Genomic DNA, 275,768 nt, shown 5'->3' with positions numbered 1-275,768 from the left:
TTTCAGTATCTGACAGAGACTTGGCATAAGTCAATCAAGAAAGATTCCATGACTCAAAGAAAAACAATTCCAAAAATAACAATGATTCATGATGTGGTTACCCCGTGATCAAGGGCTCTGTGGCCTCAGGCTGTCCTCACAAACAGTCTGGCTCCTCACCTGACCAGTGAACAGAATACACAGGCTCCCTGCACATCCCATCAAAGCAAGCACGTGGAGGTGCTTCTCCGGTGATGGTGAGGGTCCCGTGCCTATCCACACTTAGACTGCACCACATTTGCAGACGGCTCCCTGGCCCAGCTGTAGGTCGTGACCATGGAACACTCAGAGGTTCGCTGGGCCAGACAGAGCCTGGATCCCATATCTTGGGACTCTACCCAACAGCTGAGCTAACTAAATGTGGAAATAGCACAGAAAGAAAAATGAAAGCCTCTGGACTCCCTCGAAGCCAGCACCACAGAGACCGACTCATCCAGAAGGCTCTCCTCTTACAACAGAGTGGGGTAGAACTCATGGCCAGGAAGATAAGCCAGAGAAAATGACTAGGCAGAGGATAAAGGCTGAAATTGCCTGTCCAACCCAAGAAATCCGATGGCATGGCCAAGTCTAATGACTGCGGTCGTATTGCCCACCGACCGAGTGTTTACTTTTGTTTTTGGAAAGGAGAGCCATATGCCCTTTGACTGCCTCTAGAAATCAGTAAGCAATTCTTAACTTCCTATTGCTCCAACTCCTAGAGTCACAGGGTTGGGACAGAAGGTGAAGGGTCGTCATAACTTCCAGATGAACCCCCTCTCACACCCAGAGACCATGCAGCATGGTGGTCACATGGGCTTTGTAGCAAAAGCAAAACTATGCATCTGTCAGGTAAGAAATATCCAAATCTCCCTAGATTTACAGTAACAGGAGGGAGCCTTTGAACATAGTAGGAACGCAACAACAACAAAAAAGCTACTGTTTCCTAAAAAGTCACCATCTCAAGCTGGAGAGATGGCTCAGCAGTTAAGAGCACTGACTGCTCTTTCAGAGGACCTGCGTTCAATTCCCAGCAACCACACGATGGCTCACAACCATCCTTAGCAGGATCTGACGCCCTCTTCTGGTGTGCATAAAGACAGCACACTCATGTACAAGTAACTATCCCCACCAGTGAGTTCGAATCCTATGGGCATAGGGGCTTCACCATATTCACAACACAGGTCCCCAGCTGCTTTTCTCAGCCTGAAACACTACCATGAAGGCCTCTGTCACCACGGATCTGCCAACCACTTAGGTGATGGCCAGCCTTCAGTTGGATCCACAGATGCCTCATGGGAAATGGCTCAGCTGATGACGTTTCTGCCACACAAACAGAAGTACCTGCGTTTGGCTCTGCAGCAGCAGCAATATAAAGAAGCTGTGTGGTGTGTGATGTGGTGCTGGGGAGGAGTGGGAACAGGCAGATCCCTGAGATTTGCTGGTCAGCTGATCTAGTCAGATTCGTGAGCTCCAGGTTCACTGAGAGCCCCATCTAAAAAGGTAAGGTGAAAAGTAACAGAGGAATGGTAGACCTCTGGCCGCTGTGCACACACACATACTTGAACACCATATAGACAACATACATGTGAAAACCACATTTGTTTCTCAGGTTCTTTTTTTGTTCCTGTGCGTGGGCCGTGTGATGAGGCCTAGCCATGAGAAAGGAACACAAGCGTAGCTCCTAGTAAGAGTGGGCTCTGCTCCGCCCCTACCATCCAGCACCCTGTGCACTGCTGACACAGGAACACATGGCTGTCCACTGATGGCCACTAAGCACCAGGGGACGATGAATGGTACTGCTGATTTAAAGCATCACAGAAAAGAAGTGTTTGGAAAGGAACATGCCCAATTCACTAGCTCAGCACCACTCCAGCGTCTACATGAGGTGCACAGTATAGATCTGTGGTACATGAGGTGCACAGTATAGATCTGTGGTACATGAGGTGCACAGTATAGATCTGTGATACATGAGGTGCACAGTATAGATCTGTGTCTACATGAGGTGCACAGTATAGATCTGTGATACATGAGGTGCACAGTATAGATCTGTGTCTACATGAGGTGCACAGCATAGATCTGTGGTACATGAGGTGCACAGTATAGATCTGTGGTACATGAGGTGCACAGTATAGATCTGTGATACATGAGGTGCACAGTATAGATCTGTGTCTACATGAGGTGCACAGTATAGATCTGTGATACATGAGGTGCACAGTATAGATCTGTGGTACATGAGGTGCACAGTATAGATCTGTGTCTACATGAGGTGCACAGTATAGATCTGTGTCTACATGAGGTGCACAGTATAGATCTGTGTCTACATGAGGTGCACAGTATAGATCTGTGATACATGAGGTGCACAGTATAGATCTGTGATACATGAGGTGCACAGTATAGATCTGTGTTACATGAGGTGCACAGTATAGATCTGTGGTACATGAGGTGCACAGTATAGATCTGTGTCTACATGAGCTGCACAGTATAGATCTGTGGTACATGAGGTGCACAGCATGGATCTGTGGTGATCTGAATGGGATGTCTCCCACAGGCTCTAGCCTTTGAACTCTTGGTCCCCAGTTGGTGGCGCTGTATAGTATGTGTGGCGTTGCCAGAAGAAGTATGTCCCTGGTGTCGGGCTTTTGAGGTTTCACTTTGGGGGTTACTTGCCACCCTCAGTTTACACTCCTAACTGTTTTCCGTTTGTTATGTCGGCTCTGAGCGGCTCCAGCCACCACGCACACCCGCTGGCCGGCTTCCTTGCTGTGACGTCATGTTCTCCTGTCCCTATGGAACCAGAAGCCCAATAAACCCTTCCCTCTATAGGCTGTGTCAGTCAGGGTGTTTCACCACAGAAAGGGAAGCACCTGGTAGAGAGTGTTAATGGCTGCATGCTTGGAACACAACAATCTATGGTTTTCCTCCTCTGACACTTGGTCATTCTAAGGCCTTCTGGCATATGGTGGTTTGAATGCTTGGCCCAGGGAATGGCATTATTAGGAGGTGTGGCCTTGTTGTAGGAGATGTGTCCCTGTGGGAGGAAGTGTGTCACTGTAGGGGTGTGCAATAAGACTCTCCTCCTAACCATGTGAGAGCCAGTCTTCTCCTAGCAGCCTTCAGATGAAGATGCAGAACTCTTAGCTCCTCCTGCACCATGCCTGTCTGGACACTGCCATGCTCCCTCCCACACTGATGATAGTGGACTGAACCTCTGAACCTGTAAGCCAGCTCCAATTAAATGTTGTCCTTATAGGAGTTGCCTTGGTTATGGTGTCTGCTCATAGCAGTAAAACCCTAAGACATGGCACTAAGGAGACCTTGTCAGATGCCTCTTCCTGACAGCTACAGGCACTGGGACTTGTATTTCCACAGACTGCTCCGAGAAACTGTCCCTGGGAGTGCCTGGAAGGAGCCCGCATGGACAGTGGTAAGGACAGCTGCCCACTGGCACCTGCCCTGCTGAGGGACCAACAGTAAAGCCGTTGCACTGCCTGCACTTGGCACAGACCAGACTAGAAGAGAGATGAGTACTTTTCACTTGGAGGAAAATAAAACTGAGAAAAACTAATACCTAGAGCAACACAAATTAACTGAGTAACCAAAACCCCCTACCTAACATGGCTCACCTAATAGTTTGTTCCTCAGTGTCCCTGCTCTGCCCTCCCCTGCCAATCCCCTGCCGATTCCACGTGCCGTCACTGTGCCTTTGTCTACTGTGAGTCAGGAGCACATCAGCTACTTCATTATTATGTACAGCTAATGAACTCTATTCCAGGTGTTATTAGAACAAAGGCAACACTCCCGAACAATGAATTACACGTCTATCTAATGTCCCCTATGGGTAAACCCGGCATACTGAATTCAGTTATTTCTGGGGTTGCTAGTTTTCAATTTTGAGTCCATGCCCAGAAAAGGCACTCTTCCTGGTCTCTATTCTATCCAACACCTTAAATAAAATGGCATTAATTAGTCCAGATAATTTATGGCATTTAGAAGAATACCTTTCAACTGTTTTCCACGTTTTAACTTCAAACAGAGGCCATGGAATAGAAACAGAGACTGAATTCCAGACATCCAAATGAGATGAGAGAGAGCTCGGAAAACAACTGGCTAGGAATACACCAGGACCGTTTGCAACACGCAACATCTCATCTCATTTCCGCTCACCCAGTTATGTGTTACTCCAATTCTTAGCACCCTGCAGAATGCATGTTTCACACTGATTACTACACAAAGAAAACAGTCACCTGTTACACATTTTTCATAAGTTCCTTCGAATATGTTCTGAAGTGGCTGATTAAAGGAAAAACACTCGCCACAGAAGCTGAGGGTGAAACATGAGCTTCCATCCAAGCGCCTCTTTTAATTCCTCTTTTTATGGCTCAGGAGGAGGGAGAAGGGATGCTAGGGAGGGCAGAACTTCCATCTACCTCCACTCACATGAAGGGCAGACCTGTCCCTCCCCAGCACTGGGTACAGAGAACAGACATCACTGAACACCTTGGCCAGGCGTGACTGGAACTCACCCATCCAGGAGACTCATGGTTGTGGAGGTCACCTCTGCAAACAGAATGACTCTCCCGAGGCGCGTGGTCTGCAGATTCTGACGATAGGTCTCTAGGTTAAAGTGCTCTGACGAAAAGCCTTCAGGGTCGGTGACCACGGGGATGGAAGACGGGCTGATCTCTGCTTCAGACGTGTAGGAGGAGACAAACTTAAGGGAGAGCTTGCTGGATTTTATGATTCCTTCCGGATCCACGTGCCTCCCAAGCCACTGCATAAATGGATCCTGGATTTCCTATGTCATAAGAAGGAAAGACTTATGACTTGAGGTTTAATCCACTGACAGTAGTGTTTCCTAAAGATGCTGCTGGGTAACTTAGGTACTTCCTAAGTCCTAACAAAAGAGCCACATGAACATGGTTTGTACGTCTAAACACACACAATACAATAGACTGAGTACTGTGGTTTCAATCTGTCTCCCAGAACTCATACATTAGAAACTTAATTCCCAAATTCATGCATTAATGGTATTTTAGGATGAGACTTTTGAGATATGACTAAGTCAAGGGGTCTTTGCCCTCTCAAGTGGATTAATCCATTAGTGGATTACTGGGTCACTGAGTGAGTTAGTTATCACGAAAGTAGGTCAGGTCTGTGATAAAAGCTAAGGTAGTAGAAGCCTCTTGCCATTTGACATCCACAGCACTCCCTGTGGACTCTGCCACTGCAAAGAGACCTTCACTCAGTGACACACACACTCGCACTCGAGCACACAAGCACACGAACATGCACGCACAATGCATGTACTCCCACACAGACATGTTTAAATTCTCAGCCTCCAAACTGTGAGGAATTAATTTCCTTATAAATTGCCCAACCCTCTCTTTGCCCCATCTACTTCGGAAATGAAGACAATTCTCAGCAATCAGACGGTTGACATTCCAGAAAATGTCACTCTGAAGGAGTGCACAGCCATTGTGAAAGGCCCCAGGGGAACTCAACAGAGGGATTCTAGTCACATCAATGTAGAGCTGAGTCTTCATGGAAAGAAAAAGAAAAGGCTCCGGGTTGACAAATGGTGGGGAAACAGAAACGAACTGGTCACTGTCAGAAGCATCTGCAGTCCTGTTCAGAACATGACCAAGGGTGTTACGCTGGGCTTCTGCTACAAGATGAGGTCTGTGTACGCTCACTTCCCTATCAACGTCATTATTCAGGAGAATGGGTCTTTGGTTGAAATCCGAATTCCGCAGGGTTCGGAGGAGGACGAGTGTTGCTTGTTCTGTCTCTCCAGCCCAGAAGGATGAATTAATCCTTGAAGGAAATGATATTGATCTTGTTTCAAATTCAGAGGCTCTGAGTGAGCAAGCCACAAGAGTTAAAACAAGGATATCAGAAAGTTTGTGGATGGCATCTGTGTGTCTGAGAAGGGAACCGTACGGCAGGCTGACGAAGGAGACCTCAGTTTCCTAGCTCCAGAAACAAGATCCTGATCACAAGTACAATTTGGGCTCTTTGGGGACAGCAATAGACTTAGATATTGAAAAAATAAATAAAACAAACCCCATGTAGAAGGTCTTGGGAGGTAAAGCGCCCTCACACAGGTGTCTAATTTTGGTCTCTAGAAGACACACTGCCCGCATATAAAGGCAACTGGACACTGTCACCAGCAAAGGGGAAACAGTATGGCTCCTACGCTGCTTTCCTTTGTCCTGTGACAACAGAAAAGACAGTCCTTAACCCAGAGTCTCCAGCCTAGATGTAAGAAAGGTCTTGAAGCTTGGAGAAGGCCACCATGACCATCTGCAGAGGTCAGAGACCTTTGGGATGCTTCATCAAGAACTGTATAGATTCCTTCCAAAACAGCCTGCACAAAACGGATCCAGGTATTTTAAAAGATGTTATCATTTTTATTGTATGTGCACGGGTGTCTATCTGTCTGTACAGCATATGTTTACAGTGCCCATGGAGGCCAGAAGAGGGCATCGGATCCCCTGGAACTGGAGTTAGGTGTGAACCACACTGCAGACGCTGGGCACCAAAACCAGGTCCTCTGCAAGAACAGTGAGTCCTCTTAACCAGAGGCATCTCTCCAGCCCTAAGAACCAGGGTTTTAGGACCATGTGAATGTCAGAACTTTCAAGGTAAAATAAAAAGGTGTCCCCTTTTCCGTTAGCATTAGGTCTGTGCCCTAAAGTTCCCCACACTCCAAAGAAGGGGCTGATGGGATGGACTGTCATCCTATCAATCGCTGCCCACCAGCCTTTAGAACTAACTCACTTCTAGGTGGTAGGAAAGGTCCAGCAGACAGGAACAAGTAATAATAAAGCTAGAAGAAATGCAGACAGTGAGCTGCAATACAGGGCTACAGAGCAGGCGGGAGTCCTGAACAAAATGGAGGGAGGGGGTGGTGCGAGTGGACAGAGGTGGACGCTGTGGGTGAGACCAGGAGTGACGTGCATGTCTGCACCCACAACACAGCGCCTCCTGCAACCATGACACGGGAGGCTGGGACACAGCGGAAAACAAACAAAAGACCTACTGAAAAGCACTTAGTGATCCTTTATTGGATCCCGATTGGAATAAAGTAGCTGGAAAAGACAGAAGGAATCAGATAACTGGAGCACAGGCAGTATGTATGCTTGCAGTAACAATTCATTTGATTAGGTATGGGAGGACACCCTGACACTATAGGAAAATGTCCTCAACATTTACAACTGCATATGTCACAGTATATGTGATTTATCTCCAAAATGGTGGAGGCCAGGAAGAACACAGGATGCTATCACAGAGAGGTGAAGGGTACCCCGGGAATGTCTGTTACACGTTTCTCCCCTGATCACCTCCACGTTTAAGATTGGGTGTAAAGTTTGTTTGGTTTTGTTTTGTTTTGTTTTGTTTTTTTAAGTGGTGAAATAAAATAACAAATGCAATTAAGATACATTAGCCACCTACAAATTCATCTATCCACTCAATAACTATCCATTCAACAAATATCCTTGTGGCCTCTGAGGATACAGCAGAAAGCAAAGGGGACCTCCCTGTCTCAGAGTGTGAGCCAAGAACCCAACAGGCAGGTGCATGACAGAGAAGGGGGTTAAGGGAAGAAGTCAACATGAGAAGGAACAGGTTGGCTAGCCACTGGGGTCAACTGCCAGAGATAGGGGGTCTTACTGAGCAGGCAACATTAGGAAAGACATGAGGGGGAGGGAGGGAAAGAGAGATGGAGGGAGGGAGGGAGGGAGAAGGCAAGAGAGGGAGGGAAGGAGGGAGGGAGGGAGGGAGGGAGGGAGGGAGGGAGGGAGGGAAAGAGAGAGGCTGGCTTTACAGTGTGGTCTGCTCAGAGACAGGCTCAGCCTTCTACTTTGTGTCAGAGTTCTACGATGCTCTACAGTAAAGAAACCAACACATTTCCCAGAACACTCCTGTGTCGTTACACAAGGATTGCCTGCAATGACGTCCTTCGTATTTATTGTGGAGAAGGGATTCCAGGAGAGCAGGACAGGTTCTCCAAGAAGGCAAGAATGGAGACAGCAGGGAAGGGAGAAGGATCTGGAAGAGCAGAGGCCAAGGAGTGAAGTGGTAGAGAGATGGTGAAGCCCACCTGGGACGGGGCGACTCTGTCAGAACAGGCTCCCTGCCCTGACTTCTGGGTTGAGCTGACGGAAGGGGAAGGAGCAAATGGAGGAGGAGTGGGGCACAGGCTGAAGCTGCATGACAGCACACGGTGAGAACATGCTCTCGGCGCAGGCCACAGCATTTGCTAACAGGTCAGAAGGGGAGGCCAGGCTCAGCAAGATGGCTTAGTGGGAAAAGGTGCTTTCCAAAGTCTGACAACTGGATTTAACTCCTGGGACCCACATAAAGGTAGGAACAGAGACTAATGTCACAATGCTGTCCTCTGACCTCCACACACATGCTGTACACACACAAACACACACATACACACAGACACACACACACAATCAGATAATAATAAACATAAAATTTTGAGTGAGGAGATCAAGTATGAACACATGATTTCTGGTCTAGATCAAGGGACCGTCAGATGCAGACAATGGCTGCACGCCAGAAGGAAGCAGAAGAAATGAAGATGTGGGGTGTGTGCGGTGATAGAAAAGGTTGTAATGGGTTGGATCCATTTTCTGAGGTCTGGTAACAAAGGCCACACCTGAGGGATGTCCATGAGAAGTGGGTCATAGCTGCAGGCAGGACCAGGCTAGGCCCCCTTTGAAGGCTTGCAACGTTTTGACTGTGTGTCCAGAGCTGTGTAGGGAACTCGGTGCTCGGTGAGATCTTTCAGAGGTGACTCAGCTGAGGCTTTGTTCCACCATCATCCCCAAGCAGGAGAGTGGAAGTAAAGTATGAACATTTCCACCTGCCTGTGCAAACCGGCTGTGTCCGAAACATTTCAGATGCACAGTGACTTGGGGACTGTCGAGGTAGCTGTCGCTAAGGCATGCGTGGGCTATGTATGGGTTGTATCCCCCGGGTCCACGTGTTGGTGACCTAACATCTGACCAACAGCATTAAGAAGTGGAGCCTTCAGTAGCTGATGAGGTCGTGAGGAATTGCACCCACAAACAGGCTAATGTAGTTACCTCATGCCAATCGGTTGTCCTGGGAATAGTGGAGGGCCCACCCGCCCGCCCTCCCTCCCTCCCTCCCTCCATCTCAATCTTCTTATTGGTTAATGCAGCAAGATGGCTCTCAGCAGATGACAGCTTCTTGATGTGGCTTTCTGTAACCTCCATCACTAGGAGTCACAGACTCTTTTTTTCTATAGTGTTTTGTTAGTAAGTTAACTAAATCAACTTAGCAAAATTAAAGGACAGATAAAAGCATGAAATTGTGACTCTCAGATAATTTATCAGTAACCATTAAGGCAGTATGAAAATGTTACCAAATTTTAAAAGTTTTGGATTTTATACACATAAACACACATGTATATGTTTATTCATGCACATATATACACATATATGAACATCCGTGTGTAAGCATTTTGTTCACATTGTCAGTTGGGCTGAAATGTAAGCAGTAAGACCCACCCACAACCTCCAAACCCATTTCTGTCTTTGAGATGAGCCAGAGCAAAGCTAAAGTATCCCTTCTTTAAGAGGACGTCCCTCCCAGTCTAGGTTAGACTCTCACAGACCTTCAGTGACTTTATGGCACTCGACATAACTATCACTTGTAGGCCCCACATCCAATGTCCTGCTAGAACAAGACACGCATATTCGTTTCTTGTGCCCAGCACATCCAGAATCAAGTCTGGCAAATGCCTAACAATCAGTCATGGTGGAAATTCACACTAAGTTCCTAACAAAGGAAATTGTACAAGGAACACACATGTGCACATCTACCTGGCTACAGGCAAACCCCTCAAAGGACAATGAGGCATTGTCACTGTGTGTGTGTGTGTGTGTGTGTGTGTGTGTGTGTGTGTGTGTACACATACACGCACTTGTGGGGTACACTGGCTGGTTTGGGTATTAACTTGACACAGGCTAGAGTCATCAGAGAAGATGCCTCAATTTAGGAAATGCCTCCATGAGATCCAGCTGTAGGCCATTTTCATAATTAGTGATTGATGGAGGAGGGCCAGCCCATTGTGGGTTATGCCCGCCCTGGGCTGGTGGTCCTGGGTTCTATAAGAAAGCAGGCTGAACAAGCCAGAAGAAACAAGCCAGTAAGCAGCACTCCTCCATGGCCTCTGCATCAGTTCCTGCCTCCAGGTTCCTGACCTGCTTGTGTTCCTGTCCTGACTTCCCTCAGTAATGGACTATGATGTGAAGGTGTAAGAAGAATAAACCCTTTTCTTCTCCAAGTTGCTCTTTGGTCATGGTGTTTTGCTGTAACAATAGATACCTGACTAAAACATGGTGGTTGGAGACACCATGTGGAGTGGGTTCTCTCCTTTCACTATTCGGGTTCTTGGTCTACAGGTTTAATATAATTCCAGTCAACCTCTCAAGCACCTGTTTTGTTTGTTTGGTTTTGACTTTTAAAAATTGGCTTAAAATTTATACTAAAATGAAGAATACTTAAAATGTTCAAAAGGGTCTCGGGAAGTTAGAAATTAGAAGACTTTATTGCCTATTTCACTTTCTATAAAGTCATCAGTACTGCACAGACACACGGACAGGAAAGCAGGACAGAGTCTGGAATAGCAGGGCAACACCTTTGACCCATTATTTTGCAAAGGTACTAAAAATACAATTAAATCAACAAAATAGGGCAATGCCTTTCTTAAGGCATCTTAATATCTTAAGATAATTTCTCAGAGGAGACAAAATATAAATAAACTCTAAAAGGGGAAAATGTGTCACACTAGACTTCAAAGATGGCAATCCAAAAGGAAGAGGAGGCAGTGCCAGCAACTATCCAAGAGTTACAGGACGGGCTGGGGACCAGGCTCGATGGCAGAGCACACATGTGAACGACACATAGCTCTAGCTTGGTCCTCAGCACGGAAGGGAAGAAAAGGAGGGAAGAGGAGACTATTGAAGAAAAAAGGAAGGCAAACGAACCAGGCAAACTCTTCTCAATGCGTTATCAGACAAAGAACTTTTACCTAGAATATATTTTTTAAACTCTTAAAATCTGCAAGAAAACAACTTAAAACATGGGCAAAATTTCTGAACAAACATTGCCCAAAAGAAAGGAAGAGATAACCAATAGTCTATGAAGAAAATGCTTAGCACCATCTGCTCTGTCCATAATGCAACTGAAGAGCCACAGTGAGACACACTACATGTCCACTGAAATGACCAGAGTTTACATCCTGACACCACCATGTGTTAGCAACTTAAAAAGCAAATAGAACTCTAGGAAAAGAAAAGGCCACAGTGATTTTAGAAAACAACTCAGCTGGTTGCAATGTCTTCCTCTGGCTGACTCAGAACTCTCTGTATAGACCAAACTACTCAGTCTTGCGGTGTATTGATCTTGTCTCTGCTTCCCAAGTGGACTAAAGGCATGAGATAATATGCCCAGCCCTAGAAGTTTCTAATAAAGAAACATATACCATACAGTCGAAATGGAAGTCTTAAATATTGATCCAAGAGAGTGAAACCATAGATCCACACAAACGAGCACCTATGACACTCTAGTCAACAGCCAGAAGACACAGACCCAAATATCCACAAGTAGGAGATGGATAAATACCAAAACACCAAAGCATGACTCAGCAACTGAGCATGACTCATCAATAAAAATGATGACCTACTCACGTATAAACATGCAATGACTCTCGCAAACAGGGCCAATCAAAGAATATGAGTCTGGGGAACTAGTAAAGAGTTTGCCTTGCAAGAGTGAAAATTCCCAGAGCCCTATCGGAGAGCTGGTGTGGCAGTACACACTTAGTACACACTGGAATCCCAAATCTCATCACTTTGGTGAGGTGGAAAACACAGGTACATTCCTAGGGCTCGCTGGCAGCTGTCCTCTCTGCTTGACAACTTCCAGGGTGCAAGAGACCCTGCCTCAATAAAAAACAGAGGAAGGGTGGGGAGGGGGGTGGGCCTCACCGCTGACTGTTGCATGCACACACGTGTACCTGAACATACCCTAACGTATACACATAGTAAAATATATATGTCCAACAGGATCCCATTTAGGCAACATTTCAGAAAGGCCAGGCTGCCAGTCCCAGGTGGTAGAGGGCAGCAGTGGGCATGGTGGTGAGAGCTCAGGAGGACCCACAGAGACCCACAGGGAAATGTGCACAACACCCTTTCCTCAAACTGTGCACCAGAGTAGGTGCGTTTCCTGAGTACAAATCATACCTAAATAAAAGGGATAATAAAACACAAAAAGGCAAACGGCAGCAAGCCCGAGCCACAGACGCTAGCACCCGATCAAAAGCACGCTGGGGCTCGCTTGCACGAGTGTGAGCACTCAGAAGTGGTAACCAGTGCAGTGGGATAGTAACAGACTGTCACTCTAGAGCCGTCCCCACACTCACCCGCTGTTCATCTGACAAATCAGCATTGGATTAGAAGTATTATTACTGTCTGCGATTGTGTTCTGAAGTTCCGTTTCCCAATCTATAAAGCTTTTTATCTCAGAGACACATTTGGCCTGTGATAAATAATTAGATTAGTCCTGCTTCGGTCACAACGTTGGCAGTTGCTAGGCAACCAGAAGCGGGCAAATCAGAAAATGAGTCATCAAAGACAAGACACACAAGCCCTTTTTATGGGTGTCTGGTTCTTAAATACTTCAGGGAACAGGAACAAATGTGCGTCTACTCTCACAGAATTTATGTGAAACAACCCAATTCTTCTTCCTCTTTTTAAAACCTCAATTAAAAAAAAAAAAAAAAGTGAAATGTTTAAGGTTTGAGTCCATTTCACCGACCAGCCAGATGCAGGCCGGCGAGCCAGCGCAAAGTGAGTGCTGGCTGTGCCATGCGAGTGAAAAGTTGTTTTCCCAGGAGAGCAACGCTGACAATGGCCTCCCTAACGTGGGGTGTGCTGAAGACACAAGTGGGGTGTCCTGAAGGTACAAAGGGAGGTAGCCCTGCTGGGGCATAACTGGGGAAAGAGCAGAGACCCAAAAATCACACTAACCTGTCTCCACTACCCCTCCTCTCACGGAGGGGATGGGAGGTGCAGGCCGCGTGACTGCAGATCTTGGATATGGGATGGCTAGGACGGGCAGGACAGGGTGCTAAGAGTTGTTCAGGTCATTAGTGGGGAAATCACAATCCCGCACCCTCTTCTGATGAAACTGTACTAGCCTCTACAGCTCTTCTTGCTTTGTTTAGGACAGGGTCTTACTGTGTAGCCCTGACTGTCCTAGGGTTCTCATGTAGACCACCTGGCCTTGAACTCACAGAGATCCACCTACCTGCCTGCCCCTGCCTCCCAAGTGCCGGGATTAAAGGCATGTGCCACTATACCCAGCTCCTCTACAGTTCTTGAAAAGAAATTTTAACTTTTATCTCCTACTCTAAGACCGCAAACAAAAACTTCACTCTTGCCAGGAGCGACGGTGCCTGACTTTGATCCCGGCACTGAGAGGCAGAGGCAGGGATATCTCTGTGAGTTCAAGGCTGGTCACTGCTACACAGGGTGAGCCTGCCTTCATGCCACTCCTGAAAAGTTCCAAACGTGACAAGCTTCACTCTTAAATTGAATTACTGCCACCCTCCCCCACAACTGGATCTAAGAACATAGAAGAAGGACTGGGCTTTTAACTACTGGATGGAAATTTCCACACTCCTCCCTCCCTCCCTTCTCAGCCTTGCAGGATGCACTGGTGCTCTTGGGTCATCTCTGCTGGAAGGAACTCCTGAGAAAGTGAAAAGTCACACAAGCAAAGACATGAGCACAAGCTACAGTGTCCTGGAGGAATGTGCACAGGGCTCTTGGTGACTGAGCCCCAGAAAGATGTGCTCAGTCCCTGAGCTAGCATGAGAGAGAAGGCCCTCTCGGATACAGGTTGGGATTTCAACTCTCTTGCCTGGCAGGTGGTGGCACACACTTTTAATCCCAGAACTTGAAGGCAGAGGCAGGTGGATCTGTGCATTCAAGGCCAGACTGGTCTACAGAGTGAGTTCCATGACAGCCAGGGCTACACAGAAAAACCCTGTCTGGAAGACACACAAACAAAAAGAACACCACAGAAAACTTTCACTTTCTCCCTCCCTGAAACCCAGGAGGAGCTAAGGGCACTTTCACGAAGCTGAGGACTAAGACAGGGCAGGCACTCTGGTAGCATGGTCCTCTCCAGACAGGCCAGTGAAGACCTCATGGTCACAGGAAAACCTCACTATATCCTGCTACACAGCACAGCCCCTTAAACAGCTCTTACCAATCACTGATTGGGAAAGAAACAAGACCCAGGGGAAGACACATGAGTGTCCAACACAAGGGACTGGCTGACCACAGCTGAGGCTGCTACCCAGGGTGGCTTTAGAAGCTGAGTCTAAGGAGTTCCTTTTTTCTGGCCTGTGGTGGACGCCATGTAAATTGAAGGCTAATAAGGCAACTGTGTATTCTATGGGAGGAAACTTCCCAGTTCCTCCTATTAGTGTTTAAACCACTGCATAGCCACTGGTAATTGCACACAGCCCGGTATCTATCAGGATGCAGGCCCACCACACAGGGCTGTCAAAGGGTAGCACTATGAATCTCCTGGTAAACTTTGACCCCAAGCACCAAGACCAAGCTGAGCAGGGCTCAGCAATGTGTGAGGAGCATCTGCACACACCTGTACGACTCCTCACCTGAAGGTCCCCAAGCCAGATGCTGTTGTCCCCGTCACACAGGCCCTGTGCAGGCTGCTGTGCACTCTGATCCCTGCAGACGTCCTTTCCCAGGTCAGGTTCCCAAGGCGATGCCTCTCCTCGGGTGCTCAGCCACCAACCCCAACACAACACAGCAAACTGAACAAATCCAAGCTGGTTCTGGTTTCAGGACCAGGCTGCATCAAAACCAGTCAAGTCTGGCTCATGACAGGACAACTCTCACCAAGAGACAAAGTGGAGCTGGAAAAATTTGCTTTGACCCTCCCACATGGGTACATCACCAAGGCATGTTGGCACACTTCTCTGAGCCCAACACTCAGAAGCAGAAGCAGCCTGGTCTCTGTGGGTTCAAAGCCAGTCTGGTCAACAAAATGGGCTGCAGGCTGTCCATAGCTGTGTGACAAGAACCTGTCTCTGAAAAACAAAGACAGACCTGGGGTATATTACCCCAGACTTCTTGCTTCTTTTGAGAGTAGGACGAGACCAAGGCGGTGCGCAGCCAAACACAAGGAAGATGCTGGGAACAGACCGAATATTTTTATGCTGGCCTAAAAAATTTTACAGTATTTTTAAACATTTAAAACAATTTACATTTATTCATTTAGTGTGTGTGTGTGTGTGTGTGTGTGTGTGTGTGTATGTTTTCAAACCCCTGTTAATGTGGCACAGGGAATGTTTGGTGATCAGAAAACAACTTTTAGTAATTGGTTCTCTCCTTACACTATGTGCTGGATTTTGAGGGTTAAACTCAGGTCATTAGGCTTGGCAGAAAGCATCTCTACCCACTGAGCATCCCAGCCCTCTCCCTGCCCCCACCCTTTTAAAGAAGAAAACAGGATGATTTGTATTTAAAGGAAGTCTTTAGCTGGAGCCAAGCCAGTGCCCTCATTCCATAAGAACACACACACACACACACACACACACACACACATCCTCCTCCCCACAAGCATCGGATGAAAGACTCTCATCTGACCCTGATAACAAGTTGGGCACGGATTCAGAAGACTCTTCCTCAAGGCCCTTGATCCTTCTGTGTCCATCTGAGTGAGTCTAGCAACCACGACTTTCAACAGACATGTCAGTGTTGGGGCTGGAATGAGACAGTCCCACAGATGTGTGACTTTAAACACTTGGTGCTGTTTGGGGAGGCTGGAGGTGTTGCAGGGTTGTTGAAGGAAGTACGCCACTGTGGGCGGGCTTTAAAAGACTGTAACTTCACCCCACTTCCTATAAGCTCTTTCAGCTTCCCGGTGTGAACTTCCAGCTTCCTGTTCTGCTTCTGTGCCTTCCCTGCATGGCAGGTTCTTTTCCCTCTCAAAGTCTACGTTAAAATAAACTCTTCCATAAGTTGTTTTTGGCCATGATGTTTTATCACAGAAATGAAGAAATATAACTAATGAGTCATGTTTATGTAGTTCCTCGAAAATCTAAACACAAAATTAACCTATAAACCAGTAGAGGGTCAGTGCTCAAACCAGCACCTCTCACAGCCTAACTGTCCATCAAAAGGGAGAAGAAAAACGAATGTAATCTACACTTTTAACTTAATATTACCCAGGGAGAGTTCTGATACATGTAGCTCTTGACATAAGACCTTTTGATACATTAGTGGATCTTGAAGATACTTTGCTAAATGAAAAAGGCCAGACACAAAGGGTGCATACAGGATCTCAATGCTGAGCAAGATCTAGAACAGGCAAACTCATCCAAACAGGAAGCAGGACAGAGGTCTGCAGTAACCAGAAAAGGAGGGAGAGTTCCCAGGAGTTTCTGCTTGGGTTGATTTTCTTTAAAAAAAAAAAAAAAAAAAAAAAAAAAAAAAAAGTTTTATAAGTAAACAATAGAGATGACTGTGGTGTCGTTTGTGTTCCAGAACTGTTAAGGATGGTTAAGGCACCGATTTATTTCACTCATGCACTCACGCGCACACATGCACACACACACCAGAAAGAGGGGATGGTCAATGGTTCAGTGAGTAAAGGTGCTTGCCACCAAGACTAGCGGCCTGAGTTGGATCTCAGAACCCACATCCTGGAAACAGTAAACCGACTCCTATACGTTATCCTCTGGTTTCCAAGTCTCCCACACAAACAAACAAACATAATCTAGCATTTCTAGAGGTCAGACTTCTGCTCATCTACTTCCAGAGGCTCCCGACCAGCTCTGCCTCCCTGGAGGATGTACAGGATCCCAAGTGTCTTAATATGCTCCCCACCCGTGGCCCTGAAGTGCTGTGACCAGGAAGAGAAGCCACTGAAGAGGCCTCTCTGAACAGATCTCTCAATGTGACAATGGCCCTGAGATGTCAGCGGGAATTCCTCTGCTAAATGATTTTAAACACCATCTCACCACACAGGTACCTACAGCCACAGTACAAAAGCCCCTGTAGTAGTTTCCATGAGATGTCCCCCATTGGCTCAAATACTTGGTGCCACTCCCCCTCCCCCACCACCACCCTCCCTTCCCGTTGGTGGCTTAGGAGGTGGGTCACTGGGAGCTCTCTGCTTCTTCCTGCAATTCAGAAATGTGCCTCTCAGTCTCCAGCTCCAGCCTGCATACCCCTCCCCGAGTGACAGTGACAGATTCTTATCCCCTGGAACATAAGCCAAAATGATCCTTCTGTAAGTTACCTTGGTCATGGTGTTCTATCACAGCAACAGAAAAGAACTCACACAGCCACCGCCCCCTGTGCACCGGCTCCAAGCCAAGCTCTGCCCTGGGCAACTCAAACCAGAGGACATCTCTGTGTGTAGGTTGATGTCACTCAAACCAGAGGACATCTCTGTGTGTAGGTTGATGGCAAAGCATATTGAACATGACTGAACAGCAGAGAGAGGGAAAAGCAGAAGAGAAAGTGGGAGATTCAGGAGGGGGCAACATGGAAGCGGAGGTGGATGCTTCTCTCGGCGCATCTCTATATGGATAAAGGTTGTTCTGAATGTTTTATAAGGGATGGAATTGTAGATCATTTGACTTATCTAGGTGGGCAAATTATATCATACCAAGTGGATCAGAGTATTTTGGTGTGTTCTTTGATGTGGCGACTTATTTGAGTTCAAAGAGGGTGTAGTGGCGGGACACACAAAACCCGCCACAGAGTTGGGATGTGTGTGTGTAAGGCTTGGCAACAACATGCCAAGGGAAAATGAGTAAAAACAACACGCTGGGGTGGTCATCGCCACCCCCAGGACAGAAGCAGCTGGGGCAGACGGAGTGGACAGCGCCTGGGTTGAAAGAAACCGGGATCTGTGAGTACTTAGAGGTGGCGTGGAGCCGCAAAGATAAAGATGCCCCACAGTGCCATGTGGCCCTACGGGAGCCGGCACTAGGGTGGGGAAAAAAGGCAGGTTACCATTTTTTATTTTTACCACCACATCTGTATGCCTCGGACCTCCCACTAGACAGGAAAGATGGCTAAGGAAGCCAAGATGGTTCAGAATGCTGCCCCGAGCACCCAGTGAAAGCAGCCTGAGAAGCCTTTCTCCACTCGGCAGGGTGTGCTGGTGCCAGTCTAGTGGGAGGCGGGCTCTGTGAGTCTGAAGCCGGCCTGGTCTACAGAGTGGGGGGGGGGAGAGTGGGGGGGGAGAGTGGGGGGAGGAGAGTGGGGGGAGAATGGGGGGAAAGTGGGGGAGAGTGGGGGAGAGTGGGGGAGAGTGGAGGAGAGTGGGGGGGGAGGAGAGTGGGAGAGAGTGGGGGGAGAGTGGGGAGAGGAGAGTGGGGGAGAGTGGGGGGGAGGAGAGTGGGGGGAGAGTGGGGGGAGGAGAGTGGGGGAGAGAGTGGGGGGAGGAGAGTGGGGGAGAGAGTGGGGGGAGGAGAGTGGGGGAGAGTGGGGGAGAGTAGGGGGAGGAGAGTGGGGGAGGAGAGGGGGGAGAGCAGGGGGGAGGAGAGTGGGGGGAGGAGAGTGGGGGAGAGTGGGGGGAGAGTGGGGGAGAGTGGGGGAGAGTGGAGGAGAGTGGGGGGGAGGAGAGTGGGAGAGAGTGGGGGAGAGTAGGGGGAGGAGAGTGTGGGGAGGAGAGTGGGGGAGGAGAGGGGGGAGAGCGGGGGGAGGAGAGTGGGGGGAGGAGAGTGGGGGAGAGTGGGGGGAGAGTGGGGGGAGAGTGGGGGAGAGTGGGGGAGAGTGGGGGGAGGAGAGTGGGAGAGAGTGGGGGGAGAGTGGGGAGAGGAGAGTGGGGGAGAGTGGGGGGGAGGAGGGGGGGAGAGTGGGGGGAAGAGAGTGGAGGAGAGTGGGGGAGAGTGGGGGGAGAGTGGGGGGAGAATGGGGGGAGGAGAGTGGGGGGAGGAGAGTGGGGGAGAGTGGGGGGAGAGTGGGGGAGAGTGGGGGGAGGAGAGTGGGAGAGAGTGGGGGGAGAGTGGGGAGAGGAGAGTGGGGGAGAGTGGGGGGGAGGGGGGGAGAGTGAGGGGAGGAGAGTGGAGGAGAGTGGGGGAGAGTGGGGGGAGAGTTGGGGGGAGAATGGGGGGAGGAGAGTGGGGGGAGGAGAGTGGGGGAGAGTGGGGGGAGAGTGGGGAGAGGAGAGTGGGGGAGAGTGGCGGGGAGGAGGGGGGGAGAGTGGGGGGGAGGAGAGTGGGGGGGAAGAATAAGAACAAGCTCCAGGGAAAACTAGATTCTTGACTCTGCCACTGAAAATTCAGGACAAGTCAATACTGAACAGAGTTGAAGTTTATCAAAAATCAATAGTTTTATCTGTTTGCATGTAATATTATAAATGTGTTTGTGTGTGTAAATGTGGACACGCGTTTGCCATGGTAGATGCTTGAAGATGACCTCTTGTCTTCTACTCCAGTTGAGACAGCCTCTCTTGTTGTTTGACACGCACCAAGCTGGGCCTACACTCTCCGGGCCTCAGCCTCTCGTCTCACTACAGGAAGACGAGAACTAGATCATGTGGGCTTTGGGGTTTGGGCCCAGGCCCTCGATTTTGCACAGAGTCACCCCCCACCCCTTCCCTGAGAGATCTGCTTAACATATAAGGAATTAAGAGAAAGATGTTCTGAGAGAAAGCAAGACATTCCCAAGAATAGCCCCACGCTCTTGTGTAGCAGCCATGGAAGGAACGGGTGATTTCCGAAGTAATTTTGAGATCACAGGGGCACCTGGGGCACCCACAAGACTCTAGGTAGCAGTCTGCTCCTGAGATACCCATAAGTCATCAGGGGAGGAGTGGGCCTTCGCCAGGGCATGTACAGTGGGGCCGAAGCCCATTTAACCTTCCTGTGTGTCCCTGGACGTGATGTAGGGAGGAGGAGCAGGGGGCATCAGGTATCCTCCAGGGCCTTTTGCCTTGCGCCCTCAAGGCGGGGTGTCTCACTGAACGCAGACCTCACTGTTTCTGACTTGGGGTGGCCCCCAGTATCTCCTCGTCTCTACTACAGAGTGCTGGGGTTGTAGGCTGGTGAAGCCGCTCACAGAATTTTTTTTTTTTTAAGATTTATTTATTTTCATGTGTTTGAGTGTTTCAACAGTTGTAAGCCACCATATGGATGCTGGGAACCAAACTCCTCGGTAAAAGTAGTAAGAGCGCTAATCACAGAACTAATCAATCACAGAGCTAATGTCGCAGTTCCTGCACCCGGATTTTTCTGGTACTTGGGATCCAAGCTCAGGTCCTCATGCTTTCAAAGCCAGCGCTCTTCCTCACAGAATCCTCCTCCTCGCCTCCCCCTTTAACATTTATTCATTTTGTTGTGGGGAGGGCAGAGATGCCACCCTGTGCGTGTGGAGGTCAGAGAAACTAACTTACAGGACTCCGCTCTTTTTCAGTGAGGTGGGTCTTTGCGCTCAGACACAGTTGGTCAAGTTTGGCAGCAAGCCCATTTACCCACTGAGCCCTCTTGTCAGCCCCAGCTATGTTGCCTTTCTTCAGAGCAAATGTTGGTTCTCAGCTTGCCAGGGATTTGGGGGGGCTCCTGTCCCTCCCCACACAACCGTAGCATCCCCCACCCCTGTCCACCCTGCCTCACAGCCACAGAGGCAACAAGTGGTAGAGCTGGTTCTATGCCAGGAGACCGAGTCCACCTGTCCCCAGATTCTTGCTCTAATTCCTCCCCATGGGCTCCAGCAGTGAGCCACCCCCACCCCAGCCTCACCAAAGCCAAGCAACACAGAATGTCAGTTGACTGCCATGGACTGCTAACAGTGCCAGACAGAGATACAAACTCTGGCAAGTGCAGGTTTGGGGTAGTGATAAAACTGGGGTGCAACTAGGAGCTGGGAAGCAGGGTGGGGGACTGTGGGTCTGTAAGAGGAACTTCAATCTGAAGCTTAGATTCAACATCTCCCTATTGCGTCTATTCTGAAAGATGACATTTTTTACACAAAGCAAGGATTTTATCATGTAGCTGAGTTACTCCTGGCCTCAAGACTGTTAGCATTCTGCCTAAACTCCACCCCAGTTACCTGGCAAAAGCCAGGTAAGCTCTGCCCCACAGTTGCCTGGCACTATAAAAGGAGCTGCTTGCCCCCTCCTCTCTCTCTTGCTCTCTTACCCCTTTGTCCCCTCTCTCCCCATCCCCTTCCCCTCTCTTCCCACATGCTCATGGCCGGCCTCTACTCCTCTATTCCTCTTCTCTCTCTCTGCCCCTACTACCCTCTTCACTCCCCTCCCCATGCCCTGAATAACCTCTATTCTGTACTATACCTTCCTTGGCTGGTCCGTCAGGGGGGAAGATGCACAACACACCTCACCACACCTCCACAGAACATGTCTCCACTCTTCTCCCTCTTTATCTTTTTCATAACATTGGTGCTGAAACCCGGGATACATCTTTCCTTTGTCTTTTTATAAACACATCAACGGTCATCCGGTTTGGGCAGGATATAGCGCATTCAGAAGGTCCAATCAAGATCACAGAACTGTGAGCAGAGTTGAAAGAATCCGAGTAAGGAATGATGAGGCACCGGGGCCCACGGACTGGAGGAGCGAGAGGGAAGAGCCTCCCAGCCAGGCTGCAGCACACACGGAACCAGCCAGAGGTGGGCGCAGGAGGAACAAGACCAGCACCCCTGTGCTGTGGGAGCTGCCTGGGGAGAGTTCCCACAGACCAGGCCTGACCTCTGTCCCTGCTGCGATCTGCCTTTCTGTGCACTCTGAAGCCAAACGAGAATGGGCAGCCGCGACTCTTACACTTGTGTTGTGTTCAAACACAATGAGATGAAACCCGAGGAGCTTATGGGAGAAATGGTGGGTTTGAGCTGGTGGTTCCTCCTGGCCGGGAAGCACAGCAGGAGGCATGGCGGCCAGAAGAGGAGCTGAGAAACAGAGTGAACTGCAGATAAAGTTAGGCAGTGACCTCTCCAAGTCCACCCCTAGTGACCATGTTTCTGCAATAAAGCTACACCCCTGGAGCGCCTCCCTGAGTCCCCAAGCATAGACTAGGGGCACACCCCATTTGAACCACCACAGTCTATACACACCACCTGTGCCAACAATCTGAGGGGTGCTCATCCTGGCCAGTCCTCTACAACCAGGCACTCAGTTAAATTGTCTTCCTTTTATTATGTAAAGTGATAGCCAGGCTCAGTTGCAGTAAAAGGCCCTAAATTTACCCCCTCCACCACCTCCAACTGGTGAAGACCACAAAGGGCTTGAGGGGAACAGTAATAGGAGCAATGAGTAAGTTTCTCTAACAAGGCTGGGTTTATAGGCCTCACACCTCCTCCAGGCCAACCAGGCTCATTCTAGGAGCACAGAGAAGGGGGAGGGCTCTAAGACAAAGGGAGGCTTTAGGCAGGAGTCAACTGCTGCTCTACAACAAGAGGGGCGGAATTCCACTCACAGGACTCCTGGGTTTGGGTCGACATCCGCAGGAGTCTCCAAGGCCTTCATTAGCCATGCCTTATGTGAAAAACCCGCCATTTGTCAGAATCCAACACAAACCGACTTCTGACAGTTTGGGGAACATGAGGGGGCAAAGCCAAGAATTCAGTGCCTGAGGTACCAGTGGAAAAGCCTGCTCTGCTCTCCTGGAAGTGGACTCACCTGGCCTCCTTGTACACAGGACTGACCGTTAATGCTTCCTGCTATGGTCTGGGTGTGTCCCACAAGTTCACAGCCCTAATTCCGTAATGCAGCAGTGTTGGGGAGTGGGGCCTTGTGAACAGTGTTTGGGTCACAGGGAATCGAGGTGACCCAGAGGCTGGATGGGTCACCTAACAGCCCACTCTCACAGAGTTCATCCCTCCTGTGTCACCTCCTCCACAGATACCCGCTGCCTGTTATGGTTTGAAGGGGGCGGGTACCCAGCTCACATGTGTGTACGTTCAGTGCCCTGATGGAAGCGCTATGTGGAGGTAGGGCCTTTAGGAGTTGGGACCTCCGACCGCAGATAGAGACCACGGGCAGGCCTTTCAAGTCGGGCCGACATCTCCTCCTGGTCCAACCAGGCTAGGCAGGGGCTCAGGTGGATAAACACGCCCTCTGCCACTGAGCTACTCCAGCATGATGAGCTGCAGTCCCTAAATCCACAATCCAAAGCAAAACCCCTTTCCTTACAAATCAGGGTGCTCTGTCCCACAATGGAAAATGTAACTCCCACCTTAGGCTTCTGCTGGCCACCATGAGCCGAGACACCTCCTCTGCCTCTGAGTGCCAGGATAAACTCAGGTTCCAACATTTTTCATGTGCCTGTGTTTGGTCTGCCTGGCCTGGACTTCTGTGGAGCACTGCCCATGGAGCAGGGGACACAGGACAGTGAGGGTCAGGTGAACCAACCATACAGTCAAGTGAACACAGCTTGTGCTAGGCCTCCAGGTTTCCGTCTTCATTAGGCTGGTTGTTGTTGTTGTTGTTGTTGTTGTTGTTGTTGTTGTTTCTGGGTTTTTGTTTGCTTGTCTGGATGGTTGGTTTGATTTGGGGACAGGGTTTCTCTACATAGCCCTGGCTGCCCTGAAACTGAGAGCGAGTACACCCAGAGCCAAGTGGAAGCGTGTCACCCTCTAACAACCCTGGAAGGAAGTGCTGAAGGCCACTGCCTGCCCCGTCTTCCTTATTAGTAATAACACAAGGCGTCTGTAAAGACAAAAGGTGAGGCTGGGGCAATGGCTGTCAGTAAAATGCTTACCATGGAGGGTTAGCAACCATAGTTCAACACCCTGGGACCCGAATACAAGATGAAAAGAGCTGAGCAAGCACTCCATGTTGACCTTGGTGTACAGCCGCACGCACACACGCGCACACACACACACACACACACACACACACACGCATGCACACACGCACGCAGCCATTTTTGTCAACAAAATGCCAACAGTAGTGAACCTGGCTGAAGGTTTGACTGTGGCTTAGAAGTTGTCACTGCCCTTTTATTTTTGCAAAACAATAACAACAACTGTGGGCTGGAGGCTCAGCTCTAGAACAACAACTGTGGGCTGGAGGCTCAGCTCTAGAACAACAACAACAACTGTGGGCTGGAGGCTCAGCTCTAGAACAACAACAACAACTGTGGGCTGGAGGCTCAGCTCTAGAACAACAACAACAACTGTGGGCTGGAGGCTCAGCTCTAGAACAACAACAACAACTGTGGGCTGGAGGCTCAGCTCTAGAACAACAATGTGGACTGGAGGCTCAGCTCTAGAACAACAATGTGGACTGGAGGCTCAGCTCTAGAACAACAACAACTGTGGGCTGGAGGCTCAGCTCTAGAACAACAACAACAACTGTGGGCTGGAGGCTCAGCTCTAGAACAACAACAACAATGTGGACTGGAGGCTCAGCTCTAGAACAACAACAATGTGGACTGGAGGCTCAGCTCTAGAACAACAACAACTGTGGGCTGGAGGCTCAGCTCTAGAACAACAATGTGGACTGGAGGCTCAGCTCTAGAACAACAATGTGGACTGGAGGCTCAGCTCTAGAACAACAACAACTGTGGGCTGGAGGCTCAGCTCTAGAACAACAATGTGGACTGGAGGCTCAGCTCTAGAACAACAATGTGGACTGGAAGCTCAGCTCTAGAACAACAACAACTGTGGACTGGAGGCTCAGCTCTAGAACAACAATGTGGACTGGAGGCTCAGCTCTAGAACAACAATGTGGACTGGAAGCTCAGCTCTAGAACAACAACAACTGTGGACTGGAGGCTCAGCTCTAGAAGAATCTCCAAGATCACTGCTGAGCTTGCCAAAGATGTGACCCTCTTTAAAAAAAAAAAAAAATCAGAAAGCTGAATGCAGTGGTTCAGATGAAAGGCTGAGGCAGGAGAGCTGCTGCTGTTAAAGCCAGTCTGGCCCACAAAATGAGACCATGGTTTTTAAAAACCAAAACAAAAAAAAGCTTCTTATCCCCCAAATCAAAACACAAGTTAGAACACATTCAGGCATCTTGCATTTAGGCTGCATCTGAAGTTGCCCCTCACCCCACACCCTTTCTGTCTGCATCAGAGCCGGGCTGCTGAGGCCCAGCCAGAGCAAGAAGCATTTGCTAGCCTTCGAGGCTGCAGAATTCCACCTCAGAGAGCAGTCCCTCTGGGGCCCAGATCGTGGGCAGTCCAAAGGCAGGCAGGACATCCAAGCCCCGTGCGTTTCATGAAGCCCCTCAGCCTGAGGGCTGGAGTATTAGTAACAGCTTACTGGCAAGGAGTGAAAAGCACACAAGTCTCAGTCCTGGGACTTGAACCCTGTCCAGGTTCCACGTAATGGCTGGGCTGACGGGGCTGCAGCTCAAGTGCGCTTGGTGGTTCAGGCTGCTTGGTGAGGCCTGAGTTTGGAAACCAGGAATAGTAGCTTAACCAGATGTACGGTTGTAGTAAGTCACCAGCCTCTGGGGAGGTGAGCTCCATCTCACTCCTCTGACAGCCGCTGGCCGCCTGTTTGGTGAGGAGTGTTGTTGCTACAGGCAGACAGGCCATTCCAGGTACAAACTGGGGGTGACCAGGGAAGCAGGAAAATCCAAATGAAGGTGTGGCTTTGGGCCACATAAGTAATCACCCATGTTTAAAAAATAAAAACAGTAAGAGTCCTGTCTTTCAAGAGTAGAAGGACCCGAGGTACAGGGTCTCTGGTCTCCACCACAGCACCACATGTGCACATTGGCAAGAGTGCCGGGTGTACAAAGAGTAAACAGAATTGAGTGTGGTTAAAGTACATGCATCTGTACAAGTGCACACACATGTGTCTCTTCCCTGAACCTGGAGTTAGGTCAGTGATGCTCAGCCTTCCTAATGCTGTGAACCTTTAATACAGTGCCTCGTGTTGTCAGGAACAAAAATTATTTTCGTTGCTACTATTATAATATCAATATGTGTTTTCTAATAGTCTTTGAAAGGGTCAGGGGTTGCCACCCACAGGCTGAGAACCAGTGAGTTAAAGCTATTAGATTGTCTGGCCAGAGCCCTCCAGGTCTCTGCGTCTCGGTACTACTTGGCTCTTATGCTTTTTATGCAGACTCACACTTATAAAGTAGGCCCTTTACCACTGTGCCATCTTCCCAGCCTTGAGGGTCTACATCTCTGAAGGGCAGAAGTCAGAGGGACGGAAAGGATTTTACTTTTCTGTCTCTCTGGGTAGCACTGTACAGTACCGACTTCCCCATTCTGAACCAGGGTAAGGATTGCTTCTCAGGCGGAAACATGGAGAAGGTGCTGCTGACGCAGGACAAACATGCGCTAAGCGCCAAGAGGTCTTCAGAGTCGCATTCTGAGATACAAACAGAAGAATCGGAGGCTGACGGAACCCAGGGCAGGGAGCCTAAGGAGTGGAAGCCGCCGTCTCTTCTCTTCTACAGTGCTCGTTCCCTAGGTCTGCAGCCAGGAGAGAACAATCTGGAAACAATCGGCTGGGCAGCTGCTATCATCAACAAACTGTTTATTGTAAGAAAGTGGCCGGGTCAAAGGCTAAACACCAACCTGAAACTGAAAGCACAGAGTGAGCTCAGCTCAATATCTGCTAAGGAAACTAGGAAAGCGGGGGAAACTGAGGTGAGAAACTCCCACTCAGAGTTCTGAGTGGGTGAGCTCAGCCTGCTCTTCCCTGTAGCCATGCTATTTAGTTCCCTGCTGCCTCCAGAAGGGCCTGGAAGAGGCCCACCTCTCATGGCCTCCAGTCACCCAGTCACACAGCTTCTCAGCAGGTTATGCTCGATGCCTGAGCAAGCAAGAGCCTGCTCTGCAGTGTGTGAACAGAGGCGAGAAGGGAGACTGCTGGAAAGAAGCGCTGCCACAGTGGATGCATAGCTACATTTTCAAACAGGGCTGTTATCCCTTTAGAAACACACACTGAACTGTTCACAAGGAGAGCCAAACAATAGCTGGGATTCGGTTGAAAGAGCGTGGAAGGCATGGGTGTGGACAGATGAACTCAGACCGGCTGTAGGTGGACAGCCACAAAGGATCTCAACAAGTAGAGGGGCCCAGGGTTCCGTCCACAGCTGCACAGTCGGCAGTTTCTATGAGGCGTCTACATTGCTTATGTGCACAGTTCAGAGAGAAGAATGCTTTCTTGACTTCTGACCACAAGAAAGTATGAAGCTATCAAAACAAATGTGTCCCCACCAAGTCCAGACGGACACTGACTGACACAATGCACAGTGCCTGGTGTCCCCTCGACACCCTGAGCAGTGTCTGAGCAGAGCCTCAACTCTACCCGGCACGGAAAAGCAGCAGGAATGCTCCACCTCTTCTCCGAGTATTCATGGACCAATCCTTAGAACCAGCGACAGTGAGAATCAGAGATGAGATTCAAAAAGGCCGAGAAACATTACTCAGATGTAGAGCAGGTTGCCTGGCAAGGTTGAGACTCTGGGGTTGATTGCTAGCGATAAACACAAACACAAATGCAGACGGACAGAAAGACAGACGGGTACGCACGCATACACGCACATGTGAGTGCACACACAAACACACACATACACTCACATACACACACACAAACACACACATACACTCACATACACACAAACACACACACTCACACAAACATACTCACATACACACACAAACACACATATACACACACACACAAACACACAAACACACATACACTCACACACACATACACTCACACACACACACACACACACACATAAACACACACACTTATTTTATGGCAAACATGAATTTGCATCAGAGATCATCTCCCTAGGGCTTCACCACACTGTGGAACAGGGGAACATGCAATAAGAAAACTTAATATCATGAGTAACAAAGACCATGTTCCTATAACACACAACACACAGCCTTCGAAAATATAATTTTTGTTCGAAAATCTGAGACTAATCTAGACCATAGTGATAATTCTTACAGTAAAGGTAAATTAATTTGAGAAAATGCTTGACATTAAAAAAAAACAGTAAAATATTTTTTATTGTGTTTAAATTAACCACTGATGGATCTCCAGTCAGGATTTGTTCTGGTATTAAAATGAAAGTGGCAATAATTAGAGTTTTAGGACAGGAAGCAGCCCAGGGAATTACTTCAAAAGGGTTGGTTTGGTTTTTGGGGTTTTTTTGGGGAGGGTGTTTTTAATGTTTCTAAGCCTGAGAGTTTTATTCAGCCAGCATACAGAATGCTGAACTGAATCCCCAGCAACACAGGCGCACATGTAAGTTCATTCACACGTGTGCACACTGGGACCTTTAGTCTAGCTGCTTTGCCAATTGCAACATAAACACCTCAGGTTCCAGAAAAGGGTGTGGAGGGCATCTCGTCTCTTACAAAGGCGTCTTCTATGAAAGACTCCGTGTGAAGCATCTAAGTGCTAGACCTATGCCCAACACCATGGAGAGAAGGCATCCAAACAGAAGAGTCTTCAAAGTTATATACTTCTGGCTTTTAAATACGCTATAGACTAAAACAAAACCACATCAAGGTTGCCGAGAGAATGCTCTATTTAACTCATCTTGGCATTTTCAGGCAAATGTGATTAAATATGCTCTCCAAAAATCAACCACAATTTTTAGAATATGAAATCACTGTCTGGTGCATCTTTCAAAAGTTATATTTGCATATCTGTAGAAATTACGGATGGAAAGGGGGTAGTTGGTTAAATATCACACAACATACACATGCATATCTACCTCTCTGATCACTGCAGAGAACCCTGTACATACGTACAACTTCCACATTTGTATTAGTTAATTTTTTATTTGTAAAAAACTGAGAGGGGAACAGACCAGGCCGTCCTCTCAGCTGTCTCTGAGAAACGTTCTGAGACACAGAAAAGCAACTTTTATTCTTTTATTACTGTAGCTTTTAGTTTTAGTTTTCTAAACTTTCACTTACATATGGGCGGTAAGCTTATTTCACATTTTTTAAAGTTTAGGATGCAAATAAGTCTTAGCATTTTGGACGCTGACACAGTGGCCTCTTCCTATCCTTAGAGCCAGCTGAGAACTTCCGCCTTCGAGAGCATTTAAATGTCCTGTGTGGAAAACACCTCCCTCCCCTCTCCCTCTATCCCTGCCCAGGCAAATGTACACAAGAGAGACCATCACACGCAACACCCCTCACACTGCGACTCTCCGACTGTCACAGGGAGACATGTGGCTTCCCTCTGTGTCAGAGGTCTCCAGATATTCCAACCGGCATCTCTTTATCCTCGGGGTCAAGGAAGGGAACACGGCTCCACAGAGACAGGCTCTCCCTCGGGAATCTTACTTTCACTAGTTTTTAGCTAAAAGAGACATCTGTTTAAATCGATTAATGCACACACACGTGGCTAACATAAAAAAAAAGTACAAACAGCAACAAAAACAAATCTTCTAACGGCTGTGCTATTTTCACCTATAAAAGCCAAGTTCCTCTGGTGCTAAGATGGGGCTTAAACTCTAGAACTGTGCTATGCAGGGCACTGTCCCTCGTGACCAGCAGAGCCGGTGCTTTCTTAACTCCAGTACACCCCTCATTTCATTGACACATTAAATCTGTATGCATTTATAGTAAACAACATGAAGTCTGGCCTGTGTCAGCCGTAGATGCAAGTACCAAAATGCCTTCCTGTGATCACATTACTGAGCCAAATGCTGAAAACCCAGAATTTCACACACTCCCAGCAGGAGCCTAGAAACACTGTCCCAAAGCCCTCGGTGCCCAGCGCACAATCCTCCAACCACGAGGCAGTAGACTGAGCAGTGGCTACACCTAGAATGATGTATGTTCAGTCTGCAGTCAGTGTCTGCTGGACAGACAGACAGCCTAACCTTGGCAGAGTTCCCTGCTTTCCTAAGGAAGCCAGAGAAAGGCGCCCAAAGGACCCAGTCAGACTGCAGCACCCTGACCCTCTCCGCTGAGGCTCAATCACCAGCGGGTGCAGTGCCAAGGCTGGCCTGCCTGGTCTGAAACTGCATGTTTGTCCAGGATGCTCTCAGAGCAGCGGCCACAAATTAGGAGCATGAGCAGAAAGAGCGTGTGACACTCGCTCTCCTGCACACACTTGCCAAGTGGCCATCGGGTCTCAGACCCTCACATTCCTGCACTGGCGGGGACCCCACAGGGCCAGGCTGAGGAAAACGGGTTTGGAGGTCTTGCCACTTACGAGTGCCAACCACTGGCCACCTTGAATCCAGGTCTCGCCTCTGCACCTCATCATGGGCCTCTGACGGTGCCCCCTAACTCAGTACCAGTGTGTGCTGCATCTTGTGGATGTTTGCTGGACCTGAGAGCCAAAAGTCTGCTGGTAAGAATGTTCCAAGATTCAGTAGAGCCAGCGTCAGCCGGCTTCCCGGGAGGTGCCGATACAATGCATACCCGCTCACACATGGCAGCTATTAGGGAGCTGGTGTATGAGACAGAAAGCATTTGCTCTGGAGGATTTTTTATTCCAAATGAGCCTGCTTCCCATCCACAAATCTGTGACTGCACAAACGGTGGGTATAAATAGTCTAAGGAAACAGAGCCGCCCTTCCTAGCCACGGCGCAACCGTGAGCAAGTGGCTGCCGAGCAGTGTGGACCCCCAAGCCCTCCAGATCCTCGGCGAAAAGCACAGCTCAGAGAAAACCAAAACCACACCAAAACTCGGCCAGGCTGGGAAACAACGGGAGCCATGTGTGCCTCGAGACTGCCTCCTCCCGTCAGCATTTTCCCTCTCCCACCTTGATGTTTGCCCTCGAGCGAGCACCCCAAGGCAGCTCTAGTAAGGACAAGCTTCATATACAAAGGCAGGTCACCCAGTAGCTCAAAGGCTCTCCACAAAAACAGCCTGTAAAGAGAGGGCGAGGACAACACCCGTGTATTATGCTTCTTGTCAAGAGGGAGCGTGTTGCCTTTACACAGGCATTAAGTCAGTTAAAATGAACAACAACAAAAAAAAAAATCTAGTATTGGTGGGGAGAGAGAGAAGAAAGGAGAAAGGTATATGAAAGACCCTTGAACACACTCAGAGCTATAAAAAGCTTTTAAATGTTGGCTTTAATCTACCAGCTGCTCTGGGCTGCTCTGTAAAGGCCTCAGCAGACGCATGCCATGCACCTGGGACCCCGACTTTTTCTCCGATTTGAATCTTCAAAAAAGTATGTCTTTAACTGTATTTTAAAGAATTGCTAGACATTTATTTATCTCTTATTCAAGATTCAGAACTAAGCCTAAAAGGCCATAGGAGGGAGAGGAGGATTCCGTGTCAAAACTATGCTTAAAAACGTCAGGCAGAGATTTTTTCTTTTTCTTAAATGGTGAACTGGAATTTAAAAAGCAACACTAGGCACTTTAGACTCCAACAGACTCCAACCTGGGGAGACAGCTCAGCGTGCACAGCACCTGCAGGGTGCAGTGGAGACACAGTAACTAAAGATGGGAGATGGAGTCGGGACTCCTGGAGCTGGTCAGACAGCTAGTCCAGATGAAATATTGAGAGTCGTGTTCAGGGAGAGACCCTCTCTCCCAACAACAACAATATGTAGAGAAGTGACTGCCAACAGACAGAACATAGTCAGTCTCTGGCCACCCCACACGCTCACCAGGTTAATGCATATATCACTCCCCAACACAGTTTTGTTTTTAAATATTAAGAAGAAAGAACCCCACTTTCAGGCTGAGGACACAGTTCAGTAATACAACAGTGAGGCCCTGGGTTTGATTCCCGCCTAAGTAAATAAGTAAATGAAAGCTCAAGTTCCTCATCCCAAGGTAGAGACAGACAGACAGACAGACAGACAGACAGACAGACAGACAGACAGACACCTCATCTTACCTATTGGGAAATCCAGATAAGACCATGAAGCAGGTAAGAAGACTCAATTAACCAAAAAGCATGCCATAAAGATAAGAAACGACCATTTCTCCCAAACTGCCCCAGCACGCATACCCTCACTAGCTCCCAAATGTCTGCCGAATGAAGTGGCCAGTGCGGACGGAAGAGAGGCCTGTGTGGAATGATACGCTCTGTCATAAAGCAACGAGACCAGAAGAGAAACTTGCACTTTGTGACAGCTATGTGTAAAACACCACACTACACACCTTAAATGTGAGCAATTGGAGATGAATTTTCAGGAAGGGATGGATCCCTGGGCAGAAAGGCTAAGCTAAGGACGTTCTGAGCTCTGATACATCTACAAATGAAAAACTATTCCTACCAACAACAGCTAATAACCAACGGTAGCTGTATTTTGAGGACAAAAATAGTTTCTTTGTATGTGATTTTAGGTTGAATCAAAATGGAACAGCGTAACCCTTTTTTGTCTTTAAGCATATATTGACTCCCACAGTACCAACATCACACACACACACACACACACACACACACACACACACTGCCATGACTTTGCCCAGCTGCTTTATCAACAAACTCAGTTGTCACCTCTTGTTATGGTTACATCTTGATCCCAAGAGCAAGTAACCAGACACTCTCAAAACGTCCAGCCAAGTCCCTTACCCAGGTCGGCTGTACCACTACCTCCAGCCCAGTGAACACCTAGAAGATCCCAAGGTTCTTCATTTTAAAAACAACAAAACAACAAACAAACAAACAAGAAGTGTGTGCTCCCTATCTGAGTGGGAAGCCAGGCCAGGGCAGATCTGCAAACAGCCTGGGATCCTCAGAGCCATGGCAGAGGTGGAGTGTCCAACCTCTTTTACGTCCTCTGGCCCCCGGGAAACATCACCATGTCACACAGACAGGGGTGGTATGAGGAGGGGGGTGGGGGCCATTTCAGAATACTGTCTGGTCCTCCTCATCCCACAGGAGCCACCAGAGACTCCAGCATGCCCTCCTTGTTGCCCTCCCTTGAACAGAGATTAGAAGGGAAACAAGACAGCTTTTCACTGAAAAAGAAGCCTGCTGCTTTTTATATAAAATTATTATATTTTTATATGAAATAAATATTTAACTTTCCCTACACCACATTACAGAAATGGGTTCCTTCTCTGTCTTTTCTTTATAAAATGTGTGTCTCCCACGACACACCCCCAGTGACGCTGTGTTCCTGCCCACACTCTGTCTTCTACTGGACGGAGGGCTACAGAGGCGCCACCACGTAATAATGCTGGCCTATAATATATCTCACATCAACTGTTCAGCCCTTCAGCCTGACCCTTCGCTGGCCCCTGTAAGAGTTTATTCCCCAGCAGCAGGGCTCCAGTTGTGACTAGCCCAGCAACGCCTTCCGCTCACACGGGTGACACACCCCGACCCTGGGGCTCACTATTAAGCCCTACAGCCATGACTGTGACATGCCACTCACAGGAGTCACACAGTCCACTGGCAGCGCTGCGCACCACAGGCGGGTGGGTCCCCATCCCCCTGATGCTGCAGCCCTTTAACATGGTTCCTCATGTCGGGGTGACCCTCCCCCAACCGTACAATTATTTCACTGCTACTTCATAACTGTAATGTCAGCACTGTCAGGAAATAATGTAAATATCTGGTGAGGGCATCTGCTACCCACAGGTTGAGAACCCTGCTCTCCATAATTAAGTTGGATATCAAATTTTAACCAAGTGTCAATGCCTATAGAAGACCCCACACAATCAGGTTTTAGGTACATGTGAGATGCCTCCCAAGTCTGATGACACACTAGCTTATTTTTTTACTTATTAATAACTGGTTTGGCTCATTATGAAAGTAATATACATCCATCATAGACAATTTGGAAAATATAAAGAAAACTTGAAAGCATTATTAAGATTACCTTATGCTTATCCAGAATGTGTATGTATGAATATATAAATATGTATATGTATTAGTACATGTGTGCATGTGTATATGTATTTGCATGTGCATGCATGTATATGTATGTGTATTACGTGTCTGTATACACAAGCGTGCATGTACATACCATGGCTCTTCCAGTCTTGTTTCACTGGACCCAGGTACATAGCATGTGATGTTGGTGGTTTTCAGCTGAGGCCTGAACTTCTGCCCACCCCTGAGAGGACGGGTCAGACATAAAGACCCTGTCAGAAAGGAAGCCCTGCCCTCCCTCCCTCCCCAGTGGTCTCACTCTGGTGGGTTTTAAGGGAGCCCCATGCAGGTCGAGGTGTTCTCAGCAAAGAGCCCTCATGAACACGGAGGACCCCAGTTCCTCATGTGTCCCTTTCTATCATGGTGACATGGGGGAGGGTCATAAATCTTCCGTGCTTCTTGCCATCAAGAGCAGCGTCGGGCTCCAAACTGAGTAAACACAGCTGCTGCTCGGTGAAGGTATTTAGATAATTTCTCTATTTATTTTGTTCTAGAACAGGACTTAATATTGAATAAATGTTGAATGAACGGGTGAATTTTATGAACTGTGGCATTGAAATAATTCCTACAGACCCAAAAGAAAGTGCCGCCAATATAGGCTAAACATCCAGGTTCCACCATGTAACCCTGGAATACGGAGGATAAATTAAATTTCTGAACAGTTACAGTTGGGGGGGGGTGTGTGTAACACAGGCATCCTGGCTCAGCAGTGACATCGTGTGGTGGGAGCGTGGATTTCCATGAGCAGGGAGCGTTCCAGGAAGCAGAAGTCTGCACAAACTCCTAAGGCGTGTGGCAGGTCCAACAGATGGAAAAGGCCAAGATTCTCCTCAGGTATCTTTCATTTAAGAGAGGTCAGTGAGCCCTACTGTGCAGAGACGCAGAAAGAGAAGTCAGTGAGCCCTACTGTGCAGAGACACAGAAAGAGAGGTCAGTGAGCCCTACTGTGCAGAGACACAGAAAGAGAGGTCAGTGAGCCCTACTGTGCAGAGACGCAGAAAGAGAGGTCAGTGAGCCCTACTGTGCAGAGACACAGAAAGAGAGGTCAGTGAGCCCTACTGTGCAGAGACACAGAAAGAGAGGTCAGTGAGCCCTACTGTGCAGAGACGCAGAAAGAGAGGTCAGTGAGCCCTACTGTGCAGAGACACAGAAAGAGAGGTCAGTGAGCCCTACTGTGCAGAGACGCAGAAAGAGAGGTCAGTGAGCCCTACTGTGCAGAGACACAGAAAGAGAGGTCAGTGAGCCCTACTGTGCAGAGACACAGAAAGAGAGGTCAGTGAGCCCTACTGTGCAGAGACGCAGAAAGAGAGGTCAGTGAGCCCTACTGTGCAGAGACACAGAAAGAGAGGTCAGTGAGCCCTACTGTGCAGAGATGCAGAAAGAGAGGTCAGTGAGCCCTACTGTGCAGAGACACAGAAAGAGAGGTCAGTGAGCCCTACTGTGCAGAGACGCAGAAAGAGAGGTCAGTGAGCCCTACTGTGCACAGATGCAGGAAGGATAACCAAATTGCCTCTTCAGTTTTATATTGAGCTGCACAGGACCTAGATGTGGCAGCTTCCGCATTGGGACAACGGCAGGAAGAATCTTCTGTCTGACCCCCCCCAAAAAAAAAACACCTCTAAACTGTTTTTATTTTCAAATTCATTCTTATTAAAATTGTTTGGAGAACTTTTGCTCCAAGAAAACACAACACTTGATCAATACTAGAAAGGAAAACCCTGACCTCTGACCTTAACCTCTATAGCACATTCAGGGCATCCCAGAGTGTTGAGAAACACCAGCAATGGAGAAACATCCCAGTCACACGTGTGTGTTCACTGCCCTGAATTCTCAACATGAAGCAAAAGTCAGAAGGAATGGAGCAGCTCGGAGGCAGAGGCCGTCCTCAGAGCGACCTCATCTGTGAGGGAGCAGGGACCCAGAAGGAATCTCGGAACTATCCCTTCCAAGTCTACACGTGCTCGCTACACACAGCAAACACTGACTTCCACTTTTCTCAAGAGCTCCGTCTCCATGGACTGTGAGTGGGTAAATTAATGTTCCTCCAGCCAGTTATTCAATAGGAAAGCACATACACCCCCACTGCCACGGGACATTGTAAAGAGCCAAATTTACTATGTGTGTGTGTCTGTCTGTGTGTCTGTGTGTGACTGTGTGTGTGTGTGTCTGTGTGTGACTGTGTGTGTGTGTCTGTGTGTGTGTGTCTGTGTGTGTGTGTCTGTGTGTGTGACTGTGTGTGTGTCTGTCTGTGTCTGTGTGTGTGACTGTGTGTGTGTCTGTCTGTGTGTCTGTGTGTGACTGTGTGTGTGTGTCTGTGTGTGTGTGTCTGTGTGTGTGACTGTGTGTGTCTGTGTGTCTGTGTGTGTCTATGTGTGTCTGTGTGTGTGTCTGTGTATATGTCTGTGTGTGTGTGCACGCTCTCAAGCATGCTTGAGTAGGTACAAGTGAGTGTACATGTGTGTAGACACAGGCAGAGTCCAGAAGTTCTATTTGTTCACCGCTGTATTTCCCGAGTCTGGCCTGTCAGCTTTCCCAGGGAGCCGTGCCTCCACTCCCCACAGACCGAGATTGCAGGCAGGCTGCCACACCTGCCCAGCTTTTTATGTAGACACTGAGGGTGCCAGCTCAGGCCCCAGCATGTGTGTTTCCAGAGCTTGTCCACGGTGTGTCCTCCCCAGTCCAAGAACTGAGAGACTAAATTCTTCTGACACAAAACCACAGCTTAGGATTTTTGGCTGTGCGTGTTCTAAAGAACACACCTGAAGAGCAGTGCTCTGGATGCCCTCACAGAAAAGCCACCCAAGGCCATCGTTCCTCTTCATTTCTCTGCCATGGTCAAAAGGGCAAAAAGACCGGGAGCAGGCTACCCAGGGCTACCCTCTGACCACCCAGGCCGCAAGCCTGCGGAGAGCACACATCTAACCTCGTGTCTAGCTGAAGTCCTCGGTGTCCAGGAAAGAAAGTAAGGAGAGGGCCTAGGGGACGGACGCTCAGCTTCCACTGAAGACAGGCGTCCTTGGCCCTCGTGGACAAGAACCTAAAGCTCTGGGGACAGGCTTTACTTGATATTTTTATGTCATAAGTGGGAGCCAGAAGTTTTGCCATATAAACTGAACACAAAACAGCAGTAAGTAAGTGTGTGTTCAAATTCCTAGGATGAAAACACAAACAGAAGCCATATGATTAGTGCCCAGAAAGGGTGAAAACTGCAGAGCTGGGCTTGGCGGCTCACATCTGTAACCTCAGGACGCTGAAGCAGGGGGATCACTGCAGGCTTAAAGGTGGCTCTGCTACATAGTGTGTTCCAGGCCAGTGTGGGCTAGTAAAACCTTGTCTCAAAAAAGAAAAAAAGAAAAAAGAAAAGAAAGAAAAACAGGGGCTGGAGAGATGGCTCAGTGGTTAGAGCACTGCCTACTCTTCCAGAGGTCCTGAGTTCAATTCCCAGCAACCACATGGTGGCTCACAACCATCTGGGATGAGATCTGATGCCCTCTTCTGGTGTGTCTGAGGACAGCTGCAGTGTAGTCATATAAATAAAAATAATAATAATTAAAAAATAACAACAATAAAAATTAGAAAATGTAATAGAAGAGTGTTTTTTAATGACAAAAGGTCATCCTATGTTGATATTAATTTTTCTATTAGAAGCACCACCTTCCATTTCTTAGACTAGACACCAGGAGCTCCTTAAGCACATCTGTTTTTTTAACCCATTCAACCTCTTAGCAATCCAGCCATCATCACATTACCATTTAAACTGAGTCATGTGTTTACACAGGACTCCCGAACTGTCCTCTGCCCTCACACAATCCCCGGGGCTCTGCATCTGTCTCTCTCAGGGCACCCACACAATGCAAAGCTCTGATCCACACAAACCAAGCTCGCCCAGGGACAGCCACCGACCTGGAAGGCAGCACCTCCCCTTTCACAGTACAGGCATGAAGGGTGGATTTTGCTCTTTTCAAGTGAAGCAGGTGGGTCCAGTGTGTGGCATCCCCTGGCCGCTGTGCTTTTGCTGTGTGTTAACATTACTAACCCCACAGACTGGCCTGTTGTTGGCTGAGAACAGAAAGAGCTCCACAAAATCATTTGTCGTGATGAATAAGAAATTGACAACATGTCACCACAAAGGGATTAGCAGGAGCACACACCTGGGGAGGCTGGCAGTCTGCCTAAAGCCAGGTATCCTTTGCTGCCAGCAATGAGTACAGGTGGGAGGTGGGCTCCGAACACATTTCCAACTTCCGTTTGCCTTTTAGACATGAGTGGCAAACACGGAATCTAAAGCCTTCTGACCGTAAGGCAGCAGACATCAGCACACAAAAGTTTTGATTTCCCACCTACTGAGGAAAACCCCGATCAAATGATCCCAGCTGACTGCAGATTCCACAGGAGCTGCCCTTCAGCATGCTGAGGGAGCTGGTTCCCGCACTCCCTCTCACAGAAGCCAAAAGCCAGAAGCTCGGGTCTTACACAGAACCGCAGCACAGCATTTGCACATGGCCTATGCACACCCTCCTGCAGACTTTAAACAGTCTCTAGGTAATGACAAGAGCATTAGCTGTGTGCATGCGTGTGCTGTGTATGTTATTTCTGTGTGCATGCGTGTGCTGTGTGTGTATGATGTGTAATGTATATGTCTGTGAGTGGCACACATGTCAGAGGACAAGCTTCTGCCTCACATGAGGAGCACACACAGACTCTTAGGACTTAAGGCCGACACTTTACACCTGTCTTTACCCACTGAGCCATCTCTCTGGCGCAATACAGGTCCTTCCATCGTTTTTCAACTCTGCAGTTGGTTGTATCCACAGATACAGAACTTCATGGTGGAGATGGAACCAGCACTCTGAGCACGTAAGACAGAGCTCCATTTCCCCATAAAGGTGTCACACCCCCAACTCCACAGTCACCTCTACTTTCCTTACACACACACACACACACACTCACACACACACACACACACACACACACACAGGAATAAAATTAAAGATATATTAATATAGTCTCCAAAACCAAACCCAAAGCCAAAATAGAAATCAAGAAAACGGTCCTGACAAACAAGCTAAGAGGTCCTTGAGGCGGCCCAGCCCGAGCCTGCTCACCTCGGTGGCCAGCAGTAAGTACATCGGTGTCAAGGCAGGAACTTGTGGTGCACTGCAGCTCAGACCGAGGGTAGTCAGGATCTCCTTAAGGACTTCGTGTCTCCTCATGTTGCTGGATTTGAGCACATTGAAGTCGTCTTCACTTTGCACCAGGGAAGCGCTTGGAGGGAGCTCCAGATGGACCTGAGGGAGAGAGCGAGCAGGCGGTGAACGGTGGGCACCGTGTCTGCACTAGGTCTGATGAAAATATGATCAGGACTTTTCTTTTTATCCCATCAGCCTGGACCGTCTGCAAAGTGATGTCATGTAACATCAGGATGAGGATTAGAACAGGCCACTTAAAATGTCTTCCCAGTTCAAAAGTCATGGTGGAGCCCGACCCTGAACCAGCCTCCTTTCAGGTCCAACTGCAGGTTCTTGAGAAAGTCGCTGAACCTGGACTAAAGTATTCAGAAACACAATTATGCGTAGAATCCAACAGAACACACTACAGAACCTGGGGAGGCAGACGGGTCAGGGTAAGACCCCCACTCTGCCTTGCAATCAGAGTAACAGAGTAGCGTAGTCATCGTTTGGAGACTGTCTGCAGGATGTGGGGCAGACAGACTGGACTTTGGGGACAACAAGAAGGCCTTCCTTGACCCCCCCCCCGCATTTGTCTGAATTCTAAAATGTGGGGCTTATATGAAGTTAGGTGTTAAAACAATGTTTAGACTATATAATGGAGGTGGTACGAGGGTTATAAATACACAGATATCTCCATCAGCATCCCTGTCAGGACGAAGGAACTGTCTTCCACCAGAGCAGATTTTACATTCCGCGACAGCAAACCACCTATGCTTAGTGTTAGTTTGGTTTTGTGAACTGATTTTCCAAGCGGAACACAGGGAGGCTGAGGAAGCCTGGTGCCAATCTCTGGCTCATTTAGCCACTCAGTTCTCACTTAGGCTGTAACCAAGGCAAACGGAACCTCCAAACACTGTCCATAATGGGGCCAGCGTTGAACCTGGGGGCCAATCTGAACAAGCCGGCAAACAGTGGTCAGATGAACAGTGGTCAGGTGGTCAGTGGGTGGACCTGTCCCCCAGACAGCCCTCAAGGGGTTAGAAAAGAAAGGGGTGCCTGCAAGGGTCCCTGTCCTAGTCCAGGGGCCACTTCACCCATCCAAGCACATGCTTGCCCTGGAGGTTAACGAGCAAAACTTCTGTGTGGGGGAGGGGTGCACATCTTTAATCCCAGCACTCGGAGGCAGAGGTGGATGGAGCTCTGAATTTGAGGCCAGCCTGGTCTACAGAGTAAGTTGCAGGGCAGCCAGGGCTACACAGAGAAACCCTGCCCAAAAACAAACAAACAAAGAGAAAGATGGAAAGCTGTGCTCCTGTCGGAGGTCAAGAAGAAAGGGAGGCATAAGTGCGCGTGTGGCCTCACTGGACGGCAGCCATACAAGAGCATGCACGGTGAGGTGGGCTGAACTGATCTGTGCAGGAGAGAGATGCAAAGGAGAAAGGCCTCCGGGCCCAAGGACACCACCACTGAAGTTGGGGCCATGCTGTAACTGTGGGCTGTGGAGGGGCCTCTGGGCGCAGTCCGTGCTCAGCACAAGCGAGAACCTGTCAGCTAATGACAGACAGACCGAGTATCAGACGCTGGGGGTGTGGCCCTGCCTTCTGCTAACCTGACACACGTCTCACGACCTTTGGCTTCCAATGCTGATGACAGGCCTAGACCCCATGACCTGACCTCGCGGAAGCATGCAGCTCCTTAACTGGACTGAAGGACAGAGGAAAACATCTCTAGCAACAACTAGAGAGGAGGGCTCTCCACTGGGCAGAGACCAGAAATGTTGATAAACGTCTAGAGTTTATATGAACACACTGCCCCACAAAGACCTAGCTGGCCCAAAATGTCAAAAACTGGGAAACTCTGCTACGAAACTTCTTCCCTGAGCTAAGCTGGATGAGCAAACGAAGTCTTCTCGAGTTTGTTTTCAAGCTGCATTTAGGCGACTTCATGCCAAATCCATTTGATAACCAAATTTCAGCCTTAGTTCTTGGCTTCACGCATTCTCAGCAACTGCAGTCCTCGTGGCTGTGCTTGCACATCGCCAGAGAATCTTTTCCTGTTACCGTGAAGGCAACGCGAAGGCAGGCAAGCAGGGGTGCCCCGCCTCCTACTGGGTTACCTCAGTGCTAGATTTATTACAAGGATGAAGGCTACGAAACTGAACAGAGAAGGAGGAAGTTAAGCAGCCTGTAATAATATTTACTGGTTGATTTCTGTGAGGTAGGATAGCAGCAGACACTGAAGGAGCAAACAGTGACCCTGCCACACAGGAGACTGGAAGTCACTGAGAACCAAAAATGACATTCTAATCCCCGGACTTTGATTTGTGAGTCTGCATCATGTTGCCTTTTTTCTTCCTAGAGCAACATACTGCAGTATCAAATTTTATGGCAGTATTGGGGTCAATTTAAACGGCGCAACAGGCAGATGTGCGGTGGAACTCAGAAAAATGGGTTGCGACGTGCCGAATCAATTTTCCAGTACAAGTCTGTGCACAGAAATGAGGGAAAAGGGAAAAAAAACTCTTCAAAACTGAAACATGGCTCCAGGAAGTGGGGTTTTCAAGTGAATTTTTTGAGAATGCATGGTTGCTATAGTGACCATATTTACAGAGAGAAAGATAAGAGGAACATTTGTTGGGCGCCCCCCGAAACTAACACATGTGGTCTGCAGCCTCACAGGAAACCTGCTGGCTCCGTGTGAACATCTCCCTGCTGCACAGATTTCTGCATTTTGAGCATCATCTTAACAACCACTGGGCTTCAGAACAAAGAAGCAAGAGCGGGAGAGACGTCAGGCGTGAGAGGGATGGGTGAGTGCTGGCCACCTAAGTGTGCAGACCTGAGTTCCCAGAACCCACAAAAGACACATTCAGCAGTAGCATCTGTAACCCGGCACTCCTACAGAGATGGGAGGTGGAGACAGGAGGATTGCTGCCCAGGTGGCCTAGCACAGGTAGGAGTGAGCCAGACTCTGTCAAACAAGGGCCATGTACACAGCTGGCCTCTGGCCTCCACCCAAGAACCATGACATGTGCAGATACAAGGAGAGATCTATTATGTCCATGTGAATATCCGTGTGCCTGGATGCATGTGTGTGCATTCAGTGCCTGTGGACACCAGAAGACTGAGGCTGATCCCCTGTAAATGGAATCAGAGAGAGTTATGAGCCGCCATGTACGTGGTTGCTGGGAATCAAACCCAGGTCCTCTGGAAGAGCAGCCAGGGCTCTGAACTGTTGGCCCGCCTCCCCAGCCCTAAGCACTTAGGTTTGAAACAGAAGAGACTGTGGGAGAAGAGCAGAGGCTGTGAAGATCTGCCCAGTGCCAAATGCGCACATGACCAAGAGCACCCAAAGGAGACAGGAGGGAGTTCCAAATTGCTACCCTCTGCCTTTGCACTAAACGAGGGCTTGATGATATTAGCCAGTGTGTGCTCTGAGGCAAGAAAGTAAATTAACTTATTTTTAGGAAGACTGATACTAGTAATTGTTAAAACAAGAAAGACTTTTCTGGCTAATTCTTGGTTGACCTGAAGGTTTAGCTAACCTTGCCACCCCCTGCCTTGGCTCATATCCAGTTTGACCAGCGAGGGTGTTCATAAAAGCCTTCAACCTCGTCTTGCACAGACCACCGGTAGAGACTCAGCCAAGAGTGTAACTAACCACTAGCACTTAAACGCATGTGTGTGTATGTGTGTGTGTGTGTGTGTGCGCGCACACACAAGAACACATAAGCTTATGTGTGGTGAACAAGGAGACTCAGCTGCTGTCCCTCAATGCTGCCACCTTGGTTTTTGAAAGAGCCTCTCACTGGCCTGGAACTGTCCAAGTGAGGTTCACTGGCTGTCCAGCAAGCCCCAGGGAATCCAGCTGCCTCAGTTCCCCCGCTCTGGGACTACAACCACACACCACCGCACCTGATTTTCATATGGGTTCCAGGAAATCAAACTCAGGTCCTCACTGAGGCGAACTCCTCGCCGCTGTGTCACTGTCCCAGCCTTAAAGAGCACACCCTGTCCCAAATTCACCCAAACCATTACGTCGACGCCACCCCCAGTACCTGGCAGAGAACAGCTTCCCCTCCTCTGGTTCCAAAAGGCACATGCACAATCATTTTGTCTTTGTCTTCATTCTCCAGGTGGCCCTGGAGCCGGCCCGGGCTCAGGCCTTCCTCGTAAACGTAGCCGCTGCTCAGGACGCTGAGCCGTACCTCACTCCCATCAGCCTTAGAGAAAACTAAGTTCTGGGCTGTGTTCCGTAGCACGTCTCTCCTGGTCACCCGAAAGCCAGCAAACGTAAAGGAGGAAGACAGGCCTAGCACCTTCCCTCCCTGAGAAAGATAGGCCATGAATCTCTGGTGTATGTCTTTGGGGATAGGGTCCCTGCTGGCAATGACCAACAGGAGGCAGTTGTCTGGCCACGGGTCCCTCAGAGCACTGTCTTCCAGCAGGTGGTAGAGAGTGTAGCTGTCAGTGTCCACGCAGTCTTTCAGGACAGATCGCACTTGCTGGAGCTGGCCCAGGGCTTCCTCGGAACCAGAGCCCACATACAGCAGGATGTTGGGCGCCTTTCCTGAAATGTTAACTCTCTTCCCTTTCTGTTCTGGGCAGAGTTCACCCGTGGCATCTTGCACACTGCTGCTGTGATCACGGGGAAGATCTGGAATGTTCTCTGCAGACGCACACCTCACCGACTCGATGGTGCTGTTCTCAAGTTCCAAACACTCATGGCAGCTGGACATGTGGAGTGGACAGAGCTCCGTGGAGCTCGGCCCCGAGTCTCCATCTGCAGCAGACTCACTTCCAGAGGCACAGCCTCTCCTCCATGGGGAAGGGCCTTCACCAGCAGCCTTCCAGTCACCTTGGCCAGCATGCTCCATGACAGCTTGCACAGGCTGGGCCTCGAGGGAAACTTCTGGGCTCAGGAGCGGGGCCTGCACTTGTTTGCCGGAGGCCTTGCTGAGTTCCTTCAGAGCACGGCCCTTTAGGTGAACTGCTAGACCACAAATGGGAGATCATTAGTCAGCACTACTGATGAGAAACCCGACAGAGTAAAGCACACTCCCTGCACACACGTCTATGGTGAGAACAAACCCGTTGGCTAAGACTGAAGTAAATATTGCCCTAAGGCATGGCTCTGGGATGTCACAACAGCCCAGCGAGGAATCACCGCGGTGTCCCAGTTATGAGAACGCTTTCTGAAGAGACTTACAGACGATCCTCTGGGCTATCAGGCCGTTATCCATCTGGAGCCTGTCCTCCATGAAGGCCACCCCCAGCTTGCTGAAGTTGTCCACACTTGCTTTAGCCATTAGTCGGTAGGGATCGCCGGGCCGGCAAGCTAACGGCAAACAGCAGTCCGACCATTTCACAGCCTGAGGAAAGAGCAGGAGAGGGAGAGAGAGGAGCTGGAACCCCTCACATCTAAAACATCCAGACACTAGGTTACAGACAGGCAGGTGTATCCAGCAGGTTACATTCTGACCTGACCTAGGAAGAGAGACTGGTTACAAAGCACTAACAGAACTCTGCCGTCTAACGTGACTGGATGTGTGCCTACTGTGGGACGCACACCTCTCAGGAGCACCAATGAGACTAAGGCCTGAGGATCTCCACTTCAAAGCCAACATAAGCCTCGAAGTGAGACCCTTCCTCAAAACTCAAAACAGAGGGCCAGAGAGACGGTTCCATGGTTAAGTACACTTGCTGCTTTTCCAGAAGACCTGGGTTCAGCTCCCTGCACCCACACAGTGACTGACAATCATCTATAATTCCAGTTCCAGGGAATCTAATGCCGTCTCCTGATCCCATGGGCACCACAGCCATATGCAAGCAAAACACCCGTGCACATGGAATTAAATTTAAAAATAATATTAAAATAAAAAGTAAGGTAATTTAAAACTAAATAAAGGTTTTTTGTTTTTTTTAAAGCCTTAGCTGCTTTAGACACTGAAGGTGACAGGGACATTCTCCAGACAAGTGACCTAACCTGCCATTTGTCACAGGTACAGGACAGGAGAGTCCACAACACCCAATAACGTAAAGGAAACCTACCCACAAGCTATTTTCAAGCAGACAGGCCAGCTGCAAAGATCTACCTGATAGCACATCAGACCTCTACTCCCAGGGTGTGACTCCATCATTACATCCCAGGAATCTGAACCATCACCCAGGTCCCCGCACCCCTTACCATGGGAAGACACTACAGACAGTTCACAATCCCACCACTAGAGGGCGAAAGAGCCAAGAGAAGAGGAAAGCCTCACCATCTCCCAGCATTCTCAGAGGAGCCTGGCTGCAGAGTCCAGGACTCCGCTCCTCTCCCCGCCCTCCTTGGCCCTGTGCAAGCTTCTGCACCACACAGCACCCTCTTGGTAAAATAGAGAAGATGACAGCCTTATGATCATCTCAGATCTGTGTGGCAATGACATCAAAGAGAGCCTGGAGTGACACAGGGGCTGGAGAGTGCTCAGTCTCTAAGAGCACTTCCTGCTGTTTCTGAGGACTCCTCTCCCTCTTCGGGTCTGACACACTACATAAGAAAGTTTTTTAAAAAACAATCTTTTACCAAGGAAGGAGCAGAGTTGAGGCTGAGTCTTCAGTTGGCGGGAGCTGTTCCTACCAGCAACAGTGAGCACAATACTGAGATGCTGCAAATATCCCCCAAGCCTGACACCTGAGTACAAGCCCCAGGACCCACATGGAGGGACAGAACCGACCAAAGCACACGCGTGTACTCACACACAGGCACACAGAGAATAAATGTAGTGAGGGAAAATTTTAAAGAAGAAATTGGAGCTTGAATGCATTGCTGGTAGAGATGCAAACAGTTCAGCATCTTCAAGAATCAGAAGTTATCACATGACCAAGCAATCCCATCTGAGTATGCGCTGTACATAGTCCCCAAGCCAAAAGCCATCCTGCTCTCCTGTAATAGGTGATGCCTAAGGCCTGCACATGCATGTCCATAAATGGAGACCTGGGCCGGTACTGACGCACTAACGCAATACAGTCTTCAAAGATCCGCTCTCAGTCAGGGGTCTATCCTGTGACAAGCGCCATGAGCAAAGCCAAGGTGGGGAGGAAAGGGTTTGTTGGCTGACTCTCCCAGATCACAGCTCATCAAAGGAAGTCTGGGCAGGAACCTGGAGGCAGGAGCTGATGCAGAGGCCATGGAGGGATGCTGCTCACTGACTTGCTCCCATGGCTCTCTTAGCCCACTTTTTACAGAACCCAGGAGCAACCGCACAGGGCGGCCTCACCCAGAATGAGCTGGCCCTTACACGTCGGTCACTGGTAGGAAAATGCCCTGCAGGCCAGCAGTATGGAGGCATTTTCTCAGTTGAGGTTCCCTCCTCTCAGATGGCTCTAAGCCTGTGTCAAGATGACATAAAGCTTGCCAGAACAGATGCCAGTAAGTAAAGTTCATATATGATCCTATGTATGTATGTATGTGTATATGTATGTATATGCTTGTATAATGTGTGTATGTGTGTATGTATATGTCTAGATGTGTATTATATGTATGTATATGTATATGTGTATACTGTACATGTATGCAACATATCTAAATGGGTAGATCCACAGTCAGAACATTGACTAGAGTTAGTAATGGGAGGCTGGGGACAGCTGGTGGGAGGACAGTTTCTGAGGTGAGAAGGTTCTCTAGGTCATACAGGAGCAATAACTGTGAAATGCTGAGCAGGCATCAGAAACTATTTAACTGGCTTGTATGCATTAGAAGGATGAGTCTTATGACATGCAAATTGCCTAGCAACTTTTCATGTATGTGTGTGTGTGTGTGTGTATACATGCACACTGCTGCCTACAGAGAGGGAAAGAGGGCACCAGAGCTCCCTGAGCTGCCCTACTTGGGTACTGTGAGCCCAACTTCAGCCCTGTGCTGGAGCATCAAGAGCTTTTAGCCAGAGCAATCCCAAACTCCAATCTTCTCAGGAAGAAGGAAGCTGTTGGCTAGTGTCCACACTAGAGACTGCACTTGGGCCCTGGAGCAGGCTGATCTGAGCACCGGGTATTCTTAAACTGGTGAGATCACCTCTCTGGAAGACCAGGAAGGTTTAAATGGGAGGCTCCTTAAAGAGCCAGGCCCACCACGGTGATTACCCTCAGAGCAAGTTCCCAAACAAAACATAGAGACACTGTTAGCCGTTCTTCTAGGTACCACTAACAGTTTCCTAACAACCTTGCTATAAAAAGACTGCTTGGCCTCTCGGGCCCCTCTCTCTTACCCCTTTCCCTCTCTGGCCTCGTTCTGTCTCCACATGCTCCCGGCCGGCATCTTCCCTCTGTCTCTCTCCTCTCCATCCCTCTCTGCCCCTTTTCCTTCCCACACTCCCTCTTTACCCTGCTTCCCATGCCCCAAAATAAACTTCATTTTATCCTAGACCTCAGGGAGGGATGCCTCGGCATGGGCCTACTAAGGCACCCCCTCCCCCGCCCCGCACTCATGACATCATGCCAACAGTGTACAAAACATATCAGGTGTAGAAAGTAAAGGGTCAGATACTGTAATGATTTCTGGTCCCAAGACTTAATATAGCACATGCAAGAAATTCTATTCCTGGCTCAGCAGTTAAGAGCACTGACTGCTCTCCCAGAGATCCTGAGTTCAATTCCCAGCAACCACATGGTGGCTCCCAACCATCTGTAAGGGGATCTGATGGCCTCTTCTGGAGTGTCTGAAGACAGCTACAGTGTACTTACATATGATAAATAAACAAACCTTTAAAAAGAAAAAGAAGAAAGGAATTCTATTCCTTAGTATTCTAAGGATGTAAACTGAACTGGATTTTCCTTAGAGAAACAGTGACACAGAAGTGAATCTGCACCACAAGGAGACAGAGGAGGGACAGTGATAAACGCAGAACACTCGCAGAAACAGAAACCCAAGAATCTTCTAGGCAAACTCAGAGCCTCCCTCACCTCATCACATGGAGCCCACGCACGGGCTTCATACGGAAGGTCGGAGCTGAGCAGGGCTCAGCAGCCTCCACATTTCAAAACTGACATCTTAGCTGGAATCATGGCTCACTTCTGAAATCCCAATATTTAGGACTCTGAGGCAGGGGGTTGCCCTCTGTTCAAGACTTTCTGGGGCTACAGAGGCACTCTGTTTTCAAAATCAAAAATGCACTTGTGAATGAGTGCACAGAGACACACATATATACATATACACATACACACAGACAAATATACATACACTCACATTTATACACACAGACACACGCAGACATACACACACACACTGAACATGACAGAGAGAGAAGAAATAGATAAATCAGTATATGTCAAACCCTGGTGACTTGGACACCAGGATACCAGCAGAAGTGTGTTACAGACATTGTGCTAAGGCCATGCATGGCGATGGGCGGGGCTATCTTTTGAGGAGGCACTAAGGCCTGGGTGTGCATCAGATGAAGGTAAGTGGAGCCAAGCAAAGGATCAGAGCAAAGTAGGCCTGGCTCCCAAGGGAGGCCACTAGTGTCACAGACTGGTGTCAGCTGCTGCTAGCTGCACACAGCTGGGGAGCACCCAGCCAACAGAAAGCTCTCAAGATGCCTCTGCACCTGCCGGCTTCAGGGAAAAGGAGCCAAAAAGTAAATCCTCACACACCTCAGAGGGAAGAAGAAACAAAGGTATTTGAGGACGGAAGGCCCTGGAACGACACAGACACACCCCTGATGGAGTTGAGAGGTCCAAGTGCCAGACCACGCAAACTCCTCCCATCAGAGCGAAGCCCCGCCCCACTGCCACTAATACTCACTTGGGCGCAGTCACGGTCCAGCCAGTAACAGCAAACAGGACACTTCAGATCTGCACTGGGAGATGGAGACAGAGGTAGAGAAGAAAGAGGAACCCATGCCAGAGGTCGATGCCAAAGATCAAAGCAGGGAGCTGAGGTTGGTCCTGAGCACGGGACAGGCAGAATCTGTCCCAGCGCTGAAGCTCAGGGTCACAATCATGAATCAAGAAAACACCCTACAGATTTGCCTAAAAGAAATCTGATGGGGGAATTTTTTCATTAGCTGTTCCTTCTTCCCAGATGACCCTAGCTTAGGTCACGGTGACGAAGATCTAATCACGATATGTAATCACCTGAGTTTGATCTCTGGGACCCACGTGGTGGAAGCAGAGAACTGACTCCCTCAAGGTGTCCTCTGAGCCCATACATGCTATGTAGGGCATGTGCACACATACACAAATAAATAAATGTAGTAAAAAGACAAATAAAAATAAATACCCAAAGAATATACAAACTTTTCAGAGATGAAAAAACTTGAAGTAAACAATTTCATGTGGTTTAACTAAATGATCATTTGCCATTGTTTTGAAAATAATTCTCTAAAAGGAAAATATATAAACAGTCATTTCTATGTACAAAAACTTTCATTAAAAAAGAAATAGCCTCAGGGGCTGGAGAGATGTCTCAGTGGTTAGAGCACTGACTGCTCTTCCAGAGGTTCTGAGTTCAAATCCCAGCAACCACATGGTAGCTCTGTAATGAGATCTGGTGCCCTCTTCTGGTGTGTCTGAGGACAGCTACAGTGTATATATATATATAATTAATAAATCTTTTTTAGGAAAAAAGAAAAAAGAAATGGCCTCAACAGCTGTTTTCCTGATACCAAAAGAGTCTCTAGTCAGCCACAGGTACTGCTGCCCAGACTCATCTTAACAAAACCTTTACCCTTAGAAAATGCAGAATCTGCAAATGAAAACCATTCGTGGTCCCTTTGGCACCGTGAGAATGAGGCTCCGGTAAATCTGTCTCCTGGCCCCCGGGGCTTTAGGCACCTCAGCTCTGAGCATAGGGTGTGATGGATGTAAAATATCTCCAGGGGCTCGGTAGAGAGCATGCCTTTGCCATTGGGCGTAGAAAAGTTAAACAATGAATCATGGACATTCTGGAAAGTGGGGTCCTCGGCCTGCCTGCCCCCCTCACTCCCGCTATGGTGTACTCATTTTTAAAAGGCTCAAGAAGGAGATGAAATGAGGCACCTTGGAAACAAAGATATGGGGAGCTGTATGGATCAAAATTGTTACTTACACAGTGGGAGGGTGAAGGAGAAGGAAAGGTGTTAATTTGGAATATTTCTCTGTCTTTCTCTGTCTCTCTCTTTCTCTCTGTGTATGTGTGTGTGTGTGTGTGTGTGTGTGTGTGTGTGTGTGTGTGTGTGTGTGTGTCCCCTTACAAACAATAAGTTTTGGACCTGTAACTGAGTTTGAAGTATTTTCAGCCTGCTCCTGACAAGCTATCTTTCTGTCTCTCTCTCTGTGTGTCTCTGTCTGGGTGTCTGTCTGTCTGTCTCTCTGTGTATGTGTGTGTCTTCCTGTCTGTCTGTCTCTGTCTGTCTTTCCTTATAAACAAGTTTTAGACCTGTGACTAAGTTTGAAGAATTTTCAGCATGCTCCAGATAAGCAATCCCCCTCTGTTTCTCTCTGGTGTCTGTCTGTCTGTCTCTGTCTCTGTCTCTGTCTCTCTCTCTCTCTCTCTCTCTCTGTGTGTGTGTGTGTGTGTGTGTGTGTGTGTGTGTGTGTCTTTGTCTCTCCTTACAAACCACAAGTTTTGGACCTGTGAGTGAATTTGAAGTATTCTCAGCCTGCTCCTGACAGCTATCCAGAAAGGAAGCAGTTACGTAAGCAACTTGGGGTGCCAGAGAAAGGAAGAGACTATAGGGATAGACCAGTCCACCTGGGACAGAACACAAAAGGGACACTGTTGCCCAAAAACATTGCAAGATGGCTCAGTAGGCGAAGGCACTTGCTGCCTGTGCTGACATCTGAGACAGCCCCGGGCCAGCACAGAGGAGGAAAACTGGTTCATGGCAGTTGATTCTCAGTGCTCACCTCCACGTGTACACATCTATACACAATCCATCAATCAACCAGTAAGTGTAAAAAGAACAAAATTATACAAAAAAAAAAAAAGAGGGACCAGGGAAACGGCTCCATCGATAAAGCACTCCCCATGTTTGTACGAAGCCCTGAGTATAAACCCTAGCTCCAAACTACACCAGGAGTGGTGAGCCTTCACTCTGGGAAGGTAGAGGTTGGTGAACAACTGAGCCCCAAGTCCCAGTATCAGACCATGTCTCAAAAACAAGGTAGAGAAACTAAAGATGCCGTAGGTTGTCCCTTGGCTCCACATCCACCCAAACGTACAAACACACACATCCAAACACTCACACAAACACATGTACATGCACAGAGACGGACATAATTGACTAGTGCATTTATATGACCCAGTATATCCCAAAAGAAGGAAAGTTATGCAGAAAGTCCGGGAAAGATCACTCATGAAAAAGAAACAGACCAATAATAAATAATAATAAAACAAAAACCCACTTGGGTTTGGACTGAGACACATCCTTAAGATACACAGGTAGGGCCTAGAGAAACAGCTCAGTGGTTAAGAGCACTGACTCCTCTTCCCGAGGTCCTGAGTTCAAGTCCCAGCAACCACATGGTGGCTCACAACCTTCTGTAATGGGATCTGATGCCCTCTTCTGGTGTGTCTGAGGACAGCTACAGTGCACTCATACACATAAATAAATCTTAAGAAAACACACACACACACACACAAGTAAGACATGTCACTCACAGTTTCTGAAGATGTTGGCTCCTGGAAACTGGTGCCTTGTACCCAAATGCTCTCTGTCACAAACGCAATATGTTCTGCCTCAAGGATGAAGGGAGACACAAGAAACAGGGCCCATTTGTTCAAGTCATCCACAGACTACAAATAAAACAAAGAAAGAACTCAGTGTCACCCCCCTGTGTGTGTCACTTGGCTCAGTGTGCCTGGCCTGCCCTCCCCTTGCTCCTTCCCAGTCTCTTGTCTAACCGTGCTGTTTAAACAGCCACATGGGCCCTTCCTTGTCTGGTTAACAAGAGTGTCCAAGTCTCTGGATATTTGTTTCCACAGAGTGATTCTGACCACTTCTCCTTACAGCCTAACCTCCGTGAGCTTTCCACTCGCATGGGGAAGAAAGCATGGTTAACAGTGAGTCGTGCGCCTTGTAAACTTCTGAAAGTCACACAGTCATCAAACCCAGAGACTGAAGCTACTCCAGGGGAGAACCTTTCCTACACGACAAGGCATGTTTTAAAGGAAATGTGCACCCAGTCAAGAATTCAGTGAAGTTTTTAGGAGTGGATTAGAGACAAGACTGGTTAACCCAGCAGATGAGTCTGGCCATTTTCACCTGTGGGTTTTACATCCCTGGGTTCAAACAAAAAATAGTTGTCTATACAAATAAATTTACTTTTGTTCTTGTCATTGACCCTAAACCACACTATATAACAACCATTTACAGCTTTTGCCCTGCATCAGGTATTGAAGTAACCAAGAGATGACTCAAATATGGGAGGACCACACAGAATGCAAATGTCACATTGTTTATATTAGGGACTGGGCCATCCTTGGGTGCTCATATCTTGTTTTAGGTGAACTAGCAACCTTGAAAATCCACTTCCTTCATTTTCAGATTTCTGGAAGGACTGTACTTTGATTTGTAAAAGGCTTTAGTCCACTATAATCAAGGGACACCTACAGTAGAAAAGGCTGCATGGAGAGACCTTCTCAGAGCCACAGCCTGAATCCAGACACAGTAGGAATGCGTGGGCAAAGCTCTGGTTGAGAGACAAGCAGGAGCGCATCGGGGTGAGGTGTCCACAGGCTGTGCCCTGCTTAGGGCTCGGAAGCAGGGAAGTGCGAAGAGCTGAGTTACCATAGTTAGAAAGGCAAGGTCATGAACATGTTCAAAATATCTAGGAAGTTCTCTTTGGCAAATACTCTACTCTGATATAAATCCCAAAGGTTTTGCTTTAAATAATCAGCTTGGAGGCTGCTGCCACTGTGGAAAATTCCACCATCACTTACTCATCTTTGTGATCTCTCTCAAATGGTTTAAGAGAACTGAGCCCAGATGTTCTAGGAGGGGCAGCAGCTGTGTGCACCGCACATGCCTTGCCTCAGGTGGCACTAGTCATATCTAGTCCTGTAGCTGTAAGCTTGGGAAACCCGGAGAAAACTCAGTGTTATTCACAGCGTATTCTTCTTTAATTTCATGTGTACAGCTGCTTCGCCCCCATGTGTGTATGTGCACCACCCATATTCCTTGGACTCCCTGGAACTGGAGTTACAGATGGTTATGAGCCACCATGTAGGGACTTGGAACAAACTGGATCCGGGTGCTCTGCAAAAGCAACAAGTGTTCTTAACCGCTGAGCCATCTCCAGGCCCCATAGTTATTTCTTAGTGTTCTTTGTTAGTTCCCTTGAAGCAGGACTCCATCCCCATTCCTAAGCAGCTTGACAAAAATATTCACCCTGAAGATTATGATTCTCATATAGGGGGTTTTGGTTTGACATCTATGAGAAAACTCTCAGTTTAGTGTTGAAAGTGAGGCAGGGTTCCAGAAGGATGCGGAAGGGCAAGAGACCGGTGAAAGCAAAACACTGAGATGTTCACCTAAACAGGCGATGGCCATGAGTATATGTCAGGAAGTGCACTGTAAAGTTAGGTCCCTTGGCTGTGCAAATGGCTAGTGCCCCCTTCCCAGAGGCTGCGGCCATCACCCTACGACAGGGCGAGAAGCTAGCCCACGGAAACACTAGGTGCCACGAGAGAAGTCCTGGATGTCCCTGCTACTACTGCGGGACCGGAGACTCGAGGGAGGGGCAGCTGGCCCACGGCCGACGGCGCACAGCAGGGCTTCCCAGGCTCCAGTGCGCGCGTGGGCTGTGCGACTGTGCTAGCGGGGCTGCAATGCCGCCGCGCCCCGTCCACGCGGCGCCCCCGCCCGCCGCCCACCTGGCTCTCGCCGACACAGAAGACGCGGCCCCCACGGCTCAGGCACACGCGCGCGCCCCCGGGCTGCGCGGCCGCGCGGCAGAAGGTGAAGGAGCAGCGCGAGGCGCGCAGCCGCCGCACCGTGGAGAGCACCAGCGCGGCCGGCCGGCGCCCCCAGCGCGCCCACAGGTACAGGTAGCACAGCGTGATGAGCATGGCCGGCGCCCGCGCCACGGCCTGCACCAGGCCCCGCCCCGGCCGGAAGCGAGGCTTGGGGAGGGGGTGGAGTGCGCGTGCGCCGCTGGAGGGGGCTGAGGGCAGGGCGGGTGTGCTGGGCAGGGAAGGATGCAGGGGAGGGATGCGCTAGAGGTGGAAGGATGCAAGCTGGGTAGCAGCTGGGGGCGCCAGGACCATGGAGAGGGTACCTCGGGTTAAAGAGGCTACGGGGAAGGAAAAGCGCAGTCACTGTCTGGTCTTAGGAGGCTGGCTTTTCTGAGGGGGAAAGGAGAGGAAGAGCCAGGAAATTGGAGATGTGCTCTAGAGCTGGAGAGACCTGGGGAGGTGAGAGAGCACTAGGGAGGTGAGAGAGACTGTGCTAGGGACATACAGGGACTGGGCAGAGTAGTAAGGCACTGGGCCTAAGTTTATGTCAACAGCCAGTATTGGCCAACTATCAAGACATTACAAATCAGAGCTGATGGAGTGACAGCCTCTACCCTGCCCGGTTAGAAACTCAGGTGAGGCTATTTTATTAGATCATGCTAAACCTTCAAAAAATTGCGAATTCATGAAAAGCACAAAGGGGTGTTGTAAATGGGTTATTCCCTCTACATGTCTGTTACCAGTTTAACTGTGAGCATCCTGAGCCGGTGCAAGGAGGGAACATCAGTGATGATTCCCAGAGGTCCTGTCCCAGGAGAAGCACAATTCTCCCAACAATTAAGAACAGCAGTTTTCTTCCCTGAAGCCTCTCATCCACAATAACTCTGAACAAACTACTTCTGGCTGCTTGGGGCCCTGGCCCTTGCCCCTCCCTGTAAACAAGAAGCATAATGCATTAAGAACAATCAGGTATACTGCTCCCGTGTCTTGCCTAATGCCAGGATAGATTTTTAAAGTGCACTGGCAGTGGAAGTGCCCATGTGTAATGGCTACTCTCTCTGCAGTGGTGGTGCACACCTTTAATCCCAGCACTCAGGAGGCAGAGGCAGGCCGATCTCTGTGTTCCAGGCCAGCCTGGTCTACGGAGTTGCCAGACAGCTGGGGCCACACAAAGAAAGCTTGTCTGGAAAAGAAAACCTCAGACTGTCGGTGAGATGGTGTGGTAACAAGAGTGTAACCGGAGAGCCCAGGAAGGAAACAGGCTCACTGAGGACAGGAGTGCAGGCTGTACCTGCAAGGAAGGCAGTCTGCTCCCCCTAGTGGAAGTGGTTCTGCACATGGCACTAATTAACACTACGTAGTGTTTGTCTGGATAGTGGATGTCAGCTTGGCACAAACTAGAGTCAAACCTTCCCAATACTTGACCTTTAGTCCAGTTCCTCTTCTTTTCATGACCCTCAAACATAAGTTAGCCCTGGTTCTATAGGAAAGTAAGCTGAGAAAGCCACTAAGCAGCACTCCGCCATGGCCTCTGTGACAGTGCCCCTCCCCCAACCCCCGGGCCCTGTCCTGCTTGAGTTCCTGGCCCTACCTCCTTCAGTGATGGACTAGGATGCGGGAGCATAAGCCAAATAACCTTTTCCTCCCCAGCTCACTGTTGCCTGTGATGTTTCATCTCAGCAATAGTAAACCTAATTAGGACACTGTTCTAGTTTCCTTTCTATGGCTGTTATAAAAACACTGATGTAAGCAGCTTGGGGAGGAGGGACAGCCTGCATTTTGGAAGCCAAGGCAGGAGACAGACACAGAAGCCACAATTCCTGGCTTACTTATCCTGCCTTACTCTTATTGGGTGCAGTATTACCCAGGGAAGGCAGAGCCCACAGTGCCATGCTACCACTGAGCTAGATCTCCAAACTGATTTACTTGTTTTTAAATATGTGTATATGTGATGTTTGTATATCTTTGGCTCACAGAGTGACACTATTAGGAGGTGTGCCCTTGACGGACTGGGTGAGTCACTGTGGGTGTGGACTTTAATATCCTGGTCCTAGCTACTTGGAAGCCAGTCTTTACTTAGAGGCCTTCAGATGAGGATGTAAAACTCTCAGCTCCTCCTGCACCCTGTCTGCCTGGAAGCTGCCATGTTCCTGCCTTTATGATAATGGACTGAACTCTGAACCTGTAAGCCAGCCCCAGTTAAATGTTGTCCTTATAAGAGTTGCCTTGGTCATGGTGTCTGTTCTCAGCAGTAAAACCCTAACTAAAATAGAAGTTGGTACCAGGGACCGGGGTGTTGCTGTGACAGGCCTGACCATGCTTTTGTTTGGCAGAATGTGGATTTGGAACTTTGGATTTAGAAAGTCGTGGAATGTTTTAAGTGGAGCTTAATGGGTCATCCTAGTAGGAATATGGAAGACTTTGCTGCTGTGAGTGATTTGAATTGGGTGGACCAAACCCAAGAGGTGTCAGTGGAGAAGAACTGAATGTGTATGTGGTGTAGAGACTGTTTTGTAGAATTTTGGTGAAAAATGTGGCTGCTTTTTGCCCTTGTCTGAAGAGTCTCCCTGAAGCTAAGGAAAAGAGACTCAGATTGATTGCTTTAACAAAGGAAGTCTCAGAAACACCAATCATAGACTTTGTTCTCTGGTTAAGTCTCATGAAGAGTGTTCTAAACAATCATAGCAAACTGAAAAAGGAGAAATATATAATATATGGTTCGAGTATTAAAGGGGTATTAGGAAGTGAAATGGAGCTGAATCCTGTGTTCAGGAATATTAAATTGAATTAAGGGAATGATGAGCTTGGGCAAGATCCTACCCAGCTAAATTTAGGTCCAGGCAAGACAGTATATGCCTTTAATCCTGACTCCAGGAGAAAAGACCTGTGCAGATCTCTGAGTTCAAGGTTAATCTACAGAGCAAGTTTCAGGAAAGGCCTATTTAGGCAGTGAAGGAGTTGGAAAACAGAAAGCTGGTGATAATGTAATAAAACAAAGAGGTCATGTTCCAGTCCCAGTGAACAGCAGAACTCAACAGCTTTGACCACGTGGCTCTGGCTTTAGAGTCAAGAATAGAAGAGACTATTGGGACAATTGATGCTGGTTATCTGGAGCTGAGAAATTAGCAGTGATTAAAAGGAAATCAGCAGGAGGGGAGATGGTTCAGTGGTTAGAGCACTGGCTGCTCTTCCAGGGGTTCTGAGTTCAATTCCCAGCAACCACATAGTAGTTTACAAGAATCTTTAATGAGATCTGGTACCCTCTTCCGGTGTGTCTGAAGACAGCTACAGTGTACTCATATTAATTACAATTAAGAAGAGACCAGCATCACTGAGGTGAACTCTTCTGGGAAGTGTTTTCTAAGAGCACAAAGAAGCTCTGTTCCAGAGATAGCCAAGGTTGTACCCAGTGCTGCAGCTGGACTTGGTAATGTGTAAGAGTCTCCCAAGTGGTACTGGTTTTGAAGGCATGAAGGAGTCATAAAGAACAGCTGAGGCTTGAAACTATGAGAGGCCATGGAAGGCCACTGGTGAAGGTGGAGCCTCAGTTGCAGATGATGGCACAGGACTGAAGGGGTCATGCAGAGGATTTGAGGTTTGGCACCATGAAGAGAGCCTATGAGAGGCTATGGTTGAAGCAGAAGACTCTAGTGTATTGTAGATGCCAGTACCATGGGATAATCACCAAGAACAGCAGCAGCAGTGGAGTGAATCAACCTGAGCTTAGACGGCAGAGCTGGAGAAGTAAAGCCAGCCCTTTGGGGGAGCCCAGAAGATCATGTGTAGATCCCAGACATTGAAACAAGAGGCTGTAACATTGAAGTTGCCTAGGAGACCCCAAGATGTTTTGAGATGCTAGAGCCATGAGATATCTGCTGAGGAAAGCAGCTAACAGTGAGTGGAACCAGCCCAGGGAAAAGAAAGATGAAAAAGGAGTTAGAGATCTGAAGGCCACTTTGACATCAGACAGGAGATGCAGAGTTTGGAGTTTGCCCAGCTGGTTTCCCATCTTGCTTTGGGGATTAAAGTTAAGACATTGGATGAATCTCAGAAGAGACCTTGAACTTTGGTCTTTTAACATTATTGAGACTGCTATAGACTATAGGGGCTTTAGAAGTTGAACCTAATATTCTTTTTTATTATACTACGGTTAGGTATGTTCCCCCCTAGGCTCATGTGTTTGAATAAGCCTATGGGGGCCAGGGAGTGGAATGTGATGGTTTGTATATGCTTAGCCCAGGGACTGGTACTATTAGGTGTAGCTTTGTTGGACTAGGTATGTCACTGTGGGCGGGGTTGTGGACCTCCTCCTAACTTAACTGCCTGGAAGCCAGTCTTCTCATAGCAGCCTTTAGATGAAGGTATAGAACACAGCTCCTCCTGCACCATGTCTGCCTGAAGGCTGCCATGCTCCTGCCTTCATGATAATGGACTGAACCTCTGAACCTATAAGACAGCCACAACTAAATATTGTCCTTCATAAGAATTGCCTTGGTCATGGTGTCTGTTCACAGCAGTAAAACCCTAACTAAGGCATCATAGAAAGGAAAAGACAACGTTGTCAGAAAACACTTTTCTGATCTCCAAATATAAAAACATTAATTAAGATTCCAAGAACGCTGGGCCACCCAGATGGACCAGAATGATGATTAGGCTGCCAAGTCCTTGAGACCCACATGGTCATGTGAAAGGAGAAAAATCATGGTTCTCACAATTTGTCCTCTGACCTCCACACATGTGCTGTTGGGTGTGACACACACACACACCACACTTCAGACCTACCAAGAATGGTGAGCATAACAAAACAACAGAAAGGATGAATACACTACCATAAGACACTCAGACTGGAGAGAAGGCTCCACGGGTAAGAGGGTGGCTTTTCCTCCACAGGACTGAGTTTGGTTCCCAGCATCCACACTGTGGTTTACAGCTGTCTATAGCTGCAGATCCAAGAGATCTAACTGTAGATGGTCCTGCAGCGTTTGTATTAATTGCATTTCCCCAAGAAGGGCTGGCTAGTTCACTTACCCTCCTATTTTAATTAGTAAAATAAAGGTGAGAACCGGTGATTGGCAGGGGAAGGGAGGTGGAGAAAGAGGGGGTCAGAGGTCAGGGAACACAGGAGGACCAAAGAGAAGATCCAAAATGGACATCAGGAAGGCTGAATTAGATTCAGGTGGGCTTAATTGGTGTTAGGTAGCTATAAACATTTTAAGGATATTATAGGTCTTTCATTTCATATAGAAGGGCAGTTTGTATCTTTATCCATTTGATGCAATCTTGTTGTCTAGAGGGTTTGTGGATTGAGAACTGGATATATAAACCTGTATGAAAAGCTATTGGGCCTTACTTAGAGTTGTGTTTTTGTTAGGATTTGGGGTAAAGAAACATTCCAGGACGGAGGCAGTAGGGCAGGCAGAATAAACCGCCAGAGAAGGGAGTCGTGTGGACAGAGTGAGACAGTTGGGGCAGCTTGGACCAAGGGACAGAGTCTATGCACCGACTCTGTACTAGAATTGGGGCCCTCGGAGTGAGACCGCAGGGGGCCGATACAGAGATAAGCCAAACCATCTTTTAATATTTACTGCAACAACTAATGACCTTTTCTGGCCTTTTTGGAAAACAGGCATGCACCTGGTACACAGACATACATGCAAGCAAAATACCCATGCTCATAAGATTCAAAACAGATGTTAAATTAAGACCCTCCATTTATTTGGAAGCACACACTTGACATGAGAGGAGACGCCAGAAATGAATTCAGATCTGGAATAAACAAAGAAGGCCGAACTCATGAGATGAGGTTAGGCAGGACAGAGAGACTGACAGTGCACAGGGGGCCCTGTAGCAGGTCAGAGACCAGCGACAGACAACCTGATGCTTGACCCCAGGGCGTTAGAAAATATGATCCTGGGAAGAACTGGTTTAAACAGGCTAGCAGAGAGTCCTTTATAAGCCCTATTATTCACTTCTGCCGCACTGCAGAGCCATTGTGCTGACTTTCTGCATCCGAGGCTTCCTGAGCATAGTTCTGCCCGACAACAGAAACAACCAGTCAGACAAAGGGGGTTCAACAGAGGACCTGCTGGAGCTGTATGAGGGTGCAGCATGGCGACCAAGCAGGACAGACAGACACCTCTGCCTCAGGACGATGCATGCCCACTGAGAACATGGCCCACACCTTTACTGAGAGCACAGAGCAGCTGCTCTGCCACCTCAGGGATGGGCATGAGCTCCAGGACCCAGGTCACATGACAGAAACCAGAACCTACCAGTCTTTCCTGTGGAAGACGAAGATGGAAGAGGAGGGAGGGTGTGGAAGCTCCTTGTTTGTGGCCAAAGATCACTGAGGCTGAAGCTTCCTAGAATCGAATGGCAAAGGCTCTGGCATCCAATAGGGAGAGGTAGGAATTGGGGGTGGGGGTACGCAGCCTCCGGGATCTTTCTAGTCCAGTGTTTATGGGTGACTTGTGCCCCTACCATACAAATGGTGAAGTCCTAGAAACTTCACATATAGCCGTATTTAGAGACGAACCCTTTACAGAGGTGATTAAGGTAAAATGAGGGCATACGAGTGGCCCCAAATCTAGTAAGTGTCACTAGTGTCCTTGCAAAGGCATGGCTGTGCAGAGGGAAAAACCATACGATGACACCTAGAGACATCATCTGCATCCAAGGAGAGGAGCAGGTAAAACCAACGCTGGTCACAACCTTGGACTTCTAGCTCCCAGACTAAGCAGCACCTTGCTACAGCCTTGGCAGATGAACACCTTGGACCCTCAGGCTTCCGTAGGCCTTTACTCCAACTTCCAGCCCAAAGTCCACCATCCTTGAGGGTCCTGCCCATCCTGCTGGCCTCGGCCACCAACACGGCCCAGCACTGTGATGCTGTCCTGTCCCAGGCTTCGGTGACACTGTGTCACGTCCACACTTCACTGTAGAGCTGGCTGCCACTTCAAAGGCAACTTGAATAAAACCAAGTGCATTTCCCCCCACAAGTCAGCTCCTGAGTTCTTCCCTCTGTGCTCACAATAGCTTATTCTCCATTACACTCTCAGCCAGAATTTAGTCATTTTAGAGCCCTGACTTCCTGCCTCCACATCCCACTTGTTTCTACAGCAGAACAGCCACATGTAAATCTTTCTACTCCAGGCCCCCAGTATGATCTGGAAATGAGTAAAATGGCCTCCTTGGTCCCACTGATCCTTTCCCAAACACCTGCTGTTCCTCACCTCAGGGAACTCAGGCCATTTCTGCCTGGCATTCAAGACACTGACAGGCCACACCACGTTCCCAGTACCCACTGCCCCAGGCATTCCATACGTCCTTGAGGGTTCAGGGGCTAGAGCATCGGTGACCCATGGGTACTGAATGAGCCTTTCATAGGTGTCACCTAAGGCCATCAAAAAACCCCACAGATATTTACGCTTCAATTCATAACAGTAGTAAGATTACAATTATGAGGTAATTGTGATTATTATATTGTGATAATACATCATATTATCACAAAAATGATGTGATGGTTGGGGTCACCACATAGTGTGATGGTTGGGGGTCACCACATAGTGTGATGGTTGGGGGGTCACCATATAGTGTGATGGTTGGGGGGTCACCATATAGTGTGATGGTTGGGGGGTCACCACATAGTGTGATGGTTGGGGGGTCACCACATAGTGTGATGGTTGGGGTCACCACATAGTGTGATGGTTGGGGGGTCACCACATAGTGTGATGGTTGGGGTCACCACATAGTGTGATGGTTGGGGGTCACCACATAGTGTGATGGTTGGGGTCACCACATAGTGTGATGGTTGGGGGGTCACCACATAGTGTGATGGTTGGGGTCACCACATAGTGTGATGGTTGGGGTCACCACATAGTGTGATGGTTGGGGTCACCACATAGTGTGATGGTTGGGGTCACCACATAGTGTGATGGTTGGGGTCACCACATAGTGTGATGGTTGGGGTCACCACATAGTGTGATGGTTGGGGTCACCACATAGTGTGATGGTTGGGGGGTCACCACATAGTGTGATGGTTGGGGTCACCACAGCGGGAGAAGCGGATTCAAGAGCCACAGCATTAGGAAGCCTGAGAACCACGGGCTAGAGGCTTGGTCTCCAGTGCAGCAGTAATGGGAGGCAATGGGACATCTATGGCAGGACAAGCTGCAGGCACCGCCAACCTCTTACCTGGTGGTAGGCATTGTCATCTGCAAGCGTCACACTTGAGAACTGGACGGTCAGGTTAACAGGAAAAAACAAACAAACAAACCTCACAATGTTTGCAGTAAGTTTGTGGTTCTGCTTTGGGAAGCATTCATAGCGGTCCTGGGATGCCCTTGGGCTGCAGGCTGGAGCTGCCAGCCTAGAAGAAGGTGTGTAGGCCCTGGGGGCCTGCTGGCCTCAGAAGGGATTAATGGGATCCCCCAGAATGTGATGTTCAGAAGGAATTAATGGAATCCCCCAGTACTCAGTTAGTTCTCACAGAATGTGATGTTACAGAGCAGTCAGTGTGTTTGCTTCTGCACGTGACTGTTTCTGTTTCCCGAGAGCCCTGCCAGAGGCCAGACTGAAGGGGTTACCCAATCCTGGCCTTCAGACTCCAAAACTGTGAACTCAATAAAATTTACTCTTTACCCAGCCCCCAGTGATGTTATAACAACAGAAAACTGGTAGGTAGAGTGTGACTCAAGCGACTTGGGAGGATGAGGTAGCAGGGTCATTTCAGCCCAGAGAGTCAAGACCAGCCGGGGATTATAGGAGACCCCTCCATCAGAAACTTAAATGAGGGCTGGAGAGATGGCTCAGTGGTAAAGAGCACTGACTGCTCTTCCAGAGGTCATGAGTTCAATAACAAGCAACCCCATGGTGGCTCACAACCGTCTGTAATGGGATCTGATGCCCTCTTCTGGTATGTCTGAAGTCAGCAACAGTGTACTCACATACATAAATTCTTAAATCATTAAATAAAATAATAGGAAGCGGAGTTATACACTGTGCAAAAGAGCCTTTATGGCCTCCTCCTTGCAGAGGAGAAAAGTGAAATTTAGAATAACTGAGTGACTGCCCCCTGCTCTCAATACCAAATGAGGAAGCTAGGGGATGCATTTATGGCTTTCTAGCGCCCTGGAGAAATGCAGTTCCCACAAGAATAACAACCAAGAGCCAAGACCTGAACAGTGGTCAGCGGGTAAATGCACTTGCCACACAGGCTGGGTGCTCTGATTTCAACCCCTGAGACCCATTATCAAAGACTAGGTTGTCCTCTGTGCTTCACACACATGCTGTTGGCACTCACACAGTTGTGCGCACACACACACACAAACACACACACACACACAAACACACACGTGTACATATTATCATCAAAGATCCACATGAGGCACCTTATGGAAGGTTCTGGGTTTGTCACTGTAAGCCCTGAGAAAACCTATATCCTGATTGGAGGAGATTGGGACTGTCCCTAATTTGGGCACTCCTGAAAGCTGTGGGTGAGAATTGTCAAGTCACCTGAGGAAACAGCTTGCACCAAAAGTGCAAGTGCATGCTGTGAGGAGGAGGAGGAGGGCAAGTGCATGCTGTGAGGAGGAGGAGGAGGGCAAGTGCATGCTGTGAGGAGGAGGAGGAGGGCAAGTGCATGCTGTGAGGAAGAAGAGGGGAAGGAAGAGGAGGAGGAAGAGGAGGGTAAGTGCATGCTATGAGGAGGAAGAGGAGGAGGCCTGGGATGGGCTTTCTGTTCAGTCAGTAATTCAGTACCAGCTGCAAAAACTTCAAGTTAAAAATTGCAAAGCTCAGCAGGCAAGAATAGTACCTCAGGCCTGCAATCCTACTATTCATGAGACTCAGGGGATCACTGTTAAGTTTGAAGCCAGCCTTGACTACATAGTTAAGTTCCTGGGTGGCCAGGCATAGAGTAAGACCCTGTCTTTTAAAAAAAAGTTTTGATTTACTTATTAAAAGTTCCATGCCAGGCACAGGGCTGAATTTCTATTATCCCAGCACTCAGGGGGTGGAGGGGGTTCCAGGCCAGTGGGAAACATGCTGAGAAACTTGCTAAAAAATAAAAAAGATAAGGCTGGTGTGATAACTCACAGGTGTGCTGGTTTGCCTGAGGATGGCCCCCAGACACTCATATTTCAATGCTTAACATAACAGAATGGAACTGTTTGTGGAGGATTGAGGGGTGTGGTCTTATTGGAAGAAGTATGTCACTGGGAGTGAGCTTTGAAGTTCCAAAAGACCACACCAGGTCCAGTCTCTCCCTCTCCCTCTCTCTTCTCCTCCCCTCCCCATCTCCCTGCTGAAAAGGATATAAAGCTCTCAGCCTCAGCCTCAGTGTCCTGCCTGTCCACTGCCTGCCATTATGATAATGAGTTAATCCTCCAAAACTGTAAGTAAGTCCTTAATTAAATGCTTTCTTTTATGAAGAAAAAAAGAGCTGCCTTGGTCATGGTTTCTCTTCGCTGCAATGAAACAGTGCCTAAGTGATAAAGGAGCTTGCTGCACAAGCCTAGCAACTTGAGTCCCTCCACGTGAAAACGGAGGGAGAGAAGCAGCTCCATAAAACTGTCCTCTGACCGTCAAGAGCTGTGCACATGCATGCACACACATGATGATGGTGGTGGTAGTGATAATAACATGCATGCACACACATGATGATGGTGGTGATGGTGATAATAACATTTAGATAAAGGTTTTACATGCAACGTGAAATCCTGGGATGGGTCCTAGACAAGAAAAAGACACTCGTGGGAACAGGTGGGACCTGGAGCCTGCACCTGCCTTTGTATTTGCACCAGTGTCACTGGGTTAGGACTGATCAATCAATTCACGGTTGTGTAAGATGTCAACGCTGGCAGGAGCTGAGGAGAGATAAGAGAGAACTCTCTAGTAAGTCTAGCACAACCTCAGAATAAGTAAGTATTAGAGAGTGACTTCCTCCTTAATTTCCTTAGCACTCCTTTTTTTTTTGTCCCTAAATAACTATGTAGCCATAAGCAAATTACTTCATCTTGCTGAGTCCAGTTTCTCACCTATAAAAAACAAGATGAAGACAGCCAGGCCTGCTGGCAGATGAACACGGTTTGGTTACTAGGGTGGGAGAACTAGGCATTGGAAGCCAGCCTGGGAAACAGAGAAGGGCTCTCATCCTGAGCCAGCAAGATGTTTTAATAGGTAAGTGTTCATTGTACAGGTCTGATGTCTGCGCACCTGCAGAACTCACATAGGGGCACAAGTGCCCTGACCTCTGCATGGACCACCATGGGATGTGTGCATCCACACACACTTTTGAACACGGGACACAGATGGCTCAGTGTTAACAAGAACCCAGATTCATTCTCAGCATACACATGGTGGGTCAGATGCCCTCTTCTGGTCTTTGCAGGCACTGCATGCACACAGCACACAGGTACATACATACATACATACATACATACATACATACATTCAGGGAAACACTCTTACATGTAAAATAAATTTTTTTCAAATAAAGAAAATATTGCTTTTAAAAAAAGAAAGTCCCTAACCTCATTTTTAAATGGATGAACACAGTCTAGATCGTTTCCAGTTGCCTCCCTTTGTACCCCCTGCTCTGACACCCAGATCCCAACACAGCTGCAGCGACAATCAGCTTACTAGGCAACTCCACATCCCTGGTGTTTGGCACCATGCCTGCACCAGTAGGTTCTGAACAGAAGTTTCTGAACCCAAAACGCCATTTTTCCCCCAATGAAGCACAACTGCCATCTCTTTTACCCGCCTGGCTATGAGAAAGCAAAGTGCTCACAAAACTTTGAAAGTAAAGCCATCTTCACCAGGCAGAGGGGAGAGGTCCTTTACAAGCAGAATATTCAGAAGTCGGCTCCTGGATGCAGGAGGGAGGCCCAGTCTAAACAATCAGAGGGGACCTGAGGAATAAACAGTACACACAGCTTCCAAATGGGCCCCCCATAGCCACTTCCTCCCACCTGCCGTCCAGCAGTCACGGATTTCCAAAGTCAAAACCACCTCGGTGGTCCTCACGTTCATAAACAGTAAACCCCAGCGATAAGCTAACTACTGACAAGGCAGAAATCATGAGACAGCTGGATCGAGCTGGCTTTCCACAGCCGGCTTCCTACCAGGTTCTGGCCCTGAAAAGATGACAGTATCCAGACCGGTCAAGCAAAGCCAGAAGGGCCCCGCTGTGAAGAAATTATTCCTGTCTATAAATAACTCCCCCTAGGGGGACAAACAGAAACATCAAAGCCAGGACACTCGAGATGAGCTGGGCAAGACGGCTAGCTCCTGAGGGGCTAGAAAGGGAATGTGTCCCTCGTGGGAGGCGTGGGAGGCGCGGTCACCATGCAGCACGTACCTGTAAAGCCCGGCGGCCAGGGTCCCTCCCTCACCCGTGCTCCTACCCGGAGCCGCCGCTCCAGGAGCCGGTAGCAAGCCGGGGAAATGCAAGGGAATGGGGCGGCGCGTCTTTGCCAACCACAGGCAGGTGGCAGCCTCGTGAGCAGGAACAGACCATGGGAAAGAGCCAGATCCCTGCAGTCCCAGATCCTGGCCACACCCCAGTGAGGCTCAGGTCTCTAGCCACACTCAAGTGAGACTTCAGACACCTCTAGGGCCCCCTACACACAGGGTTGCTCCTCAGTAGCTCAGCCTGCCTCACAACAGGCTTGTCCTTAAGGGATGCTGGCCTCCTTGATCAAAATGTCACCTCCCGGAAACCTGCAGTGCCCTACTGCCTTAATGGGTGCTTGTACACCTGTGCCTGCCTGACTTGGTTCAGAAAGAACCCTCTGGGATGGACGCTCGGGCTGCCCCCTTCCTTGTGTGGGGGAAGTTCCTATTTCTTAATCTTTACTGTTCCAGCTCTCCCTTTTCCCCCAGGGCCTGGAGGCCTAAGAGGGTCTTGATTCTTACCTCTGAACCCCTGATTCCTTCATTTTCTTGTCAACAGTTTCAAGAAGTTCTGCCCCTTTTCTTTTGTCTATGACAACTCTCTCTCTCTCTCTCTCTCTCTCTCTCTCTCTCTCTCTCTCTCGAATACTATTTTTAGACAATCTTACTAGTTTACCTATGCTAGCTGTGAACATTCACTGATCCTCCTGCCTCAGCCTCCCCATTAGCTGTTACTACAGATGTGTGCAGCCAGGCTCTGGTACAACTGGAGGATTCTTTATTCTGGTTGTCACTGGGATTGACACTCTGCTGGTGAGGGAGTGAGACTGAAAAGCACAGGGAGCTCAGGGACACAGAACTTGCGTGTAAGTCCCAGTGGCTTCCTGTCCCTGCTGCGGTTCCCAGTGCTCCTGCAAATCAAGGATGCCCACGATCAGTGCCCTCAAACACACCGTGCTCTGTAGCTACAAACGTCCTGCGCCAAGGGGGTTGTACCCCTTCTTCGGAGCTTGTTGGGCTCTGCCCGGTACCTGCTCACACACAGGACGGAAGAGGACAGTCCCGGCACAAAAGCTAGAACACATCCGCATTAATGTCTTCTGGTTCTTGTGACGTGCACACTGGTGCAGACCTTCGATGTGGCGATTGCTCAAAACAACAACAAGACCACAAGTACATACGACCAACCCAGCTGCTCACTCCAGGGCACGGACCCAAGGACTTTGTGTTCTACTCTGGGAACACAGGCTCACCCGTGCTCACAGCTCCTTCAGTCACAATAGCTACAACGGAGGGACAGCTCGGACACCCATCAGCTGGCCAGTGGGTAATGGAAGTGTGGCAGCTATATAAAAGAAATTGTATTCAGTGGTAAAGAGAACTGAGATTTGTGGGTACGTGGGTGGGGTTGGAGGACATCACACTGAGTGAGGTAACAGACCCAGAAAGTCAAGCATCGCAAGCCCTAGCTCGTACATGGAGTTTAGGTCTGTGTACTTAATTTAGAGTGCATCTGAATTCCAGGAAACTAGTAGAGACCATCAGTGGGGAAGGAATAATGATCTTGGGGGTGGGGTCGTAGAACACAGGTGATCTGAAGGGAGAAGATGGGGATGGAGGTTTAACTAGAGAGAGGGGTGGAGGGTAGACCTGAGAGGAAAATGGATGGAAAACCGACACTAGATGATTGGAAAACCCAAATGGAAACTTCTTACTTTATAAATGTAATGGTTACTTTTTTGTTGCTATAATAAAATATCACATCTTCAAATCGAAGCATGAAGCAGACGGTGAACTGGAGGAGGGGTGAGGCTATGAGAGCTGGAGGAGGGGAGAGGCTATGAGAACTGGAGGAGGGGTGAGGCTATGAGAGCTGGAGGAGGGGTGAGGCTATGAGAGCTGGAGGAGGGGTGAGGCTATGAGAACTGGAGGAGGGGTAAGGCTATGAGAGCTGGAGGAGGGGTGAGGCTATGAGAGCTGGAGGAGGGGTAAGGCTATGAGAGCTGGAGGAGGGGTGAGGCTATGAGAGCTGGAGGAGGGGAGAGGCTATGAGAGCTGGAGGAGGGGTAAGGCTATGACAGCTGGAGGAGGGGTGAGGCTATGACAGCTGGAGGAGGGGTAAGGCTATGAGAGCTGGAGGAGGGGTGAGGGTATGAAAGCTGGAGGAGGGGTGAGGCTATGACAGCTGGAGGAGGGGTGAGGCTATGACAGCTGGAGGAGGGGTGAGGCTATGAACTCTCAAAGCTCATCCTCAGTGGTATATTTCTTCCAGCAAGACCACACTTATTTTTTTTTTTTTTTAGATTCTATTTATTTTTATTTTACCTGCCTTTTACCTGCATGTGTATCTGTGTGAGGGCTGTTATAGACAGGTGTGAGCTGCCATGCGGGTGCTGGGAATTGAACCCAGTTTCTCTGGAAGAGCAGCCAGTGCTCTTAACTGCTGAGCCATCTCTCCAGCCCCAAGACCACACTTCTTAAACCTCCCAAAACAGTGCCACCAACTAGGTACCACGTGTCCAAATACTTGAGACTGTGAGGGACATTTCTCATTCAAACAACCATGCTAAATTTCCTAAGTGTGTGTGGGGGGGGGGAATGAATTTTAATCCAGCAAGGGAGCTTCTCCAAAGACCTTCTAGTTCTGTGTGATCCAGCTGGAATGACACACCTTTAATCCCTCTGGCAGGAATAAAGACACACCCTTTAATCCCAAACAATGAAGATAAAGTTAGTTTGTAGAAGGAAGCAGCCACAAAGTGAATCAGAGAAAGATTTGAGGAATGAGTCAGAGATAGGATATGCTCAGCTCTCAGTAGAAAAGCACAGGGAGGAGAGGCTACTTACAGGCAGCACCGAGGAGGCAGTTTTACGGAGACAGATTCTCAGAGACAGGTTGCAGATGAAGACAGAACTAGCCAGAGAATGAGAAGCCAGAAAATTAGAATAGATTGCTGGAGTTAGTTTGAGGCTAAACAGAGCAGTTCAATGAGAAGCCAAGAAAAGCCAGTTTGAATCAGTCAGCTTGGAGAAGAGTTTTGAGCCAGAACAGCTGAGTTGAACCAGCCAGCCAAAGTTCAGAAAGAACTAGGAAGAGTGAGTTTATCCAGCAATAAGCCTCCAAGGTGACAGTTACATCAGGTGAATAACTTTTACATGTGTGTGTGTGAGTGTATAGTGTATGTGTGTGTGTGGTTATATGGGGGCTTCCCCCCCAAAAAAAACCATAAGTTAACAAGTAAAAACCCCAGGGCCAGGTGTTGGATACCTCCATTTGAGTTGTTGACCAACTGTTCCAGAAACCTTCAAAGTAATACAGACTATTGCTGGTGCTCTTGATTGCCCCTCAGAACTTGATAGTAAGACCCTGTTGCTGAAAACACAAAGTGTTCACCAGACACGGAGAAATCAAGTTAGTATTGGCCAGTAAGTTTACTCCCTGCTAGCTAGGCTTGGGGAAATCCATTAATAAACATATGCAGCTTCAAACCCTGTGGTCTGTAATAACGAACAACACAGAGAGATATGTCTCTGTGTGAACTAGTGGCTCAAGTGTTAGGAAGGTAATTAGCCACTTTCTGGCTGGATTTAAGCCTGTGTCCACTGGAGGAAATACATGCTTGGTGTTGTGAATCTGACCAAGAAGCCATGGTTGGAAGCTCATTGCCCTAAGAGTGAGGCTCTTACTATCATTATTATTCTGTTGAATGGAAATAGTATGAAACTTCCCTCCAAATTCTTACTCCACACTCATAAATTAGTGCAGCTCCCAGACCTCAGAGAAGGTTCCTACAGTGGACAGTAATTAATACAAAATTCACAAATAATCAGTGCAAAGAGGTGCAGTGTGGTGCTCCCCCACAAATGTGGCATCTATATGCCATATATGACACAGTCAATGCACACACACACACAACACAGACGCACATACAACAGACACACATACAATAGACACACCCACTCACACAAACAACAGACACACACACTCACACACACAACACAGACACAGTCAGTGCACATACACACATACACACAACACAGACACACATATACTCACACATACAACACAGACACAGTCAGTGCACACACTCACAACACAGACAAACACACAACAGACACACACAACACACACACATACAACAGACACACCCACTCACACACACAACACAGACACAGTCAGTGCACATACACACAACACAGACACACATATACTCACACATACAACACAGACACAGTCAGTGCACACACACACAATACAGACACACACAACTCAGACACACACACACAACACAGACACACACACAAGCTCACACACTGACATAGAACACACATACAACACTCATATATAACACACACAGACACAGAACACACTCACATACAGACTCACACACACAAGTATGAAGTACAATTACACACAGGACCTGAGAGTTAATGTTAGTAACTAAGATTGGAAATAAAACACCCATTAGGAGCAGGAAAGATGACTAAGCAGTTAAAGGCACTGGCTGCTTTGCTGCTTTTGCAGAGGACCCAGGTTCAACTCCCAGGACCAACATGGTGGCTCACAACCATGTAACTTCAGTTCCAGGGGATCCAACACCCTCTACAGGCACACACGTGGTGCACAGACATATATGCAGAGAAAACCCCAAAACACAAAATAAAATAAATAAATCTCTGAAAGCAAACAAGCTATGGCTGCAGCTCCTGTCCAGAGAGATCTGGATGACTTGGAAGTGGTGGCAATGAACATGACGTAACTTTTGAATGGATTGCTGTTCGATACATGATGGCATTGTGAAAAGACAAAGGCACATGTTTGTAACTCTGCCGGCTCACACGTAGATGACACTAAATTCGTCCAAATCTCGGCATTGACCACATCCCCATTATCAGTGGGTGTTGTTCTCAACTCCGTATTTTAAGGTCAGGAGTTTGATGTTTGTTTGTTTTCCCATTCAGATTTTAGATTTGTACTGATTGTCACAGTGCTTTAAAGACGGATGAACCTCCTCACACAAAGCTCTGCACCGTAGTGCTTGGGAAAACCTCCTAGAGGCAACGCTCCAGCTAATTACAGATACCGCATTGTCCAAACTCCAAATCTAGGTCAGAGCAGCCCCAGGATAATGACAGGGGCACTTCCAACCTCCAGAGTTCCCAGGAACATGAGGCTCCTTTGTATAAAGCACAAACCAGCTTACAGAGAGTATGGCACAAGCTAGGCATTTACCCTAGAAGTGGTAACAAAGGAATAATATCTTAGAGTAACTTTCTAAGTTGGGAAGTTCTAAATGTTCAACATAGGGAACTTATTCTGCAAACGGTGGTGTGTGCAGAAGAGTATACAATGTTTTCTTTCCAGAATGATCTGAGACTCAGCTGCAGAAATCATGACCCTTTATCCATAAGCATTCTCGGTGTGTTTCCTAAGAACACTTCTCTTACCCCATCGTGCAGCAGTAGCTGAATTCAGATGTAAATTGCCCCAGAGCAAACGTCTGCCAGCTCTAAGATTTTCCCAGGCCTATGAGGCTGCATAAGGCTATGGTGTGAGTGTCCCCGCCCAGGGTTGTTGATTCTCTCGGTCTGTAGAGGGAGCTGGGACTTCCTTTCTACACAGGGACCCTTCTCCACTGTGATGACACTTCAAGGTGTACAGGTTTGTGTAGGTGTATGCAACAAATTCCTGTTAATCTTTATAAGACATTGTCTGCGGAGTGACACTCTGAAACTGTAGTGTTTAGCCTGCGGTCAGTCACCCAGTGGCTGTCACACCTGTCATCCGTGTCTGAACTATGACCGTCTCCCTGGGCTACTCAGAAGTGCCCTCTACCATGCTCACCTGTTGGACGTTTTGTTTGATTTTTGCTTTCACACTTGAGTGGTGAACTTTCTTTTCTTTTTCCATCTTTGTGTGTATGTGTACACTCGAGCACACCTGTTTGCGTCAATGCATGTGGGTGTGCTTGCACATGTGTGTACATGCATGTGATGGCTAATCCTCAATCATTTTTCCACATTCCTCACTGAGGCAGGATCTCTCAATCAAATCCAGAGCTCAATGATATGACTGGAATGGGCAGGCCACTTCACCACTTTTATGTGGGTTCTGGGGCTCTGAACTCTGGTGCTCACCTTGCAGGGCAAATGCTTGGCCACTAAACCATCCCTGGCTCCAAGTACTTCCTCCTCAGTGTCATTACCCGGCACTGCCACCATTCACTCTTAGGCTCAGGTTGTGCCTGGCTTGACAAATGACACTCCACGGCCTCTGGACTCCCCGTCGTATCTTTGGGCACCTCTGTGCTTTCTGGCAGGAGCCATTCCTGGCCCATCTCTCAGTCTCCCTGAAGGAGGCATTTCTCCAAGGACCACTGACTCCTTTTCATGGACAATGATATTTAGAAACAAAGATATGGGCCCAGGGAATTTCCTTTTCTATAGAGGCCCTGTCCCCAAGCTCTTAGAAATAATTGTTTAAAGAATGAGGTGAGAGGTTCTGAGAGCTCTGACCTCCCTGATGTGGTCGATGGCACCTTGGTCTACTGAGCTACTACACGGGGCAGCTTCCTATTGTTTCCCTCTTTAGAGCAAACATCTGTCAGAACGCCTGCACTCACGCCAACCCTGCCCCTGCTTGCCCAGTTCCTCTAGCAATGCACTTGCTACTTTTAGAAATCCCATGGGTGCCTGACCATAAAGACAGGGATGATAAGAGTCACTGTTCCCTCCACATTTAAGTTCCCCATCCTATAGAACTTATGTTTGTTTCACATCCAGCCTCACAAGAGTTGCCCAACATCTATGATACCTTTGCTTTACCTCCAAATGCATCGCAACTCTAGCCACTTTGCCTCCATGGCAAGATGAACAGAAGATAAATGCAGCTGTGTGACCCGCCCCAGCTCCAGATCCAACGCCTTCTCCTGGCCACTGCAGGCCCTGCACACGTATGGTGCACTTACATGCTGGAAACACTCACACAGAGAAAGTAAAATCTTTTAAAAGTGAAACACAGAATTACCTGGAGACAGTGACACACACCAATAGTTCCAGCATCTTAAAGGGAGAGGCAAGGAGGCCTATGGGAGTTCAAGGCCAGTCTTGTCTAAATATAAAGTTCCCAACCAACCAAGGCTAACTAGAGACCATGCCTTCCTCCCACCCCTTGGGAGGAAAAAAAGGAAGAAAAAAGAAAATACAAACATTTATTTTCAAATGATGTTTCTTACTTACAAGTAATGGCATATGCACGTACTTCTACTTCATTTCTGTTTTGTTTTGTTTTGTTTTTTTATAAATGGCGTCTCATGTCTCCCAGGTTGGCCTCAGCCATGGTAAGGCTTCTATTGCTGTGATTAAACATTACATCTGTAGTGGTTTGAATAAGAGTAGCCTTCATACACTCATATATTGGAATATTTGTCTCCAGTTGGTGGAATTATTTGGAGAGGATTGGGGAAGTATGGCCTTGTATCACTGGGAGAGAGAGGGCTTTGAGATTTTTAAAGTGCCTGCCTTTTGTCCCAGCATTTGGGAGGCAGTGGCAGGCAGATCTCTGAATGTGAGGTTAGCCTGGTCTACACAGTGAGTTGCAGGACAGCCAAGGGTGAACAAAGAAACCCTGTCTCAAAAAACATATATGTGTACGGGGGGGGGGTATGAACAAGGAGAAAGACTGGAGTCACTCCCAGTGTACACATGCTGACCTCTCCCTGGAGGGACTCCCAGTGTGAACATGCTGACCTCTCCCTCTATGTCTCATGGTTATGGAAAATCCAACTATTCCTTCACCCTGCCATCACAGATTAACCCTCAGAAACCATGACACAGACTGATCACTTCCTTGTAGAAGTTGCCTTGGTCATGTTGTTATCTCAGTGACAGAGATACAAACAACTTGGAGGGGACACGGTTTGTTCCAGCCTGCAACCTTCACACCACACTCCTCTGAGGGCAATCAGCTGCTCACTGGCTCACTCTCCATGGGCCGCACAGCCTGCTTTCCTATGCCAGCCAGGACACCTGTGCAGGAGGGCACCACCCACAGGGAGATGTACTTCCCACATCACTCAATCCAGTCACTACCTCCCAGACTTGCCTATAGGCGGATCCTATGGAGGCTTTTCTCAAATCCCCTTCCAAGATATATCTAGGATTTTGTCAAATGGACAAAAATCAACAAGCACAGCCTCTAAGTAGCCAAGGCTGGCTCTGAGCTCCAACCCTCTCATTTCCCTTCCTAGTGCTAGGACTGTGGGCATATTCGTTTTTCTGTGGTTAAATCTGCTCAAGCGTCTAACTTTATAGCCCTAACCACAACACATCATTTAGCAAAAACCAGACAGCTAACTTTTACACAGACAGTCACGAGCCCTTGCAGCAGTAGCTGACTATAGAATACTGCAGAAACAAACCCCTGGCCAGCCTGTTCAAGTGGTCAACAGATACCAGGATTGTTGAATGCTGTATATTTGCCCCAACAATCGGCAATTTAGAAGATATCATGGAGCCGGAGAGATAGTGGCTCGGTGGTGAAAAGTAGTGGCTACTCTTCCAAAGGACCAGGGTTCAATTCCTAGCACCTACACTGGAGCTGGCAAGTCTGTAACTCAGTTCCAAAGGACCAGACATCAAGATGTCTGCTTACCACACAAATGGTACACAGGCATATACTCAAGGAAAACACAGGCACCTGTACATACACACATAGACACACACACACACACACACACACACACACACACACACGAGGTGGGGGATGTTTTTTAAACTTCAGGACTGGGGTAAGTGCACTAGTTGCACAAGAGCAAACAACACCCAAGTTCAAATCCCTAGCACCCACATGAAAACCTGGGCATAGCCACATGTGCTCCTGTAACCCCAGCACTGTGTGGGTCTCAGAAAGCAAAAAATGACTAGAGCTTCCTGGCATCAGGATCAGGAGGGACCCAGCCTCAAGGGAATGAGAGTGACAGACCAGGACCCAGGCATCCTCCTCTGGGTTACTCAGGAAACCTGTCTGTCCCCCTCCCCCAATGATTCACACACACACACACACACACACACACACACACACACACACACAAAACTTCAGAATTGCTTACAAAGTCTTTCTTATGTCCTGCTTGGGAGACAAAGACCTAAATGAGAAAGAGTTAAGACCTTTTGTGTATTAGAGAGAGAAAGATCTCAGACCAAGGAGAAACAGGACCCTAACAGATGCTCCTCACTTGTGCTGAAAGTGTCAAGAGATGAACTTTAGATGACTATTTCCCATTTCAGGTCATTGTGAAGCCATGTCTACACAGACTGCAGAAAAGCTGGGTGGTCCTCAGCTGTAAGTATATGGACAACTGAGAACTCCAAGCAACAAACTCAAATCCTCTGGCAACATTTCTATCACCTCTGATGCTTCCATAACATTTTGCAAATACGTTACAAATCTATTACAAAACATCTGAGATAGTTGGAATTTACTCTGGTGTATTTTCTTAAATAATAAAAATGACGATTTAGAGAAACTACAAATGAAGATAATAGTATCACTTTCCGTGATGGAGGCTCGTTACAAATATTGTTTATCCAATCCCCCTGCTTTCCATAAACCGTCTTCATATTTGAAAAGAACGTTTACTTTCTCTCATTTCTTCAGTATAATTATTCCTTGTTCTTTGGGGGAGGGGCACTGGGGACTGAACCTAGTCCTGACTCACGCTAGACAAATCCTCCCCCACAGAGCTGCATCCCTACCGCAGAATCATTTGGCTAAAGATAAACTCCAGGAGTAGCAAAAACAAAAAAAAAAAAAAAAAAATCATTTTAAATCTTCCCTTCATTGTCATTAAAAATAATACGAAGTTTGTACAAGTTCTCTCTTCTCACAGAAAAATAAGTTATACAACACTCGCATATGCCTGCTTTCTTCTGCCGGTGAAATCTAGAAATCATTCTATGTCAGATGACATCTCTTCTGCACAACCGAAATGGTGCTGCATTGCGGATTCAATCAACCAATGAACCGGTGTGCTGGCACTGACGCAGTCTGCAGAGCTGTGCCCTTGCGGGCGACTACACTAAGTAACCAGAAACACACGCCTCCCTGCGGTGTTCCTAAAGGGTGAGTGGGTACAGGACAAATGTAAACGAAGTGCGTGGATATCATCGAAATTCCTTTTAGCGGAGTGACTCCACCTTTCATCAACACGGATGTCTGACCCTGTTTCCCCACAGACTAGCGGAGGACCACGGCAGTTTGAAGGCACAGGTTGTGTTCTGGCTCTTGGAGAGATACCGAGAATCTTTCCGTCCAGTAGAAATCAGGCATTACGTCATGTGGTGCGCGTCCTCCATTCCTGTCCCCTCTTTGACTTTTTTGCTACCCTCAATCTTCAAGATCCATCTACGTATTAGGGACACTAATCTTTCGTCTGTGATGTACGCTGAAAATGAGTTTGATCTACCAGTTGTCTCTTATATTACTTAAAGCTTTTTTTCACCTACGCAATCACTCTTCCCTTTTTCAGGAGGGCGGGAGGCGCCTCCCAGGGAGTTCCGGCCTCGCGGCTGCACGCATGCGCAGTGAGAGCGGAGTAAGTCCCCGGATGAGGCCCCACCGGAAGCCCCGCCCCCGGCGCCGAAGCCAGGCTCACAACGCTTTGGGCGGTGGCCGAGACCCAAGCTTCAGTGCGGGGACGACATCCCGGCCCGCCCCGCCAGCCCGCCGGCGAGTTCCCGACACTGGCCGGCGCGGCGCCTCGCTTACCTCGTAGCCCGGGGCGCGGTCGCCCGCTCCGCTGGGTGGTCGCGCTGAGACCCCACCGCGCCTCCTGGTGGCCGCGGCGAGCAGCGCGCGGGGATGCGCACTGCGCCAAGTGCCGCGGGGACGCGCCGCCAGGATGCAGTCTCTGCCCCTGCAATCTGGATCCGGAGCTCCCGGTGCCCTGCAAAGCCAGGCTTGCCCTTCGCGCTGCACCGCGTGCCAGACACATTTGTCTCCGGCTACCCACCTCGCGGCGTCTTTTCCCAGTGCCAGAAGACAGTGGCTGAGATTTCTCACCCAGTGTCTAGCCATTCGGTTCCAGAGCCAACCCCCGTGTTATCAGGTCCTGGCTGTTACAGTTGGGAAAGCTGGTCCCACTTAAGATGGTAGCCCCAAATGAGGGTGTATTAAGCTACCCTCATTTCTGTTCATCCACTAGGAATTGTGAAACGCCCCCACGAGAAATCTACCCTCCCAGGCTTAGTTCCCTAGAACAGCACTTCCTAAACTGTTTCCACTCCGAAACACAGTACCCCTTTCGCCTGAGTTTTCTCACCACCCCATGTATAGCTTTATAAAGTAGTTACGTAAATCAAACATTTCCTAACAATAAGTTGCAAGATAATTCGTAGGCTACTTGAAAGCACATCTGCGCACTAGTGTGCTTGGTTTTACATAAAGAGTACATAGTAGCTAAATAATACTTGGTCCTGTAGAACATACAGTATTGAGCTAGTATGTAAGGAGAAAGGGGTTATTTCAGCTTCCACTTGTAGTCATGAGGTCAGGGAACTGATGAAGAGCCCAGGATAGGGGGAGGAGGCGCTTACTGGCTTATCCTTCTTGGCTTCCTCGGCTAGGTTTCTTATACAATCCAGGATCACTTGCCCAAGCTTAGTACAACCGCAGTGGGCTAAGCTCTGCATAAGTCAGGAAAAATACCACTAAGGACTTATCTGCAAACCAGTCTTCTGTTCCTTCATTTCTTTGTTGTTTGTATATACTTTATTTTATTTTAGCTACGGTCCTCTGCCTAGCTCTGGCTGGCCTGGAACTCCTATGTAGACTGATTTGATTTGAACTCACAGAGCTCCTGCCTCTGCCTCCCAAGTGAGGGATTAAAGATGTGCAGCACCAAGCCTGCTCTATAAACCATCCTTGTGGAGGCACTGGTTTCCAATTCCCAGATGAACCTACCTGTGTCTAGCTGACAACAAAACTAACCATCACAGGTGTGTTCTGTATTTCAGAACTGATCAATTTTGGTTTTATAATCGGTGCAGAGAACACCACCTCACATAAATATTCGTATGAGACTGCAGAAGTGTATTTAAGGCTATTGCAGAAAATGCTAGAAACTCTATGCTAATCTCAAACCATAATGTACTAAAGATTTTTTTCTCCGAAGCTCAGCTCAGACAGCAGCTTTGAAAATCAAACATTCTAATATTATACAACCCAAAGCCATACACAGTAATTTGATACATGCTAATGATACATTAGGAAAATATTGGAAGCTTTTGTTTCTGTAATTAAATCATAAGTTTCTGTAAGAACATTTATATGTACAGTGAAAACACTAATTTGGTACAGGGCCATCCGGTGCCAAGCCCAGATGTGTTAGAGAAGGATGCAATGAGGTCAGGATACTGCACAGACAAGTGTTGCCAGGCACACTTAGACACATTTTGAGTTTGATTGGGGTTAGTTTATGGTTGCTATAGAGACCAACACATTCAGTCACAGGGCCATATATGGGGTATAATACCATTTAAGAAACTGTGCCCAAGAAAGACTCAGACAACAAAGGGAAACAGGCATCTTGCTGTTACCAGGTTCTTAGAGGATAGAACCCAGAACAAAGAAAGAGGAGCATCTACAGAGCTAATGTGGGGAGAAGGGCAAGAGGGTTCCCTGCCTCTCAGAGACAGTCACCGCCCTAAACCAGTGTAAGCCTGAATCCTGTATGCCTGGAACTCACAGACCCTCCTGCCTCTGCCTCCAGAGGGCTGAAATAAAGGCTCACGTACATCATGTTCTCTTAAAAGTATTTGAGGGGCTGGAGGGATGGCTCAGTGGTTAAGAGCACTGGCTGCTCTTCCAGAGGTCGAGTTCAATTCTCAGCAACCACATGGTGGCTCACAACCGTCAGTAATGAGATCAGATGCCCTCTTCTGGTGTGTCTGAAGACAGCTACAGTATATAATAAATATATAATATATATAATATTAAATTATATAATAAATCTTTTGCCTTTTTTTTCTGTTAACTATAAAAACTCCATGAAGTTGTTGTTGTTATTGGAGCTCTGTATTTGGGGCAACCCAAATACATATGCACTCATATCTGGATCCAGAATAAGTAATCTATTCCCTTTAAGATGAGAGCTGATTTTAGCAGCCACAGTCCTTGGGTCATTAAGGGTGACTGAAGGGGACTGTGGGACCCTGTCTCCTGTTGCAGGATATTTGATGATTCCCAGAAGTTGTGGTGTATACTGGAAGAACCTCTTTTTAGTTGTGCTGTGGCTCAGTCTTCACACACACCTTTAGCCCAAGAACTTTCTGCTTGAATGTTGTAAACAGGATTAAATAAAGTCAACCATAGGTCAAGAGGTGGAGCAAGCAGCCCGTTGACTAGTGAACATTCAGTTATTAAGAAAAAGGAAACAGAGAGTCAGAGAGTGAGGAGGACAGAGGGAGATGAACAGGAAGTAGTAGGGAGGGACAGTCAGTTTGAAGGAGCATGGGAGTTGGGCATTTCTTCTGGGAGGTCTGCTGAGGGCGGCTGGGTACTCTCTCTGCCTCTCTGAGCTAGCAGGCTTTCACCCCAGTACCTGGCTTCCAGTACCTGGATCACTGGTAAATTGAATGATTGAGACTTTGTTAAGCAACAGTCCTCTGGTCTTCAAGGTTCACAGTGTGAGTGATTGCCTGCTCCATCAGCAAGGCAGAAGGCAGGAGCAGCCTACGGTCTTCATACAGGCCCTTGAACTATCCTTGAGCTGAGGGTCCCTGGCACTGGATCTACTAGGTTACTGTCCAAAAGAGGCTCTGTGGGGGTGCAGAGGGAATGCCGGGTCACCAGGAGGATAAAGAAGTTACAAACTGAATGACATTCACCAGCATCACGGGGCACAGGGTGGAAATTCTCACTGAAACCCCAAAATTACTCACAAGAAAAATGGACAGCAGCTGTAGGCTCTGAGAGCAGACCTTTCTGCTCAGGCCAGACCCATTCCCATCAGCTTCCGCCTCCCCTCCCCCTCCCTAACTAGCTAGGAACTCAACTGCTAGCCTTGAGGAGCTCAGTGTAAGAAATCAAAAACCTCCAACCTCTCCCTTTCTACAGGGAGAAGGGGGGCAGTCCCAACCCCTGACCCAGCTGGCCTAGGGATGAAGCTGGAAGGAACTGGGCAAGCAAATTCTACGTGGAGAGTGTGTTTTCGAGTTAAGATGGCCTTAGAATCTAAAAGCAGACAAGTTTGAAGCTGCTTGTATTATGAGTTGAATTAAAGTCAGCTCACAGTGGCTCACACCTATAACCCAAGCTCTAGAGGAGCCGAGGCAGGAGGATTGCCATGAATTTTCGAGAACCTGTCTCAAAAAGGAACCAAATAAACAAAAGACTAACAAAAGCCCTGACCTCTAGTACCTAGGCATATGACCTTTGAAGTGAGTGCTGTGACCAGTTATCTGACCGTTTTTTTTTTTTTTTTTTTTTTTTTTTTTTTTTTTTTACAGTTTGGTGGCTTGGTTCTCTAGTGTTGGTAGCACTGGGGTTTAGAAATTGAATCCGAGGCCTTGCTAATGCTAATTACTGTCCTACCACAGACAGACCTACATTCCCAATGTCACCAGGTGTGTTGCAGGAAAAAATCATCTCCAGGTAGGGTGTCTTTGCAGGGAGAAGCTCAGATAGGGAAGGCTGGGGCCCTACCCATGTGTGGAATGAGGAGGCAGGAGAGAGGGATTTTCAAGACCAGCTGTGCTGGGTGACCTATTGAATCCTACCAACCGGACGATTTCACCAAAGTGTGGCTACTCTGCTCCAGCCGAGCGTACAATCTATAGCCCGTGAACGCCTGAAGCAGAGACCTTTCTGTTGCTTTATCTTTGGCATTTATATTGGCATATGCACTTAACATGCATTTTAGTTTCCCAAGGAACATGTTAACTAGTTCGATCTTTCTCTCCTGTGTCCTCGTGGTCTAGGGATACATTTCATCTTAAAAGTTCTCATGCATGAAAATATTTTGTTTCTTGCTAAGGTCTTAATGTGTTCCCCCAAAATTCACAAGCTGGAAGCCTCCCATTTTACCTGTTCCTGCCATTTGAAGAGAGGACATTTGTTAAGTCATCAGGGTCGTGGCTGGCTGTGATAGGTGTGACTTGTGAGAGGTGTGGAGAGACCTGAGCTTGCACACTTGCTGTTTGTGTCCATGGGACACCCTCCACCTTCTTACTATTAACCAAAAAGGCTGCAGTAGCTGCTGGTGCCACCATCTTGGTCCTCCTAGCCTCCAGAACTATTATCTGGGCTCTGGCACTTTCTTATAACCAATTCAAACCCACATCAATAAAAGCCATGTATCAAAGCACAGTGGTACCTGCCTGTGGTACCTGCCTGTAGTCCCAGCTGAGAATGAACAGGCTGGTCCGGCTAGTCTAACAATGGCTGTATCCCCATGGGAAGGCCAAGGATCCAACAGTTGTTCAGTCCGTGAGCCGGATGTCTGTCTCTTCCTACACTGGAATCTGAAGGAGGTAGTGTCTAATACCAGTGAAGGAACGTCTCGTCAGCAGGATAGATAAGCTTGCCAACCAGAGGGCTAGCTGGCAAAAAGCAATTCTCTTGTGACCTTCTCTTTGGGCTGTCACCAGAGGATGTGGCCCAGAGTTAAGGAGAGTCTTCAGCCTCAAAAGATCCAGATTTAGAATTTGAATACTCACCTCCAGAAAGCCAATCAAGAAAACCCTTCACAGGCGTGTGGAGCTGCTTGGGATTTAGTTGATTTCAGATACAGTCAAGTTGACAACTAAGGTCAGCCCTCAGATAGCCTGAGCCTATGCGTTCAAGGCTAGCTACCTGACATATAAGATCCTATCTCAAAATTGGGGCTGGAAAGCCAGGGGTGGCATCATACGCCTTCAATTCCAGTACTTGGAAGGCAGAAGCAGGCAGTCCTCTCTGAGTCCAAGGCCAGCCTGGCCTGTGGAAAGAGTGGCAGGCCAGACAGAGCTCCAAGGTGAAACCCTGTCTCAACTGAAGGTTGGGCAAATGACTCATTGCTTAACCATAAATTCAGATTCTAGCCCTCATGTAGGATAGCTCACAAACACCTGTAACTCCAGCTCTAAGAGATCTAATGTTCTCTTCTGGTCTCTGGACAGTTCACACATATGCGCATAGTCATACATGTATGTGTGTGTGTGTATATATATATATATATATATACACATACACATAAATAAAATAAATGTGAACTGTAAATGTAGCTTTTATTCTCCAGAGGTAACTATTGTCTCTGAGGCTCTCTGCCCTCCGTACAATGTAATCTAGACCTAGAGTGTTTTCAGACTCTGGGGTTTGCTGCTGAGTAAGCTCACTGTTTTGAGCTTTTTCTGAACTCTGGCTGGCTGTTTCAACTCGGCTTTCTGGCTCAAACTTCTCTCCAAGCACACTGATTCTATCTGGCCTCTCTTGGCCTCTGACTTTTTGCTTTGCTTGGCCTCAAACTAACTCTGGCAATGTGTTCTAATCTTCTGGCTCCTTCTCATCCTCTGCACAGTCTTCACCTGTGTCTAGCTTGTTCTCTCTCTGCGATCTGTCCCTCTATAACTGTCCCAATAAAACAGCCCCCTTTCTTCTCTCCCTGAGCTGCTCCCTTAAGTGGACTCTCTTTCCTCTCTCTTCTCCTGAGAGCTGGGCATGTCCTATTCTGTCAAATCTTTCTCTGATTCGTCGCTTTGTCTGTCATTCAATTAGACATCACTTTCAAACATGGGTGCTTCTACAAACTGACTTTACCTTCAGTGTTTGGGATTAAATTTGTGTACTAAGGGTGTGTCTTTTCCAGCCAAGGGGATTAAAGGTGTATGTTAAGAGCTGAGCCACACCATGACTAGAAACAGCTTTTTTTTTTTCAGTAAATAACACAATCTTGAGATTCACCATGTGATCAATATCCTGCAACAGAAAATTAACTAAATAAGTGGATCTGGATATGTAGCTCACTTGGTTGAATACTTGCCTAGCATGCATGAGGCCCTGGGTTCAGTTCCTAGCCTTGTGAAAATAAATGTAAGAGAATGCTTCAGTTGCATCTTTAAAGACTCCCATTGCTCTCTGGACCAGTATAGTGACACATCAATACATTTTCATTGATAATATTCTGTCCCTCTAGCAAGTTGTTAGCATTTCACCTAGGTTCCACACAACAGTTACCTAGCAACAGGCAGGTATGAGCCCAGCTTGCTATAAAAAGCTCTCTCTCTCTCTCTCTCTCTCTCTCTCTCTCTCTCTCTCTCTCTCTCTCTCGTGTGTGTGTGTGTGTGTGTGTGTGTGTGTGTGTGTGTGTGTGTCCCAGCTGAAAATTCATATTTAATCCTAATTCTTGGCAAAGTCAAGAAGGTGCTCGGGTCTCTGGGAGTCAATTAGTTCATGGCAGTGAGTCTTCCTGAATGGGGCTAGTGCTATTGTGCCAGAAAGCATTTGTGAACCACAAAAGACCACCAAGGAGTCAATTCCAATGCAATTCCAATTAGGCAAGTATTTATAGAGGCAAAAAAGGGAAATCTAGCCTGTTATACACCTGATTGGGGGCCATTATGGCCTTGGTGCTGGGAGCCAAACCATAAACTTAACTTCTGCTTTTTCCAGATTGGTGGTTGTTAGGAGGTGAAGTGCCAGGAGCAGGCTTGTAACCTGGGGGTGCAGATTTGCTGGGGGGTAACCTGGGAACTGTTGCTAGACTCAGGTCTTGTTGGGGGGTAACCTGGAGACTGGTGCCAGATAATGGCCTGCTAATTTGAGTTTAACCTTAGGTCAGGTCCTCTAAGATAAAGTCTGAACCGGAAAGATCTGGTCTCTCCATGCCTGCGTGGTTGTTTTGATTGCTAACTTGACAGGATGTAGAAGCACATAGAAGACAAACCTCTGGGCATGCCTGTGAGGAAATTGCAAGACTGGGCTAATTGAGGTGGCAAGAGTGGCCTCGGATGCAGATTACACTATTCCATAGACGTGAAGCCAAGGCTGAATAAAAACAGAGAAAGCTGATCTCAGGCATTCACCTCTGTGGCCCCTGACTGTGACATGAGCCCTGCTATGAAGCCCTGCCTAGACTTCTAACTCATGCAGGTCACTGTGTGTGTGACCTAAGTGCAGCCAAACTCACCACACACAACCTGGAGATTGTCCTGGGCTCTGGGAACAAAAAAGGAATAAAAAGGTTCCACCCCATTGCTGCGGTAAATATTAAAAAAGCAGCCCTGGCTCCATGCTTTTCAGTGCTCCCTCTGACCTGAGCGGTTGTTCTCACTCTAGTTATGGCTCTGTTGGGCCGTAGGAACTTACATTAATTTATCTCACCGGCTCCATGCTGGCCACCAGGGCCCTCTCCGACCCAGGCAGTCCAAGAGCAGCTCCAGTGTGGCACGTGGCCACACTGCTTTCACTCACCATCCCCTTGGCAGGTTGCCACCACGCCAGTCCCACACATCCCAATTCCATAGGAAGAAAGTTAAGCACATTAGGAACAGAATACAGCGTGTTCATTTAAGAGACATTGATAGAGTTTCTATTATACACCAGACATTGTCCTAGCAAGATGTAGCACTGGCAATGTGAGGCCCTGCCTAGGAGTGAGCATCATTACTCCTTAGGAAAGGGTGGAATGCCAGACAAGTTTGCTCACCTTCTTGTTTTCTTTGGTTGGCTGGTTGGTTGGTTGGTTGGTTAGTTTTTCAAAACAGGGTTTCTCTGTGTATCTCTGGCTATCCTGGAACTTGCTCTGTACACCAGGTTGGCTCAGACTCACAGAGATCTGCCTGCCTCTGCCTCCCAACTGCTGGATTAAAGGCTTCTCCACCACCTCTGGGCTAGCTGTTGTTTCTTTTGTTGTTGTGGTCCCAAGGCTGGCCTTGAGTTTGCTATTAGCTGACTATGACCTTGACATCCTATCTTCTGCTTTTGTTTCTTGAGGCAGGGCTATAGGTGTATTCCACCAAATTGGCATGATTTACTTTTATTTCTAAGGTTAGAACATGTACACATTTCCAGAAGTCAGGGATGCTGTCCTTATCCCAACCCCCATCAAAATATGTGTACAGTTGTCTGGATCCTCAGGGAACTGGTTCTAGGACAATCAGATTTTAAATCGCACAGAACATGATATAATCTGATATCATGAGATATCATGATATGAGCTGATCTAGGTGTTTGCTTAGTGGTAAAGAGAGAACATACTGCCAGCTAGGGACCAAACCATCAGATCCCTGGCCTGTAACAGATACTTCAGATTCAAACCCTAACAGGACCCTTGTGACTCTTGATTTATTTATTTATTATATTAATTAGTAGGATGGCTCAGTGGTTAAGAGCACTGACTGCTCTTCCTGGGGTCCTGAGTTCAATTCCCAACATCCACATGGTGGCTCACAGCCATCTGTAATGGGATCTGATGCCCTCTGCTGGTGTGTCTGAAGACAACTACAGTGTGCTCATAAATAAAAAATAAATCTTTAAAAAAATTATTTCAAATCTTGACCTCAGGATGTCACTTAATAGTAGAGCAGTTGCTAGAATTTAATGAGACTTTGAGTTCGATTCCCAACAGGAAAAGAAGAAAAACTAATAACACGCCCAGGAATAATGGCACCTCACAGGTCTGAAACAGCTTCTAGAGCTATGCAAGGCTCTGAGACTGGATAGCAGGAAGTAAGGCCGAACCAAACAGAAGGAAAGGAAATGATCACTTCCCGGCTTGTCTTCTGCACTGTTTATGTAAAAATACTCCACCCTCTTGGATGTTTTGGCTCCGCTGTCCCCCTCAGAGACCTGCCGGAAACCCTCTGAAGACAGTGGGCATCTTTACTCTTTGCCTCTTAAAACTCACCCTAAGTCAGTGTCTGAAAAAGAGTTTTTAATTAAAGACAAGAGCTCGAAATAGGATCTCTGTTTATCTCCTAGTTCATCACCTGGGGTGGGACTGATGCCCTTGAAAGCTGGTAGATCTCATGGCCCTATGAGCTTTCTGTCTCTTCTGCCAAATGACTTCTTCTCACATAGAGTTCTGCCTTGGACTCAAAAGTCTGAGAAGTTATTTACCCCAATACTCGGCAACACAAAAAAAAAAGCCCTTATAGTCTCGATGACTTGAATCGTAGACAGTTTCCTTTGCTGTAATTTGTATGAATATTTCACAGAATCCAAGTACAGGAGCAACCCAGGGCCTCATGAATGCTAAGACCTACTACTGAGCAATAGCACCACTACTTTCTGTATTTAATTCCTGTATCCATAGACTGTACAAAAAACACACAGGAAAGAGAGAGAAGGGGCTAGACCCATGCATCAAAGTAGAGCACACTGGCTGCTCTTGCAGAGAACCTGGGCTCCCACCACCCACAGGGTGCTCGCAACCAACCGGAATCTGACACCCTCTTCTGACTTCCATAGGACCAGTTTTGCATGTGGTGCACAGTCACACATCCAGGGAAATCATTAATCATATAAAGTAGACATAACTCCTTATCAAGGTAACTACTATTTGCAACAGATAAAATCCACAATCTGTCAAAGTACAGAAATGTGTCCAGCTCCAGCTGATACATCTATAACACAACCCCTGCACCTAAGGGATTTTTTTTTTCCAAAAGAGAGAGCCGACTAAGAATCGGAGGAACAGGAAGTTCACTGTGAGAATTCCCCCAACAAATGTCAGAAGCTATATCAGTGAGTCTTACCAACGTGACTGTCAGACATGACCTGAACACGGATGACACAGTAGACACGGGTGGGGCTTCATGAGGAATTACAGGCAACTGAGGAAGGCTGAGATCAGGAAAAATAGTCTCCACAGAAGAGCACACCAATTGGTTATCCAATACCAAATGGTCAGCCCTGAAAACATACAAGTAACATCTATACATATTGAGCAGGGTGTGTAAGTGTTTGAAAGAAAGGGTGGTAGGAGAGTTTGAAGGGAGAATGGGAGAAGGAATAATGATGTAATTATATCCCAGCATTTGGGAGGAAGAGGCAGGCAGATCTCTGTGCTGGCCACTGTGCACTTGGACTGGCTGCTATGCACTTGGGTTAGCCGCTGTGCACTTGGGCTGGCCACTGTGCACTTGGGTTAGCCGCTGTGCACTTGGGCTGTGCTGGAGCCTTTTGCTTTTACATTTATTTCCGGTGCTGTTCAACCCTGGCTCTCTAATCAGTAATGTTTTAAGTCTTTCCAAATTATTTAATTTTCTGATTATTTAGCCTTTCCGAATACCAGTTTCTTCTGCTACCTTTAAAACCATATGTTTGCACATGTGTCTAGAGGGCATGAGAAGCCAAACCTACTCCATCTCACAACCAGCCTCCATCTTAAAAGAAAAAGAGCCTGAGAATTTGACCTACAGCTGAACCCAAGCTGCACCCAAGTACCAGGAAGGACCCCATGGCTTGTCATTGGCCCACACCCCAGAGTTACTCCCTAGCTACTTCCTAGCAACAGTCAATCAAAGATTAGTCTGATTCAGATGTATTCTCTCCCATTTGTGATTGCTCGTGGTTTTGCTTCAAAGCACCCACCTGTTGGCTTGTCATTCCCTATAACTCCTCATCCTGATGAGGGCTCAGGACTGCTCCACCTTCCCGGGTCCTGCTGTTAATAAAGAGATCCTAATTTGATTACATCAGCGTCAACTCCTTGTGGTCTTTTGGGGTTCACAATGCTTCCTGGCACAGCATGCAGGTACGTGCCCATGAGTGCAGATGCCCACAGAAGAGGGTGTTACATCCTCTGAAGTTACAGCCTGTTGAGAAACACCTAACATGGGCACTTGAACCCTAGTCCTCTGCAGGATCAGTTCCAGTTCTGAACTACCGAGCCATCTCTCCTGCCCACAAACAAGTTCTTGTTTCTTAGTCTGCAGGCTGAAGATAATGCCTGGTTTGTAGGGTTGGAGTGAGGATGACAAAGTTATTATATCTGCACAAAGGAACATGACAGTTACATTTACAGACAGGGAAATTAGAGTAGTGGTTTCCTAAGGTTAGGGAAGAGAACCTAAGTCCTAAGCAGGAACAGCTTTAGTGTGGAATCAAATGCCTCTGGGGATGAAGTGGGAGTTGGAAGGCCAGATGTGAGTACTTTACCTCACTTAAGTGTAGATTTGAAAATGATTAAATGGTAAATTTATATTCTATTTTGCAACGGCAAAAAAGCAATATACTTATTGTTGGAAAATTAGAAAACATTCTTAAATTCCTTAAACCTGGATCAACAAGATAACTCAGTGGATAAAGATGCTTGCTATCAAATCTCACTACCTGAGTTTGATACCCAGAACCAACCTGGGAGACAGAGAAAATGGACCCCCAGAGGATGTCCTCTGACTTCCACATGCCTTGCCCATACACACAAATAAATAAATGTAAAAACAAAGTAACTCTAAGTAGCCTTTCAGAAGCCACTTGTCATCTCCCTGGGAGATACAGGGCACCCTGGAGAGGTGGCTCAGTGGTTAAGAGCACTTGTTGCTCTTGCAGAGGTCTGGGGTTTGGGTCTCAGAACCCACATGGTAGCTCACAACCATCTGTAACTCCAGTTCCAGAGGATGGAAATGCACCAGGCAGTATGTGGTGGGCAGACCTGCATGCAGATGAAACACACACAAGATAAAATGATCTAAAAATAACCTTTTATCTAATTTTCCATACTGTTCAGAACTCTGTAGAGCTCCTGGATTTCAGACACAGGACTAGGAGAGGGAAAAAAATCCTGCACAAATTTTTATTAATTTATTTATTTAAGTTTTTGTGACAAGGTTTCTCTGTGTATCCTTAGGCTATCTTAGAACTCCCTCTGTAGACCAGGCTGGCCTTGAACTCACAGAGATCCCCCTGCCTCTGCCTCCTGAGGGATGGCTTAACACTAATGTGTTTTTTATTAGCTATATAACATTTCCCCATACTTTATATACACTTAGTTGTCATGAGATACCTTTTCTTTCTTTGGGCTAACAGATACATGTTATCAAAGCTGTTAAAAAGGCACCCCCATCTAGATGTTTTGTTATTAAAACAACAACAAAAACTGCTGACGCCTTACTGTGTTCAGTGACTTCATAGCGTTCACCCACTTCCAGTCTCCTGGTTTATACTCAGGGTTTTTAATCCTGTGAATAAAATTTGGAATTTCTCCCTCTTTTCTGTTTGCCCTTAATTAGCGTTAAAAACCCACCAGATCTTAAATAAACAGTATATGAACATTTTATTTCCTACTCGACTCAGTTTTTTAAAAAAACAATCACTCAATTTAAATGATGCGGACCAAGCTACAGTCTTCACATGAAGTCACTTGGCAGTTGTTGGGTTTATTGGGCAAAAGGGTGCCCAGGGGTCCTGGCTGGTGAGCCCCACAGGAAGCACCCCCATCTCGAGGCTTCCGTGGGTGCAGAGGCTGCGCCTACGCCCTCTCCTGGTTTCACCCACTCGTGGAGCTGTCCGGACCCTCGGTGTAGCAAAGACTCTGTGTCCCCCACTCACGACCTCACGCATTGCTGAAAGGGAGACTCTGAGGGAAGTGGGGTGGAGCTGGATGCTTTAGGGATCAGAGGTCCGAGGGCAGCGGGCCCACGAGTTGCTCAGCAGTGGGAACAATTGTTCCCCGGGACGCGCGGCCGCCACCAGCCATCCCGGAGGCCCTGTCTGCGGCGACCTGAGCTTTCCGCTCCGCCAGTGACCCTCCGGGTTTTCTTTTGTCCCTTCTCCACTCTGGACACACACCCCTCCCCGCCGTCCGGACCCCGCTCTCTTCCTTGAGCCTTTCTGGTCTCCACCCTCTGCTTCCTCCGTCCCTTCCCCCGGTCCCTTAACGCTCCCCTCCCCCCGGGGCGCAGTTTCCCGAGTCCCCTCCCCGCCCCGCCCCTGTTTTTAAACCTGGCGCGGAGCGAGCCTGTAGGTGAGCGCGCTCGGCCAGGGGGACCAGGCGCCGTCGGGCTGCGGGACTCGCGCGACGCCCGCACCATGAGACCCGAGGCGGCCGGAGCCCCGGAGGCGCGGGGACGCCTCTGCCACTGTCTGGGGGACGATCCCGAGAGGCCACCGCTGCCACGCGGGCCCGAAAGGTGAGGGTCCAGACACTGAGCGAGCTCCTTAGCCTGGGATCGGCTGCTGCAAACGCCAGTCGGAAGTGCAGGAATATCTCGCAAGGGAAATCAGACAACACTTGAGTTTATTGAGGATCTGAATTGATCCAGCTGGAAAATACTGGAAGCTGGGGGCCCTATAAGACATTTATAAAAGGATCTCGCGGTCTATCACAAAGTGACAGTCTCCCGCCCTTTGCTGCGGCTCAGCGTTTGCCCATCCCTGAGACCCAGCTATCTTTAAAGGTGTGAAGTTTAAGAAAATAGGATTTGCTGGGGAGGTAGGGATGGGCAGCTCGGCAATACAGAAACGCAATCCCCTTTGGCATGGGAGGCTAAGGAGCTAGGAATCGGGGGTCTCCAGCTGCAGAGGTGTAGTTGAAACCGACCAGCTGTATTGGAAAATCTTGAGGTATCAGTGAGAGGTTGGCTGGAAGAAAAATAACTCGACTCACACGCGCCCCAATAATAGTGTTAGATTTGGGGCTTACCTTCTCAAAGTGCTTGGAAGCAGAGCCCGGAGAATTCTGAAGGAGGCAGAACAGGTAAAGTACTGACTGGCCGTCGGCAGACAGACCTCAAGGGAACACGGTGTGTGTCCCTCAAACAGACGCGGTGATATCAATCTCATAGCGACATTTGAGGGGCAGCAGAAATGCCAGGGGTTCAGTCTCTCCTGATGCTTGTTTCCAGTTCCGTTCCAGCTCCGTGGAGACCGTGGACGTCGCCTCCCAGAGACGCTGAGCTGACCAGAACTGAACGTTCGGTAAGCTAAATGTGAATGTTGTAGGTAACAGTCAAGCCAGAACAACAAAACCCGGGGAAAGGACTCCTCCCTCCTGCTTACTTGGTCTTCTAACCCAGGAGTAAGTGCCTGGAGGTCGGGCAGGTAGTGTGCGGTGAACAGAGGTGCTAATGGGCCCATTGGGCTCTTACTCGGGGAGGGGGGGTTCATCTGTAAACCAGAAGTGGGGGGAGGAAGGGGCAAAGCCCAGCCCCCTTAAAGAAAAGCTGGTTGTGTACCACATTGCAAAAAAAGAAGGGCAGCCTCCCACCTCAGGTACCCAGACAGTGCAGTTAAAAGCCCCCACCCAGGTCTGGCCCTGTCTGCAAGAACCCCTGCAGGATCTTCTGTTCTCTGTGCAAATACACTCAAGCACAGGGCTTTGTCAGCAAAGATTAATGGCCACAGCTATCCCTTTGTCTTTGCGTTGCTGGTTAATTGCTTTTGACTTATTAAGAGAATGTTTTGCTTACATTTGCCATAGTCTCAAATATAAATGGGCCTGTAAAACGCTGGAGTTCGCTTAAGGAGGCCATGCATCCTATTTATATAACACCTGTGGGAAGCAGCTTAGTGTACACATAGATACGGCAGGAGAAGTTAAGTGTGGGGAAGTACCTCTCCGTTTTCTTTTCCATTTTAGCTATTTCCTTGAATACCAGGTGCTTTGACTCGTTTGGTGTTCATATAAAGCTTAAAGAATAAGGCAAACCAAAAGGGTCGAAGGTGATGAGAGATTTTTGCTTTAATTCTAATACCTCTTGCTCCAAATTTCTAAATGATGGAAGAGAATCCTTCCAAACTTATTGCATTCAGACTCAAGTTCTTAAAGGAAGGGTTTTAAAGAACTCACAAACTACTAAATTTTCCTTTAAGCCAACCGAGAGTGTGGGGGTCACTGCGTGGAATTAGAATGTTGTATGTTACTTACACGGCCTGAGGCAGGTAGCTTTTGGTTCTACTGAGGAGAAAGCCCCGGTGATTGTCCTAAAGCACAGACCGTTTCTAGTTCACACAAGGCAGCTAAGTCCTGGATTTGGGTGGGTGGGGACGCCTGGTGTTGTGCAGAACTGGCAACCTACCTATACCCTTGTCAGGGCAGCCTCCTGGGATCCACCCTGGGTCTTGTCACCAGGCTCTGGATTTACCGGGAGCTAAATTCCCAGCTCTGCCCTTTGCACAGCTTCTAGCTAATGACACTGGCTCTTGGCAAAGCTGGAAAACTCCCCAGCCTCAGTCTCCACTCAGAGGACTGTGTGAGGGCTGGGGCTTGGTCACTTATACCAGGACCCATTTACTTACCAAAGTGTGAGTGCCTCAGTGTTTCCCTCTATGAGAACTGGTCTTTTATTAAGGTCTTTTTGAAAGCCGGGTGTGCTGGCTCATGCTTGCAATCCTAGCAAATGGGACGATCTCTAGAAATGTGAGGCCAGCCTGTGCTTCATAGTGAGACCCTGTCTTAAAAAGTCAAAAACGGTTAAAAAACAAAACAAAACAAAACCCCAATATGGCATAAAAAGTTAGGAGCCCATGTTGTGGGGTTGGACTTCTACAGCTCATGAACAAGTATTGTGAGTTCCTGGTCTAGTCAGGACAGGGCACTTGAGGAAGCCTTTCTCTGGTCAGATTAGCATTGCTTTGCCATCTACCACAGTGTGCACTGCTGCCCCCTACAGGTCATCTTCAGCACAACAGGATTGCAAGGTGAGAGAGCCTCGGTTTAGGGGACTGTTTTTAATTATGAACAGCTGGATCCAGAAGTTGTTTCCTGTAGCTCTGAAGAGTCAGAAATAATGTGAAGGACTGTGTTCTGAAGACCCTCACATGTATCCACTTAACTCTTCCCTGCATATCACGGAGAAACACCGCTAACAACTGTCATGTCTGCAGGGGCATTCTGTAATCCAGTTTATTTACAGGTGTCACACACAGGCACGCACGCTCCCCCCCCCCACACACACACCTTGCATACTAACGCACCAAGGTCTCCTACAGGGTGAAATGGCATGGACAGCAACTATTTCAAAACACTATTTTAAGATTTATTTATTTTATTTTATTTTATATGAGTACACTGCAGCCGTCCTCAGACACACCAGAGGATGGCATCAAATCCCAGTACAGATGGTTGTGAGCCACCATGTGGTTGCTGGGATTTGAACTCAGGACCTCTGGAAGAGCAGTCAGTGCTCTAACCACTGAGCCGTCTCTCCAGACCATCTAAATCCTTTGATTTCTTCTTTGAGCACGACTGCTAACCAACAACCACCCCCCTGAGCTACCAACAACCAACACACCATGCCCATTGGGGCCCTAGCATTTGTGTACCCTCTGAAAAGTTCCCAAAATTCCAAACAACAAACAGAAACTACCAGTACCTGGCAAAACCACGCCTCAGCTAGAGCACAAGGCAAATCACAGTCAGCTGCTGCAGATGGTCCAAAGCAGCTCCACATCCCCACACCTGGGATTAAAATAAAAAACTTTCTTATATTTCTGTGTCTTTTAAGGAAACCAAAGTTTCATAATTGTTACTACGACCACGTAGATTTAAGGTCTGAGCCCTCACAGTAACTGGTTAAATATTCTGTAAGCAAAACTTGTGAGAAGCCGCTCTAAGGCTTTTTATTCTAGCAATTGTGACAGACTCAACTTGTGTTTTTAAAACTTCAAGATGGCATCTTCAAGGGCTCCGTGACTACACCTGTGTTTCTACACATTTGTCTTTACAGTGTGAGCCTTGGGGGAACCAACACACTTTGGGATCAAAGGGAGCCTTTGGATTCCAGCATCCTGTCAGGTAATACGGCACTTCCTGGAGGAAAGCACTTGATGACAGTACACTTCAGCATTTTCATCAAAACGGAGAGTTTAATATATTATCTACTTTTATTTTTGCTTCCTTGCGAAGGGATTTTAAGGATAATTTGTTATATTTCTGGAATCTGCTCTTGATTTCATGCATTTAGTGTTTCATTACAAGCTGGGACTGGCATATCTCAAATCACGTTTGCCCTACAAACTTATTGGCAAACACTTCTACACGATCAACCAATTTTAAGCATGGCCAAGCCTAAACCTTGCTTACACTTCCATTTTAGATGTGCTGGTGCATGTCTGCTACAGGGCTCCTACTTGGGGGTTCCAACTTCTGTGTATTTAAACTTTTTCCTTCTCTTCCCCTCACTCCCTTATCTCTCTCCCTCTCCCTCCTTTCTTCCTATCCTCCGCCCTTTGTCCTTTCTCTTTACCTGTTCCCTCTCTTCCCCTCCCTCCCTTCCCTCCTTCTTCCCTCCCCACCTCTCTCTGTTTCACCCTCCCTCTCTCCTTCTGTCTCTTTGTCTTTCTCCAAGTGTGTCTTTTCCTTCTGTTGAGGACACGCCCCCTCCACCTTCTCTTAACCTCTAGAATAGTTCATTATTCCTCCAGGCCAGAGTTTCAAAGTCAAGTTTCCTGTCTTCCATGGTGTATGTGTGTGTGTGTGTGTGTGTGTGTGTGTGTGTGTGTGTGTGTGTGAAAGAGAGAATTAAACATTGAACATCTACTATCCAGGAGGACTCAGGTCATCCATCTGATGAGAGCTGATTTTTTAAGATTATAGCCTAGGTCTGGAGAGATGGCTCAGTGGTTAAGAGCACTGACTGCTCTTCCAGAAGTCCTGAGTTCAATTCCCAGCAACCACATGGTAGCTCACAACCATCTGTAATGAGATATGATGCCCTCTTCTGGTGTGTCAGAAGACAGCTACAATGTACTTAAATAAATACATACATACATACATACATACATACATACATACATACATAAGCAAATCTTTAAAAAAAAAGATTATAGCCTAGTCTTGTAGCCTCTTGGCCAGTGGACCTACATGGATTAGTGTAGGATTTTAGCTAGTCCCTCAGCAGGTGCTGAGTTCTGTGTTCTGGTAACTTAAAAGCAGCATTTACACAGAAAGCAAAAATGAGACAGGAACAAGGAACAGGTGCTTTTGGTGGGAAATTGGGTCCTTATTTGTAGGTTGACTAATGGCTTGTTTTGTTTGTTTCTTTACTATTAGACTTTACTTACCCATTTCAAAGCGTCAAGAATACCTGCAGAGTTCTGGGGAAAAGGTGCTGGCCAGCTTCCCAGTGCAGGCTACCATTCATTTCTACAATGATGACTCTGAGTCTGGCTCTGAGGAGGAGCAAGAGGAGGAGGCCCAGCCCGACTATGTTCAGTGCGTGGAGGCAGAAGTCAGGGATTCCGCCCCAAAGGAAAGGGTTGAGTAAGGCTGGCAAGCCTGTGGGATGAAGGCATGGCCTCTAGGAAGGGTCAGCTGCCTGCAGATGACACTGCAGGGGGCAGGGAGAGCTCCAGCAAAGGAGGGAACCTCTCTCCTAGGCTGGTCACTGTGTCCTGGGAACACCTGCCAGGTTTCCTCTGCAGCCTCCTCAGTTGGGAGTTCAGATGCTGCACTGTGCTCAGAACATGCTCAGCCACGAACTCCACTGTCACACTTAGTTTCCTGATCTGTGTGTCTGTCCATGTGTCTGTTTGTGCTCATGCATACTTTTGAGGAAGGATGCCTGAGGAGGTGTTCTCAGGAAGAAGGCCTTCAGAGCTCAGTGACTGCCACTCTGAAAGTCACTCCTCCGTAAGCCTCGCTACCTCTCTCTTGTCCAGAGATCTGTTTTTTAGTGATTCTTCCCTTTGGAAAATAATTTAGCTATTAACTCCCATCTTAAGAGTTCATTTGGTTGTTCAGTAGCTGTTTGGAAAAACAGTCTTTTATTTGCAAAGAAAAAAAACACTGAATAGTTTCCACAAGAATAAGAAGAGTAATATCTCTTTAGGGGATAAAATGGCTGCTGCTGAGAACTGTGTAAGAGCTGTGTTTAAGTATAATGTTGTGATGGGTTAATTTTTATTACTTGGTGACCAGTATGGTCTTGTTATTTGCATGAAATGACACTATTTTTAATTAAAGTTTCATATGTATAGTTATTTTGAATTTTATTATTTTGATAATCCAAGAACTCTGCTCCTCAAGGCTCTCCCTAATTATCTGACCTGAATCTGTCTTCCTGTATATACTATGTATGAATTTTTACTTGGAATAAATATTTTGAAAGAATGTTTTGACAATCACCTTTTTGTATAAGATGGTCTTATAGTAAAATAGTTCCTGTACCAAAAGTTTAAAATACTTTTTGTATTTAAGTCTTTCAAAATTATATATTTTCACAAATGCAAGAAGAGGTCAGCAAAATGGCTCAGTGGGCAAGGGCCCTTGCTGCCAAGCCAAGCATCCTGAGTTTGATCCCTCAGAACTCATGTGATAATGTTGTCCCCTGACCTAGAGACACACACAATGGGATAAGTATCCCCTCTTATATCCACACAGGATCAATGAATGAAAAAATAAAAGAACAATACTAAAAGGCTGAGGTAGGAGGACTCCAGGCTAGCTCAAAGCTTTCCTTGGCTGCACAGTGGGCTTAAGGCAAGCTGTATATGTAGTGTGACTGTCTCAAAAGAAGAAAAATAATATGAGAGGAGTTAGAGATATGGCTCAGTGGTACATTGTTGACCAAGCATGTGTACGGCCCTGGATTCAATTATTAGTAAGTAACACACACACCAAGAAAAAGCATTAAGAAAGAAAACAAGGGCTAGAGAGATGGCTCAGTGGTTAAGAGCACTGACTGCTCTTCCAGAGGTCCTGGGTTCAATTCCCAGCAACCACATGGTGGCTCACAACCATCTGTAATAAGATCTGATGCCCTCTTCTGGTGTGTCTGAAGACAATGACAGTGCATTCATATACATTAAACAAATAAATAAACAAATCTTAAAAATAAAACAAGATAATCTATACCATCATTGTCCAATAACACATTAATATTTACAGAAACACAAACAGTTCAAACATTGTAACAAACCCAACAGTGCAGAAAGTTCTGTTACAAAGTAAAAGGTATCTGTTGTTTTCTCTCTTCCTCTGTCTTCAGGTAATTAAAAATATTCCAGACAGGATCTAGCTATACATCTCTGGCTGGTCTCAAGTCCCCATGTAGACCAGGCTGATCTCAGATGGAGACCCACCTGCCTCTTCTTGGGTGCTGAGATTAAAGTCAAGCCATGCTCTAACTCCATGGAAGGTTTTTGGTTTTTTGGTTTTTGCTTTTAATTGTTGCATCCTTTAAAAACAAAACAAAAACCCCAATTTCTTCTTATTTCCTTTCTTTTTTTCTGTGCTGTGGTTCAATTCCAGGTCATCAGGCACAATAGACAACTGCTATACTTATGAAGTTACAGCTCTAGAGTAAAACTTGCCCTTAAGGCTCTTTTAAATACGTGTTTTGTAACATGTTCCTTGAGGTCAGTGCCTGGCTTCCCTGGTAACTGGTTGCACTGATCACTAAATGAAATTCCTAATCTAAAAGCTCTAAGTTCTTTCTTTTTTCCTAATTGTGACGGCAGGTGCTTTCCTGCCTTTGCACAGACGTGGGGTGAGGGGATGAACGTGGCTGGCAGTCCTCACCTTCAACCTCATTTCTGACTCCCGTTTACTGCTAGGCCATCTGCCAATGGGCTTCTGAGGGCTCTGTCTCCACTTCCAGTCTGGCCCCTAGTGCTGGGATTACAGATACACTGCAGGATTTGACTTGACATGAGTTCTGGGAATCCTAACCAGATCCCTACACCCCTGTGGCAAGGGCTTTACTCTCCAGCCCTCTCCCCAAGCCCATGCTAAAAACTATTTTATCCCTTACTGGCATGGATAAATTGAACATTGGGATGCAGTGTAACGTTACCATCACAAGCAATAATCGGACCTACCCTCCCCCTCCCCACCATTCCCCTTCCAATAGTTCATATTCAGGTGGATTTCAATGTATGCATGCCCACAAACATGCATAAGCACATGCACGCACCACACGTGGAGGTCAGAGGAACTTGCAGAAGTTCCTTCTACCACATGAGTCTTGGAAACTAAGCTCCAGTTCTGAGGTTTGGAGCAAGCCCCTTTGTCTGCTGACCCATCTTACAGGCCCCAGGTAAATGCATCCTTCTCTCCACATATGAAAAAGGGTGCCTGCCTGTGCTTGGATTATTGCACCTAGCTACTGCGCTGCAAAAGATAGGGTCTCGTCCTTTGTTACTCCACAGTGCTGGTACACAATGTTTTTTCTTTAATTTTTAAAGATTCATAAATTTTACATGTATGATGCTTTGTTTGCATACATGTATACCACATGAGCATCTGCTGGCTGTTGAAACCAGAAGAGGGTGTTGGACCCCCTAGAACTGGAGGTACAGGTGGTTGTGAGCAGTCATGTGGGTGCTGGGAAGTCTGGGTCCTCTGGAAGATCCGAAAGTACTCTTAACTGCTCAGCCATCTTGTAGGTTGATGTTAAGGCGATACATGATTGGACAGTAGAGAGTGGGCAGGGACAAAGTTTTGGTATGGCAGCTAGGGCAGACAGAGTGGACAGCCTGGGAAAGGAATGGCGTGAAGAGGGTGGCTGGCAGATTGTATGGCGGAGTAGCAGCTGGGTCCGAACAAGCCACGTGGCGCTATGGGTGCTGGCACTAGCTCAGGATACAACCTGATCCCATATTTTATTTCTCATCCATCCCTGGAAAAGCATCTAGGCCGATTCAGACCTCAGCCATTTGTGAATCCTGCCACAGTCAACACGGGTGTGCAAATATCTCTTCGCTATGGTTTAATTTCTTTTGCTTATATACAATATTAGCTCATTTCATGTAGTTCTGAAGAGAATACCTGCAAAGACAATTATATGGAGCAAAAGCTTATTCTGGCTCATGGTTTTACTCTACTATGGCAGGGAAGGCCAATGGAGTGTGACAGAGACTGGAGTGTGACAGAGACTGGAGTGTGACAGAGACTGGAGTGTGACAGAGACTGCTCACATCATAGCAGAACAGGAAACAGAGAACTCAGAGGTCACGGGCAGACGCATGAGGCCTGTCCCTGGTGACTAACTCCCATCAGAAAGGCCCTGTGTCCTAAAGGCACCACAGGCCCTTGCCCTGAAGGACAGTACAGCTAGCTAACCAGGAAATAAGCATCCAGGAATGAGCCTGTGGGAAACATTCCACAGCTCATAGTGTCTTCAGTCAGTATGAATGCTGGGTCGTATTGTGAGGTGCATGAACAAAACCTACTGTCTTTACTACCAAAGGATTAAATTCAGCAAAACTCCATTAAAAAAGTCTTCTGGATGAGGACATGGTGGTGCTTTAATCTCAGCTCTCTGGAAGCAGAGGTGGGTAAATAACTGCTGAGTTTGAGGCCAGCGTGGACTACATATTGACTTCCAGATGAGGCAAGGCTACATAGTGAGACTGTCTCAAAAAGATAGATAGATAATAGATAGATAGATAGATAGATAGATAGATAGATAGATAATAGATAGATAGATAGATAATAGATAGATAGATAGATAATAGATAGATAGATAGATAATAGATAGATAGATAATAGATAGACAGATAGATAATAGATAGATAGATAGATAATAGATAGATAGATAGATAGATAGATGATAGATAGATAGATAGATAATAGATAGATAGATAGATAATAGATAGATAGATAGATAATAGATAGATAGATAATAGATAGATAGATAGATAGATGATAGATAGATAGATAATAGATAGATAGATAGATAATAGATAGATAGATAATAGATAGATAGATAGATAATAGATAGATAGATAGATAGATAGATAGATGATAGATAGATAGATAGATAATAGATAGATAGATAGATAGATAGATGATAGATAGATAATAGATAGATAGATAATAGATAGACAGATAGATAGATAGATGATAGATAGATAGATAATAGATAGATAGATAGATAATAGATAGATAGATAATAGATAGATAGATAGATGATAGATAGATAGATAGATAGATAATAGATAGATAGATAGATAGATGATAGATAGATAGATAGATAATAGATAGATAGATAGATAATAGATAGATAGATAATAGATAGATAGATAGATGATAGATAGATAGATAGATAGATAATAGATAGATAGATAGATAGATGATAGATAGATAGATAGATAATAGATAGATAGATAGATAATAGATAGACAGATAGATAGATAGATGATAGATAGATAGATAGATAATAGATAGATAATAGATAGATAATAGATAGATAGATAATAGATAGATAGATAGATAGATAGATAGATAGATGATAGATAGATAGATAGATAGATAAAGGCTGCTTGACAGAAATTGAAATTCCTCTAGACCTAGTCTGAACAAGAGCTGCATCTTCATCCCATGGGCTGCGGGCCTCAGCGGAACATAAAATGGTTGAAGGAGAAACTCCCTGATGCAGGCATCCTCCATCTCGACTCTGTCCACAGTGACAACAGAGCTCCATTCGTTCTTTCCAGGCCTCTGGGTCTTAACTGAGGCAGTGACATTCACAAGAGTCACTCACCCAACCATGGTTCCCTGTCACTGCCATGACCTTACCATTGCACACCCAGGACCCCACCATTGCACACCCAGGACCCACCATTGCACACCCAGGACCCCACCATTGCACACCCAGGACCCCACCTTTGAACACCCAGGACCCCACCTTTGCACACCCAGGACCCCACCATTGTCCATCCTTCACACTAACTGTAGAACTCACTAGCATCTTTTACCGTCTCACCTTGGGCCCCAAACAGTCAATCAAACTCACTTCTGCTTGTTGAGATGAGCCCTTTATTTTTGCAACCTGGATGTAATATATCAAGAGGAAACCTGCGCTTCTTAAAAGCACAGATGGGGGCCTGGCTGCTTCCTGAAGGAGCGAAGCATGACTCATTTTTAGAAGCGTGTGAGGAAGGATCAGTGCGTGTTTGTGTGCTTGTGACAACAATGTGAAAAACAGGTAATTCAACGCCAACAGCAATGTAGCTTCCTCAGAAGGGGACTTGCCGAGAACCTAAAATACACAGAGGAGGATGACCGTATCTGTGTTTAAAGTCAAGAAAGTAGACATCTGGAGGGTGTGGAGACTCGGGAACCACACACTGGACGATAAAAACATAAACTGGTACAATCAACCGTGGAGATAGGTCAGCAGTTTCGTTAAAAAGTAAATATGGTTCATCATACAACCCAGCAGTTTTACTTCCAGGACTCTCCCCGAGAGAAACGAAGATATATGTACACAGAAAGGTCCTCACCAATATTCCCAAACTAGAAACAGGTCAAAAATACACCCACTGATAATGGGTAAGTGCGATGTGGTACAGAACTCCAAACACTTTCCACTCTTGGGTTTGCTGTTCACGGTTTTGCTTACTTTACTCATGGCCCCCAAAACATTAACTGAAAAATTTCAGAGACAATTTGTGAGTTTTAAACCAAGTGTGGTTCTGAATCTCATGATTAAAAGTCATTCTGGGGGCTGAAGAGACGGCTCAGTGGTTAAGAGCACTGACTGCTCTTCCAGAGGTCCTGAGTTCAAATCCCAGGAACCACATGGTGGCTCATAACCATCTGTAATGGGATCTGGTGCCCTCTTCTGGTGTGTCTGAAGACAGCTACAGTGTGCTCACATAAATAAGAACTAATTAAAAACCTTCATTCTGTACTACTGTGATGTAAACTGCCCCTCCTCTGATGTATCCCCCAATATACATCAGTCACTAGTGAGTGAGTACCTAGTTAGTCGCTAGTGAATACTAGTCACCTAGCCATCTAGCTCATCAGATTAGTGGCTGAGGTAGAGCTTGTACAAGGGACTGGCACCCTCCGAGGAAGAGGGTGGGCTTTGTGCATTTATACAATGAAATAGTATTCTACGAAAAGCCAGAGATGAGCTAGCGATTCTCGATGTAGCACAGAGGGACCTTGAAAATGCTCTGAAAGCTCCATCAGAGGCTGCGTGCTTAACTCTTCTGACGTGCGTGCGTCGGACGTGCGTGCGGTTTCCCCAGAGAGGGACGAAGACCGGGCAGGGGCTTAGCAGCGATGGAAGCAGAGCAGAGGAGACTTAGCGCTGCTGGAGGGACGCGGTTAATCATAATCGAGCACAAGGACACCTAGGAGCGGTGGGCTGTGGTGACGCTGAGCAGATTAACGAAGGCACTTGTATTATATAAGCCAACAGGCACATACACATATCATACTCTGAAATAATGTTAAAACACCCTGGAATCTTCCACTTAAAACATTTCTCTTCAGACACCTAGCTACTAAGGATTAATGTTTATTCCTCTGTTTTTCAGCCATGACAGAGTTTAAACGTTTAAAAGTAACTCAAAGGAAAAAGTTCTAAACAAAGCATTCCGTTCCTCACCTAACATCCCCTGGTTTTTGACTCCGGGCTTATTTATCAAGATGCTGCCTTCTGAAGACTTGTTGTGACCTCTGAGCCATCCATCACTGAAAGGTAAAACGGTCCCAGGTGTACTTTAGGGATAATGAACTCAATTCCAAAATAAAACGCAAAGATAAGGATTGCCCGGCTTCAGGTCATCCTGAGGGTAGATCTTTGTGATCTGTGTTCAAAGAGCATGTCTTAAGTTACTTTGTTAAACGTCATGGTAGGGCCAATACCCAAATTTAAGTTAGGCATAAGACACAGGGCTTCTTATATCAACGATGCAAAAGGAGAACAGTCTCCACTGTGCATAATAATTAAATATATTATATTACAATGACCAAATATACTCACTGAAATACGGTCACTATGCACATTATTAAAAGAGATTGTAAAGTGTTATTTAAAGTATGCTTTTCTCTTCAACATAAACAGGTGTGGAAAGATGTGCACTCAGAACCGCCTGATTGATAACTTTCAAATGTAACCTGCCTTCCAAGACCCCAGCCAGCTACCTCCTTTGGTTTCTTCACCACATAACTACTCTTCTGATTTCCAATACCGTAAATCCACATTGTCCAACTTTTAATTGCGTATAAGTGTCAGTCATGATGTTTACTCATTTGCATCTGGATTCACACACTGGACATGATGCCTGTGAGTCAGCAGTTGCCCTGTGATGCTCTCTTGGAGAAACATCTCACGACTTCCTTTAGTTGGTGGATGTTTGGATTGCTAGGCTTGGGCTGTCATGAGAAATGGGACTCTGACCGATTTGATGTGTCCGTTGAAGACACATGTGAAATTGTCTGCTGAATGCCCATCGTTATGGTGAGTGGTGGTAGAAATAACTCTATTTTGCTAACATCTCCAAAGCCATTTGAAGTGGTTTGACCGTAAACAAAACCAAATGCAGAAATTCCTTAATATAAACAGACGTTCATTCTTCAGAAGTGACATGAGCAAACGCTCTCATAGGCAGGATGACCGAGTATCAATCACAAAGTTACTGGGCTGTGGTGTCTCACAAACATGGCAACGTCAGAAGACACTGCCTCCTCTGGGGGTCTTCCCAGCATCCCCTGAGGCTTCCATGGTGGAATCTGATGAATGGGGCTTAGACTCAAAATAAAAGATGTATTCCATTTTCCCCTAAAATCTAGAAATCTGCTTGTTGGTTTATTAGCTATTTACATACATGTTGGTTCATGTGTGTGCACATGCACATGTGTATGCATGAAGCATGTGAAAAGTACAGGTCAACCTTGGATATTCCATAGGAGTTATTCACCTTGGAGTTTTTGTTATTGTTACTTTAAGACAACCTTTTATTATGGTTTGACAGTTTCATGGATGAATAAAATGTTTTGTTTTTGTTTGTATTTTTGAGACAGCTCACTGATTCACATAGATTGCCTAGCCAGTGAGTCCCAGTTTTAGGACACGCCTGCCTGTCTTCCTACACATAATTAAAAATTAAAAATAAATATTAACAGTAGTACAGGATGGGTTTAATTTGGTAGAGACTTGGTGCGCCAGGGTGGGGGACCTCACCCTCAGAGGAGGAGAGGAGAGGGGGAAGAACAGGGGGAGGGTCTCAGTGGGAGGGGATTGGGAGGAGGCAGTGCTTAGGATGTAAATTAATTAATAAAAAATTAATATTAAGACTGGGAGTGGTGGAGCATGCCTTTAATCCCAGTACTCAGGAGGCAGAATCTCTGTGGGCTTGAGACCAGCCTGGTCTGCACAATGAGTCCAGGACAGCCAGGGCCCCATTACACAAAGAAAAACAAAATAAACAACAAAAAAAAATTAAAAAGAGAATGTACCAGATGTCTCTTTTCTCTGTTTTGCTTGTTTTATAAAAGTTGCCATAACTTTTGACATTTTTACTTGCTAGATGGACTTCTTGAATCTGGCCAGTCACACAATATTGAATATTTGTGTGTGCCTGTTTGTGTGTGTGAGAAAGAATGTGTGTGTCTCTCTGTATGTCTTTGTGTGTGTGTGTGTCTGTGTGTGGAGGGGAGTGTATGCATTTCAAACATTGGTGTACACATGACCAAGCATGTGTCAGTGTGATTCTCCTGTCGGCCTCCACATTGGAAGGCGGTTTTGTGCACTGTGTATTCAAATGCTGATTTCTGTAATTCTGTGCCCACAGATCTGGGTGCAGTCTGGACATTGACATTGTCCTTGTTATGAAGTGTACACATCCTGACTCAGCATTTTGTAAAACATTGTTCTTTGTCGATTTCTGGTTGGTAGTAAAGAGCTGAACAGCAGGAAGGAAAAGGTAGGAATTGAGCCTGGCGAGCTGGAGAGGGTCTCCAGAGGGTCATAGAGGGAGGTGCTGGGCAGACCCAGATGGCAGACACAGGCCCCGTGTGCAGGGAGTAGGCCAGGCCAGCACTGTCTAGTTAGAAAAGCTCAGAGCCCACTCAGCTAAACTGTTAGTATAGACTGACTTTGCCAAGCATGTTGGTGGGAAAGCTGCGTCGGTAGCCTTTGTCTTCCACATTGAACTTTAAGAGGCAACAAGGAGACAGCTTGGGACTGTGATAGTCAGCTTTCTATTCCTGAAACAAAATACCTGCAATAACTTATAAAAAGGGAAGGTGGGCTGGAGAGAGGGCTCAGTGGTTAAGAGCACTGACTGCTCTTCCAGAGGTCCCGAGTACAATTCCCAGCAACCACATGGTGGCTCACAACCATCTGTAATTGGATTGGATGCCGTTTTCTGGTGTGTCTGAGGACAGTGACAGTGTATTCATATATGTAAAATAATTAAATCTTTTAAAAACTGGAAAGGCTTGCTTTGATTACAGTTTCAAAGGTTTTACTTATTTATTTGTTGTGTGTCCTCTATTCATGTTCTTGAAACAGAGTCTCCCAACTGGTGTTGGGGCTTGCTGATTCTGCCAGGCTGGTTCAGTTGGCCATTGAACCCCAAGACTCTGCCTCCCCTGCTGAAGTCACAAACACACGGCACTATGCTTAGCTTTCTTTTATGGGTCTTGAAGATCAAACTCAGGTCCCCGTGCCTGTGTGCCAAGCCCTCTAACGACTTAGCTGTCTCTGCAGGTCCCTAGTTTCAGAGGTTACAGTCACGGGGGACTCGGTCTCATTGCCTTTGGGACTGAGATGAGGCAGAACAGCTGCCGGAGAGAACTTGCTGGAACAAGCTGGTTTTGCCTCATGGAGTCTGAGAATCAAAATAAATACATAAATAAATAAATAAAACAAGAGAAGCCCGCCAGATATGCCTTTGAAGGGTGTGTGCGCAATGATCTAAGGCCCTACTTCCTTTAGGTTCCATCACCTGCTAGCAGCACCTTGGGCTAAGGGTCAAGCCTTCAAAACAGCTTGTAAATATTCAAGAGCTTGGAGATTAGCCCTAGCTCTCACCGGTTTTTATTTTCTTTTATTTTTCATTTTTATTGCTTTAAGACAAGATTTATCTGTGCAGCTAAAGCTGGCCTGGAACCTGCTGAAATTTCAAACTAGTTTTTTGAAACACAATCTTCCGGCCTCAGCCTTCTATGTGCTGGAATTACAGTCACCGTTTTCTGTTTGTTTTGTTGTTGCTGTTTTTAATCAGCCTTTGAGCTGGTGCTTACTGAGAGCACACCCCCTCCAAACACATTCTGACAGAAAGAGAAAAGCAATGTCCTGCGTTAGTCAAAACAGCGCCCTTGTTTCCTGAGACGGACCAGGATGGTTCAGCTGTGGTGCAGTATTGGCAACTTGTCTAGAAAAAACCCAGTAACTCAGCCGTGTTGTGAACACAAGCTGTGAAGAATCCTTTGCTTGTGGTCGCGTTTGTCCTGTTGCAGGCACTGTCTGTATCACACTCTTGTCAGTTTTCCTTCTGTGGGAACTATTGCTTAGCTCATAAGGAAAGCCAAGCTGGAGACACGGCTGTTCCTACCACATGAGAACCAGAGCTACAGATGGACGCATTCCTTTGGCTGGGCAGACTGGGGAAGCCGCTGAAGGATGCTGAGAATCTGTTAATCAGTTACTTTTGGCTCCTTTCCATCTTTTTTCCAGCTGCCTTCCTGCCCTGAGTTGTTCCTTGTGTGTTGCCGATGGCAACAGTGGCACAGTTACATGCGAGCATTCTGTGGTCACTCTACCCCGGGTACTGGCTTGTGTATCCTTTTCATCTGGTAGGCACATAGCTCTGTGGCTTCCCCAGGACAGCCAAGGAACTGAAATTCAAATATGGATATTTGAACTCTAACAAAAGACACCCGGGGCCAGCATCTGAGCACCTGGGCTCTGGCGCACGAGAGACAGCCCTGCCACATGTCGGCTGAGGAGTGGGGACCCTGCAACCAAGTAGTCAAGAAAGGACTGCAGATAAAGAAAACGGGAATGTCACCGATGAAAAACATTTTCCAAAGACGGTCCGTGTCACCACTCTGTGCCCTGCCACGTTGTCAGAACACAGTCAAAGAATGAAGTCCAAAGATTGGGCTCCGAGAAACTGAGGAAACGCCATGAAAAGAGAGTCTCACGACCCTCATTTCTTCAAAAATACAGAGTGTTCTTGGAATGGTTCCTCCCAGGTACAGTGGAGAGGAGAGAGTTATGTTAGGTTGTTCACTACACTGGTTTATATGTCTCAATGGAAGGACATCCTTTTGCCAGGTGTGGCTCGTTCTTGTGATTTACGCTTTACTCAGAGTACAAAATGTCTGATGTTCTGAGTAAGTGGACTATTGCATGAGACTTTAGTCTGCCTCTGCCAAATAGAGCAGTAAACCCATGGCACCCCAACAGCAGTGGGAATCAGAGAGTGACTGTCCTCCTCAGGTAGGGTAGGGTACCATTGCAATGGGGAATGTGTGGTCAAGAAGGCTGTGCCTGGGGCTGGAGAGATGGCTCATTGGTTAAGAGTACTGACTGCTCTTCCAAAGGTTCTGAGTTCAAATTCAGCAATCACATGGTAGATCACAACCATCTGTAAAGAGATCTGATGCCTTTTTCTGGTGTGTCTGAAGACAGCTATAGTATGCTTGTATATACGAAAGGAAGGAAGGAAGGATGGAAGGAAGGAAGGAAGAAAAGGAAAGAAAAAAGGAAAGAAAAAAGTATGTCTGGCTGTGGGCTCAGCAGGTAGCGTGGTAGCCAACGGTCAGGCAGCTCTGAGGCAAGTGCCTAGGGCATTTCTTCTCCCACAGTCCTTTTTGCTCATTGGTTCATCTACCTGAGATTGCCAGGTAGCCTTACTGGATTAGTGGTTACAGGGACATTAGACTTGGGGTGATCAGAGTCAAAAGCTGCCATATCTATACAGAAATTTCCATCCTGACCATGCTGACTAAAGCCCCCATAAACTTCATCCTGTTTTACACATTACAGACACAGGTCTGTCCTGAGCTCTGCACTGCTGTGTGCAGCCATCTCTACACGTGAGCTATTGGTGACGTGAGAGGGAGACCCTCAGGTGCACGGCTTCCCCGAGAATGGGATGAGTCCATCAGGACATCAGGACACTTGTCACACCAGGGCTTGGTGGTGACACCTCCGAAAAGCCAACCCCAGAACTTCCATCAGAAATCACCCAATGCCCTTGCTCTGAACCTCAGAACCTGTTAGCCAGCCCCAATTAAATGTCCTTTATAAGAGTTGCCTTGGTCATGGTGACTGTTCACAGCAGTGGGAACTCTTAGACAGCCCACATAGTAAACACACACACACACACACACACACACACACACACACACAAACCCTGTCCTCACCAGACCTTAAGTACAGATGTGATTAAGACAGAGGATCCCTTCACCCCTATAGGCTTCCTGTAGAGTTGGAAGAGCAAACATGGCTTCTAGCACCAGTGGTAGAGGCTGGACCCCAGCCTAGGTTACCAGGCTATGATGAACAGAGTAGAAGGTATGTTCAGAAATTTCTACACTTTGACAGAGTTTCATGTTTGTAGAATTTAGGAAAACAAAACAACTGGATTCCTTTTTAAATTTTTTTTCTAGGAATTCATTATTATATTTTACATAAACACAGCAGCAAATTATCACAAATTTCGAAAAACTCCGACAACACTCCCCATGCACACCCAATGGTGAGAAGAGACACTCTGGACTGCACATGGAACCGCGTGCCATGAGCCGCAGAAGAGCCATGCATGGTGACCAGCGTACCAAGCATGAGGCCCTAGGCAGGGCAAAGGCTAGGTGTGTGCATAACCATATGCAAGTGTCCTGAGGCAAGGTGATTCTGGACAATGAGAAGGATGCAGGCCTAGCAGCAGGCAGGGACGCTGGGCAGGGGATGGGGAGGAAGGTGTAGGCTGCTCAGGTGCTGAGAGAAGCTGAAGGGATTTTGAGCAGAAGGAGGAGAAGTAGCTTTTGCTGAGAGGCTTCCCCTGCTGCACAACACTCTGGCGCTGCAGTGAGCGGCATGGCTTATGTAGGAGATGAACTCAAGCATCAGGTGCAGGAGAAGCCTCAAGGGCCACAGCAGACACCCGGGATCCAGGATGTGGTTCCACTGCTTCTCATGGCCAAGACCCTAAATTTGATGTTCCAAAGAAAGAAGAGAAGAAAAAAATCACAAAACATAGGTGGGACCAACACAGTGGGGATCCGATGGCTTCCTGCTTCCTCCCAGCCCCCCTAGAAGCCAGCAAAACCAGTACTGTCAAGACCTTAGAAGAAATGACAGAAAGGGAAACACATTACAACTCACACAGACAGAGCCCCAGTCCAGCCAGGGTTTTCCGAGTGGCTTCTTTGCAGAGGCCTTGTGACTATTTTGAAGAGACTTTTGGTTTCCAGGACACTTAACAAATGAGATAACATGTTGTCAAGATGAAATTTCACTGAAAAAAATTATTTTCTTAAAGATACTAACTGTGCAGCTAGGCAGAAAGGCTAAAGATGAAAGGGAACTTACTAAACACTGTGATAATAATAAAATAATAATATTAATAGGTTAGAGAAAAGCTGATTGAACTAGCTTTTTCTAGCAGTTGATTACAGGGCTGTGAACCTCGCAGAGAGGAGAACTGTGCGTCTCCATGGTTACCAGGGATGCAGACCTGTGCATCTCCATGGTTACTGGTAACTCCCAGGCACAAGAAGTCAGGATAGCTGAGGAGGTGATAACAAAATCTAAAATTGAGGCTACTTCTCAGGAGCTTCTTTCAGCCGTAGGTAGGAAGAATATTTGAAAGATGTATATTGATTACCTTTCTGAAAGTCTTTCCCAAGGATATAATAGAACAAAGGACAGATATTTTAATATAAAATATTTTATGAAATTTATAAAAGTCCCAGCTTAGATATAATAATAAGGACCTTAGGAAATAAGTTACAATGTATCAATATAGGAAATGGTTTTATATTGTTAACTGGTCACAATGCAGTGTCACATAAAGTTGTATCTATCATATGCTATTGCACTTCGTTAACGATATACACAGACTTGTACCTCCAGCTAAAAAGTGCTTATTTTAGGGTGATTTTAGTATTCTGTTATGTGTGATAACTTAAAATATCTATTTGATATTTCAAAAGTAAGTGATACTGACAAGTGACCCCTTGTAATCACATTAAAATTCAGTCACATTCTATGTTCATTATTTATATATATATTTTTAATTCTAACGAGTTTGCTCTACTCTCCAGTCTGCCCACAGCTCATCTGGATGGATCTGCTGTTATCTTCCGATCTTCACAGCTGTTCCCTCCATGTCATCGTCTTGTGACTGTCCCAACACAGAAAGTCTGATTTCCTCTACCCGGTGGTGACAAGATGCCTGATAAGGAAGAGCTGAGGAGGTGAAGAGGAGGGCAAGTTTGGGGATTTCACTTCAAGGAGGTCGTTCTCTTTGAAGAGCTGGACATTTGATCTGATTCCCTTTACCTTTAGATCTTTAATCCTCTAACAGGTGTGTGGGGGTGGGGACATGGGGGAGGCGTCTGGAAGTAGGGCTCTGTCAAATTTGTTTTGGGGTCACTTATTAACTACAGCAGACAGCAAGGCACATCTCTAAGACCCTAAATGCATGAACAAAGACTCTCTGTGGTGCTCAGGCAGGGGCGGGAACAGCTTAGTTATGTCTCTGTTTGAGTGGAGGGGAAAGAACCCAAATTAAAACAGATAAAAGTTGCCTTTCAGACTCATCACGCACTGTGCCTGGCCTGTGGTCCTGCCCGATGTCCAGGATGGCTCAGGGAAGTTATTTCTTTTGTAAGATAAAACTCAGAAAGTCGAAGACATCATTAACTTAGATCACACTTCATTTATTTATTTGTTTGTTTGTTTATTTATTTATTGCACAGAGGATTGAACCCAGGGACTCATGATTAATGGATACACACTGTACCACTGAGGTATAGCTCCAACTTTAAAAAAAAAGTTGTGCTCCAGCACAATATTTTGATAAACTGAAACAGCCCTCAAAAACATCAGACCAGGTGGGCTTTATAAATGCTGCTGTCTGAGTTCCTTTTCCTGTCACTGTGATTAAATACAAAAGCAGCTTATAGGGGAAAGGATTCATTTTAGCTACAGTTCAATGTGGGCAAGTCAAGGTGGTGGAGCTGCGGGCAGCTTGCCTGTCTGTAGCACTCACAGTCAGAGAGCAATGAAAGCTGATGCTGCTCAGCACTCTTCTTAGAAAGCCCAGGCCTCTAGCCAGGGAATGGTGCTGCCCACAGTGGACAAGTCTTTTTATCTCATCATTAATGCAATCAAGATAATCAACGAGGCATGGCCTGCAGCTCGTCTCCCCAGATAATCAATGAGGTGTGCCCCAGGGCTCGTCTCTCCAGATAATCAATGAGGTGTGCCCCAGGGCTCATCTCCCCAGATAATCAATGAGGTATGTCCTGAGGTTCATCTCCCCAGATAATCAATGAGGTGTGCCCCAGGGCTCGTCTCTCCAGATAATCAATGAGGTGTGCCCCAGGGCTCATCTCCCCAGATAATCAATGAGGTATGTCCTGAGGTTCATCTCCCCAGATAATCAATGAGGTGTGCCCCAGGGCTCGTCTTCCAGGTGATTCTATCAGCGTGATGATGAATGCTAACCATAGTTACCAAAAAAAGAAAAAAAATTGGCCTTTGGATGGGAAGGAAGAGGGGAAGATGGAGACAACACGTAGGTAGGGGAGGCTCCCGGTTCAGGTGGCAGATCCATTGAGACTCACTAGCAGAGGATTCATAATTTATGGATTATCACAGGACAATTGGGCAGTTTGTATCATTATCAATCATCTCTGAGTTGATTGTGTGGACGCCTTGTGGAGTGAGAATTTACTGATATAAATCTGACTGATAAATAAAAAACAAAACACATACACAAACACACACACACACACAAACAGTGTGCTTTAAGGATGTGATTAAGTATTAGCATGAAGAAATCAGCCTGGATTATACAGGGAGCCCTAACTCTAATCACAGTGTCCCTGGGAGCAGAAAGGCCAGGGATGTTTGACTGTGCTATCAGGAAGAGAACAATGCTCCCTCCCCCCAGGCAGCCACAGACATACAGCCACCAGAAGGAATAGTGGTCCCCTAAGGCTTCTGCAGGGTGCCAACCTTAATGGCAACCTTGCTCTTTATCAAACCTCTCTGACTCTTGGCCTCCAGGATGTGAGAGAAAAAACTACTGCTAAGAACAACTGCTTACCTAAGATGAATATTAATCATGTCAGCTGAGACAGACGGGGGAGGGCTGGTGAAGATGGATTGCAGAGTCCAGGGCACCCACACGACAAGCATGGCTATCACGGTGAGCATTCTGACTTATGAGGTGTCTTAGTCAGGGTTTCTACTGCGGAGGATGAAACACCGTGACCAAAAAGCAAGTTGGGGCGGAAAGATTTCTTCGGCTTACACTTCCAGATCATAGATCATCATTGAAGGAAGTCAGGACAGAACTCAAGCAGGTCAGGAAGCAGGAGCTGATGCAGAGGGCATGGCAGAATGTCACTTACTGGCTTGCTTCCCCTGGCTTGCTCAGCCTGCTTCCTTATAGAACGCAGGACCACCAGCCCAGGGATGGCACCTTACAGCCGAATCTCATGGAGACTCCTTCTTCTCTGATGACTGTTGACACACAAGAGCATCCAGTACATAAGGGAAGAAGGGTTTTCAGCATCTTGTGTATTTTTTGTTTCCTAAAGACTGTAAGAAGAACGATGTTTTGCAGACTACGAACTCTGAGGCAGAGTAATCTACAAAAGGTCAGACTGGTGGGAAGCAGGGCTGTGTGGGCCTGAGAGAGCATTGCTCCTAGGAATTCAGCCATTTTAGTGCGTATGTATTTTCTAGCTGCAATAAGCATGTTACACCATATTACTATTCAAATTTCCAGATTAAAATGTGTGCTGCTTCTTTACTTCATACATTATCCCAAGCAGGACACCTGGTGGTTATTGAGCCATTTCCTGATATTTTTCTTTTTTTCATTTTCTTTTTTTCTCCCTGCTATAGATTGCCCAAAGAAGAAACATTGTATCTTTCTGCCCCATTCCTCAAACCACAGCCCCAGGATTTTTTTTTTTTTTTTTTTTTTTTTTTTTTTTTTTTTTTTTTTTTTAGCAAGGAGCAGTGTTTGTGGTGGGGACAACTCAGGAAACAACCTCTTGAGCAGATGAAAGGTGATCTGGAGCCTGGAGCCCATCCCCACCCAGGCGTTTGGTTCTGAAGACCCCCAGCCTGCCTCATGCCTCCGGGGTGCTGTTGAAGACTCTAGGGTCTTCCAGACCTACCATACCTGGGAACCTGCACTTGAAGGCTCTTCCTACATAGTTAGTTCTTGACCACTTCAAAATAGGGAACAGAATTCTAACGCCTCCCTGGAAGTTTGTAAGCTTCCTGTCTGGAACCATGAGGAGAACGGTGTTAGCTTAGCTTTGTCTGGACTATAATTAGAAATCAAAAGGACAGTGGCCAAAGCAGCAGAGCAGTAATTTCTGTCTTATCCACATTGGTGGCAGTCTTTGGGCTCTGCCTTTTCTTCTTTCCACCTTCGCATGGCTTCTTTTCCTTGTGACATTCCGTAGTTCATGGAGGTATCAAGAATTCACCATTAAATCCACATGCCAGTGAGCAGAAATGAGAGAGCTGAGACAGGGTACACTCATCTTCGGTTTGAGGCAGGCTCACCTGCAGACCAGGCTGAACTGGAACTCATTTTGTAGCCCATAGAGCCTTGAACTTACAAAAAGTTGTGCCTCAGCCTCTGCTGGGATGTAGGCACGAGCCGATGGGCGTAGGCACGTTACAGACGTCCCGTGTACTATTTCCCATTCCCTACACATGCCAGAGGGAACTGAGGTCCCCACTGGCCTCTTGCAAGGGACAGCTTGGGCTGTGGTATGTCAAAGGGAGGCGGAGAAGAACATTATGGAGATGCCAGAGGCTTCTAGGCCCCAGCCACAGTCCTGGGTTCGAGACTGGGGAGGGACTGAGCCTGACTGAGTGGGTGTGAAGTGTCCAGGTGGGAGACTTGACCAGGGTGGTCTGCTGGCCACCTACAGGCAGTGAGCACGGAGCCTGTGTCCTTAGAGAAAAGTGCACCGTGGACTGAAAATGTGCACTCTCTTATTGTCTCAGATAAAATGAGCGCCCAGGGTGGGGGCGGGGAAGTCCCACAACAAATGATCCTGAAATCTTTGCAAGAAGGGACAGTAGGGAATCAAAACACAGAAATGCTGGGGAGGAGGAACACCATGACACTACATCTACTTCACATCTGAGGACCAAGGTATACTTAGGAAACCCCCTGGACGGATGTGGGTACCTTGCTAGAACCTTCGGAAGATCAGTCTTATGGCAAACAGTAGAATCTTACAAATGCTTCTTGATCCTGTGGTCATTCCAGTGACCTCACTGGAATGTTGCTTGTCAGCTGTTCCCTTCCCGCTTCCCAGCATGCTCGCGGCTGGCCCACATCCCCAGCTTCACGGCTCGGCTGAAGGAAGAAGGCCTGATTTTAGCTTGAACTTTACGAATCTTTTGGAGCTCTGGTTGGATAGGTCACAAGGTAGACATTGGAATTTCATCACCGGCGGGTGCTTATGTCCTTCATACAAAGCTGACTGACTGAGTCTCTTTAAGGATGTGCCAACTTTTGGAACATTGGCAGAACAGCTAGAAGGGTTGGCATGGGAAACTAGTGTCACAGGGAGAGGAAGGGCCTCCGAGGACAGCTGTAACAGCTGATGTGGGTTGACTCATGGCGATGGCAGGCCCATGTAAACAAGATTCCTGACACAGGTGGACAACTTTGGTCGATGGTGACGTGGCTAATGTGGCATCTGAATAGGGCTTTGTAAGGCTTTGGCTAGTGCCTTTCAGTTCTGACCATGAGGTCACCTGTCACTGTGGCTCAGAAAGCAGTTTGTGACAAGTATGGGATGACCTGACGGTGACTTCCCTGTTGTCACGCTTATGTATACATCTTGGTCTATGTACACACTTGTTCCTGAACTATTTTTGCAAGGCTACTGCTCGGAACCCTGACTCTCCCAGTCCCCAAATGTATTTCTATCACATTATCGGTACCCAAAGCTTTGTGTGCTATTAAGGCATTGAGGCCCCTGGCCATGGGCCACATATATAATGTGGACACATCTGCTCTTCTCATCCATGGGCATCAATCAGATATGGTAACTGCTTCAGAACTATTTTTAGAAACACACAGCAAAATAAGCTTCTGTCATGTCAAGCCATTGAAATTCTGCTATTTTACATCTAGACTTTAATCTCAATATTCCTAGAACTTTTAATCATTAGAGTAATATGCTTATAACTGGAGTACTTTGTTATTATTTAGGCTGAATGCAAAATGTTTCTTTCAAGCCTCTCCACCCCCCCTTCTCCCTCCCTCCCTCCCTCCCTCTCTCTCTCTCTCTCTCTCTCTCTCTCTCTCTCTCTCTCATGTCTTACTAAACCCAGACTGACTGCAAACCATGTAGCCAAACTTGACCTTAGGATCTTCCTGCCTCTACTGTGCTGGGATTATATACATATTCTATCACATCTGGCTTTCAAATGCTTTTCTTGAATTCTGACACGCAGCAGGGATATGCATCACACATCTCAGCCACAGTTTTTTTTTCCAGTCACACAGTTGATGCACAATCTTCACAAATAAAAACGTCTCAGCTGAAGGTCCAGCTTCTGACAGAGTGTGTAGGCAGCTTATTGGAAATTGGAGTGGGTAGCAAAGGGGACGAAGCAGCAGGAAGAGAAGCCAGCACAGGCCTGGAGAGCACTGGTACCATGGCAACGGTGATTCAGTCCCACAGATTTTCAAAGAAGCTGCTGGAACACAATGGAACTGTCTCCTGGGGGATGAGGGGGAGAGGGATATCTACTGCTATCTGCCTATTTGGGGCTTTAGGTAGATTTATAGGGGCTAATCCATTCCTTCTAGGGTAAGCTACAAATGGCTCCTGCACGGATCTGTTTAAGGCTTGCGCAGAACTGTTCGGGGCATCATACCAGGGGTACAAGGGTGAAAGAGTGTGAAGTGGCCAGGAGAGGTGCTGCAGCAGACTGTATGTTCAAACAGGCACACTGCACGCTGATACTGTTCTACTCCAGTCCCATCCCTTCCCCCAATATTAGAGGCTGCCAAGATCTATGATCTGGAGAGTATATCAGAGGGGCTCTGTGAGACCAAAGCTATTTTCAAAATAATAGTAAGATTCTTCATGTTCATTCTGTGTTCAGGGTTTTCTAGAAGTTTCTCAATGTGTGTTAATGTACACTGTCTGAAGGGGCAGGCACAAGGCCCAGCTTCTTTCATAATCCAGGCATTAAAGAAATTTGCAGAATTAGAAGATGATTCTATTTGAGCCACAAATTTTGTGCTTGAAAATATAGGTGTTTTTCACAAATGTAATTTGTCTTAAATTTCATTGCTTTTGACTAGGCTTATTATACCAATGTTTTGGGTTAAATTGTGTAACACAGTTCTTTTGTGTGTGTGTGTTGCATGCATACATGTTTGTTTTATATATATGTTGTGCTATATATATATATATACACTTTTGTGTATATATATATATATATATATATATATATATATATATATACATATATATATATATATATACACTTGAGTGTAGTTGGTTGTGCATGAGGCCAGACACTGATGTGGTAAAAAGATGATGGTTGGCAAAACTAACTTTATAACCAAGAAGAGACTGGTTTATCATGTGGTGTGTGCAAGAGTACCCAGGCCACTGTATGTGTGTGAAAGTCAAAAGACAACTTGAGGGAACTCTCTCTTGGGGATCAGACTCGGGTTGGTAGGTTTGCTGGCAGTTATCCTCATCCACCAAACCATCTCAGTGCCCCATGACTATTACTCATAAAATAATATATAAATCACACAATCTCACAGAAGCTCCCACTTCATACAAAATATCTGAAGGTCCTGAGATTATTTAAGGTGAAGAAAAGCCTAAGTTCACTTTACCCTCAAAAGAATTACAGCCCATAACATGAAAACCTCTGGCCATGGGCAGCCCCTTAGGAAGCAAACAGACAATGTGTTTGAGGCAGAATGAAAAACCAGTTTTGAGGCTAATGTGCAGGGGAGTCCTAGGTTTTACTCCAGGTCATTTGAAAACCTTGCAGGCCCATCACTGTCCTTGAGAGGAACTGGGAACACTGTGAACCGAGTGGCGGCTCTGACTACTTCCTGCACTTTTTGTAAGCAGCAGCCACAGTTTTGCTGAATCGTCAGCTCAGCTAAGGACAAGCAGACAAGATGGTCATTTTCAACTCTGGCTGCGTGTTAGACTTGGGAGACATCTGTTCTTGGTTGCTTTATGTTAGGCTGAGGAGACGGTTTAGTGGGTAAAGTACATACCGTAGAAGCCTGAGGACCTATGTTCAGATCTCTGGCGCTCACACAAAGTAGCAATAGGATAGGAGGCAGACAGCTAGAGCCCTGGAGGCCAGCTAGCCTGGCCTAAGTGGTGAAGGGAGACCAATGAGAAACCCTGTCTCAAACAAAGAGTGCCTGAAAAGATACAACTTAAGTTGTCCTCTAACCTCTGTGTACACCGTGCATGTGTGCATTCACATACACACGAACACATTCATATGTGCACATATACATCTACTCAAGGTTGATTATAGTATAAGGTGGTATTTTATTTATTGTCAATTAAAAACTCAGTTGAAAATATTTACAGTATCATTTGAACTCGATCCAAGGAATCGATTTTCATGTTTTTACATGTCAGTATTGGGTATTAAAAGGACAGTCAATATAATATGCTCAAAATTATTCAGCCCACAACTGTAAATGTTTGGTTTTAGGATGTTTATACACAGCTCAGTTTTAGGTGTTGAGTTCTTTGGCTTCTAGGAAGAACATTTTGTTTACTTCACTAATGGGAACATCTCTTAATGCTGGGATGGCGTCCTCTTGGTAGTTTTTTCTCTGTTGGTTTTTAGCATAGTTATCTGCAAGAAAAGAAGAAAAGCTCTGCTGACTTAAGCAATTCTTCCTGTAATTTCCATGGTTGGTTGAGACCTATGGCACTGCTTAGCAGGCTGATATTCAGACAATGGCAAACACCACAAGCTATTATTAACTATCTCATGCTGTAACAAAGTCCCTAACAAATGCAACTTAAGGCTTAGTTATATGGAGATAGTTCACCAAGGAGGGGAAGCGATGTCAGTAGGAGCAGGAGGTGGTGGATCACATGGGTCCACCATCTGACTGACCACCAGGAGGCAGACAGGGATAAATGCTTATATTCAGCTTATTTCAGCTCCTTTTTATTCAGACCTAGAACCCATTCCATATTTAAGGTATCTTCCCATCTCCATAACCAAATCCCGAGAGGCCTCATAGAATGCTCAGTATGTTTCCATGGTGAGTCTAAATCCCTTCGAGCTGCTGATGGAGATTAATCATCGTGCCATGTTTAACGTAACAGATGTTTTCTCCCAATGTGTTTCTGAGGCCTATTCTTGATTGCTTTTCTAATAAAAGTACTAGACTTTCCTTCCTCTATGCCTCATAATTTATACATATAACCTTACCTGTGATCGTATGAATGGAGTCAAGTGGAGAGGTACTCATCATGTTGATTCCAAATAAGAGCACATAACCAATCACAACGGAGATAAGGAGGTAGACAGGCAATGCAACCGCCCAGTATCTGCACAAGAGAGTTCATGCATGCTAACAAACTTGTCAAGGACTCATAATTCCAGAAGCACAGATTATGAATCTAGATTATTATTAAAATAGCAGATGCATGTAATGGATATCCCTACAAGGGGTCAATGAACAGCTGCAGACACCTGTCTCAGCCAAGCCATTCCAATCCTAGAGTTTTATTCTGCACAAACAAGCCCTTTAAATATCTGAGCTGTTTCTTCTGGTATTTATACCTCACTTCCATATAACATGCCAACATTATTTCTTGATTTCCATCTGCCTCAGATATTTTCTTGAGATGTTCTAATATAAAAATGAGGTATTTACTTCTTCCTCATACTTTCTGCATATGCTGCACTTTTATTAAGTCAGCAGTTAAAGTAATTGATTATGTCAGCAATATTTGCAACTGAGAACCTTAGGGTATTATGTTTTTTTCTGAAATTATACATTTCTGTCTACTGTTTTTCCCAGTATCTATCAATACTCCAGAATCAAATTCTTACATGCCTCTCAGCTTTCCTCTCAACACAGTTAAGCTCACTAAGTGCTCTATCTTGCCAGGTTTTGTTAAATCATTTCTTCCCTACCATTTTCCCTTGCAGAACTTCTAATAGATTTTTGTACCATTATACATTCTTCTGTTTTCCACCTCTGCTTTCTGTTTCACTGTTTCAACACTCAACGTTCTAGATAACACTTCAATTACCATGCTTATAACTGTTCAATGACAGTTAAAGAAAATATTCCCTGGGACAGCATACCATTCAGGATTCCTTCTCATCTCAGATGATTAAACTTCCCCATTTAAGTATCTTCTTTTGTATTCAAGAACAGACTTTTCTTTTAGTGCCTGGTCTTTCTGATAGCAGATTTATATTTAAGATCCAAGTGATAAGGTGACCAGATGTAAGATATGTAAAAGGGCAGAGATGGCAGAGAGGTCAATTATAGGTCCTGCCTTTTACCCTGGTCAGCTTCCTCAGGAAGGTACCTCCCACCTTTCTCTGGGAGAGGGCAAAGCCTGGTGAAGGAAGGTGCTAGGGAAGGGAGCCTTATTCAGCTGTGCAGATGTTTAGTATCATTTCCTGTGCTTCATTTTTACAGTTAACCCTTGTAACTTCCAGAATACAAACTCTGCCCAACACTTTCCACAGGATGAAACTATTTTCTGAAGAAGAGGGTAAGGTCAATTTCTAGGTTTAAGATATGGAAGGGGAGTCAGCAGGTCTACTGCATTTTAAACACATTCCCTGTCCAACGCAAAATTATCATTACCAAGAGATGCTGCTGCTTCCAAGGTATGAGTCCCCTTAACCACACAGAATGTCCTAAGATGTTGTTAACATCTTATCTGCTGTCCTATTTTTTTATGCTCATGCTTATCCCTTTAAAAGATTGTTCAGCAACAGAACAGTATGACTTTAGGAGATGGAAATAAACGTTTGCCCCACCACCTTCAATTGGTGATATATTAATAACCTTTAGATCTTTCAACTGCTGTTGAGGTATAGCTCAATGGTTAAAGCACTTGCCACTCAAGTGTGAGGACCCGACTCTGGATTCTCAGACCCAGGTATGTGCTGGGCTTTTGTGGCAGACCTGCTGTGTTGGGATCCTGTAAACCCCACCCCTCAGTTACCTAGCAACAGCCAGGTATACCCCACCCCTCAATTACCCAGCAGTAGCCAGGTATGCTCCCCCCCCAGTGACCTGATACTATAAAAGGAGCTGATTGACCCCTCCTCTCTCTCTTGCCCTTGAGCTCTTGCAGCCTTGCTCTCTCACCCCTACCCCTCCACTTCCCTTTCCCTTCCCCCCTCTCTCCCACGTGCTCATGGCCTCTACTCCTCTACTCCTCTACTCTTTCTGCCTCTCTTAACTCTCCCATGATCTGAATAAACTCTATTCTGTACTATACTGTTGTGTGGCTGGTCCCTCAGGGAAGGGATTCCCAACATGGGCCCCTCAGAGGCATCTCCCTTTCCCTCAGGCCTTCATGGGCCATATGCCCCCCACTCTCTTCATCCTTCCCCTAACATTGGTGCCGTGACTCGTGACTCGGATGCCATCTTTTCACAACATTGGTGCCCTGTGACTTTTCCTTTCAGTGACTTTTCCTTTCATTGGTGCTCTGTCATCTTTTCCTTACATGCTGTAAGTCTAGCAAAGGGAATTCTGGAGGGAGCTGGCTCGTCAGACTAGCCGTACTATAGAACTCTGGGTTCAACTTCAAGAACTTACCCCCAGGAATAAGGTGGAGAGTATCAAGAAAGACTCCTGACATCAACTACATGCATGTGCAAATATGTCCACATGCATACAATATGGCTATACATGTGAACACCCCACTACTCTCCCACCCCCCAGCACAAAAATAAGAGCAACGTTAAATTTCAACACAGACACTCATAGATTTTAAAGCAATAATGGCTTGAGGCTTGGGTTTTAGAGGAAAGTATTACCTGTCAAAAACAGTCATCAGTTTTACCCCCATTGAAGAAATATTAAACTTACTTTTGAGGCCAGTAAGTTAAGCCTATGGAGTTTAACCAAGATTCAGGAACGAAAGCCCACACAAGATAAAGTACTGCAGGGTAAAGAGGGTAAGGGAAGAGAGAAGACATGTCAGTGAGGCATGATCCAGTCTGTCAGACTCATACACAACAGAAACGCTCGTCAAAGGCATGCTTCACTCTCAGAACTCAGGATATGTGGTTCCTATTCACCCTGTAACACCTCCCATAGTTCCCCTATTAAAAGTTCTTAGTGTCTTAGCTTTCACATTGTACTTTAAAGTCTACGGATACTACCCAGAGCTCCCAGCGACTAAACCACCAACCAAAGAATACACATGGAGGGACCCATGGGTCCAGGCCTTGTCTGGCATCAGTGGGAGGAGAGGCCCTTGGTCCTGTGGAGGTTTGATGCTCCAGCAAAGGGGTAGGCTAGAGTGCTGAGGCGGGAGTGGGTTGGTGGGTGGAGGAGCACCTCTTAGAGGCAAAGAGGAGGGTGAAGAGGGGGGATGGGATGGGGGACTGTAGAAGGGTAACCAGGAGGGGGGACACCATTTCAATGTAAACAAGTAAAATGATTAATAAAAAAATCTGTGGGCATATTATTTCTTAGCAACTTATTTTTAAAGCATCTAACAAATTGCTTCTGCATTCCATGTGCTCAGTGTTTCTCCACAGTGAAGATGTAATTGCATTTAGCTGGTTAAAGGGGAACGTGTCCTCTCTGGTTCTGACTGTCTACATACAATCTTCTTTTCATCAACACCCAGTCTTTGTGGGCTCCTTTTCTGCTGTCTCCATGTAGTAACAACAGATAAGCTCTGAACTTCTCTACACGCAGTAACTCGTTTAATCCTCAAACAGTCCTGAGACACACGTGTATTTATGCATGAGAAAGGACTCATTTGTACAAGTGGTTGAGGTGGTGATGACAGGTTTCAAGCTACATCAGCGGCAATGGGTTTGTTTTCTTAGGAATGAAGTGTTACAGAGCTTTGTATGTCAAGACTGAAATACAGTGAAGCCCCAAAGAGATGGTTTGTGCTTTCTGTATGCTTCTGGTGCTGAACAAAGATGGTTAAATAGATCTTTTCTCTACTATGTGTAAGTGGTAGCACTAAAAAACAGCACACAGCACATGAGGAGGGCTCCTCCTGCTCCTCCACCTCCTTCCCCACAGTTCTGCTTTGTGGATGTGTTTTGTTTATATTTCTTCTCCAACTCTGTAGAAAGCTAAATGAAAGCAGACAAGGTGTGGCTGTTTTGCCTCTCCCTGGCCTGTAACACTGCCTGGTATATAGTAGGTGCTCAATAAATTCTTCAATTAGTTTTTGGTTGTATCTAACATGCTTGTATAGTTCCTAATCCTTAAGATCCTCTTTGCACAGGAATTTACGGGAATAAGTGACAGCTAATACCTATTAAGCAGTTTCTTGCATAAATTTCCAGTTAATTCAAGAGTCAGAGAAGGACTTCAGTACAGCTAAGCCTGCAGTACACCTGTTCTAATTCCAGCCTGTTGTTTCTTGGCTTTGATCAAATTACTTAAATCCAGCATTCCCATCTTTAAACTGAGGAAGCAAGGCAGTGCTCACTTCACAGGTTCAATTCATGAAAAGCAAAAACAATGATTCCATGAAAGAGACAGCAGCTACGTCTAAGCTAGTACTTTCCACTTAAGAATTGAGAAGAGCACTTCTACATAGGCATTCTGATTTCCATCAAGTACCAGAAGGTTGGACTGTGGGCATTAAATTTTCTACCACTTGATTGTCTCATACCTTCCAAACTTTTTGAGGAGGGACTTTGCTCTTGCTTGTTGGAGTTAGTTGGTCATATTAGGTTGTTTTTTTTGTTTTTCTCAGTGGCCTCATCTACAAAACGGAACATCATGGGGATCAATTAAGGGTACATTCTTACACCTGTCTTCTCTGGCCCATTATCTTCACTCTTCAGCTCCAGCATGCTACCCTGGAGCTACAAACGCCTCACTTCCAAACCTTCACAGGCCTTCATTCAGGACTCTTCCCAAGGTCTTTCCTGATATAATTGCCAGGGAGTGGCCTGGAGGAAGCTAACCCTAATTTCTAAGCCTTTCAAGGCTCTCCCAGGGCACTCATCTCTCAGAACTGTGGGTTTACTATGCTTCTCCACAGGAGCATGACCCCAAGGGTTGGGACCAGGTTTTATTCACATTAGCATCAAGCCTAGTGCTAACTAAATATTGGGGATTTAATCTAGTACTGGATATATAAACTGAGCAAACACTCGGGACCCTTCAGGACTCCTTAAAATACAGAGGTAGAAAGAATCAACAGTTCGTGTGTGTACATTCTAAGGACAAATGCATTATTTCCTGGTCCTCGAATACCATTAAAGGCCCTGGTCATCCATCATTCCAGTACTTACTGAAGCCAAACTGAGAGCTTAGGAAAAGAACAAAGCCATAAATCGCTCTTTCTGGCAATGGCGACGGTGAATTTTCCACCATCTTCCCTGTGTCCTTTAGACAATCTATGGAAAAGGAACACAATCATCGTCAGACATCGCCCCCGCACCCCCTTCACCACTGGTCTGTTACATAATCTCATCACTCGCTGCGGACACAGTCACTGCGGATGCTCGAGCGCGCCCGCCCCCAAACAAGGGCCCCTTCGCGTGCGCGCGCGCGCCCCTGCGGCTGTGGGGCGGCGGGAGCGCGCGCTGCAGGGAAAATGCGCACCTCGGACTCTCTGAGGCCGGGATGGGGCTCGGGCCCAACCAAGGTCCCGAGTCCTGCCCTCTCTCGAAGAGCCTCCTACGTGAGGGTCAAAGCAAACGGAAAGCCCTGGACCTTGAGCCCTTCGAGCACCAACGCCCACCCGTCCCCACCCCTCAGCCCCTCGCACTCAGTCCATTGCGCAGGCGCGGCCCAGACACCCGCAGTGGGGGCGGAAAGAAAGAAAGAAAAAAATAAAAAACCTGAGGCAAAGCAGGGGCTGGCGGGCGTCCCCGCCGCTCGGCGCAGGCGCACTAGGACCGCAGCGCGGGGGGCCAGCGCGGGCTCACCTCCCACCCCGCCGAGCTGAGGGGGGCGGCGCGGCGACTGCGCATGCGCACCTCCAAGCCACGTGACCCGCCCGCCTCCGGAGCGGCTGAGCGCTCGCTCTGCGAGTCTGGTTGACGTGGAGGGCCGGAGGCGTCGGCAGCCCGCGTCCGAGGCTCGCGGGCTGCGGGCCCGGGTGAGTGCAGACTGCGCGCGGCGGGGCTCCCGGAAGCGTCTGCGCGTCTCGCCGCAGCCGAGATGCCCGGGCATCGGGGCGCTCCACACCTCCCTCCGTGGGTGTGTGGTGAGTGTGGGTGTGCGCGTCGCCGCGCGTCTCGCCAGGCGCCCGCGCGCTGAGGGGGGTGTGGCCGCCCTTGCCCGAGTGGGTGTGTTCCCTTTGTCCGGTGCTCTCAGGGGCGTGCGTAACGGTAGGAGGGGGCTTTTGTGTGCGCTTCGACTGTCGCGCGGGTGACAACCCCAGCCGGGTGTCGGTGGTCGCGTCCGGAGCGCTCGGGGACGCGCCTTTGGGTCTGCGACTTGCCCGCTTTGTTCCTATGCTCGCCCTTCCCTGGGATGCTCGCCTTTCGTTGCGACGGCGTGGGCGTCCTCATCTCTGAGGATGGTTCCCTCCCATCACCTTTGTCACTTGCCTTCCATGTGGTGTGCGCGCCTCCTCAGCGCGCGCTCCCGCCGCTGCGGCAATCTGCAGTGGCGTGGTCGAGCGCGCGTCCTCGCTGGTCCCCAAAGGTGCACTGCGCCCGGGCCTGCGGCATGCGCGGGGTTGGGCTTGCAGGGCCTCGTGCGCGCGCGCGCGCCCCCTGGTCTGTGTGATTACACGCGTCTCCCCCCCACCCCCGTTGTTGGGAGGACGGGGGAGAGACGCCGATGTGCGCCCCCCCCCCCGCAGCCTTTTTCTACGCCTGTGCAGGGGCTGCTGCTCCTCAGTGCTGGCGATGTCACTAAGGCCTGTGCGGCCATCCCATAGTGGGGAGGGGGCAGATTAGGGGGACAAAGGACCAAAATAAAGCCGAGGGTGTGCTGTTTTTCAGAAGCTTTTAGTTCCAGATGTCTTTCAGTTTACAAATTCTTTCCACCGTACGTGCTTATTATGCCTCTCACCAGGCGATGGCTAACACTGGTTATTGCAGGGTGTTTTATAGCAGCCATGTAAAGCTCTGAATTCTGGCTAGGGATGAGGGTTCAGGGAAACAGGGTTGAAATCATACAGGTTTTACTGCTCTCTCCGGGGCGGTTTTCTCACAACTACAGCTTGAGTCAGAACACTTGTTTCAAGGATTTTGTATTTTATTTTAAGGAAACGGATTTGTTATAAGGTAAAAAAAACTCCCCCTAGGGATTCAGTTGTCACTACTGTGCTTGTCAAGGGTTTGGTCTTTGCGCTCAAGGGCTGCGGATTCTCTTTCTCCTGCTCAGTTTCCCTATTGTTGCCTAATTTTCCTTTTTTCTCTTTTAATTTCTGGAATACTTAGAGATTAAACGCAGGTAGATCTAACCAAACCAGGCCATTTTATTATTTATTTATTTTTGCCAAATTTACTTCAGATTCTCCAAAACAAACAAAAAGCTTAAGAAATTTTGGAGATGCTGAGTTTGACCCCCTCCTTACCTAGAGATAGCCACTGTGTTCAGGTTTGTGTGTGTCATTTCTGTGCATAATTTATAATTTGGTAATGATGACTATATAAGAATACATAGTATTGGTTTTTAACTAAAGTGATATAAACTTGTGTCTTTTTGCAACTTGCTTTTTCACTCAGCATCACATTTTGAGATTTATATATGAATAAATTGAATAATTGTACTTTTTTGAATTATTATAATTGTTGGTGTAGCACTGCATTGTATGAATATACCGTAATTTATACTTATATTCCTTTTGATGGACTTTGGAATTGTTTACAGTCTTTACTCTTTAAAACAGTCCTGCAATAAATACCTCTGTACCTGTTTGCTGTGCATAATTTTGGAGTTTCTCTAGAAAGTACCCTTAATTATAATTTTGCTGGGTAGTAGGATATGTACATCTTCCTCTTAGCCAGTTTTAACGGTCACTGGTATGAAGTCACACCCATTTTCTCACATGCTTGCTAACAAACTGTTTTTTTCCTCACTTTACTGACCGTCTTCTTTATGACTTCAGCTTTCTGCTAAATTTGCTTACAGACTGGCTCTTGTCTAGCCATGTGATAGCAAATGGGTTAATCTTTCACAGCTGATTGGTTCGTCTTTATTGAATTTGGTCCTCATAACATTAATTGCAATGAGCAGTTGTTATGTTATCTAATGTTGCTTTGGTTAATGTAAAGAAAAGGTTTCATAGTATGTTATATGTACCTCTCACATAGCAAGTGAACTGAATTAAAAGCATTTTAAAGATATGATGTTTTTCTTTAAATTCTTTCTTGATGTAGTATTTGATATATTCAGAATACATGTAACATATTATATTTACAAACTGTGAAGTAAAACAAATGAACACTTACAAGTCTACCAGTGGAACCAAGAATCAAGCTAACCAGTGTTGAATACGTTCAATTTCAGAGGTGATTATCCTGAATTCATGTTATTCTTGTATTTGAAACATTTTTATCAGATTTTTATGTATCATTTTACATTGAACTGTGTTTATGGCTTCTATGTTTGAGTAAAACACATTATTCTGGGTATAGTCTTTTCAAACTTGCTTTCACTAAATGCTGTGTTTCTAAGTAACTAATACTCTGAAGAGATGTAAGCCATTAGTTCTTTACTGCTGTGTAACGATGGGTGAATATAATGCAGTTTACTTGTGTTTCTGTTGGTGGGCATTTTGACTGTTCTATTTTCTCATAAGAAACGTAACCAGCACACCCACTTGGAAGAACTATGGTGTAGCTGCAAAAGTAGGAAAGCAAAAGACTAGTTTAAAATGCTGGAAAGGCCTCTTAATTCCAGCACTTCCTCTGCCCACTTATCTAGGAAATGGTATCATTTGTTTTTCTGTTAATTATTAGTGTTTGTAATTACTTTTATTCAACTCACTTGTGTGCTAAAACTGTACCTACAGTGGTTTGACACCTTTTTACTTGTGTGGTACATGTGCCATGGCACATGTAGGGAGCCCGGAGGATACATGTGGATGGGGATTAGGCTTCGGTTGTCAGGCTTGGTGGCAAGTCCCCACCCACTGAGCTATCCTGCTGACCTAGTTATACATTTGGAAGAATCATAGTTTTACTTTAAAATGTCTTTTTGGTACTCTAGAAATGTATCCTTTGCAATGCTGAACTCTAAGACATTATTTGTAGCTTGTGGAAAGTATATAGTTATTTTTAGTGCTTTGTTAACAGGTTTGAGTACCCAGCATCATGAGCTAGGAGTGAAACTGCTGGCTTTTAGGGGTTTGAATATTCAACTTTATGATATGATTTCAAGTTGGTTTTGAAGTGGTTGTACCAACTTGTGTCTTAGATAATAGTTTTGTTAATTTACATACCTTGATCAGCAGTATATGAGAGTTACAGGCAGCTTGCAACCTGTTCAACACTTGTTATCTTAGATTTCTTTGTATTTGCCAGTGTTATGACATGGTGCATCTTTGTGGTTTAAATTTGTATTTATTAAGGAGATTGAGAATCTTTATATATTTATGCATCAGGTGTTTCCCTTCTGTGGAAAACATGGCCTTGTTTATATACCTATTTTTAAAGAATATGTCTTGTTAAAGCCGACAACCCAGTAGTACTTTTTAGTCAATGTGCATTGAAAAAACCCAGAGCATGTGACACAAGTTTTCCACCACAAAACTACATTATACAACCCAATTCTTAATTTTAATATAATCTAATTATTATATTAATGGAAACGTCCCTGCTCTGGCCTTACTAAGACGTTCACTGTTTCTTTTTAGACATTTCAAACGACATGTTTCTCACTTACGTTCATAATCCACCTGTAATCAGTGTATGAAGTGAATGAGTGACTCATATTCATCTTGTCCCTTGTCTCACAGTCTCTGTTCTGTATTGAATTCACCTGTTTACCAGAGTGCAGCATCTTACTTGCCAGCTGAGTGTTTCTGTGTATTCATCTGTTTCTGGCTTGTCTTTTTGTCACCTCATCTTTATCTGTATTGGTACCCACTCTTAGTTATCACCACTGTAGCTTTGCCTGAAATCTGGTGTGTTTTGTTTTTTGGACACAGATAGGGTCATATTGTGAAGCACAGCATTTGTTAAATGGTGCTGTGATTCAACCCAGGACCATGTGTGTGCTAATCAGTTACTGTACCATTGACGTGCATTTTTAGCCCTTCTGTATTTGGAGTCTTTCTCATTCCTGGACCTTTGACCTTTAAGAATGAGTCTTGAAAAACCCTTTGGGACTTAAGTGAAATCAGTGCAATCAGTTTTGTGGAGAATTGAAATGGGTTGCTGTTATAAATAGTACTTTTTCTGCTTTGTATTTTTCTTATTTTGGAACTCTTTTTTTTTTTTTTTTTGTCATTTGCAGTGATTTAGGTTTTTTTCCTTCTCAATTTATTGTGCGTGTTTTCATGTTCTGGCATATTATTAAATGTGTGTTTAGTTGAAGTGGTTTTGTTGTTTGTTAGAAGTGATTACAGTAGTGCACATACTCATTTCCAATTGTAAAGAAACAGATTAACTGTTAACAGTAGCATTTGTGGGAGGTTTTGTAGATTACTTATCATGTTAGGAGAGGCCTTCCCATTTTGTCACGTTTTTCTGCATCTTCTGAGATTCTGTTTTTTTCTCCAGTCCATCAAATGAAATTAATTACAAATTACATCTAAAATATATTTTATATGTGATTGTATTACTTACATATAATGTACCACTTCTCTGCCTGGTGCCCCCAAAGGCCAGAAGAGGGCGTTGGAGTTATAGGCAGTTGTGAACCACCATGTGGGTCTGGGAATTGAGCCCAGGTCCTCAGAAAAGCAGCCAGAATGTTTCACTGCTGATCTTTCTCTCTGGCCCTTCAAATTACAGATTTTAATTACATTTTTATTTTACTTTGTTTTTCTGGAGATAGATCCAAATAGGTTATCTTTTTTAATGATACTGCTGTTTGGTAATTGTTTGTTTGGTTTGGCTTGTTTTAGACAGCATGTGTGTGTGTTTGTTTGTATCACTTGGCTGTCCTAGAACTAGCTTGGTAGACCAGGCTGGCCTTGAACTCACAGAAATCTGTTTGCCTCTACCTCCCAAGTGATGGGGTTAAAAGGCACGTGTCACCACCACCTGGCTTGATCTTGTCTTATCTAGGATTTTGTACCTGGTTATAAAACAGACCTTCCCACCTTTCTATTTTTGACAGAGGGTCTTACTCTCTAGCCTGGAATTCTTGATATATAGGTTAGGCTGACATCAAACTCATAGAGATCCACTTGCCTGTTTTGTGAGCAAAGGTGTCTCCTCCCAAACCTACCCCCATGAGGCTTCTCATTTTTCTGTTTTGACTGATTGATTTTGGTGTTAAGGTTACAATAATCTACCAAGTGAGTTAATCTACCAAATTAGTTTGGATTAGAGTTAATTAAGATCTTGGTGGATCTTACATACAAAATGACTTGGATATATAGTCTTTCTGTAAATGCACATTTGGCAGCAGTTGTACTGAAATAGAATTGTTCTGTTTACTATTTCTTTCAGTTCTCTTTTGGTAGTTTCAGAAATTTGTTCATCAAAAATTTAAATTTATTAGTATCAAATTCATGCCATTTTAATTTTCTCTTCTTGTTTCAAATATTATACCATCCCTGTCTTTTGTTTGAGACACTGGACTCATTCTTTATCCTGGCCTGTGTCACCATAACTGGCTATTTTTTTCTTGTTTAGTTCTGTCAGAAGTTTATCTGTTTTATTAATATTGGCATAGGAATAATTTTATCTTTGCCTTTTATTCCATTGTTAAATACACAGATCTTTTTATTTCATTGTTTTGATTTCTTAACCATGTTGTCAGAATGTGATCTGCATTTCATTTTGCCCCTATGAAAACAATTTATCCATGTTTTATGGCATTGTTCATATAAAATTTAATAGTTGCTTATGATGAATAATTTTAACGCTTTATATGTATGTATGAAGTCTGTGTATTGAGTAATTGCTACATATCTATTAGATAAAGAATAGAAATTGTATTGTTCAGTCTTTATTTTTTTTCTTTTTTATCCTACTTACCCAAAGACCTTTCATGTGTCTTCAGTGGGCCAGACTAGAGTCAAGTGAGCAGGGTGATCTTGGCCTGCTCATTTGACCAAGCTGATTCTTGGGTGGCTGAGGATCAGTGGGTAGCAGGTAGGAGTCTAAGAGTACTGGTAACTCAGGACTTGTTAATAGGCCAGCTGTTTCTCTGTGTATGCTGGGACTTCTTTACTAGATGCATGCAAGCTTAACATTGATTTTTTTTTTTAAGATTTACGTATTTATTATATATAAGTACACTGTAGCTGTCTTCAGACACACCAGAAGAGGACATCAGGGCATCTGACCCTACTACAGATGGTTGTGAGCCACCATGTGGTTGCTGGGAATTGAACTCAGGATCTTTGGAAGAGCAGTCAGTGCTCTTAACCACTGAGCCATCTCTCTAGCCCTTAACATTGATTTCTTAGTGAATTGGACCTGAGCCCTATTTTTGTCCATCCTAAACTAAGTCTCGTTTGGTAGAAATTACCCAGAATATTTATTTATTTGTTTGTTTTAAACTTTGGCTGTTTTAGGTTCTTTACAATTTAGACATTTCTTACAGATAACATTTTTGAATGTTCTTTTTTGGCCCATCAGACAATATGTCTTTTAATTGTTAAGTTTAGAAATTCCTGTTTAATTCAAATATCTTGATTGATGGTTAACTAGCTTTTTTTTTCTAAAACCATTTTTCTTTTACCCTTGAATTTGAGAAGTCATTTTGATATAGTTGAAGGCTCTTAAAATTTCTTTTCTGTTAGTATAATATAGATGCAGTCTTGTACCAGTTTTTATTTATTTATTATTTGAAGAAAATATTGTTTTACTTTAGCTACATTTGATTGTCTGTCTTTGGGAGTGTCTCATTTTACTCTTAAGTTTTGTTAGACTGGGTTACAGGCTATGGTCCAGGTAGCCACTAGGTAACTGTCTCCCAGTTGAAAGGCCAAGAGCATAGTTATTCAGTCCACACTCAGTGCTGGGTGTGTTAGCTCGATCTTGAGCTGTTGCTGTCTGTCTCTCTCTGTCTCTGTCTCTGCCCCCCCCCCCCCCCTTTGTAGGAGTTCTGAAGTATTTCTAGAAATCTGCTGGTCTTCAGTCTACATTGGAATCCCAAGGGTGTAGGTTCTAGTACCAGCTAGAATGAGGGCAAGCAGGCAAAAGCACAGGCTTCCGTGTACCATGTCCTGGGCTGCCATTAGATTTGAGGTGGCCCAGATTTAGGGATGCTCTTCCCACCTCAGTCGATTCAGTCATAAAATCCCTCACAAGTATGCTTAGATGCTTCAGTTTAAATTAATCCAGATATAGTCAAGTTTATAACCAGAATTAGCCACCACTATTTTAAAAAAATATTTATTTAAAAGGTATTTTTTACATGTATTTGTTTGTGTGAATATATACCACATGAATACAGGTACCTCTGGAGGCTGGAACAGGGCATTAGACCCTCCGCAGCTGCGCTTCATTCAGCTGATGTGGATGCTGGGAATTGAACACAGGTCCTCTGGAAAGCCAAGTGCTCTTTTAACTGCTAAGCTGTCTTTCTAGCTCCTACTTTTTTTTTTTTTTTTAAGATTTATTTATTATATATAAGTACACTGTAACTGTTTTCAGACACATCAGAAGAGGGCATCAGATCTCATTACAGATGGTTGTGAGCCACCATGTGATTGCTATTGGGATTTGAACTCAGGACCTGTGGAAGAACAGTCAGTGCTCTTAACCACCGAGCCATCTCTCCAGCCCTAGCTCCTGCTTTTCTAATATAAAATTTTGATACAGGTCTTTCTTCAGAAGATTGTAAGGCCCTGTGTTATTTAAATAACATGGTTTTTATCTGTTTCTATGGAGTTTTAATTGGACATGTGTGTTCATGTCTTTCTGGGTTACTTTTCATCTTTCAAATTTCTCAGGCCTTCGTGCTAGATAGTTTTGATGAGTTTATCATCTAGTTAGCCAGTTTTCTCTTTAACTGTGCTAGTCTTTTCAATTTGCACTTTTTACTTTTAATACCTATCTACCTACCTATCAATGACATATCTCTCTGTATTTGTAGTTGTTGAGACAAGGTCTTGCTCTGTTGCTCACATTAACCTTGCATTTGTACATTTTTCCACCTCTCCTGAGTTGCTGAAATGACAAGCATGTCATTTCTGGCTGTTCTTAAAAGGTCTATGTGGTTCCCTTTCCATCATGTTCAGTCATTCTTTAGTGTAATGTCTGTGCTAATTTTCAAATCTGTAGCTGTTCTGTATTCTGTATTTGGCCATCTCAGTGTCTGAAATTTGGGGTCGGGGTTTCTAACTTCTTTTCTTTTGTTGTCTTTGTCATGATGAGTTGTTACACCCCGTTTGTTGATTATTGATTATGGACTATTTGATTAATCTTTGTGAGAATTTGAGTCAAAAATTGGGAGTATTTTTCTTTCTGAAGGCATTGTATCAGTTTTGGCTAGATTTGGAGATGAACTGGAACTATTCTCAAGTTATACCTGGGCCGGTAGCCCGGGGTTTCCCACCCTGCTCCATTATGGCTTTTGGTAGCACTGCCTCTATCTCTTAGAAGTCAGTTTAGTTTCTAGCTTAGGTTTGTTGCTTTTGGAGAGAGAGGGTTGCTTTAAGTGTTATCCTCTATGAATAAACAAAACATTTAAAAAACTTTTTAAAAAATCTGTAATTGGCCAGACCCAAGGGCATATACCTTTAATCTCAGAATTTAGGAGGCAGAGATGAGTGGATCTCTGTGAGTACAGGGCATCCTTGTCTGGTCTGTATAGTGAGTTCCATGGTGGCTAGGGCTGTAATAGTGAGACGGTCTTAAAACTGCTCTATCCCCCACTACCCTTTATTGCCTGAGTTCTTCAGTATCTAGTAAGTACATGTAACTATGCTAGTTTTAGTTTGTATTAGAAAAAAGTTTTCATCAAATGGAATTTTTTATTAAAATTTTATATTAAAACAAGTTTAAAATTAAGGTATATGTTAAGTTATTCTAAAGGAAAATATTAAGTAACTACACATGCTGAGTTTGCTACCTTTTGTATCTCCTAGACCCAGAGTGCTATAACAGATAGACAGCTAGCTGATCAAATAGTGTAAAAACTTCTGTCAGTGGTTTGGGCATAGTGCTCTAAGCTTGCAGAACTACAGATGTAAACTCAATGCATTGGGATGATCAGGAATTGCTTCCTGAATTGAGCAGAGCTGGTGAGCATTATGTGCTCGCAGAATAAGGTTGCTAGGGATGACCAGCAGCCAGCTGTGACTGAGTCTAGGCCATGTGCTGTGTAGTGCTGAGATAGAAGCAGTGGTATTAGAACAGCCTTATCTGTATATTGTTGGGAGAGTGCTATTTTGATACCAACAAGAGGCTGTTGAGTAGATTTAATCAGTGTGATGATAGGCTGAGTTTCAGAAGATGCTGAGGTAAAGGCTAGCTACCACTTAGGAGACTGCTTGTTGTATTACATTAGTTCATAGGAGAAAAGATGAAGGCATGGCTCAGGCATTGGCATTAGACATGGAGTATCTGTGTGGTTTATTCACACATTTTTTGATTTTTAGGAAAGTAGTGGTATAGGTAATTGGATGGAAATGATTAAGGAGAGTGGGAAGTCAGTGTTGACCTACATTTTTGGTTTCCTTCACGGTTTTAGTTTGGATAACCATTTGGCTTTTAGAGCAATAATTGATAAATAGTATACAGAAAGAAGAAAGGACTGTGCTTCTTTTGACAGTTTTTGAACTTCCTGAATCTGAGGGGGCTTGTGGGACATTTTGGTTAAGATCTAGTAGCAATTGACATGGAAGTTCTAGAAGTTGAGAGATGAGGCCCAGCCTGGAGAGATTTGGGAAATTGGAATCCAATGTTTTCTATGGTAGTACCACCTGAGCTAGCTAGTTTAAATGCTAAATAGATAAATACCTGGAAAGTTTTAATAGTGACTTATTGTGTATGAAAAACTTCTATACCAACCTGTGATATCATGGACATTATTATTTAGGCTAAGTAAACATGAAAGGGAAATATTAAGTAAAAATTCATGCAATAAATGGAAACTGCAAAAATCATGGTGAAGCTGTGCAAATGGTGACAGTTCAGAAAGTGTAGCTGTGAGCTTTGGGTGTGTGGATGAGGACACTCAGAGAGAGTAAGAGTGAGACAAAAAGAGAGTTGGCATTGGGTGGTGGGGAATGGACAAGAAGAACCCATGAAGGAGACTGAGGAAAAGCAGCCAGACCAATAGGAGGAGAACCAGAAGATGGTCTTTGGAGTCCATATGAAGAGTCCTCAGAAGGAGGAAGTGGTCCACAGAGTCAAGTAAGTTGTAAGCTGAAAAGTCCTTTGGATTTAGCAGTTAAGGTAGACTATTTAGCTGGTATCATCTAAAAACAGTAGGTTTTAAAAATTGATCTCCAATGCTAATAATAGCTAGCATTTATTGTATTTCTTAACATGCCTACTACCTTGAAAGTACTTTACATGTACTAGCTGATTAGTCAGGAAGGCAGTATTGTTATTCCCTTTTGGTATGTAAAGAAATTGAAGGACAGAAGTAATTTGCCCTGGATTACACACCAAGGCAATGGGAACATCAGGGTTCCAGCTCAGTCACTCTGGCCCCAGAGTTCATGCTCGGAACCATTTTGCCGTATTGCCTCTCTAGTTAAGCAAAATGGAACATTAGAAACATGCACCAGCATTGTTATCCCAGTACAGTGTGGCTGTGTGTGGTGTCATGAGATTGGCTATACTTGAATGACTAGCATCATGTTAGAGGGACTTGAGTCTGCCAATTGTATTGCAATTTATACCATGCTGGTTATTTTGTGGGTTATGACAGATCTGACAGATCTTGTCTTTTTCTGTATTTATAGGAAAAAATGTGAACTTATAAGTGTGTGTGTGTGTGTGTGTGTATACGCACACACTTATTTCTGAGGATAATATTTTTCCATGTTTTGGCTGCTGTGGTGTTTTTAATTTTTTCAGCTATTATGTAAATTTTTTATACCCTGGAACTGTTGTTCATGCAGAACAGGCAAACTTCTCAGATGTTATAGATGGCCATTTTATTGTAGATGGTCATTAATTTTATTGTAGATGCCTTATTAAAAGCAGTTTCTCTCAAAAGGTAGAAATGGAACCAACTTGTAGGAAGCCAAGAGAGGATGAAAATAGAGGACTCAGTAGGAAAGGAAGAAAATTCTTAGTTCGGTTGACAAGAGGAGGTGATGGAAAAGAAGACAGCTGTAATGATTGTTGGTGTGGTCAGAGAGGACTTGCTCAGCATGAAGGATTTAAAACAGTAGACACTTATGCTGGTTGAGAAGGACATCATCAGCATAGGCCTTAACGTGGCTGGGATGGTGGACTTGGAGACAGGAGACTGATTGCCAGTGTTTTTAAATGTGAAGACAGTTGAGAGCTGAGTAGGTGGCTATGATAAGGAAACATAGCTGTGGGAGTTACCATGTGTGAGAGAAGATCATGAGGCTAGAGGACTGAGTTTGAATCGTGACCTTGAGTAAATTACTTTATTTTACTGAAATGGTTTCAGACTACACTCGTACAGAAGAGATGGGGTTCAAGTCTTCTGTGAACAGTTACTGTGGGATTAGTGAGAAGATGCCTGTAGAAGTGAAGCACTACAGTGTTCACTTGGTGGTGTGAATAGTTTGTGATTTTGTCACGTTTTCACCATCAAACTGAATATACTGTTTGATTGAAGAAATAGGTGTGTATTCTAAGAACTGGTGGTGGCCTATTTAAAGATGATCTTGACGGAACAACAGTAGGTTTGAAGAGATGGACAGACGGTATTAATGGTGTCGCTGGTGATGGAAAGACAAGACTGTGACTACTTGGCCAGAGCCAGAAGTAATTAGATGCTGAATTCTAAGTGATACTTAGTGTACTGCTCTGAAAACAAAACAAAACAAACAAAAAACAAAGAAAACTTTATTATTGAACTTGATTTAGGGAAAAATAAAAGCCAAAAACTTGAGAATAGTTTTCCTCTTCCTCCACTGAAATAGACATTAAAAATAGTTTTTGATAAAGTAAAGATGTTTTTTCACTTGCAGTCTAGCAGCACGAGGTGTGTTTGTAGTAGTTGAGAGTAGCAAGCAGGGGTGATTAGGGTGGTAGGTAGGTCTGGATGTGGCTGTGGAGAGCGGAGTGTTACCATGAAGCACTCTAACTTTGCCCCTCTGAGAGATCATCAGAACTAGGAACATGTGAATGGCTAACAGGAAGTGGTTGCTCAGTAGAGGCAGGATGGTTGAAAGTTTAGCAGTTTGTATGCTGTGAAATGGTGTATTTTATGGTATGTCATATAGCAGGTAGAGAAGTACACAGTAGGAGAATGTCTTTTCTGCATTCAGCAAACACTTTCTGAAGACATCCAGAGTCAGATGCCCTTACTTATATTCTACCCATGGGAAACATATCCCTTGACTTCAGAGTAGAGCTGGTGAATATGTGAGCCTAAAGAAAAGAAGAAACAGATTAAGCTCTTTGGAAAGAGCCTGGGAAAAAGAACAGTGCATTAGGGATGAGAATATGCAGACCTTAGTGATCTACTTGGAGTTACTTCTTAGCATATAGGACCCAACATGGTTCTAATATACCATAGGGAGAAGTGCTGCTGCTCCATCACCTCAGATAATGCCACTGCTGACTAGAATGTCGCTGTCTCCTTAGGACTGTGCAGCATGGATGACTTTGCTGAGGGAGGTCTCAGTTTGGCAGATGATATCTTACTGGAAGATTACCCTTATGAGGATGACTGTATCTGTACTCCTGACTTTACCACTGACGATTATGTTCGAGTAACCCAGCTTTACTATGAAGGCGTGGTGAGTAGGTTTGCTAACTCTACTTTAGAGCAGTTTTTGTGGCATGTGTATTGACAGGACAGTACAAGTGCTTCTGAAGAGATAATTTCAGAAGGGAAAGGCTGTGTTGCCAGAGTGGTGAGAAGTAGTTACTTTGACTGGAGATCAACCAGGCTCCTGAGGAAAAGGAACAGATTCAGAGAATCCAATGATAAGGCCCAAGATGAGTTCAGAAACCACAAATCATACATAATTTCACATTTTACCAGATAAAAATCAGAATAATTTTCTTCTTTTAGGGTATGCAATATAAAGATTATGCCCAAAGTGAGAAAAATTTAGGTGAGTATATTAATACTTTAATGCTAATTTGTTGCAAGACTATTAAGGGAAATCTATCCATCCAGTCATATCAACATAACAAATTTATCTTTTAAAATGTAATTTTAGCTTGATTTGGTTATATAGGCCTTAATCCCAGCACTTGGGAAGGAGGCTGAGGCAGAAGGATTAGAAGCTCAAGGCCAGCTTTGATTAGCATGCTGAGACTCTTGTCTCAGACTAGAAACTAATCTTGTAAAGCTACAGCTAGTACCTAAATTTTCTTGATATCTAATAGTTGAATATTTTTCCTTCAATTTTTACCTTTTATACCTATTGCTACTTTTCCTCTATTAATGGCATAGATTCATTTGAAGATGCTAATTTTAAACCTTTTAATTTAATTAAGAATATGACATCTGCAATATATGGTGCAGTAAGCCACTCTCCATCCTGCAAGATTACTGTGATGCCATTAAGCTGTACATCTTCTGGCCACTTCTTTTTCAACATCAACACAGTTCTGTAATATCAAGATTGCACCCCTGTGTAGAAGCCATGTAAGTTATTTATGATAATTGTTTAGAGCTGTGTTAGCATGCTGTACAGTACTGAGGAATACCAAGTACAGTAGGAGGCTTGTGCCTCTTTCTGAAATGTTATTTATTGTTGCTTAATAAGATAAAAAAAGTAAAGACTTGGGATTTGATTATAAATGAGTAATTATAACATTTTAATGAATTCCCTGAATAGTAATAGATTGTAAACTTAAAGCTGAGTACTCTAGAAAGGAGGAGAAAAATAGCAGTGTCGGGTTTGCATATTGAATACCTAATAGAGTAAAGAAAAAAAGGAACTTTCCACATAGTTTAGTAGAACTATAAATATAAAGTTCATATAAATGTAACATTCAGTAAATAATTACATTTGGGATCCTAATCTTAAAAAAACATTGTCTTTAAGCCGTTCTCGTGCTGCTGAGATAAGTTTGAAGAAATTACAACATCTTGAGTTGATGGAAGACATTGTGGATTTGGCAAAGAAAGTTGCAGTAAGTGGTAGAATGTGGTTCCCACTCATTTGAATGTGAATGAACAGGAGCTGGAGAGAGGGCTCAGTGGGTAAGAGTGCTTGCTGTGCAGACATGGAGGCCTGAATTTGGATCCTGGCCTTGTAACCCAACACTGGTAAGGGAGTGAAGACAGGAGGATCACTGGACTTCTGGCCACCCTGGCTCCAGATTCAGTGAGAGACTGTCTCAAAGACAGAGTGTGTTAGAGAGCAGCCTGATGTCCTTCTCTGGCCTCAGCATGTGTGAGTGCGTGCACCGTAGGTGTATGGCTCACCATGGGTTCATTATTCAGTTCATGTACTGTACTGTATTCCTGTCCCTCCCACACTCAAAAAAAGAAAAAAGAGAGAGAAGCAAACACACAAAAGAATATAAATGGATGGTGTTAACAGCTTATAGCAGTTAGCAGACAGTGCTTTTATTTGTGTTTTGTTTACAGACATGCACGGTATTGAAACAACAAGGCCAGTATACAGGTTCCATGTGCCAGAGTTGGGGGTGGGAGTTAGGGTTGCATCTTACTAAGGAATAGAAGCTGGAATTGATCATAAATGAAAGTAAGCCCTGGTTTGTAAAAGCTTTTGCCACGGATTCTTAAAGGGATGGGTTATCTTTTGATGTACACCACCAACATTAACAAGTAATTTGTATTTGAGTAGAATTTGTCATGAAAGACATGATAGGATGTTTTGTATTGTTTTGTGGATCTTTTATATGATTTTTAATTTGTTTCAATGTTTGGTACTGTTCTAGTTGAAACTTATTTGGTAAAAGTCTAGGTGTAATGAACTTCAAAAATTTGTACATTTAAAAGTTAGACAGTATAACTTAACTAGACTTGTATGGGAGACCATTTCTGAATTATATTAGGATGCTAAAGGGACAAATGAACCCTATCAATACTGTGGGGAATGTACTGCTTAGCATGTAGAATAGTGTAGTTAGACATTACTTAGTGACAGGGACACATTCTGAGGTCTGAGTCAGTAGTTGGTTTCCCTGTCGTATGAATCTCTTAGACTATATGTAATGCCGAGCCAAGATCATAGTGGCCAATCTTGACGTAAACAGGAGACAGGATAAACATCGTTGTATGAGACTGCAGCAGTGCTGTCCTACTGCTCTCTCTTGATGAGCAGTGAGTAGTCTAAAGTAATGGTAGAAAGTGTGCTGTAGTAAACACCCATCCCATAGCACGGGTGCTTATCACTGCCAAGTGCTCTGTCACTTCCTTGATTACCCACACTACCTCTGCATAACTTGTACTATGTGGACACAGACTTGTAAGCCATGTCTTTGAAAATCACAGTAGCTGGAATGTAATGTAGGTCACAAGTTTTCAGGTTTCTTACTCTCAGGGGACTTTGGTCCTGTCTGTGGCTCCTTGTTAACTGAGATGTCACTTGGTAGCTCACAATGTTTTCTAAAATATAGGCATTTTGTTTTCATTAGAAAAATTCAGTTGCTCCTGCCAAGGCTTGATGCCCCAGTGTAGGGGAATGTCAGGGCAGGGAGGCGGGAGGGGGTGGGTGAGTAGGGGGTACCCCCATAGAAGCAGAAGGAGGGGGTTTATGGAGGGGTAACTGGGAAAGGGGATAATATTTGAACTGTAAATAAAATATATCCAATTTTTGAAAAAAGGGAAAAGAAAATTTAGTTTCGAGGTTAGAAAGATGCCAGGCCAGAGTGAAGATTGAAGTCTAGATCTTCAGCACTCGTCCGTGCTGGTGGACATGTGGCCAGCTTGTATTCTTAGCCCGTCAGAGGCAGAGACCGATTCTCAGAGCAGGCTGGCTAGATTAGTGAGGTAGGTAAGAGACTTTCCTTCCATATAAAAGGTGGACAGTGGTCAAGACAGTTGGGGTCCACTTGTGGCCTCCACAGACATACAAGTGCACATACACATGTGCACACCCCATACATACATGCTACCCATCCAACCCTCCAGAAAGAAAAGAATTCAAACAAAATTGACAGAATAAGGAAAAATGTGTGGTTTTTGTTCTTTTTTTATTTTGCAGAATGATTCATTCCTTATTGAAGGCTTATTGAAAATTGGTTATAAAATAGAAAATGTAAGTGTTAAACATGAGAACCCAGCACACACTACAAATGATTGATAGTCAATCTCACTGCATGTTTCTCAGATAACAACCCCATATAACCAACCTTTTACATGTAGTATTTGGTAATGCTAATTTCTGTATATTACATAAATAATTATTTTGTAGATTTGCCTCATCTTTAAAATCATTTATGTAGTATAGTTTTAACCATTTTGCAAGTTACTCATTCTGTCTTTAGATTATTTGCCTCACATATCTTCCTCCAGTGAAATCAAGTTCTTGGTATGATGTATAATATATATACACACACACACTCACACATGTAAATTGGTAATGCTCAAGTGCAAAGATAAGTCTTTTTGTAATGTTACTGGAGACAGAAATGTCTGTATATTTCCTTTAAACCTAATATGAGTTAGCAATTCAGCTATTCATTCAGATTCTTAAAAATAAAGTAAAAAGAATATTTTGTGAACTCCTGATGAGTGCCATTGCACTGATTGTCCTTTTGCTCTCCCCCCCCCCCCCCGTGTGCTACAGATTATGTGGCCCTGTTCTGAACCCTAATCTCTGCCTTCACACCTGGTGGTCAGGATAGGTCCCTAGTTGACATGTCACCTGAGACTCCTCATCTACCTTTATATTACTGTATTCTGCTACCTCAACATCCCAGGGTTATAGCCCTCAACTTCCATGTGTGTCTTCATTGTATAGACACTCTTGATCTCTGAGATGTCCTACAGTCACATGAAGATAGCTGTGAGTCCACAGTGACTGGTCTTCACTCTGTAGGTGTCCAGCTGTTCCATTGCACGATGGAGTGATGAAAATCAGCGTATGGGATGCATAGATGGCATGCTCTAGAAGGCAAACGCACAGCCCACATACACTTAGACTTAAACTCAGACCCCGTTTTCATTCCTCTTTTGAAACAGAAAATCTTGGCAATGGAAGATGCTTTAAATTGGATAAAATACACGGGTGATGTAACAATTCTACCTAAATTAGGATCAGTTGACAGTTGCTGGCCCATGTTAAGTATTTTCTTTACTGAATGTAAGTATAAGTGCTTTAAATGTTGAGTCTTGTTTAAAGAATATATTCGGGAAGATACAATATGTACACGGATGATATTCTGTTTATCTTAGGAATGATTAACTGTTTTTCTTCTAGTATAATGCTCAAATAAGATATATTTTTTTTAAACATTGCAGTTAGTTTATTCTCCATTTCTTGTCTCACTGGTGTTGTGGCATTACAGTCTTAAAGCAACTACTTAGTGGGTGCCCTCACTTGACTGATAGTCTGCTCTTAGACTAAGATGGAACTGCTTTAAAAAGTGTTTTACTAGAACATGTGAATATAGCAGTGTTTTTATGGTATACTTACAGTCTTAAGACGGGAAATACTTAGCCCTGTAATAGGTGATGAGCAGAAACTTACCATCACTGAGAAAGAGTGCATATTTTGTCAGTTGGTTTAGATGCTCATAAGTAAACAGAGGCAGCTTTCCGGTAGTGTTGTTAGACACTGGGGTGTGTTGCATCTAAAGAGTGTAGAGTTTGTTTTCATCGCTGCTTCGGAGACCTGTAATTACAGCATAGGAACAGAGAAACAGCTTATCATAGACACCGACACAGGCTCATTTCTGATTCTCTCTCCTGTTCTGAAGGGTGACTGTAGTTGTTTTGTTTGGTGGATAAAGTCAGAATTTGAGGGTTTAGAATAGTGGTTTTCAACCTGTGGGTCATGATCATTTGTTGGTTGCCTAAGACCATCTGCATATCAGATACACACACACACACACACACACACATATATAATAACTATAGCTGGGGTCACCACACAACATGAAGAACTGTATTAAGGGGTTGCAGCATTAGGAAGATTGAGAACCATTGAGTTAGATAATTTTCCTCAGTCTTGTAAGTACTTGTTCTTTGAAGTCAGAACACAGGCTTTTTTCCAAAACTTAACTTTGTTTCTTAAGACTCTTATCTGGTGACCATCCTAGATTTTGCTCAAATCTTAAATGCTAAATGCTCCTTTAGCCTTGGAAATTGATGATTGGTTACATAGAGGCTTAACTATAATTTTGTTGTAGTAAATTTTTAAATCATACTTTTAAAATCCTTTTTATATTATAGCTTAAAGTGCAGAAAATGAGGCTAGATACAACCTTTGGATACAAAGTTTATCTCTTTAAGTTTTATTAGTTTACTAACTTTTCTATTAGAATAATATTTCAAATAACTTCTCACTAACTTGTGAAGCCAAATATTAGAACCTCTTAAATACTTTATTACAGTAAGTGCATTTTAGAAAATAGCTCTTCAGGGTTTTGTTTTTACACATTGTTACTGAACATTCTGTCTGACACTTGATACTATTGGTTGGATTGGCTTTGGTAATTATGAGCCCCGATCACAGTGTGTTGTGAAAGAAGGAAGAATATCCTGCCAATAATAATGTAATAAGAAATTTAAATTGCTAGAAATAAGAATATTTTATTTACAAAAGCAATGGAAGTGGTTTTCTGTTTCTTTTTACCATACTGATTGAGATTGCAAGGATAAACCTAGGATTTTAAATATGTACTATTTTAAACAGTTAATAGTAAAATGGACCTAATAATAGACTTACCTATTTAAACCAAGAATTAGAATATTCTCAATACCATTTTAAAACTAATATTTTCTTTCACCTTCTTCTAATACAAATTTCAGATAAGTACCATATTACTAAAGTTGTAACTGAAAATTGCAACTTGCTAGAAGAATTTAGAAGGCATAGTTGCATGCAGTGCGTGAAGGTAAGAATACTTACCTGTAAATGTATTTTAAGATTTGTCCGTTAAAGTTTTAATGGGCTTGAGTTATAAAACAATGAAACCATTGTAAAGTAACACAGTAACATGCTTAAGGGGAAATGTTGAGGAATTCTGATTTTAGGATTTGTTTTAAAAGAAATAATTATCTTAATCAAGAGCTCTAATTTAAAAATTAGAATTGTTTTCATCCAGGCTTGTGCTGTATTGAGCAAATATGATTTTCTTTGGTAATAGCCTTATTGAGATGCAGACCATGTATCACAGTTTACTCAGGAAGTACTAACTTCTAGTTCAGTTTTAAAGAGAATATTTAGAGATGTTAATTAAAGCCATTGATAATAATTTTTATTAATTAACTGTATAAAGTGAAGAATTTGATATACATGTAGCAATTTTATGTATATTTCTACTAACCTACATGTTTTTAGCAGTTAGTCAGCATTGCCTAATGATTTGTGATTTAATGATTTATGTGTATATATTGAGATACCAAGGACTTTTGGATACTGCTGCACTTACTAATAACTCAAAGCTGCAATTTTAACCATTCATCTCATTTTTTAAAAAAATTTTTTATTTAATTTCTGGCTTTGCAAACTAGGGTTTCTCTGTTTAGCTTTGGCTGTCCTGGAACTCACTCTGTAAACCAGGCTGGCTGAGTTTATGGAGATTCCCCTGCCACTACTTCCCAAGTGCTGGGGTTAAGGTATGCACCATCACTACCAGGCACATCTCATGCTTACACTACATAAGTAAATTTTATTTAAAAGTGTGCCTACAAAACACTATACACAACAGAAGATTGCTTTAGTAATTTATAATGTGTATTTATAAAGTCCACATCAATTAAATTATTAACAAACTAAATTAAAAATAATTTAGTAGTTATAATGTGTTGGTTTTAGCTTCAGATTCAGTGTGAGACCTTGTCTGGGGAATAGGTTGGAAGGACATAGAGGAAAGCATGTGTGAACCCTCCTCCACATGTGTACACACACACACACACACTTACATGCACACAGTAACAAGTACATGTATCTGTTCTCTCTAGATTCTCTCCTCTGACCTTTGCATGTATGCACACACAAGGGCATGTGCACACACTTCTCCCCTCATATGTACACGAAGGCATTTACTACACACAAGATAACAAAATTAAGAAACCCTGCTTTGAAAAGCCAGAAATTAAATTAAAAAATTTTAAAAATAACAAAAAAATACTTGTTTAGTACACATTTTTCCAGATCTTTTTTTTATCTATATGGGTTTATGCATTTATAAATATGTTTTTAGTTGTAATTGGATGTATGAAAATACTAGAGATTACATTTATTTTCTATGTAAATAGCCCTCATGTTACAAGCAAGGATAGAAAACAAGATGTTGCTCCTGAGTGTTGGTTCTTGATTGTCTTTGGTGGTAATTGATGGGTATTCTTTTACTTTGGCTTCTCAGCAAGGAGAACTAATGAAAATGAGAGGAAATGAAGAGTTTTCAAAGGAAAAGTTTGAAATAGCTGTTATTTATTACACCAGAGCCATTGAATATAGGTAAGAGCAAAGTAGAAAAATAAAACCCTTTATATTTGGCAGATCAGGCTACACTCTTAGGAGAGTAGAAGCAGGTGGATTATAGATTATCTTCATTTCCATGCTGAGTAAGTTGCTCATCTTTGTATTAGGGGCCGAGCTGTAGCCTGCATGCATAAACCAACCAGGCATCTCAGGCACAGAGGCCAGACCCTGAGTCTTCACTCTGCCCTGTTTTCCACAGACTTCTCTACAGAGACACCTGTCTTTTTTCTGTTTCTATCAACTGTTCGTTCGTTTCACACTGTTAACTGATTATGAGGATCCTGAAGGTGTTATTGTTGAGGAAGCTCTGCTTTCCTGGGGAGGGTTGAGGAAAGTAGTTGTAGAGAGGATGCACTCTGTCCCATCTCACTCAGGCTGCATCATCAGTGCTCCTTCCAGGTGTGCTGTGCTCTGTGTACACTGCTTGTCTGAGCTGGGTGCTCTGTGGACTGCCGTCTTCCCTACCTTCTTCACAGGGACTGAGGGAGGCCAGCTGGACCACCTAAAGCATACTACTCCCTGTTCTGTTAAGGAAGGGATGGGTTTTGACCACCCAGAATCAGACAATGAAAATTAATAAAGTTTGAAAAGATATACCTGTTACTACTGTTGCATTTGCAAGTTTGTCTTTGTCAAAGTGCCCAACTTGACTTACATAAGTACTCTTGTCTTGAACAGTTATATACTTAGGGGTTGACTAGCTGTTTAATAAAGGGTATCATTATTTAGTTCTCACAGTAATACTATGAACTAGATACTTTAGCAATTACCTTTTGAACAGTGTACTAAGAATGTCAAAAATTTGAATGTCTGAATTTCAGTCAGACTCTAAATTTTTTATTTTTCTGCTCTGCCACATAGTTGTAAAGTTTTTAAAAAATTTTTTTAAGTCTTATGTTTTCAATGTGATTTTTGTTTCAGATATAATGTGTTTTACTGATTAAATGTTACTTCTTTTTAAGACCTGAAAACCATCTTCTTTATGGTAACCGAGCTCTCTGTTTTCTTCGTATGGGGCAGTTTAGGTAAGTTGGTTAATTACTAATTACTGAATTATGCCTAATACTTACTTTAGGGAAACATTTATCTGCCTTGCAGGTATGCAAGAAAAACCCTGAGTAGCTACCTGGGTAAAGAAGGCTTTGTTTCTGACTGCAGCAGAATGCGAGCATGTGTCCTACATTATCTTAAATACTTGGTGTGTTATGAAGTCTCACAGCATCTTAATAGCATGTTACGTTATTTTCCACATTTTACTCCTAGACAGTTTACAGCTAGTGAGTGGTTAAACATAGATCACGATGATACTTCCAACACTGTAACATCTGTAATATATCCCGTCCTTTTCCTCTATCTAACCTGCAGAGTGTACTTTTGCTGTTTATTTTATCTTGTTTTATAAAATTAGGTAATAGCTTCATAAGAAAGAATGCATAGAAAATTAATGGCATTAGTGGAATAGAATCATAATTCAGTTCCTTATGTTGAATTTGAACTTTGCTTTTATTTATGAGTTGAGAAAGACTGAAAAAAAATACTGTGATTTTATTGCCTTTTATTTTAAAACTTTAGTATATAAAGTTGTGTTAATATTAAACAGTATATGTAAATTATTGTATTCGATATGCCGTGCCTTAATGTAAGAGAATGGTTCCAAAACTACATCCTTGCTTAAAGAAATACTCAGAACACATCAAGCTAGAAAACCAAGTTAGAACCTTGGATCCTCAGAACAAGACTGCCTGGCTCAAGGTCTTGTGTAGATACTAGTTAAAGCTCAGTTTTGCCTTGATTTTCTGTTGCCTAAAATAAAGAAGGAAAACTTGAAAAGTCATGAAATTCTAATTATTTCTAAAGAAACATAGAATTGCTTGGTTGAAGGTGGTTCCTCATGATTAACTTAGAAATTACTTATGTGGGTCAGCAATAATGTTAATTAAGGATAGAGAAAAATTCCAGAAACCATAGGAAAAACTGAAAAATGTGGTTGGTTTCACCATAGGTTTCTTTGTGAATTCATGGAGCTCAGAGCCTGTATTAGCTGCTTCTTAGAGGAAACACTGACTCAGGGATGTGGGAGAGTGGGAGTGGGGAAAGTTTCTTCCAAGTGTGTAGCTTTTTAAAAGTAACATTTATTGTGTTTCTTTTTTATTGTAAACAGAACACATTCTCATGGTAGAAAAATTGGAAAATACAAGAGTTTAAAAAGAAGAAAATATCACCAGTAATCCAACCGCCTTGGAGAGTACCGCTGTATTAACGTTATGCAGCTGTTAGATGGCTTAAAAGCCGTGGATAATCCGAGGCTATCTAGACTAGAGGAATGGATGGGCTTGACACAGTCTTCCATCAGTACCACTGTTCTCAACTGGTTCTGACAAGAAATGAGCACAAATGTCTAGGTTACTGTTTCTGGCTAGGTCCAGAATTAACAGATAATCTGTACTGTTAGAAGGTGAATTTGTGTGCTTTCAAGATCAGATAAATAGGTTTATGACTTGACTAGCCTCTTGAAAACTGAAACCTAATTGATGTCTTGGCAGACAGAGGGTCATCTATTCTCTAGCTTTGAAAGCAGAGAGACAAACCAGGGTGATTCTGCTTTTATGAGTTTTTGAAAGATAGGCTCATAAGGAGAATTTTCCTAAACCCCCGCTACAACAAGAGGTGGCAGTAGAAACACAGCTTCCAGATAGCATGAGGTGAAGGCCAAATGTAGAGCAGCCCACTTACGCATGCCTCTCGCTCACATTCCAGCTTGTAGTTGAATACATGTGGTAACGAGCAGGTTAGCATGTGGGAGAGCCACAGCGTGCATCTAATGCTCCTTTAACATGCAGAACTGTGCTACACTGCTTTTGTGTTGCCTCCTACCTTCTCACACACCGCTTATGCAATTTTGTTCAGTAATGCAGGAATGGAGTTTCCAGGTCTTTGCCTGTGATGCAGTGACTAGATGATATGACGTAGGAACATGCTGCCAGTGACTGACATGTGCCTGGACACAGGAGGACTCTTGCTCTGAGAAGAACCTTTTAAAGCTGAATAACCAAGGTTGAGATGTGGCGAAATGCTCACATAACATGGATGCCAGCTAGGCCTGTCATGGGAATCTGGCCAAGCAGCTGCAGGGACAGCGGGAGATAGAGTATCTACATACTGAGCCTGGGAGACGCTGTCATCCCCAGTTGGTCACAAGGGCAGACTTCTATTTGTTGTTATAAAAGCAAGTGTCAAACTACAAAAGGACTGAAATGGAAAGTGATTAAAGGCTTGAATGAATGCTAAAATACAAAAGTGTTCATAAAATATTTTAACTCTAAAATATTAAAATGAAAACACATTCATTTAAAAAATAACTTCAGTAATATTATGTTCTAAAAAGGTAAAAATTCATACATTGACTCATGACAGGATCTGTCCTGAGTACTTTATGCATATTTATTCCTAAAAACCTTTACAACCTTGGGAGGCAGTTGCTGCTGTCTCTTTTAAGATGAAAAAACCCAGGTACAGTGAGGCCCAGCAGGGTCCAGCTGTGCTTAGGTGGTTATGATGCAGCTAGAAGTCGAGCCCAATGGACATCCTCTCTTGTTAGTCACCTTGGAAAGGTGACAGTAAAGTACATGGGAATGTGACCGTTGGAAACACTTGAAAATAAATGATCTGAATGGTCACACACTTGTGAGGACCTGTGTATCCTTACATAACATGCAGATTAAAAACTACAAGTTTCTCTTTCGTACCCATCAGATTGGCAGAAACTTAAAGCTTCGTAATATCAAGTATTTGAGAGGATGTGGAGCAAAGGAAACTTTCATGCTCGGCTGGAGAAAGTATAAACTGGTACAGCCACTGTGGAGAGCAGTCTGACGAGGTGAAGATCTGCATACTCTGCAGTCCACATCTAGGGCTATCCCTTGCCAACTGTCAGACGTGTACTCAAGAAGACGTGTACAAGCCTTCATTGTAGCATTGTTTGTAAGAGTAAAGATGTGCACCAACATGAATGTCTATCAAGAGGGGATGGATAAGTGAATTATGGTATATTCATACAAAGATGTTTTAAACAGCACTAAAAGTGAGTGCAATGTTGAGTGTCAAGCAAGTTGCAGAATGATTTGTACAGTGTGATGCCATTTATATACTGTTATAAGATACACAAAACAATGTGCATATTCATATTATGACGTATGAATTTCAAGTGTTCTTAAAATGTATGAGCATGTTATAAACCAAATGAGTGGCTATCTCTGAGGATAGAAGGAGGAGAAAGGGTTTTGAGATGGGAGAGGTGGACGTCAACTATAACATCTGCAAAAAGAGCTGGGGTAAATATGGCAGAAATGTTAATTTCTTGTTAAGTAGGTACATGAGTGTTCTACATGTTAATATTATGCTTTCTGAACTGTGTGTACATGAAATATTTGATAAAAAGCAAAACAAGTATATTTCAGACAAACATAGAAAAGAAAAAAAATACTGAAAACATTGAGGTTAAAATGAGAAATGATCCTGAAATCAGAAAAACCATAATATTATGGTTAGTGGCACAAAGAAGAAAGCCAAAGATGGAGGAGTATGGTCTGGGAAACAGAGGCTTCATCCTGAAATGATCTGTGGTGGTTATAACCTAAAATAAACAGACTCACTGGTGTGAGGTCAAGTTCCGTGTGCACCCGTCTTGGGCTGGATGCTGTGCTTGTGGGGTAGAGAGCTGGGCATCGTGTCACTGCTGCTTCATCTGTAGAACTCTTGAGTCTGAGGATGTGTTTCACGGATCCCAGGACTCCTGGCTTGGACGAGATTCTTCTTGTCAGGGCCTTACAGTTGTAACCATAGGCCATTCATAGAATGGTAGTTGTAATTGAAGTAACCAGAAAATATCAGTTTCATACATAGGAAAAGGGATTAAGACATGTCTAATTTAGATGCTTATAAAAACTTACATAATGTACTGAGTAAATTTGCCCATTCTAATTTATTTTTGTAGAACTCATTTGGGAAATTAGAATTCTTCTGGTGATATAATGAACATTTCTAAGGGCAGAATGTAATTGGAGATGGGGACATGTATCCTGGAGTATTCTAGTTTGCTTTGAGAAATCTTTAGCCTTCTAATATTTATTTACCTATATTGCAATGTTCCTTTCTATTAAGACTCCAGATATGATTTGTATAACAGAGACTTTAAGTTCTGTTGACCTGTTTTCTGAGTTTCTGAGATCAAAGGTATAGCAACTTAACCATGCTTCTGTGATAACTGCTTCCTCCTGTGAGTGAGTGAGTGAGACTGACACGCACAGAGAGGGGCGGGGACAGCCTTTTTGGGTAGAGTAAGGAGGTGTACTCCCTTTTTAAATGATGTAATTTTATTTTATATGTATGGGTGTTTTACTGCATTACTGTACCACATGCCCATAGTGCCCATGAAATCCAAAAGTGGGTATCAGATCTCCAAGAATAAGAGTTACACTTACGAGTAGCCTTGTGGGTTCTGGGAACCGAACCCAGGTCCTCTGTAAGAGCAGCGTGTGTGAGTTCTCTTCTCCATTCCCATACAGCCTTTACAAAAGAACAAATACGTGCACATGGTAAGATTGAGCTGAAAGGATCCACTGACATTTCTGTGTGGTTCTTCATTTCCTTCTTCAGAGCCTGTGTATTACATTATCCTCGTGGCTATAGACGTGCTCATGTTGAACTGAGCGGACTGCCATTTTGTGAATCAGAATACAGGCAGTTTGCGATTCAGTGATACATACTCTTTAAAACTCACGAGTAGAAAACATGCTGCACTGCACTTGCTGTTGTTCAATTTGCTTTTTTATATGCAAGTTGTAGAATTTGCATAGCCATGGGTATCTGGATCTCGTTTTTGTTCATGGGCAACGTTTTATTGGCTGTTTACTCAAGTGACCCATCAGATTGTTATCAATATATGGTTTGTATAGGCCACTGGAGTTGGTGTGTGGACTACTGATAATAGATTAGGATATGGATTATTTTCAGTTAAAGTAATTAAATACATGTTTTTAACGACTTGGTTTAATTTTATTCAGTATTCAGGTACTATTGCATCTGTAGGATAAATTCATGATAAGCTTTTGTTCTGGTAGATGAAGGAGCATGAAAAGTTTTAAATCTAGGTTTGATTTAAAACATCCTGCTTCTGTTGATGGTTGTTAGTCACTATATTTGACAATAGCTGAGTGAATTTTATTCCTGGTTTAATAGTAACATTAAGCTACTTGGGAAATAGTTTATTGTTTCTTTTTTAATCTAGTTGGATCTTGAAAGTAATTACTTGATAATACTGGGGGGAAGATTCTTGATAGCTTGCAGAGTTCTTGTATACTCTATGTATACATACATGTTGTAGTTTGAAAATGTCAGTAAACAGTGTCGTCTTCCATGCCCTGTCCAGAGTCTGTTAAGAGAGAGTGGAATGTGGGCTACAGTGAGCAATACCACCTGCATCTTGGTGCAGACACTGGGACTGAAGCCTTTAGTCTGATTGCTAAATGGTTTGTTACCGATTCACCCTCAGTCACAGGCAGACCAGCCAGCAAGGGCCTGTGAACTTTTAAGTCTGGAAGAAAAGGTAATCTGATGTTTTTTGTGTGTTTAAAGTCCCAGAACAAGAAATCAAACAAAACAAACTATATGTAAAGGGTTAGATTGGAGCTTGTCTGGGTACATAAACATGCTTTTGTGGTTGCTATAATAAGTTGGAACACTTGGGCCATAACAGAGTTCTCGGTGATTAATAGTAGTTGACACTGCAGGTCTTCCATTGTCACAGACTTGGGTGCACAGTGTCTATCCCACTCTTGAATGCAGTGGTCTGGTGAACACCTGCTTTACTCACACGTTGCAGTTATAAGATGTGGCCGTGTTCTGGGAAATCCATTGTAGCTTACATTCACACATCACCGGGACGGCTATTTATAATATGTCTTATTAGAACAACTGACACACTGCTGTGGTACTACAGTAATACCATTCAGCCTGACTCAGCAGCCTCACCAGGATTCTAGTTATGGCTGATGAGCAAAGATGGACATAGCCCCTCTGTTCTAACCCGTGAGCCAGTAGTGTGAAGCCTGAAGCTGGAAGTGATATGTTGTGTTCAAGAAACTGCTGGTGTACCACTTGACCTGATTTAGAAGAGGGAGGTTATGTTACGGCTGTTGGCCCTTAAGGGGTGGTAAGATGCTGAGAAATTCAAAAGAATTGATTGTTATCCATGATCAGTACTTTTAAAAGCCATTCTGGACAGTTGCTTTGGAGGACCTACACCAAGTTAAGAGGATGCCAGGCTTGAGGAAAGTAGGTAGAGTAGTCATGGGACAGTGGGAGGAGTCAGGATATTTAGAGGTGATGTTGACAGAATGGCCCATCATTTAGTGCTGGGCTATAAATAACTAAGGAGGCTACTTGGCATTCTTACCAGATTCTTAGATTTTGAGACCACTTATTGGCAGTGGGAGGCACTGAAAGAGGAATAAATTGGGAGGTAGAATCTGACATTTTTTCTATATAAAAACATAAATGACGTGTTTGAGATAGATGTCCAAGAAGATTGAGGTTGGACATGTATTTGATACTGCTAAGGAAAGTAGGTTTCCAACATTCACCCTCGACTGAATATTGGAGTCATTTGAACTTGGAATCCCAGACATTCTGGTTTAACTGATATAGGGTAGAGTTTGCAGAACAGACTTTTTGATGCTCCCCGGTATTTAATATTTCTGTGTAGGCAAGATTGAGACAGCCGTGCAGTTCTTTAGGTGGAGAGCACGAGGTAAAAGAAGGAAGAGCCAAGGTGAACCCTGTCAGGGATGGTTGACACCTGGCCTGTATTCTATTTGCAATTGTCCAGAAAGGCAGTAGATAGTTGTATGGAAAGAAGTGAGAAGACATGAGTGGATACCAAGGTGTGTGAGACGGTTTGGATTTAGAACTATAGACTTGATTCAGTAACCAGAGGAGCTGTCAGTAGAAAGAAGGCTTAGAGCAGATGGTTGGTGTGAGCTGAGAACTGTGAGGAGCTTGAAATAATAGTATCTGTAGACAACTTCTAAAGGTGCTTGGGGCGAGAGACTGACTTAATGCACAAGGCTGTTTTCAGTCTAGCTAACAGATTGAACTGGCTTAAATGGTAAAGAAATAGAATTCCCGGGCTCCAGAAGAAGGCGTTTGGGTGTGTGGTGGCTCTGCACTGTCATGTGAGGCCTTGGTTTTCAGCCTGAATCACTTGGTCAGAGTACTGCTACCTTTATGGTGGCAGGGTGACTCCTGTGCCTCTGCTGTCAGGCCAGCTGTTAATTCTCCAACAGAAGAAAAGCCAGGTGTTTCCTGAGGTCTTTTCAAAAGTAGTACACATCCTAGGAAATGTATATAGTATAAAGGAATAGACTGGATTTTCCAAAGTGGTAACTTGAAAACAACATCCAGATTACAGTAGCAACCAGACAAGCCTGCTCGCTCTCCAGCCACTGCCAGCTGTCACCCCAGATCAGTCTGCCTGGAGTTCTACTGGGTAGTTTTTTTATGCCATGTAAATGTGTGTGGCTTTCAAAACTGTTCTCGGAATTTATGTTGTTGCTGAACGTGAATTCACCTACTGCATGAATATACCGTGTTTTATCCATTGTATCATGGATGGACATTTTGCCAAGTTTCTAGTGTTTGGTTGTTTGTGGTCTCAAATTCTGTTGAGTTACAATCAGAGGGCATGTTGTATTTTGCTACAGTTGGTAAGTTTCCTATGACCTGTCATTTCAGTCTGGTGCAGAGAATGAGAGTTTCAGTTACGACCTCACTGACACTTAGTTGGGTAAGGAGTGGTATAAGCCTAGTGTTAGTCTAGTGTTTTTGAGTATTTTCAATATCCTTATTGTCTATTTGGATATCCTCTTTTGTGAAATGTCTTGTTGGTCATCTCTTTGCTCCTGAGCTGAATGTCTTGACACTTCTGTAGTCTGGATGTGTGTCACCGAGACTTAAGTTTTGCACGTATCTTCATATTCTGAGTGGCTTGCCCCTTCAGTACTTGCTTTTTTGTTTTCTTGTCACCAAAAGCTGTTTATTTTAGGGATAATGAAATAGTCCACCGAGCTGGAAGATCTGGCTTTGATCCCCAGATTGCACATGGTAGAAGGAGAGAACAGTCCTCTAATTTGTCCTCTGACCTCCACACTTGACTTACCTTCTACAACATAGAAATATATACACACACAATTAATTTTAATATAATGCAGTTTGTTAGTTTTTCTTATGATGAACACTTGTTTTGTGTTTTGTTATCCGCTTTAAGGCTACCAGAGTGTTAAAGTTTTATTGTTTCCTTTTTTCTTTTTTTTTTTTTTTTTAAGATTAGCATTGCTACTTAGGTTTACAGGCACCTGGGCTTGGCTTTGCTGTTGAGCCTGAGGCAGTTTTGCCCCATGCACTGTGCTATCACTGTTATATACTGGTTGGTGTAGACTCTTCTGCCTGTTCCTCCATCCTTCTCTGCTAACCTAATTGTCAGTGTTTAGGATTGTTGTTTTGATTTTTCTTTTCTAATAGTTTGGTATATGCATTTAGTAAGTGTTAATGTCTGGTGGCATAACTTATCTCATTTTTTTTTCTTTTAAATTTTTTTCCCCTCAAGCACAGTGCATGATATGTGTAACTTTGAGATGATGAACTAGGAACTTTACACCAGACATCTGAACTAGAAAAAAAAAAGACCAGACACAGTGAGTTGGTTGCTGAGAAGATACAATACTGGAGTAGTGAGAAGGAGTGTGAGCCACAGGAAAGAGGAGGAAGCCCAAGCTAGTGCTTTAGGCATTTGAACATTTTTGGGTGGTGCTAGGTTTCTGCGTGCATGTGGTGAGAACTTGTTAAACTGGTTATTAGAAATGTTACTGCAGATACATGCCAGGCCACAAACTAAGGTGTGGACCCTTCTAGTGCCCGACAGTGGAACGCTTTCTTATGTGGTATGTACCTCAACTGAACAGCTACAGATGAGAAAGTGGGCCCAGAGCCAATGGCATCCTTCAGGCCCCAGGAGAAGCTGCAGTCTATTTAGACTACTGGGGACTCATTCTAGAGCAGTGGTTCTCAGTCTGTGGATCGTCGCCCCTTTGGGGGTGGTGGGACAACTTTTTCAAACAGGTCAGATAAGACTATCAGAAGAAAGATTTACATTGCAATTCATAACAGTAAAATTACAGTTAAGAAGTGGCAATGAAAATAATTTTATGGTTGGGATCATTACAACATGAGGAAAGTTGAAACAACTCTGTTCTGGAGTCTGTTCTCTGTTCAGCGAGGCTGAACTGTGTTGTGTGAAAAGCTGGGGAGTTACACTTTGGAGAATCAGTTTTGTTAAAAGACAAAAATAGTGTATAAAATCATATGAATAATAAGCCAAATGTGGATATTGGAAAGATATATAAGGAACTCTCTAGAAGCAATAAGTGTAATTCCTGAGTAGTTGTGACCAGGTTCTAGTGACTTCTCCCCTTCTCCCCTTTGTTTTAATTTCCTGTATCTTCTAACTTGGCTATAGGACATTTGTTATATGGCTTAATTTTTTTTTTAACTAGGCTATATTCATGTAAAATTTACAACATACAAGTAGATACATGGTACATAGTACTTTTACAGTAAAATCATAGAATGTTTAAGTATTTTATTTCTTGTTTTTTTTTTTAGAAATGCACTTAGTGATGGAAAGAGGGCCATTGTTTTGAAGAACACCTGGCCAAAGGTAGGCTTCTTTCATATTCTACAGTGAGCGAGCCCTTGAGCCTTACTGTTGCCTGAGAATCAGTTCGGGAATAATGCATTTGTATGTAAAAATGCTGGTGACATTACTGAGGGCTTCAGGACAGGAAATGGGCTCAAGAGTTTTCAGAAAGACTGGGAAGTGAAGCATCTTCTTAGCTAGTTAAACCCACAGGGTTAGTGGACTCCAGTTAGGGTTAGACTAGCACAGTAGGGGCTGGAGGGAAGGAGGGCAAGGGAAGCAGGAGAGGGAGGACACAGAGACTTACCTGCCTTGCTGCTGGAAAGATATTCCAAAGCTCTTCCCACGTGTTAATTTTACTTTTATTGAGGCACATCCATCATAGTGTATAAATATTTCCTTTCACCCCAAGCTCCCAAGTTTCTTGAGTAACACAAGGACACAAAATCAACAACAGAAAAAGATCTACTTTGTCACAGCTCACTGTGTCAAGCTTAAAACTAGTGTGTGTCAAGACCTGAATGTACTCAGAAGCTAGGGTGAGATCTTTTGTTATATAGATCCTGTATATAACTAACACAGTTTATATACTGAAAATGCAGAGTATTCTTAAAGCGAGTAAGAAACTCGATAAGAGAGTGGGCTAATAAAATGAGAACGTTTTTCACAGAAAACTAATCCTGAATGGCCAATAGAAATGAGGAAAAAATGGAGCTGAATGCTCTGTACCCATGTCAAGTGGCTCACACTGCTTCAGAGAATCCAGTACTCCCAGCTGGGTTTGGCCTCCCAGCTAATCCCACAACCCCACACACACACACATATAAAACTATTTTTTAATGTAAACAGATCTTTTTGAAAATGAGGAACTCTTATTCACATGTAAAGATTTAGGGGATTAAAAACAGAAGTGGGGAAACTGGGCAGAGCAGAGTAGAGGACCTCAGGACAGCCCCAGCAGATAAGGCATCTATCATGGTGCTGAAGTCCTATAGCTTGGCAAGCATGGAAGAGACTGAGGGTGGTAGCAGGGGTCACCAGTGGGAGTGTCAATTGTAAAGAAGTGTGACCCATACACCCTGTAATACTGGGTTCTGTATGCGGAAGCCATAGCAGAGTACTTGATCCTTTGTGTTTGTTCCCTAATTGCTTGATTTTATATACATACACCCTAGAAACCTTCTTGACCATTTGCACCTGGTAAAATGTACAGTTAGTCATTGAAGCTTTTTTTTTTTTTTTATTTTGATATATTGATTGAAGTAATGGACATTGGACTTCAAGACTCACTTGTTGACAAAGATCCTACCACTGAGCTCTCCCCTGGAAGCCTTCTCTTCTTTTTCTTTTGAGACAGTGGTTTTACTAAGTTGCCCTGGATGCCCTTGAACTCACTTAGTGGTCCAGGCAAGGCCTTGAACTTGTCACCTTCCCATTTTGTACTGAGTCACTGAGATGATCAGTCTCTGTCAACAGCCTGTCTTACAGCATTCCTCTTGCTAGATGTCTGGTGATAAAGCAGTAGTCAGCTGTGGATGCTTTACTCAGTCAGTTATTATGGTGAGTTTCTGCTGTGTCCCATCTGGAGCACTCACTCCCCCACCTCACTCCTCGACGTTCTTCTGGGTCACTCAGGTGTCTCAGCCTCCTCACTTTCCTCAAATGTTCAGGACCCAGGTCACTATGGTTTTTCTTCCATTTTGAATGCTTTTTTTTTTAGCATTGGCTAGCTTTTTATTCCTGGTCATTCTTCACTCAATGTCCCCAAGTCCACACTTTCTGTTTACATCAAAACATCAATCCTGACTTGTAGGTATTTTCTATTTTCTTTTCTTCTTCCTTTCTCCCCTTTTTATCATGTAACATTTTTAAAAATACACCATGTGTATTTTTTAAATTAAGTAACATTTTAAGGCAAAGTGTTTATGATTTACTCTAGAATCCGAACTAAATACTAAATAAGTTGATATTAAAACTACAGTTGTTGGGAGCAGCAGACAGATTAGAAATGAAACCAGCAGAGTAGAGAACCTCAGGTTCACAGAGCCACATAGTCACAGCTCATTCTAGTGACATGAGCAAGTACAGAGTACTTGCTGGCTTCATGGATAAATCTAAGTATTAATTGTGTTGGAAATGAGTTGACTGACTCATCAATATTTATGGACTTTAAGAAGAGTATTGAGGGGCTGGAGAGATGGCTCAGTGGTTAAGAGCACTGACTGCTCTTCCAGAGATCCTGAGTTCAATTCTCAGGACCACATGGTGACGCACAACCATCTGTAATGGTGTCCAGTGCCCATTTCTGGTGTGTCTGAGGACAGCTACAGTGTACTCATATATAATATATATAATAAATGAATAATTCTTTAAACTGTTGATAGTCTATGCTTCTGAGTAGGAAAGTGAAAGAGATTTAGCAAGTTACCCAAAAGGTTGGGTAGAATTTGAAACATATATAACATTATTAAAACATCGTTCTCTCTGTATTTTACATTAGTCTCTATCTTCCTAAATCATAGTCTGTTTATTTAAAATGGAGTTTTAGAGCAGGTGAGATGGACCATCAGGTAAAGGCACTTTCTCTGTAAGTCTGGTGACTTGAGTTTTTATTGTTGACGAAGAAAACTGACTCCTGAAAGTTGTCCTCTGGCTTCCACATGTCCACACATGCAGTAAGTGTCCCAGATAGAATTCAGGGCTGAATTCAGCACTAGCTGCTGTTTGTGCTGAGGTTGCTCACTGTCTACTCTTTTCATAGAGATCACACTCTTGCTTTAAATAAAGTTTTGTTGATCACTGAAACTTGGATTTGGTGATTATTTAGTAGTATTTTGTAAAACAAGTGAGAGAGAAAATTCTTAGTACTAAAACACAGATCATGATACTAGTTTTCTAAGTATCTCTTGTCATATTTTAGGACAAGTATTAAAGCTCCCTTCCTTTATTTCTGTTTGTTTGTTGGTTGGTTTGTTTATGGTAACTGAGTTAAAACTTCTCTCTTTGGCAGCTTTTTTCTCTCTAGACTTTTGCTGCTCCTTCCTGTTTTCTGTGCTGAGTTTGAGGTGCTCTCCTCAGTAAGCTGGAGCAGGCTTAGGTTTGCACTCTCCTCTTCTATCTTCCATCATCTTATTCTGTTGCTCACAGTCAGATGTCCTGTCTGAGCCACAATTTTTTTTATCTTTTTGTCTCTGTTGTTTCCTCTTAGCTATAACTATGAATTAGAATGTAGGCTTCTTGGTTTAAAGAATGCAGCAAGGACCTTAAAACCAACAGTGTAGTCTAGAGAACAAGAGGCCTCAGTTACCTGTGTAGTTAACCTGGCCTCAGAGTCCTGGTGGCTTAGGTGCCCACCTGCCTGTAGGTTAATCACAGCTTTCTCTCAGCTGCATTGTCAGGATAGAATACTAGAATTGATGGCTCTGCCATGACAGAAAAGTTAAATAATGGCCTCTAGTTGAAGGAAGGGAGAGATAGGTAAACAACTGGGAAAATAACACCGTAGATAGGCAGAGTGTCAAATGAACAAAACTGTAATAATTGGTTTCAAGAGACAATTTAACCTTAATTCAGAAACATTGAGAAAACTCCTGTAAGTCACTAGAAGTTGAACTGAATTATATAGGAATTCTGGAAAAGGACTGGATAGAAGTGAGAGTCGGGGGCACAGGGGGATGAGGGGAACTGTCAGTGAAAGTATAATCTGAGGGTGTTTTCTGTGCCAACTGCGCCCTACTCTCTGCAAGCAGTCATCTAACCACTAGTTAATCAACATCTAGAGGTAGGATCTGACCTCGTAGCATGCCCGAGGGACCTCAGATGTCAAGAGCACCCCCCCCCCCCTTAGGGACAAGCAGTGTTTAGCAAGGTATAATATGAATTAGTGTCTTACATTCTGGCTAAACTTCTTAGAACTCATAGACAGGTCCCCTGGACATAGCACATAATCTGCATACACAATGCCACATACACATGCCACTGACTTCTCTTAATAAAACTGAGGTTCTCCCACAGAACGCTTGGATTCTTGCTGAAACAAATGTTCTTGGTAAAATAAATTTTAAATAAGCAGATCAAGACAGGGTCATGACATCAGGTTTTTTTTTTTTGTTTTTTTTTTTGTTTTGCTTGTGTGATATTCTGTAGGTTTAGTGCAGTTTGCTAGTAAATCATCTTGTAGTAGTAGATTTGGCTTAAAATGGGAGTTTGGTGTGTGAGTAGCTAGGACAGGGCTTCAGTTGAGCCTTAGGTTTCTAGAATAAAAAGTTAGTATTTGGAGCCAGAAATGATCTTTGGTATTGTAACAATTAGAATCCTTAACGTTGGGATGAAGAGTAGACAAAAGCAGTGGCTTCCAGACCTCTCTTCTTATGGAGACCATGTGTAGAGATAAAGCATAAACAGCTCACAAGGTGGAGGCAAAATGGCATGCATCCTGCCTGGTGGCTCTTCCAGGAATGTTTTGACTTTAAAGTATAAGGGATGTTGTGACTTAGAGACATACTGTATTCAAATTAAGTTGTTTTCTTACAACTAATAAATGCTGTACTTCATTTAATAAATATTTTGTTCCTTAATAGTAAACCATAACAAAAGCTAGACTCTTTTTCTGGGGGTTCAACAGTCTCTTTAAAATGGTTTCTAGTTAATTATTAAAAATTACTTGCTTATTTATAACTTTTTAATTAGTTCATTAGCCACCTTATTTTTTAGTATATCTTAATTTATTTTTTATTGATACGCCTAAACTAGTCTATTTGAACCAAAATATTTTTCCTTATCTATCTACTTTTAAGCATATTTTTGAGAAAAAATTAAATTTATCTTTTTGGAACAGGGTCATTATCGTTATTGTGATGCTCTTTCTATGCTGGGGGAATATGACTGGGCCCTGCAAGCAAACATAAAAGCTCAAAAACTCTGTAAAAATGACCCTGAGGGAATCAAGGATCTAATTCAGCAGCATATAAAGTTACAAAAACAAATAGAAGACCTACAAGGTATTTCACCTAAGATTCTTTTGGTTACAGTGGAATTCCCTTTAAGACTTTTGAGAGTGAATTTCGTGGATTAATAAGGACCGTACCAGGTCTCCTATGGTTTGTACTTGGGCTTTGCTTGGTCAAGTCACTCAAGTGTTCTTCTGTTCCTGTCTGTGTGCAGCTATGATAGTGTTATTTATGTTCAACTAGATCATGGAAAGTGATTTGAAATTTGAAGCACAGTGGTCTGCCTTTTATTGTTCTGTAGAGAAATACCCCTCCCTGCGCTTTCTGATACTTTCTAAAATAACATTTTTCCGTTAATTTCCTAAGAAAAGGCCCTTAGGTGTTGCTTGTTGTTGCACCAATTTTATAACTAATTAATGTAGCATGCTGAGCATCTATCTATCTATCTATCTATCTATCTATCTATCTATCTATCTATCTATCTATCTATCTATCTCAGAATAGATATTTGGCTGTGACAGTGAGGAATTGAAAGTTCTCACTTAATAGTTACTCCTTCTGCCCGTTTTCTTTCCTCGTTTTTCTTTCTCTGGTACTTAGAGTTCCTTTATGCCCCACTTCCAGCATGTAGATCTTTTTTATTTTTTCTTTGGGTGTTTAGTGCCTGTATAGCTGAGTTGAGAGGTCCTATTTATCCAGCAGCTATCCAGCATCACGTGATTCTGAGACTTGTGAGCGCCTTACAGAAGGCACTGCCTGGTTCACGTTTATGTGTAGCTGCCATTTTACCAGTGATCACGTGTAATGGGATATCTGTCGAAATCATGTAGCAGTTTGTTGACATCCTGAAATTAAAAGCACCTAGAATTGTAAAAGTGCTGGGATTTATTTCTCAGCTTTTAAACTTCATACTTTCAATTATCAGCTGAAAGAAATTTGAAAATCTTTCAATTTTCTGTACCGCTAGTCAGTCGATTGATTGCTGTGTGTGTGGTTGGCTTTTGTAGGTCGGACATCAAATAAGAATCCAATTAAAGCTTTTTATGAAAGCAGGTGAGTTAATACCAGGTCAGTGGCTGCTGTTTGGAAAGGCTTTGCCTCATGAATGTAAGGATCATTGTGCTTGTCCTTTTAAGAGCTAATAGCAGCTTTATGTGATGCTAGGAATCAGACCTAGGGTCGTGTGTGCTGAGCAGGTCTCTGTCTACCTCTGAACTGTGTACTTAGCTCCATATTGACAGTATCTCATTAGGATGGGAAAGAGGCTAGTTTTGTTTTTTTAGCTTTTGTTATGTTTGTGTGTGCACATGTTTGTGTAAGAGAGTATGTCTGAGTGTGTGTGTCTTAGTGCATGTGTGTGAGAGAGTTAGTATGTATGGGAGTTTGTGTGTGCATGTGCATGGGTTTGAATGTGCGTGAGAGTTTGTGTGAGTTAAAGTGTACCTGTGAGAGTGTGTGTGACTATGTATGCACATATGCACATTTGTATTGGTGTTCTAAAAGTAGGTGACTTGGGAGTTGGTTATTTTACTATTTTCCTGGACCTTCTGAAAAAAAAGTATTACTAGTGTACAGCTATGGGAAAGAGTAAAATGAGATTTTAAAGTTATGTGGGTCCTAGGAGTTGCTGGGATGCAGATTGTGCCTGGTGCCCTTTTCTATCTTGAGCACATGACTTCCTGCTTCCCAAAGTCTTCAAAGGCTGCAGATATGCTTGAGTGAGCTTACAGGTAAAGTTACAGTAGCCAGTGTTCTACATTTGATAATTTGACAGTTAAAATACATTGGGGAGGAGAAAGAATATGATCAGAATATACTGTGTGAAAATTTAAGCATAATCAGAAATGTAATAAAAATGAAAATAGACGAAGCTTTTTGTAAGGCTTTGTTTAAATGCATTGGCTATCAAAGCTGTTAAAACAGGAAGCTGTACTTACTCCACTATTAGAGTAAGAAATGGTTGCATTGAACCACTCTTCCCTCTAGGTTAGTTGAAAGAACTGTGCATGCCTAAAGCCTTTTATGGTACTGTGAGTGCGCAAAGCCTGCAGTAGCAGTGGAGATCTTTTCAGAGTGTGATACTTGGCTTTCAAGACCCAGGAGCTGTGTGCTGCAGCCTGTCTGAAGAAGCCCTGCAGCTGGGCCTCGGTGTGGGCATGACGTGACAGCTCCTTGTTGTTTGTCACCTCCAGGGCTTACATACCTAGAAACTCATCAGCACCTGCTTTTAGAACATCACTTAACTTTGTGGAAACAGAAAGAGGTTTCAGAAAAACTAAGTACAAAATGGCAAGTGGTGGCAATCAGAATCAAAAGGTAAGCTTAGCTAAAAACTGATTAACAGGCTCACTATTCACAGTGATGCTTTGCTGGCAGATGCTTTGGTCATATGTGCCTTTTTTGTTTATTGATAATTAAGAAAATAATTCTCCCACATCAGGCAACATGGCCGTCTCATAAGCTACATAAAGATAATGTTTAAATTTCACACAATTTATCCTGAAGTCATAGTTACTTGTCTTAAAAATAAATTTACAAATACTCTTTTGCCACTTAGTTCTGTCTGTATGTCCTGTTTCTGTCTCTGAGCCAGTCTCTGAGGGACAAGTGACAGTATAGTCTAGTAGCTGTGTCTCCACTGCTCCTTCTTCGTGGTGTAGGTTTTCCTTTTCTTATCTTTTATCTGTGGGAGGATGGTTACTCGACATTCTGCCAACCTACCATCCAACTGCTGCTGTTGGGGTTTCTAGGGGGTGCCTCTGCCCAAGGTATTTCTGTCATTTTGTTGCCCTTGGGAGCCATGATTCTAGCCCGTAGCTAAGTTCAGCAAGTATTGTAGTTTAATGTTTTGGGGTTTTTTTTCCCCCCAAATAGTATAAGGCCTGTAGTCTGATGCTGATTAGATATCTCAGATACATGTATCTGAGCTTTCTCAGACTTGTAGTATACAAATCTGAATTTATATTTATGTTTGGCTTCTAGAGTTGAGGAAGGAAATAAGGGGGGGGGTTAATGTTGGGTGGGTGATAGGCAGAAAAGGGAGTTTTCTAAATCCTATATTAGGTATTTTGTGGGTAATATAGAAAATGTCCAGAGAATTTCATTCCAGTTAGCTGGAGAAGCACACAGGCATTATTTAACAACCTTTACCTCAGGTACCATGCCCAGTGTCAGAAAGAGGACTGTGGTTCTAGAATTGCTGTTTCTCTCGGGTTCTCATTGTTAGTTATTATGTTTGCTTGTTTGCACAGTTAGGAGTCATAACCAGCCGTGCTTCTTAGGTTTTGAGTGAGTCCTATGTATTCTAGTTAATTTCTATGTGATTGCTGATTCTTTGGCTGTATTGACTTTAAAAATCTCACTAGTTTTATTTTCACGGGCAGGTGGCAGATGAGGCTTTGAAGGGGGACGATTGTGACTGTCATCCTGAATTTCTGCCACCTCCAAGTGAGTAGTCTTTTACTCATCATTGCCACCCAAACCTCTGCCTGAAAGTTTGTGCAAGCTTCAGTTGGTCCTATTGTAGTTCCTTTACATGGTGATACTTCTAGTAATATAACAATGCTTTGAGTCGCCTTTTCACCACTCCAGTGAAAACCTGACATGGGATAGCCATGAGGTCAAAGGCCTGTTTGTTTGCTCAAGATTTAGAAGGTACCTAAAGCATGTGGCTTGTGTTGGCTTAGTTGTGCTGAGAGCTGTGGATGGAGGTTGACATCAGAAGTGTCTATAATAGCAAATGCTCACCTCGCAGAGCAGGAAGCACAGCACTGAGAGAACACAGGGCTGGAGCCTGGAGCTCCTCTAGGAGGCCACCCACTGTGACAAAGGCTTTCCTCTGGGTCCCACTTCCTGACAGTAAACTACAGTAGTTTGTGTTTCCAGAAAGCATGGAAAGGTTGGTGAGAATGCTCAGCCGTCTAGCACGCTTGCTTCTTGCTCCCGGGGAGCACTCAGGCTTGGTTCCTAGCTCCCTTCAGTGAATTCAGTTCCAGGGGAGGACATCTTTTTCTCACTATGGTCAGGCACTAGGTGCTTGGATGATGCACAGACATGTGCAGCATGAGACATAAATTCATATACATAAAATAAATGATTTTTTTTTAAAGAATAGACAACATTGGGATCCAGGAAGATGCTCAGTTCCTTAGAGGAGCAGAACCAATGGAAAGAACACATGCCGCTGGGTTTATTATTAAAGTGAGTCGGATAACACAGTCTGAATACCCAGTGCTGCTCAGTTCATAGGCTGAGGGCCTCTGAACTCTGCGCCTACAGCTGCAGGCCTGCGGCATTGCTGAAGAAGCCACATCCTCACATTAGTGAGCAGTACTAGTATTAGCATTGGTGGCAGCAGTGAGGTGCTAGGAGCTGCCAGTTTGGTAGGAAGCAAGCAGCCAAAAAAAAAAAAAAAAAAATCCCAAACTACAGCTTTTTCCTTGGGGTTTTGTTTGTTTGCTTGTTTGTTTGTTTTGGCTGCCATAGGAAGAGGATACCCATGTTTAGGATGAGATCTTCTCACTTAATCTGATCAAGAAAGTCTTTTACAAATATTTTTAATGGCTTGTCTCCTAGTTGGTTCCAGATTCAGTTAGGTTGACAGCCAAAGTCAACTGTCAGATGGTAAGGTCGTTCTGGCACAAGCGTGAGGACCTGAGTCTCATCTCCAGCACCTGTCGGGAAGGTGGGGCAGAGACAGCAGTTTACTGTGTAGCTACTTCCTCTGGGTCTGCAAGGTCCAAGTTTGATGAGAGATTGGTGGAACATGATTGAAGAAGACAGCCAGAGTTGACTGCTGGCCTCCACACACGTGAACCCACCAACAAAAAGAGCACGTTAGATACGTTCTTCTCATGAGTTCTGGCTTTTCGTACACTTCATAAGTTTAATTTGTAACCCAGTAAATATAATGTGAAGATAAGATGCATTGCTTGTCCTTCGAGCATTGTCTCACTACCAGAGTTTTATTAGTGTCTCATCTAACCAGAGTCCTCTGTCAGTATTTCTTCCTTATTTAACCTTCCTCATAAAGTTTTTATACCACAGGAATGGCTGCTGAGTTTTTGAGACATAGTTTCAGTTTGTAACCAAGGTGGTCTCACCCTCTTACATGCTAGGATTATGGTTGTGAGCTGCCTCATCAGGCTTTGTTTTGTCTTTCCTATATAAAAAGTCTGTTTGCTGTTCTCCTATCAGAGCATTTGTCTACTTTTGGCTCTGTTTAGGGATGATTTTACCTTGCTGAGAAAAGATGTCTGTTCACTTGGAGTACTATCGCAAAAATTACACAAACTGGGTATTTTATTTCTGTATGTGAGAAGCCCAGTGCCCTGTTCTAGCAGATTTAGTCTCTAGTGAAGCACTTTTCATGATCATAGATGGCTGTGTTCTTGTGTGCTCACATAGTAGAAGGGGGAAGGCATCTGTCCAGGGCATCCTGAGAAGGTGTGATGTCATCTGTAGTCTGATCAATACCTGGAAGGGTCAGCCTTCCAACACTAAGTTTTCAGCACTTGACTTGCACAGAACAGGGCTTTCAGAGCATACCCGTACTTTGACTTTCCGATAACTTGGCTTGGTTTAATTGTGTGTGTTAATTGCATGTGCTCTTTAGATGAGATGTGGGTATGCATGCTTCATGTATTTCTGGATCTCCCTTTGTATTGTATTTTGATGAAAATCTTCCTAAAGCAGAATGTATACAACTCTGCTTTTTACGACTGAATCTGAGAACATACAGATTTTGTGATGGTTGAAGGTTACTTCACACAACAATTTCTTACCTCAAGCGTTCGTGGTGTCTCTTTTAGGGTTCTCGACACGGGATTGTGGCCTTGCCACTACTGACATCCCATCATTTCCTTTTCTTTCCCTTGTTTGTTGGTTTTTCTTTTCATCACTTGTCTTTCCTGCTTGCAGTTCCATCTTCTCTCAGGCTCCATTTCTCTCTAGTCACTTAGTGCTAGCAGTTTCCTTATGGTAACAGGTTAAGTGCAGGGTTGGGAAATCAGGCGGTTGTGTTACCTAGTGCAGTCTAACAGGATGTGAAACACCTTTGAGGAAACACTTTAAACGTTGCAATACGTCACTGTGAGGTAGTGTGCGTAATTAATTTGTTTTGTCCATTCCCACACAGCAGAAATCCAGCTCCCAGCACCCATAACCAGTTAACTCGCCTCCAGGAATGTCAACACCTTCTGACAACCACTGACACCAGGCACACATGGTGCACATGCAGGAAAACACACTCGAAATAAAAAGAAATAAATCTAAGCATTAAAAAGAAACGAAGCCAGAATTCTGTTTTTCCAGGTTTTATGTTTGAAGACATCAAGGTTCTCTTTATCTGACAAGTCCGTTGCCATCTCTCCACTTTCTGTCACACACACCCTGTCCCTCTTGGCACACTGCCATCTAACATAGCTGTGAGAACGTCACTTTCTGACTCTTCAAAGAAGCAGTAACTTTCCCCTGCCAGTGGAGTAAAGACTGTCTTACAGAGCAGGGATCTGCAGTGAGGTCTGTCACTTGCCCCTAATGTCTACCTTGTAGCCCATTTCTGTACTTGTGGAACCCTTTAGAGAGCATGTCTACTTAGTATTTCTGAAATGAGTACCAATCTTGTGTTGAGTAGTTTTTCAAAATCCTGATTAGTCTCAAAACCAAACAGCTTTTACAGTATATTCCAGCTAATGTGATTTTTTCCCTTATAGGATTTAGAGTGGAATTAATATATCAGTGGCAACTTAGTGTTTATTAGTTTATTTTGGTAATGGTTTGCTCACTAAAGTTTTTCGTGTTTCTTCCACTCTAGTTGTAAACTGCCTGAGAACAGCACCTGTTGCCTGTGTTTCTTTTCTATAGACCCAGAGAGTAACATCCTAATTTGAATATATCCTTCCAGCCCTGCACTGTCAGCAGCTTGTCCTGACTTACTTGGAGTTGTATTCACAGACACTATGCATCTTATTTCAGTTTATGTGTGGATTTCTTGCAGTCCAGTTAATATATACTTCTGTCTTTTACTCATAGTCTTGGAGGTTTTATGTACAGGTCTCAGGAACAAATACTTTTATCTTCACAGGTCAGCCTCCAAAACATAAAGGAAAGCAAAAATCACGAAACAATGAATCAGAAAAGCCCAGGTTGGTTCTTCTCTCATTTTATAGGGATTTTAATGGCGATAATGGGATTTTTCAACTATTTCTATTGAGAAAATTGAGTGATTCCCCATTTACTCAGTATTTGAAGTGACACCTATAAATGCACGCATTTCTTCATATGAGTACAACTGCTTCATTCTCACAAGGTTTTACAGTGCTTGCTTTTTCTCCTTCAGTTCTAATTCACAAGCGACTTTACAAGTAGATTTGAAAAGCATTTTGGATAAACAGTTTTCAAAATCTTCCAGAGCTGCACACCAGGTAAGAGAAAAGGCTTTTTCTGTAGAAGGAGCAAATTGTTTCCCCAAGATTTAATAATACTAGCTTCAAATATTTTTTTAAGTATTTAATAAGATAGATAATTGCTTACAATTTTATTTTGCCTACTGTAGAATTATTAGAGCTACCTGTTCTGAATGTTTTAACATGGATTAGATACATACAAATTCTTTTAAGTTAAATAGTGAAAAAAAAAGCAATAAGCAGGATGAAAACTGAACAAGTTAAAAAAATAATAAATTTTTTAAAAATGGCATTTTAAAATGGCTAAGGCTACTACTTATTTCTCAATATGCCAACCAGTTAGAAATTGGTTATTTTAGATCTATATAACAAATCTTATAAATGACTAAAACAAGTTTCTGATTGTTTGCATACAAGGCAAGTTTAGAACTCCTAATGGATTTTAGTTTTATACTGATCTTACTGAGTTTTTAAAAACCCTGAAGGACTTGAAACAGGCAGTAACTTTTGAAGGTACAAAGTTTCTTTAATTATTCACCATAGATACTTAGGCCTAGTTTGTTCATTCAGCATGTTTGTAGTAGAGCTCTTCTCTATGATGAGAAATTTGGGTCTGTGGTAAGAATGTTCAGCCTGTTCATTAGAAACATCCAGTCCACAGAATCTAGGTTGGGCTATATTGAAGGAAATAATTTTCAGTATAATTGTCTTGCTCTATTGGTCTGTTTTCTCACGTAACAAAGCAGATGAAGCATATTTTTGGGAGAACATATTTTATGCTATTAAGTTCATTTCTTAAATACGGTTTTATATGTGTCTTTAATAATGTAACAAACATCAAGTTTCTACAGAAGCTGTTCTTTTCCTTGGGTATTGCGAGAGTGGGTTTTTTTTACATTTGATTTATTTGGGTGGAAATCAGCAGGAAGCTTTTGTGTCACCGCAGCCTCCCCAGTGGGATGAGATTTTGTGCATATTTGTATGTAGTGTGACACTAAAGATCTTGTCTTTTCTCTGCCACTGACCAGCTCATACACGCATGGTTTCCAGTGTCCCTGACTCCTCCCATCTATATGGGACTGTGTGACTCACACCCATTGTTGTGCAGTTAAAATATAAGCTTAAATGATAATGTGCATATATATCATCAGATTACAAGGTATACTTGTATAAAGGTACCTTTAATTGTAGTTTCTTGTCTTTCATTTTGAGTTCAATGAGCTGATCTCTGTCCTAATGGGTTTTTCTGGTTATAGTTAGGTGCATATTTAACAGGTCTGGAATAAAAACTTGGAACAGCCACCCTTTGCTTATAGTTAAGGTTTGTTTCAAGTCAGGGTGACCGTTGTTGAAAATGTGAGCGAAACTGCTTGAGTGCTGGATGTCCTCTGTCCTGTTTTAGTCCCAACTACAACACTCACTTGTGGAAGTAGTGTCTTGGCATGTTGTTAAAACTTCAAAATGCAGTGCTGGGCAAGGAAAAAAACAAGCTCTATTAAATTGAGCCCCTTTGTTCTCAGCTGAAACAGATCAGGGTAATGTGCTGACACAGTACCTTTAAAAACTGTTTCTGAGAAAGGGATTTCATGATACAGCGGCAGTTTAGTATCTGCCTACCATGAAACGCTGCTGAGCATGCCACGGGATAGCTCAGTGTAGAAAAGTGACTCCTACATGGTTTCCTCTGATACCTACCTACATACATAATAAATGTAATTCAGTTTTTGAAAATTTTTTATTATTGATCAACTTACTGTCTGAAGTTTTACACTAACAAGATATAGGTTTTGACTCATGAATTTCCTCCACAGGACTTTGCTAACATCATGAAAATGTTAAGGAGCTTGATTCAGGACGGGTACACGGCCTTGTTAGAGCAGCGCTGCCGTAGCGCTGCCCAGGCCTTTACAGAGTTACTCAATGGGTTAGATCCTCAGAAAATAAAGGTAAGCTTGGTAGACTGTGACATTTTATTTTTAGTAGTCTATTTTTTTAATTGTGTGTACATAGGTGCTATATGTATGCCTATAGAAAGGTGTCTGATCCCTGGAATAGAAACATTTGTGAGCTGCCATGTGGATGCTGGGAATTGAACCTGGGTCCTCTGGTAGAGCATCCAGTGCTGCTAACTGCCGAGTATCTCTCCTGCCTAGGACTGTAACTTCTTTAGTAACAGTAATACATCTCAGGTGGGTTTAACTTGTATAGTGTACAGTAGACCTGAGAGATCAGGTGACTCCTCTGGTGTGGGAGGTGAGTAGCACCCCCAGTTAGTGTGTGGTCCATGTGTGTGCTCACTCCTTGGCCATGGTTTAGTTCTCTTAGAATCTCTAACCTTTGCCAAGTTCAGGATTTTGACTCTTGTCAGTCTTAAGCAAGGTAAGAGCAGACCCCTCAGTCTGTCTCCAAGCCCTGTTACATGCAAAAGAATGCAGCCTTCCTAGTCCATTATAAACTGGGCCTCCTGACACTGAGGCCTGAGTGGTAAATCGTGCACAGCCATAGTAGCTTATTCTGCAGTTATGTTTCTAATTCATCTGCTTGTCAGTAAGATGTCATTATCTACCTGTTGTAGCTGGGAAGTTACTGTGATACTGAGTGGACAGGATTGTGTTCATGTTATTAACTAGTGCATTTTTATCGACAGCAATTGAACCTGGCCATGATTAATTATGTATTAGTAGTCTATGGGCTTGCAGTTTCTCTCCTTGGAATAGGACGCCCTGAGGTAAGGTGTTAAGAGAGATAAAGGACTGAAGTACAATATTGAATGTGGAAGGCATTTTGAAATTGTTCTCTTATTTTGGCTCATTTCTTTCTTGAAAGACTAAAATAGTTGAGTTTAACTTAATTTTATTTTGTGAGGGTATTGTGGGCATTGAACAAGGTCTTGCCATCTGCCTAGTTTGCTTTCAAGCTTGCTATCCTCCTCCTTCCAGCTTCTAAACACCAACATAAGGTGATGGATGGATTGTTTTTACAATTAAGTTTGGCCGAGTAATGATTCAGGGCTGGAACAAAACCAGGAGAGTCATAAGTTAGAGACCTGCCTGGGCCAAGACCTGGTCTTCAAAGAAGAAAAGAACATTTTCTTTGCATTCCTAGTAGAAAAACACTATACTTGGCAGTTTCTAGGAGTCCACATTTCCAGAGAAGAAATGTATTCCGAAAGTGTGATGTCAAGGGATGGGCAAGTGGAGCAGGTTACCACTGTGAGCCCTGTTCTGTGTGTCTCTGTGACAGAAGTGTACTACTTGTATGTATCTAAGTCTGTAATTGTAATAGTACCCCTAACCACCTCCACATCACACAAGTGACCATCGGAGTGGGCCTGGGGTGGTGGTATACATCTTTGACCCTAGCACTTGGGAGGCAGAGGCACATGGATCTCTGAGTTCAAGGCCAGCTTGGTCTACAGAGTAAGTTCCAGGACAGCCAGGGCCAAACAGAGAAACCTTTTCTTGAAAAATACCAAAGCAAAACAACAAAACCGAAAGAAAGTAGAATGGGCCTGGAGAAGTTGTGATTATTGTAGTGTGATGTTTCATTAGAAAAACTAAACATGGAAATGATGTTGCTGACTGGGCAGTGTGTCCATGAGTGTGGGATTGCTTCTTGCGTTGAGCTTTCCATAAGTGCTTGTGTGTGAAGTGTGACTGCTTTGGATTACATGACTTTTTGCCTTCTGTTTCCCTGTCATTCTTACTGAGAGTGTTACTTGGTTTCATAGTCTTAGTTTCCATGGTTTGTGGTTTTACATAAGGTTGAAATGCTTCCAAATGCATTCAGCCTTTTTTAATTTTTTTGACATTGCAGCAAGAAATCAAGTTTTTAAAAATCTCATAGTTTGAGACTGGAGAGATGGCTCAGTGATTAAGAGCACTGACTGCTTTTCCTGAGGTCCTGAGTTCAAATCCCAGCACCCACATGGTGACTCGCAACTATTTGTTATGGGATTTGGTACCATCTTTTGGTGTCTGAAGAGATGAAACAGTATACTTACATATGTAAAATAAATAAAACACCCACACTGTAATTTTATACATGGATGTATTTATAGCAGTTTATGTAATATATACTCTTCCTGCCAACCCAGGCCCTAAGTTTTTCTAGTTACATATAAGCTTAAATTACCACTTAATTAAAATTAAAATTCATGATTCATTTTCAAGGGTTCATGGTGCCTGAGGTTGTTTTTCTTGTTCTTAATATGACCGTAGGATTGCCTCCCATTAATTTCTGTCTGATTTTACGAATAGATAGTTGGAATCAAGACTTCAGAGTTGAAGTTGAATGTGTGATTTACTGTAAAAATAGTGGAAGTGATAAAAAATTTTACTAGAACATATACATTCAAAAGATTATTCCCAGATTGGCATCTCTCAATTTTCTTTTCAAAAAATTAAACGTAATTTTTAATTCTTTAGGATTTTCATGTGCTTGTACCTCACTCCCTTTTCCATAACTCCTCCTGGAAAATGCCTTCTGGAATAGCTCCCTGGAAGTCTGTGTGTAGCCTATCTTGGAAGCCTCCTTTGGAATAGGCCTCAGAGCAGCAGGGGCACATTTGTCTCCACTTTCTTTTCAGTCACAGTGTGGTTACTGTTACTTCTCACGACTAGGGACCCTAGGTTTTTTAATAGGATGATAGAATGTATCTGAAGCAGAGAAATGCCATTGCTGAGAATACTAAGTATAGACTCTTAAGTTCTCTTTAAGTTTTTATCAGGGAGCAGAGTTTTACACAAGGGCTTTTCTCAACCTGTGAAGTGCCACGTTGGTGTCACTGGAATGGCAGTTCTTCAGGGAAGCAGCACTTCTACCTGTATCTTATGCTGTCTGTACCCAACTCGGTTGACACATGAATTAGCTCCGTTGGTGTATAGGGAGTGGGCCTGTGCGTGTCCGTAAACGTTTGTCCATTGGCCGTCTGTTTTCAGCAGGACTGCTTTTGTTGTTCCCCTTGAATTTCCATGAGTGACACATGCCAGTTATAAGAAAATAAAATAAGATAAACTTTGCAATAGGAACTTTATGATACATAGGTATTTTTCTAAATATTAGAGAAGAATCAACTTTGAGATAGTTTCAGCTTTTCTCTCATGTAAATGACTGTTCTCACTGCTTTTGAAGGAACTGTCTGAAGCGGAAAACCAGTTTAAGAGGATTATTGAACACTATCCCAATGAGGGGCTTGACTGCTTGGCCTACTGTGGAATAGGAAAAGTATATTTGAAAAAAAACAGGTTAGTAGAAACCACGGGAAGTACAAAGTTGATGGTCTCTGTGATGATTAATTCATTTTATACAAGGGATTTTGGCTGGGCGTTGGTTGGGATATTTTGCTGAGTATACATGTGCATACATGTAAGTAGCTCTCTTCTCTCACTGCTAGTTCGTTGTTGTTACTTTGATAGATGAATTTCCTATGTAAGTCTGTCTGGCCTGGAACTCACAGAGATACACCTTCCTCTGCTTCTCGGGTGCTATGATACAAATGTGTGTATCAACACACTTGGCTAAAGATGTATTTGTTTTATGTGTATGGATGTTCTGCCTGTATGTGAGTCAGTGCACCTCATTCATACAGTGCCTGAGGAGACAAAAAGAGGCATCAGATCCTCTGCAACTCTAGTTGGTTGTGAGCTGCCACTTGAATGCCAGGAACCAAATTGTGGTCTTCTACAAGAGCGGCAAATGTTCTTAACCACTGTCTCTGCATGCATGAGCGCGCGCGCACACACACACACACATACACACACCCCTCCTTTTTAAATATAGGTTTTTAGGGTCTCAATATATAGTTCCAGAACTTGATTTGTAAATCAGGCAGAATTTGAATTCAGAGGTGCACCTGCCTCACAAGTGCTGGGATTAAAAGCATACATCACCCCGGCCAGCTTTATCATATCTCTTTAATTAATTGTTATTGAGAATATATGCAGACTGTGTTACAGCACCTCATGTGATCTCAGGGCAGATCTTGTTACACTCTGTGCATCCATAAATTCACATGGGTTCCAGGTGTAAGACTCCTGTCACCAGGCTTTGTGTTCGGTACCTTTATCCTTCAAACTATCAGTCTGTGTGGCCTTCCACTTCAGTGTCCGAGGCAGAGTCTGCCAGTGCACCTGGAGCTTTTGGTTTCAGCTAATCTGGGCTGGCCCGTCAGCCTCGGGGCCTATGGACTCCTTCCAATCTCTTCCCTCTCCATAACATGGGGTATAGACTTGTGCTGCTGCACTGGACAAGCTGGGAATCTGAACTTAGGTCTTCATGTTAGTGCAGCAGATCCTTTGCTGTGATGTCTCTCTGTCCAAATTTGAGTTTGCTTTGCTGTCTTAGGTGTGGCTTTTTTTCATACTTGTGATCAGGTGCTTCATTTACATATTTGTAACAAGTAGCAGTAATGTCTTAGTTACTTAAAAATGTATTAAAGTGGATATTTATGTCTATCATGTTGTCTTTCCATCAGGCTTGTCTTGGTGAATTACTGTGGAGTAAAATATTATGTCACATCTTCAGTATCTTCTTTCTTCCCAATTATGTCTTTAGATTTCTCGAAGCTCTTAATCACTTTGAAAAAGCAAAGACTTTAATTTATCGTCTCCCTGGAATTCTAACTTGGCCCACAAGTAATGTGATTATTGAAGAATCTAAGCCAGAAAAAGTCAAGGTAACTTTATGTGTTCAAGTATTCTATTCTGGCTTGAGAGCCCCTCTACAAGAAGACTTGGGACTAGAGGACAGAGGTAGCAGCATTCCGTGCACACTTCCTGTATGCCCTGAGTGCTCCTGGGAGGCCATGGGCGCTCCTGGGTGCTAGTCTCCTGCCTTTTGCTTATTGTCAGTTTTCTTTAAGGCAGTCTGTAAGTAGTAAATCATGATCATTCCTGTTCACACATGAAGGGTGATGGTTCCGGTGATGAGCACAAGGTCAAGAGCAAGGAAGCAGCAGAGTTGGACACAGTGAAGCAGTGTGCGTTGCTGTACCTAGGTGTCAGTATGGCAGTGGAATTTCATTACAGTCACTATAGTTACCAATACAGTACTCAACTCAGAAAACAGGAAATCAGTGTCGTGTTGAGGGCCATAAGGATTCATTACCGACTACAGAAAGACTAAATCACATGTGCATTTTGTGAGTGAGTACATACTCAGATGCTCTTAAAACTTGATTGTGGGTGAATCGCAATTAGCTTTCAAAACTCAAGAAGATTTTAAGAGACATTTCTGCTCAGAAACTATAAATGTGACCAGTTAGCACACTATCAGTTTCAGGGAAATACAAATGAAAACCAGAGCAAAATGCCACTTTGCACCTACTAGGCTTTGGCAAGGATCCAGGAACATAGAGCCTTGATGCTGGTTCTGACCTAAGTCAGCATATGTGCGACAGAAACAGCCTGACAGTTCTTAGCAAGTTAGTTACTGGATGGTATGGCTGCTTCATACCTCAGCGTGCACAAAGGAAAGCATGCTCTCAGAAGAACTTGATGTCTGATGGCCATATCAGTACAGTCTGTAATAGCCTGAAGGGAGTGTGATCTGGAGCCATGGCCCTGTGAGTAAAAGTATTAGTTGCTTTTTGGAGGATTCAGGTTCAATTCTCAGCCCCCACATAATAGTTTACAACCATCCTTAACTCCAGTTCCAGGTATCTAATTATCTTTTCTGAGATGTTTAGCACCAGGCACACACATGGTACATGTACACAATCATAGTATAAAACACAGACAGATTTTTTAAAAATATTAAAATAGGCTGAAGGGAGAAATGACTGTAGTGTCACATAATGAACAGATAATTAAGAAGCACTGGCACTTGTCACAGGAGGATGAACGTTGAAAACATGATAAGATAAAACCTAAATTTGAGTAGAGTACTGTGCTCTTGTGTGAATTGTCTGGTGAGGTAGTTGGAGTTTAGCAAAGCTGTTAGTGAAGAACAAAGCTGAGGATGGCTAGGAGTCCATACAAGCCTGGAATAAGACATAGGAGCGATTTAAACAGAACCAGCACTGCAAATGTGGCGTGGATGAATGCAGGTGCACAGGCTAGGAGTGTTGGTTCTAGATGATGTGATGTGCAGAGCTGCCCGTGGCCCCTCTACCGTCTGTAAGTCCTCTCAGTCCTGAAGGAGATTTCTAAGACTAAATTGTACAGTGACAGTCCATGGCTACAGAAGGTTAGAAGTTTTCCCCAAACCTGAACTGACTGTTTTAAAGACAAAACTTAGGCTGTCTACACCTGATGACAGGAGGGCTTGAAATCACAGGCGGCTTTGTTGGCACGTTAGTGTCGTAACAGTGTTTATCATTTTTATCTTGTTATAGATGATGTTAGAGAAGTTTGTTGAAGAATGCAAGTTTCCCCCAGTGCCAGATGCTGTTTGTTCTTATCAGAAGTGCCGTGGATATTCCAAAATTCAGATTTACTTAACTGATCCAGACTTTAAGGTAAATAATGAACTTACTATTTTCCAAAAGCATCTCAGAATGAATTCAGAATTAGTTCCCTGCATGGAGGCTCACAGGTTCTCTTGCTTGGTAGCATTCCTGTTCTCTTCCCTCCCATTCCCCTGTAGCTCTTGGTTATCACACATGGAAACCAAAGGAGCCAAAGCAAACAATGTGAGTTGTCTGGTGACCTAGAAAGCTGGCTACCTGGCTGCATTTTCTCCTCTAGCCACTAAAACAGGAAACAAAATGACTGTTTCCTCTGATTTATTACATTTTAAATACCTTGTAAAATTGGAATATGAAAATTTAAAAGACCATTGAAGCCTGAATTCTCCTGTAGAGACCTGAGGGGAAATCTGTTGTGTAACTGAATCATTTATTAGCTTATTTAAGAAGGTAGTAGCTAGGGCTGGAGAGATGGCTCAGTGGTTAAGAGCACTGGCTGCTCTTCCAGAGGTCCTGAGTTCAATTCCCAGCAACCACATGGTGGCTCACAACCATCTGTAATGGGATCTAAAGCCCTCTTCTGGTGTGTCTGAAGAGATCAGCAGTGTACTCACACACATAAAATAAATAACTCTAAAAAGGAGGAGGAGGTAGTAGCTGTAGGTCAGATGAAATGATGTTTTTCCAGCATGTGGTGTGTTAGGAAGGACAGCCACCTTCCTACTGTTAAAGTCAAGTTCACCAGCAGCACAGCCAGGCATTTGGGGAGTGGAAGTATATCACACCGTAGGGAAATATCATATCTCGTTTTATCTGTTGGCGAATATAAGATTTTAGTTTTTTCAGTGAATGCTATCATGAATTTATCAATATAGACATTTTAAAATGTATATAATTTTTTAAACCCTAGGGTTTTATACGAATTAGCTGTTGCCAATACTGTAAAGTAGAATTTCACATGAACTGCTGGAAAAAGTTAAAAGCAACAACTTTTAATGATAAAATTGACAAGGTAAGACATAAGGTTAGATTTTTGCATATATTTGTATATTGATTATTTTTCTCTGAAAAAAATTTTTAAGTCTTTAGGAAGTATGTGTTTTCTCCCTGGCATTGTGCCCAGAATTAGAAGGTTTCACACAGCAGTAGTAACAGGCAGGAAAGCAGCACTTTTACTTAGCTTCTGCATTTGACCATGTGATCAAAGGAAATGTCTCAGTGCTCGCTCTCATCCATATCTTAAGTTATGCTCTACAGGATTAGTTCTCTGAAGGTTGTCCAGTTACACCAGACAGTAGTAGTGGACAAAGTCTCAATATACTGTTGTTTCTCATGCAGGGGTACTTGGTAATTGTTGAGAACACTTGTAAGAAGGTATAATCTTATGGTCTAATTTGCATTAATTATACATCTAGTTTCTATTATCTGTGGACTTACAGAAATCTTTTCAAATCTCTCTTTTGGGGCAGAAAGATGTAGTTATGACTCAGCAGTAGAAATTGCTCAAGTTAAGTGAGTCAGGTTCTGTGTAACTAGAAGGATGCTGTGACTCAGAAGCTGCCGTGGAGTCTAAATGCCCTCCACCGACTGTTCCCTTACTCTGTCCACATGCACTCCATCAAAAGTCCCCTACTCTGTCTTGCAATGAGAAAGCATATAGTCTCTTGATTGTCTGCTTTAAAGTTTTCAGTTGTTGGTCAGGGTTGAGCGGAGGCAGCTCTGTTATGTGTGCTTGAACATGGTTCACGCCATGTGAGCTCACTTTGCTTTGACAAAGCAAGTAACACTCAGAACATACATTCTTTGTATGAGAACTTTAGGGCTTACTGAAGGAGGCTATACTATATTTTAACAGTTCTTGTGGATATAATGGTGTATGGGTATGTTTATCTACTACAAACATAATCTTTTTCTCTTAATCAAAAAGGATTTTCTACAAGGAATTTGTCTCACCCCTGACTGTGAAGGAATCATTTCCAAGATTATCATCTTTAGCAGTGGTGGTCAAGTTAAATGTGAAGTAAGTGTTTGGTAAAGATGCTTCATAAGACTGATACGACACAGCTTAAGTGTGTGGACTTGTGTGGGTCCCATTTTAGAGAAGACAGGGATGTTACAATGTGCATTGCAGTGAGGCTTTTCTCAGTCCGTGCTACTGGGAGGAGAGCTTTACATTGCAGTTATATTGGTTTTGTTCTCGGATTTAAGCCCCTTCAACTTTTGGGTACTGGTGGGGTGCGGGCTTTCGGGAGCAGCAGTGCCTTAGTTACTCTGAACGTGGCGGCCTGGGATAACAGCACTGAGCAGCTGCGACAACACTCACAGTTTATTGGGTTTTCTGCTTGGCTGTAATTTTATAAAACTTCTTCCTTCAGTGTCTCCTGTCCTGTTCTTCTTTCCATCACTTACTTTGTTAAAGCTTCTTGGGCTTCTGTGTGGGTGAGAGCCTCTCTGCTGTCCTGTCAGTTAGCATTGGTGGTGTGTGCTTCTGAAATGCTTACTGCCTGTGCTTTTGTTTTGTATCATGAAATGATGAGAAAATTCTTAGATGTCTCTGTTTTATTTTAAGTTTGAACACAAGGTCGTAAAAGAAAAGGCTCCTTCAAGACCTGTTCTGAAACAGAAATGTTCTAGGTAAGACTTTGAACATCCAACAGCAGTTTTATGGTGTCTTGTAGAATATAATTATAATAAATGTAAGTTTCTAAATTGTGCTGTTTTTTAAAGTGTGGGTACAAAACAAATATTTGAAAATGATTTTATGTATTCTTAAAACTAAAGGAACTAGCCTAAACTTGAACCAGAATCACTTAATGATTGATGCTTGAAATTAAGGCATTTTATGTTGTGACGTTTGTTAAACAGATCTGATACTTGGGTAGAAATGTTCTGTTTCATTCATGGATGTTTTACCTTTAATTCCAATGCATTTTAAAAGGTGTTTTTGTTTTTATTTTTTTATCTTTTCAGCAAACATTTTTAAACCAATAAAACTCTCAGTATGTGTCTAAATTACTCACCTGTGCATCTTTGTTCAGTCCTCTTTTCTGTTTCTTTCTGGTCCTGCTTCTTTTCATTCTGATGAGTGATTCTTCTTTCTTTCATTAGTATCATTTGTGACCAAAGCAAAAGAAAAGGTGAACAGAATTACTTGTTGGAATATTTTCAGTGTAACCATATCAACCAGATTATAACATTGTGGGCATGACTGTTTTCCTGTGAGACCTGGGTCAGATGGGAAGTTAAACGTGTGGACTGTCCTTCACATTGACTGTGCTGTAGTCTGTGTGGTTGGAGATAGCACCTTAGTTACCTGACACTTGATAACTGAGGTACTGTTCTCATGAAGTTAAGTTTCTTATTTTGACTGAATTGATGTTATAGATCAATAAGTTTTGGGTTGAACAGAAGTTATAGAATAGGTTCACTAAAAAGTGTCTTAACTTATTTGGAGAATATATTTAAACTAGACAAAATAGTGTATTGAGGTTAACACATAGATAAATTGTCACTAATTTTAACTGTCTATCAGCCTTGAGAAGTTAAGACTGAAAGAAGATAAAAAGTTGAAGAGAAAGATCCAAAAACAAGAGGCAAAAAAGTTAGCACAAGAAAGAATGGAAGAGGACTTAAGGGAAAGTAATCCACCTAAAACTGAAGAGCCAGAAGGTATTTGAAAGTGCAAATTGTAAAAAGAGTATATACCTGTTGTACAAATATGAACATTCATTTTAGATGGTGTCATACTAGTTTTTACTAAATCAAATTTCACTTGTAGTTACTGTTTTAATACTTAAAAATGGGATTTTTGTTCCAATTTTAATACTGCCTCTTACTAACCTAGATGTGGTTAATGTTAGCACTTAGGCGGCTAAGGCAGGAGGTTGCCATGACTTTGAGGTTATCTTGGAATATATAACAAGGCTTTGTCCTAAAAAAGTAAAACCTAAAACCATATACAACCTTCTGTTAGTCTGAGACAATCAGGTTGGTATGGAGAGCTCTTACTCTAATGTAAAACCCCCAGGAACCTGCGCTAGGCTCACCACTTCTCCAGTGATGCAGCTTACCTGACATGACGTTCCCGTGCTCTGAGCCAGCATAGAAATGATCTGGGAACTGTTGAGTCTGACAGTCAGTGTGTTAAATCAGAGACTGGCTTGTGGACCTGCCCTTGGAGCTTAGAATCGAAATAATGTTTGCCCCTTTTCAATCATGTGCCTCCGATGAAATATTTTTCATTTGCTCTTGAGTTGTTTTCATCTGCCTAGTATTTGAGAAATGCCTCAAATAAATCAAAATTTTTTTCATTCTGAATTTTTTTCAGCAAATGTGTTAACTTTGCATGCTTACAGACTAAGAACATTGCATCTGAAGTTTAGTTGTAAGGCTAGGGAAGAATATTTGGGAGAAGAAAGCTTATTTTAGAGGAAAATGGTTTTCAATACAGTTTGCAACTCTCTTATATAAGTGAACTGAAAATAAAATGTGAAGTACTTGCTCTGGGGTTGGGGTGTAGAGTGAGAGGAGCTGGCCCAGCTCCTCGGTGTGTTTGGAGGCTTTCACTCAGTTGCTCAGGTGGGCCCTTACACTGAGAGTGGGCCTCAAACGTGGGATCTTCCTGCCTCAGCCTCCCAAAAACCTTTTTCTCAATTTTTGGCTTAATTTGAACTTTTTGGCTTTTTCAAAGTAATTATTAAATGTGCATATTTCAAATTTAAAATTTTCTGAATGGTTTGTGTAAGTCGAACCAGAGTCAGATAGTTACTTGGCAGGGGAGATGCCATGGTCACAAACATGACTTTCCTTGGCAAGGCTGACTCACTCTGGGTGTGCTAACCCCTACAATTTTGCCAAATGCATGAAACGTGACTATGTAATCTGTGGTAGTGGGTACTGTGTTCACATTCTCCCCTGTAGAGTAACGACTTAATTGCAAATTTGTCCTACTTACCCTTTAACCTTCCTCCTTTTCCTTAGAACCTGTAGACAGTGCTCAGAGTTGTCAGTTTCTTGATGACAGAATCCTGCAGTGCATAAAGCAGAATGCTGACAAGATTAAATCTGTGGTATTGAACACCTCCTCACTTCTCAGAGAGCTGCTCTCTTGGAAGGTTCTGAGCACGGAAGACTACACAACATGTTTTTCTAGCAAAAACTTTGTTCATGAAGCTGTAGACTATGTTATTGGTCATTTGATTCAAGAAAAGAACAGAGTAAAGACACGGATATTTCTGCATGTTTTGAGTGAGCTTAAAGAGTTAGACCCCAAGTTGGCTCCCTGGATCCAGAGACTGAATAGTTTTGGTATGTACCTTTAAATTCTAGAGTGGTGTTGCTTAGAAGGAAGGGCAAATATAGGCCTCTGAATCCTGTTTACTTTGATGTTTTATTATTTGCCATGTTTTGAATGCATGTCTACGTTTTTTATATGGCTAAAGATACTCTCTATGCGGGTATTTTCTTAGGATATGCTAGGATAGGTTATAATTAGGTTATGCTGTGGATAGGTTAGAAGACACTTTAAAAAGATGAAAACACAGGAAAGGTCAGTCTGTAAGAAGCTCAGGACTAATTGCGCTGAGCGACCTATGTGTGTGCAAACTAAATAGGAAGTAGCTGTGCACTTGTGCTGTCTGCTGTCAGTGCAGTTTGTGCTGAGAAACAAAACCAGAAAATCTGGATTCCGTGGATAACTGTTTAAAAGCACCAGTAGGTGAGGCTGGCTGTGGAGCCCCTGAGGGAGTGTACTTGCTGGTAGGGATGGTGGGATTGTACAACTGCTTTTGCTCTGTTCTGATTTTGCCACTATGACTGGGAAAAGGAAAGATTAAGAAAACTTCTTACATCTAGCTCTGTGTCAGAGGATTACAAGGACTGGAGCTGACATGGCTGTGGTACTGGGTGAGGGTGGGTGCCTTGGGAGGCTGCATTGTGATGACTAGAATGGCAACTGGCCTAGCACAGTGTGTGCCTCCATGGGCAGCTATTGATAAAGAACAGGAAGGAAATCCACAGGAAGGGGAATAGCACCTTTCCAGTCAGTCCAGGGTTGTGAGGACAGGTAATCTAGGAAGGCAGCAAGCTTGGCAGGGTCTCCATAGGCCTTCATTGGGTTTTGGTCCTAGAATATTACTCTTAAATGATAAGATGGTCTATCAAATGAGCGAATTAAAAGTTACTGCTTAGGTGTTTTTGCTGTAGAATATAGACTTGAGTTGGAGAAGTAGGCTTATTGAGTTATGCTACAGGGGCTAAAGGACCCACCACTGTATTTAGTAGTAAATGCATCATTTGACGCTTGCAGCTCCTCAGTAGCGGGATGGCTTAGGTCCTTTTAATATAATTAACGTTCATTCTGAAGACAGTAATGTATGCTCACTGTCTAAATATAAAGTGAGCTTAAGCTTTTATTCTGATCTGAATTAAAACATATTTATTTAATAAAGGAATAATTTTCAATTCATGGTATTTTACTTCTCACAAAAGTCTATAGTGGAATCACTTGTGTGTATGTTTAATTTAGCAGCCAGTGTATTTGATCAGTATAAAAGAGAGGAAGAAAAAAATGGATTTGCAAGAGAGAGAAAGTTAACATTAGAAACTCATCACTGTTTGCTTACGTTCCTTGTCGAGCACATGATGTGGTCATCATGTTAGGGACCATGAGTGCCTCTCTTCAGTGGCAGGTCTCAAACTTTACTGAAGGTGTAGTTTATGTTGCTGTGGATTCTGATGTTCTAAGCTGCAGATTTCTCATACCATGTGACTTCTACAAACTAAGTATTTTGTCTGGAGTAATCGGCCATTCAGGAGTGATCTCTTGCTGACTTGACACCTAGGGTGCCTGTGAAGGAGGATGGAAAGGTAGTACTTTGGAGGCTGTTAGTAGGGAATAAGGCTTCCCTGTCACAACCTTGGGTGCATGGGGTTCCGCCACCCTGGGAAGATTAGAAGCAACTCCTGTAGGTGTTCTTTTCCAAGCTTTTAGAAAGGGTGTGTATTACTGATGTCTTGCTGGTATGGAATGAATATAGGAAAACATTATAAAATCTTTGCAGTTCAATCAGAAACGAAAGTCAAGAATTAAGTGGAAAATAATGTTATGTTTTTAAGGGAATTTAGTGTCATTTTAATAATAGAACCATTAGAATTATTATAATTGTCACCTCAGCGTTAAATCTTGTTTTTAAAATGTACCGCATTTTTGACTACTGTATTATTTAAATATTTTCACTCAAAATATAAGCAGACTGTACATAGAACTATTTCTAAAAGATGTGATGGAGATTGTGCTGAAGTAAATACGCTGGCTCCTGTGATCTGGGCTCTGTCTCTCGCAGGCTTAGACGCCACAGGACCCTTTTTCACTCGATATGGAGCATCTCTCAAGGAGCTGGATTTTACCGTTGTGACTTTCCTCTGGAATGAGAAGTATGGCCATAAACTGGGTTCTATGGAAGGAAAACAGCTTGACTATTTCTGTGAACCGGCCTCCGTGATGGAAGCGCGCTGCCTAATCTGGCTGCTGGAGGAGCACAGGGACAAGTTCCCGGCCTTGCACAGCGCTCTAGACGAGTTCTTTGACATAATGGGTATGTGAGGCAAAGTTCATTGTGTAGTCTGTCTAATGTTACAGGTCAGAAAACAGCACAGGACCTAGCACATTCCAGATGTGACGACAAAATAGTCATGTTTTTATGTTTGGGTTTTCTTGCAGGGGTTTGGAAGGTAGGGCAGGAAGTGGTTGAGAGTCTTTTGATGAACGGAAATGAGAAGAATGAGGAGGACTTGAAAGCAAGTTGAGCCTTTGACTCTTCCTCTGAGATGAAGTCTCGGGAGCAGGGATGGTCTGAGGGAGACGTAGATGTAGAAGTGAAAATGGACGGGCACGTGTGGGGCTTCGAGAATAGGGAGGGAAGAAAGGCCAGAGGTCAGATAGGACAAACAACACCTCATTCAGTTAGTTTCTCTTGGACTTTCTTCACCCTTATAGCTGATTTGATCAGTGTGATTCTGTTCTACTTCAACATTCTGATACTAGATTCTAAATATTAGCTTCTCATCTTTCATGTATTCATCAGCTGTGCTAACTGCTTCATTTTCCCCTTCTCTTAGCATCAGTCTGTGCACTGTCAGGCGCATTAGGAGGTCTGACCTTGTAGCAGTGTAAGGAGCTTGCTTTTGTGTGGTTTTAGAAAAGGGTACCCCTTGGTACCCCTTGCAGCTTATGCCGTTTGTCTAGCCATCATTTGTTGCCTGTTCACTTCAAGCCTAACCTACATGTTTTGCTTTCTTAGTCTCTCTAGTTGTCCTTAGGCTTTTTCCCAAGGACTTTATTAATTCTTTGGCTTCATTGCTGCTTTATTTAGTTGTGGCAGCATTTGAGTTACATGAGTTACAGGGATTAGGGACGGGGGGTGGGGGGGTAGTAGAACAGGTCGTTGTTGGCACCAGGCATCTCTATTCTTGTTTACATAGCCCTGAGAATGCAGACTCAAATTGTAGCTATGTGCTTCTCTGTGTTGATTTCTCAATTAGTCAGTTCTTTTGTCCTTGATTTGTAAGCTGAATTGTCAGAGCCAGGTGGAAAAAGTGCACAGGCTTGCTGACAGTCCCGGGGTGGTTTCATATGTTGTAAGAAAGTACAGGTGTTTGAGTCACCTCACAGAGACTCCTGTTCTTCCTGCAGACAGCCGATGCACTGTACTAAGGAAGCAAGACAGTGATGAAATGCCGGTAAGTCCTTTAGTCCTTGGTAGTTTTTATGCTAGGCAGAGACACAGAGAAGCCAGGCCAGCATTTACCTGCTTCACAGGTCACATGCTAGACTGAAACAGAAGCCCTACCATTGCAGGGACTGGGAATGTGCTAAAGGTACCTAGAGTGCACAAAGCCCTCTACCACTGCATAACTGCATGGTGGCACAGGCCTTTAGTTCCACCCCTCAGGAGGTAGAAACAGAGCATCCTCAACTACATAGTGAGTTCAGCTCCAGGTCAGGCCACCTGAGACCTGTTAATGAATGTTCATTTTAGAAAGAGGAAAGGAAGAATTCTTTAGTTAAGAAGAGGATGTTTTGTTCTCAAAGGAGCTCCTGTTGGTTTATCTGAGATGCTGCAGAGCGGCCTTTACTCATGCACTATGGCTCTTTTTATGCTTCCAGAAGGTTAGGAACTCTTCAGATAAGGATTGTGGTAGTGAGGCTGGAGAGATGGCTCAGTGGTTAAGAGCACTGACTGCTCTTTCAGAGGTCTTGAGTTCAATTCCAAGCTCACAACCATCTGCAATGAGATCTGATGCCCTCTTATGGTGTGTCTGAAGACAGCTACAGTATACTTGTATATAATAAATAAATGTTAAAAAAAAAAAAAAAAGAACGTGATAGTTTAGAGAAGCAGACATGTTTGCCAGTGTTATAGATCATTTGTTCTTGAAACATGTCTTAAACTTCTCTAGTAGATATGTCTTGCCAAATGTGGGGAAACAGTGAGCAAACCTTGTGGTAAGGTGAATCTCTTCATTCACGGTTTTTGTCCAGTGTCTGACCACAAACAGGATGACTGGTTTACTTATTAATGAAAGGTGTGTCTGTAGAATGCTGTTACCGTGCACATTAGAATTACCTAAAAGTCTGATTAGTTATGTGAAATAACATAAGCCTTGTTGAGGTTAAAACATTGGAGGTGTCATTAAGCTCTTTGTGGGACTTGCAGGGTTCTGCTCACTGTGTGACTGACTATATATTTAATGAATGACTAATCATGGAAAATGTGATTCTTGTGCGATTTATGATTTTAATATATGAAGATTCATTGATTTCTTTTTCATTTTTTAAGTTTGGTTGTATCAAGGTAAAAAACAAAGGCAAGAAAAAGAAGCCAAAAGATTCAAAGGTAAGAGTACCTTCTGCGGTGACTCCTCAGTCTCTGTAACTGTCTTGAGTGTTAGTGAGAAAGAAGCAGCTCTAGGAACCTTTGACACATCTTGTACATTGGCTTTAAGACAGTAGGCAGGAAAGCTGAGGGTCAGGTAGTTGGGTCCCTAGCGTGGCTCCTCAGCACCTGTGACAGATAAACAGCCAGGTGCAGCTGGTTCCCGGAACCTTGCTGTGCAGCAGTTCTCCCCCAGTTGGGGGTCCTCCAGGCTCAGTGAGACACTGAGCTGGTGAAGATACCTGATAACAACCTGTACCCTGTCACTCATGCACACATGCACGCACATGCTAGGGCACCTATGAAAACCCATACAGTGCATACACTGTGGAGTCTATGCACACACAGTAATCATATTACTTTACTGAATTTTATGAGCAAATATGAAGATATTTATTTTTTGTTCAGAACTTCTTTGATGGTTAACTTCTGTTCAGATGTTTATCTAAAATAGTCAAAAGTGATGAATCTAGTCATCCTAGTGACCCTGGAATTGCCGGGATCTTTTTCTTCTTCCCACTCTAACTCCAGGCACGGGAGACAGAAGACCATTACTTTAAGTGGCTCTAGCATAGGAGGGGCATGTGGGAGATAGGTAAGAGTGAGCGAGGGGAGCAGGCAACTTGGAAGTTTCCACACAGCTTACCTTTGTGTCTGATGAAAATGAGAGTTGTTCACATTACGTTATAGTCACATTTGTATTTTTCAAAATATTGGAAACTACTTAACTTTTTAACTTTAATCTATTTCGGGCTGTTAAAATTTATAATACTGTTTTCTGTTTATAAGTGTTGACAGTTGGCATGTATATGTTTATGTAAATTCTCATTAGTTCCAAAAGTGGGTTTTTTCCCTGAAATTTTAGAGTAGAATACTGCTATTTTTAAGGTAGACAATTTTTGTCAGTTATGGTAGAATCCCATCATTATTAGGGTAAAATATCATTCTCATCTTGTTTTCTTTTAAATTAGCCAATGTTAGTAGGATCTGGAACAGCATCAGTAACACCAAGTAGTGAGACTGCCACTCCAGAAGACCATAAGTAAGTATGGCGTTGCCTCATTGTAACTCAGAAGTCATGCCAATTTACCATAGGCTTGTTTCCTTCCCTTCCCTTCCCTTTCCCTTTCCATTTTTCCTTTTATCCCCCTTTTTTTTGCCTTTTTTCCCTTCTTTCCCTTTCCCCCGTTTTTTTCTCTTTTTTTCCCCTTTCCCCTCCCCTCCTTTTCCCTCCCCTCCCCTTCCCTTCTCCCTTCCCCCTTCCCCTTTCCCGGGACAGTTCTCTGTGGCTAGTCCTTACCTTGACCCGGTCTCCTTCAGCATCCTTTGCAGCTTGCCTTGAGCCCAGAGGTGGTCCCTGCAGGATGATAGCCCTGAATTCTCATAAGCACTGTTTGGTCTGAATTGGTTCTGGTATCTCCTGTTCTTCATGCTGCTGTTACACGTTTTAAAGAAATATTTTTATTAATAGCCTTATGTTAACCCTTAAATGATTAGGAGTTACAATTTTAAGTTTGCATTTCTTTCTAACTCTTCAATAAGTTATAATGAATGCAACATTGATTTTTGTTTGTTTTTTGAGACAAAAAAAATAGTTTTGGCTTTTTTGAACTTGATGTCCATATTTGAATAGCTAATAAACTCTCAGATATTCCCCTGCTTCTGCCTCTTGTGTGCTAGGATTAAAAGCGTGCACCAACATACATGGCCTTGATTTTTATGTTTTAAATATGGAGTTTGAAAAAAAATTGTGCTCTTACTAAGTAGAAGTATTTAAAAAGAATGACTGAATTTTGGTTTCTTGACTGAGACCATAGGGTTTTTAAAGTTTTACGTATTTCATTTACTGTGCCAGTGTTTGGCCAACCTGTATGTCTATGTACTTTACTACTGGTGCCTGTGGCAGTCAGAAGAGAGAACATCAGATTCCCCTGGAGTTATGGATAGTTTTAAACCACCATGTAGGTCATGAGAACCGAACCTGGGCCCTCTGCAACATCAAGCCCTCTTAACCACTGAGCCAACTCTCCAGCCTGTTAATTTTAGCTTTTCTGTATTAAATTCTCTGGCAATACATTTTTTTAGTACAAAACTGAGATTATTAATTTTATTTAAATTTATTTAATTTTATTTTTATTACTTGTTTTTCTATAGTTTTTTATGGTGTCCCTGTTCTGTAGTGTTTTCATGTGCAATTACATATTCCTTCCCAACAGTTTATGTACAAAATTGTTTTTAACACAGTAGGCGCAACTCAGACTCTGCAGGACCATTTGCAGTGCCTGACCACCTTCGGCAGGATGTAGAAGAGTTTGAAGCTCTTTATGACCAGCACAGCAGCGAGTATGTTGTCCGAAACAAGAGGCTATGGGACATAAACCCCAAGCAGAAATGCTCGACTCTGTATGAGTAAGTAGCTTAGTGTCCTATCGCTCACTTGGGATCCTGCCAAGCAGACATCAGAGGTGTTTGGTTTTTTGTCTCTTGTATTTATTAAAATGTGTACCATTGCACTCACAATGTCTGATCTCCAATGATCTTATGACCCCTTCAAAGTCTCAGATCATAAACAAAGTAAATATTTCTGTATTTAACCAGTGGAAGATCAGGCTGATCTGTTTTTACCTTTAAGTAGAATTTATATCTTATGCTACGAACAGATGTTTTAGAAAGACACATCACAAAACGTAGTTCTCAGTATTTCAGAAGGGGGCTTCTGAAACATAACAGCTTGAGAAGGCAGTGTTTTTTGTTGGTTAATGTGTGAAGAATAGAAAAATGTCAGAGAGAAATGCCAAGATAATTACTAGAAATTAACCTTTTCTAGACTTTAAATTGTCCCCTTAAGGGGTAGTTTGGCCAAATTATTCCTAATACAGTTTTTCCTAATAGTAGTCAGTGGTGTTAATTACTCAAGACTTACTAGTCATATAAAACTTGGTAGCTTGCAACATAGCATAAAAGCTGAGGTGATCATTCCAGAACTGCAGTCTGAAAAATAACTATGAGCATGTACAAAATGGGCTTCCACGGAGTACTCCCGAGATGGAAGGGTGAGGGCCTTTGAAGGCCCCTTCTTGTCCTCTCCCTCCCCTTCCCTGGTGCTGGCATCAGCTGCAGTGGTGTCCTGTAAGTTCATCTGCTAACACTGGGCAGATGTTGGTAGCTCTGGTCTGATGAGCTTTATTTGTATCATTATCAGTATCTCATACTGACATATGCAGTGTGCTCCATTCTTTGCTGCTGGTTAAATACAGAAATGTTTGGTTTGTTTACAATCTTGAGACTTTGAAGGGGTCATAATGGGAGATCAGACAACTTTCCAAACCCAGCAAACATGGAAATGGGTATAAAAGTGTGGTCTGTTATTCTTAGCTTCTTTTACCCTTCCTAAACAGCCATACTGCTGATCCTAGACTGTTAAATGCTGAGGTGTGAATTCCTGTTTGTCACTTTGGATACAGTGTGCACACTTCCTAAGAATACTGTTCAGAACCTAAGAAACATGAAGTGCATTTTGTGTTACATTTCAAAGTGTAGGTTAACATTCCTCCATAGTGTAGGATGGTACTGTTTTTTTCTTTTTGCTAGGAGCTCTTGAGTTAAATGTCCCCTTTCAGCTGTAAAATGTGGGCTGCTGCTTAGTAGGGTAAGAAATGTGGAGGATCTAAGAAAAAAGTCATAGTTTTTTGTAAACATTATAAAACATTAAACGTAATGCTGGGATGTGGCTCAGTGGGTTCAAACGTCTGCCTGGTGTGCACAGGGCCTAGGGCCCACCCTGCACATTCGGGGCAGACGAAGTTCTGATTGTTGTAGCGTGGATTTCAGTCAGTCCTGTGTTTCCTCTGGGTTATATTGTTGGGAGGATTTGATATCAGAAGTAAAATACTTGCTTTGCTGGGGGGGGGGGGGGGGGCAAAACAAGTACTTGTCGTGACCCAATGTAAATGTGTTTTTTCAAGTTATTTCTCTCAGTTGCTGGAAGAGCACGGCCCCTTGGATATGAGTGACAGGATGTTCTCTGAAGAATATGAGTTCTTCCCTGAAGAAACTCGACAAATACTGGAGAAGGCAGGAGGGCTGAAGTCGTTTCTCCTGGGCTGTCCTCGCTTCGTTGTTATCGACAACTGCATTGCATTGAAGAAAGTTGCCTCAAGACTCAAGAAAAAAAGAAAGAAGAAAAACATTAAAACTAAAGTTGAAGAAATTTCAAAAACAGAATATTTACGAGTTACACTACCACTAAATCCAACTGCTCGGGAATTTCAACCAGATGTAAAGTCTGAAGCAGCGTCTGAGGAAGTGAAGTCCACACCAGAACCTCCTGACTCTTCACCACCAGCTGCTGAGGATCTGAAGACCCAGCTGGACTCTGATAGCTCTTCTGGGTCAGCTTCAGAGGATAGCAGGCTGGAAGTGGTCTCCCCTGACTCTCTTACACCACTCTGTGAGGATGCTTCTCCTTGCCCCACACCAGCTCCTGAAGATGCCAAACCAACATACTGGACTCAGTCACACTTGGTCACAGGGTTCTGCACATACCTTCCTTTTCAAGGATTTGGCATCACACAGTCTCGGCCAGCGTACATTAACATGGTGCCAACCCTGTCCCAGCTCACTAGCATTTACACACCTTTGGCCAACATTTCTTCTGAGTATGCGATGCAAAGATCCTTGCCAATGGTACCGTCTTTTGTAGCCAGCAACAGAGCAGATGGAAATGCTGCTGCATACTTTGAGCATCACAATCTGAATACTCAGAAGGACTCTGGTGACCACTTTGCCTCTGAACCACAGATCCCAGAGGATTTTTTGGGAATATGTGTAAGGTCCCAGGGCAGCGCAGCTGATGCTGATACAGCTCTGAGTGAGCATGAAGGAAACAGCAGACACAGTGGGAGCTCTGACAGCCTGTGGGAAGCAGCTTCTCTAGAAAACGTCAGTGGAATAACAGATGCTCTGACTGCTCCGTCGGTTGCCATACAGGTAAGGCTTAAAGAGAAAAGGATATTTTTAAAACTTACTATTCTCTTGTGCATGTGTATGATGTGTGTGCTGGCAAAAGGAAAGCTTGAGGAGTTCATTCCCACCTACCGTGCTTTATGTACTGAGACATCTCAGTGGCCTGAAAAAGGTTGGTACAAAAACTAAATTTGTCTTCTCATTGCCATCATTTTTACTAAACGAAGTAGTTGTCTTCCCAGCGGTTAAGTGCTTGTGTTGTTAGGAGGACGTTGGATGGGGTCCCTACCACCATCTATACTGCTAAGAAATAAGGTAACAGAACAGCAGGCCAAGCCAAAACATTTCTATGATTAGTAAGCAGAAGACAGGAGGATTGTGGCTACTTCATAGGGCGGTGCATGCACTCCCAACCACAGTGGCTTCATCACATTGGCTGATGCAGCATTCACAGCAAAATCAGAAGAGAGGCCCCTGGTCTGAGCCAACTGTTCATGCTGCCCACTCCCCAGAGAGAACACTTGCTTAGCACGTGCAAAGCTCTGGGTCCCAGGCAAGTCACTGAATAAGTAACGGGGTCATAAGGCAAAGGGGAAGAATTTGGGCTATACATGCACGCCCAGGCTCTGTGAAACCAGGGCAGGAATGAGAGTTGTGAAAACAACCAGATGGAGAGAAGTGAGTCATTTGTGTTTAAGTGCTTTCCTAAAAGGCATGCAAATACATCAGGGTTCTCGGCAGTTGATCTTTTGCTGTGAGTTCATGAACATCCTTATTCAATTTTGCTCTCCTTAAGTTTTCTGCTTTCTACCAAACTTTGGAAAAACTGTTAAGACTGGAATTAAATATAAAAATGTTTAAATATGGGGCTGGAGAAATGGCTCAGTGGTTAAGAACACTGACTGCTCTTTTAGAGGTCATGAGTTCAATTCCCAGCAACCACATGGTGGCTCACAACCATCTTTAATGGGTTCTGATGCCCTCTTCTGGTGTGTCTGAAGACAGCTACAGTGTACTCAAAACATTAAGTAAATCATTCTAAAAACATGTTAAACTGTAGAAAAGCAAAAAATGTTAAGCAGTAGTATTAATCTTGGTTATAATTCTAAATAGTATTTTCTGAATAAAATTTTTACATAAAAATATAATCTAAATAGAAAAAAATTTTTAGAAAAATTGTGGGCATGTTTTAAACTATTACAGAGTGGGCTTCTTTAGTGTTAATGTAGTTGGCTGAGTTTTAAGCATTTGTTTTAATCCATAGGTGTCTAGGAGCATGACACACCAGGAAGTCAATACTGAGCCATATGAACCTTTTGAAACACAACAGGTGAGTCAAAAGTACATTAAATGTTTATGTACATCAATTTTATTGACATAGTTGCACTGGACCCAGCTTGTCCCAAAATGGAAGAAGTTTTAGACTACAACAAAAACTTTCTTTGCTGAAATTTGAGGAGAAGGCAAAGTTAATTGATTCAAAGGATATTGGCTTTATTCGAGCTTATGTCATAATCGACTGAACCACTTTAAGAAAGGTTCAGTTACAAAGTTTGTTAGTATACTATAAAAGTTATTTAGTGGGGGAGAGGGGATAACATCTGAAATGTAAATACAGAGAATATCCAATAAAAAAGAAAGAAAAAAGTTATTTAACCAGCTATGTAGTTTCAGAATGGTACTAGATAAGCTTCAAGTACCCCTTTACTTAGAAATGCTAATAAAATAGGAATGGCTATATCTCAGCATGCTAACAGTGTTCTTTGACAGTAAAAGCCATTATCTTGTTTAAAGATAGAACATTATCACTAGTATTTGTTAATGTTCTGGAACTATTAACTAATAAAATTTGGGAACGAGAAAGAAAAGGAGGTTTAAGTATCATTATTTACAGAAATCAAGGCCAGAATAATTGAAAGGTAATTGCATAGAACATAAATATTTTCCTTATACTAAGACCAACTTATTAAGAGAAAAATATCCATTCTAGTGGCAAAAGCTGCTGTCAAGCTGAACTGCTATTGAGAGCCATAGCAGATACGGCTCACCCATGGACTTGCTGGATAGTAGGGCAATGAAAAGGTTGATTTTTTTTTTTTTCTAGTTTTGTTTCTAATTCAGGACAGCCTTATTACACTTATGAATCTAAACAGAGTTTAATAGTTCTCTATTGTAATATAACAAATTACCTCAAAATCTATTGGCTTAAAATAACAAAAAAACAAAACAAAACAAAAAAAGCTCTTCAGTTCCTCTTGGTCAGAAACTCAGGAGCAGGTTAGGAATTCTGGTTTTGGGAGGATAAATATTCTTACCACAGAAAGGTTTTACAAATCCATAAGAAAAAAAAAAAAGAATTGATGTGAACATACAAGCTACAAGAAAAGAAGTGTGCTGTTTTTTAGGCATTAGCAAATCAGTTCCACATGCTGGTACTGAAAGAAGTAACATAGCTTTCTAGGGAATACAATATGGAAGTACCTGTACTCAAGTGGATACAGTTCCGACACCCAGCGCCTGGGTCTGACCTGACGTGCCCGTGCATTGTAATACTGTGCTGTTCCTTAACACTGAAGCAGGAGACTCAAGTGTGTTGCCCATGCTGTCTGAACAGGACCTTCCTACATAGTTTTCATAAATTATTTTGAAGAGCCATTAAATTCTTTTCACTATACCTGACTAGAAATTATGAGAAAGAAATTGAAGACTATCTACATTTGTTTCACCTATGTTAAGTTTTTGTTTTCTTAAGACAAGATCTTACTAGGTATCCTTGGCCGGCCTGGAGCTCAGTATGTAGACCAGGCTGGCCTCAGATTCATAGAGATCCACCTGCCTCTGCCTCCTTAGTGCTAGGATTTAAGGTGTAAACCACCATGCCCAACCTCTGTTAGTATTTTAAGGTACAACCCTATTTGATCATTTACATATAGTTATATGATATCTCTTAAAAGATGGGGATCTTGTTTTAATGCACCCAAAATTTGCACTCTTCTTTTTGTACCTTTCAAAGAACTGCATCATGTTTGCTTATTTCTTTAGAAAGGTAGGTGAGAAATTCTTTGTATTAATTGTTGAACACCTGGACTGTGTCTGCTGCAGTGAGCAGGTCTCTAGCACAGCAGATACTGAGTGGATGGGTCTTATTAGGTTCTTACTTTGTACTTAGCTCTACATCAGGTAGCCATGGTTGTTTAGTAAGTCATTGTTGAAATCTTTAGTCAGCCTTGGGAATATTCACAAATGCTATGTTAAAGTAGTTTGTAGTTGCAAGGCTTTTAAGACGAGTCAAGGTGGTTGGTGGCTTTTCAACTATGACAGAGATTTGCATTTGAAACTTAGGACTATAGTTTTCTCCCGGGACTTTAAAAAGTAGCTTCACAACTCTTACCCTTGTTTTTCTGACCTATAATAGGCAAAAAGTTACATATTTCTTATAAAAATGTACTGAAGTTTGGATATGGTAGCATAAAGCTACCATTTAAAGTCCCAGCTATCTCTGTTGGTGACGTGGGATGTAGAAGTTATCTGTAATACCATATTTGCTGTGATTCTTTTGCCAAATTGAGATTGAAAACAGGTAAAAGTGTTTACCATGTATGTCTCGGTAGGTTTGACAGTTTCTTTTATATAGTGCTAAAGCCTCAGTCTGGACAGACAGAAGCTGAGGTCTTCCTGCCAAAGCTCTGCTCTGTCTGCCGTGCTGCTGGGGGTGAGGAGTTCAAGGCCCAGGTCTGTGTCTGTGGGACTGATTTCTGCAGCACGGCTACCTCAGGAGTCCTTCTCTGAACCAGGAGGCTTCCCGTGCCCCACACTACTCTTCAGATATACAGTGGGATTCGACAGCTCTAGCTGAATGAGAGATTTTGAAAAAGCCCTACATAAAGTGATACTTATAGTTTGTCAGCATTTCATAGTACAGTGTTGCATCTTCTGATTGTTTTGATTTTAAGATAATCCATGGTAGGTAACAAAAAGCAGTTCATTCAGTAATAATTTTTTAAAATTACCAACAGCTTGGTTGACATTTGGTAATATCAATACTTACTCTGTTCAACTTGTCTTTAAAATATATCTATGTGCTACCTTTAAAACCTAGCAATGGTCCCTAATATTAATTATAGAAAATAACAATCAGGTTAAACTTTGATCTGACATTATTCTTTTAGGAAACAAACTTTCAGAACTAGTTAGTATATAGATTGAAAAGTTAGATTACAAGCTGGCCATGGGAACGGGTGAGTTGGCCCTGCCGGTGTAGGCACAGGAGAGCTGGTAGACTGACTAGCTCAGCTACCATCCAAGCCCAGACTCAGATCCAGAGCTTTGAGCTGGCCCACCTCAACATCACCCCACCTGTGAACTGCTGGAGTAAATGAAGCAGCCAGTCCTGTCTCCAAGACACAGAGCAGCAACAGGGTATCTGAGAAGAGTCCTGGTGATAGTGTAACAGAAGTCAGAGGCCTTGAAGCAGACCAAGAAAGTTTTACTACAAATATTAGTAGTAAAATAATAGTGTTAAAAAAGATCTGGCTCTACCGAACAGTATTAGAGGTTTTAATTTCTGAATTATTACATTTCCCATACAAATTTTTCTTTTCCTGTTACTCTCCTTTGAGACAGTTTGGAACAGATAATAAATTTTCAATAGTTGTTAATTGACGCTTTCGTGGTGTACTCTTAGGGGGACCTTTCCCTGAAGGAGAAGGAGTGCTACCTGCTCAGAGAGCAGCTTAAGGTGGCATGTGAGAACTGCGAACAGACAGAACTCAGGAGCTCACAGGAGATCAGGGACCTGGAGGAAAAGCTGCAAAGGCACACAGAGGAAAACAAGGTAATCCGCATGCGCTTAGTGTGAGTGCTTGTCAGCCTCTGTCAGCTAAGCTGCACCAGTGGCCACACTAGGAGTTCTTCCTCAGTAGCCTCTCTGAAGCAAACCCAAGTGGCAGTGTCTCTTGTATTGATGTAGAACTTATACCAACTACGTTTGAGAAGAGGAGTTTACATCTGGAATTTAATTTATCTTCTAGTCACTTGTCTGGTTAACTAAAACTCTTCTGTGTTTAATTCTGAATTAAATTCCTGTCTGGGTTGCAAGGCTCCGTCAGAGGAGAGGTCACAAGTGTGAGCCTGGAGCCACCCTTGGAACTCTTCTGACAGAGCAGTTGGGTTACTTAGTTTCACTGAACTTTAGTTTGCTTATCTGGAAGATTTGGAGTAAAACTGTGGTAAACAGTGAGGGTCAATAAGTAAGTATCGGCTCTGCTACTATCCGCCATCTTCTTCCTGAGGAAATGTCAGAATAAATCATGGAGCCAGCCTGTGCTGTATTGAAGAACTTTGGAGTATCTGGTTTGAATTCTATTACTTGAGACTGACCATTGGTTATATATAGTGAAGTGGTACCAGTTGGCAAAAACAAAAAACAAAACAAAACCACAGGTTGTTTCAGTGGTGAGAAGATTCAGGTGGGAGAAAATAAAGTTCCTATTTAAAGAAATGGCTGCTTCCTATTCAGAAAGGGAGTAGAAATGCCTGTTTAAGAAGAAAAAAATGTTAAGTCTGAATTAACATCTGGAATAATATATTGAGTAGTCGGAAATTAGCTTAATGTGACCTTAATTAGGAAACTCGTCTATTGAAATTGGAGTATACCTGGAGAAAAGGATACATGGTTTATTTTAAAAAGGTGTGGCCGCACTCCTAGGACCTGTTCACAGAGGTCAGACTAGGGACATTCATCTCAGCTGTCTGTCTGGGAAGAATGCCGTAAGGCCTGCTTAGCATAAGATACATGGAATATAAACATACACTACTTGAGATTTAATAAAATAATGATATAAATGTGGTGTTACCTCAGGAGAATTTGAGCGGGTTTTCCATGTTGCCTCCTGTTTGAGTGATGGGCAGATCCGGGCACATAGCACTTCATGTAGGCATTTGGTGAGTGAAGCGTGTGACACTTAGTAATACTTTATGTGTAGTCCATCGGGCCTGGTGTTGGTACAGATGGTCTCTATTGGGAACACAGTGTGCCCAAGAGGAGCAGCTCTCACTGCTCTTCTCTGTGGAGCTCCCAGTGAGGGCTCAAAGTCCAGGTCCTTATAGGCAGGCAGCCCATGCCGGCCTCTTCTACTGTCTTTATTTTATTTTATTTTATTTTTGTGCGGTTTGGATCTGATGTCAAGATTGTACTCCAGAACTGTTGAATTCAGTTATTCTGTCCCTCACACAGCAGGTTTGTTCAGGTACTAGACTTATTTGCTGAACTGTGTACCCTCTTAAATTCTGAATCTGAGTTTCTTTGGTTGTGTCTACACAAGAGTAGGTGGGAATGACTATGACGTTTCCTTTTATGAAGCTGCTGGGTGGTCAGTACAAGCAACATGTGAACTCAGTTGTGTTTCACCGTGGGCATCGTGCAAACACACACGGTTATAATCCTTTATGCTTTTGTTACTGCTTTTCTATAGGCAGTTTTGCCAAGCAGGTTCTCATGTTGTTGCATAACCATCTCCCTTTCAAAAAGCCAGCTGGAAGGTGAGATCACTGGTCCAGAGTGTAAACAGAGGTGGCCTGCCTTCGAATGGCACAGCAAGCAGATTTACCCTGATCTTAGATAGAAAAATGACCATGTAGAATACAGGAGCTTGTAAGTATGGTAGTCATGGGGTCACCTAAGTCACAGAAATGACGTGACATGTTTGGAATCGGCAAGATTCTATTAGAAGGGGAAATGTGGACAAGACTAGCCTAAGGGGACACCACAGAACCTCTGTTCTGCTCCTGCCACTCTGTAAGAGGGGGCCTGTGTGTCACATCAATCCAGACTGCTCTCTGAAGGGGGGCCCAGGCTTACAGGAACTAGATTAGTTATCAGGGCCATCGCCCAAAGCATGGAAACCCTGGGTGTTTACAGCTTAAGAGGAAAGGGAGAAATGGCCTCTTGGATCTGTGTCATTTTTACTTTAGTGCCATTGCTTCCTATCACATTTAAGTAGCTTCATGTAAGGAGCACCATTCTTTTAAGGGAGAAGCCTTGTAACTGAACCCTTGTTCTCCGTGTGCTCTGAACCTAAGCAGGAAACAGGATTAGAACCTCAAGTAAGAATTAAGAAATGAGTCTTTCTCTGGCAAGAAAGGAGTGTAGAGTTTTATTAAGCATCTGTTGGTAGTCATGGAATTTGAGACTGGACACGAACATTTCCATGTTCACATATTTCAAAAACCAGCAGCTGTATAAGGAGCTGAGGAATAGGTCTGGGAGTGATACTGACCCTCACCCTCCAGGGGAAGGGAGCCAGCACTGCCTGAAATCCAGGCATGTATTCTATCCAGATGCCGTCAATGGCCAGCCACAGGTGCCTCATTTGTATTTCTAGAAGCAAACAAAAACTACTTGACTTGCCGGGTAAAACATGCAGATTACTTGTAGGTAAGGAACTGTGTAGACTAAAGCCCAAAGTGTCAGTCCTATGGGCTTTAGCCTACACAGTGTGTGAAGAACACAGAGTTCTTCAGAGTACCTTCCTTCAGGGAGTGTACTTGGTCAACTGTGGCTGTGCTGTGTTGACTGCATCCTGGGGCTGGAAGTGGTAGTGTGCCTGCTCCAGGACGGCAGCTCCTGGACTTGAGGTGCTCCGTGTGCTAAGACACTGTCGGGTTCTTTCGGGTTCTTTTCCTAGGAAATATTGCCATGATTATTCAAATATTTTCTAAAATGCTTTTAGATCTCAAAGACGGAATTAGACTGGTTCCTCCAAGATTTGGACAGAGAGATTAAAAAGTGGCAACAGGAGAAAAAGGAAATCCAAGAAAGATTAAAAACCCTGAAGAAAAAAATTAAAAAGGTTATCAATACCAGTGAAACGTAAGTAACAGTTAAGGATGGGTGACAGTATTTTAATATCCTGGGGTTCCTGATTCTTTCCATTCCTTCTTTGTACTTAATTTTATAAGTAAAGAGCATTGAATCCTCCAGAGGACCCAGGTTCAGTTCCCAACAGCCATATGGCAGCTCACACTGTCTGTGATCCAGCTCCAAGCAGACTGACATTTTCACACTGCAGGCAAAACACCAATGCCTATAAAATAAGAATAAATGACCTTTATAGGTAGTATTTTCACAATGCTTTTATGTCATTTAAAAACCATTCATTGAAAAGTTCTCTTGTGGGGCTGAAGACATGGGTCAGAGGTTAAGAGCATAGACTGCTCTTCAAAGGTCCTGAGTTCAAGTCCTAGCAACTATATGGTGGCTCACAACCATCTATAATGGAATCTGATGACCTCTTCTGGTGTGCAAGTGTACATGCAGTCAGAACTTTATACATAATAAATAAATCTTTTTTTAAAAAAAAGTTCTCTCACATTAGCTTGTTCTTTACTGAACACACTGAGGGAGAAAGTCTTCATGTAAAGCTTTGTCCAGCATGAAGGTTCAGGGTTAATGATTTTATTCTTACTTTTTAATTCTAAACCTTTAGATTATTAGCATTTGGTCTTCTGATATACAGCGTTTGTTAATAACTGCAGGTCTTGGATATAATTGTCACAGAGGCTGTATCTGAGGCAGTCTCAGGATTGTCCATTGCCTAGATCAGAGTGACCTGTGTCTATGAGGAATTGTCTTGGTTGGTGACTGCCTTCCCACTCTGAGTGGCACTGTCCCTAAGTGGACAGTGGCCTGGACTATGTAAGGAGTGTAGCTCAGCATGAGCTGGAGAGTGAGGCAGCAAGCAGCTCTCTGGTGTCTGTCTGCTCAGGCTTGAGGCCCTGCCCTGACTTCCCTCTGCGATAGACTCCTACCTAGTAGTGGGAGCTGACAGGAACCCTTCCCCTAAGTCTGGTGTGGTTGTGATGTGTATCTCAGTGTCTTAGTCACTGTTGTATTATCGCTGTGAAGAGACCTTGAGCACAGCAACTCTTAGGAAAGAAAGCATTTAATTGTGCCATGCTTCCTGTTTCAGAGGTTAATTCATCAGCATGGTGGGGAGCATGGGGAGGTAGGTGCTTAGAGCTACATCCTGACCCATGGGTGGAAAAAGACAGCCGGGCTGGCATGACCTCAAAGCCCACCCCCAGTAACACAATTCCTCCAATAAGGCCACACCTACTCAAACAATGCCACACCTCCTAACTTCTTCCAAATAGTTCTACTCCCTAGTGACCTCGGTATGCTAGTTTTAGATCATGTCGCCATGAACAGCATTGGACAGGTCACTATTTCCTTTTTTTATAAATATAAGAGTCAAATATATGAGTCTATGGGGACCATTCTTTTTAATGTATGAGTACACCATCACTGTCTTTAGTCACACCAGCAGAGGGCATCAGATCCCCTTAGAGATGGCTGTGAGTCACAATGTGGAAGAGGTCTTAACCACTCTTCACCACTGAGCCATCTCTCCAGTTCTATGGGGGCCATTCTTACTCAAACCTCTAAACACAGCAACAGAAAACAAACTAGAACAAGACCCAGACTGTCTGTGACCCAGTCTTCATCTCTGCTGTTCAGTACAGTTCCATACGATCCCTTAGTTTAGTGTCTGCTGCTGTACCAAGTCACCGAGCTCAGCAAGCTCAGGAAGTCAACAGGGATTGTGTTTGCTCATGGCCTAGCAGCCTGGACTGGGAGCCTGGCTGAAGTAGGCTGTAGGAACTGTTGAGGTGGAGGAGACTGTGTGTGACAGCAGCACCTCAGTTATGCCATTTGATCACAAATAGTGTCACTGGCACAGCATGAGCATGGAAACAGTGAGCTAACCTGCTCTAAGGGGGTGGTCTGCGTTCGCAGGGTGATCTGTGGACGTGGGTGCAGTTTACTGTGCAGGTGTACGGAAACCCGGGGGGGTACTGAAGCTTTGTGACTGTCTTAACAGGTCTGCTCAGAAAAGTGATGGACTAGATAAGGCGTGTGAATCGCATCCGGACCAGGCCCTTGGAATCAGGCAACCGAGCTTTAATTATTCTTAATTAGTCTGGTCTCACTAGCTTTCTAAGTGTATTGTTGTTTATCCGCTTCCTAATATGTCTTGAATGTGTATATATTTCGGGTTTCTACTTTTATTTCTCATTGTCAGTATAAAAATGCCGAGACTTCTGTCATTTACTCCTTTTGTTTTAAGTAGGGTCTCAATTGTGTAGTGCTGACTGTTTTAGAAAAGATAGATCTGCCTGCCTTTCAAGTTCTGGGATTATTAGCATATGCCACCATACCTGACTCCCTCACCCCCTTTAACTAACTTGAAACTAAAAACGTACTTGAAGTGCTCTTTTGAGCTGGGTGTACTTAGTGGCAACAGTGCTTTTCTGGCATGTAAGAACATGGCTTGGTTTCACCCCATCTGTAGAAAACACCTTTTGTGCCACTTAGGACTCTAGTCTCAACATGGTGTCATAGTGTGTTGCTCTATTGCAGATTTGTTTGAATAGGTTTCATTGTGAACATATAGGGCTTCCTTGTAATCTTTACTAACGGATACTGTATAATTCTGTACAGAGCCCGTTCTCAGTGTTCAGCAGTTGTATTTCGCTTTGCTCTTAATGCTGTGTGCATACTCTGTTCCCTTATCATCTCTGTACCTTTTTTGGTGTAATAGTGTGTGGCCATGATGGGGCTGGAAGTCAGAGTAAGCAGACATCCCAGACTTACATACACCTCTGCAGTGTCTTTGTGTGTGTGCGCGTGTGTGTGTGTGTGCAGATCTTATAGACTTTCGCTTTCATGTGGGTAGTAATGGACTGTGGGATAGTTTATGGGTTGAAGAATAAAATGTATTTGAAATGAAAAGGAAAGCAGAGATATGGTGGGAAGGGTGGGCCATCTGGAGGTCAGAGGCCAGGGAATAGCACAGGAGAAGGACAGAACACCATGTTCTCATTGCTGTGGTGAAAACTCAGAACTCGGTATGCTAGTTTTAGATCATGTTGCCATGAACAGCATTGAACAGGTCACTATTTCCTTTTCTTATAAATATTTCGTAGTTGAATTTCTTTCGTAAAAGACAGCATTTGAGAACAATTACACTCCTGAGCAATCACACTCAAAGTTAACCTCTGGTCTCCACAGACACACACATTCACATTCAGATACACTCACAGTCACACAAACTGGTGCAGTGCTCCTCAGCACTTACTCCAGAGACGCCCCTTCGATTCCTTATCTCCCTTTGATCACTTCTAAAGTGCAGAGAGCAGAGAGTCAGAATTGAGGCAGGAAGTTAGTCTAGAAAGCGTGATGTGATTTCAAAGCTGACCTGGCTTGTGACATCCTTGTGATTTCAATGTTGAATTTGTTTTCAAGGTTTTCTCTTTATTCTCCACAGCAGTGCACTCACAGATGAGAAGGCAAAAGTAGAAGAGTCTGTCAGGAAAGGGAAGGAGCTCTATGAGGAGAGTCGCCAGAGAGCTGTGGCTGCAGAGGTGAGTCCAAGACACATGTCGAGTAGCAGAGGCAGGGCTTTGGCTTTGCTTCTGTTCATGTTAGAAACTGGGACTAGGTCGGTAAGAAGTAGGCTGCCATCCATAATCTCATTCTAAATAAAGTAATTGTTATCTCTCTTCTCCCAAGGATTTTTAGTTTTCATTGTTTCTTTTCAGTACTAGGACTTCATGCTTTCTAGGCAAGCACACCACTGAGTTATATCTCCAAACCCAAAATTGTATATTTGTTTCAGAATTGTGCCCATAAATATATATTAAATTTTATAACACTTTTTAAAAAATTTATTTATCTTATGAATGTGAATACACTGTCTTCAGACAGACCAGAAGAGGGCGTCAGATCCCCTTACAGATGGTTGTGACAACCATGCGGTTGCTGTGATTTAAACTCAGGACCTCTGGAAGAGCAGTCCGTGTTCTTAACCACTGAGCCATCTCTTAAGCCCCCTACCTATATAACATTTTTATTTAACATAATTTAGTTATACCTCATGCTTTTTATGGAATGTCTTTGTCATATTTAATCAAGTGACATACCATGAGATATATCAGTATTTACTAATCCTTCAAGAACAAAAGGAAAGAGCTCCTGGACAGAGAGGTGCCTCTGTTGGCAAAGTGCTTGTACTTGCGGAACAACAATGAAGACCTGAGATATCCCTGGAATGTGTATTTTTTAATAAGCTGGCATTAGGGAGGCAGAAATAGACAGATCCCTGAGATTCACCCGAAAGCCAACTTGTCCCACTCAGCAAGTTGCAGGCTAGTGAGAAACCTTGACTTAAGCAAACTAAAAATGGTGATATCATCTGAGAAATGATGCTAGAGATCATTCTCTGACCTCTGTATCTGTGTACATGTGTATGCGCACAGATCCCAGAACCTACTTAATAAAATATATTTCTGGCTGAGGTAGTGACTTGTAATTCTCATCTCAGATACACCAAGAAGCAGAGACGGGGAAATGTAAGTCTAAGGACACCCTATCCCTAAATAGTAAAAAAAGAAAAAGAAATATATGTATAAATTGAGGTGTCTGCTTGAGTGTCCTTCGTCCCCTAGAGAAACACACATTAGTATTGACACACTGTTTGACAGACTGAAGCAAAGGAAGTGGTGTGCATGATGCCTGGCTCTTATTTTCTTTAATTTCTAAGATGTAATTTCTGACACTTACTTTAGAACCAAGTTCTGTTTGTTAATAAATGCATCTGTGGTTTTCTGGGAAACTGAGGAAAGAATTAACTTGCACAGTTTGAAAATAGCAGCCTTTCCAGTTACCTGTCAGCCGTGCAGTGCTTCTAAGAGGAGCTGGTTAGAGAGCCAGCCTACAGTGCCGTGCTGCGCACACAAGGGCATGCCAGCCTTCAGTTTTCTCAGGCTGCTCAGCTCACATTTTGTGCTTTAGCAGCGGGTTTGGCCGGAGGGTCCTGTCCAGGTCACTCACCTGGGTTAAAATAAGGTATTCTGCATGTCCCACAGTGAGAGGGGAAGCTGAAGCATGCCCACATGTTAGTGCTGCAGATGCCTCTGACTGTGGCGGGAGGTGGGTAATGCAGTCTTCTGGTTTAGCCATAAGCTGGCCCTGTGCTTGTGGGCAGCTTAAGCAGAAAGGCATGTGGTGTCGTGTCATTAATGTACATGCTTAGGGTGCCGTTGTCAAGTTCTCATTCCTGTGAACCTGGTGAAATTACAGTGTACTCATGTTCTAGTGAGTTTGTCCTCATACTTTATTTAATGAGAAACTGGAAGTGCTTTACAGTGTTTACATGTCAGTTTTTTAAGTAGCTATATGTCTTCATTTGTAACATATGTATCCTCTTAATGTGTGGACAGGTGTCTGTGCTTGAGAACTGGAAGGATCGAGAAGTGTGTAAACTACAGGCTGTGGCGTCACAAGCAGAAGCCTGTCTTAAAAGCCTCAAGCTGATGAGCAGGTACAGGGCCCCTCAGTGTTCTTCCCAGTAAAGCTAGAAACACTTGGAAAACAGTGTATTAAAATGTTCCTCTCGAAGGTCTCACAGGTGGTGCCCCATCCCCTACCCACACAGTCTTATGTTTGCCCCTCCCCAACACACACACACACACACACACACACACATATGAAAATAAACAGGTAAGGGACCAATATGACAAAAAATAGCAAAGCAAAGCCAAAAGCATCCAAAAGTGAAACTATAGAATTCATTTTGTATTGGCCATATCCAATGAGATTCCATTGGAGAAGATTGATTTTATCTTTGCCATTGGGTATCAATTGCAAACAGCTTTTTGGTTTAGAGTCTCTGTTTCCTTTGTTCTAGACTAAAGTTTATTCCACCATACCTGGTTCAAAATTTACAGTTTCAAAAAATGCTGTGTGTTTGTTTCTGATTACCTTTAAGTATTTTTAACTTTTCCCTTTTATAAAGTGGATATTAAACAGTTTTCTGTTTTAAAATTTTCCAGTGATTCTGCAGCATATCCCGATGTGGAGTGTGATATACTTTCATGGGAATCATTTCTTTCTACGGTGATAGAAGAAATTGAGAGCACAGAGGTAAGTCAGAAAACGTCATAATTGTACTGAAATCAATATGATTTTAATTCTTTTTTAAATTCTTAAGAGACTACTGTCATGTTTAAAACATTCCTTTTTTTAATGTTGTCAATTGTTTTTGTTGAATTATTAGGAATTTTTCGTGAAATTAGTGATTTTTTTTTTTTAATTATCTTGGAGCATTTGCTTAGCGTGCACAAGGCCCAGGGTTCACTTCTGGGCACTAAGAAAAGGAAAAACAGGAACTATCAGAGGCTTTCAATATTCCAAGACTGAGGTCTTTCCCTCGCTCACTCTTGAGAAGTGGTCGCCTTGCGTTAGTAATCATGGGGCCTGGGGGTTAAAAGTTGTGGGTTCGTTTGTTCTTGGAAAGATTATCTTAAAGTTTCATTATCCTCTTAGTCATGTAAATTACCTGATAAGAAAAATATTAACTGCAAACAGTGGTTTTCTTTTGGAATGTTTTAGAAATACTACATTTTTCCTTCTACCCGTAGTGTCAGTTTGAAGACCAAATTAAGGCTGTTAAGAGTGGCTCTCGACTCAGTGACCTTTCCAGAGTGCCGGTTTCCGATTTGTCATTTCCTTCTGCGACGGTGAGTTGATCAGTTCGAGAAGAATGCATAACCACAGTGTCTTCCTAAACTGTCCAGAGTAGTTTGATTTTGCTGTTTTCTGAAAACGGGAATGGGTTAGTGTTAGGTTTTCATGTTGGTGCTCTGGTGTAGTTTTAAGCTGTAAACATTCTAATGTAAGTGCATCAGTGTTTCTACCGTCAGGCATGAGAACAGGACTGAGATGTGCTGTGATCCTCTTCTGTCACTCATGTCCTGTAGTGTCTGTCTCCTTTCTTTTCTTGAGGGAAGGTGTTTTTGTGTGTGCTGTGTGTGTGTTTGTGGCAGTGAACTACATTGTCTAGGATGTAAAATCACAGTCTGAGTAACAGGTGTGCAGCTGAAGCTGTAGTATCGGTCACCGTCTGAGGTGAAACTTGAAGATACTTGGTGGCATAAAAGTCTTAAGTCTGTTTCCTCATCATATACACAGCAAACAGTGCTACATGTAAGACATGCAGGACTTTATTGGACTTTTTATAATTTTGTAAATAGTCAAAAAAAGTTTCATGTTCAAAATTCCGAGACCTCTCAGTGTATCAGGAACTTGTAAAAAAGCCTATCTCCCTCATTTGTTCACTGGGTAGTTGATAGTGATCAGTGCTACAGGCTTCTGAAAAGACAGACCTCAAGACCACAGTCACAAAGGAAACACGCTGGTCTTTTCCCAGAGTGGAGTGGTGGGCATGCTCTAGTGACATAATCCTCCTCTAGGGTAGGAAAGGGTTGACATGGTAGTGTTTGGGTGGGGAGTCTGATGGTGCAGTGAACAAAGCACGTGCTGGGAACTAGAAATAAAAGGTACACACAGTCTGTTCTTTGGGAAGGGACAAGAGGAACACTGCAGGGTCAGGCAGGACCAACCAAGTGTGGGCTGTTCATCAGGCCATTAGGAAGGCTATGGTTTAGGTTTCTAGTCAGAGGTTGTGATCAGATCAGTGCTTGGCAAAGATGGACTGGAGGGAGGAGTGAATGGGAGGATGAGGCTGGGGCTTGTGCTTGGCCCACGACCCTCTGTAGTATGTGGAGGAGGGAAGTCTGTAGCTGGGAGCAGTACAGAGGAAAACCTGTGCTGCCTGAGACTGGAGCAGTGTGGCTGAATGAGGAAGCTAGGTCAAGGGTGGGATGAGAGACTGAGCACATTGAATTTGTTTTCCCAGATCAACCAGGTGGATGTGCAGATAACAAGTCTAATCTATGCAGATAGGAAGTCTAGAGAGTAGGAGGTGGTGTGGGGGAGACAATCTAGGGTTGAGACCTGGGCCTCCGGCAGTAAGTAGACAGTAGGTCAGAGCTACAAAGAGCTGCAGGGTGGAACCTGGAGAGGGGAATGGCACCTGCAGAGGTTGCGCTTTTGAGGAGGATGTGGCCCTCACTGCTGGGTCTCTCTGTCTTAGATGGGTGGAGACAGCTTTGGGAATGTTAGGGCAGGTTATTCTGATCAATTAGCAGGAGCTCAGCTACCAGAGTAGAGGTGTCATTGGGTAGAGTGGAGGGAGAGCTATCAAGTGGGCACTTTCCTGATTTTACAGAGGAAAATAACAGTTGTTTTAAAAGTCACACATCTGTATGTGTTCTAATGAGAATTTATAAAGATTAACTCAATGCATTCAGGTTTGTTGAGTGAGCACTGCAGTGTGGCCGTGCAGACTCTGAGTTTGTTTTCCTCCCTGTCACTCAAAGTTAGCCCTAAGTGACCCAGCTATTGTGGTCTTTATTCCACAGATCCATCCTCAGTTACTCTCCGAGTCTTCAGGCCATGAGGATCATGGGCTGGTGGCTTGTGTAGACAGCATGACTGGAGCAGTCCTCAACGATCCTTACATCGAGCCTGCTAGTGGCTGCCCAGAGGAGGTTCCAGAACTGTCCCTGGGATCACCTGCTCATCAGCCTACTCAACAGCTAGAGCTCAAGAGGGCTAGCCAGGTGTCTCCAACAGAACAGAGCCCTGAGGCTGATGAGAAACTATCTGGACAGGCCACTCGGTCAAACCAATCTCCAAAAAAGCCTTTCAGCAGTATTATTGAACACCTGTCAGTGGCATTCCCATGTTATACCAGGTATAATTGTGATTATTAAATATTGCATTAACTGTTTCTTTGGCATTTGTTGCTACTGTCCTCTGGAGACAGCGTTTCATCACTGTAAATGTCTGCTGACCTGGAATTCGCTATGTAGACCAGTCTGATCTTAGATTTAAAAGAGATCTATCTGCCTCTCCTCCTGACTGCTTCGATGAAAGGTGTATGCTATTGTGCCTGGCCACTGTTTCTTGGTCAGATAAAACCATGGCCAATTACAGACTACTGTGAAAAGAACTGTGTTGTTTTGCTAAGAAAAACAAGCACTTCATTTCTTGCCTTTTGGGACCATAGTAGTGTAGTGTTTGGCATTAACTCAGGGCTCTCTGCATGTTAGACAAAATCTCTAATACTTAGGAATACATCCAGGCCACAAGTAACTGTTATAATGTTCATATCAGGATTGAAAACAATGACCACTTGAGTAACCCAGCAGCAGAAGCCATCTAAGATTTAATGAGATTTGTAATACACCAACATTATTTGTTATGGAGACAGTAAATGAGTTGTAAGATAATAGTATCGTAGGGGAAAAGACATAGCAAAGGACACTCACAACTTACATTTTGCAAACAAGAAGTCTGTCTTGTTAGCAGTCTGAGGTGAAAGCACTAGTGAATTCAGTAGTGACGTGTGTGCATATACCACAGAGGGATCCGTGTGCGTCTCAGGAAGAGTTCCTGGTGCCTCGGTCAACAAGAGTCATCAAGCTGAGTGTGGCTTCTCACACTTCAGTGTGTCTCTGCCTCCTGATCAGTGCTAGAGTCTAGGCAGAGCAAGAGAAGCAGAAGTAGGATCTGTGTGACAGCTACAAAGACAGGACTTACAAAATAGTCCTTTGTACCTGCTTTGTATTCTACCGGTATTAATGACAAGCTTAAGAAATTGAAATTTAGGAACAAAGTAGTCATTGAAAATGTCTGTGGCAGCTGGGGAGATGACTCAGTTGGTTCAGTACCTAGACAAGCTTGAGGACCACAGCTGGGATCCTCTGTGCCCTCATTAAAGGCACCTATAGCAGCTAACCTCAGTAGTCACAGTACAGCAAAGAAGACAGGCAGACGCCTGGGCTCACTGGACATGAACAGGAGAATAACAGAGAAAGACACCCAATGTTGACCTCTGACCTGGTGTATGTGCACACACAGACTCAGTGTTGGACTCTGAAGACCTGACGTTCAGCAGCAGCTAAGACTGAAGGTGTTGTCCATACTTTTAATCATAGCACTTGGGAGGCAGAGGCAGGCAGATCTCTGTGAGGTTGAGTCCATCCTGGTCTACATAAGTGAGTTCCAGGCCAGCCAGGGCTATACCATGAGACCTTGTTGCAAAAACAGAAAATATAATATTGAAATATTTTAAAGATTTGTTGAATTTTTTAAAAATTACTTATTCTATGTATGTGAGTACACGGTTTCACTCTTCAGACACACCAGCAGTGGGCATGGGATCTCATTGCAGATGGTTGTGAGCCACCATGTGGTTGCTGGGAATTGAACTCAGGACCTCTGGAAGAACAGTCAGTGCTCTTAATCACTGAGCCATCTCTCCAGCCTCTTTAATTTTTTTTAGTTACACGTGTCTGGTATGGTATACATATGAGTGTAGATGCCCATGGAGGCGAAGAGAGGTCACTGGATACTTAGAGCTGGAGTTAGCGTGTCTATGGCCCTGTAAGTGCACTCTTAATGGCTGAGCCACGACTTGAATACAATACTGAGATTGTGTTGCTCACTTGGGAAGAGTCATTCTACCTTAAAACAGTAACTGTGGTCATCACGGTTAAGTGTGCTCCACGGATTAGTTCTTGGTGTGTGTTGATATTGATACTGAGTTGATAGTGTTATTTATTGTTTACTTTTCCCTTTCAGCTCGGAGCTTGCTGGTTTTATTAAAAAAGTTAGAAACAAAAGCAGGAACTCCTTCTCAGGATTAAGCACTGAGGAGATAGTTGAGAAAGTGAAAGAACACATTCTCGATGAACAAAGGAAGAAGAAGGTAAGGTGTTCATCTTCGTGCTTATTTGTAAGATGTGAGAATAAAAAGCTTCAAACCAAACCCCAGCACAGAGAGCAGCTGACTGGAAAAGGTGGCCAGACTCAGTGACTCACTTCATCTCTTTCCTCCCTCGTCACCTCGGTAGCCAAATGCAGGAAAAGACAAGAAGACATCTGAGGCTCATTCTGCTACCTCTGTGGCCAAGACCTCCCAGAGTGCACCCTTGACAGCTGCTGGACCATCAGCTAAAACCAAAGGCCAGAAAAAAGATGATGTCCCTGTGAGTATCTTCTGTGTGAGTTCCTAGCTCGTTTTCATCTTTGATGGGTCAGGAAGGGAACATAATTTTTAATCTATGAGTTAGCCCTTTTCACTTTGAAACTTGTTCTATTTTGCTGTATTTAACCATCCATCCATCCATATCTGGTACCCAGGGCAAAGACCCTGCATGCAGATGACAGCCCGCCAGACTGTCCCGGGCATAACCCAGCTCTGTACTATACCTGCGTTTCTTCAGATGGTCAAGTGTGTTGATTTTGTAAGTCATGTGGGAAAACAGCTTTTGAATAATTTTCTTCTGTGTAAGCAAGGACTTTGTACTTGAGAGAGGCTTCGTCACTCAGCACTGCTGTGAGCCTGAGCAGCTGTGGAGGGGCCGTGCTAATGCTACCTCTGCCTCTTCCCTGGAGTGCCTGGATGCACCTAGCATTTGACATTGCTGTTCATGTCTTGTTTTAAGAAAATCAAAGTGGTTTTGTTTTTGTTTTAAAAAAGCATGTGTTCTTATAACTATATATAAATTTGCACAGTTCTATAGTTGTTCATATCTTACAGTAAAATATCCGTGGCATGAATGTTTGTGAGCCTGTTAGCTTTCACCTGTGTGTAGCTGTGGGATCATGCTTAGCAGACACCAGGGAATCCCTAGTCCTTACCACAGTGAGTGGCTAATGCTGGAGAGAGTCCGTCTAACTTACATTTGGTGTAGATTATACCCTGCTCTACTTCTGTAGTGCAGGAGTGACGTCATGTGTTGAAGTTGCGGCCACAGCAGTTTCTCAGGCCCACAGCACAGGATGAATGTTGCCTAGAGCTAATACTGACTGAGTCTTTGTGAGCTGGTCTTTATTCCTCTTGTGCTTTGGGTTTCTTTGGGGGGATTCCCCCCCTCATTGCCCTGCGGAACTTTTCCATTCCTCCCCCATTGAGGTCTCCACGGGTCACATCTCCACTTACCCAGTGGGGTGGCTACAGACTAGGTCAAACCCTGACTTCTACCTTCAGTGAGCCTTCACCCAGATGGGATTCTCCAGCACTTGTATTTTTAAAGGAGGATATTTCACCCGTTCCCCCTACCTAAGAAGTAAAAACGGCAACATTTGTAAGAGAGAGCTCTTTTTGTGATAATTCATCTTAAGTGTCTGCTTGATGGTGGATCATCTAGAAGACAGGCCTCTGGGTGTTCCTGAGGGCATAATCTGGATGAGGTTACCTGAGGTTAAAAAATAAAACCCACCCAGTATGGCTAGTATTTCCTGGCCTGGAGTCCTAGACTGGGAAAAATGTGTGTGTGTACATGTGCAGGAACAAGTGCACACCTGTGTGTACCTGTGCAGAGGCCATTGTCCTGCTCTATCATTGTCACTGTGTTCTCTTCAGGCAAGAGTCTTACTGAACCTGGAGCTGTTCCTCAGTGAGGTTGATGGCCTGCAAGCCCCACTGGCCTCCTGTCTCTTCCTTCCATACTTAGTCCTACGATTATAGATGTGTGCCGCTGTGCCCACCTCTTAATGCAAGTCCTGGGGATCCAGACTCAGATCTTCATGCCCATGCGAAAAGCACTCCTACCCACTGAAACAGGCTACAGAAGGTGCAAACTGTAAGGCACTGTATAAGCTAAAGCTGGACGTGGCAGTGTACACATGTAATCCCATCTGCCCAGGAGGCTGATGCAGGAGAGTTGCAGTTTTGAGGCAGCTTGGGCTCCAGTCTCAAAAATAAACCCAAAGAACCACCCTTAACCAGAATTACCACACTGTTACTTTACCAAACGTGATCAAAATATGGGTTACTCTTGGCAAAACTGATTATTTCAGGGCCTGGAAAGGTGGCTCAGTAGTTAAAACCAATAATACTGGTGTTGGAGAAGATCTAACTTATTCCTAGCACCTGCATCAGGTAATTTACTATCTGTAACTTTAAATTTCAGGGGATCTAACACACACCATAGGTCAAAACAAGTCTTTTTTTCTTTCTTTCTTTCCTTCCCCCCACCCCCAGAATATGAGCACCTTGGTCTTAATTCTTAATGTCCTTGGTGTGGGTGGGTGGGAGGAAATTCAGATTTGTGTATACCTAGAACTCTGTACCTTTCTATACTGGGAATCAGATGAACTGTAAGGTCTTCCACGCCAACTGCTCTGAGCTCTGCAGACATTACTCCACATCTTAGGGCTCATGCCTCCATGTCTTCCCTGACCCTAAGTCCTGCACAGCAGTAGAACGGAGTAAACCCTCACTATAGCTCCTGCCCCATCTCTACCTGGGCACCTCAGGAAAGAGCAGAACTCCAGTCACTTGCAGGCGTTTCTGGGTCAGTTTGGGGCCATAGTTTTTTGTTGCTGGAGCCCTGTAGAAACAAGATGCTTCTGAGATGCTGAAATGTGATGAAAAGTAGAACTTGATGTCCTCTACAGAGCAAGTGCTGTGAGCCAGAAGTGCTGCCTGCAGAAAACGTGTGGTCAGCAGACCAAGCACAGGAGGCCAGAGATACGTTCGTCTCCATGTGCAGTGCGGCACAACCTCTTTATTGCATTTCCTAAGTGAGCCACCAGTACGTTCTTAGCAGGGCTAACCCTGTTAATATTTTATATATCAGAATCATATATTATTCTAGGTACATCTGTAGATGCGTCATCTCTTTTTTAAAAATACTAGTTGCATAATAAACACTGCCACCATCTGTATTTATCTCGTGGTCCATTAGACCTACTTTCTGTGTCTCCATGTATCAACTTCAGATATTATAATTGGCCATAGACAGTGTCTCAGTCAGGGTCTCACTGCTGTGAACAGACACCAAAGGCAGCTCTTAAAAAGACAGTATTTAATTGGAGCAGGTTCACAGGGTCAGAGGTTCAGTTCATTATCATGGCAGTAAGCATGGCAACATGCAGGTAGGCCTGGTGCTCCAGGAGCTGAGAGTTCTACATCCTGATCTGAAGGCATCCAGGAGGAGACTCACATTCCACATTGGGTGGAACCTGACCATAGGAGCCTCAAAGTGCACCCCACAATGACACAATTTCTTCAACAAGGCCACACCCCCTAATAGTGCCACGCTCTAGGCCAGGCCTATTCAAAGCACCGCAGATAGTATGTTGTGTATGGTCGTGTTATATTTCATGACTAATCTGTAGCATGAACTGTTTTTACTGCCGCATCTTGAGTATAGGATAGAGGTGACCTGACAGGATTTTTCAGGCACTGTCAGCTGTTGAAGCGGCTCCCTCTGAGAAAATTGGAGCTTTATGCTTTGCTTTCGGGGGAGCCATGTTTTGGAACACAGTCTGTGGTCCTGGAGCTTGCTATGTAGTTTAGGCTGCCCTCAAACTCTCAGAAATCCTCCTGCCTCTTGCCTGCCAAGTGCTGGGAGTAATGGCGTAATTTCTTTTTATTTGTTATTTTTCTGCTTTCTTTCTTCACTCTGTTCAAGCACAATTGAAAGGCAGTCTGCCACCCTTTGTGAAAATCATTTTTAGGCCACTTTTGACCATGTACTAAGTTATGAGAGCTCATGTCATAAAGAATTGGTTTATTATTTAAACATGTTTGTTTCCACAGCCACCAGATGGAAGTTCCTGTGAGCTATGCCATGAAATATTCAAGTCAAAAAACATGCGTGTGCTAAAATGTGGGCACAAGTTTCACAAAGGGGTAAGAATTATCTTTGACACCTTCATAGCAAGCATTTTAAAATAAAAATGGAATTTTTTTCAAGGAGTCTATATTTGCATTTGCCAAAATGTTTTTAGTTTGTAAATCTTCATATGAGGTATTGATAGGACTATAAAAATGGGTGTTTTGTTGGGGAGGTGGGTCTGGTTCTCAGACCAGGGTGTCTGTAGCTCTGTCGATCACTCTTTCTGCCAGTCACACTGGGGCAGAGAATGAGAGTTGATTACATAGCTACATGGGCTCTGAGACTTGGAAAAATTTCTTGAAAGGTGGTTTCTTACATGACTAATAAATTGTATCCAGGGTCTATTCGGTGTAGTATATGAAGCTGAGTTCACCTGCTAAAGGCAGCTTCTGGCCAGTCATTTGGTCCATGACCTTCCACGACTATTCTGCGCCATGTCCTGGCACTGCTGGGTTAGGACAGATCAGGTTAAACATAAAGTACTCACTAGAAGGAACTGAAAAGCTTGCAGAGCCTCCTTTGGATCTGGCACCACATGCTTGGCCTTCTGGCTTTCTATGCCTGCCTACGCATGTGACAGCAGTCTGCCAGCCAGGAGCAGCAGCATGGAATGTGGCACACAGGCTGGTGAGGAACAGCATTGAGTGACTTTGTGACCACAAAACTGACAGCTTGTACAAAGCAGTACAAGTTAATACAGGAAAGCTTAAAGAGCTTAGACTGAGGCTGGGTGTAAGGGAGGACAAGGCCTCCGTGAGGCCATGGGTCCAGTTCTGGAGCACCGCCCTGAGCAGACACTGATGTTTTAAGTATTAGCAACACCAGATGTGGAGGTGACATGAGCTGTATCCCTGCCAGAGTCCAGTGATCTAAGAGATCCCAGGCCCGCTCCCCGTGTTCCCAGGGGCACTTGCTGACTTTGCTTTCTCGCTTTCAGTGTTTTAAGCAGTGGCTGAAAGGGCAGAACACGTGCCCCACCTGTGGCAGCAGTGACCTGCAGTTTGAAGAGTAACCTGTTGCACCATCGTCACAGACCCAGCCCAGAAGAAGATGGGAACCTCCTTCCTGTTGCTGTAGGTAGTCACTCCTCACTACTGCACCACGCACTTCATGAGTTAAAGAACAACAGTGTCCTGTTTCCACTGTAAAGACAGCAACATGGAAGCTCTCACACTGTGCGTCACAAAGCTAGCAAATTGAAATCTTGAATGCATTCTGTTCCAAGGGTCAGGCAGGCGACAGCCATGTGTGGCGTGCTGTGTCACCATGGTCCTGCATTGTTGGGATTGCTACAGGGATACTCTGAAAGTGCTTACGATCCAGTTGATTTACATTCTGGTAATCACTTATCTTTTACCCTGGGAAGATGCTGTCTGTTCACAGGAGTTTCAACTTGACACTTAACACTAAGGTTACCATGTAAGTCTCGTGAATCGGCCAATGGAAATGCACAGCTGAGGGAGCACAGGTCACAGTGCTGAGCACCGGACAATCGCTCTCACCCTCTTTCCTTATTCTTCCTCCGGAAGAGAAATGTACCACAGTCCTGATGTGTTGGTGTTAACATTGTTCTGTTTGACTTTTGTGTAAAGTAATTTGCATGCAATCTTGTAATGTGGCCTGAAAACAAGCTAACTGTATTAGAAACTATTCAAAAACTAGGTGTTTTTTAGTGACTTGTAGGCAGTGGCAAATACAGACATGTGAACCCTGGTTACATTACATTTCTCTCAGACACAAAGAAACAAAATGTTTTACAGCGTGTTCTCTGCTGTCCTGGAGACGCTGTCACCTTCTACCTGTGTCTATGTAAGATGTGGTGTTTTGCTGACTAGTCTGTAGCCTACTCCTTATTCTGAGACATTGTCCACGGTGTCCCTGAAACGTGGTGCACATGCTGTAACATTGAGTTCAGTACCTGCTAAAGTACATAGCAGCTTACAGTGTCTGTCGGGTACAGTGGAGTAGCTGTTGAGACAGTGGTCTGTGCTTCATGTCAGCCTGTGAACATGCCTTACACTTGTCCAGTAACTGTCAATAAAGAACATTGTGAAACATCACATGTTTGCTGTGGTTCCTGCCCAGGTAATTGAGAATTGCGTTCTGCCTAGAAATTCAGGTTCTTTTCTGTCAGATACTGAGAAACTGACTTTGTTTGGGAAGAACAGGAAAACTGCATCTAACAGGGAATCTTTACCAAGGATCTTGGGTTTTTTTAAAGCCTGGATCAAAACATTCCTTTGTGCCTAAATACAGCTTGCCAACGTTTAAATGTGTGAATAGATGCTTGTGCAGAAATGACTGTTCCGGCCCCAAGAAGAACTTTTTCTTGTGAGCTCATGCAAACATGCTGAGGATAACTTAGTTTCTTGCAGGTTTTGTTCCTGGGGTGCATGTGTTCATGGACTGCTGAAGCTGATCAATAGTGCCTTTTTAAGGCCCTTTGGCTATGCTGAGCACTAACAATGGAAGCACAGTCTGTTGTTTTGTTAGGTATAGACAGGCTAATGTTACCCATTGGGCCTGTCCTAAAGCAAAGTTGTCAGACATGTTTTTTGAACTGTTTTCATATAAGAGTCACAGGTTACAGTTTTGAGTTGATGTCACAGAACTGATACTTGAGATTCATCACCCTCTCTGGGTGTGGCCTCTTCCTGAGCTGCTGCTGCTGCCGCCAGCTCAGACTGCATTCCTGCTCCAGTTCTCAAAACCTGGAGGAAGAGATAAGGGGCTCCTTGCAGAAGACTGAGGTACTGGCAGTCCTCCACTCTTAATGCCTAATCTCGCGGTGGGATACTGCTCTCCTATCAGCATTCCGCCAGTCCCCATCTCCATGACAGCCATAGTGAGAAGCAAGCACAATTTAAACTATTACTCATACAGTTGTATTCAAGAGTAACATTTAATTCAGGTAATACAACTTCAAGCAGTGGCCATGCCTTAAAATTAAAATTCTTTTCTCTTGGAAGTGATTAATCTGTGTTATGAATAATGGATAATTAATATAAAACTTGAGTGGAGCCCTAGCAACGCAAGATGTATTTGTAGGGTGACTTGAAGGACTATAGGGAAAGCGGCTGTTGGAGGCATCTCACACCACGGCTCAAGACGCACTAGTTTAGTCACTTCTCAGTCAGAGTTCTCTCTGGAGACGCTGATACAAGAACAGAGAAGAGAATAACAGAGGTGGGTGCCCATCATGAGGTGTGTACTGCTAAGCTGAGGAAGTGCAGGCAGGCAGCACTGGGACGGGGCATTGCTAAGAACGAGGAGCAGACAGCTCCTGTAGAGCCTTGCATGGAAGAAATGGCAGTGTTCCTATCTTCTTAATACCTGTATAACAGACTTGATTAGATAAACTGCCAGTGGACGGATGGACCGATGGTCAGTCATGCCTGGATCCTTCTTCCTCACAGTGGCCTGTGTGCTGTCCTTCATGCAGTCACCTATCCTCAGCGTCTGTGGACAAGCAATGAATGCCAGGAATGGAAATCCATCAAAACCAGGACAGTTACTCCAGTGACTTGAACACCAGCATGTACATCACCAGACTAGACATTTTCATGTAGTAGTAATAGGAGGCGGCCCCTGAGAGTGTGAGCAAAAGCAGGGTATATGCACAGAAGAAAATGTCACAGCACTGTCATTCTGTGCAGTCTGCATCTACTAGATGTACTATAAGAGACGGCCAGAACCAACTCTTCCTTCCATTGAAGGAGTAGCCAAAATCTAAGCCTTTGGTAAAGGGGAACTGACTCCTTAGGTAGCAGGATAATTTCACCTTTATTTGTCCCAAAGTGTTTGTGTGAGTGCTGTTTACTTGTTCAGAATAACTGCTGCCTTGGAAGGGCCCACGCAAGGCTGGTCACTCCCTGGCTTAGACTGAGAGTTGTTCTTCATTCCTGACACGGCCTCTGCCTTGCATGGTCTCACTGTTCCCCACTTTAAAGAGAGAAAATAGCAAAAGTATGGAAATTCTACAAACCCCACTAAGTGGACTGTCAGTCAAGGCAGACTGGTTAACATCTGGTCAAAAAATATTTTTGGCTATATTAAGAATAATAAATAATGTTGGCTATACCCTGGGAAACCTTTAACCCGTCACAGTACAGACATGCTAATTCTAGACTGACCAGTCCTAAATATGAACACTAAGATAATGTTTTCCTTCAAGATGGCAGATTCTTGGAAAACCATAAAGTTGGATCTTACTTCAGGGTTGAGCTCCTCAGTAACTTCCCACTAAAGAAGTGAAGACAAGCTGTGTAGTGGAAGAGACAAAGGCAGAACAGCCATTCCACACACAGGCATACACATCCTGATACAAAGTCAAACCTTACTAGGATGATTCTGTACATTGTCCTGAGCTTGCTGGATACCGGCTTAGGGACCATCTCATCCACCTTTGGGAAGGTGAAGGTCTAGCACCCTAGAGTGCACTCTGTCTGACCCAACCAACAAGGTCAACAAGTATGTTTTCAGAGGTTCTGTGAACCAGCCTACACAATGAGTTCTATGTTCAGAGGAGTCACGTTGGGAGTACAGAGTCATCAGTGAATGGGAGAAATAACCAGATAACCTCAGGGTCTTGGCTGCATGAAGAAAACACAGCTGGTTCAATGGGACTTTGGCATTTAAAATAGTAAGGCCTCCTAGCACTGCTTAGGTGATTTTTCTGCTGAATGAACTTCTTTCCAGCACCCTCTGGCTTGGAACCTCACCCTTAGTGTCCTAAAAGGACAGGGTCCACTGGTCTCTGAGCTAGGGACACAAAGAGCTATAGTTCCTAGGGAGCCACTGTATCTTGGCATGAAGCAAGAAGCTTCTATGTGAATACATGATGCTCACCCCATGCTGGAGTAACTCATTTTGTCCCCTGAGCAGGTAATGGGCCAGGCCCTGGGCCTTGTCAAGGGCCTTCCAAGCAGAGTGGAAACTGCCATCATCTATGGCACAGGGTGCTTCCAGAAGAGAAGCTAGTTTCCTGGTGTGCTTTTGTGTCAAAGTGTCATTGTTTTGAGCAAATACCTTTAGTGAATAAATCCCAGTCTGCTTCCTGAGGTCTTCTTCCTCTGTTTAAAAATTATGTATGAAGGCATTCTACTGAATACCTTCAGCCTCTATTTCAGCTTCTATTTATTTGGTGTGATAGAAAGGTCTTAATTTAGATCTTCCTGCCACCGGTTCCAAGAAATCTGCGACCAGCTCCAAGTTTCGTGTCCTGAAGTGCCACCCCATTCCAGTGGAGTGAGCCAGCAGCCTCTGAAAAGAGAAGGCCGTGGAACAGATGGGCATTGTACTTCCAGACTCTGGCTGCCACCCAGCGCCAGCAGGACTCCAGCTTTCTTCTATCCCTTGGGGAGGCCACATTGCTTTTTCTTCCAGAGGCACAACTACCACAGTTTCTAACCTGCCAGACAGAAAACTGAAGCCAAGCCCTCCCTACTTCCTGGTCTTTCAGGCACTGAGGGACAGTGTCCTTCACGCTCCTCTTCCCACTGTACATCTGACAGACAGGTCCTGGTTCCTTTGCTTTGCAGGGACCTTGGAATACCCTTGCTCACCCCCTGAGAACAAAGCTAGTGGCCCTGGCCATCATGATGGCTATATAACATTGACCTGCCATATTCAACCACCAAATATGACACAGGAGACACCGCTCTAGTGCCCTGGTTATAACAGAATAGACAAGAAGAAAGGACTTGAGCATTCCAGCAGCAGAGGCTGACATCACATAGGACAGCAAAACACATGATATGATCCTGCTCATCCGGAGAAGAATGAAACCAGGAAGGGGATAAGGGAGGGTGGGGGACAGGGTGGGGTAGGGTTCCAGCTTTGAACAGAGGCCAGCGGAGTCTGCACTTGATAGCAGCTGGGAGGAGGGAGTGGAGGTGATAGAATGGGCAGACTTGGGGTCATGAAGGAAGCTGCCAGCACAGCAAAGCCTGCTAGTTTATTTAGTGGATTCTTTACAAGTGGGAGCTATTGTTAGGGACGGACTGAGGTGCTAGAGCACACAGAGGACAGTCAGCTTGCTGGTGAGCTCTCCTTAAATATTAGTACTGCGTGTAACCTTACACTCAAGGGACTAGACCTGACAGCTAGGCAGAGATTGTTCCCGATACACTCTTGTTCTTACCAGTTCTCTGAACTCTTGCTTCTAGTCCTCTCTTTCAGTTCCTTGTCCTCTAAGCTGGCAGTTGGTCTGCCCTGCACTCCCAGCTGTCTGTTCTGTGAACCCCTCACCTACGTACCTGCTCTTTCTGAACACAGCCAGTGCCTGTTCAGCAGCCAGCCCCGATTCTGCCACTTTGTCCTTTTAGTGTGGGGCTTCAGGGCCCACCTCACCATTTACACTGGTGGGGGATAAAAACATGGCCTTGCTCATAGCTGCTCAAAGTACACAGACTACATAGGATAAAAGCCACATAACAAAACTGGTGGCCTTTACATCTAGTAAACCTGGTCCTCCTCTGGCTTTTCTCGCTGTGACAAATGTAGGGTCTGCCCACTGTCTTCCATTATCATTTTAACTAAAACTATTTGGGAATACTAGGCCCACTATTTACAAACATCTTGGCATCCAAGTACCCATTTCATACCCATTTTACAGATGCAGAAACAAACCTCAATGTTTAAATAACTTCCCTACTGAGTTAACTCACCGCTCTGCACCTACTGAGTTAACTCACCGCTCTGGCCATTCATCTGCTGACTTTCACTCCCCTCCAAACCCAAATCAACTTCTCTCCTAAGGAACAGCAGCTAAAGACACAGAGCGCAGTCCACCGCTGTTTGGCCCACACACAGCTTCCATGGCGTCTGACCTATATAAGAGTGTCAGCATGTTTAGGGAGCTACAGCTTCCTAATCCATCCTGCTGTCTGTTCTCAGGTTGGTTTGGGTTTTCCCGGAATCCTTGGCTGCCTCCTCTCTCTTTCTTTGCACCTTGTATTTCCATGTGTGCCTCTAGCTTGTTACCAGGGGCTCCTTCCAGCCTCCAAAGCAAAGTTGCCTTTATTGCTGATCTAGATCAGGCCTATACCTTCATCACCTGTGTGTTCTTTTCTTCCCTGGTTTATAACCCTGTGTTGCTAGAGTGCATATTCCAGAGATTCCAGCACATACCAGCACTTATGCAGCTGAGCTCCCAACAAAGAGCCTCGTGATATCAGCACATGGTCCCTCTGCTGAACTCTAGTGGTTGTGCGATACTATGTTATCAGGACTTTCCTTTCCACTTCCCTAAGACTAAGAACACCGATCATTTGTTTTTGAGCTCATATACAGTCAATACATCTTTGTTGAATTATTTGATTAATTAAATCTTTGACTCATCTTAAAAACCAGGTTGTAAATTTTCAGTTATAATAGTTCTTTCTGCATTCTAGATACAACTATTTGGTGGGTGTGCATTATGCATTTTTTCTCCAACTCTGTGACGTGTTTTCACAGTACTTTGGGGTTTTTTTATATTTGTTGTATGTGGGGTATGCTGCAAGTAAACACGCAAGAGTGAGCTCACATGTACATACCATGGTGCACATGTGGTGATCAGAGGCAACCGGTGGTAGTTGGTTCTCTCCTTCCACTGTGTGGGTCCTAAGAATCTAAGTCATCACTAGGCCTGGTAGTAAGTGCCTTTACCCACTGAGAGAACTCGGTGGCTCCTTTATGTTCCCTAGAAATTCCATATAATATATTGATCGTCTTCCTTCTCTCCTAGCTTCTCCCAGATGCACACCTCTTCCCTCCCCCTGAGACTGTGTGTTCTAATAGTAAAAGCCATCAACTCCATTTGCAATGTGCTCATCCACTGGCATTCAGGCTACATATCTGGGGCCACACCCTTTAAAAATAAAAGGACTCACCCTCTTCCAGCGCCTATCAGTCACCAGTAGGTCCTCAGGTAGGGTGGGACTTCATGCCCACGTCCCTTACACTCTTGAATTTGGTCTGGCTTGAGTTCTGTGCATATTGTCACAACCACTGTGAGTACACGAACAGCACCCATGTTATGACTAGAAAACATGGTCATCCACCGTACCTGGTTATCCAAAGTGGTCTCTATGCTGCAGATGAGGGTGTGACAATAGATGTCACATTCAGGACTGAGCAGCCTGCCATCTCTCGGTCTCTCTGGAGTGACCGTGTGGATGGTTAGTCAGGTAATGTACTGATCAATCATTATAAGTAAGTTATTAGTTGGTTCAGTACCATTCATTTTATAAATTAATAGTGGTAGATTCTCTCCTAGCCTATAGCATTATCTAATCACAGGTTCTTGATCCCAATAATGGTGCTGGGTCTGGATTTCCTTTTCTGGAGCGGTATTTAAATTCAATTATAAAGTAGTTGGTTACTCCTTGGCTTTGGTGCCAGTGCTGCACCAGTCTTTTTTGTTTTTTGTTTTTTTTGTTTTGTTTTTTTTTACAGGTGTGTGTGTGTGTGTGTGTGTGTGTGTGTGTGTGTGTGTATAATATGTAAGGTTGGGTTGGAGCTTTGCAGGAGTTGGTTCTCTATTTCTACTATTGGATCTGACAGTTAAACTTAGGTCATTGGGTTTGTGTGACAGGTACTTTTAAAAACACATTTATCTGGCTGCAGAGATGGCCTCTTCCAGAGGTCCTGAGTTCAATTCCCAGCTACCACATGGTGGCTCACAACCATCTGTCATGAGATCTGATGCCCTCTTCTGGTGTGTCTGAGGACAGCTGCAGTGTGCTCACATACATAAATAAATAAATCTTAAAAAAAACAAAAAACATACATTTATCTTCTGAGCCACCTATGCAGTTCAAAGTATTTTGAAGTCTTAAGAAAGAATTTTGAGTTTTTTGAGTTGCTTTCTTGTTTGAAGGATTTTAAAGTTATTTTATTAGAGGGTGTGACACATGTGTGACACACGTGTGCTATGGCGTGGATAGAGATCAGAGGACAATTTTGTGGCGTCAGTTCTTGCCTCCCCCTTCTGGTTTGGGAACGAACAGGAGTGACACTCATTCTGTCAAACTTTGCCACCTGACATCAAACATGATAAGACGATAAGGCAGCGTAGAGTGGTTTTCTGGTGACACTGTGGTGACAGTTCTCAGTGAAGTATTCACGGACCTAGTTCAGCACATGGACTGTGTCATACATGGCCACGCTTATCTCAGTCCCTGCTGCAAGTGTGGGTCAAACAGCGAATAAGCATAACTGGGGCAGTCACACGGTCATCCTGTGAGCACTGAAAGGAAATCCAGGATAATTTAACAAAGTTCAACATCCCATCACAACAACCCCAAAGGACTTGGGAAGAAGACTCATACTTCATCCTAAAAAGGCTGTATATGACAGACTTGTACATATGGAATGGAGAAAACTGAAAACTCAAAAACAAGACTGGAAATTCATCTATATTCAATATCATGCTTGAGTTCTGAGCCAGAGCAATAAGGCAAGAAAAAGACGTGAAGGGTACACAATAGGAGAGGAAGAATTGCCTGTTTCTGTACACGGTGTGATCCTATATGTCAAAAGACTACAGAGGGTTGCAGAGCTGGCACCACAGTTAAAAGCATGTGTTGCTCTTACAGAGCACCTCCCTCTACAGCACAGCACCCTCACAGGTGCTCCCTCCCTCTTCAGCACAGCACCCTCACAGGTGCTCCCTCCCTCTTCAGCATAGCACCCTCACAGGTGCTCCCTCCCTCTTCAGCATAGCACCCTCACAGGTGCTCCCTCCCTCTACAGCATAGCACCCTCACAGGTGCTCCCTCCCTCTTCAGCACAGCACCCTCACAGGTGCTCCCTCCCTCTTCAGCATAGCACCCTCACAGGTGCTCCCTCCCTCTTCAGCATAGCTCCCTCACAGGTGCTCCCTCCCTCTTCAGCATAGCACCCTCACAGGTGCTCCCTCCCTCTTCAGCATAGCTCCCTCACAGGTGCTCCCTCCCTCTTCAGCATAGCTCCCTCACAGGTGCTCCCTCCCTCTTCAGCATAGCACCCTCACAGGTGCTCCCTCCCTCTTCAGCATAGCTCCCTCACAGGTGCTCCCTCCCTCTTCAGCATAGCACCCTCACAGGTGCTCCCTCCCTCTTCAGCACAGCACCCTCACAGGTGCTCCCTCCCTCTTCAGCATAGCACCCTCACAGGTGCTCCCTCCCTCTTCAGCATAGCACCCTCACAGGTGCTCCCTCCCTCTACAGCATAGCACCCTCACAGGTGCTCCCTCCCTCTTCAGCACAGCACCCTCACAGGTGCTCCCTCCCTCTTCAGCATAGCACCCTCACAGGTGCTCCCTCCCTCTTCAGCATAGCACCCTCACAGGTGCTCCCTCCCTCTTCAGCATAGCACCCTCACAGGTGCTCCCTCCCTCTACAGCATAGCACCCTCACAGGTGCTCCCTCCCTCTTCAGCATAGCACCCTCACAGGTGCTCCCTCCCTCTTCAGCATAGCTCCCTCACAGGTGCTCCCTCCCTCTTCAGCATAGCACCCTCACAGGTGCTCCCTCCCTCTTCAGCATAGCTCCCTCACAGGTGCTCCCTCCCTCTTCAGCATAGCACCCTCACAGGTGCTCCCTCCCTCTACAGCACAGCACCCTCACAGGTGCTCCCTCCCTCTTCAGCATAGCTCCCTCACAGGTGCTCCCTCCCTCTTCAGCATAGCTCCCTCACAGGTGCTCCCTCTACAGCATAGCACCCTCACAGGGATGTGCTTCCCTTTCCTTCCACCCCCTTCTATGTTACTTTTTCATACATTTTACTCATACCTAGGCAACAAGTCATGTAACATGTTGTAGTTACTTTTGCTTCCATGAACTGTGTTTATGAATGCTTTACTCCGGTAATTGTCATCCCACCGTCCCACCTCAGCAGGTGCTTGGTAGCCTCCAGTCGACTTGGTATCTCTACATTTGTCTATTGTGGACAGAGACGCTGCAGTTGGGATCTTTGGGACTATTTTCTCTTAGCATAATGCTATTGACCCTCATACATTTATACCATGTACTGGTAATTCATTTTCTTTCCCTACCAACTAATACCCATTGTGTGAACAGGCCGCTTTTTATATGTGCATTCTCTAGTTCCTGGACATTTGGTCTGCTCCTGTTTGCTTGCTTGTTGTGAATAGTACTGCTGTTGAAGGTTTTCCTGTTTCTCTGTAGCAGATGCCTAAGAGCAGCGCCATCCCCGTCTAACTTTTGTCCAGCTCCCGGCTACTCTCCAAAGTGGCTGCACCATTTTATGTTCCTACCTGGAGTACATGCGCTTCCAGTTTCTCTCCATCCTTACCAGCGCACAGTACTGTCTAACTTTCTGTCCATGTAGAGGGATGTCAAGTTGTATTTAACGGCAGGTTTGATCTGCACTCCTCTGAGAGCCAATGGTGTCATAATGGAAGACTGAGCGGCTCACACAGCTGCTTGGCTTTCCTCTACACAGTTTGCAGTGCTCCCTCCTTGGCAGAGTTCCCTGGCCTCTTCCTGATGTCATTCTGTTTGAACAACACCCTTCAACGTCTCTCCTCACTAGGGTCTCCTGGGTGCTAGCTCCTTCCAGCTCCTGAATACCTGAACAACTGTCTCGCCGTTCTGTGGTAGGTTTGGAAGTTCAGATTGCCACCTTTCCTTTTCCTCAGTGTGCTCTAAATATAAGGGCTTGCCTGCCACTGGGATCTACGCTCGCTCACGCTGCATTCTCTTGTTCTTAGACTTTCCTCAGACCAGGCATGCTCTTTTCCCGGCTGCTGTTTACAGTTTTCTCTGTTGGGGTTCTGAGCCATGCCTGGTGCACCTTTCTGCCTCACAGAGTGTCTGCTCCCTGGAAGTCTCAAAGTATTCAGACTGTTTGTGCAGATCCTCGTCTTTCCTTCCATCACCCATGGCACCGTTATGGTGTCAGACACTTGTTATCTTACGCCTCAATATCTGTTCATAGTTCAGTTTCTCTGCTTCCGTTGCTGATTTTTTTTTAAGCATTACATTTCTTGGGGTGGTCATCTGTGTCATAGAGTGTGTGTGAAGCTCAGAGGACAACTTGCTGGGGATCTGATCTCTCTTCCCACTAAAAGGGTCCCGAGGATTGAGCTCTCACCGGCCCGTATTGCTACATTTTAAGCTCTGTTTTCTTTCTCTTAAACAATCTGCTGTGAGCCCACTGAGTGCATTTTCTGTCTTGCATGTATAAGTCCCGACCTAAGGAGTAGACCTCAGGTTGTCCTTCCCAAGCCCCAGTGTCCTGCACTGACACATCATGTTCTGTTCTTAACATATAGAATGCAGTCATGACCAGTGTTTTAGTATCCATGTCTAGTTCTGTCCTCTGTGTTCTTTCTGGTCAGTTTTTATTACCACCCTCCCCCATAATGCCCTCCCCCACAACCCCTCCCCCAGAATGCCCTCCCCCACAACCCCTCCCCCAGAATGCCCTCCCCCATAATATGTCATATTCCCTGCCCCTTTGCATGCCCGAGTTTTTGGTTTTTAATTTCAGTGTGACTAAGTTAGTGTGCTTAGAACAAGTATAGATGCCCACACGGCAGGGAAGGGCGAACTATGAAACCTCACCTCAGCTGGCGTCTGAAGGCGGCAGGCAAGCTGTGCCCCCCTGACCTAACTTGGCTCCTACAAGTTTTCTTACATGTGCGCAGTGAGTGAGCCACACTGACACCCTTAGTCAAAGGCTCAGGGCCGTCCTTGCTGTGCGTCCTGCTGTTAGTTTCATCTCAAGGGGTCAAGCAACTTTAGATCTGTGGATTTCTGCCCGTATCCTAAAGCTTTTCCTCATGCCAGGCTTTAAAAGGAGGCATTTTCTACCTCAGAAGGCTTCCTCGTGTCAGGTCAGTGTGACCAACGTGGATACAGGTCATTGAGCTGCTCAGAGTTGCTGCTCTGACAGGGCCACTGTGGAGCAGATGGAGGGCTGGGGCAGGGGAAATGACTGCAGGTATTGAAGTCCAGGGTCCGCGGTTTCTCTCCTAAGTTTCTGCCACCATTAACCGAAGCAGTGCAATGGTCACCAGACTGGGCACAAGCCCTGAGAGTAGAATCATCGAGGACCTTTCCTGAGGGCTGAGAGCCAGAAATCAGGGAGGGCAGGAGAAATGGGCTGGCTCTCTCCTGCCTGCTGTTCTTGTAGCCTTCTCTCAGAGTTTCTGCTCTGCACTAATAAGACTGGAAGGAACTGCGCCAGAATAGAGTGACAAGGCCAGGCCATGAGTGTCCCAGTTCTGCTGGGATACTTCTGGGTTACAGATAGATCATCAGGAATAACTTACAGACCAGTTCCTACTTACAAGATAAACAACTGAAGCTGAATCGGGGGTTCAAGGCCAGCCTGCACTACATAAGTGAGTTAACAGACAGAAAGAAGGAGTAAGAAAAACAGAAGCCCAGGTTTCAGATGAAACAGATAAAATGCTGTCTCTTGTCTGTGTCACCACACTGATCCTAAATAGTCTCTAATCCCAAGGAAACGCCTGGAGCAATAGAAACTGTTTTTGCTGTTGAGTCTTTACACACAGCACTGGCCAAGACAAAATCCTGAGCTGGGTGTGGGGGAGCCTATCATCTGGTGCTTCTGGGCAACCCCACAAGGTGAATCGTACAAACACGGGCTTTAATGGGAAGAGACCCAGGGAGGAGATGAGAGATGGCTCAGCACCCAGAGGAGCGCCATGTCTGTGGCTCACAGGAGCCTGTGACGCCAGAGACCTGATGTGTCCTGTGTCCGGCCTATTCAAGGCACCTGTAGTCTAGCACACAGAGGTGCACTTGAATGTGATTAAAATCAGAGTGAGATCACTAACATCCAACACCGAGGGGAGAGAGGTTCGATGGATAGTGCCACACTAACCTGTAGCTATAAACAAGAACACTGGGCATTCTGCTGGCAACAGGGCAGAGCTGTTGGTGAGCACATAGAAGAGGAAGGGGCTCTGGCCCCCAGCTGTGAGTGTGTCTCCACAGCAAGCAGAGCAGCAGCCACAGGAGTGGAGAACTACGTGGCTCTTGTCACATTTCAGATGAAAGCCACAGTGGGAAGAAAGGAGAGGAGCCCAGACAACTGACCATAGTCTTCCCAGCATGCACCTGTCGCTAGGTAAGAGAACTAGTTCTGACTAAAATAGCTACTTTGAAATGTCAGCTCTTTTTGGTCCTGCACCTTGGTACTCAGTGTTTGATCTTGGTCTGCTCAAGTCTACCGTGTTTTTTCTGAGTTCCCCATATTGAGAATTTCCCTCTAACTCTCTTCAGGTTGAGCATAACAGCCGGTAGTCTGATCACAGAGCTTTATACACTTGCAGTGAAGCCATGCAGTGGACTTGCAGGAAAATGCTCTGTGTGTTCCGTTTCCCCGTGACAAAATGAGATCTACTTCCATACTTCGACAAATGTCCATCTGGGTGTTTCTGTCCCGATGGTGTATCTTACCCTAGATGAAAGGCCAGGGAGAATGCGACCATCTTCCCAGCACAGGCCCCACCCCATGGCCAGGAGTGCCCGGGTGATTATGCTGCTTCTCTTGGTGGAGATGTGTAACAGTCACTATGACCCAGCATGCTGGCCAGACGCCTGAGTTCACACAGCAAGCCTTCAAGGTTCTTCTTGTGGATGAGGGTTTGCTGAGCTTTACTGTTTGTCCTGGAGTGAGGCCTTTGTCATAGTGTGATCTGTGATGAAGTGTGGTCAAGCTAACTTAGGTTGTGACCCATCTTCTTTTCAGAGCAGTGTGCATCATCTGCACTGACCGCAGGCCCACAGTCGCCCTGGGGTTTCCAGAACGGGGTGCATCCAGTCGTACTAACTGCGGGCCGGACCCTGCTGGGTCTTTTCATGCCTTCTTCTCATTTTGCTTGCCCCACAGATATTTGTTGACTTTCTGTTCTGTGCCTGCCCTGCAGTAGCTATGGGTAATCTGTTGCCCTGAAGTGCTGCTCTGTGCCTGTGAGGTTGCAGGGCTGGTTGGCACACACTGTCCTCACTGTCTATTATAGTTTAAGTGCAAAATGTCCAGAGTCCCATGTGCTTGAATAGCTGCCCCTGCCCCCACTTTCTGGGGACCTTATATAGTTCTAGACTTGGAGCCTAGCAGGTGGACGTAGGCCAGTGAGGGTGCGCATCTGATGGCTGTGAGCAGCCATGCTCCTGTGCGCTCCTCTTTCCTACGTGCCAAGCTGAAGCCCGTGCTGCAGCAGACTAAGCTGTTTCAGATGCCATGTCTTTCCACCGTGAAACACTTCCTGAAACTGAGCCAAAGCAGACCTTTCCCGTGGCCTTTTCCTCTGTCAAGTACTGTCACAGTACTGACGCACCCCTGAGTTCTCGCAAAGGCCATGTCCTCCAGCCAGGCACATCGGAGTAACCTGTGGGTCTCAGGGTCCCTGGCCAGTTACTAGTGAGACGGTTCAGATACTTCAGGCTTTGAGAAGCTACAGCACTTCAGACAGTGCCACCAGCAAAGCCAGGGTGGAGAAGGGAGCTGCGAGCAAAATGACACTGGCTCCATGCAGAGGCCGGCCGGCAGAAAGCCTCGGAGAAGTTCCCGGCCGCCCACTTCTCTCCTGCTTTCCAAACAGACAAGCCTCTTGTGGAGCCTTTTCCTGCTTATGGAGTGCATTAATGTGGATTTCCCGACTTTCTCCTTTATGGTGGGTGAGGACCCACTGTGAGCATGCTGCATAATCTCTATTCATCTGTTCAGAAGCTGACACTGGGTGTAGAACTAGACTGCAGCAGACACGGGTGTGCAGGCGTTTGCAGTGTGCTGACTCAGGTTCCTTCTGGAATATTCAGAAGCAGTCTGGTTGGATCCACTGAGGGTTCTGTTTGTAGTTTTAAGGACATTCATGCTGATTCCCACAGCGGTAGCAGTGGTTTGTATCGCCGTCAGCATTAAGTGTCCCTCTCCGCCATCCTAGGCAGTGAGAAGCTGGGGACAGAGTCTCGTTAGCTTCAACTCACATTCCCGATGGCTGGGGACGCTGAACATATTCACACATGTATTAGCACTTCATCATTTGAGGACTGCTCGTTTGTCATTTTGAGTAGGATTATTAGTTTAATGTTGTAAGTTTTTTTGTATATTCTAGAGACGGCCCACGTTACCTGTTGTCTCAGTGAAGGTCTCTATCCCTGCAGCACACCACAACCTAAAGCAACTTGGGAAGAAAAGGGCGCATGTCAACAAATGACTCCCAGGTCACAGTCTACTATCAGGGAGGAAATCAAGGAGGACTCCTGGCTCTGTTCTATGTGTAGGTGTCTGGTCTGCTGTGGATGTAAGTGTACCACGTGCATATAGTACCCACAGAGGCCAAAGGAAGCACAGTTCCCCTGGAACTGGGATTGTGAATGGTCATGAGCTACCATGTCCGCTCTGAGACCCCAATCCAGGCCAAAGAGCAACAAGTGCTCCTAACTCTGGCCATCTTTCCAGCCCCTCTTGCAGCGTTTTTCAAAGATTTTGGCATTAACTTAAGGTCTGGTTCATTTTGTACTTACTACTGCCCACAGTGGGGGAGGAACGGACACCCATGTTCTGGGCAGCTCTCGGAGCAGACCTTCCTTTCTCCAACATGTTTTCGGGTCCTTTTGTTTAACTTTTAAACTTAACCCAGCTATTCTGGCCTCCAGCCTGCCATGTGGCTAGCTCTATACCTCTCTGCTCTAGCTTCAGTCTGGTCCATCTTTCCCATCTGCGTTGTCTACTTCCGAATCTCCCTAATCTACTCTCCCTCCCCCATCACTCTCTCTGCCCCCAAGTCCCACTTTCGCCTGCCTGTCCGAGCTATTGGCTGTTAGGTCTTTATTACAATCCGTCAGCAGTGAGGACACACCTGACACGTCTTAGGCTGCCTTTCAGCAGGTGAGGAAGGATGGGTATTTACATACAGAAAGCCTGGTGATGGTCATAGAATCACACTGCCGAATTCCTGCCAGCACTTGGCTATTTGCCAGTATAGAGTTAACAGTTGAAAATAAGAGACAAGCCTAAATACAATTTGAGGTAGGTCATCCTGGCCAGCTACTGCTTTATTCAGGTAGTCTGCCTCTCCGACAGTCCCTCTGCATTCGATGGAGGCTCGTGAACTTATTACCAGACAGTACACATTATAATTTTAAAACATTTTAAATTGTATTTGTGCATATGTGTGCACATGGGGAGGTTGCATATGAGCCATGGTGCACATGCACAGGTCAGAGAGTATGCAGGGGCTGGACCACAGGAGTTGTCTCCCAATACCACTCGGGTCCTGGGGATCCACCTCAGGTTATCAGACCTGGCAGCAGGTGCTTTCCTGAGCTCTTTTCTTGCCAGTCCCATGTCAGTGTTATTAGGTTTGTCTTATATATCAAGTTCTCTTTTACAGTTAAATATTTGGCCTTCTTACTTTGTCTTTTGTTAAAGATATGCTAATCAAAGTGTGTGTACTTCACCAAACTGGATTGTCTGGCATTGGGACTAACTGGGTTTGGGATGAAAACCATTAGAAGTCTGTTGATGGAGGTGACAGCACCAGGAGCCGTCCCCAGCTCCAGGTCCTCCTCCTTCTGTGTAGAACGGTGCTGTCACCTTACTGTATCTGTGTGACCGTCATCAACAGCTTTGCTTCCACACAGTGGCCTCTGTTTCTCAGTGAGCACCGCAGCTGCTCGGGTAGGCGGAGGGACACTGGCCCAGAAGATACTCTGTCTCACTACCGTGGTTAGCTCTGACAGGCAACTGGACCACAGAACACTCGGACTGAAGGCCCTGCTTTCGAAGGTGTTACACAGAGGACTGTTCTGCTGGGTCATTTTCATCTTTACTCACAATTCCAAAGGAGATGAACTGCGATGATAGATTTTACTATGACACAGATTGTCATTGTCTTGGATAAAAACCAACTGGGAATTACATAAAGTGGCTTCAGTGTTTCCCATTCACGATGTACTCATAACGTTCCCATGAAGAGAGCGACATTCACTGTAGCAGTGACTACATACTGTAATTCTTAGCTGGGGTAATACTGGGCTCAACACAAGCTGTAGCTTGAGCAAGTCACTGCTTCCTGCATAGCTGTGAAGCAGGAATGCTAAACTGCTGTCAGAAGGCTGCTACAACTAAAGCGCACTGGTGTTCCGGAGGTACCTGAAGGAAGTCAGAACCCATGTGTGCTTAGGCTTGGGCTCTCTATTCATGTAGACAGTCACTTCATCCCTAGAAGGACTCTTGGTAACTGGAAGATCTGGCAACCCTGAACCCTGCACACCCTTACGTCCAGCCAGTGGGCTGCTGTCCAAGTCAGCCAAACATGTCAGGTTTGCTTATTAACATGGTGGCAACTCAGGTCAAGAAAAGGAAAGAGAGGCCAGCGTGAGGCCTGGGGCTGGACTGCTGAGGGCTGGATGCCATCATCCACATAGCAGGGCAGCCGACGGCACTTCAGGCAATAATTACTGAGAGGCACTCATCACGGTTCTAAATGTTTACTGAAGAAGTTATGTAACAATATGCTGTCCAAACCATTTTTAAAATTTGTTTAGCTTTCTTTATTCATTAAAAATATTATATAGTCAAAGATGAGTTTTCCTTACAGACTCACCAGAAAGTATGGCCCACATTTTTGGGTACTAGATCATTGGTTGTATCAAGGATAGGTATGAGGAAGCAAAAATACACTCGCTGGCAAACCACTGTCAGGTGACTCAGCTAAGTCTTCTCAGTTTCTCCACAAGGCCCCAGGAGCAGTATCCCAGTTCCCCTAAGAACAGTGGGAGAGCCAAGCAGGCTGTCGGTCAGGGCCTGCTTTGCTTAGGCCCGCCCTTAGGCCTGCCCCGAAGAACCTGTCAAGGCAGGCCAGCTGGTGCAGTGTGTTCAATGACTGTGACAACAGGACAACAGCAGGACTGGGAGGAACACCCGCTCTACACAGTGTAGTGCAAGGCTAAAGGAAAACAGGCTTCAGGCCAAAATCCCAGCCTCAAAGCGCATGTGCCCCAGGAGGTGAGAGACAGGCCACAGCCACTGTCATTCAGCGTGGTGTCCTGTCGCTTAGAACCCACTACTAACCAGCAGCCAGTGCGCAGTGTGTGCGGCACCTTGCCTTTCAGTACCTTCTGGGAATGTGCACATTGAGTGTGTACCAGCCACACTGCAAACACTGCAGGACAACCGCCTCTGCCAGTCCATCTATGACAACAGTAACTACCTGCTCTTCTCTATTCCTTTCCCTAAAATCCACAAGTTCTAGTGAAACATTATCAAGATGTCAAGACGGGAACAGCTCTGTTTTTCCAGATGAAGTCGCTGTCACTCCTGGACGGGATCACAGACTCATCAAAGAGCGAGCTGGCTGCTGACTCTGCTGCCAGGAGTCTGGGCCAGATGGAGAGGCTCCCTTCTGCCTCCACAGTCTCACTAGGCAGCAAATCTTAAAGGCGGACACACTGTAACGAACCTGAGAAGAAACAGGCACATCTGGAGCCATCGGGAGTGTTGCCTGGGATCCTGTGGATCTCCAAATGTAAGGGCTGAGGCAGGGCACCTGCAGGGACAAGCTCTGAGGCGATGAGAAGGCATCACGAAGATGTAAGCTGCTGACATGGTGCCTGTGAGCAGGTGACTGAGTCAATGTCCGTGCGGCCACTCTGGCTGTCCCCTTCCTGCAGCTGGACTATGTCCGACAGAGCTTCAGGGGGAAGTTCTCAGTGATGAGGTGGTCACCATGAAGAAGGACTACCACATTCACCTCAAACTCTGCAGGGAAGAAAGAGATGCGCACTCCCACTGAGCACTGGAAACCAGTCTAACAGTGAGTCAGTGTTCAAGTGCTACGTGGGATTCTGGACTTCTGTCCCAGGCAGTGTCTCCCTGCACTTTCTGTAGGACCACTGAGGCCCCGTACTGATGACTACACTATTAACTTCTCTAACTAGCTCTGTCTTGTCAGCTAGGGCAAAGGAGTACCACACAACTACTCAACAGTATCTTTCATTTTCTCACAAGAATTCTAGAACCAGGTGATGCCGGCACCACCTTTAACCCCAGCTCTCAGAAGGCTCTGAGTTGAAGACCAGCCTGCTCCACAGTCTTCCAGGACAGCCAGAGCTGTGAAGAGAAAACCCCGTCTCATAAAATGAGAGGGCACAGGGAGACAGGCAGAGAGAGAGAATTCTAAAGTCCTTTCAAACAGTTGAGCCTTTACTGTATTTCTGCCTTGTCTTCAATGGAGTACTAGGTCTGAACTGTGTACAGCTGGCAGTCTCCAAGTGAGACACATTCCTTAGACACAGCATATGGTTCAAGCCAGGCTGAGCTGCTCACACCTGTAATTCCAGCACCTGAGATGCTGAGGCAGGAGGAAGGCAATGAGCCTACAGGGCCTGAGCTACATGGTCAGTTCCGGTCTGGTCTAGGCAACAAAAGAAGACCTTGGTGGGTTTGTTATTTAACAAAGGAAAACAGCACACAGTTAATTCAATTGTTGTTCATGGAAATCAGCTAAGGAGACATTTGTTGAAACATTGTTTTTACATTTTTGTAGACAAGATTTTCTTCTCTCTTTTTATTGTTTTTTTCCCCTTTTTAGCTTTTATGGGTAAAGATCAAAACACGGGATGTATGTGAAGAAGAAAACATCCTAAACAAAAATGAGCGCCCCCTTATTTTTGCCAGTATGGGCAAAGAGGTGCCTGGCACCATACTTCAGAAACAGCTCTGACTAGGGCTTTAGGGCACACATAGACCCATACACTCGGAGAAGCATTTGTCCAGCTTCAGGCACCAAGGCACATAGAGGCTCCCGGATCTGTGGTAGAGCGAGCTGGGGCTATGGTGATTCGGAAGCCCTCTGAGGCCAGGCAGTGCATGGCATGGCAGGCTCTCTGCAGAGGCACTGTGTGAAGCTGCACAGTTATATCCAGGGTTGGAATTGGAAAGCTCCAGATGCTGGGGCTGCAAGTGAGACTTCTGCCAAGGAGAGCAGCAGGCAAGAGAGCTGGTCACTGAGAGCCATTACGTTTGCTGCATGTACTAGAACTGGACAGCTGGGACCACCCAAAGCTCACGCAGCCCAGATGCTGGACATAGTGACAAAACAGGAGAGTCTGACCTGCGAGCTTTAGTATCGCGTTGATTCCATTTTCCTTTGCTCTGGCCCTGTTGTTGCTCCCCTTTCTGAATGGGAATGTTTGTTCTATGCTATATGTCTGTAGAAGGGCTGCGAGTCTGAGTCTCAGAGAAACTCTGTTCTTTAAACCAGTGTTAAACTTGTTAAGATTGGGCTGGAGAGATGGCTCAGAGGTTAAGAGCACTGGCTGCTCTTCCACAGGTCCTGAGTTCAGTTCCCAGCAACCACATGGTGGCTCACAACCATCATGACCATGAGATCTGATGCCCTTTTCTGGTGTGTCTGAGGACAGCTACAGTGTGCTCATGTACATAAAATAAAAATAAATAAATCTTAAAAAAAAAAAAAAAAGATAATCACTATTAAGCTTGTTAAGATCATGGGAAATTTTAAGTTGAAACAAATGCTACTGTAAAACCACGTGGTGTTTTGCTGTCAGAGACTGTGGCTAATCTTATTTTCACCTTAACCAGATTTGGAATCTTGTAAGAGACACACCTCTGGGTATATCTTCAGGGGAATTTCTAGAGATGTTTAACTGAGGAGGGAAAGCCTACCTTGAACATGGGTGGCACCATCCATGGGGAAGAAACAGAAAAATCAAGACGGCAAACCAATGACAGCATTTCTCTGACACCTGGTCTATCCAGATGTGAGTGAGCGACCTCCTATAGTCATGGCTTTTCCACCACAATGAACTCAAGTCCTGACGTATGACTCACGAGAAGCCTGTCTTCCTTAGGTTGTTTCCTGTTAGACATTTAGTTGAATGCTACTTATTTTACAATTGTCAAAGCTTTGCCTATAGATTCGTGGTATTTTTGCTTGGCTCACGGCTGACTTGGGATAGGGCCTTGCAGCGGCCTCTACTGCCTGCACGCACAACGTCTTACTTTTTTTTTAATTTTTGAGTCATCAAGAAGCTGAATGCTGTGGGCTGTGAGGAATACAGCCCTGTGTGCAAGGTACTTCTTCCCTGAGGCCCACACCCTTCCCAGACGACACAGGCTACGCCTGGACTGCTTACCCACTTTGAAGTTGGTGGTCTCCAGTGTTGGACAGGTGAACAGTCTTGGGAAGACCATGTGTAGGGGGATGGAAAGGTTCCTACAAATGTCCCCATCAGCAATTTGAATATTTTGAATCTCTGTGGCATCTCGTGCATAGCCTTCTGCACACCCTGGAGAAAGAGGACACATCATGGGGTCGGAACACCATGACACCAAAGCAAGGGCAAGAGACTGTTCAATACTGTGTCCATCAGCACCAACACATTCACCCACTTCTCCAGTTTCTTCTTCAGGACTGGGAGTTACCTTCTCTTCTACTCCGCATGTCCTCAAACATCACCACACTGGTTTTACAATGCTCCCAAGACTTGAGATGCTGGGACCTAATTAGTATTTTAGTGATTGTCTACAAGTGGGCATTTTGGGGTGAGCAGGCCACAGGGGCCATCAGAACAGCTGTTACAATAATAAGGTCTCTGGTACAACTGCTCTGTTACGATGTGATGTCCTCTACCAGGTTACGAGACCAGGAAGGGATGTCTTAGTAGTCGACAGTGCACGTATAGACACCCAGATCCGCTAGCAGTCTTACCACAGGTCTCCACCCGGACCAACTGAAGCTCGATGCTCCGGATAGCAGCATCCGAGTGCTCCACCACCAGCTCTCCGGTCAGGGGCTGCGTGATAGCACAGTTAGTGGAGTTCAGATGTCCTCTAATGAGGAATTTGGGAAGTGAAGCCCTCTACAGAGAACAGAGACAAAGACATCAGAACAGAAAGAAAGGAGGCCGTCACTTATTCCAGTTGCACTGGTGCAAATAAGAACTAAAAACCAAGCTGAGCAATTTTGTTCCATAAACCATGGAAACTGCTTTCCAAAACAAGCAGGAATAATGGCCATTTCATCGTGCAGTGGACTCCAGACTGACTCATGAGCCACCCTCTGCACACAGAAGAGACAGACAGACATGGCCAGCTCACTCAGAATCAACTCCCTGCTTACATGGACTGAAAAAGCTCTTTCAGGCAACAAGACATAAAATGTACAAGCCTTGGAGTTGAGAAGGGTGTTTAAGGACAGCCAGCCCCTCAACCCCAGGTCACAAAAGAAAAAATGTTAAGAAAATAGGAAAAGGTAGTCAGTTTTTAAAGTGTTCCCAATTAGGCAAGTTTGAGAAGCCAATGATTTTCATTTCAAGGATACTGAAAGCAGTTTTTCTCAATTCCTGATGAAAAGCTTTGGGACTGTTTCTCTGTAGACAGGAAGTTGGCTGAGGGGAACTGGCCCTAGCACTGAAGGAAAATAGTTATACAGTCATTTCAGGAGTCTTTATTTCTATTATGTTTCACTATCCAGAAGAAACAACATAAGCCTCAACTTTAAAATCATTTGGAATTTGTACTTGCGTATGTGTAGAATTTAAAAATTTCTGGTAACCACATTAAAAACTGTCAACAGTGTATCTAAAATGTTATCACTTCTGCAAGTAGTCAATATGAGAAACAAGAGTAACGGCACCGTGGAGTTCTGGCTTCAGTTTCTAGCACCACATCAACCAGGCATGGTAGCACACATGTGCCCTCTTACCACTCAAGAAGTGGAGGCAGGAAGACCAGAAGTTCAAAGTTACCTTCAACTAAATAACTGAAGGCCCATCTGGAATACATGAGACTGTCAAAAAGGCTGGTAGAGGATAGTTTTATTAATAAATCTACACCAAAGATTGTCAAGTATACACGAAGAACCAATATTTGGAGAAGATAGAAGCAAGGGAAAGAGGACTCTGCCCCACACACGGGCTATGTCCCTGTCAGGAGGGACATGTGCGGCACAGGTAAGGAAGCTGTGTCTGCAGAAGACAACTTGGAGGGATACAAGGTCTGGAGAAAACGCTTCACAAGGGAGAGAATCTGTCTGGCCCTAAGACACAATGGCTACTTCCTTCCAGAGCCTTCTGAAAAGACTCCTATGACAGAATGAAATCGGCTATGACTGCAGTGCTCCAAAGCTCCCAGACTTGCCTTCAACCCACTTATAAGAATGAGCAAAATGCAGCACTGAGTAAAGAATCCAGGCTCTATCTAGGAGAAAGCTGTAGACAAAACAATATTGCTCGCTCTGACACAGACTCATTTACTAAAAAACAAAAACTGGAGAAGTTCTCTGGTAGTGGAGCAGAGTCCTAACCCAAGCAGGCTGGCTACAGTGGTGGGCTGGGCCAAAGTAACGCACTGCCTGTTACAGATACTCAAGCATCCTTGGTTCGGCTGGTGTCGCCTGATGCTTACATCCTTGCTGTTCACTGCCATGAACAGTTCTGGGTCTGAATGGGATGCCAGCGAGAGACCAGGCCCAGTGTCAACCATGACTACTAAGGGAAATAAGAAGCAGGCACGGGGGCAGCAGCAGTGGGGCGGAGGTGCACACCTGCAGTCAGAGGTGATGGCTGGAGCAGGTCTGAGCAATGTGGCAAGATATAATCATTGCATGAAAAGATTAGAAGCATGTGAGGGACTTTTGAAAAGTACTCTTTTTTTTCTAAGTAATTAGTGAGCTCAACATGAAATCAATTTGAAAACAGCTCTTGGATACAAACACCATTGGAAACCACTGTACATGACAATTCTCAACTGAAGAACTAGGCAGTAGCTGGTCACTGGCTCAAATCATCAGGAAAGCCACAGCACACAAGTGTCACTGAGATACAGTACCTCTTTGACATTCTGCAACGTTTCTGGGGTGATCGTGAAGTCAACAGGACTTGGGGTCAACTTCCCCTTCTGAGGCTGAAATGGAGGTAAAATCATAGTGAGCAGGGTAAAGGCCATGGGTGGAACAGCTTTTCCCTCCCAAATGCTCGGCAGCCCGGGAAAACCAAGGAGAAGGGCTTGGTGCTGAGTGCAGTGCTGGGGTCTGGTGGCCTCTGCCCAGCACTGATGGTAATGACATACTGAGTAGCTGGTCGGAACTGGTCGGAACTGGTTGGAACTGCTTGTAGGCTAACATGGGCGTTATACCCCTGCCCTGCTCCTCAGAGCTCCCTGAGAGGTTATGGAACAGGCTTTATCAGCCCCTGAAGGCCTCAGAACATGTTCCTGAGGCAGCTCTCCAGCCAAGGTGGGGGCTCTTCCATGGTCCTTCACGCTAACTCAGCCCTGGAACTCCTTAGACGCAGGACTTGGATGGAGGGAACAGCAGGATGTAGAGACAGACTGGCCTCCATGAGACTGCACCCAGTAAGGCCTGAGTGCACTGGGATGTATCTGTCACCATGTTACTCCGAGGGAAAGGTGTTGATCTGGTGTGAGCATGTAGGCTATGGAGGAGTTCCTATGAACCCCACTGGCTGCAGCAGTGGTGGCATGGGACTAACTACCCAGGCTGGCCTGGAAAGGTAAGAAGTATGCAGATCAGACAGACACAGGCCTGAGCATCTCATATGTTCACATGGGGCATTGAGTGCCAACCAAGGATGAGAGCAATTTCTCTATGGTGTGTTTGCCGCAGCAACTGTGAGGGCCAAGATGGGTATCGCCTTTGCAGAGATGGAACCGTGTGCTTACTGCTGTTGTGAAGTGGGGATTCCCTAGAGTGAGGCACAGCCTCTTAAGCCCACTGCTCTGTAAAGATGGTGCTCATGCTTCTGGGCTCAGCAGATGTTCATGTTTCCTGCCAGACCCCACTTATGGACTTGTGAACAGGTGCTATCCCACACCTCACAAGAGAACACAGGGCCCCAAGATGAGGCTTACAGCAGAGTGAACGATGAATTCACAGGTCTTGGTCAGGTCCTTGGCCAACAGGGACCGCCGCATGTCACAGCGCAGTGTATACTAGTAGAGAAGCAGGAGACAAATGTCATCTCAGTGGGCTTTGTTCTTACCTAGACACAACATCCAAAGTGACAAGTAGTCAACATATTTAAGGTCCCTTTGGCCAATGGATGTGTTTCATGCAGTCAATATACACAAGAAAAATTAAATGTGCAAAGTAAAGACATCTCTAAACAACACACATAGCTGTTTCCACAACCAGGGTGTGGAGAGGGTAGAACAAAAGCTAAAGGGTAGAAGTGGGGACACAGGAAACACTAGCTTTACACTTGGCTTGTCATTGTGGTGTAGCTACTAAGCTTACTTAAGTGTGGACAGGAACTGTGGCCTCAAATCATGGCCACGAGCTGAAGATGCTCAGAAACCAACCCCAGTTTGAGACTTTAGAAAAAAAATGAGGGGCAGTTGGGCATTGGTTAAGATGTGAATGATTCTGGGTTCCCTTCTCAGCATCATAAATAACCCCCCAGACCCTCATATAATTCCTGTTTAACCAATTCACTTGTTGCTTCAATCATATAGAAAAGACTTTGAATTGTGTCAGAAATAATTTTCTTACCTAGGACCACAAGTATAGCTATGGCTCTTGTAAGAAACTATACTCTTAAGAGCAACTTTTCCACATGAAGTAAGTTTCTCTATATTTGAGATAGTACAGGAAGATAAAACATTTTTATAAAAATCATCTCTTGCCTGCAAGAACCTTAAAATGTATATATGTGTATTTGAAACATATATTCTCTAGTGAGATGGCAATCTGTTCTCCCCACAACAGACAAGCTCAGTGAGGACGTGTGTGTGTGTGTGTGTGTGTGTGTGTGTGTGTGTGTGTGTGTGTTGGGGCACTGCCTCCTGGTCATCATATGCAGTGAGGTAAGCCATCTTCTCTCTAGCTTATCTAGTCTGATTCTTCTCCTAGTCTGGCCTCTACCATCTACCTTTCTCGGTGACTGAGAAGTGCTAGGTCAAGTCAGAACCATTTAAGGAACTGAAGACAGAATTGCCTTTTACTGAGTCTTAGGCCTAGAAGATGGAAGTTGCACTTGCCCAGTGACAGCCAGCTTTGCTCTGACAAGGGAGATATCTTCCTAAGGACAAAGCCTATGTACAGGAAAGCCAAGCTCAAATATTCTGGGGCCCTCTGTTTCCAATCTGACTAAGCCTGGCCTGGAATCTCTGGTTCCATGATACAGGTCTTTGTCAATCTGAGTTCTACAATTTATGAAAGGAAGGAAGTGAGTCACAGGCACCCACTTCAGCCACTATACAAAATGTGAGACCAATAATTTGTAAATGAATGGATCATGAGGTCTGTTGGGAAGGCAGCAAGGTGAAACAAAGACTAACTCCCATGCTATGTTCTAGAGGGAGTCAAGTTCTCTCTACTGTTTCAACTGAATTCCACTCAAGCTGGAGAGATGGCTCAGTGGTCAAAAGCACTTGCTGTTCTTGGAAAGGAACTGGGTTGATTCCCAGTACCCGCATGGTGGATTAAAAGCATCTTTGTTTAGCTCCAGTTCCAGGGACTCTGACACACTCTCTGGCCTCCACGCGCACTCCATGTACACGGTGCAGACACATGCAGACAAACAATAACATTTTTAAGAGTTGTTACTGGTGCTTGCCTTTAACTCCAGCACTAGGGAGGTAGATGCAAGAGGAGCTCTGTGAGTTCAAGGCCAGCCTGGGGTACACAGTGAGATCCAGGACAGCCAAGGCCACCATAAGGATAGTCATCAACTTATGTTCTTCACAGAGGACATTCTGTGTGACAGGCCTGTGCCTGGCTCTTCATGTCATTCTCTTACTAATCTAGCAACAAGGTCAGGCAAGCTGCTGGGGGGTGGGGACACAGAGGTGGGATATAAATTGACAATACCTGCTGACAACAACCTAAACCAAATCCTTATACGGTGTGCTGGTCGGATGGTAACTACTGTCCAGCTCTGCCTGTTGGAAAACCCTTCTTCTTTCTTTGTAACTAACATTCCTAGGTCCTATGGAATGATCCATATGGGGTGAGCTCAGAAGGTCAGAGTATCAGGATGCTAGAAGGTACAATGTCGGATATTTTTTAAGGTTTAGAATTATGTGTTGGTATATGGGTGTCTATGTGCATATGTGTATGTGAAGGAAGCTCACAGAGGCCAGAGGACTGGGATTCCCTGGAGCCAGGATTATAGGCAGCTGTGAGCAGCCAGCTGTGCTAGCTGAACTCTGTTCTCTGCAAGAGCAGTAAGTGCTTTAAATCACTGAGTCATCTCTGCAGCGCTCTCTCTCTCTCTCTCTCTCTCTCTCTCTCTCTCTCTCTCTCCCCTCTCTCTTTCTCTCTCTTTCCCTCTCTCTCTCCTCTCTCTCTCCCCCCTCCTCTCTCTCTCTCTCCCCCCTCTCTCTCTCCTCTCTCTCTCTCTCTCTCTCCCCTCTCTCTCCCCCCCTCTCCTCTTTCTCTCTCTCTCCCTCTCTCTCTCCTCTCTCTCTCTCTCCCCCCTCTCTCTTCCCCCCCTCTCCTCTCTCCTCTCCCCCCCCTCTCTCTCCCCTCTCTCTCTCTCCTCTCCCCCCCTCTCTCTCCCCTCTCCCTCCCTCTCTCCCTCCCTCTCTCTCTCTCTCATACTTTTAACTGCAGAAAGGGTGACTAGACTTTTTGAAAATTTAACTTTGAATATGTGATTTTAGCAGACTCAGTGACACTGCCATTCACCTCTGGCAGATATACAATCTCACCTGTATGGCCACAAGAGCAGAGCTCAGTAAGAAATAACAGGCAAGCCAAGCTTGCAGGTCAGAAATTTAATGCAGGTTACATTTTAAACTCTTTGTCTTTTTGTTTTTTACATTATGCTATTACAATACAACCCCGGTTGTAAAAGAAAAGGTTCTGTCTGTCTATATAAGTTGAGATTATATTAGTGTTTAACAACAAAGCTTTAATTCTGAGTAATGTACTTATGTGCATTAATGTAATTTTCAGAGAAGGCATGGCAAGAAATGGGTGCCATAAATGATGCTCTGGGAATCCCCCTGCTGAGATGAGTCATGAGATCACAAAAAATCACTGTCCTCTCTGGATGATACTTGCTTACTGACAAGCAAGGAGACTAGAGAAAGACTTGTCAAATAAAGGGCAGGGTGGATGGGTAAAATAAAGCAGAAAGCCATAATCCTAGTTTTTATTAAGTATATTTGCTCAAGACAAAATGTACATTTGCATATGAACTAGAATTACTTGAGGGTTTATGTAAGTCTGATAAGAATGGTTAATTGTGGTTCTGTACTGAGGCCTCTGGGTCTGTGGGAATGGATACTGAAGGACGTGCAGACTCTGCAGCTAACCCTGAAATGACTGTAAACAGATCACAGAGGATGGCAGGGCCACGGATGCACGTCCTGGAACCCAGCACTGGGAGATGAGGTGCTGATCAATGCTGAGTCACAATGAGCCCACATAAACCTGAGGTTCTGCCAAGAAGAAACCGCATCTTTACAAAATGGTGAGATATTTGGTGCTGTATAAAGTCATGTCGTAACTGAGGTTAATCCTAAAGTGGTAAAATTTGATGACCAAAGATAAAGTTAGGTAGGGACATCATTAACTCCTCTGGATAATTAGCCACACTCAAATACTCGAATGCACTAAGCGTTCCAGCACATACACAGTCTACACAATCACAGCACATACTCTGCATTTGTATCCTTAGCAGCATCTGGACACGGATGAGACTTCCAACTTAACTGAAAATCAATAAAATAAGTCAGTTTCCTCACTTAAGTGACAATAAACAAAAGAGACTGACCAGAAAATCTGATCTTATTCCAATAAACTTGCTCTGTGTGTGTGTGTGTGTGTGTGTGTGTGTGTGTGTGTGTACACAAATGTGTGTACAGTAACATGATACGGACCATAGTTCACATGTAGAAGTCATAGGACAACTTGGGGAATAAGTTCTTTCTTCCACCATGCAAGTCTTAGAGACAGAGCTCAGACCTAGCAGAAAGCATCCATATTTTACACACACACACACACAGAGAGAGAGAGAGAGAGAGAGACAGAGACAGAGAGAGAGAGACAGAGAGAGAGAAAGAGACAGAGACAGACAGAGACAGAGAGAGAGAGAGAGAGCTGAGGCACCAGAGCCCCCTGGAGCCTGAGTTCCAAGTGGTTGTGAGCAGCCCCATGTGGGTGTCTTCAAGAGCTGCACACAGCCTTCACTGCTGAGCCCTCTCTGACACCATTTTTGTAAGATTTTTTTCATGTGTGTGCATGTTTGTGTCAGCATTCATGTGTGTGCTACTGCTTGAACCAGGTGTGTAACAAAGGACTGAGAACATTTTCTTCATAGAAAGGCAGCCTCTGCAATACAGCACACACACTATGTTATGTGCTTCACCTGGACATTTGCTAACAGTGTGTGAAATTTATGTACGACTAAACCTTTAGTAACCCTTCCAAATGGTTTGACACTTCAAAAATATGCTAGATGAGTGTATTTACTAAGTGAATGCAATCAACTGAAACTTTATTAACAAACCAAAAAACTTTTCCAATCTCTTGACTTGCTGTGCATTCTAAGACTGCAGGGTTTTCTAAGTTAGCAAGGGAGCTAGCTGCCCATGGCAAACTATACAAAAGTACCTTTCTCTGCACTGAATGAAGGAAGGGGCCTCTTCCTCTGGCTGAGTCATGACTGGGCTCTGCTCCTGAGACAATAGCAACTGTGAAAGCCATCCCTCACCAGCAGAGGTAGACAGGAAGTCATAAATCTACTTCCCCTCATTTACAAGGTTTGCTCAATGAAGAACACAGCCTATGTCGAATGAGCAGCCTCTGGGTATTCCACAGAGACACTCATAAGAATAAAGCAGACTGGTTAGTGCTGGTGCCAGAGAGGCTGAAACCTATCTGTGCCCCTGATGGTGTCACTGAGCCCTGAGAAAAATGCAACAGCACAAAGGAACCCTAAGGAAGAAATTAGAGCCACAGGTCATATGCAACACAAGGTCACGGGGCTCACTGTGTGACTTTATGTCACAGCATGTGTGAGGCCCAGGGTTTATAATCTCTAGCTCTGCAAAACAGTAACAGTCATACACAAAATGCCATTTAGGACAAAAGGAGAAAACAATACAGCACACGCACGAGCAGTCTTGGAATCAATCCATCATTAGACTTGAGTTCAGTTATTTCAGTGAGAAAAAATAAACAAGCTAATCTTCAGCAAAAACTCGAGCTGTAAGTAAGCGGGGTTAGGAACTCACCTGAATGTTGACAAACACGCCGTGGTAAGTCTCATACAGGACCTTGCTGCCTTTCACAAGCAGAGGAAACTCAAAGGGAACCTCAGTCTTGCCACTGGGAATCTTTCCTGGCTTCAGCACGTCGATGGTGCTGTTGATAATCTGAATCGGCTGTCAACACAAAGCAGCTTCAGCTATCAGCACACAGTGTGTCCTCTCTGCAGTCCTACTAGCAGCAGGCACACAAAAACACCTGCCGCTCCTGTGTCTGCAGCACAGGCTGGGGCTAGACAAAACCAGCAAGCTGCTGCTTTTAAGTCTGCACAATAATGGCTCGTTTCTTTACCTTTCTTTCTTCCTACACTTAATATGTGTGCCTGTGTCATGTGTGCACATGCTGTCAGCATGCATGTGGGAGTCAGCTGCTCACTGTACTGTGTAGGTTCCATCTCAGTTGTTCAGTAATGATCCTGTCAAGTATTGGAGACTGAGGTGCTACACACAATAGGAACTGAACCCATGAATACCTGTTTCCTGCTCACACACCTCTGGACTGTCCTACCAGCCCTATACGCGCAGTAAGTAAGCAGATCTACCACTGAAGCTGCCTGGCCATCTGGGCCAGCATGTGACCCAGGGCATCTCCCAACACTGCTGCCCCAATTCCCACGGCCCTCAGCCATGGCCTCAGCACTGCAGCCCTGCGGGCAGCAGGGGCCTCTCCTGTAACCCCAGATGCCCACAGAGACTCCTCAGTGGGCTCCATAGAGAAAGAACCAGCACTACCACCCAGGTGCTCCAATTTGTATGCTCTCTTTTTCATTTTATTTTGAGATACAGTCTCCCTGCATAATCCAGACTGGCCTCAAAGTCCTGATTCTCAGACCCTCTGCCTTAGTCTCCAGAGTACTGGGACTACAGCATGCACCACATCTGGATACGTTTATATTCTTGGTTTACCATCACCCCAAGAAAGTTCCTATGGATTAAAATTAGAATGATGCAAAAACATAGGACACTGCTAAACCTAAACAAGTTAAAGTCTTGTTCCTCATAGGATTCCTCAGATAGAGCTCACATGGGCTTCAGGGAAAAGATTTGAGGAACTTTTCTAAATTGGGAGAACTTTCTAAAATATAAACTCTACCAAAATAACAAAAACATAATAAAAGAGCTCCATGCTCCAAGTGTGTCTCACCTCTATGTGAAGTTCAACAGGAGCAGTGTACACAGCTAGCAAAAAGGTTTGATAAGGCAAGGCAAGGGCCACAAGCCACAAGCATTTCTCTGAGAAGCTCTCTCTTGGAGGACTCAAGTCAAAACACACTTCTCCTAATCCCAGATACTAGCCAGGGATATTATACATACAAATATCTGCTAGCAGGACACAGAAGCAACACAAACTCTCACTCTGTAAGGGCTGAAAGTGTGAAGACCATGCCAGTAAAGACAGCTAACAAGACACAGGGTGCACACAAAGCCAGAGCTATGCTGGCTCTTACCTTCACAGAGTTGTAAAAGGCTTCAAACACACCCACACTTTTGGCACTGAGCTGAAGGTTTACAGTCCCTTCCATTGTCAAAGACACTCCCTGGTGCTGGACTGCATCCTTGCTGGAGATGACCACCACACCAGAGAGCATTTCCTAAGGGACACGAGACAGCCTCCAATCAGACCGGCATTCCTTTCTGGAACATCCTGTCTATTCAGAGATTCATAAAGCTCTGAAGAAGATGATTACTGGATTCAAGATACAGACGTTGCAATCCCCACCCCCTCCCAACAACATGATGAGTCAGGCCTGGACAAAGGATGCACTGGGCACTTCCCCATGCCACCCTCCAGATACAGCTTCAGTCCTGGCTTGTAGATCCTACCTGAGGTCTGATCTGCAAACTCTGCAGATGGTACTGTGGCAGCAAAAAGCTGCTGACAGTACAGAGACAGTCAAGGTGAGACTATGGAAGACCAGCCCACACCTACCTACTGCCATTACTCCCAGTTTTAGGGGAGACAGTTTACCATCTCTTGTGCTCTGTGGGTACTAAGTCTTCCTTTTCCACAGCCCACCTCACTGCCCTGAAGTCTAAATGAAAACACAGGGCCAGCAGGATGGTGCAGCAGTTAGACACTTGCTGTCAAGCCTAATGGCCTGAGTTCTAATCCTGGGATCTCATGAGAGAGAACCAACTTCTACAGGATGCTCTCTGACTTCCACGTACCCAATCACACAAGTAATATTTCTGAATAGTATCTTCTCCATTCTCAGCAGCATCCTCGGTGGGGTGACTTGGATGGGTTTGACCCCCTTAGACTCATGTGTCTGAATGCTTGTTCCATACAGAATGGCACAACTAGGAGGTGTGGCCTTGTTGGATGAAGTGTCACTGTGGGGGTGGGCTTTGAGGTCTAATATGCTTAAGCCGAGTCCAGTGTAGCTCGGTCTCCTTGCTGCTGGCTGATGAAGATATAGAACTCTCCGATGCTGCTCCAGCACCACATCTGCCTGTGAGCTACTCTGCTTCTGCCATGATGATCACGGACCTAACCTCTGAACTGTAAGACAGGTCAATTGAATGTTGTCTTTTCTAAGAGTTGCCTTGGTCATGGTGTCTCTTCACAGCAATAAGTCCTAACGAGGACACCAGAAGAATTTTACATTCTTAGAACATAAAAATGCCATAAGCAGATTTACATGAAAATACCTCTGCAATAATTTAGCCTCTAAACTTAATTTAAAAATAATTCTGATCACTGAGCAGTGACTATATACACATTTAATCCTGGAGATCTGAAGCAGGAACAGGCAGATCTCTGAGTTCAAGGACAACTGTTCTACTGAGCAAGTTCCAGGACAGTCAGGGCTACACAGAGAAACCCTGTCTCTAAAACAAACACTATGATGATGATTTTTTTAAAGATTTATTTATTCTATATAAGCACACTGTAGCTGTCTTCAGACACTCCAGAAGAGAGCATCGGATCCCATTACAGATGGTTGTGAGCCACTATGTGGTTGCTGGGATTTGAACTCAGGACCTCTGGAAGAGCAGTCAGTGCTCTTAACCACTGAGCCATCTCTCCAGCCCTGATGATGATGATGATTTTTATATAACCAAATCAAACAGAAATTTAAATTAAAAAATAAGTCCTAGTGTTTTTTCAAACTTGACTAGCATACTCCAGAAGAGAGATGAACAAAATAAGTTTGTAGACTTCATTAATTAATTGAACTATCCACTGTCCTTAAGAATAGCCATCCTCATGTAATCATAACTTTTTTAGTTACTTTCATGCGAAAGGTCAAAAGGTCTCACGGTTGACTGCTGACTGCCACACTATAATTAACAGACACAGTCCTTTTTCTCCCTTGATTTCCATGGCATATGAGGGAAAAGCAATAACAACTTTGGAAGCAGAGAAAGTAGTTGGTGAGTCAAAGGTCTACTCAATCATTCTTTGACTTAATTAAGAAACAACACTGTAAAGAAAATTTTAAATGAAGCCAGGTGGTAGTGGCACACACCTTTAATCCCAGCACTAGAGAAGTAGGAGGCTCTCTGTGAATTCAAGGCTAGCCTGGTCTATATAGCTAGTTCCTGAGCAGCCAGGGCTATACAAAAAAACCCAGTCTTTTTTTTTTAAACATTTACTTATTTTATGTGAATACACTGTCGCTGTCTTCAGACACACCAGAAGAGGGCATCAGATCCTATTACAGATGGTTGTGAGCCACCATATGGTTGCTGGGAATTGAACTCAGGACCTCTGGAAGAGTAGTCAGTGCTCCTAACCACTGAGCCATCTTTCCAGCCCAGAAAAACCTAGCCTTGAAAAACAAAAAAATAATCAAAATTCAAAATACTAACTTGTTGATCATTCTTATAATATATACAGGCCTATACAAGTCTTACTAAAAAAAAAAAAAAAAAAGACAGATAATTAATCCAAGTGTGGCCTAAGGAGTTGGAAGCAGAGGACAGTGGAGTGTACGTATTCTCAGAAGACAGGATGAACATGAGCCCTGGAAACCAATGAGAACGAAAGCTCTCTCCCCACTCTTATTTAGATGCTCAACACAAAAGAAGTAAGACATACAGCCCCAGACAGCAGCTGGGCTGCAGCTGGGAACCAGGGCTTCAGGGGTTGCTCTTAGCATTGATGGCAGCGAGCCTAGAAATCTTAGGGATCCTTGCAGGTGTTTTGGGAGGAGCTGCCCTTTGTCATCTGACAGCTGAGATAACCAGAGACATGAACGAGAGAGACTATAGATCCATGTTGTATGTATGTAGAAAACAGAAGGTGGGCAGAATGTTCTAGGCTATACACCATTCCTCTGATGTAGAATTTAAACCTGTGTTCATCGTAATAGGTAGGATGGCTGCCCCAGAGTCACTGACCTTGAGAAAAGCTCAACCTTTTCTTGAGGCAGAGGGCCAAAGTGCCAATTGGTCTACTGCAGAGAGGTCCAATCTCCGCTCTGGGAACCCTGGAGATGGCCTGCGCCCTCACAGTCCACCCTCAATCAGACATCACATAAGCACAGGCTTCCAGCTCACCCCGACCTCTGTTATCACCTTTGACCAAGAATGAGAAAACACCTTTCCAACTCTATCAATAAAATGTAAGAGCCACTCCAAACTGCATAATGAGCTGTTACCTGAAATGAAATACCAAAGCCATAATTAGGACTCTATCTGAAGATGAGAAAACAAGCACTTGGAGGGGCACCTGGCCTCTGTCCCTGACAGCTGGGGTTCACTAGTGCACCAGAGCATCACTGTGTAGACATTACATCTGTGTTACCTGACAGCTGGGGTTCACTAGTGCACCAGAGCATCACTGTGTAGACATTACATCTGTGTTACCGATCTTCAGTCAATAGGCACAAAGGCTGATTGCTACTACCTTGGCTGTCATGAATAGGGCTGTAATAAACATTTTATAAGTTGTCTACTGTTCCACTTATAAACAGTGTTGAGGAATGGTATCTGTACATTTTTCTTGTACATGGGAAGTTGACAGAGTTGGAAAAGCGATAGAGGTGATTACCCAAGAGAAGGGAATGAAGGATGGGCTGGAAGGAGGTGAATGTTACCTGTCTTGGAATGCAAAGTGCTTAACCATATGAACTGATGACCTATTACCACAGATAAGTTCATTGTTAAGTAAAATTCTAGAGTAAGTTCCAGGAAAGCCAGGACTACAAAGTGAGACATAACAATCTTTACATTGTTTTGAACCACACAGAAGCAGTTTACAGAAATCGCTCTTTAATGTCTGCATGAAGATGTCTGGAGGATATTATCAGTGGAAGCTTTCACCTGTTTGTTCCTGTATGGGACTGTTTGGCTTTATCAAATGTGAGAACAGCAGTTCAACTTTCAAATGTCTAGAAACAGATGAATGCTAAGGAAAAACAAAAAGCTTATTGGTAGCCTCCTGGGTTTGGCAAGTGTGCACAACACACCTCCGTGTGCAGCTCCACCTCTCAGCACACGCAGAATGGAAGTCCTGCCTGCTCTAGGGGCCCTGCACTATGCAGTCTCTTCCTTGGCCCTGGACGTCACACAGGACGACACAGCACCAACCTCTGAGCTCAGCGTTGTTTCTATCCACTGTCTGTTGCTTCTAGTTTGTTTCTCCTCTTCTACAGCAGCTGGAGCCTCGTGTCTGAGATGGAAGACAGCTCACACTTCCCAGCCCACCAATAAAATGTCCATCTTATGATGTAGCAGCCTTTGGGTACATGCCCAGGAGTGGTATAGCTGGGTCTTGAGGTAGATCCATTTCCAATTTTCTGAGAAACTGCTGCACTGCCTTCCAAACTGGCTGTACAAATTTGCACTCCGGAGCTCCAGCATGGAGTGGTACCCCTTTGCTCCACACGCTTGCCAGTGGTTGTCACCTGTGTTTTTATCTTACTGTTCTGACATGTGTAACATGGAATCTCAGACTTTTGATTTGCATTTTCCTTATGGCTAAGGACAGCGAACACTTCCCTTAAGTGTTTCTCTCTCAGTCATGAGAGATTCCTCTGTTGAGAATTCTGTTTAGATCAGTACCACATTTTTCAATTGGATTATTTAGTGAGTTGATGTTTTGTTTCTTGAGTTCTTTATGTATTTTGGACATCAGCCCTCTGTCAGATGTGGGGGTTGGTAAATTTTTTCTGTAGGCTTGTCTTTTTGTACTACTGACAGTGTCCTTTGCCTTACGGAAGCTTTTCAGTTTTATGAGGTCCTACTTATTAATTGATCTTAATGCCTGCATTACTGATGTTCTGTTTAAGTTGTTTCCTAGGCCAGAATGTTGGGAGGCTATTCCCTACCTTCTCTTCTATCCTGCTCAACTATGTTCATAGCAGCCAGAAACTGGAAACAGCCTAGATGTCCCTTGATGGAAGAATGGATAGGGAAAATGTAGTACAGTTACACAATGGAGGATTACTTGGCTATTAAAACAATGACATCATGAAATTTGCAGGCAAATAGATGGAATTAGAAAAAATCATCCTGAGTGGGGTAACCCAGACCCAGAAAGACAAACATGGTGTGTACCCATAAGTGTATACAAGCTGTAAAGTAAAAGTTCACAGAGAGGCTCAGTAACAAGGAGAGCCTAAGGGAGGTTAGGGAGGTCTAGGAAGGGAAACAGAATAGACTTCATAGGTGTACTGGGGTAGGGAAGGTTGGGAACAGGAGGGATCAGGCAGTAGGGAGGGCAGGAGAAAATACTAGGACTAACAACTGGAGTTGAGAGGCATTTCGGGGCAAGGTGGAAACCTAGTAGAATGGAAACTCCACAAATCTGCGGCAGTCATCATAGCAAAGACTCCAGTAATGGGGAGCATGGAGCTTCCGCTGGCCACCTCTGTACCCAGGCAAAGCCTCAAGTGGGAGGAGACTGGAACACAAACCCAACCACAAAACTTTTGGCCTACAGTTCATCCTGCCTGCAGTGTGCTGGGACTGGAGCCTAGCAGAATCATCATCAAAGAAAGACTTCATCCAGCAGCTGATAGGAGCAGATGCAGAACACCACAGCCAAACCTTAGGGGGAGCTTGGGGAGAGGGTTCAGGGACACCGCAGAGTCAACTGACCAGGCAAAGTCAGGGAGCCTGTAGGGTCTGACCTAGGGCTTCTGCATCTTTGTTATGGATGAGTAGCTAGGTGTTTCTGTGGGACTCCTAGCATGGGGGTGGAGGCTATTCTGACCCTGCCTACTTGTGGGATCCTTTTCCACCCACTGTGCTGCCTTGTCAAGCCTAGATGTGATGGTGTGTGCTGGGTCTTATTGTAGCTTATAACGCTGTGTTTGGTTGATGTCCATGGGAGATCTGATCTTTTCTGAAGCGTGTAGGAGGTAGGGTGGATCTGGGGGAGAGGGGAGGCTGCAGGAGTGCGAGGAAGGGAAACTGGGCTTGGAATGTAATGTATGTGAGAATAAAAAACAAGTAACCAGTTGACAAGGATATAAACCACCCACCTAGATAAAATCGACTGACCTATAGAAATCTATTCCTTAGAAAGTATACACAACCTACGGCTATTCCAGAGCCTCATGGACGGATATGGGTCATCTTCATCTTCCACCCTGAATCTCCCCCTCTCCTCCTCCTCTCCTCCTTCCTAGACTCCCCCCCCCCCCCACCTACCCTTCCTTCTCATCCAATGATAGGCTTCACCTTATCCTGGACCTGCCTTGTGGCATAATGGCATCACCCCACAAAGCCAGTCTTGGAGCTGTCAGATGGTTCAGCAGGTAAAAGCACCTGCCACCAAACCTGATGACCTGAGCTCCACCCCCACTTCCCACACTAGAAGGAGTGGAACAAACCCACTAGTTATCTTCTGACCTCTGTGCAAGCACACGCGCACACACACACACACACACACACGCACCAAATGACGGAAGAAGTCATTCTCTTGCCTGACTACAAGCTGAAGCCTAGAGTAGTGCCTGGAATTAGATGTAGAACAGCATGCATACATTACCACCTCCAGGGGCTGGTGGGGAGGAGGATATGTCTGGGATGTTGCAAATTCAACAGGCACTGGAATGGTGACGGAGGGCAAATAGAAGAGAAGCTTCACCTGGAACATTCATTGACTTGCCTTGCTAAGAGGCCAGCTAGTAATCAAGAACAGAGACTGGACACTGAGGGATGGTTGTCACAGGGGACTGTCCCTAGACCACTGAGACTGCTCACAAGCATTGTAAGGACTGACCAGTAGGGTACTCACTCAGCCTGGGGCACTGCCTGGGTTCTGAGTGAAGAGTCAGAGGGGAAACAGTACAATAGAGGGCTGTGGTGATGACGGTGATACTGTATCAGCTGTTAGCATCACCTAGGTGACCAGCCTCTGTAGGCCTGTGGGGGATTATCTGATTAGGTTAACCAAGGCCAGAAGGGCACCTAACAACAGGAGTGAATAAACTGAGAAAGGAGCTAAGCACTCACAGCTGTCTCTCAGCTTCCTGACTTCCAGCTGCCTCAAGCCCCTATCGCCATGAATTCCCCACAAAGGACTGTGAGCCAAAAATCAAACCTTGTTCCCTTGAGCTGCCTCTGTTAGGATATTTATGTCAGCAATATGAGAAGTAAGTAACACAAGGACCAACTGCCAAATGTTCCTGGGCTGACTCTCCACACGGCTGGACAGGAAGCCCTAGGGCAGCAACAGGGTGGAGAATGCAGGTTTCAGGCCAGCCTCATGAGCACCTGAAACAGAATTTAGGCAAAGCTAGGGCAGGAGGGAGGAGAGGGACAGTGGCTGAGCAGGAGAAAGTCCATGAAGCCCGGATGTCAGAATACACAGCATGCTTACTCCAACCAGTCCAGCTTCGGTGTCGCTACCCAGAGTCCAGGCCAGCGTGAGAGCAGCTGTGACAAGCACTGAGCCATAGGGACAATTTTACCCCAGTGTAGTATTCAAACAGACTGGGGTAATTCTCAAAATACTGTTCGTGCCTTGCATAAGGACCCGATTATGAATTAGGAAATAATGTTTTCCGGAGTATTAGGGTACAGGTGCGAAGAGAGGCTCACTTAGAGGTTCCTAACTGTGCTTCCTAAAGACTCAGAACTGGGCTGGAGAGATGGTTCAGCAGCACTTCCAGAGGTCCTGAGTTCAATTCCCAGCAACCACATGGTGGATCACAACCATCCGTAATGGGATCCAGCTACAGTGTACTCACATACATAAAATAAACAAATCTTTTTTTAAAAGTCAATCTGATTAAAACAAAAATCCCAAAACAAATAAAACACAAAAATGGGGGAAAGGTTCAGAACCCTCCGCATGACCTTGCAATCGCTCCGGCTCTCACAGCACTGCCGACCATCCGAGCAGGACAACTGTTCTATTGTCTACAGTTATGAAAAGACACCATAACCAAGGAAACATACAAAAGACAACACTTAATTGGGAGCTGGCTTATACTTTCAGAGGGTTAGTCCATGACCACCATGGTGGAGAGCAAGGCAGCAGACAGGCAGGCACTGTTGGTGCAGTAGCTAAGAGCACACACAACCTGATCCACAACCTAGAGAGATGGGCAAGTGTGGGCTTTAGAAACCTCAACGCCCAGTGCCACACCTCCTCCAATACCACATCTAATCGGCACCAACAGTTAAAGTAACTTTTATTCAGTCTGCCAGCCCAGGCCTAGTTCTGGAAGTTCTCCGTACAATCTCATCTAGCCCAGGGTGTTCTCAGCCTCTGAGACTCACTGCTGAATGAGCTCACCCTTTCTTCTTTATGAACCCTAGCCAGCCCGTTCCACTCAGCTGTTGTGGCTCAAACGCCTCTCCAGGCTGACTGACTCAATCTGGCTTCTGAATTGCTCTGCTTGGCCTTAAACTAAGTCTAGCAAACTGTTCTAATCTTCTGGCTCCTTCTCATTCTCTTGCTTGTTCTGTCTTTACCTGTGTCTAGCTTGTTTTATCTACAACCTGTCTCTAGAAAATTCTCCCGGTAACACTGCCTCCTCCTTCTCTGAGCTGCTTTACTCTCTGTCTCTACTGCACCGCTCTCCATGAACTCTACTGGATTCTGCGCTGCACCTTCTTCTCCTGCACTGCACCTTCTTCTCCTGCGCTGCACCTTCTTCTCCTGCACTGTCTTCTCCTGCACTGCACCTTCTTCACCTGCACTGCACCTTCTTCTCCTGCACTGCACCTTCTTCTGCGCTGCATCTTCTTCTCCTGCACTGCACCTTCTCCTGCGCTGCACCTTCTTCTCCTGCACTGCACCTTCTCCTGCGCTGTACCTTCTCCTCCTGCACTGCACCTTCTTCTCCTGCACTGCACCTTCTCCTCCTGCACTGCACCTTCTTCTGCATTGCACCTTCTCCTGCACTGCACCTTCTCCTGCGCTTCACCTTCTCCTGCGCTGCACCTTCTTCTCCTGCACTGCACCTTCTCCTGTGCTGCACCTTCTTCTCCTGCACTGCACCTTCTTCTCCTGCACTGCACCTTCTTCTCCTGCGCTGCACCTTCTTCTCCTGCGCTGCACCTTCTTCTCCTGCGCTGCACCTTCTTCTCCTGCACTGCACCTTCTCCTCCTGCACTGCACCTTCTTCTCCTGCACTGCACCTTCTTCTCCTGCACTGCACCTTCTCCTGCACTGCACCTTCTCCTGCACTGCACCTTCTCCTCCTGCACTGCACCTTCTTCTCCTGCACTGCACCTTCTCCTCCTGCACTGCACCTTCTCCTGCACTGCACCTTCTCCTGCGCTGCACCTTCTTCTCCTGCGCTGCACCTTCTCCTGCGCTGCACCTTCTTCTCCTGCACTGCACCTTCTTCTCCTGCACTGCACCTTCTTCTCCTGCGCTGCACCTTCTTCTCTTGCACTGCACCTTCTTCTCCTGCGCTGCACCTTCTTCTCCTGCGCTGCACCTTCTTCTCCTGCACTGCACGTTCTCCTCCTGCACTGCACCTTCTTCTCCTGCACTGCACCTTCTTCTCCTGCACTGCACCTTCTTCTCCTGCACTGCACCTTCTCCTCCTGCACTGCACCTTCTTCTCCTGCACTGCATCTTCTTCTCCTGCACTGCACCTTCTTCTCCTGCACTGCACCTTCTCCTGCGCTGCACCTTCTCCTGCACTGCACCTTCTTCTCCTGCACTGCACCTTCTCCTGCACTGCACCTTCTCCTCCTGCACTGCACCTTCTCCTCCTGTACTCTCTCTCCCTTAAGTAGCTTTTCCTTTCTCTCCATTCTTCTGAGAGCTGGGCAGATCCTATTCTGTCAAATCTTTCTCTGATTCATCACTTTGTCTGCCATTCAATTAGACACCACTTTCAAACACAGGGGCTTCCTTCTACAAACTAACTTTACCTTCATTGTTTGGGATTAAAAGTGTGTACTAAGAGCATGTCTGTAATCCAGACAGAGGGGTTAAAGGTGTGTGCTAAGGGCCGAGCCACACCCTAAATAGAAACAGGTTCAAATATCTTACAATACTAGGTACCAAGCATTCAAATATGTGAACTTGTGGAGGCCATTCTTATTCAAACAACCACAATCGTGTGAATAGTTTCACTGGTAGTGAGCAACCACGTAGATGCTGGGAATCAAACCAGGATCCTCTGCAAGAGCAGGGAGTGCTCTGAGCCTCTGAGCCACCTCTCCAGCCCTATGCTTTCATTTTTAAACAGCATTGTTTTGCAACTTTTCCTTATAAATAATGAGCTACTGTGTATAAGGTTCCTCCTCTTTATTTTTGAAGACGTTACATCCACACCATATAAGACAAAATGCAGAGAGTTATGAGGGGTTTTGGGTTGGATGGTAGGTAACAGTAACCACCCCATGGCACAGAAGTCCCTTGTTATAGTAACCTGGCTATGCTAGTTTATCTCTGCTGTATTTCCCAACCTTGATATTCAATGGTGTCACTTTCATGAGAACATGTCTCAGATTTATGAATAAAACATCCTAATTCATAAAAACAAAAACATTATAGAAAGACTTGGTGCAAGGATCTTCTAGCCAGTAAGTACACACAATTTTATTCATGTGCATGTTACTGCACCATACACATAGAGGAACACCAAAATCTCACTCAGCCTTGGGGTTTGAAAGTGCTAGAACCTATATCCCCTGGATGCTGACTGGTGGCCCTCCTGTCGACAGACAGTGTGATGCTCCACCTGTGGAGTATGCTGTTCTCATCTCGGCAGAACATGACCAGCTAGTGTCTGAGCCTCTACTACGGGTCAAATTTATGCTTAGTCTGAAGACACAGCATTTGAGTAAGTATTGTTTCCATCCTACAGATGAGAATTAAGATCCAGAGTCCTGGACTTGGAAACAAAAGGATGGGGACTCCTGACTACAATCCCAACACTCAAGCTGCTACTACAGGAGGACTGCTGCAAGTTCAAGGGTAGCTTCAGCTACAGTGAGTTCCAGACCAACCTGAATGACAGAGTGAGACCCTATCTCAAAAACACAGGGAAGTACCTACCACCAAGCACTATCTAAATTCAATCTCCAGTAAACACATGGTAGAAGGAAAAAATGGACGGACTTCTTGTCTGTCCCTGTGTGTGTGTGCACGCGTGTCTCACATACACAAACATATATATATAAATAAGTAAATGTAAAAAGAGAGAGAGAGAAGAAAGCAAGTTCAAATATACTCTATCTGTGTCTTGCCACACTGTTGGCTTCCCGAAGCTGTCTTCTCTCAGCATCACCTCTTGTAGTGGTAAAGACAACAGCATTGTGAGAAGGGGACACTATCACATGCTATTATGAAACAGTACTCGTTACACATTCCCAAAGGAAATTAAAAATGGTGCTGGAAATACGGAACTAAAGTCAAGTTTTCAACCTAATGGGAGAATATAGCCTGGTAACACCGTGGCGAAGGCCATATGCCCTGGGATGGAGGCCATATGAAATTAACAAGTTTTTCTAATATTCTCTGTTCATAAATTACAGAGAAAACCATGTTTGCAGGAGCCCTAAAATCTCTACCCCCATATTTATTTTAGAATGACGAGTATCTAGAATACTATTCATACATATGAATTCCATACTGTACTTACATGTTCCCCCTGTCAAATTAATGCCTGTAAAGTCATTTAACAGCTTTTAACATCTATAAAGTAGCAGCTACTGGATACAGCTGTTATAAAGTACATAAGAGAGACTGTTGATTCAGTCCATGGTCCATCCCTAGGACCCATGCAGCAGAAGAGACTCTCCTGCACAATGTTCACTGACTTCCACATGTGTACATGCATATCATAAAAAGTATTTTTAATGGATAGGTTCAGAGAAGACTTATGGCAATAGACTAACTATTCTACTCTGCTCATAAAATTTTCCTAAAATTTAAAATATGAAAATTAGGAATTAACCCATTGGGGGAAAATTAGACATTTTTAGGTAACCTGTTTGTTTGTTCCTTTGCTTTTAATCCTAATGGTCCCAGCAGGTAGATCTCTGTAAGTTTGAGGTCAGCCTGGTTTATTCAGTGAATTCCAGGGCAACCAGAGCTAGATAGAGACCCTATCTAAAAGGAAAAACAAAACAAAACAAAACTCACCCCCTAAAAAGAAAGTACTGATGGAAGTCAGAAGACATGCAAGTTGTTGAATATACAAATTTTACTAGCCAATCCTGCTGAAATCAATCTGGGACACCAAGGACAGCTCTGGAGCCCACAGAGATGACTAAAGCACAGTGTCATCAGGTCCCTAGAGAACCTAGAGTTTAGTCGGGTGGTCCCTATCCACCCACGACCACTGCTTTCCTATCCTGGATCCTGGACCTTTCCAGCAGGACCTGGTGAGTGACATGGGTTTGCTTTGGAGTAAATCACTCCCCAAACTTGATGCAACTAAAAAAATTTACTGGGGGTGTCTGGGTTTTAAAGAGGAGGCTGAAACTTAATAAGCTAAGCAGCCACAAAGGTTTTTAAAAGATTAAGCCCAAGGAAAACAGAAGAGATGCTTAGGGAAGATAATAAAGTCAGCCCTCTGAAGCCTCTCCACTGTACACCACAGGAGACTGTCCCACTGGCCACTCATTTTCTTTTTCTTTTTTTTTTGCTTCATTTATTTTATATGAGTACACTGTAGCTGTCTTCAGACACACCAGAAGAGGGCATCAGATCTCATTACAGATGGTTGTGAGCCACCATGTGGGTGCTGGGAATTGAACTCTGGACCTCTGGAAGAGTCTGGACCTCTGGAAGAGTAGTCAGTGCTCTTAACCGCTGAGCCATCTCTCCAGCCTGAGACTCATTTTCTAACCCTCCTGATCCCCGAGCTGGGGTGGCCCTTCCTGGAAGAATCAAGCTTTCCACATCCCACTCCACAGACATGCCCACCCCTACTTGGCCATCTTTCGCTTCACCTGTCCTCCAACACAGGCAAGAACAGGGTGTGGCCTATTGATACCGAAGTGCTATTCAGTCATAGAAACAAGCACCTGACACATGTTTCAACACTCATGGATGCCGAAAATGCTGTCAAAGAAGCCAGTCACAAAAGCCTACAAACCGGAGGACTCTTCCAGTGAAATGCCTATCACAGGCAGGGCCCAACTGCCTGGGGCTGTGGGCAGGGAAGGAGTAACAGCTGTTAAGTAGGGGGTTCTTCTGGAGTTGGTGAGAAGTTCTAAACCTAGTGGGGATGGATGCACAACACTATAAATACACTTAAACCACTGGACTGGATGCTATAAAGGCCTGGGTTTTGCTCTATCCAAATTATATCTCTAATATCTGTGTGTGTGTATCATCTCTATAAAACTATTAACCAAGAAACAATAGTCATATAGCTTTCAACAGGACTCAAGGACTCAGAACTGTTAAGGTTTTGCTACATTTACTTTTGTTCTATATACCCAGGCAGAAATTTATACACACCCACACTTTATGGTTAAACCTTTTGAGATTACTATGGCAAAGTTCAGCATATGTAAGGGGCTTCCTTGTGACTAAGTCATACCTGGGAAACTCAACACTGACATAAAAGTATTGACAAAAGTTGTGTATTGCACTCTGGTCCTTGCCTTTAGTGCCTTTTCATCTTAAACAATTTTTTTTTGAATTCCATTTAAGATGATTTATTTCAAATTATGTTATGCACTATGTGTGTGAGGTGCCAGTCCAACTGGAGACCTGAGGCGGGAGACTGGACATGTTTGCTGGGAACCCAAGCTGGGTCCTCCAAAGAGCAGTGCCAGATTTTGACAGCGGATCCATCTCTCCAGCCCTCATCTTATGGATCCAGGGCTTGTATCACACTCGATATGCAGCTAAGGATGATCATAAACTTCGGATCCTGTCTTCTGTGGTAAGATTACAGGCACCCACCACCATGTCTACTTTTATGCAGTGCCCGGGACTGAACGCAGGACTCTGCAAAATGGCGACTATTTTTTACTACCTCAGCGACTTCCCCAGTCCAGCTGTTTTCATGACACTGACATCTTTAGTATGGCAGTGGCTTGACAGTGTCCCTCATCGGAGGCAGGACAGATCGTTTCCTCTACGAACTGACTAAATATTTTCGCAGTGATCGCAGCGTAAGTTAAGTGTCCTCTTTCTCAGTGCATCTTGCCATAGTCCCTTTTATAAAGGGTGATGGCAACTTGGTGTTTGGGTTTTTTTGGGAGGGAGGGGTATTTGAATGATTACTGCTTCTTCTCTTGTGTTGTGAAGATGGAAGTGGGGTGGTTCACAGGTTTTTAGTTTTTAGCATCCATGTAAGATGTTCACCTGGGATGATGTCCTTTTCAACAGCACACTGCATTTGTATCTACTGAAATGTGTGCAGAAGCTAGCTGTGATTGCACAGCTGCTGTGCGTTACAACTGCTGGTGTCTCCAGGGGTAGAGCCAGGGCGGTCGCATCCTACAACTAGAGAAATGGATCCTGCCGCGGTGCAAGGCTTAGAAGAGCACTTTGCATTAGGAGTGACCACTGCCTGGAGCACACAAGTCTGTTTTGGAAGCTCTTCTGCAGAAAGTAACGTTTGTCACCTGCTCCTCACCCCGAGAGCTGCAGCTCGGGCCCCGCCGCTCACCGACGCGCCCCCAGCCCCACACAGGACAGGACCGCAGTGCTCGCCCATTCAGCGTCGGGGCCGCGCGCGCCATGCAGGAAACCGCGGAACCTGAAGCTCGACACCCCTCCACTTACCCCGGCGTGATACACTTTATTCGCTCTTTTAATCTTGATGTCCAGAGTGGTCCCCATTTTGGATTATCCACAAAGGCCGCAACTTCCGGCCACTCGTGACCAGGTCGCCCCGCCCCCTACTAACCCGCCCCTTTGGCTCCTTCCGCAGTGGTGGCACGTGACCGGAGTTCGCACCACCTCTCACACCTCCCTGCTTCCGGCATAGGGCGGGATTAGCACAGACAGGGACCCGAAACCCACACACTTCCGGAATGCTGGAGAGCGCTCTCTGTTCTCCCGGCGTGCCCCGCGGCGGGGCGAGGCCGCTTCCCAGCGTTTTTTTTTTTTTTTTTTTTAAAACACTGGAAGGCTGCTTTCCCATCGGGCTGTGCGGCGCGAAGGGCTGCGCTTTGGAGGTGGGCTTCCGGAAGTGATAGCAAGAACGTGCGCACTCCTGTCATCCGCTTCCTCCATCCCTGTAGTGGCGACTGCCTCCTGAGGTGCTGAGGCCCCATCGCCCGAGTCCTCCCGGCGGGAGAATCCGTGTCAGCCGCAGGGGCGTGGCCCGGCGCTGGCGACCTGCCGGGTGCTGATTGGTGGAGGGCAGCGGCTACGTCCCCCCAAGCCACGCCCACGCTCCCGGTCAAGGTTTCGGGAAGCGCGGGGTGACCTGGCTCCGCGGCCGCGAGGGCTTCTGGGTATTCCCCAGGCTCCTGCCCTGGAAACCGGCTGGGTGTTCAGTGTGGCACCGTGACGGCTGCGCGAGCAGGAGGGCCGGATTCGTAACGGAAACGGACCCGTGTACCCCCATCTCCAGCAGCTGCCGAACTTTGGGGGCGATATTGTGGTTTAGCCAGCACGCTAGTTACTGAACTTCAGTAAACTGACTCTTCCAATAAGCAGGTCAAATCTTGACGTTGTGTTACATAAGATATGAAGAGATGGTATTTGTTCGAATTCCTTGGTTTTTATTTTCTGAAATATATGTCACTTATAGGATTATAGATTCCTCTGTAAAAGTTATTAGCATTTTTTTCTAAGAGCGGAGCTTAAAATGCTAACAAAAATGGTTTCGCCAATGACTCGAGGTGTTTTGAGGCCGAAAGCGATGTACGATGTCTGCAATTGCTTTTAAAGGTTAAAATAAAATGTTGCTCAGTATTCAGGGCTCTATTTTCAGCTCCCATCTCTACCCTTAGGACTTTCCCATGTGTCTTGAAAACTTTTCTATCAATTCTAAAGCCACATGGGACCCAGTCTAGGTAGATATTTGGAAGTCAAGTGTATCCTGTTCTCCCAGATTCAACCACCATTTTTACTTGATGGAAGAACAAAAATTCAGTTCAGGAAAGAAAATGAAAAGCCTTTCCTTCCATAAAAGGCTTTACAGAATCTTGTTCCTCAAGGGCAGATGTGCCTGATTTCCTCTTTGAAAACTGCACATAGGTTAAGGAAGGCTGGTCTAGCGTGAAGAGCACTCCTTCCAGGAATCATCAGAGTTTATTGAGTCACCCGTGCAAAGGCTTCCCTACAAGAATCAAAAGTCCACTTTCCCAAAACACTGCTCTTTTAATCTCATGTTAAATGAGTTTCATTTTGTCACTACTGAATCTCAGACTGCCCAAGTGACAGTCTTGTGGCTCAAATGGGACACCAGGTCAATTATGGGAAATGAAAGTTGTGGTTCTAGTGTGGAAATAAGGAAGAGGAAGGAAAAAAGCAAGCATCCTAAGATACGACAGCCACAGTCCTCAGTCCTCTAAGTTGATCCTGCTTTTCTGCATAACTGCAGTGTCTAAAAGCATTCATGGATAACAGAGGGGAAGGCTGGTAGAGCCTGGAGGTGTACCCAGTAAAATGTTGTCACAAGAACCAAAGGACAACTTATCTAACATGGGGTTCCCTCGAGCTAGTGAGGTAGCTCCGTGACTAAAGGTACTTGTCAGCACACCTGATGACAGCCTGGGTTCCATCCCTGGTGAAAGAGAAGCAATTTACAGAAGTTGTCCTCTGACCTCCACGTGCACCCTGATTGTGTGTGTCTGTTCTTGTCTTGTGACCAGTCTACTGTGCCATCCTTGTTTGGTCATCTCTCTGGAAACACAAGAAGGAACCAGCATGGTGATGAACCAGACTCTGGGCACCTGCCTATGGGCACCACTGACAACAGTAGAAGATCATCCTCCCATGCTGGGTCACTTCCCACCACTAGACCACAAAGCCCCAGCCCCCTGTGTTCATTAAGTGCTGGGAAATAACCCCTCAAACAGGCATCTTTCTCTTATCGAAAAATGGAATACAGTATGTGTGAGTCTCTGAAAATTGTTATGTCATGGATGTTTTGCCCGCATGTATATCTGTACCACCTGCGTGTGTGGTGCTCACGGAGGCCATAAGGGAGCATCAGATCTGGAACTAGAGTAACAGACAGTTCTGAGCATCTGTGTGGGTGCTGTGAATCAAATCGGGGTCCTCTACAAAAGCAGCCAGTGCTTTCAAACACTGACCCATCTTAGTGTCCAGTAACTAGCTTCCTGGAGATTCTAGGACAGAAACAACAGTCCCACTGGGCCTTTTTAACTGGGTTCTTCCATTGGTCCCTCTAAGGACTGAAGGCTTGCCGAGCTGCTGGTAAATCTCAGCATCTCTCAGATATATCGCTCTTCAAAACTGAGCTCAACTTTCCCCAAGGCCATGCCACCTTTTCAAAGGCAACCTACGTCTGAGACTAAGGGACTTAGGACATGCAGAGCATTCCTTTCGCAGACTCAGGACAACTGTGAGAGACCAGTCAGGTCCAAAGCTGCCATCAAGTGTGGCATAACAAATTATTCAGTAGTTTAAGACAGCACACATTCTTGGTGTTGTAATATATGTGGGCCAGGTACAACTGGCTGACTCGGGCCCAAGATGTTAGACACAGCCACAAACTTATGATATGGGAACATTACAGTTTTCAAAGGGGCTTGAAAGTAATAACCTCTATGCTTACAAGTGTATGCCTTTCCAGATGGGTTATTCAAGACACCATCTTGGAAGATGAAACCTAAGTCTCACCAGACACCAAACCTGGCAGCACCTTCATCTTGGACTTCTCACCCTTCAGAACTGAGAGATCTGTATCTGCCAAGCACGATGCATCATTTTAAAACAAATGCCAAATTCAGTCAACTCTGTGTGTTGCAGACACTTTAACAAGAATTTTAGCCAGCTAGCTGTCAAGACTACATTCTCAAATATTTTAGGGCAAAGAACAAATAAGAATAGAAACACTAAAGATTACCAAGTGTGAGCAACTCTTCAGAAATCCATGCCTATTCCAGTGTATATAATGCAGTCTTTTCTTAAGCCTGTTTTTAATGCCCAATCTCAAGTCTATATTAAAAGTATTTCTTAAATATATAGTATCTTTACTCTTCTAGGATTTCACATACATACAATGTATTTTGATCGTATTCACCACACAATTCTTTGTCTAACTCCTCCCAGGTCCACCCTCATCTCCCTTCACCCTCTTCACTTTTTGTACACACACGCACATACATAACACATATATGTAACATATATTCATATTCTCCCATCAAGTCTCATGGATGTGGGCCAATCTACTGGAGCAAGGTTGACCTGCCGGGACCATACTCCTAAAGAAAACTGACTCTTCCTCTCTGAAGCCATCAGCTGTCAATATTCCTCAGCCGGGGCAGAATTCAAGAGCTCTGCTGCTGCCCCGTGCTGGAATGTTTCTTAGCCACCTTGGTCTTGTGCAGCAACCACAGTTGCTGTGAGTTCACGGGGAAGTGCTCCTGCATTTCCAGAAGACACTTTCACTCTGGTCCTCCTAACCTCTCGATCTGAAAGTCTCTCTGTCCCCACTCCTCCCCTGCAATTGTCCTGAGCCTTAGAGGAGGGGAGTGTGATAGCTGCTCCATGTGTGACTGAGCAACCCCAACTCTGCTGGTTAACACATGACAATGAAGGACTTGGATGACAAGGGCTCTGCTCACCAAGCATGAGCTCAGTCCAGTCCCAGTGCCCGAGTGGAAAGGCAGGGACTGCTGTGCTCATTCTTAACTCCAGTGCTGGGAAGCAGAAACGACCCCAGAGGCTCACTCGGTGAGCTCTAGGCCAGTAAGAAATCCTGTCTCAGAGCAAAGTAACCACAGATAAGCATCACTGGACCTCCAGCATCAGCATTTGCACAAACACACGCAAACAAAAATGCTGATCCTTGTAGAAAATGGGGTGGGGGGCTTTCATACACACTTGAATTCTCTCATAGGAGACAAGATAGATGCACCCCGTCAGGAAACATTGTTTAAATATAAACCTAAAGTATTTTTAGCTGTAGATTCTTTCCAACTTTCAACCAGATTTTACCTTAGATCACGGAATGTATGATAAAAGTTCTCTCCAAATATTAAAAATGTCAGGTCTAAAGGAAGGAATATGGAAAGAAAAGAGAGATAGAGGAGGTCCTGGGGTGACATCTGACAATCCCTTTGGAATAAGTGACCCACCTGGGAATGGAGAAAGGGCTACAAAAACCATGACTAGATCCCTGAGAGACTGAGGCAGGAAAGAACCTAAGACTGATAAGAGTGAACTAGAGTGAACTGTGGGCTGACTAAGCTCAGGCCAGAACAGACCATTCTTGTAGCTTGTTGAGGCCCATGCACTACTACTCAGCCCTTAAAATGCTCAGATATACAGCAAGCATGGCTCTTGGAACTTAAGCCTCCCTATCCCAGGTGTCAGAAAATGAGACGGACATTAAGAGAAAAAACACTACCCACTGAGTTCAGGCTGGCTGGTCCAAGAATGATTTTCCCTTAGTAGAAATGGCTGAGGAAGGAGGGGGGCTGGGGAGACAGCTCAGTGGTTAAGACTGCTCTTCCAGAGGTCCTGAGTTCAATTCCCAGGAACCACATGGTGGCTCACAACCATCTGTAATGGGATCCGATGCCGTTTTCTGGTGTGTCTTAGGACAGCTACAGTGTACTCATATAAATAAATAAATCTTTTTTTAAAAAAAAGGAAAAAGATAAAAGAAATGGGTACTGGAAAGCCAAACTGGGTTAATTTTTAAAGAAATAACTTAGTTTCTTTTGTTTTGGGTTTTTTTTTTTTTTTTTTTTTTTTTTTTTTGTTGCCGTATTGTTTTTGGTCATTTCTGTGCCATGCTTATCAATTTTGAAAGCTACATATACAAAAATCAATAGGCCATTTCTAGTTACAGCAATAACCAGGAAATGAAATGAAGATAAGGAGTGAATTCTCAATAGCAATAAAAAACATAAAATATTTGCAGTAATTGAAAGGATATATGCTAGACCCATATATATGACTAAGGCCACAATGCTGAGTTAAGCTTATCAGTGGAGAGATACAGTATTTCTGAATAGCAAGTCTACACAGTTTTAAATGTCCATTTACTTTAAGTTTGGCTCTAATTAATTCCTCTGAACACTACAATACAATTTGAATGAGAAAATTTAACATTATTTTATAATTCATTCTACAAAAGTGTTTTAAAATGATATGTCTTTTTTTTTTATTGATAAGCTGGGCATAGTTGCAAGCTTGTAACCCTGATACTTGGAAAGTCAAGTAGGAAGAAGACTGTGAGTCTAAGGCCAGCCTTGACTATGTACCAAAATCTATCTCAAAATAAAAAAGACAATTAGTAGAGTTAGAACAATTAGAGGCAGATATGGTGGGACCTGCCATTCACCCCCACACTCAGGGGGCAGAAGTAAGCAGATCTCGAGTTTGAGGCCAGCCAGGTCTATGCAGAGAGACCCTGTCTCAACCAGAGTTGTTATTATTATTTTAGAATAATATCAGCAGGTCAGAATGGAAAGTTGGAGACGGAGGCCAGTGTACAGATGCTTTCTTCTATTTAATGTATATGTTTAAGTTGAAAACAAGATTTTCTCCTTACAAGACCCAGTCTTTAACTGGATTCTGTTATCACACCACAGGATCAGAGGAAGAAAGAGAGGGGCAGGTTAAAAGGAGAGGTAGATGGAGACAGAGAGGGAGGGGGAGGGGGAAGGGAAAGAAAGCACAGAACAAATGAATCAGGGAAAAGCTTCTACCTTCCAACTTGTACCCCAGATGATCCGTTCCACTATCAGGGATGGATTACCTATCTGTGAAAGATCACCCGTATGGGCCACACCTCTGTATAGTGCCAGGACTTAATCAGAAGCTAAGTTTTCAACACTTAATATGAAAACCATAAACCACAATAAAAAAGGACAGAAGAGCAGGCAGCAGGCCTGGTGATGTGTGTTTGGTCCTGGGGTCCCACGTGGGAGAAGAAAGGAACCAGTTTCTGCAGCTTGTCCTCTGATCTCCACACGTGCACCCTGCACATGCACACACACCGGGAGCACCTGGCTCCAGCTTCTTCTCTTCTGCTAAGAAAGGCACGTTCCAGTGACACAAAGGTTCACAAAAGACCTTCAGCTCCCCAGACCAACACATGACATTGCAGCTTCCCAAAGTTTATCAGCAATATGAAAATCACCCAAGCAATAATGTTGAAGTCACATCCTTTCTTGCAGATTGTTAATTTCTTGAACTGAGGATTTCTCACATGTGTGCTTGTATGCCAGGGGGCGTGTGGTATTTAAATTTCTAATGAGCTGAACATATAAATCATATAAATTGCCTTATACCTGGCATCTTGTCCTTTTCAAAAAAGGCACTTAATAAACACATGCCTAAATTCCTGGGCTGTCAAAATATTTGTTAATCACACTGTTAAAAATTAAAAACAAAACAAAAAAACTGCAGGCCCCACTGAACTGAATTCTCAGGAGACTAGGTGCTCTTTCCTCTGAGCCAGTCAGCTGTGTGGCCAGAAATGGAGGCTACAGCCACTCTGCAAATACTTTGGAGTGTGGCCTGCATGGGGCGGAGGATGCCTCTGAGGCTGAGGAAGCACTTCCCAAGCACTAGATTAATGAGAAGATACTGAAAGTCAGCACACACCAGGTTCACTTGCACAGGTTCGGGAGCTGCTTCAGTAAAGAAGACCGGAGTGCCACAGCCTGCCCCACCCCCTCCCCCACCCCTTCCCGTGACCCCTGGTCTGTTTCTCTGGTCATGCCAGGCGCTTGTCCTACCTGAGCCCTTCCTTAGCACCTTGATAGCTCTCTGCAGCAACGCACTGTACCTGGGACTAATTGTCTTACGGTAAAAACACACTTTAAGTTCATGGTATGTGACGTTAACATATTGCAGGAAAAAAGGTGAATTTAACAAAGAGATACAATGATTTTCCCCTGAGAATAGACATCACTCATCGATCCCTTGTGCTGGGCAGTTTGAGATCAGCCTGAAGAGGGAGACTTGGAAAAGAAGAGAAGAGAGGAGAGGAAGAGAGAAAGAATTAGCAAGATGGCACAGCCTCTAAACCTCGACCTGTTCCCACCCACATGGGTCAGCGAAGGCTGTCCTGTACAAATTGTCCTCTGACCTCCACGTGTGCATTGTGACATCTCGCACCCCACCATACACATCGTGCACTTAGAATAACTGAAAAGTAAAATAAGACTGTGAAAAAGTAAACGGGAGCTAAGTGTCGAGCCTAATGGCTACCTGAGAACCGCCCTTCCTCAGCGGCCCGCACGGTGAAGGGCCCTGCGCGTCACACACTGCCCAGCCCGCCCAGTCCATGCAGTGTGGGAGCACTGCGTTTGAGTTCAGAGAATGCAGAGGGGGACAAGGAAGGTCCCGTGAGTCCAAATGCCCCCCCCAAAGGAAAGATGGGCGGGTCTGCGCAGCACATGTGACCCTCGTTCAGGTGAGAGGAGTCAGTTACAGAGACATTTCTAAAGTCACATTGTGATGTTTGCATTTGGAGCAACACTGTTGCAGAGCTTTTAGAGATGGAAATTCTAATCTGTCTGCTTTGATGGCTTTACCTTATGATCACTGAGGTCACGACCTGCAAGTCTGAAACCCGCCCCACCCTCTCTATCTCGTCTTCTCCCATGATAAGCCAAGTACTTTGCTCTTGCTTCCTTAAAGACCCAAAAGGCGCACAGAAAAGCTTCTATGGTCTGGGACCTCTGGAACTGTGAACCAACCTTTCTATTTAAGTTAATTATTTCAGGTGTTTGGTCACGGCAGCAGAAAGCTAGGTGTTACGGGCAACAGAGTGAAGAATTCTGCTCAGATGAAATATCTAGAAAAGGCAAAGCCATGAACTACATCTGTGCTTACTAGAAGCAGGGGTAAGTGCGAAAGAACAAGGGACCCTTTCAGATGTTGGAAAACAAATCCTATGGCTCCTAAGTGTGTCAGTTTACTGAGCAACACCAGCTTGTGCCCTATGATCCGTAAGATTTGGAGTATGAAAATCAGACCCCAGAAAAGCTGGATTTTTTTTTTTTAATTAAAAGATTTTTTCAAAGCCAACCGGTAACTTGCTTAAGTGTGATATTAATATAATCCACCATGCCTTCCAAGGGTAGAAGATACTATTATGTCAAACCAGACTTGGAGATCGCAAAAACTAGAAATGCAATTTCTAAACATACCCGTTCTGTTAGCTCACAATTCCAATGGTGGGCCAAGAATATTGTGTTAAATTTAGGGAAACAAATGGAGCACTCCCCTTATTTGGGGGGTGGTGGCGTGCCTGGGAGGCAGCAAGAGCTCTGAAGGCTTTTCTTGACTGGGCAGCTGTTTAGGGCAGCTCCTGGCATGAGGAAAGGTATTTAGGGTGTAGGCTTAAATGCCTTCCCTAACAACTGTGGCATCGCTGAATGTAAACCACCACCGTCACCACAGAGACACGGGCAAAGTATAAGAGGAAACTTCATCTTCAGAGGCAAAAGGATGAACAGGACATTCTGGAACTAGCATTTCTGCCCATAGCAGTTGATTGTCAAACTTGGCTAAGCACCAGATTCTCCAGGTTCCTTAGATTCACAGGCTGGATTCATAGAATTGAATTCACTGAATTTCTGGAAATGAGAGTCTGAATCTGTATCAAGACCTGGTGGACGGGAAGGGGTTTAAATTGACACCCCAGGGGAGCAGGTACAAAGAGGGAGGTAGCTTATGGGGCTCTGCCGGTTCCGTCCTGGGGAGAAGTTGGACTTGCTTCATTGCCTGATGTCCCGCACATGGCCCTTCCTTCCGACTAACCCACACCTTACTTTTGGGTAGAGGAGTCCCACTGCTGGTGACTCATGACAGTTTTTGAGTCGTTTCTATTGCAGGACCTCCACAGGACAAGACTGTGCGAGACACACTGAATGTTTGCCTGTTGCTTAAAGGGTGGTTCTCTCTTTGGGGCCATAAAGGAGTCTGGAGGCCTCCCTGGTTTAAACCCATCTATGGTGGGGAAGGACCCCCAACTTGTCTGAGTTGCATAACCCAACCCAGTTCAGAACCCCGGGTAAGATTGTCTGTTCTGATTCACACGGGGGAGCAGAGCACCGTCCTTTCTGTAAGACCCTGCACACAACTGCTTTCTGCTTTTGAGAACAGTTGTAGCCTAGAGGTGGCCAGTGGTGTGTGTGTTAGCTTTCTTTGAGACCTCCACTGTGGTATTTGAATGAGGAATATCCCCCAGGGGTCCCATGTTTGGACACCGGGTTCTCTTAGGAGAGCTCAGTGGGTCAAATGTCCATCTCAGAAAGCATTATTGATTTGATGTAGTTTCCAGTGTTGGAGACGGAACCCAGGGCCGCATGCTTGCTAGGCAAGAGCTCCTGCAACTGAGCCACATCTCCAGCCTCAGCTGTTGTTTTGGACTAAGCTCCTCCACTGGGCCCAAAAATTCCAGACTAAAAATAAAAATGAGGTCAGCCATGCTAAAGTTCACATCAACAAACAGACCTTAGCCTTCCAAGAAATCAGCAGTGAGAGATGGCAGCCAAATTTCTGAATCAGGCCAGTTTCAGGCTGAGATACAGTGGGTTCTCTCTCTTCAACAGTAGGTAGCCTACGGTTAGACAACTGGTTATTTTTCGGTTACTGTTTCTCCCTGGCACCACCTCTGTGTGACTTTGAAGTGGTCATTTTCTTTTTCTCCCTTCATAAAGCCAGCCTCCTCTTCCCAGAACACGCACTGTCTGGTACGCTTCACTGCCCGATTCTACAACCACAAACCAATCAAGAGCTCTCCCTGTCAGCACTGTGAACAGCAGCAGGAAGCAGCTCTGCCGCTCAGCCTTAGCCCCTCCCCAGCAGGCACCTTTAGACTAGGGGCTGGAGAGTCAGAGGCACCCACATGGCAGCGGATAACCGTCTGTGAGGCAAATGCATACAAGCAGGTAAATGCTCATACACATAAAATACGTTTTTAATTTAAATTATTGTCAAGCAGGTGATGGCACACAGAGGTAATCGCAGCACTTGGGAGGCAAAGGCGGAAAGAGCATAAGGTGACAGGTATACAGTGAGTCTGAGGCCAGGTTGGCTACAGAAGACCCTGTCTCAAAAATTACGTTCATTACGGGTTAGCAAGGTGGTTCAGTCATAGGAAAAGCACTTTCTGCTAAGCCTGATGACTGAGGTCAATTCTCAGAGCTCACACGGTACAAGGAGAACTGACATCTGCATGTTGTCCTCTGTGTGTACACACATATACACACACACACATATACACACACACACATACACACACACACATACACACACATATACACACATATACACACACATATACACACATATACATACACATATACACACATATACATACACATACATACACACATATACACACATATACATACACACATACACACACATACACACACATACATACACACACATACACACACATATGCATACACACACATACACACATACACACACATACATACACACACACATACATACACACACATACACACACATATACACACACACATACACACACATACATACACACACATACACACACACACAAAAGCTGGGCATGTGATATACACTGTAAATTTCAGCACTCAGGAGTTGGAGGCAAGAGGAACTCTGTGAGTTCAAGTCCAATATGGTCTACATAGTGAGTTCTAGGCTAGCCGGGACTCCATTGTGTTATTCTGTTTCAGAGAGAGAGAGAGAGAGAGAGAGAGAGAGATGAACTTAGTAAACAACTTGAAAATACAATGAAGTCATAAAAATTATTAAAAAAGTGAAGATGTCTCGATTAAAGTAAAATAAGAACAAGAAACAGCACGGAACAGTGGCGAGAACAATACACAGAAGCCTTGTTCTCAGAGCTCTATTACAGTTTTTAATTACGTTTTAATTGTAATAAACTTGCATTGTTCTCCCTGCCTTCGCCTCCTCCAGCCATTGAGCCCTTCCCGTGTTCTCCCAGTCTCGAGTTAATAGCCTCTGTTCTTTGATCATTGTCATTGCAGAACCCTGTGTGCATGTGCATGCACACGTATATACAAATACAACCCGAGGAGCTCCCCAGTCACATTGAAACAAGCTGAAAACTGTTGCATTTTGCTTGTTGATAGCAATGTGGGATCTAAGTGAACCAATCGATGAGCAGAGGGCAGCCCGGGCTCCAAAGGTTTCTCGACTCAGTTCCACGACTGAATAAGGAATAAGCGTCTTTTATTGTTGTTGCCCCCGAGTCTGACCAGCAGTCAAAGTCCTCAGGAACACAGGTAGGTGGCTCTTCTCTCTGCTTTGCTTCTGTAGACAGCAGAACACATTATCTTTCCTACAGTCCGAAACAGATTTGCTTTGAGCTGGCAACTAGATTTAGTGAAAGTTTAAAGTTTATGACAAAAATGTAAAAACCGAGTTATAAAAATGTTCTATATTGAAAGGTTTGTCTTTTATAATGACCCATGGAGATATTTATACCTGAAATGATCTGGAACCAGGATTTGTTTCAAAACAACACCACAAAGTAGGAGGTTCACTTTACTATCTGCCTAATGTACTCAAATTGGCCTGGGTAATGTTAATTGTCACATTGACACAGTGTGGAATTCCTGGGAGTCCACTGGGCATACCTATGAGGGGTTATCTTGATCACACTGAGGCAGGAAGGCCTGCCCACTGTGGGTGGTGCCATTCCCTGGTAGAGATCTGTAAGTGGAGAAAGAAAGCCAAGTAGCCATGTGTCGTTTTTGTTCTCTGTGAACAGCCTCAGACTCCTGCTGCCTGTACTTCCCCACCATAGTGGACTGTTCCCTTCAACTACAGCCAGAATTAAACCCTCTCTCCCTCAGGCTGCTTCTGTCCGGGTGTTGTATCACAGCAACAGTGTAGAATTCTAAGACACTAGTGTACAATCCAAGTTTTTGTTTGTTTGTTTGGTTGGTTTTTGTTTCTTTGTTGCTTTGCTTTGTTTTTCTGAGACAGGGTTTCTCTATGAGTTGTAGCTGTCCTGGAACTTACTCTGTATACTAGGTTGTCCTCAAACTCAGAGATGTCCTCACACTTACCCGCCTCTCCTGCTGACTGCTAAGATAGTCTGGGGGTGGGGCGGGGTGGGGGTTTTCTCTGGAATAACACAAAATGCCCTCACTCAGAAGTAAAGTGCTTTGGTTTGAGACTGAGATGAAGTTCCAAATGTAGTTGTCAGGTTGAGGCTTGGTTTTGCGCTATCACAGCTAGTGTGGGAATCACAACAGTGTCCCCTTCCCCTGTGTGACATCAGTGACTTGGACTTTCTGTTGAATTCACCCTTTAGGATGTGATCTAATAAAATATTCTGAGATATACAGATTTTTTAAAACACACACACACACACACACACACCTGTGTACTTGGTGGTTACTTAGTTGAAAGTCATTTGGCAGATTTTAGGATAAAAGAAGAAAGCTAGAAAGCTTTCCGAATAGGTTGAAGGCACACAAGTCAGAGAGTAAGCATCTTGGGAGTTCTCCAGCAGCTATAAAAAGCTCCTCGGATCCATGCAGACCTTCCTATTTAGGAGAAGGTGGGAGGTGGGAGGTGGCAGATACTTATAGAGCACCCAAAGCACCCAAATGTTTGTACGCTATGTATGTATTCATATGGTTTACAGTGGTCTTTCCGAGGCTCAGATCTGGGAGGAAATGGCAAACTTTCCTTAGAGGCCACAATTTCCAGCTGATCCCCATACCTACTCATCATCGGGGTGGCCCAGGTCTACCCTCTACATCAGGACCCAAAGGAGCCATCTTCTTGTGTGACCCATTGCTGTCTGCTTCCCCGACTCCTCCCACGACTCAGAGAAGTAGAGACTAACTCTGGGACCAAGCTTTTCCACCACAGTTGTGTTTTCCCAGAGCCCATTTCTTTCCTTGCTGGTGTCTTTTCTCCTTGGTTAATGTGCCTGGATCTGGAACCAATCAAAAAGCCACTACAGAGCCCCTGTGGATGTAGATGGCACCTCCCAGGACACTTTGCTTGCTTGCCTCTACTTCGTGCAAGGTCACCTCCCCAGTTGCTCATCACTGCACTGATACTGACCCAGCTTCTCCCAGCTTCCAGCGCAGACTGAGGACCAGCCACTCTCTAGGAATCCTCCAGGTCTTCAGCCTCAGATGGAGGCTCCAGCCCTATGGACTGAACAACTGCCAGTCTCAGTCACTCTCGTGCGACAAAGCCAGTGTTGACACCTAGACTCTGTAGTGTAAGGCAGGGTACTAGATCCCTTTTAAAGATACATTTATTCAGTCGGTCCATTCCTCCAGAGAACCCTGGCTCACCCTGACTCCATGCCCAACACTACATCCAAGTTAAGGCTCTTGTATATGGCTATGGTTTGACAGTTCGCTCCAAGAGCGTAGAGGGGCAAGGGCATGGGACGTGGTATTTTGAATGAGAAACAGCCTCACCCACACACACTCATGCATTCGAAGTCCTAGGTCCCAGTTGGTGGTGTTTGGGAGAGGTTTAGGAGGTATGACCTTGTTAGAAGACAGTTGTTACTGAAGATGCGCTTTGAGACTGGGTAGCTTCACCCCACTCACAGTTCATCGACCCCACTTCATGCCTGTAGGAGAGCATGAGGGCTCTCGGTGGCTCCCTCTGCTGGTCTCCTACACCATGCCCGCCCTGCCAGTGAGGACTGTCAAGAGCTGTTCACCTATAACCTCAGATGGAAGTGGACTCAACACGTCAATTAAAAACAAAAAAACAAAAAAACAGATTAGTC

At 44.7% G+C, this 275,768-nt stretch overlaps 5 protein-coding genes across 21 annotated transcripts in view; 2 read left to right on the top strand and 3 right to left on the bottom strand.

The window, feature by feature from the left end:
• HLCS (holocarboxylase synthetase) overlaps positions 1-77,189 on the bottom strand; it is a gene marked incomplete at its 5' end in the record, with an annotated part of 169,427 nt that extends 92,238 nt beyond the window's left edge. The window contains 6 exons of one of the 7 annotated variants that reach the window (XM_080919307.1): positions 4,542-4,813; positions 38,985-39,167; positions 43,108-44,042; positions 44,259-44,421; positions 51,669-51,803; positions 77,128-77,189. In XM_080919307.1, the coding sequence (XP_080775433.1) occupies positions 4,542-4,813; positions 38,985-39,167; positions 43,108-44,042; positions 44,259-44,358 (1,490 nt within the window). Of the gene's footprint in view, positions 1-4,541; positions 4,814-38,984; positions 39,168-43,107; positions 44,043-44,258; positions 44,422-48,830; positions 48,881-51,668; positions 51,804-53,882; positions 54,078-60,235; positions 60,322-66,324; positions 66,395-77,127 lie in introns of those variants that run through there. The other 6 variants (XM_080919304.1, XM_080919306.1, XM_080919302.1 and 3 more) reach the window with 6 other exon arrangements.
• A 13,180-nt stretch (positions 77,190-90,369) lies between these two features.
• RIPPLY3 (ripply transcriptional repressor 3) lies at positions 90,370-95,546 on the top strand (the record flags this gene model as incomplete). Its single annotated transcript, XM_080919240.1, has 4 exons — positions 90,370-90,470; positions 91,185-91,257; positions 94,008-94,075; positions 95,333-95,546. 4 exons carry the CDS (start codon positions 90,370-90,372, stop codon positions 95,544-95,546), a joined length of 456 nt encoding a protein of 151 aa, XP_080775366.1.
• Positions 95,547-117,788: 22,242 nt separating this feature from the next.
• On the bottom strand, positions 117,789-124,638 carry PIGP (phosphatidylinositol glycan anchor biosynthesis class P; the record flags this gene model as incomplete). The annotated part of the gene is given in 7 exon segments (XM_080919120.1): positions 117,789-118,118; positions 118,707-118,825; positions 121,345-121,417; positions 123,753-123,852; positions 123,855-123,857; positions 124,443-124,575; positions 124,577-124,638. Coding segments are annotated over 7 exon segments (615 nt in total). The 3' UTR covers positions 117,789-117,993.
• Positions 124,526-216,322, top strand: TTC3 (tetratricopeptide repeat domain 3; the record flags this gene model as incomplete). 8 transcript variants are annotated; one of them, XM_080919119.1, is made up of 45 exons in its annotated part: positions 137,303-137,446; positions 137,725-137,767; positions 138,156-138,306; positions 138,710-138,797; positions 140,840-140,893; positions 141,820-141,940; positions 143,611-143,696; positions 145,170-145,264; positions 146,251-146,313; positions 156,005-156,059; positions 160,876-161,038; positions 161,995-162,040; positions 163,180-163,303; positions 164,371-164,434; positions 168,072-168,132; positions 168,327-168,411; positions 170,205-170,339; positions 171,041-171,121; positions 173,527-173,639; positions 174,949-175,069; positions 176,729-176,851; positions 177,711-177,812; positions 178,728-178,820; positions 179,370-179,434; positions 180,333-180,469; positions 181,781-182,107; positions 184,144-184,395; positions 185,493-185,539; positions 186,640-186,696; positions 187,707-187,777; positions 188,980-189,144; positions 190,701-191,724; positions 192,965-193,030; positions 196,385-196,534; positions 199,431-199,570; positions 201,582-201,650; positions 203,028-203,124; positions 204,982-205,082; positions 205,594-205,684; positions 206,182-206,280; positions 208,024-208,358; positions 210,251-210,377; positions 210,523-210,657; positions 214,221-214,313; positions 215,237-216,322. In XM_080919119.1, the coding sequence occupies 45 exons, from the start codon at positions 137,303-137,305 to the stop codon at positions 215,309-215,311; spliced, it is 5,934 nt and encodes a 1,977-aa protein (XP_080775245.1). In that variant the 3' UTR covers positions 215,312-216,322. The 8 variants fall into 8 exon arrangements, with proteins under 8 accessions (XP_080775243.1, XP_080775242.1, XP_080775241.1 ...); XM_080919113.1 differs by lacking the exon at positions 137,725-137,767 and having other exon boundaries at positions 137,327-137,446; positions 203,031-203,124; XM_080919112.1 differs by lacking the exon at positions 137,725-137,767 and having other exon boundaries at positions 137,327-137,446.
• Positions 216,323-232,820: 16,498 nt separating this feature from the next.
• Positions 232,821-261,797, bottom strand: VPS26C (VPS26 endosomal protein sorting factor C). 4 transcript variants are annotated; one of them, XM_080919148.1, is made up of 8 exons: positions 261,650-261,797; positions 246,978-247,121; positions 245,497-245,646; positions 240,163-240,243; positions 239,122-239,196; positions 237,002-237,152; positions 236,427-236,579; positions 232,821-234,027 (listed from the first exon to the last, which is right to left on the bottom strand). In XM_080919148.1, the coding sequence occupies exons 1-8, from the start codon at positions 261,704-261,706 to the stop codon at positions 233,945-233,947; spliced, it is 894 nt and encodes a 297-aa protein (XP_080775274.1). In that variant the 5' UTR covers positions 261,707-261,797; the 3' UTR covers positions 232,821-233,944. The 4 variants fall into 4 exon arrangements, with proteins under 4 accessions (XP_080775274.1, XP_080775275.1, XP_080775277.1 ...); XM_080919149.1 differs by having other exon boundaries at positions 237,002-237,086; XM_080919150.1 differs by having other exon boundaries at positions 233,927-234,027; positions 236,431-236,579.
• Positions 261,798-275,768: the final 13,971 nt, after the last annotated feature.

The sequence above is a fragment of the Micromys minutus genome, assembly GCF_963924665.1.
Source record: "Micromys minutus genome assembly, chromosome: 7".
Lineage (NCBI taxonomy): Eukaryota > Metazoa > Chordata > Mammalia > Rodentia > Muridae > Micromys > Micromys minutus.
Note: the sequence above shows the minus strand (reverse complement) of the source record. Positions and strands in the feature narration are given on the sequence as shown.

Coding starts and splice junctions, on each gene's coding strand:
- VPS26C (XM_080919148.1), bottom strand. CDS start 261,706: ATGGGGACCACTCTGGACATCAAGATTAAAAGAGCGAATAAAGTGTAT. Junction 240,244..245,496: donor GCGTGTTTGTCAACATTCAG/GTGAGTTCCTAA, acceptor CTTCTCTACTAG/TATACACTGCGCTGTGACAT. Junction 237,153..239,121: donor CGTTGCAGAATGTCAAAGAG/GTACTGTATCTC, acceptor TGTTCTCTGTAG/AGGGCTTCACTTCCCAAATT.